This window comes from Lagenorhynchus albirostris, chromosome 15, assembly GCF_949774975.1.
Source record: "Lagenorhynchus albirostris chromosome 15, mLagAlb1.1, whole genome shotgun sequence".
Classification (NCBI taxonomy): domain Eukaryota; kingdom Metazoa; phylum Chordata; class Mammalia; order Artiodactyla; family Delphinidae; genus Lagenorhynchus; species Lagenorhynchus albirostris.
The window spans coordinates 45727659-46016016 of record NC_083109.1 but is presented as its reverse complement, the minus strand read 5'-3'; the positions used below and the strand labels follow the sequence as shown (position 1 = coordinate 46016016).

Genomic DNA, 288358 nt, shown 5'->3' with positions numbered 1-288358 from the left:
CCAACCCTAGTCAGTGCCACGCGGACCAGCCTCACCTGTGTCCAGTGGAAGCATCTAATATTAGACTTCACTGCCCTGGCCGATGGAATTACACTGGGAGCCCCCCAAAACAGACCCTGAGACAAGAATCTGGGGACAAGTATGTTATGTGGGAGGTGATTCCAGGAAGGATGGTGGGGGGGGATGGGGAAGTGAGAGAGGGAAGCCAGTCTGAGGTGAGTGTGTCACCGCAGTGGGCAGCTGGGACCCAATCCCACTGGGGACATCTGGGTGACTATATGGAACTTCCCCAGAGTTGTCCCACACAGGGGCCAAGGAGGCTGGGCTCTGTGTCCACCAACTCCTAACTGACATTGGTTGAGGGCTCCTCCCGAAGCATCCATTTCTGGCACTTTGGCCTGTTCTTCGTCTGAGCTGGGCAGGTTCCAGGACTGACCCAGGCATTGGCATGGACGGAGTGGTGAGGGCCAGGGGACAGGGATGTGGGTGGGCACCGACAGTGTTGACCTCATGTATGTTTCTCCAGCCAAGGATATTCTTGGCTGAAACTTACAATCACTTCTTCTCACAGGGGCATGATTCTAAGAAAACTGTTCTGGCCCAGGGCTTAGAATTATGACGGCTGAGGATAGAATATTCTTTTCCTAGACCCTTCCAGGTTTTCACTGTGAGAGAGGGAGGATATTAGACACCACCCCCCCATGAGACATTATTTGGCACCAAAGAATACGCTGGAGAATTTCCAAAGCACTGACTTCTGCCTGCTTCTCCCATCCGTGGTCTGAACGTTCCGAGGGGCTGGGGCTTTGAGTAGAACAAACCAGGGAAACTGTTAAACACCCAAATGCCTTTTGCCTAAGGGAGAATGGATTTTAAAATTGGTAGTGAATGAGTAAAAGTGATAAACAGTATAGGCAAGGACAGTTAAGCCTTGGAAATCAGATGTGAGACACGGTGAATATTTTTGCTACATTGATTTGGTCCACTTTCAAGCATCTACAAGGAAAAGATGACTGACCTTGCTAATGTACCATATTGTACCTGACCATGTGTGTGAAGGGGGGTGTGCCTGTATGGTGTGTATTATCTGGAAAGATTCGAGAGTTTACAAGGAACAAAAGGACAGGCTTGAAATATGTCACAGACAGATTGAAAGCATGATATTACCAAACATATTGAAAGCCAAATTTATATTGGAGCCAAGCCTGAGTTCTGCTTTTGTCCTTTTTAACTGAAATTAAAACTTTTCAACAAGGAAAGCTTTGATGGAATTTCCATAGAAAGAACGTATATGGAACCATATATAATTTGGGGTTTTCTTTTAAAATCTAAATTGGGCACTATATTGCAAAGATGTGTTCTACAAAATAGTATTTGAATGCCAAGTCGCCCAAGAATATGGGAGAAAGATGATCTTCTAAAGGTTTGGGTTTTGGGGGGGTTTTAAGTATTTTTTAAGTATTTTAAAAATTTATTTCTTTTACTTATTTTCTTTTTGGCTGTGTTGTGTCTTCGTTGCTGCACGCAGGCTTTCTCTAGTTGCAGCGAGCAGGGGCTTCTCTTGTTGCGGAGCACAGGCTCTAGGTGCGCGAGCTTCAGTGGGCTCAGTAGCTGTGGCTCGCCGGCTCAGTAGTTGTGGTTCGCGGGCTCTAGAGTGCAGGCTCAGTAGTTGTGGCACACGGGCTTAGCTGCTCTGCGGCATATGGGATCTTCCCAGACCAGGGCTCAAACCCATGTCCCCCGCATTGGCAGGCGGATTCTTAACCACTGCGCCACCAGGGAAGCCCAGGTTTGGGTTTTTTATTTCCTCCTGGAGCACTTCTTCTAGACAAGGTTGATTTCTGCTTTCGATGACTATAATTTAAAATACGCCTTTTCTGAACTTTGTAACCTTATTTTAAAGGAAAGCATTTTAAGAGCAAGGGATAAAATTCAATTTACTGAGATGACAGAAAATAATCTACTAAGTGAATATATCAGGCAATTGGAAGCTTTCATACCTTTCAAAAAGGAAATAACCTATTTCTTGCCTTGTTATCTAATGACACAGGAGTTTACTTCTCTTGAAGCTGTTACAAATCTACCTAATGAGGCCTAAAAACTGTTGCCAAGCAATTAGAGTTTTTATTGTGTCACTGGTTTCCTTCATTTCTGCAGTTGCTGATAATCATTAGCCAATACCGCCTCATCTAAGAATGCACATGCATGTACACAAACACACACACACACTCCAGCTGGCTGAGAAGCATAACAGCTCCACTGACAGCTCGGGGCAGTGGCTTCACGTGGGCAGCCTCGGACATGCACCAAACTTGGACAGTTCTGCATAGCTCATTAGTCAAGGCATTTGTGCTGCTGACCCAGGCTCAAAACAAAATCTATTCTGTTGTTTTGGGATGGAATGTCCTATATCAGTTAAGTCCATCTTGTTTAATGTGTCATTTAAAACTTATGTTTCCTTATTTATTTTCATTTTGGATGATCTGTCCATTGGTGAAAGTGGGGTGTTAAAGTCCCCTACTATGATTGTGTTACTGTTGATTTCCCCTTTTATGGCTGTTAGCATTTGCCTTAAGTATTGAGGTGCTCCTATGCTGGGTGCATAAATATTTACAACTGTTATATCTTCTTCTTAGAAAGACCCCTTGATCATTATGTAGTGTCCTTCTTTGTCTCTTGTAATAGTCTTTATTTTATTTTAATAAAGTCTATTTTGTCTGATATGAGAATTGCTCTTCCAGCTTTCTTTTGATTTCCATTTGCATGGACTATCTTTTTCCATCCCCTCACTTTCAGTCTGTATGTGTCCCTAGGTCTGAACTGGGTCTCTTGTAGACAGCATATATATGGGTCTCGTTTTTGTATCCATTCAGCTAGTCTATGTCTTTGGCTGGAGCATTTAATCCATTTACATTTAAGGTAATTATCGATATGTATGTTCCTATTACCATTTTCTTAATTGTTTTTCGTTTGTTATTGTAGGTCTTTTCCTTCTCTTGAGTTTCCTGCCTAGAGAAGTTCCTTTAGCATTTGTTGTAAAACTGGTTTGATGGTGCTGAATTCTCTTTGCTTTTGCTTGTCGGTAAAGTTTTTAATTTCTCCATCGAATCTGAATGAGATCCTTGCTGGGTAGAGTAATCTTGGTTGTAGGTTTTTCCCTTTCCTCACTTTAAATATGTCCTGCCACTCCATTCTGGCTTGCAGAGTTTCTGCTGATAGATCAGCTGTTAACCTTATGGGGATTCCCTTGTATGTTATTTGTTGCTTTTCTCTTGATGCTTTTAATATTTTTTCTTGGTATTTAATTTTTGATAGTTTCATTAATACGTGTCTTGGTGTGTTTCTCTTTGAGTTTATCCTGTATGGTACTCTCTGTGCTTCCTGGACTTGATTGACTATTTCCTTTCCTATGTTAGGGAAGTTTTCAACTATAATCTTCTCAAATATTTTCTCAGCCCCTTTTTCTTTTCTTCTTCTGGGACCCCTATAATTTGAATGTTGGTGCATTTATGTTGTCCCAGAGGTCTCTGAGACAGTCCTCAATTCTTTTCTTTCTTTTTTCCTTATTCTGCTCCCTGGCAGTTATTTCCACCATTATATCTTCCAGGTCACTTATCCGTTCTTCTTCCTCAGTTATTCTGCTATTGATTCCTTCTAGAGTATTTTTAATTTCAGTAATTGTGTCGTTCATCACTGTTTGTTTGCTCTTTAGTTCTTCTAGATCCTTGTTAAATGTTTCTTGTATTTTCTCCATTCTGTTTCTGAGATTTTGGATCATCTTTGCTATCATTACTCTGAATTCTTCTTCAGGTAGGTTGCCTATTTCGTCCTCATTTATTTGGTCTTGTAGGTTTTTACCTTGCTCCTTCGTCTGTAACATATTTTTTTGTCGTTTCTTTTTTTTTTTTTTTTTTAATGGGTGCTGCTGTATTCCTGTCTTACTGGTTGCTTGGCCCGAGACGTCCAGCACTGGAGTTTGCACGCAGTTGGATAGAGCCGGGTCTTGGTGCTGAGATGAGGACCTCCAGGAGGCCTCACTCCAATTGATATTCCCTTGGGGGTCTGAGGTTCTCTGTTAGTCCTGCAGTTTGGACTCCTGGCTCCCACCACAGGAGCTCAGGCCTGACCTCTGGGCTGGGAACCAAGATCCTGCAAACTTCATGGCAAAGTTAAAAAAAAAAAAAAAGGAAGAAAGAAAGAAAAAAAGGAGCAGTACAATATCAAAGAATAAAAAACAAAATAAAATTAGAAAGACAAAAAATATATTAGGAATAATAAAACTATACTTGAAACAATTGCAGCAAGGTAAAATAAAACCACAACAGAAAAAAGAAAAAAAAATGGGTCGAGGTAACAAACCAAAAGGAGAGAACAATAACAAAGTACAAAGAATAAAATAAAATTAGAAAAATAAAAGATTTATTAGGAAAAATAAAAATATAAAAGAATCAACAGCAATGAATCAACAAGGTAAAACAGAACCCCAATCTAAAAGAGGAAAAAGAAAAAGCCTTGGCTCTGGGGGCGGAGTTTAGGCAGGTGTGGAACTTAGACGGGGGCAGGGTTTCGGGTGGGGTGGGACCTAGGCGGGTGTGGGGTTGCGTTTGAGCGTGGGGCGGGGCCTAGGCGGGACTTCCTTCAAGCGTGGGGCAGGGCCTCTAGTTAGGACCTGCGTGGAAGGGGAGAGGCCAAAAGGCAGGCCTCTGAAGTGTGGAGTTCCAGAGTTTAGCTGTAGGGCTCTGAGTGAGGGTATGTGGGTGGGGTTTAGGCCCAGTGCAGTTGGAGGGGGTCTCAGAGGGGCTCTCCGAGTGTAGAGGTGGGGCCCTGGGTCGGGATGTAGGGACAGGGCTTGGGTTCAGAGTGGCAGGAGGGAGGCTCCAAGGGCAGAAGATTAGGCCCGGGAGCCCAGCAGGCTCCCCGATGCCTACGTGGACAGGGAAGGAGGCACTGGCCACGTTCCCTTCCGCTCCTTAGTGCCTCTCCCCCACCATCTCCCCCAGGGTCTCCCCCAGGGTCTCCCCAGTTGCCGCTGGACCCCTAACCGTGGGTGGGTCCCTCTGGGTGTAGGAACTCCTCCCCTCCCCCAGCCACCCCTCAGGGGTCCCCTCCCGGAGGTCTGGCCTTTACTTTTGCTCCCCCTTCCCTCCCTCCCACTCCCTTAGGACCCGCGTGGCTGGAGGGGGCCTCGGTGGGCAGAGGATAAGGCCCGGGATCTCAGCAGGTTCCTGGGGGTCCAAGTGGGCAGGAGAAACCTGGCCACGCTCCCTTTTGATCCTCTGCGCTCCCAGTGGCTCCCCAATTTTCCCCATTTGGGCGTGGGATCCCTTCCCCTCCCCTAGCTGCCCCTCAGGGGCACCAGTCCCGTCCCGCCTCCACTTCTCCTCCCCCTTCACTCTCCCCCCACACCCCACATCCTACCTGGTCGCTGGGGGTTCCTCCTGTCCCCTTAGGTGTCTGTAACCCCCCACCGGTGCCTGGTAGGGGCCCTAGTTGTGAGGAGATGGGAATTCTGCGTCCTCCTCGTTCGCCATCTTGACTCTGCCAGGAAGGGATATTTCTGATTGAGAGAATGTTTCTTGAGTGCTGAGACACTCTCAGCCAGGAGGTCTGCACACAGCAGTTCTCACTGGGTACATCTTTCACACCATCTTTCTGTACGGCCATCCTCAGGATATTGGTTCCCAGGCCTTAGCGTTCCAGGTCTTGGGATGGCTGCCACAGTTCCTGGCATTTCTTCCTTTCACAGCTATATCTTTTCTCTTGAAGTCTGAGACAGCTGAATGTTCTTTGTTGACACGAAGCAAACAGACTGTCAGATATTTCTCCAGGAAAGATAGGTTTATTGAGGATCAGAAGAGAATTGCAATGCAGGGTCTGCAACCATGGCGAGCCACGCGCAAGTCCCTGGAGGGCACGAGAAGGAAAAGGAAAACGTTTCTGTTTTGCATATACATTCATGTACGTTATTTTTTAGATTCCACATATAAGTGATATCGTACAGTATATCCTTCTCTGTCTGATGTTTCACTAAGCATGATATTCTCTAGGTCCATCTGCATTGCTGCAAATGGCAGTATTTGATTCTTTTTATGGCTGAGTCATATTCCATTGTATAAAACTTCCTGAGTTAGTGTCAAGCAGTCAAGCCAACTCAATTTAGCAGAAAGTCATGAGACTGAGATCAACAGTGTCTCATCTGACAGGTAGAAAAACTCTAGGAATGAGCCAATGACACCAGGTATTCATGTAAGGAAAGGAAAGTGAGCTGAGCCAGTGTAGAAAATGGTGAGGATATTTTTGCAGATCCTTTCAGAAACACAGTTGAAAGTCCATTTAAAATCCTAAATAAATACCCTTAGAAAAATACTCAGATTTCTCAATAGTTAACCTTTTGTTCATCTCTGTGCATTGAATACATATCCTAAGGCTGAGATTTGATTTATCCAAGATGCACAGTTGGTGCTTCAGCTGGTGTAGTGATCACCTATTTGGAAACTGCTAAGTCATGAGGGGAAGACTTCCTCACGACAACATTAGTTAAATTAACCAAATATAAAGAAAGATACTGGCATTTTCAACATTATATAGAGTTTTTTGTAACTGAGAAAAAGTTTTTAAAATGCTTATAGGGCTTCCCTGGTGGCGCAGTGGTTGAGAGTCCGCCTGACGATGCAGGGGACGCGGGTCCGTGCCCCGGTCCGGGAGGATCCCACATGCCGCGGAGTGGCTGGGCCCGTGAGCCATGGCCGCTGAGCCTGCGCATCCGGAGCCCGTGCTCCGCAACGGGAGAGGCCACAACAGTGAGAGGCCCGCATACCGCAAAAAAGAAAAAGTACTGGACATGAGGATATACAATCATTATGGATGACAATGAACCTGACCCTATGTTTATGTTGTGGTTTGAAAACAGCAGCAGATGGTAGCAGGAAGCCCCGGTGATAACCAGGATGTGGATACAGCCAGCATCCAGGGTGTAAAAGCAAAGCGTCTACAGTTTTTTTCAGTAGTGTTTGAAGTTTTAAAATACTCAACCCGGTAAATTATCAAAGTTTCACTCAGCTTAAGAAAAATATTGAAGTTTCTCAATAAAGAAAAACCAAAAGCTACCAACAGTTGTTGGGCAAGCCCTTTTCTTTACGCCAAGTAGAGGTGGCTACAGTAACATGAAGAGAACTTGAAGGTGAAACGCCTCCCTTTATGAGCGACACGACTGCAAATGCATAGCCAGCAATGCCGAAGATTTAAAGATATATGCATTAGAACAAATTATGCTTTACAGAGCTTTGGCGTTGAGCTGAATGAACGTACGGATATTTCCTACTTGTCTCACTCTGTTGTTCGCTAGATTCAATTTGAATAACAAAATACACCAAGGGCCATTTTTTATGAGCCACTAAACCATTATATTCCTAATAATGACTAACAAAAATTGATTCTGAAATTCATATGGAAATGAAAAGGGCCAAGAATAGCCAAGGCAATATTGAAGAAGAAAAAAGTTTTTGGATTTTTCCTTTGGGGATGTTCAGATTTCCAGGAATGGAGTCTTCCGGTCTTGTATCTGGATGGAAGAGAATTCTAGCTTTCTGGGAATCTCCAAAAAAGGAATGAGAATTTCAGCAGTAGCGTTCATCTAGGCATTTGGTCAGTTAGTCCCTCTGCTTTCATTATTGTGTTATTGTATTAATTCTACCTGGTGTCCTCCAGCCAATGACCCCATTATACACTTTCAAACAATGTCTTTATATTAAAAGGAATGAATTTTCGATTAAGTATAATTATTTCTGCAACTTTTGGTATAAAACTTTTATCAACTAAAAGAAGTTCCCTTCTGTTCTTGATTTGCTAAATTGGTCATGAATAGGTATTGAACCATATCAAATACTTTTTCTGTGTTAATTAAGAAAATCCCATGACTTTCTCCTTCAGTTAGTTATTATGGAGAATGTACCATCCTTACTTTCCTGGGATAAATCCTACTTGAACCTGAAATATTTCTATATGCTGTTGGGTTCAGTTAACTGATATTTTATATAGGGTTTCTGTATTTATGTTCATTAATGAAATGGACCTAAGATCTTCTGTCTTTGTATTGTTCTCATCAAGTCTTAGACCCAAGATGATGCCATAAAAGCGTTCAAGCAGACATTTTTTCCACTATCTTCTGGAACACCTTATTTAAGACAAGAATTAGCTGCTCCTTCAAAACCTTTTTAAGAATTTATCTTAACCATCTAGGCATGTGAGGTTTGGAGAAAAATAGGTCTTTGACCGTAATTTCAACTTATTTAATAGTTATTCAAGTTATCTATTATTTGTATACAAATTTGGGGATTTTATATCATTATCTAGGAATTTAACCATTTCATGTAGGATTTTTAATCACTTGCATACATATATAATAATATTATTTTCCTTTAAGTTTCTGGTGTGTCTGTAGTTGTTTACTCTTTGTCATTATTTGCAGAGGTCAAAAGTCAGACTATCTTTTCCGTCTTTTCAAAGAATGCATTTTTGGTTTCAGAACTCATTTATTTTTTCTCTCTTTCATGAATGTCTGCTCTTTATTCCTTTCTTCTTTTGTACTTACCTTGTTATGCTTTTTCCAGATTTTTTTTGTTGAATATTTATTATTAATATTTCTGGTTTCCTAAATAATATTTCAAGGTGAAAAACATTCCTTGTAAGTGCTATATTTAGCTATGAACCATAAATTTTGAAAAGGAGGGCTTAATTATCATTCAGTTCTAAATATTCCTTTGTTCCTTATTTATTTCATTTTTAGCTCAGGGGTTAATTAGTAATATATATTTTAATTTATAAATATATCAGGTTTTTAGCTATAATTTCTAAAAATGGTATTCATTTCTAATTGATCCCATTATGTCAGAGAAAATAGCCAAATAGAGAAAATATAATATTTGGTTATTTGGAATGTACTGAGGTTTACTTTTTGGCCTAGTACAACATTTTTTTTCAACACTGTTCCTTGGTGGGGACTTCCCTGGTGGTGCAGTGGTTAAGAATCCGCCTGCCAATGCAGGGGACATGGGTTTGATCCCTGGTCCAGGAAGATCCCACATGCCGTGGAGCAACTAAGCCTGTGCACCACAACTACTGAGCCTGCACTCTAGAGCCTGCGAGCCACAGCTACTGAGCCCGTGTACCACAACTACTGAAGCCCACGTACCTAGAGGCCATGGTCCACAACAAGAGAAGCTACCGCAATGAGAAGCCCATGCACCGCAACAAAGAGTAGCCCCTGCTCACCGCAACTAGAGAAAGCCTTTGCGCGGCAAGGAAGACCCAACGCAGCCATAAATAAATAAATAAATTTAAATTAAAAAGTTCCTTGGTGATCAAGAAAAATCAATCTCTCTGTTTCTCAATATAGAGCTCTATATATGTCTGAGCTCAAGCTATACTGTACTATTCTGGTTTTTATATCTTATTTTTAATCTACTTGGTCTAATAGTCTCTGAAAGGGCTATATTAAAGCCTCAAAAACAACTAATGCTTTATCCAATTCTCCCTGCTGTTCTATCAGCTGTTGCTTGGTATAGAAGGGCTATATGTAGTTAGGACAGATATATATTTTTTGTCTTACTTTTCCTCTGCAGTTAAATAACATTTCGTTATTAACGATATTTTGCCTTGAATTTTATTTTGTTGAATGTTAAGTTTGCTACACCAGCTTTACTTTGATTTGTATTTTCCTGGTATAGCATTTTCATCCCATTAGTTTCAAATTTTCTTTACCTTTCCACTTTAAGAGTGTCTCGTGCATATATCATTGGATTTTAAAATTCAGTCTGGGGACTTTCCTGGTGGCGCAGTGGTTAAGACTCCGCGCTCCCAGTGCAGGGGACCTGTGTTTGATCCCTGGTCAGGGAACTATATCCCACATGCCTGCCACAACTAAGAGCTCACATGCCACAATAAAGGAGCCTGCCAACCACAACTAAGGAGCCCACCGGCCACAACTAAGGAGCCTGCCTGATGCAACTAAGACCCAGCACAACCAAATAAATAAAATAAATAAAAAATAAATATAAAATAAATAAAATAAAATACAGTCCAAGAGTCTGTTTTTAAGCCACATATATTTATTACAATTAGTAATATACTAGATGTTACTCTACCTTCTTATTTTACATTTTCTCTTCAGTGCATTTTTTTTTTTTTTTTTTTTTTTTGTGGTACGCGGGCCTCTCACTGCTGTGGCCTCTCCCGTTGTGGAGCACAGGCTCCGGACGCGCAGGCTCAGCGGCCGTGGCTCACGGGCCCAGCCGCTCCACGGCATGTGGGATCTTCCTGGACCGGGGCACGAACCCATGTCCCCTGCATCGGCAGGCAGACTCGCAACCACTGCGCCACCAGGGAAGCCCCTTCAGTGCATTTTTTTTCTTTTTTTTTTTTCCTCCTATTCAGTAGATTGAATTTACTTCTACTAATTTAAAATGAAGTCTCTTCATTCTTTTTTATGGTTGCATATTATTCCATTGTATGAATGTGCTGTAATTTATTCAAATCTTTTCCAACTGTATTTCAATCATATTTTATTTCAAATAATGAAAAACCTTGTTCATGCTTCCCAATTCAAGTTGGTCTTGCAGGTTTACCTTCCTGGGTGATGTTGGCTCCTAGAACTGATAGACTCTTTCTTAAGTTCTGTCTTAGACTGGGTTCTCCAGAAATGGTCCCTGAGATAAGCATTCCTGTGAAATGGCTTACTGAGTCCTCAGCCCAGGAAAAACCCGTGGGAGAGTGGGGAAGAAGGACAGGAAAGGAGGCCAGGCCAGGTGCAGTATCTAACAAATCAGCTGGGAAATGACTTTGGTTTGATCTAACAGGGAAGTTATGGGGACAGTACAGGTCCCTCCTGTGCATGTCCTGACCAGGGCAAGATGCTGCTCCCATCTAACATTGTGTGGGCCATTCAAAGAGACATAAATCCATAAAGTCTCTTCCCAAGGAGCCATAAATCCCAGCACCCTTGCTGCCCCTCAGAGTAGAAGAGCCCTAAGGGCAGTTTTCTAATCTCAAAATTAATGACGGCCTTTAAGGTAAGGAGTGCCTAGGCTGACTCTTGCCTGCTCCGCTTAGAGGTCATGTGGCCTTAGGCAAGACATCACAACCTTTTTAAGCCACGTTTTCCTCACCTGTAAGTGGGGATGATAATAGCTCTTATAGCAGAAAGCTTAGCACAGTGCCTGGCACAGAGTAAGTGGTGATCTAAGTTCGTGTCAATTATGATTACTCAGCAGAACTTTTCTAAAACAATATCTGAAAGGCTGAGCTGTTTAAACAACCACCAGAAAGCACCTTACAAAGTAAAGATGCCAGTATATTTATTATTTATATAAAATATGTAAACAGGAGAAAATCCCATAAATCATGAGTTGCTGTTTTCCTTGGATCTTCAATACTCGTATTATTTTATGAAAAACTGGACCATATTAAGTTGCTCGGACCTTTGAAATTTGTAAACCTGTGTAAATTTCACATTGGAAGCAACCATTTATGTGTACTGTCACTTAAAGCACAAATTATGGTTGGTATAAAAGGTTTTAATTCACATAAATTCCGTGGTAAAATCTTCATACCAAGAGGGCTTGCCACACCTACAGTGAGGCTACTGGAAGTTATCACAGTTGGTTACATTCTCTTAGGGTGATGACGTATTGGGATTGGGAGGAGGGTAAGAAGGGAAGGATTTTTTAGTTGGGTTTCTTCAAAAGCAGACCCTGCGCAAGGGCTTGAGTGCATGTAGTTTATTTGCGAGGTGATTAGTCAAGGTTCTCCAGAGGAACAGATGCAATAGGAGATTATACATAATGAGGAATTGGCTCCCACAATTATGGAGACTGAAAATTCCCATGATCTGCTGTCTCCTTCCTGGAGCCTTAGGAAGGCTCCCAGCACAACAGTGAGGCAGGAAAAAAAGGGGGCAAATTTCTTTTTCTGCATTTTGTTCTCTTCAGGCCCTCTCTGGATTGGATGATGCCTACCCACACTGGGAAAGGCAATCTACTTTACTGAGTCTACAAGTTCAAATGCTAATCTCTGGAAACACCCTCACAGATCACACAGAAGTAATGTTTAATCTGGGCACCGCACGGCCAGCCCAGTTGACACATAAAATTAACCATCACGGGAGGTGACCCCAGGAAACACAGGGAGGGAGTCAGGAAGTGAGGCAGGGGAGGGAGAACAGTACTTACAAGCAGGTTATCACTATAGACTCCATGGTGCTGGAAACCCTCTGAGAAACCCTGTGGAACACATCCTCAGAGTGGGGAGCTGGGGTATTGATCCACCAACTCCCAGCCCCCTTTTGTTGAGACTTACCCCAGAGTTGTTGAATCCTTGACACTTATAGGTTGTCCAACAAGTGGGTTGACCAATTTCACGGGGTGCTGAAGAAAGCCTTTGAGAAGAAAAACAAGGTGATAAAGATGCTTGGGGTAGAACGTTTACAGTATACGTGAGAGCTGTCCAATGCAGCTGCAGGTGAACTCATTGACTGAGGAACACGAGGTCGGGCACCAAGAGCTCCTGCTACAAATGCCTTGAAAATCCATCTTGACTTCAGGACACAGCGAAATGTAATATCTCATGAACCCAACTTTTCCTTATTACAGGAAGCAAAATATCACTCTAATGTTATTGCTTCTAAAGTTTTGTTCCATAAAACGAACTTTCAAAAGTGTGCTCTGAGAGGGCCATTATAAATAGTCATCTTTCCTCTTATAAAGAACTATTTCTTAATCCTGTTCTCCTAGCCACATTACAAAAACTACTATAACTTCAGCAGATAATACACCCTGAGTCAATATCAGATGTGTCATAAATTAATGCCAACACCAGTACGTTTTGGTCACCATATCTGTTACAGAAAAATCTAAATGTGTTAATATCATCCAATAACTCTGCCCTCAAGTTTTCCAGGCCATTTAATTATTAAATTTCTCTTTGGAAAGGGATCCCTATCGCAAGCAGTCCAGACCTTGGTGGATGGCAGGGTTTTCTCCGAGGTCACCAGGGCTTTTAACTGCTGCCTAAAGTGCATCCTGTGTTGATTAAGATACCCCAGATTAACTAGATTTAGCCGCGGCAATCACACTCCATTCAGGAGGGCTCATCTCTGGTGAATCGTGGACATTAATGACAGTTGCAAGAGCTCAAATATTATGTAATCACTAATTACATTCTGCTCAATTAGTGGAGGCTCATCAGTGTGAATCACTAATGGCTGAGCACCCTGTTCTCTCCGGGAAGGAAGAGATGGGTTGCCTCGTTTCCTGATTGTATTAGCATAGACACAGACGCTGTTAACGAACGTGGGTGATGATGAAGAGGCTCCACGTCTGTGATGGACACAGGCAAGAGGATGGCCACCAACACTTCATTTTGAACCTCAGAGCCGCGTGTCTGTGGTTTGTCAGTGTGACTCATTCACTTCCCACCTTCCAAATGGAAAACACACGCAACATCCTGGCCAAACAGCCACTAAAAACCTTGTGCACAAAGCCAGCTAAAGACACACACACACACACAAACACACACACACACACACCCTTGGACGTGTGTGTTTCTTAAATTGATTTTCAGAGATCCAAGCTCTAAGGATTTGTGGGACATTCAAGTATGAAGCCTGTGACAAAATGGGAAGAGCACATCTGAAATGGTGAAGACCTTACCAGATTTTTCTTAACCCTCTCTGTGTTGGGCCTTATTAGCTGCTTGGGCTCCCGTAACAAAATACCACAGACTGGGCAGCTTCAGAATCTCCTACCATGAGTGGATTTATTATTTAAATCTAGTGGGAAAAAGTTGTACTTCCTGGGGGGATTAGTAGATGTGAAGAATAGGCATTCTTTTTTTTTTTTTTTTCTTTGCGTTACGCGGGCCTCTCACTGTTGTGGCCTCTCGCGTTGCGAAGCACAGGCTCCAGACGTGCAGGCTCAGCGGCCATGGCTCATGGGCCCAGCCGCTCCACGGCATGTGGGATCCTCCCGGACCAGGGCACGAACCCGTGTCCCCTGCATTGGCAGGCGGACTCTCAACCACTGCACCACCAGGGAAGCCCTAGGCATTCATTTTTAAGTTATTGAAAATATGTGCAATGTTCTAGATAATAGCAAATATTAGTGGAGGTAAGTTATTTTCTCACTTCTGGAGGCTGGAAGTCCAAGATCGAGGTGTTGGTAGGGTTGGTTTTTCTGAAGCCCATCTCCCTCGTTTGCAGATGGCCACCTTCTCGCTGTGTCCTCGCGTGGCCTTTCCTCTGTGTGCATGCTGGTATCATGTCTCTCCTTGTGCCCAAATTCCCTCCCCTCCCCTTATGAGGACACCAGTCATATTGGATTAGGGCCCACCTTAGTGACCTCATTGTAACGTGACTACCTCAGAGTTAGGGCTTCAACGCATGAATTTGGAGGCACACAATTCAGCCCATAAAGCCAGGATGTGCACAAACTATGTCTATTCTAACCCAATAAGTTCTTGCTGGAAGATTGGCAGCAGACTTGGACTGCATGAACATCCCAGGGGCCCCCTTGGGTGAGAGCTGTCCAGTCCATAACAGCAGGCCACGGCCACGTGTGATTGCTGAGCGCTTGAAATAGGGCTACTGCCACTCAGGACGTGAATCCTTAATTTTATTTCATTTTAATTAATTTAAGTCTTCAAACTAAAGGAGAGTAAATATGTTTTCCTGTGAAACACAACTTTATTGTTTGAGTAGAGATACCTTTCACTTGAACTATTTTTTTTTTTTTGGGACAGGAAAGTAGAATTTATTGGTGGGTGTGTGTATAGAAGGGACAGCACCAAGGCTCTCATGAGTGCAGGGAATTGCACTGTCCACCATCTGTCCAAGGAACACGATTAGGGATGTATCTGACTCCAGAGCTATCAAGGATGATGCTTTTCTGCCACCATGTCTTCAAATTCATCTGCATTAAGCTTAGTAAATCCCCACTTCTTGGAGATGTGGATCTTCTGGCTGCCAGGGAACTTGATCTTGGCCCTGTGGAGGGCCTCGATCACATGCTCCTTGTTCTGCAGCCTGCTGCGGATGGACATTATGACTTGGCCAATGTGGACCCTGGCCACTGTGCCCTGGGGCTTTCCAAAGGCGCCATGCATACATGTCTCGAGCCTAGATTGGGGACAGCATGCCAGTCACGATGTCCACGGGCAAGGGCTGTCTCCAAGGCCCCTTAGGGCAACCCACACAGGCAACAGGCTGCATACACTACCGACGAGGCTACTGTTTGCAGCCATTGCACATCAGGCCCCCATGGGGAAAAGAGCATGGTCAGCTTAATTGTCTGCAAATCACTTGAACTATGAAAAATGTTGTGTCTCAAATGTGATGGCTGATCAGTGTGAAAAATACACTGACATTCAAAACTTAGAATGAAAAATATGTACACTATCTCTTTAATAATTTTTATGTTGATAATCAACAAAACATATGTTGATTATGTTTGAAATGAGGCCATTTAAAATACATTAGGTTAAATGAAATACATTATTAAAATTAAGTTACCTGTTTCAGAAACAGAGTTATAGATACAGAGAAGGGGGGAGGACTCGGGGGGAGGAAAGAAATGGGTGAGGGAGATTAAGAGGTACGAACTTGCAGTTGCAAAGTAAATGTCACCGGTATGACGTGTACAGTGTGACGAATACAGTCAATAACTATGTAATGTCTTTACACTGACGTATTGTGGCTAGATTTATCCTGGTGATCCTTTTGAAATGTATAGAAATATCAAATCACTGTCTTGTGTAATAGGGACTAACAGTGTTGTAGGTCAATTATACTTCAAAAACAAACAAACAGAATAAGAGATCGAATTTGTGGTTAGTGAAGGTGGGTGTGGGTATGGGGAATCAGAAGAAAGTGATCAAAAGTACAAATTTTCAGTTATAAGATAAATAAGTACTAGAGATGTGATGTACAACATGACACATATAGTTAACACTGCTGTATGTTATATATGAAAGTTGTTAAGAGAATAAGTCCTGAGAGTTCTCATCACAAGGAAAAGTATTTTTTTCTATTCTTTAATTTTGTATGTATATGAGACGATGCATGTTTACTAAACTCACTGTGATAATTTCATGATGTATGTAAGTCTAATCATTATGCTGTACACCTTAAACTATACAGCACTGTATATATATTAAGGTATACATCAATTATACCTCAATAAAGCTGGAAGAAAAAAATTAAAAAAATTAATTTCACCTGTTTCTTTCTACTTTTTATAATGTGGGTACAAGAAAATTTTAAATTATGTGTCTGGTTGGCACCATATTTCTATCAGACAGCATCAGGTTAAAATTTTCATCCTCCAGTATCCCATTGCTCACCAAAGTCAAGTCCCTGGGTAAACAAAAAGATTAATTCTTTTTGCCAAAATGATTAAAGTTCCAGGTCCTTTGTGTCTTCTTTTACTAAGATTAAGATAAGCAAAATCAACCATTTCTTCTTGGATAATATATTATTAAATCTCCCATTACTAGCCATATTTGTAAGTTTTTTCAATAATATTTTCAACATTAAAATCTTGTTAACACATAGCTACCTACATTTAGGAGTCAGGAGTAATTCTCTTCATAATGAAAAGGTGCTTCCTTATGAGTTCATCCTGGTCTCCTTGTGCCTCTGGCTTTTTCTCAGGACACCCTGACTGCATTCATCCCCCAATTCTTCTCACCCTTTTTTTCTGTCCTCCTCCCTCAGTCACCAGGAAATTCTTAGATAAGGCATTCTTTCCTTATTTCTATTTAACACACGCTGAAAACCCACTCTTATTTCTTCATCTGAAATACGGAAGAGACATACTGCATTTCACAGCATGAAAAGTGGAAGAATTACAAGTTAAAAATTCAAACAAAATAAATGTTTGATACTATGTCAACGTAAGTGGGTTGGTTGTCTCTAACCCATTTTAAGCAGCTTAATCCCCAAATGTCGTAAAGAACAACTAACAGGCAGCAGACGGAACTTCTGGAGGCCTGACTCCATGGCTCAGTTTGGTCTTACCCAGCCACCAGCATGTCTCACCTCCAAGAAAGACCGTCTACAATTCCCCAAATGATCACAGAATTCATCCAATATCACATTCTCATCCTGAAATACAGGACAGGGGGCAGTAGAAGAGATGGGTTTTGCCTTATTCTTTTGCTCTCTCTGGCTCAGTCAGCCTTTAGAAATAACGAAATCAATGCAAACATTTGTTGGAAGGATGCCCACTTTGAGGATCATTTGCTACCTAACTGCCTTGGTAGTTTACATGGATCCCAGGGAGGATTTCAGAGTCTCTCACCCTTGTTGCTCAGATAAAAGGAAGAGTCAGGTGTTGAGTTTGGTTGTGTGTGTGTTTGTGTGTGTGTGTGTGTGTGTGTGGTTTAATATTTGATGAAGCTTCCATTTCACATACACAAGGATTCCCATGTGAGTTTTATTTTCCTGTCCTTTAATTGAAGTGATGCAGATTGAATCAAAGACAAAAATGCATTCCGATCCAAAAGGGAGAAAATATTTACAGCCAGAAAAGTGACATAAAAGTGTCTGGCCTCATATACATTAAGAACATTTTTTCGTGTACGTAGTAGCAGCAATACACGGTAGAGTGGCTTAAATTAGAAAATACAAGGCAAAGAAAGGTTGGTAAAGACAATCAGCAGACGAGTACAAAAGATCTACCTACCAACACTAAGGAGGGCAAGATAGAAAAGGATAGACATCAGTCAGATCCTCATGTGATGTGATAGAAGTTCAGCAGAAAATATGGGAAGATAAAAAATCAAGGACAGGGCTTCCCTGGTGGCGCAGTGGTTGAGCGTCCGCCTGCCGATGCAGGCGACACGGGTTCGTGCCCCAGTCCGGGAAGATCCCACATGCCGCGGAGCGGCTGGGCCCGTGAGCCATGGCCACTGGACCTGCGCGTCCGGAGCCTGTTGTTCCGCAACGGGAGAAGCCACAGCAGTGAGAAGCCCGCGTACCGCAAAAATAAATAAATAAATAAATAAAAATCAAGAACATTGGGAGGCCATGTTAATTAGAGTTATAGAGGCAATTACTGGAAGACAGAAAATTGTTTTAAAATTCTTTGACCCATTGGTTATTCAGGAGTATGTTGTTTAGTACCCCCATGTTTGAGAATTTTACAGTTTTCCTCCTGTTATTGATTTCTAGGTTCATACCATTGTGATCAGAAAAGATACTTGGTATAATTTTAATCTTTTTAAATTGGCTGAAACTTCTTTTGTGACCTAACATACAATCTATCCTGGAGAATGTTCCATGTGCACATAAAAAGAATATGTAGTCTACTGTTGGTGGATGGAATGTTCTATATATGTCTGTTAGATTCTTTTGGTCTAAGGTATCATTTAAGTTCAATGTTTCCTTATTGATTTTCTATCTGGATGATCTATTCATTGTTGAAAGCGCAGCACTGAAGTTCCCTACTATTATTTTATTGTCTATTTCTCCCTTCAGATCCATTAGTATTTGCTTAACATATTTAGGTGCTCCAATGTTGGGTGCGTATATATTTACAATTATATATCCTCTCAATGAATTGACTCCTTTATCGTTATATAATGTCCTTCTTTGTCTCTTTTTTACTTAAAGTCTATTTTGCTGATATAAATATAGCTACCTCTGCTCTCTTTTGGTTTCCATTTGCTTGGAATATCTTTTTCCATCCCTACACTTTGAAGGTATATGTGTCCTTCAAACTGAAGTGAGTCTCTTGTAGGCAGCATATAGTTGGGTCTTGTTTGTTTGTTATTCATTCAGCCACTCATATGTCTTTTGTTTGGAGCATTTAATCCATTCACACTTAAAGCAATTATTGATAGGTAAGGACTTACTATTGTCATCCCATTCATTCTTTTCTGGTTGTTTTGTTGTTGTTTTCCTTTCTTCCTCTCTTACTGTCTTCCTTTGTGAACTGGTGATTTTTCATAGTGGTATACTTTTATTCCTTTTCTTAATCTTGTGCATATCTATTATAGGTTTTGATTTTGTAGTTGTCCTGAGGCTTATTTGAAACATCTTATAGATATACCAGTCTATTTTAAGCTCATAACATCTTAAGTTTGATCACACAAAAAAATCTAACCTTTTATTCCCCCCGCAACATACACATTTTATGCTCTGATGTCACACTTTACATCTTTTTATGTTGTGTATTTATTAACAAATTATTATAGTGATAGCTATTTTTAATTATTTTGTCTCTCAACTTTTATACTAAAGTTAAATGGTCAACACTTCACTGTATTGCAGTATTCTGAATCTGACTGCACACTTGCCTTTACCAGTGTGTTGTTTATTTTTATATGTTTTTTTGTTACTGGTTAGGATCCTTTCATTTTCAACTTGAAAAACTTCTTTCAGCGTTTCTTATAAAGCAAGTCTAGCAGTGATGAGCTCCCTCAGCTTTTGTTTGTCTGGGAAAATCTTTATCTCCTTAATTTTTGAAGTACACATTTGCTGGGTAAATTGTTCTTGGTTAGCAGTTTCTTTCTCGCAGAATTTTGAATATATCACCCCAAGAAATCTATTTTTAAAAATGAACTTTGACCCCTACCTCATACCATTCACAAAATGGTCATGTAAAATAATGGTAATAGTAAATTTCCAAGTTGGAAATCAATCTGGCAATTTCTGGAAAAGTTAACATAGAATGACTATATGACCATCAATTCTACTCCTAGGTATATATCCAAGAGAAATGAAAATATATGTCCATGCAAAATATCTGCACACAAATGTCCGTAGCAGCATTATTCATAATTCAAAAAGTGAAAATAACCCAAATGTCTACCAACTGGTGAATGGCTAAACAAAATGTGATATATCCATACACTAAAATAATATCTGGCCATAAAAAGGCTGTAACATGATGAACCTTGAAAACATTATGGTAAGTGAAAAAAGTCAGACCCAGAAGGCCACATATTGTATTCCATTTCCAGAAAAGGCAAATCCACAGAGACAGAAAGTAGATTAGTTGTCACCAGAGACTGGGGAAGGGAAGAATGGAGAGTGACTGCTAATGGTGGAGGGTTTCTTTTTGGGGTGATGAAAATGTTCTGGAATTAAATAGCACTAATGGTTGCACAACTCTGAATATACATGATGACTGTAGTTAACCCTGCTCTATGATATGTAGAAAAGTTAAGAGAGAAGATCCTAAGAGTTCTCATCACAAGAAAAATCTTTTTCTTTTTCTTTTTATTGTATCTATATAAGATGATGGATGCTAACTAAATTTATTGCAGTAATCATTTCACAATATATGTAAGTCAAACCATTATGCTGTACACCTTAAAGTTATACAGGATATATGTCAATTATACCTCAATAAAAATGAAAAAAGAAATAATTACATAGAAAACAATCTAGAAATAATGCAAATGTCCATAACCAATAGAACAGATCTATAAATTATGGTTTATTGATACCACAACTATTATGATGAACTACAAATACCTGTAATAATATGGATGAATCTTATAAACATAATGTTGCAAGAAAGAATCTAGACACAAAAAAGTACATACATATCATATGTTTCAATTTATGTAAAGTTCAAAAACAGGCAAAACTAATCTGTGTTGTTAGATAGACGGGCGTTACCTTTGGGAGGGTATTGGCTGACGGGGCATGAAGGAGATTCTGTGATGCTGGTAACGTTCTTTTTCCAGAGCTGGTGTCAGTTACACATGTGAATCTATTTTGTGAAAATTTATCAAACTGTGCACTTATGATATGCGTGCTTTTCGATACTTACATTTATGAGAACTGTGAAGGGGCTGAGATTTTAGCCTGCCTTGATCTCATGGATGCCAGCAGAAGATATGAGACTCCAGGGTCAGAGACAAAGGACTTTATTATTCACAGGAACCATGAGGTTCATGTTTACATCAGCTCCCTTTGACCCCCAAGTATCATGGGGTGACATGGAGGGGGGCCCAGGTGGGTGCTGTACACACACTGGGTTGGCATCAGACCCAAGGAACACCGAGCTTAGGAAATCTCAGTCTTTGAAAGGAGCCGCAAGCAAACACTGCTCAACTTTGGTCCCAGAGGCAACCATCATCTTTATTATACTGGGCAGCAAACAAACCTGCCCTGGCCTCAGAGGAAAACCCTCTCTCTGTCTTCCAAGGCTATTTGCTGTACAAACATCCTTGAACAGATAGTCTGGAACAAAAGACGTCAGTGCCTCTCCTCATAAGACATGCAGTATCAATATGAGGTACCCACAGAGAATTGCCTCCTCACAATATGGCAATAAAGATGTACATTTATAAAATCATTAAATAAATCATTACAGAGGTCAAAGATAAAGTTCCTTTGACAGTTCTTCTGCTCTGAGCGATCATTATTTGTTGGGTGCATTCCTTTCCAGACCATCAGCTGTACAATTACAAATATATATACAGAGAGAGAGAGACAGAGAGACAGAGAGAAACAGAGAGAGAGACAGAGACACAGAGGACAGAAACAGAGAGAGTCAGAGAGAGAGAGACAGAGAAAGTGATCTGGAGTACAGTATACAGCAACATACCCTAGCGAAGAGGTACAAACACAAGGTAGAGCCGCCTCCTGCAAAGCTCCTTGGAAGGACCTACTAATAGGGCCCTTTGCCTTGCCCTCCTTCAGATGAGATGGCTGTAGCTGTGCAGGCAGCTGTGCGGTATGAGCATGAGGCATCCTTGAGATGGAAACAATGTTCTAAAAAAGGTGGAGTAGAAAGACAAAAGGAACCTGGGACATTGATAGCATCATGGGGCCCATTCACTTCCTCCCTAGACTACCTACTTCTGCAATGCCCGTTACACGATCGAAAAACAACCCACTCTGCTTTTCTGTGACTACTGAGACCGTGATGGAGCCAGGATTTGAACCAAAGCCAAACCCATGTAGTTGACCCTCAGACAATGCTGAATCACACAAAAGGGATGCTATTACTATAGTAGTCACCAACAGTGGCCAGGAGAGCCTGGAAAAATCCTGCTTTTGCTATTCTCCCTCAGAGCAGTTGGAGTTGCCCATCCCCCTTCCAAGTCACAACAATTTCAACTTCATAACATCAACCGAAGACATGGTGCTTGTGAAAGATAAAAGTAGAAATAGCCTAATACTGCATAACTTTCTTTATTGAGAATACCTACACAGGAGAGCGCAGATTTATAGACAAGAACAAAGCAAATGTTTAAAACAGAAAGCTCCGAATCTAGCTTCACCACTGGATTTGCTGTGTGACCTTAGAAAATCACATCATTTCTCTCACTTCCCTTTTCTTACATGTTAATAAAATGGACTTTAGTGCCATAGGCTTGCAATGAGATTCCAGTGAGGAAATACACGTAAAAGCTTTTCAAAAAACCAACACTGCTCTGGACACAGAGGAATCACCGTATAAATATTGAATTCCCAGCGTACATGTACACTGAGCACAGAGAGCTTTGTAGTTATCATCATTGCATTGCAGTGACCCCAATTTTCTCCCTGTCTTTTAGCCATTATGTCGTGGGAGACCCCACGAGGCACAGAAATAACGACAGAATGGGGTGACATTGTCACAGTGAGGGGTGTGTGTGCCTGCGTGTGTGTGCGCGTGCGTGTGTGTGTTAAAGATTTATCCCTTTTCTCTTTCATACATTTCGTGCAAAGGATTGCTGAATATTCATTGATCTATCCAGGATCCACAAGTATGCTATTAGAAATGCATTGCTTATCTATATTTTTGAAATGTTGAAGTAATTCATTGTTGATCCTTTGCAAGATAGGTTTGCTACCTTTAAACTGAAGTGACAATAACACCCCAGCTGTCTTCGGTTTCTCTCGAGTTGTGCTGATATCCTTGATGTCGCTAACAAACCAGAGACTGCCTGTGAGAATCCTGCATGTCACCATTAAATTGAAAAAGGCCCGAAATAGCGAACTCTCACTTCTGGTAGGAAAGAGAAACGAGAAAAGGGCAAAGTGATGGTTATTCATGAATCACTCGGGCCTGCCATGATAAATACCACTCGCCTTGTTCTCTTCTTCTCCAGGCTCGTAATTCTCTCCCTGAAGGTGTTCCACCTGCCCAGGAAGAACTGGGCTGGGGGAGATGTCTAGTAAACCTGATTTTTAAAGCCTCTTAAACCGCAGAAGTCTGTGTATGGGCTACAAGCCCTTCTTTTTGCGTACATCAACACGGGGTCCAAATCATCTCAGCAGATTGAGGAGAGGACACCAACACAGTATGTCATGTTTGGTCCCAGGTTCCGTGACAACCTAGTAATGTAAAAGAAGGTGAAATAAACATGCAATGACTGAGCTTCTTTTAAAAGACTAAAAGCGAATGCGTCCAGATTTGACCTTGTGTTGCAACATTAAATATACAGATCATTCTCCAAGCAGAGATCCTGCATATAAGGGAGGGAACGTTCGTGCCATTTCTGCATAAAAGGCTAGCGTGGTATATTATCTGGTATATTTCTGCTGCAAAGAAATACAGCAGTGCAAAAATAAACATGAAAATTGTGGCTTCCGGGTGTTTTATTGCAGACTTCTGAATGTCCTTTCATTGTCTGAACAGGGAGTTGCCATTTTTGCTGGCGCTGATAGGCAATGCTATGTGACAGGTTGGCAAACAATTTGACTGTTTTCCTCTCTCTCCTTATGAATGATATTTATAGACTAAGAATCGCAGTTGGTTCCGCTTTCCGACACAGTTATCTTCTTGGGCGTGGATTAAATGTAGATCTGGGTGTTGAAAGACATTTACAAAAGTGCTGTTTGTGAACCAGGAGGCCAGTTCTATTATCGCCAGAACATTTAAATCTTAATGACTGGCATTGTTGTCTAAAAGACGATGTTTTTCCTGCTGAGAAACTGCATTAGATTCAAGAAACGGAGCTCATTTCCATTCTCTCAGCAGTCTCTCTAGAAATGACATGCAGTGCTTGAAACTGTTTATTTCCAAATTCCGGCTTCCCTCGCATCACTCATCAGCTTCAATTACCAGTTTTCCGGAGCCGAGCCATCAGGCAGTCTGACACCGGGGTCCGGCCTAATTCCCACCTTCTCCAGAGTCAAGAGCATAATGTGCGGATGAAAAGGTGCAAAATAGCCTGGACTTCATTAGCATGCAGGGCCCGGCTGTTCATTTGCTGGCTGCGAATGGAAGTTCTGACACTCGGAGCCGGCTGCAAAATGAGAAAAGTCCTCTTCAGGGGAGCTGGGGTCCTCGGTGGTGAGGAAAGGTCATCAAAAAGACAGCCACTGCCCTTGCTCCCTGCTCTCCAGGACTGCTTACTGATTCCAGGGACACCTCATTACACGCCGGATCAACATATTATTGCCATGTTCTGCGACTGAATTGTTTACAAGTGTCTTTATCACCGGCAAAGGCCGCCCGGTGATGCGTGACTGCACTCATTTGGCTGTGACCCGCCAATTATGTGTTATCCGATACGTTGCAGGGTATCTTGATCTTTGCCCGGGTCTTCTCCCAGCATCAACACAGTCCCATTTACTACTTCTTTCTAACCACTCTTTGGGAAAGTAGCCATTAGCCTGTCAGTGTATAAGAGTGTGTGTGTGTGTGTGTGTGTGTGTGTGTGTGTGTGTGTGTGTGTGTGCGCGCGCGCCCGCACACTCTGCTGTAGGAAATCTGAGTGTCGTTTCTCCGATGCTTGCTATGCACGAGGTTCATAATCAGTTGGGAGAAAGAAATTCTCTCTCTCTCTCTAACGCACACACACACCTTTTTCTTATGGCATCGAGGATAACCCACACAATTTGCAATCAGCATGCACGACAGAGAGCATAATGCGGCTTGTTAGGGAGCTCCCTCTGCTTGTACATACAGGCCCTACGAGAGACCTGTCATATTTTATTTGGGCATAGCCACTGCAAACCACCATTGTTATCTTTCATTACAGACACTTCTATGGCTCCATAAAAGAAAGAGTGGAACAGCAACTCGATTAAAAACTCCATAAGAAGATTGTGCAACCTCCCTCCGCCCCAAAAAGTGGAGACGAAGCCCTAGTTTGGAATGGAGTGTATTCCACCATGCAAACTTGATTTCCTCCCCCCCCCCCCGATGGTGACTACTGTCTTCCCTTTAATGATGTCGTGTATTGACAACTTTGGTTTATCGCTATGCATATTGCTTGGGAAAGTTTTAATGAATGCCAAACATTTGGGCTGTCTCAACCAAATACTAAAGTGAGAAGGGAGGGCATTTCATTTACATCTCCAGTTGCCATCAGGAATGGCTACTTAATGAGTTTTCTAGTCCGGGGAATATAGCGAAACAAATGCCAAGAAATTTGCCTTCACATTTCCTGGAAGAATAAATCCTTGGCAATGGGCACAGACTACAATGAGTGAAATGAAACTCAAGGATCCAACTGCCTTCAGAAAGGTGACATCTGTAAATCCGTTCATTTCCAGCAGTTTCCCAGATTTGTCTGGTGTTTGTCTTTAAATATATTTCCTACATTTTTTCCCTCTTTCAAATCTGTGGAAAGGATTTTGGGAAAGTTATCAAGTTCTTTGTTTTCCTTCTGAAACCTCTGGGTCCTGGCTTCCTGACAAAGAGTAACTGAAAAGGCTGAGCAAAGGCCCCTGGTCAGGGTGCTTTAGCTCAAAGAGTCAATGGAGAGATGTTTGTTCCACCAAGTGTTTAAGGACACTGCAAATTCTGTAGTCATCAACCAACAAATAGCCTTTGGAAGAGAAGAAGATGATGGGAAGGATTTCTCTGGATTTATTTTTGGAGACATGATTGCGTGTGGAGGAGTTTGGTGAAGGGATAAAGGTAGAACAAGCAGGGCTGTTTACCAAGGTTCCCATCTGAAGAGCAAACCTCAGTGTGGTTGGGATTCAGAGAATGCCAGAAAGGATGGCTCTCAATAACCAGGGGTTATCCACAAGGAAAGGGTTTCTTTGCTCACTTAGATGAGGTTGTAACAATGAAGCAGTGTGAGTGCCCAGTCAATGGGCAATTGGGGGTTGAATGTTCTTAGACAGATGGAACAGTTCCATCCAGGGACTTCTGCCAGTTTTTATAATCAGTTCATTTCTTATTTCCACCATAAAAAAGAATTCCTTCCTGTTACGGTTTTAACCCCTCATCATCTTTATGAATCCCTCAAATGGGCATCAAAAGATTCTCTTCAGTTAACAGAATGGCCAGTAATCCTAGATCCTCTGAATATTTCCCCCATCTTTAGGAATCACACATGCCTACATATATTTTCTGATGGTTAATAGAAAATGCAGACACAGGCTGCAAGCCCAGTGGCGTGGCGAAATGATCAGATGGTAAGTGACAAAAAAGAACCTTGTTTTAAAAGTCATTTATTAAATATAACTTTGTGGCAGGGAAAGTTCTAGAAACTTAGCGTACATTTACTTATTTCTCGCAACAATCCCGTGACCTGGGTATTGCTATTCCCACTTTCCAGATGAGGAACCCTTTTCCCACATCAGAGTTTTCAAATGTCCCAAGGTCACCAGGCTAGTGACAGAGGCAGAATTGAAACTCAGGTGTAACCTGAGTCCATGCTGTATTCTGCCTCTCCCAGAGCCGGCATCCATCACAAAGTCCCCAGGCCCAGGAAAGTACATTTTCTTCATGCCAGACAACATTAACACACAAAATGTTGCCAGTCATGATAATGTGCAGAAACCATCACCTCTTACACATCTGATATCCTTAGCCATGAGGTGGGCCGCAAGCCTTCTTTAATTGACAGAACAAAGAAAGTTTTGATCCACAAAGGCAATTCAGGGTGTTTAATTAAAGAGCGGGGTGGGGCTTGCATATTCAGGGAGCTCTAGAAGTGCTCCCACCAGTTACTAGGAGCAACCGTGGAAGTCTCGTCAATTTTTAGTACTGATGCTCATCCCAGTGGTCTACCGATCTTCCCTTAGTGGTTCTACTAAAGGTCCAACTATAAAACAACAACAATATTTATTCCACTCCCGGCAGACACCATGGGTCAGTTTTCCCACAGGCTTCCTCTGCCTTTGGAAACCTAGTGACTAAGTGTCCAGTCACAACATAGAAGATTGGATCCCAGAGACTGGAGGGATGTTCATCCACTGGCTGCAACCCACACAAACACGCTCATAAGTTCTGGAATCTTCCTTTCACTCATGTTCCCATTTTTCTCTGTTGTGCGTGAGAACGCTGGCCACTTTCGAATGCCCAGGAAGATGCACTATTCAGAATGTCTCCGGGACACCTGGCCTGGCTGACATGAGGGAGGCCACTTGTCCGTGGGGGCCGTCCTTCCTCAGTTCTCCTTCCTTCAGTATCAGTGACCTCCAATCTTCCAGCACATTCATGCTGACCCAGCTTCTTCTGTGAGAGAAAAAGAAACACTCTTCTTATCAAGTAATTTACACTAAGACATCAGAGATTCAAACTTCCACCCCTCTCCCCACCACTTCCCATCCATCTCCAACGGGTTGGGTCGTACTTGTATTTTAAAAGAGGGCAACGCTGGACACAGGAAATAGTGCATCGCAGAAGAGGGGAAGCCTTCCAGGCACTTTCCACGTGATCCAGCTCAGTTACACCTGGCCATTCCTGCCTGTAGGTGTGTGTGTGTCATCAAAGTCTCACGTAGGCTGGGAGGAATACAGAATTATTTGGTTTTCAGAATAAGCAGCTGACGACTCTACAGAAATCGACTAGAAATGAGCTCTACTGATCCAGATCTTAGCCCAAGGGCATATGTCACTGCCTCCACCCAGCCCTTACTTCTTTGTCCTCCCTTTGTCTTTGTACAGATGCACATTGAGAGCCCATTGTGTGTTCCAAACTCTACAAAGTGTTCTCGGAGCTCTAACCTGCATTCTCTGTCCTCAGAGAGCCAACAGTAAACAGCAACAAAAAGACCCACAAGACAGTAAACAACTAAGGACAAAATAAGTGTCTAACAAAGGGTGCCCTAGTTATTCAGACGGGGCTAGAAGACGCAGGCAGACTAACGTGATGGGAAAGGATTCCTGAAGTCAGGAGTCTGATTTGGGGATCTGAATAAGTGGAAAGGGGTGAAGGGGCACGTTAGACAGTATCCAGATGCGGCCATATCAGCTCCTCCCATTCCCTTACACACATGCAGCTCCTCCCGCCAAGAGGAGGAGCCTATCTCCCACCTTCTTGAATCTGTGCAGACCATATGACCTGCTTTAACCAATAGAATGAGATGGGAGTGACATCCGGAGACTTGCAGTACACAGGTCTCACAAGGACTAGCAGCTTGCGCCTCCTCCCCTGGGAGCTCAGCCACCTGCCGTGCAGAAGTCCAGGCTGGGCTACTGAACGATTCCAGACCACGTGAAGAGAGTCCTGGAGGACGACAGGCTGCCTGGGTCATTCCACATGAATAAGCCCAGCTGACACTCCACGGAGAAGCGCCCAGCAGTCCTGCCTGAATTCCTGACACAGAGCTGTGGAAAAGAATAAATTGCTGTTGTGTTAAGCCACTAAGTTTGGGATGGTTTGTTAAGCAGCCATAAATAACGGATACAGTGGGGACAAAGAGGTGAGCTGCTTGCCACATAAGAGGACGGCACGAATAGAATGAGAATGAATGCACAGAGTATTTGGGGATGCCCTGAATTGAGTAAACCAATCTGGCTAGAGCAGCCATTTCAGGTTAGCAATCAGAAGAATGTAGATCGATAAACTGGGCCCAGGTAACTTTAACATGGGAGGGGGAACTTCAAGACTCTTCATCAGTGCCCTCTGTAGTGGATGCTATCAGTGCCCTGTCAGCAGACCCCGGCCCTTATTCTTCAGTGGGCACCAGCTCAACATCCAACCACCAGCACTGGCATTTCATTGCCTGAGTGCTTGTTTGTTGTTGTCTCGCCCACCTACCTAAGCAAACAGGACAGAAATGCTGGGGGAGATAATGCCTGTGAGACTAATGACTGATGGGAGTTGGTGTAGAAATATCCCAGCTCAGGTGGACTCACTCTAGGGCAGGTGTTCTACGCTGGGTCCCAGAGTTTCCTTGGTAGAATTAAATCCCAGTCGCCCACAATGGTAACTTGGTTCATAATGCACTTTAATGGCTGCGTTCCCTTCCCTGTTATTCAACCCTGATTCCTACTGGTATTTACTTCCTACTAGAGGTCCTGAGATCACCTCCCAATAAATTGCTTGCCTTTGGAGAAACCCAAATGAAGAGACTCTCATTTTAGAGTTAGGAAAAATAAAGCCAGGATGCAGATTCCATTGGGTGAGTGCTTTAACAAAGTGAACTAAAATATGCAGTTTTTCAAACCAAATGGAAATTTATTTCTCTCCAAGTAACAGTTCAGGGTGAGAGGGCTCACTCTGCTCCAGGAAGTCATCTTGCAAACCCAGGCCATTGGGAGAGCTTGGTCATCCTCAATATGTGTGTTCCATTCACATCGTTCCCAGCCAGCAGGAAGGAAGAGGAAGGTGCAAGTATGAGATGATGATTACGCCCATCACTTTCATTTGCCTTCCATTGGTGAGAACTTAGCCACATGGGCCAAATGCAGCTGCAAGGGAGGCTGGGAAATGTAGTCCAGATGGACAGCCATATGCCCAGCAAGAAGAGAATAAATTGGTGAGAAGTGGCAGACGGGAGTCTCTGACACAGGGAGATTGGGTGATTGACCAAGGGACTGCAGCTAGTTAGTGGACAACTAGAACTATAAGCCTTTTGCCCACCATTTTTTTCCTTCTGCCCCCAAACTGATTCCAGCCTGACTGTGGTCTCGAATGCTTAAGAATCTGACATTCTGCAGGGTCCACCTCCCCACATCACAGAGTCAGCAAAGCAAATAAGCCCTTGGAATCCCTCTCAATTTCAGTTCATACTAGGCGCTAGATTGGACTTTCTGGCCAAATCAAATGGCATAGCGGCCCATAGTCTCTACTGCCATGACCCTCCCTTTTAAGCAGAGGCAACTAGCATCACTGTTAGCCCATGTTGCCCCTTAATACAAATTTTTTTAATTAATTTTTATTGGAGTATAGTTGATTTACAATGTTGTGTTAGTTTTAGGTGTACCGCAAAGTGAATTAGTTATACATGTACATATATCCACTTTAGATGCTTTTCCCGTATAGGTTATTACAGAGTATTGAGTAGAGTTCCCTGTGCTATTCAGTAGGTCCTTGTTAGTTATCTATTTTATACATAGTAGTGTGTATAGGTCAATCCCAATCTCCCAATTTATCCTTCCCAAATTTTTAAGAAAAATAATAATGACCCTCCCTCTTCCTCAAGGAAATTTACTGCCATTCAGCACAACAGTGTCTTAAAAACCGTACAAGTCTACAATGGCAATGATGTGAAGGGCACCCCTGGAGTTAGGTGAGGTTTTCAACCTGTGAGTTGTAATCACGAGTCCTGGGCTGGGGAGGGAGAGGAAAGAACCATGGAGCTAGCTGACATCTGTGACGATCAGGGACATTTTACAGTCATCTCTGAAGAACTTGGACTTGTTCTTGGTTTGCAATAATCCACACACAGGCTAAGTGCTGAAGCTCTTTCCTTTTGAGCACAATATCAGGGATGGAGATGCACACCCAGCATGAGCACCCAGCACAGCTCATTAAAATATTAAAATAGAGGAAACTGAGAGTAGACAGGGCTGTCTAAGTGAATGCTGTTCACAACTTTTACATGCTAACTTGTATTTTTCAAATTTAGTGTTTGACTGGAATTGGGTCATATGTGTAAAAATTGTCTTTTTTTTTTTAAGGGCAATGGAAACAAATGACTTGAAAGAAATTGCCTAATGGCTCCACACCGTTCTTATCTCTCAGATTTAAAAAAACAATCCCTTTGTCCGTGATAGAGATAGCACTGAATTATTAAATCATTATCCTACTCCTTAGCCATTCTTTAATTTTTCCCAAGATAGAAGGTATATTTCTTTTACAGTTAGGTTGGAAATAACCAGGGTATGTGCTGTTTAAGTTATTGACCATCACTTGTTACTGTATGTGCAATATTTTAAGTGCAAGTGTATATGAGTGCAGTTACCTCTGAATTGAACTCTACAAAGTAAGGTGGCACTCTGGATTTTTTCCCCAACAATTTCCCATTATGCTCGACAAAACTCCAACCAAATGCAAACCTCAGTCTCATTTGTACTGAAAATATGTGTCTAATCACCAAGAAACCAAGCATTTATCAGGATAATCCTTCCAAAATCATCAACTTTAATGGTATCCAGACGGCTTTTCTGGAGAGGGCTCATTAGTTTAAAAAAACAAAATTCTCAAAATGTCAGTGTTCTGTGCCTTTACTTAGAGAGTTAAAAACATAATCAGAATTCCCTGCCTTCCTGTTTAATAGCCATTTTCTGCCTATATACTGCTTTGAAAAATAGTCAAGCAAATGTAAAGAAGATAAATACCAAGCATAAATGAAATACCACCAAAGGGGATAGGTTGTACGCATAAAAATGAGTAACTTCAGAGCTGCAGACTAAGAAACTGAATATCTTGGTGTTTAAAATTAGAATGGCTCCCCAAAGAATTGATAATGTCCCATTTAAGAAAAGAAATGTTTTCAAATCACTCTGCTGGCTAGAGAAGTCTGAATCAAAGTCAGAAATTAATAAAAAGATGCAGACAGAGACCCCCAGTCATAAATAACAGAGCCGATTTGTATGCTTATAAAAAGCCTGCAAGGCCTGGTGGTGTCTATAGTCCTAAGGGCAAAAAATTTAATAAGATGCAAGAAGAAAATAGAAAAAATAGAAATGAATGTACTTGGTGGAAACGCTATTGTATTCTTGTGACACAATGACTTGTTTTCTGGAAAAGTAATTCTTCCATTGAGCCCAGGCAGGCACTGTGTTCATTGTAAAGTTATATATTCAGACCTGTAGTCTGAAGGGTTTGCCTGTGTTTAAAGCTCAGTGCTACCCCAGGCTCATTAGAGTACAAGGACAAAGCTCTATCATATTACTGCTTCAACACCACTCAGAACTTTGGGGTAGTTTTCAGTGGCTTCAAGTACTTAGATTGTCAGCAGTGCAGGAAATAGAAAGTAGAATATTGAATGGGTGAGGTGTATACATCAAATGTGCAGGAATGTATAGATGGAGATAAGGATCCTAGTCGAACACCCTGTTACAGTGAAGTCGGCGCAGAACAGTTCCAGGGTAAAGACAGATGTGGGGTAAATTGAGCTGCAATCCACTGCTTGCAAAAATTAGAGCAGTCTGGGTCTCATTCAAGATCAAAGGGTTCCTTTCTAGACTCTATATCAGGAACAGGCCTCTGCCATGGGTGGCAGAATGATAAGGGAACGTAATCACAGCCATAAAATCTTTAGTGTAGAGACAGGGATAGCAGAGGAAAAGCATCAATTCAGGTCTGTTTCGACAACAAGATGGCATCATTCTACAAGTGGTTTTATTGTTGTTGTTTTGTTTTGTTTTTAAAATTCTGGGCCAACTCAATGTTTTGACTGACATGCTTGCTCTTTGTGGGAAGCTGCTTATCAGGATGGGGGCAGCGTTGGCTGGGGGTGAAGGTAGGAAGGAGAGAGTGTGGTCAGGAGGAGAAGTGGGAAGAAGTCGGGTAAGGACTATATCCAGTCAAAACAACTCACTCCTGCTGTGATAACTCAATTTGTTTCTTACGTATTTATTTTGGGAATAAATAATACCCATAGATAAGGAGAACATTGAAAGGTACAAGAAGCAGTATGGTGAAAACTCGGTCCCCCTCCAGCCCACCTACCCAGGCTCCTCTTCCAGTGGGAACCACCATGACTCTCCCTTGCCTTGCAGATATTTCAATGCACAAGTCCAAACTCTGTTTCGATATTAAATAAAAACAGGCCTCCACCCCCTCAGTCCCCCTCCCCAGGACGTCTATCTATCTCAGGGTCTTCAATAGATGAACTCCGGACACCAGGCGTTTTTTGTTTTGTTTTGTTTTGTTTTTTGTTTTAAGGGGCAGGATTATTACTTAATGATAATGACATATTTTACACATTGTCGTCTGCTGATGTTTAAAAGATAAGAAGAAATTTGTCTAGGCGGACGTCTGAGGCCCTCGGAGGACACCGGGAGACCCTGCCAAAACGCTTCCAAACTGAATAGTCGTTGGGCTGCCAGATAATTCAGAAACTATTTGTATGAGCTGTTTATCAAATTATTAACCGCACAGATGTTGTTTGGCTGAAGAGCAGCTGAATCCCCTTTCTGGCAGCCGCGGAGACAAAGGTCTCCAGGAATAATTGGAGATGTGCATGGAATATTAAATTAATTTACTGCTCTTAATTCTTATGCAAATTCTGACCTCCGATGGCGCCTATCAATTACCCCGCGCGCAGTGAAAGCTGAGGCGACAGTTTCTTTTCTTCTCTTTGCTTTTTTTTTTTTTTTAAGAACTCGAAAAAGGAAATATTTGCAATAAGCAGGCGGTAGGAGCACTGCGTAACTGGAATTATTTAATTGAATCTCCAAGTTTTCAGGGTTGTCGGTAGGGGATATAACCCCAGGACTCGGGGGAGAGGGCGGGAGGGGTGCGGAGGGCGCAGGAATTTGTGGGTTTGACTGCACACCTGTGGACCGCGGGAAATGCGGCAATGAGCAGAGACGAGTGTTGGAAAAGGAACCATCGGCCTGCAGGCGGACGCGGGCCTTCGCGGCTCTGGGAGTTCAGCATCAATGCGCGATTCCGTGTCAGCCCCGCGCGCTTCGCAAACCCGGGTCAGGCTTGGAAGCACCTTTGCGCCGCTCTCCTGGACCGCTGCCTGCAAGGTCTGCACCTGAGCTCTGGCTTCCTTTTACTTATCTTTAAAGGGTTTTAACCCGTCTCTAACCCCCAACCAAAAAAACCAAAACAAGCCAACCAACCAAAACAAACAAAACCAGATTTTATTCCTTGCTTGAAAAAACAAACCACCACGATGCGCGCGCACGTCCAGCTCCTGCTGAAATCCCGGGTGGGCCGAAATGCATTTAATTGTCTCCTGCGTGGCGAAGTGACACCTACTCTTCTCTCTGAATTGAGCAAACGCCCGGGCTTTGTCTGCGCTTGTGGCTTCGGCTCTGTGCGGCTTCTGCGCTTCGGTGGTGGGCTGTAAAATTGGGGTCTCTGAGTCTTTCATCATCTTTCTAATAAGGAAAACCAAATCGGGCGCATAATGTCTTCGGCCCCGGCTCGACCTCCCCAGGACCTCGGCAGCCCGACGATGTCGCCAGCGGCCCGCGGCGCAGTCACGACGCGACGCCTTTCAGCTCCTTGCGGCCCCCACAAAAGCCAGACAACAATATCAATTAATCATGCAGCCGGCAAACAAGGAGATTTATCCCGCGACAAACAGCCCCACCGAGAGCCGCTGAATGGGCGTGATTAGCATGTGAAAAGGCGAGCAAAACTCCGCGGTTCAACAGCTAAAGAGCAATTTGATGGGGCTGGGATGGGGAAATTACTTGATTAGCGTCCTTCGGAGGAGAGCACAGTTCCAGCCCCTCGGCCCGGAATCCGAAGGGAAACAAAACGCGCTGGTAAACGCGGCGACCTGGAGGGAGAGCGCGCGAGGGAGGGGAGCGCGGGGGCCGGCACTGCGGCTGTGAACCCGGGTGGGGCGGGAGGGGCGAGAAGATGATCTGCTGGCCACGGCCAACGCCCGAGGCCGGAGCCAACACGAGCCGCGACAACTGCTTCTCACTGCCCTCACCTTGGGCTCCCAGGCCGGGACAGGGCGGACTCAGACATTCCCCACCCGGGGCTGGAGCTCGACTTTTCCGCGCTGCCCCTGCTCGGGTCCGAAAGAGGTGCATGCGGAGGGAAAGGCCCACCCACGGCGTCCCACTAGCCCCCTGCGGGGGCCTCAGGGGCGCAGCCCGCCCGGCAGCAGCCTCCGCCAGCTCTAGGGCTCCGGACCCCGGGTCGGAGTCGCGAAGACTGCGATGCGGCCGTTCCACCCGCAGCTCTGCGGTTCCATTCCCGCGGGCAGAGAAGATTGGAGCCAGTCAAGACTGTTTTCCGGCTGCTTCGAGTTTAATCACCTTGTTGCTGCCTGCTCGAAAGGCTGTCGCGTTTGGGCGTGATTTCTGATGGGAAAAGCGTTCCTTGGCTGCATCCCCTCGGGGAGGAGGTGGGGAGCTGGGGCAGAGTGCCATGCGGAGTGAGGGCGCTAGGGCCTAGGTGGAGGGACCCGGATGGAGCAGGACCCGGGGCTCTCCCTGGGTTCGGGCGGGCAGCCCCGGGCCTGCCCCGGATCCGCACACGCAGCGCCAGAGCTGGCGGCTTGGGACGCTGCGCGTCGCGGCCTCCTCCCAGAGGAGGCACGGAGTTTGGCTCAGGTACACTCGGGCCTTTGGGGCGGCGCTTTTATTTTCTGGGGAGATGGGTGACTGGGTGAAACGCTAAAGAGCAAGGGCAGCTCAGGGTTCGCCGGACTCAGGCCCCCAGTACGCCGTCTAGGGTGGGCGCCCACGCTTACCCCTCAACCCCCGCTCGGCTCCGGAGCTAAAGTCTGTGCCAAGCCCAGCCTTGGGAACTTAGTTTCCGCTCTCTGGGCGCCCATAACGTTCCCTCTGGACGCATGCCCACAAGCCCCTGCTCCCTGGCTCCTCCCAGCGCCAGGGAAGGGAAAAGCCAACCCCCCCCCAACCCCGTCCCCAGTCCCCAAATACCCAGACTAACTCCCTCTCCGTCTCAGGACCTAAAAGGGTCCTTTCATCTCACGCCCCAGATCTGAGTATACAGGTGTTTTCGGGATGCGGCCTTCAATTTTCCTGGGGGCGGGAGAGTCTAATTCGGCCTTCGTGAAGTACACTAACACAAAGGTAATAAAGACTTCAACAGGCAGATTCGCCAAGGCCGCGGCCGTCTTAAATTCACCCTGCCCCTTGGCACAAATGAACCAAGCATCAAGGAGTCAAATCTTGTTTTATATAAAGGGGGGGCGGATCGCCCCCATCAAGCTGAACAACTGTCACCCAGTTGAACAGGGTGTCAAGCCGCAGTTCGTGGCCAACTTGAAAAAGCTCAATTCTTTCTGAAAAGTCTCCGGCGGTGGGCGTGCAGCGAACTGCAGCTCGCCCCCTCCTCCCTTTCTCCTTCGCCCTCTCCCTCTATCCCTTGACTCCGCGCTGAAGCTACAGTGAAGCCCCTTCCTCTTTCTGTCCCCAGTCGGACCCCGCGAGCCACGGCTTCTGGCTGAGGTCAGAGAGGGGCGCTGCGGCCCGCAGGCCTGAAGGGCGCAAGAGGGAGCAGGGCGCGGCGGCAGTGGCAGCTCCAGCGAGGAACCGAGGACCCGCGAAGCTGAGGGCTCACACCCGGACGCGGAGCCCCAGACGCCCGACGGTCTCCAAGCACGTCTGCCGGACAGGCAGCGCGGCGGGACACGCGGAAATCTGTGCCTTGCGCCCCCGCCCATCTTTTTCCGCCCGACTCTAACGCGCCGCGTGGCCCGAAGCGCTTTCTCTGGACGGCTAGGGCGGTGCATTTTAATTCCAAAGCCAAGAGGTTGAACCGTCTCTAAGTTGGCGGGCGGAGGGGGCGGTAGCCTGAAACTGCGTGGCTGAATGCCTTTGCCTGCGGGGTAGCAGAGCTGTTCCCACCAATAGCGACGGCTTCGGGCTGGCTTTGTAGTTATTTTTGCGTGTTCTGCCCGGTGCCCATCACATTGCCCTGAAAAGCAAAAGAGGCCGCTGCAATTTATTCCGATGGGCGTTTTTTAAGAAGCTGGCAATTTGAACCGGCTGGGTGTTATTTAGTGCAATATGAAATCAAATGATCCTATTTCTCAAATAACAGTGTCTGTGAGGAGAAGTGAATCCTCTGAAAGGGTAATTGTCTGCTGATAGTGTTTCCCATTACACCCGATCTTGGCCTAAATGGTGTTCGACAGCGGGGCTGAGAGCGAGGGGTGAAATGAACGCGCGAGCTCGCCCTCGGGAGGCAGCGAATCGGCCGCTCGGCTCGCGTCCTGGCACGTTGGGCCGGCAATGCCACCCGATGCGCCACCGACTTCAACGTCATTTTGCAGGTGGCCGACATCATTAGACACGAGTGATCTTGTGGATGAAAGAATAAAAGGAACTCTTCCTTCTCTCGCAACTTTGGGAGTCGTTAGAAATTGGAGACTGCACTCTTCACAGCGTCCTGGCATCGTTTAGTCAGACAACAGATTAATGATAATCTGTGAAATAAAACCTAGCTTAGCCCCCTTCATCCTCCCGTGTTAATATTGAGAACGCGGAGTCTTTCCTTCCAAGGACACATTTGTGCCTAGGATCTTCCCAGTCCTGTTTTCAGAACTCAAACTTAATTCCCAGGGAAAATACTGGGTCCAGGAGTTGCCTGTTATTCCCACGGCATGTGGCACATTTGGGAGGAAAAAGTTGGCCCCGAGCTTTTAAATTGTCCTCCGTAGGCCCAGCCGCTGTTTTTAGTGACAGCCAGATAGAGGGGTTCAGCTTATGTCTGAGAGAAGCACGGACGAGAAGCAAATTTAAGGAATGATTTTATGAACAGCGTAAAATCTTATGAAAGCGGCAGTCCGCAGCCTCCGCGTCTGGCCTCGGGGTGTGTGGGTGCCCGGGGTGGAGCGCCAGGGCGCAGACTGATGATACCTGGGGCCACCTCTCTGCGGAATCACTCCTGGTGGCAGAGGCGCGCAAGCAGCAGCCTTGCCCATAAATCCTTTTTACTTATTATGCAGGCCCCACGAGGGGAGCGGCCTCCTCTGTAGAGCCTGTGAGCCTGGACACAGAGGCTTCGTCCGGACCAATCTCACCCGGGAGAAAGGCAGCCCCAGAGCCAACTCGGGCCAAGGACGAGATAAGGCTTCTGGTCGATTCCTCCACACACACACCCCTTCAAATTTTTTTCTTACGCAGGATTTTTTGTGTTCCGAATATCCTGGAGTTGTAGGTACAGCATACACTGTACTAATTGAGGCATTTCAGGCTGAGCCTACTAGAACCAATTCGTGGCTTGTTTTTGCTCTAGCTAGGCAGTTTTATTTTAGTTTTTAATATTCTCTTGGTGTGTTTTGAGACAAAATATTTCTTTTCTTTTCTTCCCCATCCTATGACCTCTGTTTACAAGTCCATTTGGTCGTTCGTGATTTCCCCTCTTTCTTGGCGCTGCTTCCACGTAATCTAGAGAAGCCGAGGAAGGATGGTAATTCCCGCAAGTCGGAGGAACCACGCCGAGGACGCTTCTATCCCTTTCAGGGAGGCACGTTCTGCCACCGCACCTGGAGTCCAAGGCACAGGACACTAGGCGGCCGCTCCTGGAGCAATCTGGGGCCTCTCTGGCTGAAGGAAAGCGGGATAGCCTGGGTTCAGCCCGCGGCGTCCGCTCCAGGATTCGTCGCCTGCCTGAAAATCCAGCCGGCATCGGTCCTCTTGCCAGGCCCGGGGCACGGCCTGGACGCCCGGCCCTCCAGAGCCCGGTGGTGGTGCTTATTCCTCGCACGCTCCTGCTCGGCGTCCGTACCGCCCGGGATGCCGTTCCCGAGGGGCTTCTGGGAACATCACGCCTCTCGAGGCCCTCCTCCGGCTAAACTTTAAGCCCCGCGATGCAATCAGGAAGTGAGAGACCACGCTTCCTCTGCCCTCGAGTGGCCTCTCGGGGTCTCCGCGCAGCCCCGCCGCTCTGCCCTGCAGCACAAGCAGCCGCCGGACTGGCTCGGGGCAGCCGGGGCGGCGGCAACAACGCGAGGACAGCGGACCCCTTCCCCCCGCGCAGGCCAACGCGGGGCCATCGCCTCCAAACCTGCGCTCCCACTTCTCCCGGAGGAAGGGGGGCCACGTCCGAGCCTGTCCACGGGCTTTTAAGGAGAAGGAAGTGACAGTGAGGAGTCCTCCAGTAACCTCGAAAGGGCCTAGATCACATTCCCGCACCTCCTCCCCAGTAAATGAAGCTGGGAACCCCGGAGATGGGCCACGCGTTTTTGTCAACCTCGCTGCGCTCTCCCGGGGCTGCAGGCTCCTGCGCGGCTTGAGAGTCCCTCTCTCCTCCTGGACTTGCCTGGACCCAGGGGGCACGGACCCCACCCCACACGGGACGGGGCTGGGGGCCTCGGCTGGGGGAGAGAGGGGACTTGGATGGCTCAAACCTGCCGCCACCTCCCCGCCTTCAGGGAAACCCTCTCAAAGTCCCGGGGGAGGGGGCGGGAGGAAACCCCGCGGTGCCAGGCCTCACTCCCCTTTTTCCCAGGGGTCCCGGGGTCCCAGGGACTCCCTAGGGCCCTGTGGCCGAGAGGCGGGGAGTTAAGAAAGATAATATCCTCTTGCCGGGGACCATCTCCCGGCCCCTCCGCGCCTTTGCCGGGGAAGAGCCGGCCGCTTGCCCAGTTCTGCGGCTCAGACCCGAGCGGTCCGGAGCGCACACTCCCCTCCCCTCCGCGAGCGAGCCAACCTTCCCCCAACCCCGCCCCGCCCCGCCCCGCCCCGCCGCGCTCCGCTCCTAGACCCACTAACCTTGCGAAGGCGCGGAGCCGCTGCTCGCCCGACCTCGCTGGGCTCTGCGCGGAGGATGAGCGCGGCTTTGCGCGTGCTGGCTCCGCGGCGTAGGCCCATACTCCCCTCCCCCACGCCTTATAATTTAATCACACGCGATATTAAATTATCAAGCCGCTCATTAATCATCGTGCGAGTTACTGGGACTCAACACGCCTCCGCGAGTTTTGACATCCCAGACCAGTTCGCGGGGTCGGAGTGTGTCTGGGTTTGGGGGACGAGGGGGGGGTGTCGAACCACTCGAGAAATACTACGAGCCCCACGCGGGTTGTCGGGGCCTCTTGCCTGGAAAAAGGTTTGAAAAAGAGCGGGCTGGGCTTCTGAGTTTGGTCTAGGCTAGGGTTTGTTAAAAGCCCAGACGCATCCCTCCCGGGGCCCTTTCCCGAAGATCTGGATTTTGATCACGACGATTAAGACAGCCAGCGGCGTATCAATCAGCAGCATCTTAATTTGCAGTTTTTCCGGAGGGTGAATTTGACCTGAATTAGTGTATCTTCATTACCCACTTTGGACGGTATGAAATTAATGCGTTTGAAATACAGATGAAATCGTATCACTGAAGTCATTTCAAAGAACAACTTTTTCCCAACTCAAAGGGAGCTCTCTTGCCTTTTGCATACTACAGATGCGAAGACAGGAAAATAAAGGATTTTTTAAATTAAATCCTTAATGTGAGGTTTTCTTTTTAAAAATAATCCATGTTTTTCACTCTAAAGTTTTTACAAACTGGTTTTATTTTCTAGTTTTCCTCCCCTTTCCCTATTTCTAGTAGATGGATGTTTTAAAAGAATAAACCAATTAAATGAGAGTTCATATGATTTGATTCCATACAATGAAGAAAAAAAGTGCTCATTAAAAGTTGTCTCAGTGGGGCTTCCCTGGTGGTGCAGTGGTTGCGAGTCCGCCTGCCGATGCAGGGGACACGGGTTCGTGCCCCGGTCCGGGAAGATCCCACATGCCGCGGAGCGGCTGGGCCCGTGAGCCATGGCCGCTGAGCCTGCGCGTCCGGAGCCTGTGCTCCGCAACGGGAGAGGCCACAACAGTGAGAGGCCCGCGTAACGCCAAAAAAAAAAAAAAAAAAGTTGTCCTAGTGGCACAAAAGAGGGTAATTAGTTCTTAGCGTTCAGGACCTCACACATCAGGAGAACAATAACCAAAAGAGCAATAAAACAATAAGCAAAAAAATAAACACCCCCCTCTAGAGGGGGTGATGTAGGTAAGAATCTGTCAACCAACATTCTTTAAATATCCAGTTTGAAATTAGTCTTGAAAGAAATGTAATTCCCAAATGAAGTCCTTCCCCACGTTAGCATAAGCTAAGGCAAGTGTGTATCAAGAGAAGGCCAGCTCCTGTAGGAAATGGCTGTGAATTTAGATAAGTTGGCAAAGTTTTCTAAACAAATCTTAGAGAAATGAAATTACTTCCCTTTTAAAAATATAAAAACAAATGTCAAACCCAAAATCCTTAGCAGGTAAATTGCGTTTCACCTTTTCCACCAGAAAGTGTAATCAATTTAATAAGCAAATAAGTACATACATCTTGACCCTGTGGTCAAGATGCTTTACCACAGAATATTATCGATATTATTAAATGTGTCCAATACCTTTCTTGAGATATTTTCTCTCCTATTAATATGTTGTCTGCATTTTTCTACCCTACCAACACAAAGAGATAGGTATCAAAAACTCAACACACACAGACACACACACACACACACACACAGCTAGGTGCAATACATAAATCCTAAAGAAGCTAGAAAGGGGAAAAAATACCATAATATGGTGTGATTTCTTTAAAATAAACCAACAGAGGAAAAAACTGTCTTGACCATCTTTATCCAGGCAGTTCATGCCTACCTATGTTCTGCAATAATAGGGACAATTGTTGTACAGACTGAGACATGGCTTTCTGTCCCAGGTGCTCTGTCTAGTTAGAGTGGGCCATTGGCAACTGCCTGCTGAAAATCAAATCTGAAGATTTGATTTTAAAACTGGAGACTTCAGCATAACCTGAAATGATCCCAACAGCGTGGACTGGTGGACTAGCCAATTGACTGCTTCTGAAATGCAGAAGGAGGATCAAGAGTACGTGGGAGGGGCTTCCCTGGTGGCTTAGTGGTTGAGAGTCCGCTTGCCGATGCAGGGGACACGGATTCGTGCCCTGGTCCGGGAGGATCCCACATGCCGCGGAGCGGCTGGGCCCGTGAGCCATGGCCGCTGGGCCTGCGCGTCCGGAGCCTGTGCTCCGCGACGGGAGAGGCCGCGACAGTGAGAGGCCCGCGTACCGCAAAAAAAAAAAAAAAGAGTACGTGGGAGCTTGCAAAAAAAAAAAAAATTAAAACACGAACGTTTTCTTGAAGGGACCCACCAGAAATTAGAAAAATGAATTCCTTCCATTCATTTGACTATTTTTCTTCATGAAACTGCTTTTGCAGACATCATCCCATTTGACTCAGGAATGCTGGAGGTGTGATTGCCTGGATGAGACCGGTTCATGCCCAATCCCACCCATTGTCCAGCTTCTGTGCATCCCCCAATTTCTTCATTCCGAATCATGCAGGGCAGTTGAACAGTTTCCTGCTGAGCAGAGTAGTGGATTATTATAGCCTTGTAATAAGTCTTGAAATCAGACTTACTTCTCCAACTTTCTTTTTTAGAGTTATTTGGGCTATTCTAGGTCCTTTGCATTACCATATGAATTTTAGAATCAGCTTATCAATTTCTACAAAAAAAGCCTACTGGGATTGTGATTGAGATTCCACTGAATCTGTAGATCAATTTGGGGAAAATTGACATCTTAACAACGTTGAGCCTGCTGACCCATATTTCTCTTCATTAATTTAGATCTTCTTTAATGTCTCTCAGCAATATACACAGTCTTCAGTGCATAGAACTTTCACATCTTTTGTCAGATTTTCCCTAAGTATTTCATATTTTTATTATAAAAGGTTTTTTTTTAAATTTTGATTTCCTATTGTTTGTTGCTGGCATATAAAAATACAGTCATTTTTGTATATTGATCTTTTATCCTACAACCTTAATAAAGCTCACTTATTAGTTCTCCACAAGGCAGTAGAAACCAGAGGTCAGACACAGCTTTAGCCAGATGAGAGGACATTTGTCATGTAGATAACCATGGGTGGATCTCTATTTCTCTGTCGGCTGTAGGACCTTGAACAGGAGAATCAACCTCTCTGAGCCTCAGGATAATAATGCTTAACTTGCCACACTATCTTAAGATTGATGGTCTCATGTGTGTTAAAGGGCACACATTCAGTGCCTGCCTCATGTTCTAGGCTCTCTATGAAAACTTCTTTCATGCCCCCAAATGCTAAGCACCCTTTAGGCCCAGAGTAAGTGCTCGAAAAGTCCTTACTTATTCACCTATCAGGAAGTACTTTCCATTAAGGAGCCAAAGGCTAGGTTCTTAGCTAATGTATATACTGTTTCTAAACATAGCAGAGTCTGTCAGAGTCCATTTCCCCTTGATTCAGCCTGGATGATAACTTCATGGTTTCTCTCCAGCCAAAGACATCCTGCGTCTCTCTGCCTGAGGGTGTTCTCTGGTCCATGGAAGATTGGAAACACTAGGCAGCTAACATCCCAGGGGCAACTCTTCATCCCGCCATCAGGATGATTTCGTTCTATTCTATATAGTCCCTTACAGGCTCCGTTGAATTGAGCCACACTTGCCCACAGTGATAACATGCTGATTAAAGTACCTATATCTGCCTCCTTCCCTCCCCTGTGTCACATCCTCTCTTTCTCAACCACTTCCTGGGGTCACCTCCTAAATAAACTACTTGTGCCCCAAAACCTTGTCTTGAGATCTGCTTTTGGGAATGGAGCCAAGACAGGTCATTTGACAAATGATGAAGCTAACTAGAAGCAGAACTAGAGTTAGAACCCAGGTCTTCTGGCTCTAGAGTACATCCTCTAGTCCTACTGGATATGGAGTAATACATTTGAAACAATGATGACCCGATATCAAGCAGTGTATACCTGGACACCAACAAGGCGGCACTGACTCCGCCATGCCTGTCTCCTAAGGCTGGTATTACCAAGTATGGGTCTGATTGTATGTGGTTACAACAGCTAACGATTGAAGTAGGTGTTCAGGTCACGTCACTGAAGCCGAGGAGGGAAATTTTCTCTAAGATAATGGAATAGTAGTGGTATGGGGTGTTAAAAAATCTAATGAAAACTGGGCAGAGGGGGCTTAAAGAGGGGAGCACATCTGGACGTATGACTTAATGATAGAAGTTTTTAAAAGCGCAGAGGTAGGTGTCAGCAGCCTCTCCTGAAGCATGTGTTTCCATATGCATGGCACACGCATGCATTTTGACCCATTAGCAGTTCTATAGTGGGGTGGCGCTCTGTTGTACCAGAAAGATGCCTATCCCAATGACATTATTAAGTCAATTTTTAGAAAGTAAATAGAAGTTACTGCATTAAATGACACCACTGTCAATATCATAGTGTACAAAATAAAAACAAGTCCATCAAGAGAGGACTGATTAAACTGCTTCATGTGATATCCATAAAATGAAACACTATATTGCTGCATATAGAATGAGGCAGAGTTATAGTCCTACATATACTGATACAGAAAGATCTCTAAGATAGGTTAAGCATAACACAAGGTGTGGAAATGTGTAAAGAATATTACCATGTATATTTTAAGTGATACAATAGTTATAGATATAGAAATGTAGATGTAGAATAGTATGGAGTTTCCTTAAAAAGTAAAAGTAGAGCTACCATGACTTCCCTGGTGGCACAGTGGTTAAGAATCCACCTGCCAATGCAGGGGACACATGTTCGAGCCCTGGTCGAGGAAGATCCCACATGCCGTGGAGCAACTAAGCCCGTGTGCCACAACTACTGAGCCCACAAGCCACAACTACTGAAGCCCACGTGCCTAGAGCCTGTGCTCCACAACAAGAGAAGCCACTGCAATGAGAAGCCCGCGCACCACAACAAAGAGTAGCCAGCCCCCGCATGCCACAACTAGAGAAAGCCTGCATGCAGCAACGAAGACCCAATGCAGCCAAAAATTAATTAATTAATTGTAAAAAATTAAAAAAAAAAAAGAGCTACCATATGATCCAGCAATCCCACTCCTGGGCATATATCTGAAAAAGACAAAAACTCTAATTCAAAAAGATACATGCATTCCAGTGTTCATTGAAGCACTATTTACAGTAGCCAAGACATGGAAGCACCCTAAATGTCCATCGACATGAATGCATAAAGAAGATGTGATACATATACAAAATGGAATATTACTTAGCCATAAAAAAGAATGAAAGAATGCCATTTACAGCAGCATGGATGGACCTAGAGATTATCATACTAAGTGAAGTAAGTCTGACAGAGAAAGACAAATGTCATATGATATCACTTATATGTGGAATATAAAAAAATGATACAGATGAGTTTATTTACAAAGCAAAATAGACTCACAGACACAGAAAACACTCTTATGGTTATCAAAGGGTAATGGGAAGGGGAAGGGAGGGATCAATTAGGAGTTTGGGATCAACAGATACACACTAATATATATAAAATAGATAAACAACAAGGACCTACTGTATAGCACAAGGAACTATATTCAATATCTTGCAATAACCTATAATAGAAAAGAATCTGATAAAGAATAGATATACATTTATATGTATAACTGAATCACTTTGCTGTACACTTGAAACTGATACAGTATTATAAATCAACTATACTTCAATAAAAAAGAAATGTAGAGATATTCATATACATATGGACATAGACTTATATATGTGCTCAGAATCACTCAGAAAAGTTACATAAGAAAATGGTAACTGGTTGCACACCAGAAAAAGAAGCTGGAAGCTGGTGGCAGTGATTAGAGGGATATTTTTACTGTATATCTTTTCCACAGAATTTTGCATGATGTATTGCTTTATAAGTAAATAATGAAATATATGAGAGCTTTCTCAGCAGCCAGCTACTGTAGAAAGAAGCCAGACCATTGAATGATGCAGGACCATGTGGACAGAGGTCCAGCCAATTGCTTTACCAAGGCCCAGATATAAGGGTGAAGCCCCCATGGACATTTTTCCAGCCTCAGCTGAGCTCCTGGTTGAGTGCAGGCTAATATGTAATCCAGGGCACCTGGCTGAGCCCATCCAGCCCATAGGTTCATGAGAAACAGTAAATCATTTTTGTTTGAAGACACTGAAATACAAGCACAGGCACACATAGATACACACACACAGGAAAATAGAAAGGAAAGAAATATATGAGGGAAAAAAAGAGAAAGAAATATTAAATGCAGAAGGATGATTTTTCCCAAGTAGAGTCCCAAGGTAAGTAGGAGACACATTTTGGGTCACTCCTGTTGCTGCTAACTGCTAGCAAGTAGTTCACTGTGGACCCAATCCAGTCCCGGGTGAGGCTATCCTACAGTAGGGATCCAGGGATGTAGTAGAAAGCACATAGATTTAAATCCTCAGTGAGTTCCTTAACCACAAGCCTCAATGAAACTGTGATAATAATATACATTTTACAGAGCTCTTGTGAGGCTTGAAGATGACTCCCACAAATGATCCTATGGCTGAAAGACAGTGGGTATATAATAATCACTGACTTCTTTAACAAGTACCATTCTGCCTCAGCTGTATCAGTTATCTAATGCTGCATAACAAATCAGCCCAAAACTTAGTGACTTAAAATTAAAAGGACCATTTATTATCTCATGGTTCTGTGGGTCAGAATTCAAGAGCAGCTTGGCCGGCCCATTCTCTCTGGAGGTCTCTCACGAGGTTGCAGTCAGATGTTGGCTAGAGCTGCAGTCATCAGGAGTGCGGACAGGGCTGGAGGACCCATTTCCACTCCCTCACATGGTGGTTAGGTGACACTGGCAGTTCGAGGGGGGCCCCAGTTACCCTCCAGTGGCCCTTCTTCAGGACAGCTTGGGCTTCCTCACAATATAGTGGCTGGTTTACTTCACAGTGAGCCATCTTTGGATGTCACACACCATCACACACGTTAGCCCTGATTCAATGGGAAGGGACCGCACATGAGCATGAATTCCTGATGGAAAGGAACACGGGGGGGCTGTCATGGGCTGAGTTGTGTCCCCCAAAACTCATATGTTGAAGCCTTAATCCCCGGTACCTCAGAATGTGACTGTATTTGGAGACAGGCCCTTTAAAGAGGTGACTGAGGTAAAATGAGGTCACTAGGACAGGTGGGGCTAATCCAAAATGATGGGTGTCCTTATAAAAAGGGAGATTGGAACACAGACGTGCACAGAGGGGAAACCATGCAAAGACACAGGGAGACCATGGCGTCTCTGCAAGCCAAGGAGACAGGTTTCAGAAGAAACCAGCCCTGCCTAAACTTTGATCTCTTCTAGGCTCCAGAACTGTGAGAAAAGAAATTTCTATTCTTTAAGCCACCGAGTCTGTGGAACTTTGTTATGAGAGCTGGAGCAGCTAATACAGGGGCCACCGTAGAAGTCAGCTTCCACACTGACCATCCTAACATACGGAGAAAATAATGTCTTCTTCAGACACAATGCTACATATCGTGTTTTTGAATTGTATTCAAATTCAATGAATTGTATTCATATAAGATTTGAATTCAATTGTATTCAAATTCAATGAATTGTATTCATATAAGATTTCCACAGGCAAATCCACAGAGACAGAAAGTAGATTGGTGGTAGCCAGGGACCAGGGGTGCCCATAGGAAGGGAGAGTGACTGCTAACGGGTAGAGAGTTTCTTTGGAGGGTGATAAAATGTTCTAGAATTAGATAGTTGTGATGGTTGCACAACTTTGTGGATATACTAAAAACCACCGAACTGTACCATTTAAAAGGGTGAATTTTATGAACTGTGAACTATACCTCAAGTTTTTTGGTTGCTTTGGGTTTCTTTTTCTTTTTCTTTTTTATTACTATTTTTTTATTGAAGTAGAGTTGATTTACAATGTGCCAGTCTCTGTTGTACAGCAAAGTGACTCAGTTATACACCTACATACATTCTTTTCTTATATTCTTTTTCATTATGGTTTATCACAGGATATTGAATATAGTTCCTTGTGCTAATATACCTTAATTTTTTTTAATGGCTACATTGTCCTATCAGCCAGTGTCTTGGAGTGGTCCTCTGGGCTGGGTTCTAGTCCCAGAGCTGAGCTGAAGAACGCCAAAGGAATAGATGCGTCTTTCTCTCTGTGGAAGACTTACAGTTGAGTTGTGGTAACGAACCATGGCTTTAAAATACTCACGGTGCATTATTTAAAGAGCTGAAAAGATTCCAATTGAGTCCAACCCAAAAAAGTCCACCCTGGGGAGAAGTGGTGTCTGTCAGACCTCCACAGACCCATTCCAGCTTCTGCTCCAGCTGCAGTGGCCCACCCTGGACAGGACATGGCCTCTCGTCCCTAAGTTTCCCTGCGCCAACAAACACTTGTCATAGTGAGAAGCTGGAGAAGATGGAGGGTTTGGGCTCTGTGTTGTCTGGTGGGGGTTATAATACCATGCCCGCTCTTGTGAGCTGTGTGGTCTTGGCTGGATTGTTTAACCTTGATGTGCCCCAAACTCCTCATCTGGAAAATGGGGATAGTACATGTAAAGAGCTAGGAAGAGCCTCCATTAATATGAACTATTTGATGCTCTTTATTGATGCATGTGCACACGCACACCCCCAATAACAAAATGAACTTGTTGCCATTCCCCTTTGGTTACATTGAAAAGTCCTAGGAAATTAGGAGCGTTCCTTGTCCTCAGGGAAGTGTGGGAACCACTTGCTCAATGAATGTTTTCTACAGCCAGGCTTGTGCTAAGAGCTTCTCAAATGTTACCTGCTTCATACCTCACAATAACTCCATAAATAAAAATTTGTTACTCTGAGTTTAGAAATGAGAAAAATGAAGCATTTAAGATGTTAAGAAATGTGCTCAGAGCCACACAGCTGGTATAAGGCAGAGTTGGGATTTGAATTCAGGTCTTCTGATTCCCAAGCATGTGGTCTTTGGACAACGTGGTGCTGGGCACTCACTTCCGTGGCCTGGATTTCTACTCCTGAGGGGTGATGGGCTGGGATCCCTCCTACATCCAGGTTAGACACAAAAGAATGAAACTGAATCTCGGGTTGAGGTTCCCAGCTGAATGTCACCTGCTGTGTCATCAGCCATGAGTTCAGGTGACTGGACCCCTCTGAGTTGGCGTGTGAGTGCAGAGCCAGCAGGGTTGATAAAGATGGAGAGGAAGCTTGGGAAATGGATTTAAGAGCTAGAGAGATAGAGACAAATAGTCCGAAGCAGAACGTGGGCCTTTACCTCTGATGACTCTCTCCATCTCCCAAAGGGATATTGTTCTTGCCTTCTAAGAAGTGACACCAGCTTATACTTATTGAGGGCTAACTCTACCAGACATGATTCTACGTGCATCACACAGACTACCACATTTAATCCTCTCAACAAGCCTAAGAGGAAGGTACTATTACCATCACCATTTTGCAGATGAGGCATTTGAGGCACAGCAAGGTTAAGTAATCTGCCCAAGGTCACACAGCTTGCAAGAGGAAGTGGTAGTATACCACACAGAGGAGGACCCGAGCCTGAATCCTCAGCCTCTGTATTCTACCTCTTCTCTAGGACACATGGCAAGTGGTTATTGACTCCGGGAGCGTGTTCTGTGTGGCAGTCACCATCCAGGTACCCCAGGGATGACTGAAGCCAACATTTCTACAAAGACACATGCCGTGGATAATTGTAGACGATGTGAAAAGTAGAAGTTCTACATCCGGTGCCCTGTCACCTGGTAAACACAAACACACAGCCATCAAATTCAATGGTATTTATTACGCAAAACCCTTTGGTTTCAACCTGCCTGCGAGTTTTAAGAGCAGGTCTAGAGCATCCCTTTGTTTCCAATCCTTGTAGTTAGGAGTACTCGTTGAACCCTGATGAGAAGTGCATGCAAGTGGCAAACAATTATGAAATCCACCAAATGATTTTTGAGGAGAATCTCAGCATTCAGATTGTTCACATGTGACGTCAACACCTACAAGGATGCAGGGCTGCTGCTCCTGCACCCAGGGATCTGGGACATACCTGGCCAGGTGGAACCAAGCCACCACCCAGTCCTGCAGGGAGAAGAGTGTAGGATTTGGTGCTCTTAAGTCTAATGCCTCTGAGGATTCCATTCAATAATGGGAGAATCCTGGAGACCTCACAGAAGCACAAATTCAAGGGCTTCAGGGAAATCATGGGCACATGGAAGCTGTGGGGCAGAGCGAGTCCATCTCCTTTAAGAACCGAATCTCTAGCAGAGCCATTCAATGACTCTGTTATTCTATTTTTCAGCTGTTATTTAGCTTTCATATATCTCGCATATTTTAGAGATCCACACGTTAATTGTTGGTTTACATGATATGAAGTCATATGAGGAAATCTATGTTTTCACTTTATTTATTGGAATTTGCATCCTATTCTTATTGTTTTAAATTAGCTATTACAAATGCCTTAGAGCAAAATGCTCTTAGTAACCTCTTGCCTTCCTGTATTAGTCAGGCTTCTCCAGAGAAACAGAAACAGTATGATAGATAGATAGATAGATAGATAGATAGATAGATATACAGACATACCTCATTGTTCTGTGCTTCATTTTATTGCACTTCACAGATACTGAGTTCTTTGCAAATTGAAGGTTTGTGGCAACCCTGCCCCGAGCAAGTCCATCGGTGCCATTTTCCCATGAGTACTTGCTCACTTCATGTCTCTGTGTCACATTTTGGTAATTCTCTCAATATTTCAAACTTTTAAATTATTATATTTGTTATGGTGATCTGTGATCAGTGTTCTTTCATGTTGCTATTTCAAAAAATTATGACTCACTGAAGGCTCAGATGAGGGTTAGCACTCTTTTTGGCAATAAGATATTTTTAATTAAGGTATGTACTTTTTTTAGACATAAGGCTATTGCACACTTAATAGACTGCAGTACAGTGTAAACATAACTTTTATATTCACTGGGAAACCAGAAAATTTGTGACTCGCCTTACTGCAATATTTGTTTTATTGAGGTTGTCTGAACGGAACCCGTAATATATCTCCAAGGTACACCTAAATCTATATCTGGACAGAGAGAGAGAGAGATTGATTTATTATAAGGAATTGGCCTATGCAGTTGTGGGGACCAGCAAGAGTCAAGTCCATTGGGCAGGTCTGCAGGCTGGACATTTCAGTGAGAGATGCTGCTGCTGTCTGGAGTCTGAACACCGGCAGTTTGGAGGCAGAATTCCTTTTTCTTCTGGGGACTTCAGTCTTTTCTCTGAAGGCCTTCAACTGATTTGATGAGGCCCACCCACATTATGCAGAGCAATCTGCTTTACTCAAACTCTAGTGATTGAAATCTAAAAAATACCTTCACAGCAACTTCTAGACTGGTATGTGACCAAACAACTGGGCACCATGGCCTAAGCAAGTTGACACACAAAATTAACAATCACACCTCTCCTCCTGATCACTATAACCTCCCACCAATGATGGTATCTCACCTTCTAGTTCCTGCTTTCCACTTCCTGGTGACTCATGACCTCCTCCTCTCCCCCACCATGCTTAACCATCTTTCTACTTTATCTCTAGAGCTTCACTGTTCAACACAGGAGTCAGTAGATACATGTCCTCTACAATTGTAATTTTAACAAGTTAAAATAAAATGAAATTTAAAATTCAATTCCAGGGTTGTGGTAGCTACATTAAAGTGCTCAACAGTCACATGTGGCTTGTGGCTACCACACTGGACAGCACAGAGTAGAACATTTCCATCATTGCTGAAGGTTCCAGTGGACAGAGGTGCTCTAGACGTTTCTTCACTATAGCTTTGCCTTTGCTATCTAGGCCTCTCTCCTCAGACCTTGACTCTGGATCTCAGAGCTCCAGGTTTGCAGTCTCCTTGACCATCTGGATAGTCATATACATCCTCATTGAGAATGTTGCAAAAAGATAGTTTGATGCATTTGTGTAATTCTTGCATGGAATGCTTGTGTATTGCTCAGGATAAGTAATGTTAGCTGCTGAAACAAACAACTCCAAAAGATCAGTGACTCAACACAATAAAGGTTTATTTCTTGCCCAAGTTACAGTCCTGTACTCTTTACAGCCATTCGCTCTTCTTCCAGGGCCTCAGAGTTCTCCACTGGGTCCTCTGCATCCAGCTGGTCACCTAATGAAAAGTGGGGAAGACAGTACAGGATGTTCAGGGGCCAGGTCTGGAAGTGGCTGCATCACTTCTGCTCACATTTCATTGCCCAGCCTGGGTCAAACAGACCCATCTCACTGCTAAAAATGTAGTCTTTCCAAGGGCCAAGGAGGAAAATTAACAGAATGGTGAACACAAAATGTTGTATCACAGCATGTAGAAAAAAAGCATTCCTAGGTCAAGGGATACTATTTCCCCCAACAATGAACTATGTATATGTAAAAACCCTTCTGGGTCACACAGTATATATGTTTACACATCTCATACAAGGAAAATAAAAAATATCAGTAACTATCAAATGATGAGTTTCAAGGCCATATAGAATGGAGGCTAAGAAAGGATGGACTTGGGAATTGGAAAAAGTCTGTTTGAATTCCAACACCACCACTAACTGGCCAAGAACACACTGGCAGTGTGATCTTAGGCCAGTTGCTTAAACTTGCAGGGCCCTCAGAGGACTCATGGGGTTTAAATGCGGCAGTAAATGCTTACCTTGGTGTAGACGCTCAGTGGCAGGTGGGGCTACATACACACATACATGTGATGTCACGGCCTTTCCCCCACCTTCTCCTTTTGAGTCAGATCTACCTACAAACTGTGTAGTAATTGCAAAATGAAATACTTTCCCGTGTTCATGTCTGTTATAGGTTGAATTGTGTAGCCCCCACAAACTCCCCCAATTCATATGTTGAAGTCCTAACTCCCAGTACCTCAGAATGTGACCTTCGTTGGAAGCAGGGTCATTGCAGATCTAATTAGTTAAGATGAGGTCATACTGGAGCAAGGTGGACCCCTAATCCAATATGACTGGTATCCTTATAAAAGGGGAAATCTGGAGACATACATGCACACAGGAGGAATGCCATGTGAAGATAAAGGCTGGGATTGAGTGAGGCATCTACTAAGTCAAGGAATGCAAAAGATGGCCAGCAAGCCACCAGAAGCTAGAGCAGAGGCATGCAATAGAGTCTCCCTCACTGCTCTCAGAAGGAACCAATCCTGCCAACACATTGATCTCAGACTTTTGACCTCCAGAGCTATGAGACAATAAATTTCTGTTGTTTAAGCCACCTGGTTTGTGGTACTCTATCATGGCAGCCCTAGGAAACTAATATAATATCCAAGCAGTTATTGACTCATATACACAGAATTTAATCTTTAAATTGCAGGTGTTCACATTTTTGTAAAATGCTAATTTCAACATATTTCCAAAATCAATTTTCCATCCATTAATTCAACTGTTTTAGAGCTACAAAACAGCAACTTCATAGGGGTCACCCTAAGATCCATATGAGTACCGAGATGAAACATTGGCTTTTCTTGCTGTTTGCTTAATGGGGCTGTTAGGGACCTATCTTTGGAACTAGGCTCATTAATATTACACAAATGATCGGTTGTATGACCTTAGCCAAGTCCCTTGTCTGCCCTGAACTCTTTTCCTCCTCTAAAAAATACGAGAGTGAGGCTACATTCCTTAACTAACTTCCAGCTAAGACATTCTTTGGCTTAAAAGAAACCTGGCCCATCTAGGAAGACTTGATGGCCTGTGGTCCAGGTGAGCTGAAAGCAGAACTGCTTACAGAAATCAGCTCTGCTAATATAAGGGGATTTAAGAACAATGTTAAAGGAGAGTGCACCAGCAAATTAAATATTCAAAGTGAAGAACTCTGAATTTATTAAAAGTCTGTCACCATTGAGAACGCATAATTTTAGCATAAATACTCTAGAAATATTCATTTAATTTGCTAGGTGTTACTGTTAATAAATGGATCCTGCATCTAGATTGTCATATGTCATTAATAAATCAACCAAAGAATGCAAATTATAATTATTTTGAATTATCTATTTACTGCTTAATTATATTTAATTTTAGACTCTTCTAAAATGGCCGAATAAAAATTTTGGATGCTAAATGACTGTCTTATCTGCTTACTCTGTGTATTTGCTGAAAATAATTAGTTATATTAATTGGAGATTTTTTTCCTTAAAAAACTAATATGGGTAGGGATGGTCCTAAATAAAGTATCACCATACATGCATTTTTTTGGCCAGGGTTGTAGTAAAATATTGTTTGCACTAAGATCAGTAAGCAAACCTTTGCTCACTACCATGGGATCAACTTGGTAAAATGTGACATAACAACTAAATAAAAGTAACATCAGTACTACCCTTAGATTCAGGCAAGAGGCCCTACCTGGGCTTCTATACATTACAGAGCCTGTTCTGGACTTTGTCTGGCCATGCCACTCCATACAAGGCGAGGAGGCCCCAGGGCCAGGGGACATGCCTACCTGGAGGTCTCATACACACACATACACACACACACACACACACACACACACACACACACACACACACGTCCTTCTAGGACACACTCCAGGTGTCCATCACCCGGACATCCCCTGGTCAAAGGGGCCTAAGCTCCTTTCCAAGGCCTTTAAAGACCTCTTTCCTGGGTCCTTCTTGCTAGGATGACCGTCACTGGTGTGCTTACCCTTCAGCCTGAGAAGTGGCCAAGAGGAGGCTGAGGTGGGGATGAGGACAGAGCTAGGACTTGTGGACTGGTATGGGGAGGGGGATACTGGGGTGGGGGCCGGTAAGGCTGGGTAAGGAGTCAGAAAACTAAATTCCCCTGTATGAATTCTCCCCTTTTATGAAGGCACATTGGTCAAGGTAGGAGGGACCATATTTTATCTACAATTTGTCACCTTGATTTTTAATTGTTTAATATTTTGACAGATGGCATGAGGGTCTCCATTCATCCTCTTGCCCTGGACTTAGCAAATGTGAAAAGAAGGCTGAGTAACATCATCATTTTACACTGCAGACCTTTGAATGGCCCATCTCTCTTGCTGATGATCTATTTCCTAGTTTGTCACACCTAGCACACAAGTAAGTGAAATTAATGACAAAGAAAAAACAAAAGAAGTGAAGAATAAGAGACTAAAGAAATTCTATAGTTTCTTTTTTCCTGCCCTGTGGGTTTCAGAATACAGTTATGGTTCTTCAGAAAGCTTTTCCCCCAAGTTGGTGATGATGATGATGATAAAAACTGATGCTTCTTCCTATGTGCTGGGACCCCTTCTAAACACTTACACACATTAATGAATCTCATCATTATAGAAACGACATAGGTGGGTCCTGTAGTAACAGCCTCCCAGTTTTACATACGAGGAACCCTGGGGGTAAAGAGGGTGATTTGTACGTGGTCACACAGCTGGGCAGTGGAAGAAGGGATTGGAGCTCAGGCAGCGGGCTCCAGAGTCCCTGATGAAGTATTGTACAGGGCGTTTGTCCACTGAGCTCTGTCTGCACAAATGTCAGCTTTGCAAGCAACTTGCTGGCAACTTCCCCCTCTTCACCAGCCAGCAATGTGATCTGCAGCCTTAGCCACAGCCTCAGGGTCAGCACGGGCTTTCAGCTAACGGGGTCTACTGTCAGGGTTGAGCATAGCTGCTTAGGACTGAGGATTTTGTCTTTTTCGTGTTTTGTTTTGCTTTTAAGCGCTGGTAGGAAAACAAACAGCACTGTGCCCAGCACTCAGCAAATACTGGTAAGAAGGGAAGGAAGGAGAGAATGCACCTGGTAAAGTTAAAGCAGTTTGATGCCAAAGACAAAAATGATCAGGTGATTACTCCCGCCCAGCCTCCATCCTCTACCTAGGGGGCGGGGATCACGGGGTCGGCTTCAGACCTGGCCTTTAGAGAAGGGACCCGCCCGAAGGAGGGCCAGGGTCTCTCCCACGAGAACTCCGAAAGGTTGGGGTAGAAGAAGACACCAGCCTCGAAGCAAAGAGGCCTGGGCACTGAGTCGCAACGCCTCCTCTTCTTCGCCGGCGGGCACCCCGCCCGCTCCCACGGCGCCCCGCCCCTCCTAGCCGTCTGCCCCGCCTCCTCCCCGCCCCTCCATGGCGCCACGACCCCAGGAAGTTGCCCCACCCCTCACGGCGCCGTGCCCCCGCCCCTCCACGGCGCCCCGCCCCACCCCGTGCGGCGTCCGGGCGCAGCGTCTACCCGCGGTGCATGGTGGGGCCGTTGCTTCGGACAACGCGGGCCTCGGCCGGCTGGAGGCTGTGAGGAGTGGTTGCGGCGGCGGAATGCACCGGGCCTCCGCGCCGTCCGCGCCCCTGGCGAGCCCCGACTACTACGAAAGGCTGGGCCGCCTCCAGCACGGGCTGCGGGACAGGTACGGCCTACCCGGGGCGGGGGCGGGGAGTCGGCCGGCCCGAGGTTCCGCCGGAGCCCTGCCCCCTGTTCCTTTTTGCTGCCCCCGCCCGCGGTTCCCCTGGGCCCGGGTCCAGTCCTGCGACGCCCCCCGCCCCCCCCGCCTCGAGCTCCCGGAGGGGCCTGGAGAACGGAGTTTACCAGAGACACCTCCTTATGGGCAATATCCCGCGGGAGCGTGCGGCCGTGTCACTGAATGTGTCCAGAAGTGAGAGCGGGCGTCTCCTGCCTGTCGCTCTCAATCCAGCCCGTGAATTTCTCTGGTCCCCTTCCACACGCCCCCTCCCCGGCTCTTCACATTCTCATCCCACCCTGACAGCTGCGCTGCATCAGTGATGACAGGTCCAGGAACGCAGGCGGGAGAGTGTGTGTGTTTGTCAAACATGTGCCCTGTTTAAATGAAGGAGGCTTTTTTGTGGGGCCAGATCTCCAGCGAGGGGATGACATTTCCAGCGGGAGAAGCCCAGCTTTCAGAGGGTTCATGATACCTTGATTAAGACGTGAAAGATGAGAACCACTGAAGAACAGCTTGATCACATAAAGAGAGAAAATTATAAAGCAATTTACTATAAATAACTACATAAAAGATAGGCTGTTGAAATTATTATTCAGTTGCTAAATTAATTGGAGTTGGAAATCTCATTAGTTGACAAGAAAGGAAATAGATTTTTGGATCTCTTGATAAACAAAACGTTTAATGAGTGTTAAAAGTTAGAAAATCATTTTAGTGAAGAGAGCTGTGTGTGTGATGATTCTAAAATGACAATAATTACATGGAAGGTAAAGGCAGAAGTTACTGGTTTTGAAAAGGAATTATATTCAACCTATGCTAGAGTTAATTCTTGTTTAATATTTATAGAGCATGTACAAGAGGCCTCCTTAATCATTCTCACTGTATTTACCCCTGAACCCTTTTCTACATCCTGTTTTCTTTCTGACATACCACTACTCACCCACCCACTCACCTCACCTCCAACTTAAAAAAAAAATCACTTCCTGCAGTGCCTTCATTAAGAGACAAAATAGTGCTCTGTGCTTTGGTACACTTACAGTGCTCTGTGTTCTGTTAAAAGAGTGGCTTAGTTACCCCAGGCCTTTAGTTATTTGTATTTCTTAACCCAAGTTCTAATTTTAAAATGTTACTGGTTCAAGTGGCATTTTTTAAAAAAAAACTAATTGTGAGTTATCATTTTTGCTTCCTGTGCTAGGAACACCTGGCTGTTTATAGTCCTTATGGTATAATTTCTGTGTAATGATTATTACTCACTTTATGTCTAACACATAATGCTTTCACTGTTAAGCAAGGTGAGGCTGTTGAAATTATATGAGGAATTTGAGTCAAATTTTACAGCCTCTTCATGGTTCTGCCTTTGGAGGTTTGTTTCATTTTTAAGTCAGTACAAATTTGTTACGGTGTGTATTCATTTTTCATTTTAAAAGTCCATAACTAGTGCTTCCCTGGTGACGCAGTGGTTGAGAGTCCACCTGCCGATGCAGGGGACTAGGGTTCGTGCCGTGGTCTGGGAAGATCCCACATGCCGCGGAGCAGCTGGGCCCGCGAGCCATGGCCGCTGAGCCTGCGTGTCTGGAGCCTGTGCTCCGCGACGGGAGAGGCCACAACAGTGAGAGGCCCGCGTACCGCAAAAAAAAAAAATGTCCATAACTAACTCGAATGCATAGTTAATAAGTACAGAGGCAAATCACTTCGGATACAAAGAAAACTGCAGGACAGCTGTGGAAACCTAGGTTCTAGTCCACCAACAGTTGTGTGACCTTGAGCTGGTCATTCAGCTCCCCTGACCTGCCTTCGTCACCAGAAATGAGGGGCCTTGAATACTATGTAAAGTAAGGCCACAGATTTTTTTTCTCTAGTAGAGCAATGAGCCTTAAAGTAAAAAAAAGTCTAAAGCTGTTAGTTTTGCAAAGCAGCGAGCAATGAATATTATCGTCTGTATCCCATCTGAGTATTTGTATGTACCTGTTTGTTTGTTTGACCAATCCCCGTGACCATAAGGACCTTTATCTCCTTAAAACTCTAGAGTCATTTTAAAGGCTGCAACCCCGGGTAGTCACAGCTGATTTGTCAGTCTGAAAATGTCCTGGGAATGGTAGAGAAAAACAACTTGCCCTTTCTCAGTCCTCTTAGAGGTGGGTTATTGCAGTGTTAGCTGGTCTAAGAACTGGGCCCTCCCCTTGTAAGTGGTGTATTTCTAACCCAAATTGTCTTAGCCGTACTCACACATAGATGTAATTTTATATTCTGAATTTTTTCCTTTTTGTATACAGTGTTTTCTCTGCATCATGGCAAAAGCCAGTCACTGAATCTAAAACAGCCTGATGGAGTGACTTGTTACAGTATGTTCAGTGCCACAAGCATGGTAGCAACAGGAAAGTGGAATCGACTCTTACAATTATATAAAAACATCCCTTGAAAAGGCCCATTAACCAGCCCCAGTTTTTTCAATGCCAATATTGATTCAGAGTGAGATATCATAATAGTCCAGAAATTGATGCTGAGATATTAGTTGAGTAAAGCTGAAGATGGTATTGAGACAAAAATAGAATAACAAGCAGCTTACAAGGAGAAAACTAAACCCCGTGGCTATACTTTAAGGAGCACCCAGCTGTGTAAAACTTTGAAAGGTCCAGGTCAGAGGTGCAGGTGATTGAAACCGGGGCCTATGGATACACATCTCAGGGCTGGGTGTTTAAAGATTCTGAAATAGAGATTTAAGATGCAGCAGTTCGGGCTTCCCTGGTGGCGCAGTGGTTGAGAGTCCACCTGCCGATGCAGGGGACATGGGTTTGTGCCCCGGTCCGGGAAGATCCCACATGCCGCGGAGTGGCTGGGCCCGTGAGCCATGGCCGCTGAGCCTGCACGTCCGGAACCTGTGCGGAGAGGCCACAACAGTGAGAGGGCCGCGTACCAAAAAAAAAAAAAAAGATGCAGCAGTTCTAAGATGATCTTCCCAATAAGCCTTTCTCTGGCTTTTTATTGGGGTAAATATCTTATTTTAAGTCTTGAATTTAAAATAGATATGAAAGTCAGTGTCGGGGGCACTGCAGCTTGGATGTGTTTAGAAAATGGGCCTGTGAAGAAGAGTTAATGAGATCAGCATCATTTTGCCTGGAATTAGAGGGCCAAGAGGTGTTTGTGATTTTTCAGTGTTTGAAGGGTCGCAGTAGAGAAGTAAGACCAGTGGATGTCTGTATGTACTGAAGACAGAGCAGGAACATGGAAGTTTTACATTCATTATTGAAAAGAACTTTCTGCTTGGGAGGTGATGGATTCCCATAAAGCTGGTGGTCCTTTTTCGTTCGAGGTCACGGGCAAATTTTTTAAATTATTTTGAAAAAAGTTCAAGCTTACAGAAAAGTTGCAAGAATAGGACAAAGACCTCTAATATTCCCCTCACCCAGATTCCTCAACTCCTTAACATTTTATTTCTTTTTCCCTTTCTGTTTGTCTCTCTGCCTGTCTATGTGAAAGCATGAGACTTCTTTGAACCATTTGAGAATTGCAGATATGATGTCCCTTACATGATCACTGTATAACCCTTCTAATCAGGAAACTAACATTGATATACCAATCCACAGGCCCCAGTCACAGTTCACCAACTGTCCTAACACTTTTTTCTTTTCTGGTCCAGGACCCACCTGTGAACCAGTGTTGCCATGTCTCTCGATTCTATCCCAGTTTGGAACCATTCTTCCATCCTACCCTGTCTTTCGTGTTCCTGACAGTTTCATAGAATAAAGCTCTCATCCCAGAGGGTGATCCTCAAGCTGGGTCCGTCTGATGGTTCCTCATGACCAGACGGTGATCATGTTTTCTTGGCAGGAATACCACAGAAGTGAATCATGACATCAGGGGCAAGGTCACAACTGCATTTAAGGGTCTTTCTGTCCCCATAATTTAATGGCAAATTGCCTACACTGTCCAGTCAATCATTCTTCATTATCATATTGATCATGAAACCTTAGAAGGGGAATAAATATTTCTAACAGGGAAGCAGTTATACCACGTTTCCTTCACTTCTCTTCCAAGTCCAGTCTTCTTAATGAGAAAGTAAAGATCTGTGTGAAGCTACTAATTTAAAAATTTGTGATTCTGTAATCTTTTTCTTGTTTAAACATAGGCACACCCCAACCAAGGAATGGATTGTGTTCCCCAAGCAAAGACTAGGTGTTTGGATTTTGGACACCATTGTCCCTTTAAAAGAATTTTGGTTAAATAGTGGTTTCCATTCTAGATTACAATAAGCAGAAAAATTTACTAAACCTATAATATAGCTAACAGTGTAACTTCGGGGTTTTTTTAATAGGAGAAAATCGACTGAAGGAAAACAGAAGCTAATAATTAAGGGCTCCCAAGTGGACGTGGCCTCAGCCCTTTCCCTCAGGAGGCCAGCCTGAGCGCCCATCCTCCTCTGGACTCCTTTGATTCACAGTCTTGTTTTGTTTTGTTTTGTTTTTTAGCATTTTTCTCTTAGACATTATGTGATTTCTCATTCAGCCTTGGTTAATTAATGTCAACTTAGATTACCAGTTTGGCTTCAGTTGAAGCTTGTACTTTGGTGGTCTTTGAGCAGAGCCATCTGTGGTTAAACCTCCAAGGGCTCTTTTTGAGACTGGGATGGCTTGCTGTTCAGCAGTTTTACCCTCTAGCCCCTTGGTTTTGGCTGCTGCCACCTTTTCTGCTGTCCAGTTTCACCTGCTTCTTGCCCAGGCTGGGTGTGCAGGTGGGCATGTCAGCTCTGTCCTCTAGCTTCCTGCCAGCACTTACCTGAACATCACAAGCTGTCTCTACTGGCGGTACCTCCGGGGACTAGCAGTCAGTGACGAATCATGGCGATGTTATCAAGTTATAAAAGGAAATGCCTTCAGTTCCAAGTAGTGGTGTCAGGGGACCTGGTCTCCCGCAAATGTGAGTAAGGCCAAGTCTGCTTCTCAGAGATCTCTTCCTAACTCAGCCACGTGGCCCTGCCCAGGCCTGTCTGGTTGAGAGCAGAGCGAGCCCTCAGCCTTCAGTCCAGGATGGATTTATGGAAGCCTTGTGTGTGGAACCCCCACTGTTCTCAGAGATGCTGGCCATGTTGTATTTTGCATATTTATCTTGTTTATTGTCTGCCCGTCCCCCTTGAATGTCACTGCCTGAGGGCAGGGACCTTGGTTGGCTCATTTACCAGGTCAGTCTTCACCTAGGGCAGAGCCTGGCTCACCACTGCACTCAATAAATAACTCTTGCTGAATGAATGAACCTGCTTCCCAGCCTTTTCTCACTACGTTTCCCCATTTACTTTGAGAATCTTGTTCTTTTTGCTTCATATTGGTGTCCTTTTTGCCTTCCCTAGTGACTGCTAAGTACTTTTGTGTCTTGAGTTTCAAATGCAGCTGGCGTTTTCTGCTTCTTAGAGAGACCAGAGAAGCATTCTCACAAAGGAGATCGTGTTCTAAATCTGCCTGCCTGTTACCGATCAGTGTAATTTATTCATAAAATACATTCTTTTTGTATTATAGTGAAAAGAAGAGATTGGACCTGGAAGGGAAACTCTATGAATATAATCAATCTGATACATGCAGGTAAGATATGACAAAGTTTTAAAACCAATTTGCCTAAATTAATCAAAATTTAACCCTAATATCAATATATGTTACAAATACCATAGTTGTAGTCCTGTTGCCGTTCCTTATTTCTAACGTGTAATCGTTTCAAGTAAACACTGCAATTTAATACAATCACTATTAAGTGTAAGAATAAATTTGATGGAAGTATAAGATAAAAATTATTGTATTTTCATTATTTGATATTGGTGTTATTTCAGGAATCTTTTGCTTAAAAAGCTTAAGAATAAGATACATTATAGTCTTACTTATCTTTTTGGTCACAATTTAAACACATTGAATCTGTGAATGATTGAGTCATAATTATTACAGCTGACCTTTCAACAAACTGTTGTAGGCAGGGTTACATGGTGTCTCATTTGTTCATGGGTGTATGACAATGACTGTTAAAATTATTCTGAGCAGTGGATAATATACATATTATCCTTTTTAGGTTACTTACTCTAACATTAAGAGCAAACTCTTAATATTTTAATTATATTTTAAGGAAACTGAACTTTATCCTTAAGCCAAATATATGGTGTAACCTCCAATATTATTCATAGGAAAGTTCTCTGGCTGTGATAGAGTTAAGTTTGTGACATATCCACTTCACAGTACGAGTGAGAAATGAAGACATCTCATCCAGAAGAGAGAGAAACCAAGAATACTTTAAAACCAAAGCACCCATCAGGTCCATTTTTCCTCATCTCCAAAATTATTCTTGCGCTTTGTTTAGTGTCCATACTTCCAAAGCTACCAGAGTAGACAGCCATGTGTTTCTAGCGGCTCCAAAAGAGACAGGGAGAGTCAGCAAGACAGTGGAAGAAATAGCAGTGATGTGGGTGCTGTGGCCTCAGAAGTAGGCCCTAAGTCTGAGAGGATCGTGGCAGTTGCCATTTTTCTAGCCCCTGACTACAGGGACAGAAGACAGGGCATAGACTCTTCCTACAGCCTGTTCCCAGGTGGCTTCCCGGCATAATGGTGGTAGGCCGGGTGAGATGAGAGACCAGTGGGAATCTTCACCAAGCTTCGGCTGGCTGAATTTGTTCCCCTCTCTCAGCCTCTTGTTTCCTGGAAGACAGAGGGTATGGTTTGCTAAAAATATGCTTTCTTTGCCCATAGGATAAAATCCAAACCATCTAACATGGCTGCCTCAACCTGATTCCCCCAGAAGGCAGAGTCTGAGACAAGGGTTAGTGTGTAGGTGGTCGTTTATTTTAGGAAGTGGTCACATAAAGGGCTGGGAAGAATGGAGTAGGAGCTGGTAACTGCTGTGGGCACCTGCAGCTCCATCTCTCTGCTCCTCCCAAGTGTCCATTCAAGGGAAGGAAGAGGGGGGCTCTTTACCTTTCGGTTCCTGACCCCCGTTGGTCAGGGCCATCTCAGGAGGTGTTAACTCCTCCGCACCTCCAGGCTTTCCCTGCTGCAAATTCAGAAAAGCAGCCCCGGGAAAGCAAGATACCATGGGCGGCGGATGCAGGTGCTGCCAGGTTGCTGCAGCCGTGGCTGCAGGAAGAAAAGCTAGGCCAGGAGGAGGTGAGGTGGTGCGGTGGTATACCAGAGCTTCTATTGTCTGCCCCTGTTTAGTTTTCATCATTACTATCTCTTGCCAGCCTCTCCCTAAAATTCTTCATGGACTGAATCCTCGGTTTCTGGAACGTGACAAGGTCTTGTATAGTGAAGCAGGTAGACTTTCTTGCCAGGTGCCTCTGTTTAGTCTCAGCCTTGCCAGCACTTAGCCAGGCAACCATGGGACAGTAACTTCAGTATTCTGTGCCTCTGTTTCTTCATCTGTCAAATGGGGATGGAGATAGTTATGAGAACTTAATAGAGCCTTAAAGCAGGGTCTGACCCAGAGTAAGAGTCAATAATTTATCGTTTATGACCATTTTTTGTCAGTTTCACTGTTACTCTTATTTATTGCCTCTGAGCTTTCCAACATGCTGTTTCCTCTGCCGGAATGTTTTCCCCTCATCTCACTCTTGCTTTCCCCAGTTTTGGGTTAACTGTTAATTCATCCTTCATGTCTCAGCTGAAAATTAATTTCCACTGGGAAGGCCTCCTGGGCCCCTTTAGCTAGGTCACATTGCCCAGTCTTTAAGAGTCCCTTGCAGTTGTGCTCATAGCAGCCATCACACTATATTGTGTGTATCTAAGTTTTGTTTCCCTGTTGTCCCAAGCTGCATGGCTTTTGTATGCAGAGTGCTGACTGTATGAATGACTGCATGGAGGGCTGGATGACTTGATGTGGTCAGCTTCGAGGGTTAACGTGAGGGCGGGAGTGAAGCTAGACGTTGGGTGGAGAAGGCGTGGTTCCTATTGAACATACTCCAGGTGGACTCTGGTCGCAGCCAGCAGCCTCCCCAAGTGCCTATGTGGGAAATTATGTCGGGTTCCACCTCTGTTACCGTTACTTGTGTTAAAAACGGCAGGCATGGACAGCAGTACACCCAGTCCTGAGTTTTTTGTTCGGAAGGAAAAATGGGGACAGCCAACCAAGATCAAAGCACAGAATTATTAGCACGATAAAGAGTTTCTTGAAAATTATTGGCTTAGAGGTGGGAGTTTAAGGTCTGTTGTTGTTTAATTTTTAACATCTCCAGCATCTCTGCAAATCTGTTTTTGAGGGTGAACATTTTTATAGTTTGCAACTTATTTTCGCTTGATGAGAGAATGTTGAATAAGTAATTGAGCCAGCAGTGGAAAGGCTACATACCAGGTGCTCTTATGACTTAAATACTTGTGAAGAAGAAAGAGCTGAGAGGAGCAGTGTTGGTAATGAGGGGAGAGGGGCTGCACAGTTCTAGCCGCCCGCTGTGTCTTTTGATACTGCATTTTGGATGAGAGTCTCCAAAGGTTTCTTCACAATTTGAGTAGAGTGACAATCTATATATTGTTATAAAATATTTTCATAATACAGTATGTTATTGCAGTTTCTAAAAAAATTTTTAAGTACCTAAATGAGAACTTTTGGGGCATTTTAAATTTCAAAATTTCTTAATGTTTGTGGATTGTGGTGCATAGTTTGATTCTATTTCTGTATGAGCAGGTAGTTTTGAAATTGTCACATAAAAGAATGCCATTGGGCTGTTCATCTGAAAAGGGCCACCTAGGCACGGCTCTTGACACCACACTTAATTTTGAGAAAGAAATCCATATAAATCTGTATGTGTGAGTGGTGTAATGTGGTCTGGTATCCATTTCTCAGGAGAGTTATGCCTAGAGGTGATACCTCAGTGATGCTGCATTAATTTCCTCTCTAAAAATGCACATGCATCCTATCCTTTAGGCTGCAGCGTTTGGGTAAAATACCTTAGAATACATTGTCTCATTAACAATTTTGTTAAATTCTCCTCCTTAGAGTTGTTCAAGTCTAACTCCATCGTTTAAAAATCTGCTTTTATTCTTCTAGAGTTAAGCTGAAGTATTTAAAACTAAAGAAATACCTGAAGGAAATATGTGAATCAGAAAAGAAGGCTCGTACTCGAAACCAAGAATATTTAAAGCGGTTTGAGCAGGTCCAGGCTCACGTTGGACACTTTACCACAAATTCAGAGAAACTGCAAGAACTGAAGGTGACATCTCATTTTGTACTGTTTTCTTTTGTCCTTTTTAGCTAAGATTGGGACTAGTGAGTAGTAAGTTTCTAGTCCGTGGCAGTCACTGATGTTCAGTTGTTCACCCGTAGGTTAACTGTCAGTTTTCTCTGGGAATTAATTACCATGTGACCAGATTTTGATCAGAGTACTGGAGATTGCATTTTCTCAGATTTCTGCTTTAGTTGAGGAATTACTGGAACATCTATACTTTGTTACTCTACACAGGTAGTTAAACGGGCACGGCCTCTGGCCACACCTGACCTGGCGCCTGGCACATGGGATCTCTTGGCCTCAGGACTGAATTTGAGCAACATCAGGTTCCCTGTGGAGCCTGCTTCCTTCTTCAGAGGTTCTTTTTCTGTGGCCTGAGCCCCACTGTTCTGGGCAGGCCGGGTGTCAGGGGGAGACTGGGGGGAAGAACTGGCCCAAGGACTTCACCCTCACGCCCATCGACTCTGCGAGCCAGAACAGCCACGCCTTCCCTGCCCTCTCCGACCCTGGCCCCCACTCCCTTAGGCTGCCTGGCAACCTTCTGCTTTACAAACTGTGTCAAGCATGGAGGGCTAGGCCTTATTTCTCACCATTTGTGCTGCTCAGGGCTTTGCCCAACTTAACCCACCTGCGTACTGGTTACCAGAGAAGTTGGCTTCAGCACTTCCCTTTCTTTTTTTTCCTCTCACAGTTTTCCCCTAGTACACAGGAAAAGAATTATTTAAGTACACAGGAAAAGAATTATTATAATGAACATTCATGCTGTGGTCTGAATGTTTGTGTCTCCCTGCCCAAATTCATATGTTGAAATCCTAACCTCCAAAAGTGATGTTATTAGTGGATGGGGCCTTTGAGAGGTGCTTAAATCACGAGGGTGGGGCTCTCATGAGCAGGATTAGTGCCTTGTAACAGAGGCTCCAGGGCACTCCTGGCCCCTTCCACCAGGTGAGGACACAGTGAGAAGGTGGTAGCTCTGAACCAGGAGGGGTCTGTCACCAGAAGGCAGCCGTGCTGACATCTTGTGGAGGACTTCCAGCCTCCACAACTGTGAGCAATACATATCAGTTGTTTATAAGGCACCCAGCCAGTGCAGTTTTATTACAGCAGCCTAAATGGACTAAGACAGCTCATGATCTAACCAGATGCAACAGTTGTAAATATTTTGCTGTATTTGCTTTGCCTGTGTCTGTGTATGTATGTTTTTTCCTGAGCCATTGAAAGTATGCAGCAGAACCCATGACATTTCTCCCCTAAATACTTGAGTGTGGATCCCTTAAGAACAAGAACAGTCTCCTCCATAATCATACCATTATCACACCTAAGAAAATTACTAATGATTCCATAATATTATTTAATATTCAGCCAGTTTCCACAGTTCCCTTCAAAAGTCTGTTTTTCCAGACCAGGAGCCAACTAGGGTACACATTACATTTGTTATTGTGTCTTTTTTAGTCTCTTAATCTAATTTGGTTTCCTACCAGTCTTCTTTGTTTTGTTTTTTTTTTTAAATGATACTGGCTTTTTGAAGAAGTCAGGCCAGTTGCTTGTAGAATGACTTACATTCTGAATTTGACTGGTTATTTTAACTTGTGTATCATCCCCTGTGTTTCCTGTAAACTGGAAATTTGGTCTAGACTAGCACTGCCCAGTAGAACTTTGTGGTGATGGGAACCTTCTGTCTCGGTACTGGTGCTGTCTAATACAGTAGCCACTAGCTGTACATGGCTACTGAGCACTTAACATGTAGCTTGTGACACTGAGGACTGAGTTTTTGTGTTAAATTTAGTTAATTAAATTTAAATAGTCACAGCTGAGGTTATACATTCTACTGCATCCCGTCAGGAGGCTCATGAGCCATGATGTCAGGTGGTCTTGTTTGAGCCAGGCTGAGTTTGATGGCTTTGTTAACATGGTGACCTCTAGGTCTCTCTATTGTAAGGTACCTTTTTTCCCTTTGTAAATTAGTAAATAATCTGTGGAGTGGTGGCTTGACATCTTGGGAATACCTTGTTCCTCAACAGCCTTTTGCCTAGCGGTTTTAGAATCCATTAATGATGCCTGAATCAGTTATAGTGGAGGTTGTGAAATGGTGATTTTCTAATTTGATCTCATCTTTTACATTTGTTAGCTGGCATTCTTCTATGAAGAAGAGCTTTCTTTCCTTCTTTTTCTCCCTCTCTCTGTCTAAATGTCACTCTGGGCTTGTGAATCTTTATTTAGTCATTATATTATCAATTACTGTAATTATTCTTTTGTTGCTTACATTCTCCCAAATTTTGCCAGTGAGAGTCTCTTCGAGTTGGCTCCTGTGTCCTTTTGACAAGATGTTCCAGGTTTACCTTATACTTCCCTGCCTCAGACTTGGAATTAGCCTCTTATCTGAGGAGCTGTGGTTCCTTTGGGTGGGTAGGGGTATTTAGAAACCAAGATCTGGAGGCTAGATGTGCTCAAGCAATAGTGAGTCTTAGCTACAGCACTCCAGGTTTTTCCTCCTAGTGTTCAAGTAGAATGCTTAAGGCTCAAAAAGCAATTGTTATCAACATTGTAAACCTCTTTTCTTTTCAGAGAGTTCAAAGAGAAAATAAAAGTGGTGGACAAAGCAGGGAATTTCTTCTTCCCAGTGGAATAAAGGAAGTAATAGAAGTTTTCCTCTTATTTTCATATTGATGCTTTACTTAATTATTGATTTCTTATTATAACCAAATGTGAGAGGGAGGAATTTGAAAGGAAGTATCATCCTTTGTAAATATTTTAATATTGAGAGCGTTTGTTGTGTATAGTATGATGTGTTAAAAAAAAAAAACTTGTCTCACGAGCTACTAAAGAATATGAGCATAGGGGACCATTTTCAAGAAAAGAATGATAAACTGTATTTCTAGGACTATGTAAAGCTTTACTCATAAATATCATTTAAAAATGACACAGATATTCCTTTTTGAATTTTGGAGAAGGAATGCCTTTTTAAAAATCTGCTGATGGCATAAAAGGGCAGGTCATGTAGCTGCAGTTGGGAAACATACGTGTTCTGTGGAAAACTGTACATTGGCTGTGAACCAGCCAGTGATGCCCGTGACACCACCAGCTCAGCAAGCTGTGCAGTGAGTGGAGTGTCCAAGCAGTGGGGGTCGTCGTGTTTCTTCCTGCCTCTTCCTTTGTGCCACGGCCAGTTGTGGCCTTAGGAATACCAGAGCCACTTGTCTCCCTTAATCCCACCCCACTCCCGTGTCACCTCACGGAAGTCTTAGGAGAGAGGTATTCTGGTCAGCACCTACGTGGTGTATTTGCCACATACCCCAGAATGCCCGGGGCGTTTTCCCTTGACTAGAGTATAGTTAGTGCGAATGAACTTCTAACTGGTGGAAGTCCAGAAAGTGAAACAAGGTGAAGCATTGTGAGAGAAGTGGGGATTTTGCCCAAATTATATTAAGTGAATTTCTCCCTCTTTGTAAGACAAGGCCCACTTAATTGTAGAATGTTAAAATCTTTTAAAATGGGCTGAAAAACTTTTTGAAAAGCCATTTCAACTGATTTTATGAATTATACTACTTTATTTGGGGTCCTATAATAATTTTCAGGGCTTTATAAGGATAGTGATGTATCATGTAGTTTTGTAAATACAGTTTTGTGGCCATATTGCTACTTGTCAGATGGATAAAGAGGGTGAATAAATTCAGTTCACAAATATAAATAGGAGAATCACCGGTGCTGTGAAGAGGGTGCCCCTCTCTCCCTCTTCTTGCCCCCTCCCCGCCTCTCCCCACCCCGCCCACTTCACCTCTGTTTTCCCTCCCTCCTCGCACTCCCCACCTTGGCAGCTTTAGTGGAAGGGCCCAGCTGGTCCTTAGAGCAGTTTTCCTCAGGTGCCCTTTGCTCTTGTCTCAGGTTGGCTTTTCTCTGAAGCTGACCCTGAGACAAGGGTTCGGATGTAAGTGGCTTATTTGGGAAGTGCAAGGATGCCGGGAGGCAAGTGGGGAGCTGAGACAGGGAAGGACAAGTGGCCGGAATGGGGGTATTAAGTCAACTACCACAGTCGGCACCTGGAGCTTAATTCCGCAGGGGAACTCCACCAAATGGTTCAGAGCATTTGGGAGATGCATAGCCGGGCTCCTGAGCATCCCTGATTGAGGACTGCTGGGGGAAGGGCACAGGTGTGGGGAGCTCATTAACCGTGTGCTCCTGTAGGCAGAGCAGCCTCCCCAGGCTCTGAGGGGCCTTAAGCACAGAGACAGGGGTACTGGAACTTAGGAGCACTGAGAAAGATCCCATGGCCACGTGTGGAGCACTGCCAGCATCTGCTTTGGCCTCCTGCATTCAAGTGCTGGGCTTGGGGCTGGCATGTCAGGGCTCAGGGAGGGTCCCTGGCCAGGAGCGGGTCATCATCTGGTCATGTCTCCCCTCTGCCTGAAATCCTTGAGTGCGCAGCCTTCTCGGGACAAAGCCCAGGCGCTGATCTCTGCCTGCCAACTACCCACAGCTTCAGCCTTCTGACCACACACAAGTTCTGTTCTCTCTGTCCCTCTCACACAGCTATACGGATGTGCACATTTTCTCTCCCCACCCTGTCCCCTTCCACCCTCTCCCTCCATCCCCAACCCTCGCTCCTGTCTCCCCTGCTCCCCATCCCAGTCTTCCTCCTGCCATCTCCCCTCCCCTCCTCCACACCTCCATCTCTTCCCCTCTCTCTCCCACTGCATGTCTTCGCACCATGCCTCCACATCTTTATCTCCCACACATGCGCGTCTGCACTCTCTGCTACACACGTGCTGAATGGTTTGTAATTCCTTGAATGCGCCACATTCTGTCCTATGTCCTTCGACTTGGAGGACATAGAGGAGACCTCGCTCCCTCTATGCTGCTGTAGGTCTATGTCATATGATCTACATAAGCACCTCCTTCACGGTACTGTCATTGTTGCGTGTCTGTTTCCCCACCTCACCGTGAGCTCCTTTTCTTACTGTTTCCGTGCTCTCAGTGGCACATAGTAAGTGCTCAGTAAGCACTGACTGAAAAGTAATTCTTTCATATTCTTGTTTTCTCTTATGGACCGTAAACAACTATGTGAGGATGAACGTGTGTGATTGGACCCATGGCAAACCACCCAGGAGCATTTGTGTTTGATAGCAGAGGCATTTTGAAGACATAATGTCATTATTTAAAGAAGTGATCTTGTTGAAAATTCAGTCATCAGGTTACATGTGCCGATAGAGCATAAAATTTGAAGAGAACAAATCTTTTGAGCTCTCATACAATTCCTGCTAAGCACTGTGACAGCCACTGTGGGCAGAGCATGACCTTCTGGCTCCTGAAGACAAAGTCTGTAGCAAACCCCATTTTTTTGCCTGTTAATATGTCCTAGTTGAATAAATAAATATTCCTCCATATCTTTTGGTAAAAGTTCCACATTTAAGAGGAAGCCCATATACTGGAAAAAAAATCGGAGAGGGAAAAACAAAAAGACTATGAATCTCTCATATTCATCTGAGAGTCACATTAGTTTATTTAACTCTCTGTAGCCATCCTTCAACTGTAATGTGCAGAGGCCAGGCCAGCTGATCTTCAGTGTCAATTCAGCTCTGTAACAGAATTACTGTACAATTTCAAAGACCAGTGAAAAAAGGAAGCTTATGAAAAAGGTAATAGTGGCACTTTCAGGCAAGTGGTGATGTGACGAGGGAAAACTGAAGGAATGTAAGTGAGAATACAGGAGAAAAGAAGGAAACAATGAAAACTGGGGCACATTGTGAGTATGGAGAGATCCAAGACATGCCAGGACCTCCAACTCCTCTTCCCACGACCCCAGATTACCGTCAGCAGATTTCATTAGTTGAGCTGAAATGAATCACCTGTGCAGAGTAAGGAAGTGAGTAGGAAAGGCCTCCTAAATTTAGGTGGGCAGCAGCAAATCCAGTGCTGTGAAGCAGTACAGGACAGAGCAAGTTCCTGATTGGGAGATGAGAGGATTGTCCTTAGAGAGGCTCTAGGCCAGCAGGTGCTACTGAGGCGTGAGTCGTTTGGCCTTTGAAGCAGCAGCTCTGACTGTGAGGAATCTAGGCCATGTGGGAAGAAGGGAACAGGGACCTGAGTCTGCACCCAAGAGAAAGGATGCAGTGCAAGCCCTCCTGTATTGTGGAGATAGAAGAGGCCCATGGGACCTGATTCAGAGAAGAAATAGGGAATAAGACGTGAAAGACTGATGGTCAGAGAAATAGATGTACATGAGGACACATGTTCTACTGCTTCATCAGGCATTTTTAGCTGGAAAGTCTTGGAGAGATTCATCTGTGCAATGTTTCCCAAACTTTAAAAAAAAAAACCTTTTAAACATAGTATAACCCTTTGTTTAAATGCAGATAAAGGAGGAAGTAGAACTGGGGAGCCCTGTGGGTTGAGAGTCCCTGCTCTCCAGTGTTCAGGAGGTGGATTGGATATATAATAACCGAGTACTGTATATATAAATAAAAGGCAAAGAAGGAGCGCAAAGACAGTTGTAGGTGCAAACCCACGGTCCTAGGTCATGCAGAGTTACAGTTTGTGTCGATTATCAATTTATCATAGTAACTTGTAAAATTTCAAATACATTGTATAGTGTTTATTTGCATCATTAATTTGGAAGAGTAACTACAGTTCAGTTGTTTCGTATGCATTGAGAACAATCTGCATTGGACTTTTAAATTTTTTTTTTTGCAGCACATGGCTCTTCATTGCGGTGAGTGGGCTTCCCTCTAGCTGTGGCATGCGGGCTTCAGAGTGCGAGGGCTCAGTAGTTGTGGTGCTCAGGCTTAGTTGCCCCGCGGCATATGGGATCTTAGTAGCCCACCAGGGATCAAACCAGCGTCCCCTGTATTGCAAGACAGATTCTCAACCACTGGATCACCAGGGAGGTCACCCTGCATTGGACTCTTGAAGATACTTTTCCTGCTGTTCTTTATGAAGTCCTGAAGCAGTTAGCACTTTTTTGCTTCAGTAAAATGAATTGAATAATACTCTTATATTTCCTTGAGAAAGTGCTCTTTTGGAGTTGTGGCTCTGAAATGATTCCATAGTGAGGAAATCAGGTACAATGCCTGTTGCATGTTTATAACTGATCTCAAAGAGCATAAGAAAACATTTGTAGCCACAGGAACAAAGAATTTTTGCTTAAGGTTTATTATTTAATAAATCTCTGTTTACTTTGTCTATTTTGTAAATCACCCCTCATCTCTTTCTAAAGGTATTTTCTCTTGGAATTTGTAGAGTGTGCCTGTTTAAATCTCTTGGGGTTAAAAATTAAATATCTGTTAAGTTCAAAGGAGTAGATATAGAACAGAGAGATGTAAATTGTATTTTCTTAATTGCCTTCTTTATCTTTTCTTGGCTTGTTTTGTCATTTTTACTGGCCTTATGAAACTTTGATTTAATTAGGTCTCTATTTATATCATTACTGCCAATCTACTGTGTTAATAGCATTCTGATAGAGAAAAAAGAAATCCCTGCTTAACATATTAAAAATGGGGCAGCATATAATACCTTTTAAGATAGTTTGAGGGAGACAAGTCAATTTTGGTTATTATTGTCTGTTCACTTTTTGTGTGTCAAAACAAAAGTTCGGGCCTATTTTATCTTCAGACTGAGAACTAAGAAAACAGTTTTCTAATTTGGTTATCTTATAGGTGTGTTTCCAATTGCAGTACATCACTGCCTCATTTAGAAAATGTTCTGATACTTATCTGTGATGGACCACAAGCAGAGACTTTTTAAGGCTTTACTTACTAACATATGAATCAAAGTGCTTTTTATGTGTTGCTTTTAAGAAAAAGTCATTTTATGATGGAATCACTTTCATCAATTATAGTGTGGTAATGACACAGACATCTTTATGAGTTATTAGCATGAGAGCAAACTTGATGCCTGTGGTGCTGATCATTGACATCTACAGTGTATTTGTATCCGTAAAAAATGGAGTTTGCAGGGGACACGGGTTCGTGCCCTGGTCTGGGAAGATCCCACATGCCGCAGAGCAGCTAGCTCCGTGAGCCATGGCTGCTGAGCCTGCGCGTCCGGAGCCTGAGCTCTACAACGGGAGAGGCCACAACACTGAGAGGCCCGCGTACTGGGGGAAAAAAAAAAAATTGGAGTTTGTTTCCAGTTGATGATCTAGCAAGTAGTATACTCAGTTGCTATGACAAGTAGGACCATGATATTGTGTGGATACCATACAGATAAGAAATCAGTAGGATTGCTTTCTCTTCCTTTTTTTAGGGCAGAACTTTTCAGAAGAAGCACCGTCAAATGTGTAACTTTCATGATAAAGTAACTGGATTTTTCATGATAGCTTAATATATCAAGGTTTTATTTCCTAGATTGATGAAGGACTAAGTGAAAATCCATCAAATGTTATTTTATTTAAAACATGTAACATTTTATAGAATTCAGCTTTTGATGTGTTATTTGTGAAATTGTTTTCTAAGATAAATTGAATTTCTCAGCAGTATCAGTTTTTACTTTCTCTTTACTGTTCCTTTTATGCTGTAAAGTCTGAAACATATAAATAGGTGCTAGTTGTAATAATATCCTCCACAAAATCAAACTTTGTTTATATTTAGATTGAATATGAGACTCAAATTAAGAAGATGCAGCTACTCTCAAAAGATAGCCTGGGAAAAAAAGGTGAACTGAAAGATGAAGACAGAGGAAAGGTAATAAATTAAAATGATAAACTTTCTGTTAACGGAGGGTTTTTGGCGTGTTCATCTTTTAGGATACTGTTGTAAATAAAATCGTCTTATTACAAAGATCTTTTTGATTAAACTTTAAGTGATTATTTAAAGACATTTGCTTATAGAGTATTGCTTTAATGTATAATTCAATTAAATTTGCTGAAAGGCAGTCACTGTGGCTGTAAGAGATAGATTCCAAAGAAAACCTCAGTGTTGTTAGTAGGTGAAATTTTGTTTTTCTAAATAATGCTTTGTAGCTGCCTTTTTCTTAGTTCCAGAAATGTTTTAAATGAAAAGTAAATGAAATGTGGCATTTTGCTTCTTTTCTTTGTATACGTAATTTTGTACATTTTAACCTTTTCATAGATAAAGTGGAAAGAAAGGATTGCATATCTCAGCAACAGACAAAATGAATGGCAAGGAATACTTAAATAAATTCTGCTATGTATCTGCCGTAATGCAGGCTTCTAATCCTCCCGCCTATCTCCATATAAATGATTCTGCTCAAGACCATAGATGTTTTCTTCACTAAAAGCAGTAAAGCTCTTTTAGATGAAATGTCTAAAAACATCTTGTAATAACTTGGAGCATGCTGGCAAGAGTAGTCACTTGTGACTATGTGTGAAACCCCCTCAGCCAGTCGATATTGTAATAAGCAAAAATGGGAGCATCACTCCATTATTCAGAGAAGCCAACAGCGTGCTTCCTCCTTAGGCTGCAGCATTCATTAAGAAAAGCTTACTGGGCTGAAAGCTGGAAACAGATGATAACGGGATATGATTTTCATATTTAATGCTTCCCTTGGAAGAGTATGTGTGCTACAGATTGATAGAAGAATCAACTGCTACTTTACTAAAAGACTTTCAGGTTTGCCCTATAGCTACCGATGGAATCATTCAGCCAAGAAATTAACTTTTTCTCCTTTTACCTGTTTTATATATCTGCTAAGCAGGCTGCCGGGCTGCCAGTAAATGTTATTATGCAGTTAACTGTTTGGTATTTAAGACTCTTATCAGAAAAGAAACAGAGGCCACACTATTTTGTTTTTATAGTAGGAGCAAGGTTTTAGTTTTTCTTTTTTCCGTGCATTAACAGGCATTAATCTGAGTTTATAGGAAGTTTTAGTTTTCCTTCCCAGAGATTAAAAAGTTAAAAAACCTAGAACTTTAGAGCATTCTTTAAACTGTAAGATACAAAACACCAAGCTCCAGCAACCCTGACCTATATAAAAAGGCCTTTAATGATAAATGATTTCTCTGCCATTAGATGTATACCAAATGTGGTATGATGTGATAGACTTCTGAGACATTCAGACAGTTTTTCTGTTTGACATTTGGTCTTGAAATAATTGATGTGTTTTTTAATCTATAATCTAGTTTGTTCTTTCTGTGCTGTTCCTGATAGACACCTTGTTAGTATGACAGTGTCAATGGTACTTAAATAAAATGGGAGACTTTTTTTTATATTTGCACTACTGATTCCTTACCTTACATATAGTTATATAGTTTCCTTTTAAGTCATATTTAAAATTAGGGCAAGAGACATATAGCTGACAACTCCTTAAAATGTTACATAGAATAATTAGAAGTGTTTCCTTTTTACTGGAATGTGTCATCTCCTTAAAAACTTTGATTTTTGACTGTATGTAAGACTCAATTAGGTAAAATTTTGAGACGTAGCTTGCCTTTTTCAATTTCCCATTGATGTTCTATCAATTAAAAGGTAAAAATATTTCAGCAGAACCCTGAATTAGTTAACACTTACTATACAGTAAACCAGAACAATTCCTTACCGTATGGGGTATGTGTTATCTTTCAGCAGTCACATGAGCTAGTCTCTGTGCCCAGAGCGCTGGTCTCCAGGGACTGGCCTGAGCACGGTGGTTGAATTCAGTAGATCATGGCTGAGTGCGTGCTCTGTTTGAGAAGCTGCAGCAGGTCCCTCTAGGAATGCCACGATGCTTGCCCTTGAGGCGCTTCCCACAAAGCGATGTTCTTTCTGAGGCCTAGGATAGTGTGTGCTGAGTCCCAGCTACATGGAGAAAGAAAGTTTGCTTCCTCTGCAACGAGTCCTCCATGGCCTAGGGGAGAAGGTGGTGTGTGAGCTGGCGTGAAGGGTGGGGAGGGTGCCAGTCACTGGGTATTTGATAGACATTCTTGGGTCTGAAGATGTTGTGAGTGAAGGAGTGGAAGCCGGAAGCCCGGCGAGAAGCCATCAGTCTGGCTAAAGGCGAACATTCTTGCAGGGAAGTGGGAGAAAATGAGCTTGGAAAGGGGCATCGTGGAACTCAGTCCAAGGCTCGAGGATTGAAAATTTCCCCCTGGAATCAGTGTGTGTGCACGTGCATGATGGGGCAGGTGAAGCAAGGACTGGGGCTCAGAGCAGTTACATCACAGGCGCAGGAAGGCAGGGCTGGCAGTGCTGAGCAGGATGCCCTGGAGGAAGGAGCTCATGGGGCGAGAAAACCAGGGTTCATTCAGACGCAAGGAACGAACCGAGGGCCTGAGTTGGGGTGGCCATTGAGATGGAGAATGCCAATGAACGGGAGAGGAGCTGTCAAATTAATGATAATTCTGAGTTATGAAAAGATAGCTTTAAGAAGTGGTTGTGCAACTTTCAACCAGAAGCAGCAGCTTGAATGCGCCACTAAGAAGAATGATCAGGCAGTAGTTGTCTATTTTTTCAATGTAGAACTTTAGCTCGGTTTTATAATAGGAGTCCAGTGTTTTCATGCATCCAGTTGCTGCTCTTCAGTCATGTGTTCTCTGAAGAGAAGTAATCATTGATCTGTTCATCCCCCAAGATTGTTTCTAATATTAGTCTACTTAGTAAACTCTTATGTTGTTGTTGTTAATAGACAGAAAAGACAAAGTTCCGGTCCCCATTTGACTCCTCACAAATTTTACTATAATATAGTAATCCTTCTCTATTACACATTGCCATTTTTTATTTTGGGGTGAACCCTCGTTCCATTGGTCTCTAGGCATGTTCCTCTTGTTGCCCAGCTTTTTTGTATCAGCAGTGACTAGAGCATACACATAAAGACACATCAAAACATATACACCCAGGAGAGGTGGATATGGCATTAGTGAATGAGAGCATGAACCTTGAGGTGGGATTTGTGAAGTTTCTTTGAACTGTTACACTGTGAAATATGTTCTACTAAAAGCAGAAGTGAGCTGGATACTTCACAGAAAGATTATACTCTGCCAGGGCTGGAGAATGTGGAGGACCAGAGAATTCCATCACAGGGCTAAAGGCTGGTTGGGGAGTTCCACTTCCTCTGTTGTAAACCTCCCTGCAAGGGTCACGTGGAGAATGACTCCACGTGCAGCTTGTTACTTCCCCTTCTAATCCTAATATTAACAATGGGGAACAGTGACTGCACACGTATTTTGTCAGGGGCAGCATTAAGCACTTCATATTCATCAACTCATTTAATCCTGTCAGCAATCCTGGAAGTAGATACTATCGTATCCTCATTTTAGAGGAAGTCTCAAAGAAGTTGGTTAACTTGCCCAAGACTACACTGCTAGGCAGATCCCAAACTCAAACCCAGACCATGTGGCTTTAGCATCCATGTTATTAGCCATGTTGCTACACTGCCTTCCAAGGTAGTATGGGTGAAATGCTCCTCGAAAGTCAGGAGAAATTCCTGGTCAAATAAAAACAGCCTAGCCATATCATGTGAAGTATTTCAGTTATTCATTTAGATGCTGCATTTTCACCTAACCTTGGGAGAGAGTGAAATGGTCTCCCTTGGTGGTATAATAGTCCAGCTGAATCAAGTGAGATCTGATTTTGCACTGGTTGAATTGAGCAAGAAATTAGGCATACACTTCAGATTCATTATTGGGGATTTTTTTTTTTCAAAAAAAGCTGTGGTTTAGTAACACAATTTGAGTTTAACTCATTCAGTTTTGAGTATTGTGGCATAAGAGATGGGCACTGGAATCCGCGTATTTGGGTTTGGATCCTGTGACCGAGAGCAAATTGTCCGACCTTGTAAGTCTTGCTGGAGTGAGTATAATAACAGTGGTTGATTTGAGGGTTTAAAAAGGTAATGAATAGAAGTCTGCTTGACACCTGGTAAGTGCTTGGCACGTGTTCAGTGATCCTCTTGCCCCTGTCCCCACTGTCACTGTCGTCAGCCATCTTCCTTCTCCACTGGGGTGGCCGTATGAGGGTGTCCCTGGCTTTCTACCACTTACCTATGGGAGTGGGGACAGAGAGGCTACCTACCAATTAGGAAACGAGAAGTAAAGCCCTTGGTGGTAGCAACTCATAATAGATGATTTTAGCATGATTACAATACAGAATAACTTACAGGACATACCTTTGAAGCCTGAATTTAATGAACCCATTTAAAAATTTAGGTAGTTCTAACCTCTATTGGATTTAGTGGCCAGTAACATCCCCTCTTGGCCTCAGTTGTGAAAATTTGGTTGAGTCTCGAATCTACCCCATTGGCAAAATGAAGAGTTAAAAATCACATTGTCATGGTGTCTTAGTCGGCCTGGGCTGCCATAACAAAATAGCACATTCTGGGTAGCTTAAACAACAAATTTATCTTCTCACGCTTCGGGGGGCTGGATGTCTTAAGATCTAGGTGCCAGCTGGGGTGGTTTCTGGTGAGAGCTCTCTTTGGTTTGCAGACGACTGTCCTCTCTCTGGGTCCTCGTATGTCCTTTTCTCTGTGCACGTGTGTGGAGAGAGGCAGATCTCGGGTCTTTTCCTCTTCTAAGAACATCAGTCTGTTGGATTAATAGACCTCACTGAACCTTAGTTACCTCCTTCCAAGCCCCATTTCCAAATATAGTCACGTTGGGGGAGGGCTTCAACATAAGAATTTGGGGGGGCACAATTCAGTTTATAACACGCAATAAAGTAAAATAATTCCTTCAGGATTGTTATATGTAAATTTTTATTAAGGGATTTTTGGAAATCTTCTCAATGTGACTTAAGGGCTTGTAGAAACTAAGAGCAGTAATTGTACTGTGTGAAAAGCTGGAAATTGGGTTTGACAGCTCCATTTTAACATTCTGCATTTATCTTGTTACTTACCAATTCCCTCGTCTGTGGGGGAAAAATAATAAGAAAAGATAAAATTACTGCAGTATTCTGCAAAACATGGAGTATAACATAAATATATTTTTCAAAGTACAATAATATTCAAGATCTACCTGCTTTGAAAACTGTAAGCAGTTATTATTAACTGAGACACCATTACAGTAGTTCTTAACTTGCTGCTGGATCCATCAGCATGTCCTCTCCCCTTTCTGCCAGTAAAGATGAACTCCTGATTTTAAAAATATTTTCAACTGTATTCATTTGCTTTGCTGTCACTTTCCCCAGCTCCCAATATGTTTTCAATTTATTTAAACTAAAAAAAGTTTTACCCATTTCTTTCATCTCCCACCCCCAGCCTCTGGCAATCATCAGTCTGTTCTCTGTATCTATGAACCTGGTTTGTGTTTGTTTGTTTTAGATTCCAAATGTAAGAGAGATCATATGGTATTTGTGTGACTTATTTCACTTAGCATAATGTCTCAAAGTCCATCCATGGTGTTGCAGATGGCAGGATTTTCTTTTTCATAGCTGAATAATACGCCATTGTATATTTTTACAACTTCTTTATCCATTCAGCCATCATTGGACACTTAGTTTGCTTCCATATCTTGGCTGTTGTAAATAGTGCTGTAGTGTACATCGGGGTGCAGATATCTTTTCAAGATAGTGTTTTCATTTTATTCAGTTAAATACCCAGAAGTGGAATTGCTGGCTCATATGGTAGTTCTATTTTTAATTTTTTGAGGAGTCTCTATACTGTTTTCATAGTGGTTTCACCTGTTTACATTCCCACCAACAGTGCACACGGGTTCCCTTTTCTCCACCTCCTCCTCAACACTTGTTATTTCTTGTTTTTTGATAATAGTCATTCTAACGTGTGAGGTGATATCTAATTGTGGTTTTGAGTTACATTTCCTTGATGATTAGTGAAGTTGAGCATGTTTTCATGTACTTTTTGGCCATCTCTGTCTTCTTTGGAAAAATGTCTATTCAGATTTTTCTGCCCATTTTGTAATCAGATAATTTTTTGCTCTTGAGTTGTATGAGTTCTTTATATATTTTGGATATTGGCCCCTTATCAGATATATCATTTGCAAATCTTTCCTGCCATTCAGTAGGTTACATTTTTGTTGATGGTTTCCTTTTCTGTGCAGAAGCTTTTTAGTTTGATCTGGTCTCACTTGTTTATTTTTGCTTTAGTTGCTTTTGCTTCTGGTATCAGATTCAAAAATCATAGCCAAGGACTTATGTCAAGGAGTTTACCACCTATGTTTTCTTCTAGGAGTTTTATGATTTTGTAAAACATTCAAGTCTTTAATTCATTTTGAGTTAATTTTTGTATATGGTGTTAGATGATGATCTAGTTTCATTCTTTTGCATGTGGCTGTCTAGTTTTCCCAGCACCATTTATTGAAGAGGCTTTTTTTTCTACTGTATATTCTTGGCTCCTTTATTGTAAATTAATTGACCATATGTGTGGGTTTATTTCTGTGGTCTCTATTCTGTTCCACTGATCTATGTGTTTGTTTTTATGCCAATACCATACTGTTGTAATTACTGTAGCTTTGTAATATATTTCAAAATAAAAGAGCATGATGCCTGCAGCTTTGCTCTTCTTTCTCAAGATTGCTTTGGTTATTTGGGCCTTTTGCATTTCCATACAAATTTTAAGATTGTTTTGTTTCTGTGAAAAATTTCATTTGAATTTTAATAGGGATTACATTGAATCTTTAGATTGCTTTGAGTAGTATGGACATTTTAACAATATTAATTCTTCTAATCCATGAGCACAGAATATCTTTCCATTTATTTGTATCTTCTTCAGTTTTTTTCATTAATGTCTTATAGTTTTTAGTATATAGTCTTTCACTTCCTTGGTTATATTTATTCGTAGGTATTTCTTATGCAGTTATGAATGGGATTGTTAATTTCCCTTTCTGATATTTCATTATTCATGTATAGAAACTCAACATTTTTGCATATTGATTTTGTTTTCTGTAACTTTACTGAATTGGTTTATTAGTTCTAACAGTTTTTTGATTGAGTCTTGAAGGGTTTTCTATATATAATACATATCATATGCAAATAGTGACAATTTTACTTGTTCCTTTCCAGTGTGGATGCCTTTTATTCCTTTTTCTTGCCTAATTGCACTGGCTAAGACTTCCAATACTATATTGAATAAAAATGGAAAGAGTGGGAATCCTTGTCTTGTTCCTATCTTAGAGGAAACGCTTTCATTTTCACTGTTGAGTATGATGTTAGCTATGGGCTTGCCCTATATGGCTTTTATTATGTCGAGGTGTGTTCTCTCTATACCTGCTTTATTGATACTTTTATCACGAATGGATGTTGAATTTTGTCAAATATTTTTCTACATCTATTGAGATGATCATATATTTATCCTTCATTTTCTTAATGTGGTATATCACATTTACAGATTTGCAGATATTGAACCATCCTGTACCCCTGGAATAAATTCTACTTGATTGTGGTATATGATCCTTTTAATATATTGTCAGAAATTCCCTGTCCAGTGGTTAGGACTTGGTGCTTTCACTGCTGTGGCCTGGGTTTAAGCCCTAGGCAGGGAGCTAAGATTCCACAAGCCGTGTGGCACAGCCAAAAAAAAAAAAAATATTGTTGAATTCAGTTTGCTAATATTTTTTAGGAGTTTTGCATCTATGTTGATCAAGAATATTGACCTGTAATTTTCTTTTCTTGTGGCATCTTTGTCTGGTTTTAGCATCAGGGTAATACTGGCCTCATAAAATGAGTTTGGAAGAGTTACCTCCTTTTCCGTTTTTTTGGAAAAGTTTGAGAAGGATTGCTTCTTTGAATGTTTGGTAGAATTCACTAATGAAGCCTTCGGGTCCTGGACTTTTGTTTATTGAGAAGTTTTTGATTACTGATTCTACCTCATTACTAGTAACTTATCTGTTCAGATTTTTTTGAATTTATCCACTTCTTGTTGGTTGTCCAGTTTGTTGGCATATAGTTGTTTATGGTAGTCTTATGATCCTTTATATTTCTGTGGTATCAGTGGTAACATCTCCTCCCCAATATTTTTTAAGAGGTACAGATGGATAACTGTGACAGGAAAAGGAAGGAATGAACTAAAACCTTGGATTACAGATTTACCTCAAACACTTAACTACAAAAAGTAATAGGAAGGTATAGAAAAGTTGATCATTATGTCAGATCCTTAAACACTGACACATACTCCTTCCTTTGGCTATAACAGCTGTCTCTCAAAAACTTTTCAATTCCTAATATTATACCACTGTCAATAATAATGTGAAACACAGCATTTTTCTCTTCAGCTTCCCTGGCTCAGAAGCTGCTTTGAGAAGACATATAATAATATTCAGAATTTTAAGGTTAAAGACCACCCTATTTTCTGTTGCTAAGCAAACAAAATGACAGACTATTTTTTAAAAAAAGAGACAGCTGTCTGAGCCATTTCAGACATAGCATTGCCTTATAGCGAGCAGCAATTAGTTTTTGCAGGTTTCTTGTAGTTTTGCAGGTTTCTTTTTTGTTATGCAAGTTTAAATAATTGCTGGTGGGAATGTAAAATGGTGTAGCCACTTTGGAAAACAGTTCACAGTTCCTCACAATGTTACCATTGTGTACCAGTGTACTCACAACATAGTTACCATATGACCCAAAAACTCCACACTCAAGAGAGGTGAAGACATATGCCCACACAAAATCTTGTACACAGATGTTCATGGCAGCAGTGTTCTTAACAGCTGAAAAGTGGAAACATCTCAAATGTCCATCATCTGACAAATGGATAAACAAAATATGGTATATCCATGCAATGGAATATTATTCAGCCATTAAAGAGAATGAAATACTTATATTTGATACAACATGGAGACACCCTGAAAATGTTATGCCAAGTAAAAGAAGCCACAAAAAATACTGGAAAACAAACTAATGGTTATCAGTGGGGAGAGGGAAGGGGGAGGGGCAGTATGCATTACTGTGCCAATTAAATGTGGACTGTGGAATGGAAAATACATCAATGTTAAATTTCCTGATTTTGGTCATTGAACTCTGCTCGTGAAAGAGAATGTCCCTGTGCTTAGGAAGTACACACTGAAGTGTTCAGGGGGAGGGGGCAGGGTGTCTCCAAGTTAGCCTCAGATGGTTCAGGAGAAAATGGTGTGTATGTATATACACATACACATATGCATGTGTGTAGGTGGGGGAGAATGATAAAACAAATCAGGCAAACCATAAACAATTTACTTATTGGTTTATTATAGACACTAATATGTAATGTTCTCATTAATTAGTGTATTACTAGAGCTTGTTGAGGACCAGAGTTCCGTATTCTAAAAAGTCTGGCAAAATTGGCATTTAACTATTTCCTGTCACAGAGAGCTGTAGCTTCTGTTTTCAGGAAGTACTCTTTGTTAACAGTGCCATCTTGAAGTGGTCACTGTTTTTGCTTTCTGCAGTTCTGTAAGCATTTAAATCGTGGGTACATGCTATTTTTGTTGATTGTGCAGGTTACCATTTAGATTTTGTTGTTTCTCTCCAGTTCTTGGCCCTGGGAATGGGCCTGGAGTCTTTTGCTTCTCTTAGTGGGTCAGAGGAGTTAGAGAGGAACTGATTGAAAGGAATAACTCAGGGGCACTTCCTTTGTCCTTCCCCAGGGGGCTTTCTCATCTCTAAGGCCTGCCTACCCTTTGACTTCATATCTTGGCCTTAAGCAGACCAACAAAGAGACAGGTACTTAGGGCTGCGGTGTACTCCCTGTTCTGAGTTAGTTCATTAATACTCCCTAAATCAGTCTTGAAAGTGAAAAATCAAAGGCCTCAAACTCCTAAGTCTGATCACTGATTGGCCTCAAGTCTTCACTAAATGACCACTATTGTGTATATACTCTGAGTCCCCTTCAGCATATGGCCAGCTGAAGCTCTCCACTGTAACCCATCACTTGGCTCCATCTATTTAAATAACTTTTTGTTTGAGTACAGGAAAAATGAAAGTAGTTGTTAGATTAGGGTAGTGGTAATTGGTGATTTTTGCCTGTTTTAAGACTTCTTTGTTACTGATAATAGGTCACATATTATGTCACAAATACTGTTTATACTGATGAATCAGAATGTTGATTAATATAATTTTGCTGTTTAAACCATGTGGTATAATGAAAAATTCTTAATAATGACATAATGGCCTCTTTGGACAGTAGTATCCTATAAGGCAGTCTTGACGGAGCAACTTCTGTTCTAGGAGGCTGTCCTACTCACATGTGTGCAGAGAGTCGTACACTCAGGGATAATTATTGCACATGGTTTGGAAGGGTAGGTGGTGGGAAGCAAACCAAGGTCCATGAAAATAAGACTCGTTAAATAATTTATGGAACATCTATAGGAAAGATTAATACACAGCTCTTAAAATTACAATGTAGTCAGTTTCCAGTCCAACAGGTAAGAAACTTGGAAGTCACCACTCCATCCTAACAAGTAAAAAGCTGAACAAGCCGAAAATCAACATCTCTTCTTAGATCTGACAGAGAAGTGAGATCACAGGGCAATATGCTGTCCCTGAGGTCCCAGGGCAATATGCTGTCTCTCTCTGGAGAGACCAAGAGATGACTAGAGAGAGCGACAGCTTCCCAGAGCAGAGCTGACGGCTCTGCAGGACTCAGTGCCAGACAGAGAAACAGGAACTGTGACTGACAAGGCTCAGTGTGGGCAGATCCACGAGAGAAACTCTGGGGGACCCAGCCACAGGGGCCCCCCACACTTTTGTGAGTTTTACCCCTAGTTCTACCAGGTCCTCACAGTGACTGTCAGGGAGGGGAAGGGGGAGAGGAGCCAGAACGCTCTGTTATTAACAAGGTCTGCCCTCAGGAGAAGCTGTTTAGCCAGAGCTTGACTGACCTGAGGGAAGGAAAAACCCAGCTCCAGAAGGTGCTAGCCTCCTGCGTGGAGGAACGGAAATAACAATTCCAGCCCCTTCTAGCCTTGAACCTAAAACTGCTCTAAAAATAATGTCTTTTAAAAAGTCCATTGAGTGTAGATATATGGATTTATTTCTGGACTCTCAGTTCTGTTCCATTGATCTGTATGTCTATTTTTATGCAAGTGCAGTCTAAATTACCCCTGGTTTTGTAGTAAGTTTTGAAATTGGGCAGTGTGCATCTTCCAGCTTTCCTCTTCTTTAGAAAATTGTTCTGGCTATTCTGGGTTCCTTTATTTCCATATAAATTTTAGTATTAGCTTGCCAATTTCTGCAAAAAAGCCTGCTGGGATTTTGCTGGAGTTTGTATTAACTGTGTAAATCAATTTGGGAGTATTGCCATCTCAACAATTTTAAGTCTCATGTTGCTTGAACACAGAATGCTGATCTTGTTTGCCTTTCATTTCTTTTTCTTACCTTACTGCCCTGGCTAGAATCTGTAGTATGGCGTTAAATAGAAGTGTTAAGAGCAGACATTCTTGTGTTAACTCTGATCTGAGGGAAGGAAAGCTTCCAGTCTTTTACCATTGACTGTGATGTTAGCTATGGGTTTTTCATAGATGCACTTTATCAGGTTAGGGAGTTCCTTTCTAGTCCTAGTTTGCTGAGTTTTTAAAAATCATAAACACATGTTGTATTTTGTCTAATGCTTTTTCTGTGTTTGTGGAGATAATAATTTGGGTTTTTTATTTGTTCTTTATTCTACTAATATGATGTATTATATCACTTAACTTTCATATGTTAAACTAACTTTGCATTCCTGGGAAAAATCCTACTTGGTCATGGGATATAATCCCTTGTATATTATGCTGAATTTGGTTTGCTAACATTTTGTTGAGAATTTTTACAACTATATTCTTAAGAAGTGTTGGTCTATAGTTTTCTTTCTTGTGATGTCTTTGTCTGGTTTTGGTATTATGGCTGGCCTCATAGAATAAGTTGTGAAATGGTTTTTCCTCGCCTGTTTTTGGAAGAGTTTCTAAAGGATTGGTATTAATTGTGAAGGATTGGTATTAATTGTGAAGGATTGGTATTAATCCTTCTTTAAATGTCTGGTAGAGTTCACCAGTAAAGCCTTCTAGTCCTGGGCTTTTCTTTGTGGGAAATTTTTTGATAACTAATTCAATTGCTTAACTTGTTTTAGGCCTATTCAGATTTTCTGTTTCTTCTTGGGTGAGTTTTGGTAGTTGTGTCTTTCTAAGAATTTGTCCAATTTATCTAGGTTGTCTAATTTGTTGGCAAACAATTATTCATAATATTCCCTTAGTTTTTTATATCTGTAAGGTTGGTAACAAAGTACCAATTTCATTTCTGATTTTAGTAATTTGTCTTGTTTTTTCCTTGGTCAGTCTAGCTAAAGGTATGTCAATCTGTGAATCTTTTCAATGAATCAGCATTTGGTTTTGTCGATTGTCTCCAGCTTTTCTATTTTCTAATTCATTTATTTCTGCTCTAATCTTATTATTACCTTCCTTTTGCTTGCTTTGGATTTAATTTGCTCTTCTTTTTCTACTTTCTTAGCATGGAAGTTTAGGTTATTGATTTGAGTTCTTTCTTCTTTCTAATAAGCTTTTCCAGCTCTGAATTTCCTTCTAAATATTTCTTCCCATAGGCTTTAGGATCTTGTGTTTTCCTTTTCATTTATCTCAAACTGTTTTCTAATTTCCCTGGTCATTTTTTCTTTGATCCATTAATTATTTAGGAGTTTCTTATTTAATTTCTACATATTTGTGAATTTGCCAAATTTCATTCCTTTATTGATTTCTAATTTCATTCCATTGTCATCAGAGAACTTTATTTTAATCCATTTAAATTTATTGAGACTTGATTTATTGCCTAACATATGGGTCTATCTTGTAGAATGTTCCATGTACATTTAAGAAGAATATATATTCTGTGTATTCTACTGTTGGTAGGTGGAGTCTTCTTTATATGTCTGTTAGGTCTAGTTGGTTTATAGTTGGTTCAAGTCCTCTGTTTCCTTATTGATTTTCTATTTAGTTATTTTAACCATTATTGAATGTAGAGTATTTAAGTCTCCATTATTGTTGGGTTTTGCTTCAGATAAGACTTTGTTGTTAGATATACTTACATGTTTCTAATTGTTATATCTTTTTCACAGATTGACCCTTTTATCATTGTAAAATGTCCTGTGTCTAGTTACAGTTTTGAGTCTTAAAATCTATTGTGTCTGATTAACATAGCCACTTCGGCTTTCTTTCGGTACTGTTTGCATAGTATATTTTTTTCCATGAGGCTCTCTTGATATATCTTTTCCCTTCCTTATGCTTTCAGCCTGTTTGTGTCTTTGAATCTAAAATGAGTCTCATTAGACAGCATATAGTTGGATCATATTTTAAATCCATTCTGCCAGTCTCTGGCTTTAATTATAGTATTTAATCCATTTAAAATTAATGTAATTACTAAAAAGGTAGAATTTGCGTCTGCCATTTTGCTCTTTGTTTTCTATATACTGTAAGTTCCATACATACAAACCTTCAAGTTTTGAACGTTCGAAGATGCAAACGTGTGTTCCATCAGCGTCAGGCATGAGTGAAATTGCAGCTTGCCCTCCGTCTCCTATTGCTGGCGATCCTTCAGCTCTACTATCTCCCACCTCCTCTCCTTCTTCCAGTCAGTAACTCTTCTTGCCTGTTCACTCGATGCCAGCCCCTGTATGCCAGCTGTTGTACTGTACTACTGTACTTTTCAAGGTACTGCGCTGTAAGATTAAAAATGCCCCCTGCAGTGGAAGTGCAGAGTCTTAACCACTGGACCACCAGGGGAGTTCCACTCGTTCGTTTTTGAAATAACATTTTGGTGGCTATAGAGTTCTTGACTGATAGTCTTTTTCTTTCAGTGCTTTGACTGTGTTATCTTACTGCCTACTGGCCTCCACAGTTTCTGATGATAAGTCACCTGTTACTCTTATTGAGGATCCTTTTTATGTAAGGAGTAACTTCCCTGTTTTTGCTTTCAAGATTCTCTCTTTTTGGCTTTCAGTAGTTTGATTATGATACGTCTAGGTGAGGATCTCTTTGAATTTATTACACTTGGACTTCGTTGAGCGTCTTGGATGTGTAAATGTTTTTCATTATATTTGGGGAGATTTCACTATTATTTCTTCAAAATTATAGTGTCTTTCTTTTTCTTCTCCTTCTGAGACTTTCATTATGCATATGTTGGTATGCTTAGTGGTATCCCACAGGTCTCTGAGGTTCTGTTCATTGCTCATTATTTTTTCTTTCTTTTCCTCAATCTAGATAATCATAATTGATCTGTATTTAAGTATGTTGATTCCTTCTTCTACCTGTTCATATCTGCTGCTGAGCCCCTCTAGTGAATTTTTCATTCTGGTGACTGTACTTTTCAACTGCAGAATTTCTGTTTGGTTCTGTCTTTTAAATAATTTCTATCTCTTTATTAATCATCTCTGTTTGGACATTTTTCCCATACTTTCCCTTAGTTCTTTTAGACATGATTTCCTTTAGTTCTTTGAACATGTTTAAAATAGCTAATTTAAAGCCTTTGTATAGTAAGTCCAACATTTGGGCTTCCTCAGGGATAATTTCTTTAATTTTTATTTTTAAAAATTTTTTTAGAATTGAAGTATAGTTGATTTACAATATTGTGTTGATTTCTGCTGTACGGCAAATTGATTCAGTTATACATATATACATTCTTTTTTATATTCTTTTCCATTATGGTTTATTACAGGATATTGAATATAGTTCCCTGTGCTATAAGTAGGTCCTTGTTGTTTATCCATTCTATATATTACTAGTTTGCATCTACTAATCCCAAACTCCCACTCCATCCCTCCCCCACCTTCCCTCCGCCTTTGCAACCACAAGTCTATTCTCTATATCTGTGAGTGTGTTCCTGTTTCATTTGTGTCATATTTTAGATTTCACATGTAAGTGAGACTATGTGATATTTGTCTTTGTCTGATTTACTTCACTTAGTATGATAATTTCTAAGTTCATCCATGTTGCTGCAAATGGCATTATTTTGTTGTTTTTTATGGCTGAGTAGTATTCCACTGTATATATGTACCACATATTCTTTACCCATTCATCTGTCAGTGGACATTTAGATGGTTTCCATGTCTTGGCTATTGTGAACAGTGCTGCTATGAACACAGGGGTGCATGTGTCATTTTGAATTATAGTTTTATCTAGATATATGCCCAGGAGTGGGATTGCTGGGTCATATGGTAATTCTGTTTTTAATTTTCTGAGGAACCTCCATACTGTTTTCCATAGTGGCTACACCAACTTACCTTCCCACCAACAGTGTAGGAGGGTTCCCTTTTCTCCACACCCTCTGCAGCATTTGTTATTTGTAGACTTTTTAATGATGGCCATTCTGACTGGTGTGAGGTGGTACCTCATTGTAGTTTTGATTTGCATTTCTCTAATAATTAGCGATATTGAGCATCTTTTCATATGCCTATTGGCCATCGGTATTTCTTCTTTGGAAAAAAGTCTATTTAGGTCATCTGCCCATTTTTGGATTGGGTTGTTTGGTTTTTTTGTTGAGTTGTATGAGCTGTTTGTATATTTTGGAAATTAAGTCCTTGTCAGTCTCATCATTTGCAAATATTTTCTCCCATTCCATAGGTTGTCTTTTCATTTTGTTTATGGTTTCCTTATGGCTGTGCAAAAGCTTGTTAGTTTGATTAGGTCCCATTTGTTTATTTTTGTTTTTATTTCTATTGCCTGGGGAGAGTGACCTAAGAAAACATTGGTAGGATTTATGTCAGAGAATGTTTTGCCTATGTTCTCTTCTAGGAGTTTTATGGTGTCATGTCGTAATGTTTAAGTCTTTAAGCCGTTTTGAGTTTATTTTTGTGTATGGTGTGAGAGTGTGTTCTAACTTCATTGATTTACATGCGGCTGTCCAACTTTTCCAACACCACTTGCTTTTTCCCATTGTATATTCTTGTTTTTTGTTTTTTGTTTTTTTTGCGGTATTCGGGCCTCTCACTGCTGTGGCCTCTCCCGCCGCGGAGCACAGGCTCCGGACGCACAGGCTCAGCGGCCATGGCTCACAGGCCCAGCTGCTCCGCGGCATATGGGATCCTCCCAGACCGGGGCACGAACCCGCGTCCCCTGCATCGGCAGGCAGACTCTCAACCACTGCGCCACCAGGGAAGCCCCCATTGTATATTCTTGTCTCCTATGTTGAAGATTAATTGACTAGGTGTGTGGGTTTATTTCTAGGCTCTGTATTCTGTTAGATTGATCCATGTGTCTGTTTTTGTGCCAATACCAGGCCATTTTGATTACCGTAGCTTTGTAGCATTGTCTGAAGCCTGGGAGGGTTATGTCTCCTGCTTTGTTCTTTTTTCCTCAGGATTTCAGGGATAGTTTCTATTGACTGCTTTTTTTCCTCCTGTGTATGGATCATACCTTCTTGTTTCTTTTAACATCTCATATGTTTTTGTTAACTTTTGGACATTTTAAATAATAAAATGAATGTCAGATTTACCCCTTCCTAGAGTTTATTGTTTTGTTTGCTTGCTTAGTGATTTTCTGAATTGTGTAAAGTCTGTATTCTTCGTCATGTGTGGTCACTGAAGTTTCTGTTCAGTTAGCTTAGTAACCAGCTAATGGTTAGACAGAGCTTTCTTCAAATGCCTGAAACCTGTAATTCTCACAGTCTTTACCAAGGGGCTTTGGCACTCATCCAGGCAGTTTCCAGCTCCACCTTAGCCTTCATGTCAGTGCTTGCCCAGAGCTTACCTTGAAAGGTAAGCCTGAGGTGACAGCTTAGGCCCTTCTCAGGACTTTTCTTTTTTTGTTTTTTAACATCTTTATTAGAGTATAATTGCTTTACAATGTTGTGTTAGTTTCTGCTGTATAACAAAGCGAAACAGCTATACGTACACATATATCCCATCCCTCTTGTGTCTCCCTCCCAACCTCCCTATCCCACCCCTCTAGGTGGTCACAGGGCACTGAGCTTATCTTCCTGTGCTATGCAGCTGCTTCCCACTAGCTATCTATTTTACATTTGGTAGTGTATATATGTCCATGCCACTCTCTCACTTCGTCCCACCTTACCCTTCCCCCTACCCGTGTCCTCAAGTCCATTCTCTACATCTGCGTCTTTATTCCTCTCCTGCCCCTAGGTTCATGAGAACCTTTTTTTTTTTTTTTTTTTAGATTCCATATATATGTGTTAGCATATGGTATTTGTTTTTCTCTTTCTGACTTACTTCATTCTGTATGATAGTCTCTAGGTCCATCCACCTCACTACAAATAACTCAATTTTGTTTCTTTTTATGGCTGAGTAATGTTCCTTTGTATATATGTGCCACATCTTCTTTATCCATTCATCTGTCGATGGACATTTAGGTTGCTTCCATGTCCTGGCTATTGTAAATAGTGCTGCAGTGAACATTGTGGTACATGACTCTTTTTGAATTATGGTTTTCTCAGGGTATATGCCCAGTAGTGGGATTGCTAGGTCATATGGTAGTTCTATTTTTAGTTTCTTAAGGAACCTCCATATTGTTCTCCATAGTGGCTGCATCAATTTACGTTCCCACCAACACTGCAAGAGGGTTCCCTTTTCTCCACACCCTCTCCAACATTTATTGTTTGTTTTTGATGATGGCCATTCTGACCAGTGTGAGGTGATACCTCAGTGTAGTTTTGATTTGCATTTCTCTAATGATTAGTGATGTTGAGCATCCTTTCATGTGTTGGTCGGCAATCTGTATATCTTCTTTGGAGAAAGGTCTATTTAGGTCTTTGGCCCATTTTTGGATTGGGTTGTTTGTTTTTTTGATATTGAGCTGCATGAACTCTTTATATAATTTGGAGATTAATCCTTTGTACGTTGATTTGTTTGCAAATATTTTCTCCCATTCTGAGGGTTGGCTTTTCGTCTTGTTTAGGGTTTCCTTTGCTGTGCAAAAGCTTTTAGTTTCATTAGGTCCCATTTGTTTATTTTTGTTTTTATTTCCATTTCTCTAGGAGGTGGGTCAGAAAGGATCTTGCTGTGATTTATGTCATGGAGTGTTCTGCCTATGTTTTCCTCTAAGAGTTTTATAGTGTCTGGCCTTGCATTTAGGGCTTTAATCCATTTTGAGTTTATTTTTGTGTATGGTATTACAGGGTGTTGTAATTTCATTCTTCTACATGTAGCTGTCCAGTTTTCCCAGCACCACTTACTGAAGAGGCTGTCTTTTCTCCACTGTATATTCTTGCATTCTTTATCAAAGATAAGGTGACCATATGTGCGTGCGTGTATCTCTGGGCTTTCTATCCTGTTCCATTGATCTGTATTTCTGTTTTTGTGCCAGTACCATACTGTCTTGATTACTGTAGCTTTGTAGTATAGTCTGAAGTCAGAGAACCTGAGTGCTCCAGCTCCGTTTTTCTTCCTCAGGATCGCTTTGGCTATTTGTGGTCTTTTGTGTTTCCATACAAATTGTGAAATTTTTTGTTCTACTTCTGTGAAAAATGGTAGTTTGATAGGGATTGCCTTGAATCTGTAGATTGCTTTGTGTAATATAGTCATTTTCACAATGTTGATTCTTCCAATCCAAGAACATAGTATATCTCTCTGTTTGTATCATCTTTAATTTCTTTCATCACTGTCTTATAGTTTTGTGCATACCGGTCTTTTGCCTCCTTAGGTAGGTTTATTCCTAGGTATTTATTCTTTTTGTTGCAGTGGTAAATGGGAGTATTTCCTTAATTTCTCTTTCAGATATTTCAGATATCATTCCTTTCAGATATCATTAGTGTATAGGAATGCAAGAGATTTCTGTGCATTAATTTTGTATCCTGCTACTTTACCAAATTCATTGATTAGCTCTAGTAGTTTTCTGGTAGCATCTTAGCATCTTTAGGATTCTCTATGTATAGTATCATGTCATCTGCAAACAGTGACAGTTTTACTTTTTCTTTTCCAATTTGGATTCCTTTTATTTCTTTTTCTTCTCTGATTGCTGTGGCTAAAACTTCCAAAATTATGTTGAATAATAGTGGTGAATGTGGGCAACCTTGTCTTGTTTCTGATCTTAGTGAAAATGGTTTCAGTTTTTCACCATTGAGAACGATATTGGCTGTGGGTTTGTCATATATGGCCTTTATTATATTGAGGTATGTTCCCTCTATGCCTACTTTCTCAAGAGCTTTTATCATAAATGGGTGTTGAATTTTGTTGAAAGCTTTTTGTGCATCTATTGAGATTATCATACAGTTTTTATCCTTCAATTTGTTAATATGGTGTATATACATTGATTGATTTGCATATATTGAAGAATCCTTGCATTCCTGGGATAAACCCCACTTGATCATGGTGTATGATCCTTTTAATGTGCTGTTAGATTCTGTTTGCTAGTGTTTTGTTGAGGATTTTTGCATCTATGTTCATCAGTGATATTGGCCTGTAGTTTTCCTCTTTTGTGACATATTCGTCTGGTTTTGGTATCAGGGAGATGGTGGCCTCATAGAATGAGTTTGGGAGTGTTCCTACCTCTTCTATATTTTGGAAGAGTTTGAGAAGGATAGGTGTTAGCTCTTCTCTAAATGTTTGAGAGAATTTGCCTGTGAAGCCATCTGGTCCTGGGGTTCTGTTTGTTGGAAGATTTTTAATCACAGTTTAAATTTCAGTGCTTGTGATTGGTCTGTTTATATTTTCTATTTCTTCCTGGTTCAGTCTCGGAAGGTTGTGCTTTTCTAAGAGTTTGTTCATTTCTTCCAGGTTGTCCATTTTATTGGCATATAGTTGCTTATAGTAATCTCCAATGATCTTTTGTATTTCTGCAGTGTCAGTTGTTACTTCTCCTTTTTCATTTCTAACTGTTGATTTGAGTCTTCTCTCTTTTTTTCTTGATGAGTCTGGCTAATGGTTTATCAATTTTGTTTATCTTCTCAGAGAACCAGCTTTTAGCTTTGTTGATCCTTGCTCTTGTTTCCTTCATTTCCTTTTATTTCTGATCTGATCTTTATGATTTCTTTCCTTCTGCTAACTTTGGGGTGTTTTTTGCTCTTCTCTCTCTAACTGCTTTAGGTGTAAGTTTAGGTTGTTTATTTGAGATGTTTCTTGTTTCTTGAGGTAGGATTGTATTGCTATAAACTTCCCTCTTAGAACTGCTCTTGCTGCATCCCATAGGTTTTGGGTCATCATGTTTTCATTGTCATTTGTTTCTAGGTATTTTTTGATTTCCTATTTGATTTCTTCAGTGATCTCTTTGTTATTTAGTAGTGTATTGTTTAGCCTCCATGTGTTTACTTTTTTTTCACAGTTTTTTTCCTGTAATTGATATCTAGTCATAGCATTGTGGTCGGAAAAGATACTTGATACAATTTCTATTTTCTTAAATTTACCAAGGCTTGATTTGTGACCCAAGATATAATGTATCCTGGAGAATGTTCCATGAGCACTTCAAAGCAAAGTCTATTCTGTTGTTTTGGGATGGAATGTCCTATATCAGTTAAGTCCGTCTTGTTTAATGTGTCATTTAAAACTTATGTTTCCTTATTTATTTTCATTTTGGATGATCTGTCCATTGGTGAAGGTGGGGTGTTAAAGTCCCCTACTATTATTGCGTTACTGTCGATTTCCCCTTTTATGGCTGTTAGCATTTACCTTATGTATTGAGGTGCTCCTGTGTTGGGTGCATAAATATTTACAATTGTTATATCTTCTTCTTGGATGGATCCCTTAATCATTATGTACTGTCCTTCTTTGTCTCTTGTAATAGTCTTTGTTTTAAAGTCTATTTTGTCTGATATGAGAATTGCTACTGCAGCGTTCTTTTGATTTCTATTTGCATGGAATATCTTTTTCCATCCCCTCACTTTCAGTCTGTATGTGCCCTAGGTCTGAAGTGGGTCTCTTGCAGACGGCATATATATATGGGTCTTGTTTCTGTATCCATTCAGCCAGTCTGTGTCTTTTGGTTGAAGCATTTAATCCATTTACATTTAAGGTAACTATCGATATGTATGTTCCTATTACCATTTTCTTAATTGTTTTGGGTTTGTTATTGTAGGTCTTTTCCTTCTCTTGTGTTTCCTGCCTAGAGAAGTTCCTTTAGCATTTGTTGTAAAGCTGGTTTGGCGGTGCTGAATTCTCAACATTTACTTGTCTGTACAGCTTTTAATTTCTCCATCGAATCTGTATGAGATCCTTGCTGTGTAGAGTAATCTTGGTTGTAGGTTTTTTTCTTTCATCACTTTAAATGTGTCCTGCCAGTCCCTTCTGGTTTGCAGAGTTTCTGCTAAAAGATCAGCTGTTAACTTTATGGGGATTCCCTTATATGTTATTTGTTGCTTTTCCCTTGCTGCTTTTAATATTTTTTCTTTGTATTTAATTTTTGATTGTTTGATTAATCTGTGGCTTGGCATGTTTCTCCTTGGATTTATCCTGTATGGGACTCTCTGTGCTTCCTGTACTTGATTGACTATTTCCTTTCCCATATTAGGGAAGTTTTCAACCATAATCTCTTCAAATGTTTTCTCATTCCCTTTCTTTTTCTCTTCTTCTTCTGGGACCCCTATAAGTTGAATGTTGGTGCATGTAATGTTGTCCCAGAGGTCTCTGAGACTGTCCTCAATTCTTTTCATTCTTTTTTCTTTATTCTGCTCTGTGGTAGTTATTTCCACTATTTTATCTTCCAGATCACTTATCCGTTCTTCTGCCTCAGTTATTCTGTTGTTGATTCCTTATAGAGAATTTTTAGTTTCATTTATTGTGTTGTTCATCATTGTTTGCTCTTTCGTTCTTCTGTGTCCTTGTTAAACGTTTCTTGTATTTTCTCCATTGTATTTCCAAGAGTTTGGATCATCTTTACTATCTTTACTCTGAATCGTTTTTCAGGTAGACTGCCTGTTTCCTCTTCATTTGTTTGGTCTGGTGGGGTTTTTACCTTGCTCCTTCATCTGCTGTCTACTTCTCTGTCTTCTTATTTTGCTTAACTTACTGTGTTTGGGGTCTCCTTTTCTCAGGCTGCGGGTTCATAGTTCCTGTTGTGTTTGGTGTCTGCCCCCAGTGGCTAAGGTTGGTTCAGTAGGTTGTGTAGGCTTCCTGGTGGAGGAGACTTGTGCCTGTGTTCTGGTGGATGAGGCTGATTCTTATCTTTCTGGTGGGCAGGACCGCATCCGGTGGTGTGTTTTGGAGGATCTGTGAACTTATTATGATTTTAGGCGGCCTCTCTGCTAATGGGTGGGGTCATGTTCCTGTCTTGCTAGTTATTTGGCATGGGGTGTCTAGCACTGGAGCTTGCAGGCCGTTGGGCAGAGCTGGGTCTTAGCGTTGAGATGGAGATCTCTGGGAGAGCTCTCACCGATTGATATTACGTGGGGCTGGGAGGTCTCTGGTGGTCCAGTGTCCTAAACTTGGCTCTCCCACCTCAGAGGCTCAGGCCTGACACCCAGCCTGAGCACTGAGACCCTGTCAGCCACATGGATGCTGTTCATTAAAAGTTCATTAAGTAAGTCAGACAAAGACAGATATCATATGATGTCACTTATATGTGGAAGGAATCTCAATGACCTGGATGCCGGAGGCCCATGGTTCTGGAGTCGTCCTCAGGAGTCTCGCACACGCCACGTATCAAGCAAACCTCAGTCCTCTTTTACACCTGACCCCCACAAAACTCCGAGTGACAGTGAGGTGGGGCGTCTCCCAGTAGCATGGTCAGGTGGCGGGAAACTGGGTCCGGCACCGAAGTCGTGCTGGTGTGGAACCGCCACGGCCGGAGCCGGACAGCCTGGGCAGCAAACTGCACTGCGCATGCACAGGCCGCAAATCTCTCTCCTTCCAGAACCAGCGCCCCCTCAGGACTTTTAGTGAGCATGCCCACAGTCTAGGTTTCCAGGAATATGCTGGAGCTTTTCAGAGCCCCCTGTGGACAGCTCATTCACCAACTTTCCCTTTTAAGTTATTTTAGTTAGCCTATTGTTTGCCCAACTGTTATCCACTGCCTTAGGCAGCCTTGATGTTAAACATTTGCCTCTGCTTATTTTTGACAAATAACCCCCAGGGAAAGGCTGTTCACGCTGTGTCAGCTCCAAGTCAGGCCAAATAAAGACAGTCTTGTGAGGGTGGTCTTCCAGGGAGCTACTAGACAGGTCAAATAATGTCAGTTCTCTGGGAATGGGGCTTTGAAAGAGTTCCAGTCCTTTTCTACTCCTTTCAGTTTCTATAAGGGTGCTGGTTTACAGGCTGTGATTACAGGCTGCTGATTTTCAAGGTTACCGCAGACTGGAGGAGGGGGAAATGCGAATAGAGCAAGTTAAAACACCGTGAAGTACTGCTGTTCCTACCAAGATTCAGTTACTTTTCTTGAATAAATGTTCCTCAGATTGCTGCAAGCCTTTGGTTAATTTCCAGAGTTCTGAAAAGTTATTCTGAAGATGTTTTCCACTGTTATTGTTTCTTTTACAGAGCAGAGAATTTTGAGAGGTCCTTATTCCGCCATTTCTCTGACATCCCTTTTCATTTGTTTTTGCTTCAAAGTTGTTTGTTTTATCTTTAGAAATAGAAGAGACAGTATGTTTGAAGGGAAGTAAGACCTAGATTCTGTTTCAGCTATGTGAATGACATTTTCTCTGAAAATTTTGGCCTCAGTTTTTCCATCTGCAGAGGAGGGGTGCAGATGCATCTCCCCATCAACCTGTAGTGCTCTGTGGACTAAATGCTATTATGTATGTGGAGGTGCTTTGGTCCCTTTGGAAGAAAAACACTTAACTTCTTCAAGGCTTTATGATTGCTACTTCCAGTTCTGCTTCCCATTGTGTGTCCTTGATCAAGCCGCTGAACCAGTTGCTTCTGTTTCTCTTTACCATCCCACCCTCGTCTCCTCCTCTCTCTCTTTTTAAAGAAGAGACAGTGCTCATTCTCCCCATAGACATGCCAGTGAATTTAAATTGCTTTAAATGTCTTTAAAGTTACTTGAAGTTGTTCAGAAAAAAACTGCTGTTATTTTCAGTTTGACAGGAAATTAGATTATTTTGCACATATGCATTATATTTTAATGCAGTCTTGAATATGTGATTATTGGAAGTTTTTTAATATTACCCACACTCCTAGAAATAGAGTTTTGAAACACCCAATAGTCCTTTATATGCCCCCGGTTTTTTTGTTCAAGTACCTCTCTAGCTTCATCAAATCCACTTCTCTGTGGAAAGTGGTTAGAACTCAAAGTTTATTTTTTTAATTGTGGTGAAATATACGTAACAGAAAATTTACCATTTTAACCATGTTTGAGTGTACAGTTCAGTGGCATTAAATACATTCACATAGCTGTACAATGCAATGTATGTATCTCTTTTTGAAAACTATAGATTCCATAGTTCCCTGACCGTATTTGCTTTGTGAACCAATATTGTTATTACAATTAAATAGTGTGGACTGTACTGTTTTTTGGTCATTCATTTTGTAGGAAGCCATGAGTTTTATAGAACATGGTAGGTGTTGCTTTCATTGGTCCTGCTTCCTGACCTAATTTCATTTCTGAAAACAACCTACATAACCTCATTGTTCATACACAACCTGTTTAACTTTCATGTCTTTTGGTGGTGCAGGTTGTAATGCCGGCAGAAATTAACTCAGGGACCGCCGCGTCAAGAGGATTGTATCAACCAGCAACAATCTTTATGGGCCACCAAGTGTCAGCCGTCTTAGGCGTTGGAGATTTCAGTACAGAGCAGAAATCTCCCCAACCCACAAAGAACTTTTCAATTCCTGACCCACATTCACACCAACAGACAGCCCGGAGCAGTAATGTGACAGACAGCTATGTAGTACAAATTCATAGTGACACACAGTGCTTAAATAAGTCTGACAGAATAGATGGAAAGACATCTCTTCAGATGGGTGAGAAAACGCCAGTCACAGCCAGCGCGTTGTCTGAGGAGGAACAAACTCATTGCTTGGAGATAGGAAGCAACGCACGTCAGGGCAAGAGTAATTTATCTGAAGGCAGAAAGTCTGCCGAACTCCATTCCCCATTACAGGAGAGATTAAGTCCAGAGAACAGAACCACTGATTTAAAGTGTGACAGTTCCAGCAGATCAGAGGGATCAGAGGGAGAAATACTGACACGGGAGCATATTGAAGTCGAGGAAGAAAGAGCCAGACCGCCAGTCTCTCTGCCGTCAGGCTCAGAATACAGTGCATCTGAAATCGAGTGTTCTCAAGAGAAGCATCCTGCCTGGGAAGCTTCCTCAGGTGGGGTGAGAGGCTGAAATGGTTTGCTGATTTTTGTTGGTATTTAGTTTTTTGGGTGGTGATGGTCTTATGTAAGAATACAAAATACTGTCTAATTGTATCTGTCAAAAAACAAAGTAGTGACTTTGCTAACAAATTCCATTCTAATGAGTTAACTATGTACATGGAAATATTTTTGCGAGCAAATTCTCTGATTTTTAAACCCACTGTGATATTTTAAAAATATTTTTCATGGGTCTTAAAATACTGTAGTTCGCTGTGGATTGTTTATACACGTCTCTAACAGATGAACAGCTTTGCTGTGGGAGGTAGGACGTCTCACCCCTGCTGCCGCCTGAAGTCAGTGATCAGTAATCTGTTCATGTCCCCGTTACAGATCATCCTCCTCGCCGGGACCCAGAGGCACAGGAGCCCTTCAGAAAAATGTGGGAAGAGCAGGAGGAGGAGAGTGAGAGCAGCAGCAGTGACCTCACAGTTTCTGTAAGTGAAGAGGATCTGATTTTAAGGAGTCCAGAACCACAGCCAAATCCAGGTGACACGGTGGAGGAAGAAGATGGAATAGAGGCCTTAAATTTAATTCACTCCAAGCAAGAAGGAGATGCCCCATCCACTGAAAAACATAATTGTATTTTGCAAACCCTAAGCTCTCCAGATTCAAAAAAGGAATCCTCCACTAACTCGCCAACAAGAGAGTAAGCCATTCAATTTTTTTCATTGTTCTGTTTTTAGTTATAGACATTTTTAGAGACCATTCCACTGGGAGTATATTATTGAACACTCAGCCATGAATGTATAAGTTCCTTAAGTCTCATAAATAGTCTTTTAGATAAGGACTAATTTCTTTTCTTCTTTTCTTTTTTTTTTATGAAATAGCTTTAAAAGCCTGAATATCATTGAAATCATGGTGATTGGCAGTTTATAATTATATCTAAAGAATCCCTGGTTAATTCATAAGTCATTCCCCCCACCCCCTACCCACCATCCTTTTGGAAAATCAGTCATTTTGGAGTTGTAATAACACAGGTGACAAACACTTAAACTTCCTAGGAATTCAGCTTTTGAGACTAAGAACTTTGTATCTAATTAATTTGCTTAATCCTTCTATCCCTTGCCAGAGTGTCATTTTCGTCATACAATTAAATATGCATTAATAAGTTTTTGTAATTATATATCTAAGGCAGCTTTCATTTTCTGAATGTAAAAATGAGGACATTGGAGTCTCTAAGGGTAAATAGGAACATCGGTGTTATATATTTTGAACACTTATAATATCCAAGTCATAAAAGCTCATATATGATTTTTTAACTGTTGATCGGAGATAGTGGAATTGTAGAAAACATGCAAACCGTTGAGAACCAATTCTGCAATAAAAGTAGCACAAATAGCAGCAAATCTCTTAGGGATACAAGGAACTTAAGTACACAATCCGAGGTAGAGCTCGCTGTTTAAAATGAGGATACCAAGGCCAGGGGTATAGGAGTGGCACATAGGCCATGGGGGCAGACCCTCCACACAGCCTCGCCGACCCCACCCCACCCCCAGAATGTTGTTACACTATGATACCATCTGTCTCTCTCTTTCCAACAGTCCCAGCAACAGTGAAAAGCCAGGCGGGTGTTCTTGTATGCATAGGTTCATGTTCTCTTTAAAGCACCATTGAACCTTTTAATATATTGCCTCTTACCACTCATTACCTACTTACGGTGAAAAGTTTAATTTATAGTCTGATTGCCTCCAAACTGATGTTCAAGACATACTTATTAAGAGCATCCAAGTACAAAGTATTTGCGCTGTGGATGGAAGAACCAACATGGTTCTTGTCCTTGGGAGACTGGCTTTATTGCAGAGGCAAGCCAGATGGGTTTTTCTAGTAATAATACTTCTCTCTCATCGAGGAAATACGGGTATTACATACTATTAATACATCATTAGAAACTTTATTACTAAAAAGAGAATGTTTCTATTTTAGGTTTCTATTTGCAGGCTTCTTTTTATAGTTCATTGGACAAGTTCATTGGACAAGTTAGTATTTTGGTAGGCTAACTGGAGGACTAGTGTACTTACCCAAGACTCAGTCCTTTTCTGAGATGAAAAAAGTTGAGTGTGTATAGAATTAAGGACCTTCTATCTCCTATTCTCCTATGTGAATGACTGTTTCCTGTGACCCTAAAACCAAGCTCCTTGAAATGTTGGGATATAGTTTTCCAAAAGTTGTTGGAAAATAGGGGCATTTGGGGAATTTTTGAAAGTTTGTTTTAATAGAATGCCCCCAGAATGAAAGGTCAGTCAGCAGTGGTGGTTTTCTGTGTCCGTGTTACCAAATTTGAGTCTGTTGACTTTCTGTGGTGAAAGTCCTCCCCAGGCCATAGATCGATGCTGGTTTTAAATGGTGCTGGCTAGCTTGCCGACTCCCCACTGCTCTTGAGGGGCCTGCATTCTCTTCTTTCCTCTCTAGCATTTGCTCTTCTTCTTTGCTCAGAGGGTTGATTATTAACCTGAGCCTGTGACTTCATACTTACAGAGTACTGCTCTGACCTCAGAGGTTCTCAGTTTACTTTAGGATCTGTTGAGGGCCTGGAGAGAAATTACTAGAAGGGATTTTAGTTAACAGAGGTGAAGAGGTGGGACAAAGGAAGACACACAGAAGGATTTGAACAGGAAACTGGAACCTCTGATTTGATGAGAGTGATGATGATGACTTCAGACACACCTGGGAGATACTGCAGTCTGGTTCCAGGACACAATAAAACGAGTCTCATGAGAAGGCAAGTCACACGAATATTTTGGTTCCCCAGTGCGTCCATGTTGTGGCATGTTTCAGAACTTCATTTATTTTTATGGCTGAATCATAGTCCAATGTATGGATAAACCACATTTTATTTATCCACGCATCTGTTGATGGACACTGCGGTTGCTTCCACCTTTAAAAGCCAAGTGACTTTGAGAAGCTTCATGGCCTGCTCCCATGGCCACCTCCAGATGTTGAGCATGTGATTCATGTATGTGAGCTGACCCTCCATTGCAAGCTGCAATTAACTCTTCTCAGAAGAACACTTACTACAATGAAGCTGCCCAAAAGAAATGTTGAGAAGGAGGCCCTTGAATCTTTTATTTTCTTAAGGAGTGAGTAGTTTGCTACAAATGTCGGTACAAAGCCCCATGACTTAAAACACCAGACATTTATCATTTGTCATGTGACAGGTGGTTGGCCCAGTGTCAGTTGGGGCCACAGGGATAACTTGGCCACTTGTCCCTCATCTGGGAGATTAGTCCAGCCTCAGTCACCTGGTAGAGGTAGCAGAGTTCCCAAGACAGCAAGAGGGCAAGGCCAGTGCACAGATGCTTCTTAAGTGTCTGCTTGCATCATGTTTGCTAATGTCCCATTGGCTAAAAACATTCACAGGGCCCAGCACAGTGTCAGAAGGTAGATAAAGACAGCCCATCTCTTGATGAGGAGTGGCAGAGTTGCATTGCAAAGGATGTGTATCCAGGGATGAGAAGTTTATCGTCATTTTTTGTAACCCACCACTGTACTTCAGGACAAATTCAAATAAAGATAAGCTTGATGTGAGTCCAAAGGGTCAGGAAAGGTTTTATACAGGTGTTGATGCAGCATCTTAAAGGATGTACAGGTTTGAATAAGGAGGAGGAGGGAAAGGGGTGGATTAGGTCTGAAGGAAGAGTGCAACTAGGAACGCAGGTACAGAGAACACAAGGGGGAAGGGGGCAGGCAGAGGGTGTGGCTGAAGGCTTATCCATGAGGGGTTGTCAGAGTGGAGGTTTGAAATGTCTCCTGGGACATGGTTGAGAAAGGCCTTGAGTATCCAGTTAACGTATTTAGAGTTATCTCTATGTTTTGCAGAATTGTTGAAGGCTATTTTGAGAGAAGGGGGTAGTATGGTGAATCACTTGATTTAGGAGAATTAATCTGATGTTAGTTTCATCAGGATGACTTACCCATGAGATAGCCAGAATTCTGAGATGGCCCCCGAAATTCCTGCCCCTGGTGTACACCTGTATGATCCCCTCGCCTTGAGTGTGGGCAGGACAGTGAGGGTGGTGGAGCTGCCTGCCGTGATTAGGATGTCATATGACAGAGATGAAGAATTTTGCAGATAATCAAAAGGACTTATCCAGATTGGACCTGATGTAAGTGGATCAGGCTTTAAAAAGAACGGGCTCAGAGATTCAAAGCAGCTGAGATATTCTCCTGTTTACCTGCCATTTTGTGGAGGCCACGTGGCAAGAAGTGGTGTGCAGCATCTGGGAGCTGAGGACCTCAGTCCTTCCGTCATAAGGAACTGAACTCTGCCAGATACCAGTGAACCCGGAAGAGGACCCTGAGTCTTAGATGAGATTGCATCCCAGCCGACACCTTGATTTCAGCCTCGTGACACTGAGTGGAGACCCCACTAACCCATACCCAGACCCCAGACCCCTGGGAACTGTGAGATAAATTTGTGTTACATGCTAAATTTGTGGTAATTTGTTATGTAGCAATAGGAAATTAATACAGTTGAACTGGAATCAAGGATTATAACTTTGCAGGGATTGTATGGGTAGAAGTCGCTACACATAACAGGCTGAATCAGATGTGTTCAGGGTCCAGTGTGGGAGCACATGATGACAGGGGGTCGGAGTGAGCAGCCCAGCAGCCAGAATAACCTGTGCTTTCCCTTCCCTGTACCGTCACCATCTGAGCAGGTGCCTTTTCACACAGGGCCCCATGCAGGTGAGCAGGGATGGAAGGGGGTAGACAGGTAGGGACCTAGAAAAGTGGGTGTGCACATCTGTATTAACCAACAAGCTGTTTCTCACGCAAACATTATTTCTCTGGTTCTTTCTCTAGTGAATGAAGCAATGTATTGAGAGTTTTTTGTTTTGCTCTGTTTGTTTACAAATGTGTAATGTCATAGATCCACCTTTGCAATGTCATCCAAAGTAGTTTTACTGTCTAAAAATTCCCTTTGCTCCATCTACTCATCTCTCTTTCCTCCCATCACCCAAACCTCTGGTAACCACTGATTTTTTTATTGTCTCTGTAGTTTACCTTTTCCAAATGTCATGTACTTGGAGTTAGACAGCATGTGGCCTTTTCAGATCGACTTCTTTCACTAAGCAGTATGCATTTTAGATTCCGTCCTGTCTTTTCATGGCCTGATAGCTCATTTCTTTTCAGTGCTGAATAATATTCCATTATCTGGATATACCACAGTTTATCCATTCACCTACTGAAGAACATCTCTGTGGCTGCCACGTTTGGGCAATTATGAATAAAGCTGCTGTGGACATCCATGTGGAGGTTTTTGTGTAGACATAGGGTTTCAACTCATTTGGGTAAATATACCGAGGAGCGTAATTGCTGGAGTGTATGGTAGACTATGTTTAGCTTTGTAAGAAACCCCCAAATTGTCTTCCACAGAGGCTGTACCATTTTTATTCTCACGAACAATGAAAGAGAGTTCTTGTTGCCGTACATCCTTGTCAGCATTTGGTGTTGTCGGTTTTCTCGATTTTAGCCATCCTAATAGGTATGTGATGATATCTCGTTGTTTTCATTTGCAATTCCCTGATGACATATGATGTTGAGCATCTTTTCATGTACTTATTTACCATTCATATATCTTCTTTGGTGAGATGTCTGTTCACATCTTTTGTCTATTTTTTAATTGGATTCTTATTTTTATTATTGAGGGTTTTTTTTAAAATAAATTTATTTTTATTTTTGGCTGCATTGGGTCTTTGTTGCTGCACACGGGCTTTTCTCTAGTTGCAGTGAGCAGGGGCTACTCTTTGTTGCGGTGCATGGACTTCTCACTGGGTGGCTTCCCTTGTTGCAGAGCACAGGCTCCAGGCACATGGGCTTCAGTAGTTGTGGCACTCGGGCTCAGTAGTTGTGGCTCACGGGCTCTAGAGTGCAGGCTCAGTAGTTGTGGTACACGGGCTTAGTTGCTCCGTGGCATGTGGGATCTTCCCAGACCAAGACTCGAACCCGTGTCCCCTGCATTGGCAGGTGGATTCTTAACCCCTGCGCCACCAGGGAAGTCCTTATTGTTGAGTTTTAAGAGCTCTTTGTATATTTCAGATACAGGTCCTTTATCAGAGAGATAATGTGATTTTCAAATATTTTCTCCCAGTCTGCAGCTTGTCTTTCCATTTTCTTGACAGTGTCTTTTTCAGAACAGAAGATTTTGTTTTTGTTTTATTTCTTTTTTTAAGCCACTCTAGGGGTGGCCGGCACCAGCAGCAAGTTCCACCACTGCTGCTGGTATGAGCTACTCAAGGCACCAACCAGCCATCTTGAGAGCCCCAGAAGTTTTCATTTTAATAAAGTCCAGTTTATCAATTTTGTCCTTGTATTGTGTATTTGGTATTGTATCTAAAAATCATCACCAAATCCAAGGTCACCTAGATTTCCTCTTATGTTATCTTCTAGAAATATTATAGTTTGGCATTTTACATTTAGATCTGTGATCATTTTGGTTAATTTTTGTGAAAGATATAAGGTCAGTGTCTAGATTTATTTTTTTTCATGTGGATATGTGGATATCTTTTTGTTCCAGTACCATCTGTTGAAAAGACTGTCCTTTCTCCATTGAATTGTCTTTGCTCCTTCATAAAAGAACAGTTGACTATATTTGTGTGCGTCTATTTCTGGGCTCTGTATTCTGTTCCATTATCTATTTGTCTGTTTCTTCACCAATACCATACTGTCTTGATTATGGCTGCTTTATAGTAAATCTTGAAGTTGTGAAATGTCAGGTCTCTGACTTCATTTTTCTTCAGTGCTGCATTGGCTGCTCTGAGTCTTTTGACCTTCCCTATAAATTTTAGAATCTATTTGTCACTGTCACACCAAAAAAAATAACTTGCTGGAATTTTGACTGAAGTTGTATTGAATCCATAGATCAAGTTGGGAAGCGCTGACGTCTTAACAGTGTTGAGTATTCCTGTGCATGAAATTGGAATATCTCTCCATTTATTTAGATGTTGATTTCTTTCATCAGTTTTGCAGTTTTCTTCTTGCAGTTCTTGTACATATATTGTTAGACTTATTCTTCAGTACTTCTGTTTTTGGTGCTAATGTAAATGGTATTTTGTTTTTAATTTTAAATCCCAATTATTCATTGCTGCTGTATAGGAAAGGAATTGACTTCTGTATATTAACCTTATATCCTGCAACATTGCTATAATCATTGATTAGTTCCAGGGTTTTGGAGTTTTTTGGTTGATTCTTTGGCATTTTCCACATAGACAAGCATGTCATCTTTGATTAAAGACAGTTTTATTTCTCTTTTAATCAATGTCTTGTATTTCCTTTTTCTGTCTTATTGTATTAGTTAGGACTTCTAGTACAGTGTTGAGTAATAGTGGTGAGAAGGGACATTCTTGCCTTGTTCTTGATGTTATAGGGAAGGAATCTTGTTCTTCCCCATTAAGCATAATGTTAGCTGTAGGTTTTTTGTAGATGTTCTTTATCAAGTTGAGGAAGTTCCCCTCTGTTCCAGGTCTGAGAGTTTTTTATCATGAATGAATGTTGAGTTTTTCTTATGCTTTTTCTATACCTAATGATAATGATCATCTGATTTTTCTTCTTTAGCCTGTTGTGATGGATTTCATTCATTAATTTTCAAATGTTGAATCAGCCTTCCATGCCTGGGATAAAATTCATTTGGTCATGGTGTATAATTTTTTTATACATTGATGGAGTCAGCTTGCAAATATTTTGTTAAGGATTTTTGCATCTACGTTCATGAGAGATACTGATCTGTAGTTTTCCTTTCTTCTGATGTCTTTGTTTTGGGTATAAAGGTAATGGTAGCTTTATAAAATGAGTTAGGAAGTATTCCCTCCGCTTCTGTCCTCTGAAAGAGATCGTAGAGAATTGGCAGTATAATTTCTTCTTGAAATATTCAGTAGAATTCACCAGTGAACCCAGCTGGACCTGGTGCTTTGTTTTGGAAGATTATTATTGATTCAGTTTCCTTAACATACATGGTTCTACTCATATTACCTACATCTGTTTGTGTGAGATTTGGTAGATTGTATCCTTCAAGAAATTGGTCCATTTCATCTAAGTTAAGAAATTTGTGAACATAGAGTTCTTATTACTCCTTTATTATCTTTTTAATGTCCATGGGATCAATAATGATAGTCTCTTATTTCTAATATCTGTGTCTTCTCTCTTTTTTTCTTGGTTAGCCTGGTGTTATAGACTGAATTTGTTTGTGTCCCCAAAATTTATATGTTGAAGCCCCAGTTCCCAAGTGACTATATTTATAGATAAGATCTGTGAAGAGGCAATAAAAAGTTAAATGAAGTCATAAGGGTGAGGCCCTAATCCTGTAGAGGTGGTGCCCTTGTAAGAAGAGGAAGAGACACCCAGAGCTCTTCCTTCTGTGCTATGTGAGGACACAGAAGGGGGCCAATCTGCAAGTCTCACCAGGGACCAAATCAGTCAGCACCTTGACCTTGGACTTCCCTGCCTCCAGAATTATGAAAAATAAATTCCTGTTGTTTAACACAGTTTGTGGTATTTTGTTATGGCAGCCTGAGCAGACAAATACACCTGACTAGAGGTTTATCCATTTTGGTTTGTTGTTTTGTTTCTTTTTTAAATAACCAGCTTTTTGCTTTGTTGATTTTCTTTTTTGTTCTCTTGTTTTCAATTTCATTGGTTTCTGCTCTAAATTTTATTATTTCTCCTGCTTGCTTTGGATTTAACTTGCTCTTTTTTCTCGTTTCCTAGGGTAGAGGCTTTGATTATTTATTTTAGATCTTCTAAAACATACATTTAATGTTATAAATTTCCCTGTAAGCACTGTTTTCACTGCATCTCATAAATTTTGATAAATTGTATTTTCATTTTCATTCAATTCAAAATATTTTAAAATTTCTCTTAAGACTTCTTCTTGACCAGTGTATTATCTAGAAGTGTGTTGTTTAATCTCCAAATATTTTTAGATTTCCTGTTATCTTTCTGTTATTGATCTTATTGTGATCTGAGAGGATACTCTCTATGACTTTTGTTCTTTTAACTTTGTTGAGGTGTATTTTATGGCCCAGAATGTGGTTTATCTTGGCAAATGTTCCATGTGAGCTTGAGAATAATGTGTATTTTGCTGTTGTTGGATGAAGTGTCCTATATATGTCAGTTAGATCAAGTTGATTAATGGTGCTCTCCAGTTCAGCTGTATCCTTGCTGACTGTTTACCTGCTAGATACATCAGTTACTGGTATAGGTGAGTTGAAGTATTCAGTTGTAAGAGTGGATTTATCTTTTTCTTCTTGCAGTTCTCCCAGTTTTTGCTTATGTATTTTGATGCTCTGTTGTTGCATACATACACATTAAGGATTTCTATGATATTCCTAGGTGTGCTGTTTTGGGTGTTTATCCTGCTTGGTGTTCTCTGAACTTCCCGGATCTGTGGTTTGGAAAATTCTCAGCCATTATTTCTTCAGATATTCCTTCTGCTCCTTTCTCTCTTTTTTCTTCTAGTATTCCCATTACTTTTGTAAGTTTTGTTAAGAGATTTCCAAACTGTCTACCAAAGTGGCTGTAGCATTTTGCATTCTTACCAGCAATGAATGGGAGTTCTTGTCACTCCACATCCTCACCACCATTTGGTGTTATCAGTGTTCTGGATTGGGGCCATTCTTAGCGTTGTGCAGTGGTATTTCATTGTTTTATGTATGTATGTATGTATGTCTGGCTGTGCTATGTGGCTTGTGGGATCTTAGTTCCCCGACCAGGAATCGAACCCATGCCTCCTGCAGTGGAAGCATGGAGTCTTAACCACCAGACCGCCAGGGATTTCCCCTCATTGTTGTTTTAATTTGCATTTCCCTGATGACATAGGATGTGGAACATCGTTACATATGCTTATTTACTGTACGTACATCTTTGGTGAGATCTCTCTTAAGTCTTTGGCCCAGTTTTAGTTGAGCTGTTATTTTTCTTATTGTTGAATTTTAAGAGTTCTTTATATATTTTGGATAACAGTCCTTTATCAAACGTGTCTTTTGCAAATATTTTCTCCCAGTATGTGGGTTGTCTTCTCATTCTCTTGGCGTTATCTTTTGTAGAGTATGAGTTTTTCCTTTTAATCAAGTCCAGCTTATCAATTAATTCTTTCACGGATCCATGCCTTTCGTGTTGTATCTAAAAAGTCATCGCCATATCCAAAGTCATTTAGGTTTTCTCTTATGTTATCTTTTAGGAGTTTCATAGTTTTGTGTTTTACGTTTAGAACTGTGAACCGTTTTGAGTAAATTTTTGTGAAGGGTATAATGTCTGTGTTTGGATTCTTTTTTTTTTTTGCATGTGGATGTCCACTTGTTACAGCATGTTGATGAAAAGTTAACTTTTGTGGGGGTGGTTATCTTTCATTTGAAGATATTTTTTTAATTGAGATATAATTGACATATAACTTTATATTAGTCTCAGGTGTACAACATAATGATTTGATATTGGTATACATTGCAAAATGATCATCACAGTAAGGCTAGTAACATCCAACACCACACAGTTAAAATTTTTTTTATTGTGAAAATTTTAAGGATTTACTCTCTTAACAGCCTTCAAATATATACTACAATATTATTAACTATAGTCACCATGCTCTATGTTACATCCCCAGAACTTACTTTATAACTGGAAGTTTGTACACTGTACTGCCTTCACCCATTTGGCCTCCTCCCACCCTTTGCCCACCTCTGGCAACCACCAAACCACCAATCTGTTTTCTGTATCTATTAATTGAGGTTTTTTTTAGATTCTACATATAAGTGAGATCATACAGCATTTGTCTTTCCCTGACTGATTTATTTCACTTAGCATAATGCCCTCAAAGTCCATCCATGTTGTCACAAATTGCAGGATTTCCTTCTTTGTTATGGCTGAATAATATTCCATTGTAAATATATAGCACAATTTCTTTATCCACTCATCCATCACTGGACACTTAGGTTGCTTCCATATCTTGACTATTGCAAATGATGCTTCAGTGAACCTGGGGGTGTGTATATCTCTTCAAGTTAGTGTTTTCATTTCCTTCAGATAAATACCGAGAACTGGAATTGCTGGCTCATATGGTAGTTCTATTTTTAATTTTTTGAGGAACCTCCATACTGTTTTCCATAGTGGCTGCACCAATTTACATTCCCACCAACAGTGCACAAGCGTTCCCTTTTCTCTCCCTTTTCTCCTTGCCAACACTTGTTATTTCTTTTCTTTTTTTTTTTTTTGTGGTATGCGGGCCTCTCACTGTTGTGGCCTCTCCCATTGCAGAGCACAGGCTCCAGACGTGCAGGCTCAGTGGCCATGGCTCACGGGCCCAGCCACTCCACGGCATGTGGAATCTTCCCAGACCGGGGCACGAACCCGTGTCCCCTGCATCAGCAGGTGGACTCTCAACCACTGCGCCACCAGGGAAGCCCTTCTTTTCTTTTTGATGGTAGCAGTTTTAACGTGTAAGATGATATCTCATTGTGGTTTTTATTGCATTTCCCTGATGATCAGTGATGTTGAGAACTTTTTCATGTACTTGTTGGCTGTCTGTATATCTTCTTTGGAAGGATGTCTGTTCAGATCCTCTGCCCATTTTTAATCAGATTGTTTGGGTTTTTTGCTGTTAAGTTGTATGAGTTCTTTATATATTTTGGATATTGACCCCTTATCAGACAAATGATATGCACATATTTTCTCCCATTCAGTAGGTTGCCTTTGTATTTTGTTGCTGGCTTCCTTTGCTGTGTAGGATTTTTTTAGTTTGATATCGTCCCACTTGTCTATTTTTGCTTTTGTTGCCTGTGCTTTTGGTGTCATATCCAAGATATCTTTGCTAAGACCAGTATCAGGTAGCTTTTCTCCTGTGTTTTCTTCTAGGAGTTCTGTAGCTTCAGGTCTTACATTTAAGTCTTTAATCCATTTTGAGTTGATTTTTGTATGGTGTAATATAAGGGTCCAACTTTGTTCTTTTGCATGTAGCTATCCAGTTTTCCACCACCATTTGTGGAAGAGGTTGTCTTTTCCCCACAGTGTATTTTCTCCATCGTGACACTCTTGTCAAAGATCATTTGGCTGTATGTGCATGGCTTTATTCTGTTCCATTTGTCTATGTCTGTATTTATGCCAGTACCATGCTGTTTTGATTACTGTAGCTTTGTAATATGTTATAAAACAAGAAAGTGAGTCCTCCTGCTTTGTTCTTTTTTCTCAATATTATTTTGGCTATTCAGAGTCCTTTGTGATTCCAAATGAATTTTAGGATTGTTTGCTATTTTTCTGTAAAAAATGCCACTGGGAGGTTGAGGGATTGCATTGAATCTGTAGATCATGTTGGGTAGTATATACATTTGAACAGCATTAAGTCTTCAAACCCATGAACACAAGTTGTCTTTCCATTTATTTGTGTTTAATTTCTTTCAACAGTGTTTTGTAGTTTTCAATGTGCAACTTGCCTCCTTGGTTAAGTTTATTTTTAAGTATTTTGTTCTTGTTTTTTTTTTTTAACAACGTAACAGGAGTAACAGTTTTTTTAAAAATATTTATTTATTTATTTGGCTGCGTTGGGTCTTGGTTGTGACATGCGGGATCTTTAGTTGCGACATGCAGGATCTAGTTCTCTGACCAGGGATCGAACCCGGGGCCCCCTGCATTGGGAGCACGGAGTCTTAACTACTGGACCACAAGGGAAGTCCCTATTTTGTTCTTTTATGCTATTATATATGGGATTATTTTCTTAATTTCCCCTTTAGATTGTTCATTGTATAGAAATGCAACTGATTTTTTGTGTGTTGACTTTGTACCCTGCAACTCTGCTGAATCATCATAGTATAAATGTGTTTTAAAGCCATGGGCCCTGAGAGGACGGTTAGGAAGTAAGCATACATAGGAAAGCAGCCCAAGGCCTGACTCCACAGTCAAGGTCAGGAAGATCAGAAGGAACCAGAAAAGGAGTCTGGGAGGAGTCTGTGGTGAAGAGTGAGGAGAACTGAGGGCCAGGCTTGTGCTATAGATGCCAAGTAGAGTGTTTTAAGTGGGGTTTAGAGAGATTAAATAACCTTCCTAGGGCACACAGCTGGCTGGAGGTGCAGGTGACGTCCAGCCTGGAGGGCACATGCCAGAATTCATGCTCCTAATTTCTGCGCTCTGCCATGCAAATCACAACCATGACGGCGGTGGTGTTCCCTTCAGTAGCACCAGCTCTGTGCCAGATACTGTTGTGAGAGCTTTATTTATAATAACCCATTTATTCCTATCACCATCGTCATCTTATAGAGGCGGAAACTGAGAAACAGAGAGGTTGTTGAGAGTCACAAAGTGGCTCAGTGTGCTTTGAACTCAGCCGTCTGGGTCCAGAGTCTGCATTCTTAACTGTCTGCCAGTTATTCTCTCCACTGCCTACGTAACTGGAGTGTCATCAAGGGTAATATTTCATAAGGTTGAATAAGGAAGCTCAAGAAACAAATAGATTCTTTAATTAGAAAAAGAAAAGAAAACCAAGCAGCGGCAGTTTGACCTTTGGCTCTGTGCATATTGATTTTTGTGCCTTCCAGCCTCAAATAAGCTGATGAAGTGCTATGTACCTTTCTTCCAGCTTGAACAAAGTACTTGCCGAGTTGCTTTGTTCTTTCTCCCCCTGGAGCATGCCTGAAAGCTAAATGTAATACTGCCTTTTAAGTTAAGTCAAATGAAAGCCTTGGTTTCTCAAGGTCCTAAAAATGCGATCACATAGATTGAATCTCATCCAGTGATTTTAATTTAGCCCCTCTCAGAAGTTAAATATAGGAAGGAAATTCTTGCATCTGAGAAAGACTTGCTGGTGGAAATCATGTTGCCTGGAGTAATAGGTTACAACCAAATTCTTTGGAATTTACCCAGCGTTCACTTTTAGAGGAGCTGGAAGCACACTGATAAATGCAGTGTTCCTTCTGATGTGATGGCACCTTCAGATAGCTGTTCTCAGTTGTTTTTTTCTTCACTGTCGCTTGTTTTTCCTGGACATGACCTCTGCCCCTCAGTACAGGTGCTCCCCTGAGCTTTTTCTTGCCACTCCACATATTCTGGCTTTTGTTCTCAAAGTAAGGCTGTGCAATACACTTCTGGAAAAAATAACCCCGTGCCGGGGTGGGGGTGGGGTGCACAGTGCATCCCCTTCACGTTCAACCTGGCACTTCATTCTCCAGTCTTGCCTGTGCCTCTCCTGTTAGCTCATCTGTTTTGATCTGAAAAATCTGAGACTTTTCTTATGTTTGTTTTGGTTTAAATTTTTAAAGTCCATAACCAGGTTTTCAAGAGGGCAGTAATCCTGAGACGTGATTGTCAGCAGAGTAGGCAGTAATTACAGCCATTATCACCTGGTGTGTATACAGATGTTAAAAGAACTCTCCATTGGCCAGCCTCAGCCTGGTGTCCCACCTTTGCCAGCCATCTCATCACAGGCTGCTGGCCTCAGTCAGAAGAGGTGACCTGGAGCGAAGGCAGTGTGGGGAATGCTGAGAAGCACTTGCAAAGGTTACAAAAGAGCTGCTTTCACCAGCAAGACAGATCTGCTGATGAAAATTTCCTCCATTTTTGTTTGATTACTTATTCCAGTTCTTAAATGCTTATATGTATATTCAGGTTTTCATGTATTTTGAGTCAGTTTTGAAAATCTATAGTGTACTAGAAAGAGATCCATTTTCTAAGTTTTCAAATTTGTGGGCATATTTTATATTTTAGAATTTCTACTGTGTCAATAATTATGTCCCCTTTTTTCTTTGCTCTTTTTTGGAATGACTTATATATATATAAAATATGTGAGTTTCAGGAAGAAACCTAAAGAGGATTTACATTTGCTCCCGGCAGCGTCTCGGGCAGAAGCAGTCCTGGGTTACTTTCATCCAGGTCTGAGGATTGAGATGGGTTGAAGCCAGGCTTTGGTCCCTCTGAGGGCCAGACTGTATCTGTTTCACCCTTATCTGTAGGAAGTAGCCCTATGAGTTTCCAGTTCCAAGTGTGGATGATTTATTAGGGCTCCCCTTCCTTGGTGGACCTGGACTTGAGTTTTTATTCTCTTGCTCTCTGAGGTCATCCAAAGCTCCACTCAGCTTCTCACACTTATTAGCTACCTTTTCAGAAATTGGCACATGCCCTTCAAAGAAAAGGTGCCCCCAAATGTTAGGCTCATCTCTCTGAATTTCCTTTTTCTCTAGATTTTGATCCTGTAGTTCTTTCCTACTTTATCTCTCTAATGTTATCAAAGACATATTTATATATATATATATTTGGTCTTAATGCAAAGATTAGCTTGCATTACCAACAAGAAGCTGAACTCCTTATCTTAGGTACTTTTTAAGATAAGTGTTATTACTGAAGGATAGCATGCATGCAGAAAAGTGAACAAATCTTGAATATGCTGCTCGACTAATTATGACAGGTGAATACGTGGTCACCCCGCCCAGGCGAGAAACAGCATGAGCACCCAAGCCTCCCCCTCCCTTCCCCACCATGTCCCCTGCTCCCGTCTCCCTCACAGTTACTTCTTCTTGGCCGCTGCTTCCTTTCTGAAGACCTAGGAAACCAGATCTCATTTGGCCACTTTCACTTTTAATTATGAAACGCATAGTTTTGGCCGCGTCATTTCTAATTTGGTTTGCCCTTTACCTTTTAAATCTGTTCCTGGAACGGCTTTCTCCCCTTGCATGTCATCTTTCTTCCCTTGTGACGAGCCCTCTCGAGTCTGTTAACAATTTGTCCCTTCAGATTGTACACAATACTTTCTTGTTTTCCTGTGTGTGATTTCTAGAAAGCCTTCCAAACTGATGACCATGTGCTGACACGTAGAATATGCTATTTCAGGATGTGGTTGTGTTTTATACACATTTATGAACAATTATCCAGAATATGAACCTGTTGCCTTATTTTATTTCTCGTATCAGGCTAGCCCTGCCCCTGATTTCCTTTCTTGAACTAGAAACGATCACAAGAAACAAATCAGGAATTGTTTGGTTTGGAATGTTCTCTTGATCTCTCTTTGCTCTAGACATATTGTGAAATTGCAGGAACAATGGCAGAGCCGTGACCTGTTGTGACTGATCTTGGATCTCCTTTTGGCCGGTATCACCATTGACTAATCGAACTTGACTTCTCAGTTCTCATTTATCACCTTCATCAGATTCACTTTTTCGGCACAAACACCGGGTACAGTGGCTGGCATATGTTGGCATCTGATAATTAATTAGTTCATGGTGATCTGATGTGATGGTTCCGGAAGTCAGGATTCAGGGATGTCCATGAGGTGAGACAGGAATGGCCAACCTTTTTTTTAAGTTAGAAATGAACTTGGCTTCTGTCTCTCCCACTTCTGACTCTTTTGGCACTTTGGTAGATTTAATTTCTAGCATCGGAGAATCAGAATCCTGACAAAATGGGTGTTTTATTTTAGTTGGTCCTTTTCATTGAGAAATGGTGGGTATCGTGCCGTGTAAGCATAGCTTGTGCTTCACATCAGCATGTGAGGTCCCCAGTGAGGCCCCAGAACTCAGAGTTCACCCAGGAAATAATCATCCAAATGGGTGTGATAAGTTTTCCTTAAAAATGGGATACCTCCCAGAAACAAGGTAATCAGAGCTGAAAATGTATCATAAAGGAAAACCCTAGTCTGAGCAGCTGTGGGGGACTCTCTGAAGCCAGGATGTGTGAGCAGCGGGAACGAGGTCTGCCTGCAGCAGGAAGGGAATGCCAGAGGCGGAACTGGGTAGTTGTGTGTTCATCGCCGCTCTGGGGAGAGAAGCGCTGAGTCCAGGGCTGGACAGCTCTGAAGATGTCTGGGGTGGGACAGTGGTGTTTTCCACACTCCACCTTGACCTACCTGAAATCTTTAATATCTCTTTAGGGATAGGCTTGGGTTGTTCTATAAACTTAATATGGTAATATTTGTAACAGTGCTAAGAACCTCTGTCATCTTTGAGTGGGGAGGGGGGCAGCTGCCTGTTTCATGGCCCCAGAGCTCCCTCTCCTGTTGCTCTCCCAGCATGTCGACAAGGTGGCCTCTTACACCCCTGCTCACTCCAAGTGGAAAGATGCTTTTTGCTGCCCTGATAGTCCCCATTCAGCTCCATTCAGAGGTCACTTCCAGAGTTTGTCCTCAGGGCAGACAGGTCCGCACCCACTGCAGTCCCCTCTGCTCACCCTGAAGTGGACCTGGGGACCCCCTTCCAGGTGGGCTGCCCAACTTGGAGGTTCGTGTGCTTGGGCCCAGCAGTGGGGCCTCTACCTCCACGGCTCTGACCGCACCATGTGGCCATGCCCTGCACAGTCCCTGGGGCCAGGGCAGCACCCACTGGCTCTACCCAGGCCCACACTTCACTGTGAGCCCTGTCCAAGTTGGGTGGATGACGATGGGGAGGGGTCCTCAGAGCAAAACTGGGATCTGTTTCCGGTCATCGGGTGGCAAACATCAACACTTCCCTCCTCTCTGTTTTGTTGCCGTTTTATTCCTCCTCTTTGGTTCCTCATGGCTCAGCTTCCCTGTTCGTAATCACCTTAACTGATATTTCCCACCTTTGAAGAACAGTCTTTGAGCCATTGATGATAGGCTTCTGGAAAAACCAAATTCATTTTAAGGTGGGATTAGAGAAGGCACATTGGAGCTTGAGACCTGAGTGGGAGGCTTCCCTTCAGGGGAGCTTTGCGGGGAGGGGGTGCAGGTAGGCCAAGCAGATAAGACAACCTAAAACCCAAAGGGAAGCAAAAAGTGAGCCCTTGATATGTTTTCTTGTACTTTTACTGTTGATCTCACCATTTTCAGTCCCTGCTGGGCCACTTACCTTAACCTCCAGGAGAGCCGTGAGGAGGAGTCCTGAACCCCCATCTTCTACGGCTTCCAACTAATTCTAATTTTTTTCTCACTGCTCTCCCTCGTCAGGGTAATTTGTTTTAATTTGCTTGTCATTTTGATGGACTGAATGTGTGTCTAAATCTGCTGCTTAAAGCAATGCTAGACTAGTTTTCTCCACGGCAGTGATGCTCAGACATATTCCACTGGCATTACCCTGCAGTGAGTAAAATGGTCTTTTCCAAGTTTGTAGAAAATGAATCTTTGTAATTTTGAGAACTTTCTCAAAATCATTTCCCTAAAACTTTGGTACCTGCTATAGCTTGCCTACTGGGAGATAACAAAATGAGTGAGAGTGCCAAATGAATAAGGACGAAAAATATGGAAGCAGCTGATTTTGTTAGCTTTGACAGATTGGCTTTTTATCATGGATATATGTTTGATTTTTATATTGTATATATATATTCATCGTCCGCTTGTAAAAGTTTTTCAGATTTGTGTGATGAAACGAAGTACATTAGTATACTCTGGTGTTTTGCAGAAAGTTCTGTGAACTCCAGGTGTTCTGCCACCTTAAACACTGAAAAGCACTACTTTCCAGCACCATCGAATCCCTAAACGAATTTTTTATGGTATTGAATCATGGCACTGATGGTCCTTACTGATCAGCTGGAATACAGATTACAAGGACATATGCTGTCCATGGTTGTTCGGAGCATTATTACATCTGTAATCACGAGCACACTTGGAATTGCTTTCCACTGTTTTGAAAAGTGCACTTACCTGGAATTAGGGATGTGCTTGTCTGACATCCCCTGAACCCCGACACTGACTAGAGAAGCCTTTTCACCTGGTTCCCAGCGTCTACCCAGGAGGGCCAGTTAACTTGGATTGTTTCCCTGCTTGCATCCTGCCTGCCTCTCCTCCACAGTTAATCCATTTGTTCATTCACAATGATGATTTGGTATTGTCCACTTTCTTGTTTCTTCTTTTTGTCTTTGGCATCGCTTAAGCAGCTTCTTGGGTGAGTGAGCATTGAATAATAAAGTGATTCAGCTTCTTCATGGTAATACAGTATTGCCTCTCTGAAGGGCCCGGCAGCAAGTGGGCACAGTCTTTTCCTGTAGTCCTGTGTTTGATTCCTACTGACTCCTACAGCAGAGGGCAAGCATTAATAGCCAAGTGTTCAGTCTCTTTCCTGCAGGTCCCTCCCTGGGTGCTGCTGCTGCCATTTCAGTGGCATCATTGAAGTGGACCCAGAACACTGAGTCAGTGACTGCCCTGGACCCCACTCCCATTCATCAGACTTAATTGGCCTTGAAGGAGTCTCATATGTCCCTTCTAGGTGAGAAGCGACGTAAACACTAACTTATTTCAGGGTCTGAATGGTGCCTGAGCCTCAGCGACCCATCCACCACCCATCATGCCTTCTGGTCTCCCTCCAGCAGTGAAACCACGCTGGCCCAGCCTGAGCCTCCTGGTCTCTTCTCCTACAGATGCACCCCTGCGCGCGCGCGGGCGCGCGCACACACACACGCACGCACGCACGCACGCACGTGTGCGCGTGCGTGCGCGCACGTACACATTTGGAGACAGACATGTACCGGCACAGCGAAAGTCTGATGTTTGGTTTTAGGGTCCTCCATCAGTCATTAAGCCCCAGCAAAGATGGTTCTACCCTGACGGTAAAAGATACCCCTTTACCAAAAGCACCTTCTCGCGTTTAATTATAGAACCAATGATGACGTCTAATAAAAAAAATTTTTTTTACTATGTTCATAGTATTTTTTAAACTTTTCCAAAATACACGGCCTGATTGTATTAAATTTTTGAAAGGCATCAGGTTGTCTGATAATGAGTCATTTACCCTGCATGTTCATTTTGGCAGCAGAGATTTAAAGCCTGGTCACTTTAGGTAACTGGCTCCATAAATCTGTTGTATGCACCTCAGATTGGAGAGCGCAGCCAGCACCCTAATGATGACACCCCTCTGGTGACATGTCAGGGACTTAACAGAAACCCAAGGAGCAAATGTTTCCAGCCTTCATCCTCCCAGCAGGGTGGATTTTTATCAACCTGGATGTTACGTTTGGGGCACACAGAGATTCTTGGCTACTAAGAACTCGTTCTGGGTTCAGGCGGGTTCTTTCTTTTGAAGGCTGGAGGGGAGCACCAGTCAGAAAGGGGGCCTTCCAGCGCCGCATTAAGGAACTTAAAATCAGGTGGTCAGGGAGAGGGAGTAGTTCTGAGAATTGAAGTGGGGCAGAATAAGGAGATCTATTTGGAGGCCAGCGAGGGGGAAAAGGCAGGGGTTTTGCTTGTGCAGCCTCTGCTGCTTTAAATAAAGAGCATGCTCGCAGGCCCGGGTGCCCCCGCACGGCAAGCCCTCGATCCCAGCTGTCATCGCCCTCACACGGCCTCCAGGTGAAGAGAAGGAGCCCTTGTTTCCCGGGTGAAGAGAGGAGTCTTGTTCGTGACCCCTGGCCCGCGGCCGCCGCAGACCCCCGCCCCCGCCGCTGGCCTTTGTGCTGCCGCCCCCTCCTCCCCTCCCTCCGGCTTTGTGCTCCCTTCGAGTGCCCCCCCCCGGAAGGGACCACCCAGGGGGTTGCACAATGGGGGCCGAGGTAGCCACCAAAACATAGGTTTCCTAAGACAGCCCATGAAAAGAAAAATACTGTTTAACTATGTACATGTTTGTCCTTTCTACAACCGTTTTGTGTGGCCAACAAAACCCCACGTCCAGACCCTGCCTCGGCCGCACCTACAGCTGTTCTGGCCACCGGGCGTCAGGCTTGGGATCCTTGCTCCCAGTTCCTGTTCCCAGGGTGCTAATTCTTCATGCCGGTTACGTTGACGCGTTTGGATTGATGGTCAGGAAGTTTGATAGCACAGCAAACAAATTACGCTGGCCTGATGAAACTGTTTATCAGTCGTCCTCAGAGTTGGTGGCTTGGCGTGGCTCCTGGGTGAAATGTGTCTGTAAGACTACCCAACAAGAGCTGGCAGCCCAGAATTCAGTTCTCAATAGCCATTTACACCTCGGTAAAAGGATTAGCGCTGGCCGATTGCTACCCTGTTTAAATCTTAATTTGCATCTTTATGGAGGTAGGGCTTTCTTCGGGCCTCTCTGCTTCTGGGTTGTGTTTGTGTACCTGTGGGTGGGGTGTCACTAGGGGTTTTCTCTTATTGGCAAAGGTGCTAAATTGCTTCAGGAGGACCAGTAAGCTACACAAATTGAATTAGCGGCTCGGGTTTTGACTGACAACAGTCAGCTTTGGTTCATTAGTTATATTTTGCAGCAGTTGTGGGCTTTGAGCATTAGGTACGTGAATGCATTCTGTTACTTCTGTTTAAGAACCTCATGGATCTTAGGAGAATTTTTAAATGTTCATTGTAATCAACAAATTTCCGTGGGAATTAAATGCAGAAAACAAGGCCTGGGATCTGATAAAATGATAGTTTTTAAATCATCTTTTCTATCCAGACCATGTGTTCTTAGTGAAAAGATCAAAGCCACTTATGTTTCAAAAGGAAGGTAGGACTGAAGCCGTGAGTTTCCAGGCGGGGTTTCTGCGACCTCCAGAATCGGGTGCAGACAGTCCATCTGGGTTGTCCCCTTCCCACCCTCACGTGTGGATTATTCCTCAGTGACAGGCTCACCATCCACAGCCACCTCTGGGAGTGATGCCTGTTTGTTGTTGCTTGTTCTGAAATACAGTTTCCTCCCTAAAACTTTGTTCTGGATGTAACCAACTCCTTTCTGATTCTTCAGTTTCATTAAAAAGACAGTAAACGTAATTCATAAAACTTTTAACAAGTAACACTATAATATGTAAATTAGGTAAGCAAACTTGTCACTACCTGGAGTCGGGGACCACACCATGCTGACTGCTGTCTCCTGGAGAAAAGGAAGCCCAAAAGTCAAGCTCGCATCACTGCAGCTGAAGCGCATCTGTGCTGAGTCCCCCAAAAACAACACCCACGGGCATGTGTGAAAGTCATATGCTACAGTTAAGGAAAGGTTTATTTTCTGTTTGCTAAGAAGTCATTCTCAGCTTGTGATACTGAAAGAAAAAGCATAACACCTTTTCTCCCTTACTTTAAACAAAAAATTCTACCTTAATTTGAGTGCTCACATTAGCCTGACATGGAATTGCTTTCTTGTAAATTATGTCCTAAATTCTGTGTGACTGAAAAATGAAGCTTTCTTAGAAAGTAATTACTTTAAATTTAGCCAAAACCTTAGAAAGTAATTACTTTATGGACTTCCCTGGTGGCGCAGTGGTTAAGAATCCACCTGCCAATGCGGGGAACACGGGTTCGAGCCCTGGTCCAGGAAGATCCCACATACCGCGGAGCAACTAAGCCCGTGTGCCACAACTACTGAGCCTGCGCTCTAGAGCCCGCGAGCCACAACTACTGAGCCTGTGTGCCACAACTACTGAAGCCTGTGCACCCTAGAGCCTATGCTCCACAACAAGAGAAGCCACCGCAGTGAGAAACCCACGCACCACAACAAAGAGTAGCCCCCACTCCCCGCAACTAGAGAAAGCCTGCGTGCAGCAATGAAGACCCAACGCAGCCAAAAATATATAAATAAATAAATATTTTTTAAAAAAAGTAATTACTTTAAATTTAGCCAAAAACTAATTTTATTTATTGTATACTTAACTATTATTGGATAAAATAAAATATTTTAAAGTGCCGTTTGTGTTTCTAGCAATTGCTTGTCATCCAGCAGGTTTGTCCACTTGCCGGACTTCACAGAAAATGACCGGATGGTAGGGCCCAGTGCCTTGGTGCCAGGCCACATATTCCCCCGGGGAGACTGGACATGGGCTGTCAGGCCATTGCCCTCCCAGCTGAAGTATTTTTGTAGGAATGCAAATAGAAGACATGAAACAAATTGGGGTCTTGAATTCTGAAATAGTATTTTCATAACACATAGTCTTTAATCTTTAGCTCAGTACACTGTGTGAATTATTTAAGAGTTATTTTCAGCAAAGGATTGATGGATATTTTGCAAACTAAAGTCTATCCCATGGGGAGATAACTGCTAGAAATCTCAACATAGACCAACTCATCAAGGTTCGGAGTTAATCTGGCATCGGCCGTAGCTCCATGGGGACAGTGCTTGCGGCCGTCTAATTGATCACTGTCTTGTTGATCACTCCTTGCGGAGCCTTGGAAGCCCCAGACTGGTGTGACACCAACATGTAAAAACAGGCTGTGACAACAGGCGTGTCATGAATTCCCTAATCTGTTTTTAAATCTTGGCCTGTCATTCAACACACAGTGTCTTTAAGTGTGTCTTCAGCATCCTGTGAAATCACAAGTCCAGTTGCTGTTCTCAACAGGCTTCTGGTCATGTTGAGAAGACTTGGCAGACAGGGCATAACTGGAGAGCAGTACAGAGTAGGATGCTGTCTGTGTTGTGCTAGAGGAATTCAGGGATGAGAAAGATCCCTGCGAAGAAGGCAGTCGGAGAAGCTCCCAGACAGATGTGGGGAGAGCTGGTCTAAGCAGACCTGATGTTTGGACCAATCAGACTAGGAAAGAACGAAGGCGTTTGGCGTGTGATGGAGCACTGGCCCCACCGTGGTGGTATCGGGTTGCGGGGGTGGGCGCGGATGCTGGCATCAGGGAGCATTGTCTGTAGGGGGTTTATAACAATAATCAAACCGCTGATCAGCTTTCTCTTCTCATCTTTCCTGAGAATGGCAGAGATAAAATGCTCATCCCTGGAGGGAGGCTGCCCCCACCCCTCCTTAGCACAGCAGCATTACCCAGTGTCTGCCGAGTTCCCTGCTGTACTTGGGTTTGGGAGGAGGTGCGGAAGCCACAGCCCTTGCTAGGGGTTTACCACCTGGTCGAGAAGTGTGTCTAGAAGCATCGTAAGCTGGAGACCCCAAGCCTGCAGAGGGCCCCTGTTTGTCAAGCACAGTATTTAACTTTCTTTTGAATAGTTGCCCCATTTTAAAATTTGGGAGATGGCATATAAAAATAAAACGAGTAATTGTGAATTTCCAGCTTCTCGAAAACTGGAAAGATGGAGCCTCACTGAGACACACATTCCTCAGTGGAAGCCTAGGGTGACTGGCCGTTTGAGGTTGGCATGTGCCCCAGCTTTTAGCATCCTCAGCCCACCAGCCATGGGTGCTTGGGTCCTCCCGCACTGCGCTCACACCTGCGCGCTCCTCCCCGGCCACCCAGAGCACAGGGTCAGTCCCCTGGCCAGTCTGTCCCTCACCAACCCCATCGAGGCACAGCTGCCAGGAAACCAGCCATGGCTCCAGAATCCACAAGGTTTATCTCTGTTGCCTCACCAGAGTTTTATACCGAATTTTATTTCCCTTTACTATCCGTCACCACCAACTGCAGCCACCACCTGGCCAGACTCATCTCCTCGCTGGTCCCCACACCTCTCTCATCCTGGCATTTCCCGTCGCCTTTGCCTTGTGGCTCCTTGGCTTCAGCTGTCATCTCTCCTCCATCTGCATCCTGCCTAGCAGAAGGTCCTCCTCCCACTTCCTGATTGTCTTCCCCTTGTGCGCTCCTTTACTGCTCTGAAATTGGCTTATCTTCCTCTTCTTAAGGGCAGGTCTTGATCTCCGGTGGCCTCAGCCTGCAGCGGCTTGAACAGGGTTTTGGTTCCCAGCCAGAGATTGAGGTCGGGTCACAGCAGTGAGAGTGCTGAATCCTAGCCACTAGACCAGTGGTCAGTGACAAGGCCCTGGCCCTTCAGCTTTGCAGAAAAGAATTCCCACAAAGACAGAAGGTAGTGAAACAAGTAAAGTGTTTATTAGGAGGAAAAAGGGTACAGTACGTGTGGACTTGCAGAGAGAGAGTCGTGCCCTTGTGGTAGTTTGAATCACTTATATGGGGCATTTCTTCCGGGTTTCTTTCGGCCAGTCATTTTGATTTGCCTGATTCTGAGTCCATATTTGGTATATCTCAGGGTCCCGCCATGTGCATGCACATCTCTCAGCCAAGATGGATGCCAGCGAAGAGACCTATGGGTAGGTTGGCATCACTCCCCTTTTGACCTCCAGGGAGCTTTCTAGTTGGGCAGATCTCTTTGACTTCGAGAATGAGAAGTATGTGGTCTTCTATCTGGGCAGGGCCCAGCCTCTTCTCTTGATTGTCCTGCTATTTTCATCTTGGAGTATCATCCACAGGGAACAAACTCCAGCTGTTTACCCTGTGGGGGGGCCCATCTATCTCCTGCCTCAGTCTCATTCTGTGAATTGGTTGGCGACAAGATAAAGCCTTCCAGGGAGAATCAGGACCCAGATTTTGCCTTAGGAAAAGCAGGTATCCATAGGTGCTGTAAGTCCCACTGGCCAGGAGTCCAGGAGGTGTGGGGCAGCAGAGCTCAGGATTGAAGGACCCAACAGGGTCTGGCCCATAGGGATGAAGACTCCAGGCTTAGCGTTTAGACAGGAGCTCGGGACTTGGCAAGGAGCTGGAGTGCCAACAGGGTGGTCCGGAGTCGAGAACAGGGCTTGAATTTGGGGGCCCATTTCTATTTCCTGCCCAGGGTGGAAACCTGCTCCAGAGTGGGGGTGGGCCCGTACCTCCAGTGTACAGGAGGAGCGGGTCTTTTTCATCCTTGCATCATCGGGTGCATGGCCATTGCATAGATCTAGTAACTTAACCAACCTTTGCACTAATTACAAATTAGTAGTACTTTGCTAATGAACATTGGTTTATAAGTTGCTTCATTTTCCTTTTGGGGTATGTATTGAATCTTCCCAACTACACATGTGATCAGTTCCTTTAAAGGAGAAATACTGTTTTGTCTTTGATATCTTCTCCCATAGCTTTTTAGAATCATGCAAACAGACATTTTTTTTAAAGGAAGTTACTACCCAATCTCCTTGGAGGCTGTTGTGGCCCTATGACAGACCTAACCTAAAACAGTGGCCAAATTGTTAACACTCCACCAGTCCCCCCGTGGACTGCAAATAGATGATGAGGGCTAAATCCCTCTTTCCACTCCTTCCTGTTCTTACTAAGAATAAAGAAAATGTTGCAGTGGGGTCTGAATGGAGAAATAATAGTCATTTTTCTACATTCAGAAATAGAGGATGTAACCTGTACTTCAGCCAGCAGTTTTCAATTTCTTAGCAGTGACAATTTAAGTAAATTTCATGTGAGTTGAGGAGCTCTAACTTTGTTATGATTGACAATGTAAAATTAGCCTTTTCTGCTGTTAAGATTATCTGGCATTCCTATCAGTCAGGTGGCATGTGGAATGAGATTGCACAGCTGTGGATTTGAACATCATTAAAGTCTTCAAAGGGTTAAAAGCTACTTCCTCTGATGGATTTAAAACTGCCACATACACACAAACAAGTTTTTCAAACCACCCCATTTTACATCTTTGTCGAGAGACAGTCTGGTTGCTGCGTTTTTATGTCTAGATTGTATTACAGATATATTTCAATAAACCATGAGGACCCACCATAGATTCTAGAAGCTGGCCGTCTGTGCTTAAATAAACATCTCCTGCAGTACCTGTTTTATTTTATAGGCTGTGTAATCGCAGTGACATTCTGAGAAAAGACCTTGATGCCTGTGAAGCAGCTGTCCTTCACCAGATCCCCAGACTCTCCCCTGGGGGTGGCAGCAACGAAAAGCAAGTCAGGTATGACTGTCGTCAAGTTGCTGCTGTGGTGGGTCGGCCTTTGTTCCCAGATAAGGGTCTCGAAACGCTGGTCCACATGATCAGCACTGTGCTGGGCACTTGCAGCATCAATTTAACTGTGGCTTCACCATCTCCTTCTTTGTGAATGTATCTGTTTTTCATTGTTAATTGGATATATCTACTCAACCCCTGCCCATAGCAACATTTTTAGGCTTACTTGGGGGGAGGGAAGATGGGTAGGCTTTGTCTGACATGTTAGCGTACCTTGGTGAACGCCCAGGTTATCCAGCAAAACCACCATCTAGAGGGATGTCCTTAGCAGGTCCAAACCCCAGATAGGTTCCTAAATTTCCAAGGTCATGCTAGTGATACAGATCCCTAAGTACGTTCCTGCGCCAACAGCATCGACAAGCCCTGGGAGCTTGTTAGAAATGCACGTTCTCGGGTCCCACCCCAGATCCACTGAATCAGGAGTCTGGAGGTGGGGCCCAGCCATGCAGGGTTTGAATGAGTGTTAAACTCTGCTTCCTCAAGTTCGAGAGCAGCGCTCGGAGGATGTGCCTTAAATGGCTAGAAAGCTGGGGTGAGAGAGTGGGGGTTAATCATTTGCAGGGTGGTTGGTGCATACGAACCATGATTCTTGTACGTCCTTCCTAAATCAGATAGAAATCGATCCTTCCACCCACCTTCTCGGCACTCTAGGTGTCTTCTCATGCATGGCCTCAGAAGCTTCGTGGCATCTGGGCTTCTTAATTGAATTCGCAAAATTACAGTTGTGTAGTATGTGTAATAGTTTGTCCAGCGCTGGCCCCTGGTAGGTGCTTGATTCATGGTACGTGAATGTTACCAGTGTCCTAACCCCGATTTTTATTCGGGGGACTGACTACGTTTCCTCTTTATGAAGTAGGTCCCCACCATTTTGCAGCAGAGAACAAATGACAGCTCAGGTGTGGTCAGCCATCTGAAAGGGCCTTGACTGGCCAGGAGAGCCAGAGGGGCTTCGGGTCTGGTTGTCTAACATCCGGCCTTGTCTTCTCTCCCTTCCACATGCCACACAGGCACTTTTATGTAATGATATAAACAGGAAGGATAACATGATTTTCAGAGTAGAATTCAGCATAAATCCAGTGTGTATTGGGTCCCATCAGGGCATGAGGAGAAGTCAGGGTAATGGCCTCTAAAAGGACCTTGTTACAAGAAAACTTGGCTAATCTCAGGGCTCCATTTCCACAGACCACAAGGTGAGGTTCACAAGTCCTGAATGTGTTTACATTCCCTTCTGCATCATGCTGTGATCTCCAGACTACAGAGAATGCTAGACATGACCTTCCTGGATCAGTAGCTTTTCAACTTAACAGCAGTAAAGGGCAGTGCACGAAAATCCTCTTCCATGTTTTTTATCATGTGAAGTGACAAAAGGCAGTCTTTAAAATACCCTTTACAGGGGTGTGGAAGAAGCTGGCTGGGGAGGAGTCTGTGGTCATTTGGTGATTGTGTACTGTAAGGCTCTTCAGCTGGACCCCGGCTTCTTTCTCACTGCCTTGTGTGTCTGTTGATATACTATTTGGCATAAACCACAGTTGTGGTATGTCGCATAAAAAGCATATTATGCATTTATAATTCTCTTTGCAAACTGAGTTGTTAGACTAAATGATTCATCGTGTGACTCTCTTAACCTGGGCTGCCAAACTGTGACTGTAGGTGATAAGATATGATATCTCCATCAACTACACCAATGTTTGTTTTAGTTTCTCAACATGCATAAATAGAGCATTGGTTTCCATTATGAGAAGTTGCATTTTTACATGACTGTTGATCTACAGTTATGTATAAATCAGCCTTCCAGAAGAAATGATCCTTCTTTATGACCAACACAAATTTTAAAATTAATATCTGGAGCCTTCGGAACTGTTTCTTTGCCACAATCATTTTTTAAAGCCAGATAAAGAAGTCAGGAATGGTTCCATTATAATGTCACTGTTGTGTTCTGTTACAATTAGAATTACCCCGTGTCGTGACTGAGGATGCTGTTCACAGTGCACACTGATTGTCACTGGTTCCCTCTCTAGCCTCGGAAAAAGGCCCAGGTGTCTACGTGACCTTTGAGAGACAAGCAGTCAGGTCTTAGCTGCCAGTCCTTTCTCACAGGCTTTATTTCTTTATTTTTTTAATGCTCCTTATATTTTATTTTATTATTTTTAATCGGGGTATAGTTGTTTTACAATGTTGTATTAGTTTCTACTGCACAGCAAAGTGAAGTAACATTCCCTGTGCCATACAGCAGGCCCTCATTAGCTATCCATTCCTTACACATTAGTGTATATATGTTAATCCCAACCTCCCAGTTCATCCCACCTCCCCTTCCCCCCTTGGTGTCCATACGTTTGTTCCCTACATCTCTTTCTGTTTCTGCCTTGCATACTGGTTCATCTGTACCATTTTTCTAGATTCCACATATATGCGTTAATATGCGATATTTGTTTTTCTCCTTCTGACTTACTGTACTCTGTATGACAGTCTCTAGGTCCATCCACATCTCTACAAATGACCCCATTTCATTCCTTTTTATGGCTGAGTAATATTCCATTGTATATATGTACCATATCTTCTTTATCCATCAAAATGGATTAAATGTAAGATGGGGCACTGTAAAATTCTTAGAGGAAAACATAGGGAGAACACTCTTTGACATAAATCACAGCAAGATCTTTTTTGACCCACCTTCTAGACTAATGGAAATAAAAACAAAAATAAACAAATGGGACCTAATGAAACTTCAAACCTTTTGCACAGCAAAGGAAACCATAAACAAGACGAAAGACAACCCTCAGAATGGTGGGAGGAGATATTTGCAAATGAATCAACAGACAAAGGATTAATCTCCAAAATATACAAACAGCTCATGCAGCTCAATATTAAGAAAGCAAACAACGCAGTCAGAAAATGGGCAGAAGACTTAAACAGACGTTTCTCCAAAGAAGACATACAGATGGCCAAGAGGCATATGAAAAGATGCTCAACATCTTTATTAATTATTAGAGAAATGCAAATCAAAACTACAATGAGGTATCACCTCACACTGGTCAGAATAACCATCATCAAAAAATCTACAAATAATAAATGCTGGAGAGGGTGTGGAGAAAAGGGAACCCTCTTGTACTGTTGGTGGGAATGTAAATTGATACAGCCACTATGGAGAACAGTATGGAGGTTCCTTAAAAAACTAAAAATAAAAGTACCGTATGACCCAGCAATCCCACTCCTGGGCATATACCCAGGGAAAACCATAATTCAAAAAGACACATGCACCCCAGTGTTCATTGCGGCACTATTTACAATAGTCTCACAGACTTTAATCCCGGCGTCACGCTCCCCCTGCCCTCTGTGTGCTCCCACCTCCTGTGCCCCTTAGCACCCAGGAGCTGTTGCTAGGTATTCCCCAAAGTGAAGTATTCCCTTCTGCCTTGTGATATCCCTTGGACTGAAACAGTCAGCTTGGTCATTCCAGAAACACAGACTTGGAGAGAATGCTACTTTTGTTCCTTAATTGTTAATGACATTGATGTCACAGAATTCTAAGCCAGGCAGAATGGGAAGGCTCTGACAGCTTATGGACTCCTGCAGGCCTGTGAATAGAGCCATGTTTGGTGTGGTCGTGGCCCTGCTTGAGCCCCTGACCAAACCTCGGCAGATGACGTCTGTCTCTTTGCTTTAATCCCATCTGGAAAATGGGACACCTGCCCCATAGCATACTCTGAAAGATAGTGTGAAGATTTCTGAATTCTCTATCACAAGATGAAGCATCTTAAAAAAGAACAAAACCATTCCTATCATCATTATTATTAATTTTTGTTATATCAAGGATTAAATGTTGAAAGTCCTTCATACGAAAGGTTTACTATTATTAGGTGGAGGACCAAGTCATTATTTTAGACAATTATGAGTTTTTAAAATATGATTCATGTCACTTGGGGCAGTTGATTTTAAAACTTTGTTCATATTGCCTCCTGGAAAATACATTTTAACACAAAAGTGATTACTTAATCATTTTATCTTATATGAAAACCATAATGAGACCACCCATGAGTTGATGTTTGTCCAGGTGCAATTAATTGTCTCTGTCAGTGGCTACTTTCAGATGGGGTCACCCAATTGTACTCTCAAGCTAATGCTGAACAATTGAGTCAGCTTTATAGTGTTTGGAGTATAGTATGTAGAAATCTCTTTATTTTATTCTGCTTCTGCTCAGAATAAAATTCAAGGTACTTATTACTTTGTCTGCATTTAAAACTTTTGTCAAATTACCAATCTGTTGTAAATCATTTGTAGTTAGGAAATGCTGGTACATTTGCTTAAATTGCAGTTTTCTCATTGGAAACCATTCCAAGTATATGAAATTAATTATAGACTATTTAGAGTCTATTGCTTTACTTATTTTTAATTAGAGGAGTATATAATTTAGCTGACATCACACTTTTTTTTTTCCGTGTGACATTGATACTGTAAAGTTTCTGAAGTGAAGTGGACAAAAGAGGAAAAAACTTCTTTAAGTCCTTTGTACCACTATGTAGATGTTCTGATTCTGTATGTTTGTGTAGAACCAGGGACGGGACTCCACACAAGGCCAGCCATGGCCCAAGCCCTCCTTGTTGCCAGGTGTTGGTTTAGCTGTTCAGAAGTCACAGGTTCTAGTGCTCGACCTCCTCCAGAAGCTTATTTGCTTTTTGACCCCATAGGTTTGACCCCAAAGGTTTCATCCTTTTGTGAAGCAGGTATAATAATTATAGGAAACCGTAGCTACTTCTTTCACTCCAGGACCCAAAGGATGGTTACAGTTGGCAGAGGTGTTAGTAACCCAAGTCTTGCCTTGGCGTTGCTTCTGCAGAAATCATGTGTATCAGTCACCAGAGAGACTGGTCTCTGATAATTCATTCCATCCCAACTAACTTAACTAGTTTAACTCATCCTCATTAAACTTGTTTTCAAATTTAATTCATCCTAACTAAACACTCTTTCAGGCTAAAAACACAATTGATTTACTCATTATGAGAAATATACCTGCTGACTGGACTAGGGTTTGCTGATGGCCTGTGAGTGCATTTTCCTAGGAGGGAAATAAATCTATTGCAAACCCAAGTACAGATTCAAAGGTTGCTTCATTCACATAGAACAGAACAGAAAAGAGGAACTGGGGGCTTTATGACGTCACTGGGATCTAGACATCACCAGGAGAGGCAAGTTGCTGAAGGGGCTTTCTACCAAACCAGCCTGGAACCTTGGAATCATTTGGGGAAGTGTTTAAATAAGTTCCAGGATTCCAATGATGCATCATCCCACTTTATTCAAGTCTTGGGAAAAACTAGGGTTAGGTCAGGCAAAGGTTATAACAATTAAGATTTATTTTAAAAGGTTCTGGATTGTACCTAGACTAACTTTTTTCACATTTTATTATGAAAATTTCCAAACATACAGAAAAGTAAAAAGAACTGTACACCCACATACCCACCACCCAGATTCTACCATTGACATTTTATTACACTCCCAAATCTGTCTCTCTCCATTTCCCATCCATCCATCCATCCATCCATCCATCAGTTCCAATCTGTTATTTGTCTGCATTTCCAAGTAAGTTGCAGATATTAGTACACTGTTTTTTAGCTTATATGTTGAAATTTTTAAACATCCACAAAAGCAGATATGAGTATAATGAAATCCCATGTACCCTCACCCAGATCCACAGTTGTCAAGATTTTGTCAGTCTTATTTTATCTCCTTCCCTCACCCACACTTTTTTCTTGAGTAGTTTAAAACAGACAGCATTTTTCTCTCACAAATACTTATATCTCTAACGTACAAGGATTAAATACATTACCATTTAAGAAGATTCTTTATTACCTAGTCCTTGTCAGTTTGCTTTGGCTTTCTCTAAAAAAGTCTGTCTGTATTTGCTGTGTTTGAATCAGGATCCGAATGATTTCCCTGTAAACTGGTGGTTGGACCCGAGTCCAGGATTACATTCCAGGCGGGTTACTCTGGCAGAATGACATCCAAGGCAGTGTTGGTCCTTCTTACTCCACCTCCTAAGGCAGCAGGTGTCTACTTGTCCCACCGTTTGTGCTGCCGAGGCTGGGCCGTGGGCTCGAGCGTTGGCAGACGGATGCCTCTGATATAAAGCTTCCACTACGCAATTTTCTCAAAGTTAGGATCCTTTCATAGGCGCATTTCATTCACTTGGACTTAGAAAATGGCGACTTTTCTAACTCAGTTCTTTCTTCTGCATTTATTAGTTGGAAAAACTTTTCCCATCAACTACTTGGTAACTCTGAAATTTTTTTTTCAACCACAGAGGCAGGGTAAATGCTTGATTCTATCCCTTTACTTAACCAGTTTCCAGAATAATGAGTTGTTGCCCTAGCAGCATCCAAAGATCGGTTTGTTTATATTTTTGTGGTAAAAACACACATAAACATAAAGTTTACCATCTTAACCATTTTAAGTGTACAGTTCAGTAGTGTTAAGTACATTCACATTGGTGTGCAGCAGATCTCTAGAACTTCGTCATCTCACAAAACTGGAGCTCTGTGCCTGCTAAACTAGCCCCTATTCCTCCCTCCCCCAGCCCTTGGCAGTCACCACACTACTCTCTGTCTCTGTGAATTTGACTACCCTCAGCATCTTATGTAAGTGGGATCGTACTGTATCTGCCTTTCTGTGACTGGCTTATATCATTTAGCAGAATGTCTGTAGATTCATCTGTGTTGTGGCCTGTGAATCCAAAGGTTTTTATTATTTTTAAAATTTTATTTATTTATTTTTCAAACGAACTCATGTATTTTTATATATTTGCTGTGTATCAGTCTGCGGTAGTCATTATCCTTTTGGTTCTCAAACTGTCCTGTCCTTGGCCAGTGGAAGCCCCTTCAAGAGAACCCTCAAGGCCTTTGCACACAGCTCAGAAGTCTGAGAACTTCCTTACTTCCTGGAACGACAAGGTGCTCCGGGCTCATCTGGTGCATTTCCTGCCCCAGACCTGGAATATAACGCATTTTTCTAAGTGGGCCTGGTTCCTTTTAGTACTGCATCTAAGTACTGGACTCTGGAAATTCCCTTAGCCCAGAATATATTAGGTTCCAGACTTTTCTGGATAAACTGTCTAATATTAGCTTGATTATGGGGGCCTTTAACAATGTGGGAGGTTCATAAGTCACCCAGCGCGGCGCACGTCTAATGGGTCTCCTGTTTCTGTTTCATAGGTTTGAACAAGCACCAGCCTCAGGTTTGTGGAGGACACCATCGGGTCAGTGTGTTACCACCTTGAAAAGACATGATAATTCTGTCCAAGAAGAGGTGGTCGCGAAGCTGTCTGAAGTTTTCCCAGTCAAAAATGTGGACCAGAGGACAAGGGTTAGTAATTTTTATTTTTTTAAATAAGTTTCAACATGTACAAGTTAGTCATTTGAGGAAATAGTTACGTTCTTAACAATGATTAACATATTTGAAAAAAATGATAAGTTGTAAGTGAGGTTTTGTGGTTGGTTGGTTGGTTGGTTGGTTGGTTGGTTGGTTGGTTGAACTGTCTGATCTCAGGCCTTTTGCATAGTGTTATATGTAGGCATCTCAAGTCCTTACATAAAGTTAACCCAGGTCCTGGAGGTAACCTAGTTAAACATAGCTACCACAACATTTGCCCAGGAAATTTAGCAGCATCTTGTAGAATTCTGGTTTTCTTTCTCCACTCCATCCTTTAAAAATACTGTATGGTCATTTATGTCAACTCCGCAAAGGTGTATTAATCCACTTCTGTGGATTAGGCAGCAGCCCAGATCCACTGGAGGGAAAGAGAGAAATCCCACGTGGTCCCTCCTTCAGGGGAATGGCATAATGGGATGCCTGCAGTAAGAACACGGCAGAGGGTATGGACCCTCAGGAAAGGGAGCCAGGCCATCTGGAGAAACAAGGAGGGAGCTGAGGGGTGTGCAAGGTGACCCTTAAAAGACAGGCAGGATTTTGACAGGCTCAGAGGGCGGGGCGATGGGCAAGGGCTGTTAGGAGCCCAAGAACAGACCAAGAAAGCCCACACTTTTCCAGGAAACGGAGCTGTTCTCTGTGGCTGGGGAGTGGACTGCATCTGGGGACGGGGATGAGAAGCTCTAGGGATCACCACCCACCGTGCAGGGTCTGGCCCAGCTCGGGAGCCAGTGTTCACGGGTTCAGCAGAGTTTGGAAAGCCGCGGAGCCCCTTGAGCCAGGCTGCAGGAGGGTCTGCAGGGCCTCAGGGAATTTAGCCTGCATGGATGGGAGGGGGACGGCCAAGGACGAACCCTGCTGTGGCTCAGCCAGGACAGTTGGGGGCTGACTGATGACCTGTCACTAGGGAGAGCATGAAATGCTGGACACGAGCTGATGGAGCCCTTTCCTGGGGAAACACGGGGAGTGCGGGGTGGGGGGTGGAAGACCAGGTCCAGAGCGGCCGCCCCATACACATGGCCTTTCTTCTCCTGAGCTTAATGTCTTGTTTGTCTTGTTTCCAAGTATGTTTTTTCTTTCTTTTTTTTTTTTTCTTGGCCGTGCTGCGTGGCTTGTGGGATTTTAGTTCCCCAACCAGGGATTGTACCCAGGCCCTCGGCAGTGAGAGTGCAGAGTCCCAACCACTGGACTGCCAGGGAATTCCCTCCAAGTATGTTTTTTTATCCTTATACATAATGTAGTCTTCTCAGGCTTTTTGATCATTTTACAGTTTTTATTTTTATTATGCACAATGTTCAGGATTCCTCATGTGCCCCCTCTGGAGGCAAACCTTTCCCCTCTGTCCCAAAGCCACAGCCTGTGCTGCCATGCAGTCCAGAGCCTCTGCATCACCCTCCAGCCTTCCCAAACCCCCCTTTCCTGCCCCCTTAATTAAAAGAGAGTAAAAGGACTTTTTTTTTAAGCATTTCAAACATACGTAAATGGAGTGATACAGTGACGCCATTGACCCACACTTGCACATGTGTTACCCCTGCACCATGTTGTTTTGGACTCCCTCGCCCTCCTCTTCCTTCCCTCCCCCTGCCCTTTCTCTGCTCTCCCTCCTCACCTCCTTCCTCCCCACTTCCCTCCTGGAGTAAATTATTGCAGGTATAGATACAGCCCCTGGGCACCCCTCACAGTTCCTGCCCTTTTCAAAGGTAACCTTGTGTGCATCCTTCCTGCACACATTTTCATTTTACTGTGTTGCGTGTGACTCAGTAAGTAACCCTTAGTTTTGTTTTGTTTTGTTTGAGGTATGGTACCATTTGTGTGAATGTTCTTAAAGAAAGAACAGTATTCTTTAGGGGGAACAGAACCTGTGCTTTTTAGATCCGTTCCATACCTATTGATAAATGTAGATCCTAAAAAGGATTTTGTTTTCAGGTTTTATTATCCATCGTATTTAGTACTGTTTTGTAACGACACCGTTTTCCATTCTTGTTCACTGCAGCTACCCCAAATCTCAGCCATGTCAAGGGTGAAATAAGTATTGGCCTCCTGCCATTTGCCATCTCATCATCTTTTTTATTTTTCTAAAGGTGTTGTTTATATCAGGAAAACATATTCCAAGTTCCAGACGACCAGTTCACTCATAATTTTTCAAATAATAGCTCCATCATTAATGGGAAAGGGGCTTCCCAACTAACAGTTTATGAGTCAAATGATATTCTTCCTCCCCTAGTAGGTTTCTTGTTCCTTTTTAAATCATCTTAGTGACAGCCATAAAAATCACTAATAAATGAATGACAAAATCCATCCTTAAGGGACTTCCCTGGCAGTCCAGTGGTTAAGACTCTATGCTTCCAACTGCAGGGGGCACGGGTTCAATCCCTGGTTGGGGAACTAAGATCCCACATGCTGTGGCACAGCCAAAAAAAAAAAATCCTTCCTTAACAATAGAAGCAAGCAGTCAGTTTCTCAAATAGGTTGCAACTGAAAAAATGCGCGGCCCTAAAGACTAACGTTCCCAGGATGATGTGGGCAGGGGCAAGCCTTACAGACGTGAGAACAAAATGCTTTTCTGGGCTCTAGGACTGTTAGACTCACAAACCATTTTATGATTAGCATAGTCAAGTGTCTTTGAGTTGTTTTCCTGTATTCGAACAATATATACATTTAGTAAATAGTATGGGTTCAGTGTTTCTCTGTAGATAAAATCTTAAAAGTAGGAGATTTTCAAAATTTAAGGAAGCACTACTAGAAATCACTTGGTTAAGAGTCTAATGAAGCTCAGAAATACTTACTTTGATCTCTTGGGTAAATGGCTAATTAAGCAGCCACATGTAAATGATGTTTACCTGTGGGTCCCTTGCTGTCAGCTGGAGTCAACCCGTCTCCTGAGTAAATACATCATTAAAGCTGCTGAAATTTGGATTATGTCCCCCTGAGACCAGATAAGATCCACAGCACCCGCATAACCTATTAGGCAATTACATAATTGAGCTGCATGCTTTTAAATCAGGAAAATTTGTAATTATGTGAAAAAAAAATGAGTTGGGTGCTTCATTAAAATACAAAGTACCTTAATACTGCTTTTCTCCCAAGTGAAGCCTGCTTCCATCCAGGGGGACCTCTGCAGGCAAAGCAGCCCAGCCTGCCGGAGTCACTTGCAGAGCAGGTGGGAACGGCCACAGAAACCCCTGCCCCTCTCCTGAAATGAGGGACTGGTGTTCTGTTCTTCTCTCTTGAATACTCGTTCACTGGCTCATATGAATACTTCCCCTTTTTTTTCAGTGCTACATCGATGAAATCCCCTTCCTCTCCTATAACTCAGATAAAACTTAAGTAATGATACTCGCGTTTCTCTTTAAACACTGAAAAATTACTTCCGGTGTGCAGGAGGAAGGTTCTTGAGGAAGGGTCAGTTAATCTGTGTATGAGGGGAAACATCCATGCTGTCAACATCTGTGGTGTTTCATTCTCTTGTTCTGTGTCTGCATTAACAGCACTGGTTTACATATGGAAGGTAATTTTATTTTATTAAGTGCTTTCACGTTCATTTTCTCTTTGTAGCACCCGTTGCAGAAACCGTATTCTTCTAGAGCTAGCATATGTTTTCTTTAAAAAAGTAACAGGGAAAAAAACAAACTTGGAATATTAAGGTAAACAAAAAGAAGAAAATTGCCTGTTATCCAGCTGTCCACATAGAACCCTGTTGACACTGCAATGTATGGTCTTTAATATTTAACATATTGACAAACGTGGCTTATACTGTTTGTGTGCACGGGCTCCATGTTCCCCACTTGTCACAGGTGAACTTCCTTTCATGCCGTCACGTGTTCTACATCCTTTCTAACGGCTGCACAGAGACCCCTGTGTGGCTCTTCCACTGTCTCTTTAACCAGGCTCCTGGTGTTAAACATTTTAAGTTGTTTTTAATTTTTCCTCTAGTAAAAAGGTTTCAAAGAATATCTGAGCAGTTCAGTTTTTACAGATTCCCATGCGGTTTCCTGAGAATGATTTCCTAAATGTAGATCTGTTAGGTCAAAGGGTATGTGCGTCTCTCAGGCTTCTGCTCTGCACTGTCAGATCTCACCCTGGAAGGGTCATCACTTACCAGGAATGGATGAAAATATCATTTCTCTGAGCTCTTTATGAAACTGGATACTATCAATTTTTTTTTTTTGAGCACCAAATTGAGAAGTGCCAAGGAGGTCAAATTGCGGTCACACTTTTCTCCCACCTATTTGTTAGCCATCTGTATTTCTTCTTTTATATTGGTAATTTGCCAGTTCACGTTCTTTGCTCATCTTTCTATTAGGTTAGTAATATTTTTCCTTACTGACTTTTAAGAACTCATATATGAATTTGTATTATTTGCTACAATATTTTGAGCAGTTTGATTTTCACCTTTCATTTTTCTTAATGGTGTTTGGATACAAAGCCTTTTCCATTAATATCTTCATTTATCTATTTATGCATGTGAATTTCACAATTGATAAGTTTCTAGATGTAAATTGAGTCAACCTAGATGACTCTTAGGGTTCTAGGCCTAGCAAGATCCATATTTAGACAGAACTTTGAGAAAATGAGCCAATTAATCCTGGGTGTCCTGCTGAGCGTAACTCATAGGACAGTTTTTCTTTCATAAGATCTGAAATATGGAGGTGTCACTCTCAGTCATCCTGTAAGTAGTGTGTGCTTGGCGCTGAATTTCTAAGCGCTTTCTCCTGGCTCCTGGGAAGGTTAGAAAAGTGAGGGACTAGTTCGTTGGTGTCGACTTAGGCTGCAGACTGCTGAGAACGATGAGGCAGTCTCCAGCACCACCACCGGGCTTCAAATGTATGAGATGAGAGCGAGCCTTTACTACCTAACAAATAAGTTGGAACCCAAGCACGGGCCATTCATAAGCACCATCAGAAGGTCCATCTTTGGTGGCATTTTTCAGATAGAGAGCCCTACTTTGCAGAGCCCTTCAGTCACAGGTGGGACGTGCAGGGCAGCTTGCTCACTCTTTGCGCTTTAGTTCTTTCGCGGGTCACACTGCAAACTCCTTCCGTTTGGGGCCTTCCTTAGAAATGCGCCTTTTCAAAGATCTGCAAACAGTACATCTTGAGAATGTATCACAGATGTTTTTCCTGACTCTGCATAAGTTGTTTTTGGTGGGTCCTTTGAATGGACCTTCCTACCGTTCCTTGTCTCAGACTGACTTTTGTTTCTGTCCCATTTTGTCATTATTTCCTGCTTGTTAGGGACTTAACTTGTGAATTCCTCTGCGGATGACCCGCTGGGCAGATCTACCGCCATCTCTGTTGGCTTCATGGTCCAGCAGAGTCAAACCAACCATTCTCATGCTGTAATTTGACCATCCATCAAAAACCCTTATAGATATAAAGTACTCGTCTCTGAGAAGTTATCTGTAGAATTAGTAAGAGAAATCCTAGAGATATGAGTATTAAGTAGTGAAGATAAATGGGATAAAATATGCGAAATAAATGAAAACCTGCAGTGTGCCCCGCACTTACTCAGCATGGTGAAAAAAGAGGGCTCAGTATAGAGCTGGTGACACTGGTGTGGTATTCTTAGCAAGCTTACAAGGGCTCGTTAGAAGGATGTTTGCAGTATCATTATAGCACTTTAGTCTGTGTTCTTTTGAAGCCCAGGTGGAACCCAGCTAAAGCAAAAGAAGTTCTTACATGAAAGGGACGTGCAAAACAGTGATGTTGATTGTGTGTCATCATGGAGGGACTAGTGAGAAGTAATCCGAGTTATTGAAAATCTAGGACAATTTCCATGGTCTGCAAATTCTACAGTATAAAGTGTAGAAAGCCTCAACAGTCCTTTAACAACTTTATTCTTAAACTGTGGGTTAAGACAGTGGCTATTGTGAAGTCATGCCAAGAAATTATTAGTTACAGCTATTGCATAAGATAATATGAGGAAGAAATACATACTTGAGGCACTCTCAGAAAGTTTGGATTATTTTAAATATCAGAAAAAGAAAATTATAGTTTTAACTACAGAGATTAAGCCAGTTCTTTTTGTTCATCATCTAAAATGCTTTCCATATATCCAGAATTATTGGGTGCACAGAATAGGAGCTTACTCTCTGTGGGAACAGACAGACTAGATCAGGATGGGCAGAGATCTTGAAATGAGACATGCTAGGATGGTCCAGAGAGCATCCTGATGGTTGCGAGATGGCAGCTCCTGTCCTTCTGGACAGATTCTAGAAGCAAGTGCAGTGCCATGGTTTACATGGGCAGCTGGGACTGGGCACTATGGCAGCCAGTGATGGGAACCAGCCCTGGCCCGAGCTTCAAGGGAGGATGGTACACCTGAATGCCAGTCGGCAGAAACAGGGATCCTGTTCAGTTCATGCCAGAGTTATCCCAGTTGGAGTAAAATCCAAGGCCCACTTTATACAAATGTAGGAAAAGCTCCTAGTTACAAGAACTGGACAGACAGGTCTCGGCTGCAAGGCTAACTTGACACCAGATCTTTTGGCCAAGGAGACTAGAACTCCTTAAGTCCCCTTCAGTCCACCTCTGGCCCCTAGGATGAGCCATGGGTCCTGGAGGCCAGCTGGTCCTAAGGCGGGCCGAAGGCAAGAGCCTTGCAGGGATGTCAAGGCTGATGACAGTGGCCTCGGCCAAACTCATAAGGCTCAGTCTTCAAGGTTTGGCCTCGGCGATTCTTCACATCCTTTCATGTTGATGTCAAGGAAAGAGTATGATATTCCCCTTTGTTCACTAGATGTTTGCATTGTTACCGTTTCACTCTTGCACAGAAGATGACCCGGGAGCCTCTGCCCAGCTCCCCCTTCCCTTTCACTTGAGGGTCTCAGGTCCATTCCCCACACAGTGGGTCGGACCCTGCCCCGTGTTTACTACTGTCATCAGGTACCAGGGAGAGGTCGGTGCCACCACCTAGTGTTCCTCTCCCACCGCCGGGGCAGGCTTCCACTTCCGAGTAGGGGGAGAGAGAGGCTTGTGCTCTGGCAGCGGGACAGCGGCACCAATGGTTGTTCAGCTCTGGTCACCAGTATATTTTTATTTCTTGGGGGAGGAGTGCTGACCTGGAAATGCACTGGCACGAGTATTAACCTATCCTATTAAGTGCCACTTTTTCTCTGCCTCTCACGTTGGCTGTGGTAAAATCCCTGCCCACCTCCCTGCCCAGGACACTTCTGGCAATGTCGACAGTTCAGTGCCCTGTGAAAGCAGATAGGCCGTGTGGCAGCTGAGTTTCCCCAAGCTCCCCGGCAGGCTTAGTGGCAAAGTACAGAGTGTCTTTATCCTTCATTGAAGGTTATGATTTCCAATAAGGTCGGCTCTCTTTTTGCTTTAGTGTATCCTCCTCCGCCCCCAAGTTTTTCCACAATCTTCCCATTGAGGGGAAGTTCAGGGGTCATTTCTTGAAGAATGGGGATACCATAAGGTCACATTTTTCCAGATCTCCTTCTCAGTCCAAACCAACTCTGTCCTCACGTGCCTGAAAAACAGGATTCGTGCAGTGAAAGAGTAGATCTTGGGTAAACCACCCAGGTTAACAGAGGTGGTCACGTCTCATATACATACTTCCCAAGTAGAAAAACATTGCATTACATAAGATTCAGTCCTCAAAAAATGTCTTCTTGTGAGTGTAAGTTGTTGTAAGGAATTAAATTACGCTGGAAAATAATCAGGTGTTATTTTATCTTGAAGACATTTTAATTTCAGTTAAATGTCAGGAGACAAATTAAATCCTAAGTAAAGCTTAACCTAAAATAACATTTGAAGGCTGGGTCTTTGAGACCAAGGGGAATGTGACTCACCACGGCTTGTTTTCGTTTCTTTGTGCTTTCTTTTATGCACCGTAGGCAACAGCGTTATTGAAAAAAGACCTCACAGGAGAGCATAAGGATAGGTCGGCTGTTCACAGCAGTGAATCATCTTGCAGCTTGCCATCCACTCTGAATGACAACAGTGGAATGAAGAACGGAAAGCCTGCTCTGTGGCTCAGCAGTGTTCCTACAAGGGAACGAGGTAGCTATTGTTAAGGGTCTGTCCACAGCAAAACTGCGTTCAGAATCAATGTGACACCCTCTTTCTCAAGGTGTGCCCATAAAATAAAGCTTCTAAGGAATACCTGTGATTCAATATACATGACATGTTACTTGTTTTATACCACCTTCCAGAAATAGGTGTTTCAAGACTGGGAAACCTAATCGTAGGTCTGCAGTTCTGCCGAATTTCCAATAAAATATGTTTTTGTAAGTTATGAAATCTTAACAAAATTAACAATTGACAATATATACTTTTTGATCATCCCACAAAGATGAAGATGATTCCATTAAAATGATACCGTAAAGAACTGAAGTTTTTGATATCACCTAATAGAATTTACTCAAAATTATTAAACATTCTTTTTAATTATAATAGAACCTTATAAAAGTCTAAACAGATGATTAAGAATCAATGAATTTATGACCCCAAAATTTAATAAGGAATTTTTAGTGTCTAGAAATTGTGATTATTTTAGTGTTACTGTTAAGATGTGCCAGTAAATCGCTATAATGGCATTTCCAAGACAGCTGTGAGTTGCTCAGGATATTGTCAGAAGTTGACAATGTGCACAGGACCTGAGGCCCACTTATGTTAAGCCCCACACAAGTCTGATAGATGTGAGGTTAAATTATTTTGCATGAAAGCAGCATAGAGATACCTTAGCTTTCGAATAGATTTTCTTTTAGTAACAGTGTATTTCAGATGAGATAAACTAACCAAGAAAAGAAGATGGGGAGGCAATGCAAATAAAAGGAATGGCAGTTAAAAAACCAAACAGACAAAGGCCTATTCCATCCATATAACCTTGAAATACATTTTTATTATCATATGTTTGATTTTTAGAAGTTTCCAGTGGCTGCGGAGACGAGAGCGCAGAAGAAAGCGTGGCAGCGAGGATGCCAGTCACAGGTAAGGTTGTGGCTGCCTGAGGGCCTCAGATTCAACTTCCTTATGTAACCAGAACATTTCAGGTTGGTGGTTGTGGACTCTGTGAAGAGCAAGTGCATTCCACTACCACGTGCTGTAGCAAGGGATCAATCCTGAGAGCATGAGGTGTGAGCTTAGGTTAACATAAAGGAAGGTAGAAAATAACCCTGTCTGCTGAGTCCTTCAAAATTGTTACATGTTTACACGTGTGAGTGTCCCACCCCCCCATGAGCCTTTCAGCACCTGCGTCTGTGTGAAAAGGTCAGCCCCCATGGGGAACACCAGTCATTATATGGCCAACTACAGATGTTTCTGATTTCCCTCTTTTCTTTCCTGTAATAATTGAATGTATCATTATACTGTAATAAGAGCAGGAAAAAACAGTGCTGGACAAGAAGCTTGCTTGTGCCTCAGTTACAAAGCCCATCTGATCATTTAAAAATTTTAGCAGTAAAGTTTCATTAAGATCTGTTAAGATTTCTGCACATATGTTAGGTTTGTTTAGGTGAAATCTAAATGTCATTACTTATTTTAGTTTTAGAATATCAATAGCAGCAATTAGTATTCTGAACAGAGTTCTTATTTGTCATACATCTAAATTTACTAGTACCTTATTTTGTAAAGTGGTGTGCTACTTCATTATAAATTCAAAGGTCTGACTTTAAATATTTATGCAAGTAAATACACCATTGCACGGAGGTACTGAGGCATGCATCTGCATATGTGTTAGTTTTGTTGTTTATAAGCAGGAGAGAATGGTTTCCTTTATGGCAATATGATTCATGGCCTGATGATTAATTTTAAACCCATGTATCTAGAATGAACTCTGATTTTGAAAAAGGAGTTTATAGTAGAGCAATTACTGTATATATTCTGCATCAGATAATATTTCACTCCAAAATACAGAGGTTTTCTTTTCTTTTAAACATTTTCCCTGGTGATATGTTTATTGCATTTTTATTCTTCGTTTTGAGAAAACTCTGATAGAATTCCCTGTTTATTTTTTTATTAGCAGAGTTAATAGAAGTGTAGATTATCCCAAACTGCAGATATCCAAGAAGTCATTTGAATGCTTTCCTTTTGCATCTACCTTTGAGTGCAGGATCTCTAATGACCTCTGAATTTGTTTCAGTTAGAATCCTAAGGGCTTGTTGGGGAGGAACCAGGAAGTGACCTCATTGCCTATTCTTCCTCATCTGTTCAGTATCAGTCAGTGACTGTCCCCAAATTAATACAGATGTAGTCTTCCCATGGGACTTTTTAACTGAGGTACTGTTGACATGTAACGTTATATCCGTGTCAGGTGCATGAGGTAATGGTTCACGGTTTGTAGACGTTACAAGATGATCAGCGCAGTCAGCCTCGTTAATCTCCGTCACCACATGTAATTACAATTGTTTTTCTTGTAATGAGAACTTTTAAGGTTTACGCTCTCAGCAACATTCAGATATGTGGTAACACAGTGTTAACTGTAGTCACAGTGCTGTACATTCCATCCCCAGGACTTACTGATTTTATAACCGGAAGTTTGTACCCTTTGACCCCCGTCACCTGTATCACTCACCCCTTACCCCCCCACCAGTAATCTCCAGTCTGTTCTCAGTATATCTCAGAATTTCTTCTTAAGAGAGGGGATAGTCAAGTACCAGGGTTTCAAGTCTTTCTTCTCTTCACGTGGGAAGAGGTGTGATGTACCTAGAAGTAGTACGGACTATTTGCCATGAAGGTTTTTTTTAAAGAAATTGTCATTGATCCATCAGTAGTTCGCAGTTTAAAAAATGCTTTGTGCCTGTTATAGGCCAAAGCAGTAGGCATATAAAATAACCTGGGGGATATGAAAAAAGCTTTCCGAAGCGTTTTCTTAGTGGGAGCCTTGCTGTTCTGCGCCCTGCCACCGCACCCCTTCTCTTCGGCACGTCCCGCCAAGTTCCTGCCGGATGCCTTGTGCACCTCTGCTTTGCGTATTCCATGGTCTCTGCATATTCCTTGGTTGCGTCTGTCGTTGCAGCTCCTTTGATCTCCAGGTTCTTGACCTAAATCTCTTTACTAAATGTTTGTGTCTTTTGCCATGATTATTTGGAGATTTGGCCTTTGGTGAAGTAAGGCAGGTGTATCGTTTGATTTAAGATAATGGAGGCCACCTCCTCCTTTCTAATAGTTCTGTTGAGGCTCTCCTGTCTATGTGGGCCACAGTCCTTCTGGAATATTCCAAAGAGAAGGAACATCTGCGAGGCTGCCCACTGGGAGTTGAGGAGATGTGGTGGTGGATCCTGGGCTTTGGCATCAACCGTTGTTGTCACCTCTTTACTTCCTGCTCTGTTTTTTCACCCATCTGAGCCCCTGACCTGGGCTACTTTAGTGTAACTAAACCCAGGTGATGTCAGGATTGAAAGTGACTTGTTAAAGCTGCTTCCTGCATCAACAACCAGCAGGTTACAGTAGTAACTTTGGACAGTTCGGAAGTGCTCATCCTCAGGGTGGGTGCTTCTGTGTGATTCTGCCTTATAGCCATCTCCCAAGGGATATGGTAGAGCGAGGTCACGGGGAAATCAGGGTCCGGCACAGGAAATTGGCAGAAGTTCTGAAGTTACACCGTTTTCAGAATGATGAGGGTCCTGGGAAAGTTTAACCTGAGAAGGGCACAAAGCTATTCTTAAATATTTGCGGGGCTGCCAGATTTACCGAATATAGTCATAGAGTGTAGCTCGGGGGCCCTGTTAGTGAGTGTTGCAGCGAAGGAATCCACACCCAGTAATGGCAGAACTCTCTAGCCTTTTTAGTCGGGTGTCTTCCAGGCATGAGGTTCTGTGCCAGGGCTTCAACCGTGGCAGGAACCTGCTCTCTAGAGGGGCTCCGTGGAAGGGTTCTTGCTTCTGGGAGCAATGACATTGCTTCTAATGCTAAGCCTGTGATTCTCATTCCGTAGTGAAGGGATCAAATGAGCCGACGTTCTCATTCATTTCCCTTCTTATTGCGTATCCCCACCACTTAAAGAGTTTGCTGTCGCTCTGAAGGCATCGGCCTTGTTAGTCACTGTCATGGGGAATATGAGTTTCACACTACATCCTATCATCTGTGCGGAGACTTACATACACACCCTCCTGCACACACACCCATGCACACAACCACAGCCTGTGATCTGCTTGTTGACACAGGCTACCCCTTCCTTTAGTCTGGTTGTTCACACTAAAGAATCCAGGTCAAAATCACAGATTAGTGTGATTATCTATGAGTGTGTGGTTTTCTTTAAGAATAATATATAATTTGCATATATGTTACACCTTTACTTGGGCTGAATCCAGGGAATACCAGGGACAGCCAAAGACCAGGTCCCTGCCCTCCTAAGCCTCCATCGTCTCTAACCTTCACAGGAGCCCTGCAGGTAAGCAAATCGTTCTACAGATGGTCCGGCATACTTGGAAAGATTGAGAGCCCTGTTCAGGGCCATATAGCCAATGTGTCAGATCTTTAATCACACTCAAATTTCAGGAATTAAGCCCTGAAGTCCTTCCATCCCACCACGCAGCCTCTTTTGCTTTATGAGAGGCGCCTGCATCATGGCGTCTGGACCAGTTAAACATCGGTTTGTATCTTAACAAAAGATGAGCCCTGCAAGGACAATTTTGAGAGTGATGATGAGCAAAGCCTGGAGAGGTGGGCAGCTCTTGAGGATTTCTGAGTGTGGACTGTCCTGGGGTGGCCCTTGTAAAGCGGAGTGAGTCTGTACCCCTAGGCGAGCCTGAGACCACGAAGCGGGTACAGGACGGTCAGGTCAGTGTTTCCCTGGAGCACTTAGGCCAGAATTGAAGCCATGCTTGTCTAGATTATGAGAGAAAGTCTCCCTCTGAACTACTCATACCCCCAAAGTAAAATTTCCCACATTGGTAATTTTATTGGTATTTATACTAAATTTACCTTTGAGGAGGATTTGGTGAGTTTTAATTTTAGTAAATGATGCAGCTTATGCTAAATGTCGTAAAAACCCAGCCCCGACACAGTATCTGGCACACAATGGGCACTCATTTCATCAAACGAATGAATAAAAATGAAAGAACTAAGGAGTTTCCTTAAGCGCTTGTTGATTTAGGCCAGAAGACCGTCTCTTTCCATCAGTCACTCCACCGGTACTTTCCCACCCACGTGCCCATCCTGGCAAAACTCATCTCCTTAAGCTCCATGTGAAAAGGGCTCTCAGCTTTTATCTCAAGAGGATTAAGCCTCTAAGAATGTCCATTCAGCCTCTCATTCTTTTGACACCAATTCTCTTGGTCAAGCTGTGTTGAAAGTGGTTTCCTGACTATGCCATTTCTCACTGATATTCTTTGGCAAGCTGAAATATTCCAGGTCAGACTGAGGTACGTCCATTTAGAAGCTCTGTGGGAGGTCAGCCTAGATTTGCAGGGTGCTCCTGGGGCTGTGGGCAGGGTTTCCCCAAACTTCATGGCTTGAGTTTTGCATCAGATTGGGAAAAGGCTGGAAATACACGATGGCCGCATTGTCACCAGTGGCTAGATTTATCCTGGGAGAGAAAAGTGCAGTGACAACTGAGGACTGCGGAGTCCAGTGGCAAAGCACTTCTACTCCTCAGGCTTTCCTGAGACTGCGCCTCACCATTTCTGTCCCAGAAATGCACAGTCAGGTCAGGTTGCCTTACCTGCTGTGCCTGGGAAGGGAGCCCAGGGAAGCACTGTGTGGCAGGGGTCCAGCTGCTCATGACAGCAGACAACTCCTCACTCAGGACGTTGCACACTGGTGGGGCCTGTTTAACGTGGTCATAGAAGAATGGAAGGCGCCTTTCTGAAGAGCTCTTGATTGGGTGCTTTCAAGGAAATGAACTCAGAAGTGCCTGAGAAATTCTCTTCAGTGGTTACACAGCAGAATCCCGTGTGGAGCTTTAAAACAGACCCACACCCCAGCCACACCCTGGACCAGGTGCCCCAGAACCTCCAGGCCCGAGCCCCAGGCATCAGTCTTGTGTAACACACCAGGTGACTCCCCGGGTTTGAGAACCATGGAGCAGGGGATCTCAAAGCCGAAAGAGCCCTTGTAGGTCATAGTGTGAAACACCCTTATTTTATGCAAGAGACTTGAGTGGAGAGAGGGGAGAAGTTGGGCTTTAGATATTTCAGTACAATCAGGGGTCAGGGAGGGTATGATTTCCCTAGGGCTGCTGTGGCAAAGTGCCACGAGCTTAGAACCACAGAAATGTTTTCTCTCACAGTTGTGGGTGCTAGAAGTCCAAAATCAAAGTGGCAGCAGGGCCCTCTTAAGGCTCCCAGGAGCATCCTTCCTGGCCTGTGGCAGCCTCTGGTGGCTCCTGGTTTGTGGCAGCATGACTCCAGTCTCTGCCTTCGTCCTCACATCGCCGCCGCCTGTGTCTCTGTGTCCTCTTCCCAGCAGGACAGCAGTCATTGGATTTAGAGCCCAGTGTAAATCCAGGATGAGTTCATCTTGAGATCCTTAGCTAATTACATCTGCAAAGATCCTGTTTACAGATAAGGTCACATGCTGAGGTTCTGGATGGTCGTGAATTTGGGGGAAACACTAGTCAACCCGGTACAGGGGGTGGGGAGGGATTTCTTCATATTTCACACTGCCGGCTTCTGGTTCATCATGTACAGTGATTGTTCCTGGCCCTACTATAAATGATGATGATGATGATGAGAATATTACTGTCTTTATTTCCGAATCTTCTCATTTTATAAATCATTGAGTACAAATTGCTAGAAAGTTGCTTTTAAAGACTATTTAATTATGCCATTAAGATACAGCTTCCTGATCAAAATTACTCAAAAGTTAAAGATTCCATGACCTTGAGAGTTGAAATTTCACCTCCCATGGCTGAGCAGTGTTACATGGTTATGAATTTTCGTGTGAAGTAGTATCAGCAAAACTGTTTCAGTTCAGTTTTTGAACGTTCATTAAAGGTCAGTTACAAGCCTGGCACTTACTTTCAGGTGTAATTGTTGAATCGCCACATAGAAATTCAGAATGTGATGGAAACATCTATTTCCTGAAGCATCTCCAGGCAGCTCATCTGAACGGGGAGCGTTTCCCTTCTCCGTGCATCTGCCCTCCCTGTGTGAGGACGGAGGAAACCTGGACAAGAGGCTCCCAGGCCCAGGATTGCTGGTAGAGTCGTGGTTACCGCGAAAAGTCTAGATATGAAAAGTAATTCCGGTTATAGAGCCAGCCTGTGTGCCTCTCACGTTCACCTAGACGTGTGGCTCTTTTTTTTTAAAATTTATTTATTTTGGGCTGCGTTGGGTCTTCGTTGCTGCGCGCAGGCTTTCTCTAGTTGCGGTGCGCAGGCTTCTCATTGCGGTGGCTTCTCGTGTTGTGGAGCACGGGCTCTAGGCACGTGGGCTTCAGTAGTTGTGGCACACAGGCTCAGTAGTTGTGGCTCACGGGCTCAGTAGCTGTGGCGCACGGGCTTAGTTGCTCTGCAGCGTGTAGGATCTTCCCAGACCAGGGATCGAACCCGTGTCCCTATATTGGCAGGTGGATTCTTAACCACTGTGCCACCAGGGAAGTCCCGTGTGGCATTTTTTTTTTTTTAATTCCTAAACATAGATGAGTTTTCTGTATTTTCAGAATTGTGAAAGCACCCTTAGCCTAATAGTTTCTTGTTTTAATTTGAGTAGATTGCTAGACAGGTGATTTCTGGGTTTTAAGTAATAGTATTTACCTTTAGAATTAATTTTAGAGTTACATCCCACAATTTTTGTTTTATTTTGCAAAGACAACTGGGTTTGCTCCATCAGCAACACATCTAGTGCAGTGTGAATGAAAAATTGGCATGGGTGCAGAAATACATGAAAAGCGTTAGCCCTGGGAAACTCGTGGGCAGAAATTATTTTTCGAATTTAAGTTTAGAATTTCTGCATGCTTCCTACAGGAATCAGTTATCCTTCCTGACTCAGGGATGCCCAGTTCTTTGTCGGTTCAGGGTTGCTTTTCTAGCTGTAGTATGGCATTGTTTGCATCTCCTTTTGTTATTCCCTCTCTTCTTTTCTTCACCAGGGATTTCTGCGAAAGCCAGGCCAGCCAGGCCGAGCCTCTGCCTTGGAGACGGAGACACCCCTCAGAGGCTGGGGAAACACGTGTTTATCTGGCTCTTGTAATGGGTTGTTAAAAGCACTTGTTCGCCAGATATTTTCTTTTTCTTTTTATTTGGTAGATTTAGAAGTATTTTAGCAGGTGTACATTTGCATATAAAAGAGAATGAAAGATAAGAAGTTGAGGCTTTTTCTTTCTCTCCTCAGCATCATCGCTCTCCTGCCTCCCTTTATTCAGCACATTTTCATTTTCTTTCTCTGTTCCTATTTTCTAGACAAAATGCGTATCAAAAAGAAAAAAAAATCTCGGTGATCCATCACCACTTGGCAGGAAGATAGGTGATGGGGTTCAGCCAGCTTGTGTAACAGAGTAAGGAAAAATATATTTCTCTTGTTGTGTCGTCAGTCTGGAATTGATAGCTAAGGGTAGATTTTCACCCCTGGACCCCTTGCCTTATTTTGTATTTTCAGCCGCAGTAGTTTCTACTTTTGAAACTCAGTCTTGACACAGCTTTGAATGTGTAATGGTAGCCTGACTGAGCAGCCCAGAGCTGGAAACTTGCGCCTGCGTGTACACTACTTCTGTGTGCTCCAGAGCATCTAGTTGAAAATCATTGTATTCTTAGAAATGCTTGTTTTATCTAATTGTTTGCACTACTCAGTTTTTTTCTGAGGGTTTGACATTACTAACGGGAGGAAGTATTCCTCTGGAGTTCTGAGTCACAGGCTACAAAGTGAAGCCTTAAGGGGCCACCCAGTCCTCAAATTTGCAGACTTACGGTGTCCCTGCAGTTAAGACTCAGGTCTTTTCACCTTGGAAATATTGAGATATTACCCTCGTCCCGACCTTGTTTACAGCAGGCCAACTGGAACCTCCAGCTTTGTTCCTTTCGCTCCCCTGTCTGTTCACTCATTCATTTAACAACTGAATTTGCAGGGCTACGCCATGCGGCTTTCAGCCACTTGATTCCTCACTGCCCTTCTTCCTTCCAGAAAAGCCTGGGCCTGAAGTGCCACAGACTTCAACTCTGTGGCTTTGCGTTATGCCGTTGGTGTCCTGGCCAAGTCTTCTAGGCTGTTCCAGGAGAATGTCTGAATTGTTTGAGCAAAAAGTATACTCTTGCTTCCAAAAATTCTGGAATCTGGTCCGTTTGATACAGACAGCGCCCTAGCAATCTCCAGACAGCTGTTGCAGCCTCCTTGATCATGTGTCCTGGGCTATGTCAGCTCTTTTAGCGGAGAAAGCAATCCTTAACGTCTAGCTTGTATCCCTTGGCTGAAGTTTTTCTCTTGAGTGTTCTTGTGCCACATTCAGTGAACACAGAAAAAATTGCTCACCGCTCTCTAGTTTCAAGGTTGCAAGTATGTTCTGTGTGGCCTGTGCAGTGTTTTAATTTTTTTTTAAGCCAGAAATCTGGCAAAACGAGGCCCGCTTTCCCGGCTGGCAGCAGTCAGTCGTGGCCGCAGAACAGCTGTCCCCTCCGGACAGGGCATGAGCTCTCCCGCCCCTCCTACCGCTCCCATCTGGCCAGAGTCACGTGTGTGGTCCTGTCGGGCCCCAGAGAGTGTCTGCACTGACAGTCCTGCCCTGTCCTCTCTGCTGCAGAACCTGTGTACTTGAACCCCTCTTCCCTTGTTTCTACACACGCTGTGTAGCCTGTAACCTCTCCTGATCATTTTTTTAACCAAACCTTGATTTTGTTTTTCCTTTCTGGGTCATCTCTCGGTTCTTCGTCTGCTGTTTTGTGCAGCTCTTCTGACTAAAGTAACAGTGAATAAGGGTATCCGGTGCCGTGGGAGAACGACTCCAGTCCTGAGCGTCTGCTCCAACCCCTCCGGCTGCTTTGGGGTCGCTGGTCCTGCCTCAGTTAGTGTTTGTTCCTCCAAGGGAGTGCACGTAATCCTTTCACCTTTTAAACCTCACTCTGCGCTGAAGCCATTAGAGGAAGCATGCATTGGAGGTGGGGGAAGGCGATGTGCCCGGCGGTCCTCAGCTGGATCGTGCCAACCCTTGATTACTCGGGTCAGGGCCGCCACATCCCACATAAAAACTGTCCGGACGGCCACCAGTGACTCTGCTTGGAGAAGGACCACAGGAGGTTTAAGGATCAAGTGCCAGTGAGGAGCCGGGCGTGGGAAGTGGGTGGGCTCTGGCTGCATGGGCGGGAGACATAAGCTTTCTCCCTCCAAACTGTTGTACCGTTGAAAGCAGACTGAGGCAGCCTGGATGGGCAGCCCAGTGAGAGAGTCCGAGTCCTTCGAGAAGGACAGGCAGGCCCCAGTGTGGGACACATGTGGAGCTGATTTCCGAGCGCTAGGATGGCCCCTGGGCTGGGGTGACTCGCTGCCCGGTCCTCCCTTCCAGGCTCACACCAGAGATGAGATACATTCCGTCTTGTATTTGGACAGAATACTTAATCCCCCACCCCCAATCTGAAATCACCTCACAGCTACTAACCTGATATTTTGCACAAAAATCCTCTCCTGAAAATAAATAGCACATGTTTTCTTGGTTTCTGAGAAGCCTGAGAGCTGGCTTACTGGAGTCAAATGATTTCCCTTCAGATGGTAGACAGCAGAGCCCAGCTCCAGCTTCCAGCCACCAGGAGCCTTTGTTCATCAAGAAGCAGCTCTCCTTTCTCTCTTTCTCTCCCCTCTTTCCCCGCTTCCTTCCTTCATTTCTCTTTCAAAAAATTTCTTTCTATCTTTTGCTATCTTTTCCTTGACCAAATAAGTTTCACTGAATGCAGAAATAGCACATGGTCATTAAAATCTGGACTTGTATCCTAAAAGCTGAAAGTCTTTTTGGCTGATCTTTCTAAAATAAAAACAAAACAGCATTTTCATCTGTTTTACAGTGATTCTTTACCTTTTTAGAATTCAGACACTCCACCTTTGATTTTATTAATACCTTACCCCCTCAACAGATTACCTGACAATGAATCTGAGGCGATAAGGTTGTTAGGATTAATCGGAGAGTGTTATGATGCACTCCTATCGAGCCACCCTGGGACACTGGGATTAACCTACAGCAAGAAACACTTTCTATCCCAGGCCACTTCCCCACACACACACAGATGTTACACAAAACAATACTTTCCCCTTGTGCGTGTACTGCATCTGGTGTTTTCTTTATTAAAGTTTTCAAACTATCAATGCTAGTTCCAGTGGACACTGATTTCACAATCCAGCAATGTTAAAAAATGTTGCTTTAGGATTTATTATTTTCAGAGTTAAGAGTCCCTGATCTGTGCATATTTTAATTACATAGCATTTACTACTCAAAAATATGATGCTCATTTTAAATACTTATTTTTTATCTTGACTGATTCTCAGTAGGGCAAGGTAAGTTATATTTTTCTCCTTCAGCATGATGGTAGTTTTAACCAGTAATAACGGGCCTTGTAGTTCAGTTCTTAAACTGAACCAGCAAGCACAGGAATGCAGCCGATGGCCAGCCCCTGGAGCTGACAGGGGAATCCTTTAGTTAGTGGCCATGTTGAGAGTGTGGCCATGGATGCAGTTTTGCTGTGTCTGTGCTAAAACTCTAATTCTGCATCCTCCGCTTCACCCAGGAGTCCTTGAGACCTGAGGCAATGGGGAAGCTTGTGTCACTCAGGTCCTTCACGGGACCCTTATTTAGTATTCTTCCCAACAGTCGTCCCCACTTTAACTTAGAGCAGGGCTAAGTGCTCTGTCGATTGTTTCCTTTGACACATAAAAGTTTTTAAGTTTGCTGTAGTCCTGTTTGTCTTTATTTTGTTAAGTGTGCTTTTGGTGTTGTATCCAAGAAATCACTGCCAAACCTGATATCCTAAAGCTTTTCTCCTGTGTTTTCTGCTAGGAACTTAATAGTTTTAGGTCTTATATTTAAGTCTTTAATCCTTTCTGAGTTGATTTTTGTGTATGATGTAAGGTAAGGGCCCAACTTCATTCTTTTGCCTGTGGGTATCTTGTTACCTGGGACTTTTTCTCGTATATAGAAACGAAAGCCTACCAGATGCTGAAACAGTCTACCCTTCAGGACAGTGCACACCAAGCTAAAGATGGATTCCAGAAGGCCGAGGCGTCTGCATCACTGTCAGGTAAGCAGGGCAGATAAGCCAGCATCTGGGAGACCCAGGGCTACGGCCAGGGCTGTGTACAGGGAAGTGTTATGATGCGCTCCTGTCGGAGGTTTCTGGAGTTTGCTTTGTAACAAGTTGTCACCATCTCAGAATGAGCCAGTACTTTTCGAGTCCTTAATGAACAGGAGTTTGGAAGAAGCTTCCCTCCAGGGTGTGTGCTGGCGATGGCCTTACAGGCCCTTGGGTTCTGCCTGACGTGTCACAATGGTACCTTGTCGCTAAGCACCACAGACACCCCAAATTCTTTCCCTTCCCACCTTTTCCCAGTTTGTTAATCAGTAGTGGGGAGTGTCATCTGGGCTACCTCCCTTGCCTGAATGATGGGGGATTTGGGGTTCTTCAAGTGAAAAAACTGTAAATCCCAGTAAGAGCTCAATTTTAAGCTTAAATGTAGTTCCTTCAATTTAGGATTTTTGTTTCAATTGTAATCTTCTTAGTTTTCTTATACGTTATTATCGTATTTTTATTATTTTTCAGTTGTTTTTACTTTATCACACTTTTTTCCTTTTCTTTTTTTTGATGTAAGTCACCTCAACTCCCTTTGTGAAAGTAAACGGATTAATAACAGAAGGAAGTATACTTTAATGACTTGCTTTTTTTTTTCTTTTTTTGGGGGGCTGTCCTGCGTAGCTTGTGGGATCTTAGTTCCCCAAACAGGGATCAAACCCAGGCCAACAGCAGTGAAAGCACCGAGTCCTAACCACTGGACTGTCAGGGAAATCCCTCTAATTTTTTTTTCTAATTATTATTGATTAATTTATTTTTGGCTGTGTTGGGTCTTTGTTGCTGCACGCAGACTTTCTCTGGTTGCGGCGAGCAGGGGCTACTCTTCATTGCAGTGTGCGGGCTTCTCATCGCAGTGGCTTCTCTTTGTTGTGGAGCATGGTCTCTAGGAGCGTGGGCTTCAGTAGTTTTAGCTCGCAGGCTCAGTAGTTGTGGCGCACGTGCTTAGTTGCTCTGCGGCATGTAGGATCTTCCCGGACCAGGGCTCAAACCCATGTCCCCTGCGTTGGCAGGAGGATTCTTAACCACTGTGCCACCAGGGAAGTCCCCGCTCTAATTTTTATATAAACCACCACGCTGGGATTTTACCTATCAGAATGAATTTCTCCTATTAGAATGAATTTCACCTATCAGAATGATTTCACCTATCAGAATGATTTCTTAATATCACATAATTCCCAGTCCGTATTCAGATTTCTCAATTGTCTCAAAGATGTCTTCATCAGAGAGACATTTTTTTGAGGGAGATATTTATGGTACATCAGACTTAGCTGTCTGTCTTTGGAAAGCTATTTCCTAGATAATATTAGTGTTAGAATTAGTTACTGCAAAATTCAGTTATTTGGGTTGTTGTGAGGATTCAGTGAGCCAGTGCAGGTTAAATGCCCAACACAGTGCCTGGTAGAGAAAAGCCCCCGGGGAGGGCTGGCCATGTTGTTGGTGGTGGTGATTTGAACTCCACAAACATGAGACATTGTAGTTTGTTGAGATATAAACAGGCTTCTGCCCCGATGGAGGTCTGCATCACTGTAGAAAGATACAGCCCTATTCACTGTTTGCTTTTCATCACTTTCTTCACATTTGAATCACAGAACCAGAATCCAGAGGGATCTCAGAAAGTATTTATCCAACCCCCTCATTTTACAAATTACCCAAGAGAGTAATGCCTCTTTTGGAGCATTACAACCCATTAGCAAGCATACATGGTTTGGAAGGTGACTCTACAGATGTGATTTTGGTAAGTATATTTTGAATGGCTAATAGGACAGGCTCAAACAATGAATAAATTTGACATAAGTTGTAGTCCCTTGGATGTGCATCAAAAATTATAGTACTATTAATATGCTAATGATTGGGCTTCCCTGGTGGCGCAGTGGTTGAGAGTCCACCTGCTGATGCAGGGGACACGGGTTCGTGCCCCAGTCTGGGAAGATCCCACATGCCGCGGAGCGGCTGGGCCCGTGAGCCATGGCCGCTGAGCCTGCGCGTCTGGAGCCTGTGCTCCGCAACAGGAGAGGCCACAACAGTGAGAGGCCCACGTACCACAAAAAGTAAAAAAATATGCTAATGATTAACATACGAGTTTGTTCATATGACGTGATCCACACAACACGGGTTGTACAGCCAAGCACCCCTCGATTTGGTTCCCATCGTCCACACTCAAAATCATACCGTGTGCTTTGTAAGACATTGGGATCCCTGAAGTGCTCCTGGTAGTGTTGGCTGGCATTGGAGTTAGATGCTGGCTCTGGAGTTTATTGTGCATTCAGTCACGCATCACGTTTCCATTCTCGCCCTCACCCTGACCCTAGGGACTTCTCTGAGCTCCCAAGAGAAGCAGGCGGTGGGTGGGAGGGCCACATGCCCGGTGTGGAACGTCACACGCTGTCACACACTGAACGCAGAGCCACCCCAGATACAACCATGGATGAGGAGGCACGTGGCTCATCTCCTGTGTCAGGTGCCAGATCTCTTGTCTCCACACCTGTCTCTAAGGAAGCCACTTTGTTTTCATGTCTGAAAAGACCTGGTCCCCTTAAGCGGGTGCAGACCCTCTAGGGGCCGAACATGGACACATTGTTAAGAGAACCACTTTGCTTCAGAGGTTATGAGCAGGCACGCAGGTTACAGGTTAGGAATGCAGTAGGTGCCTTTCGAGGCGATGCTTATGCACCCTCTATCCGCGATCTAGTTTGACTGCCAGTTACGAATCAGACTTGTAGCAGAAACGTCCAAGGTGAGGACGCCCAGGAGGCAGAGGTCAGGGATCGCCCTGCAAGCTGGGAGCACTGTGGGGTGGTCTGGTTCCCCAGGCTCCAGGGAAAGGGGTGGACTGTGCATCTTCCCCATCAGCCCTTTCAGGCTGGTTAAGGAGTAGCCTCGATGGTTTTCAGTGGACGTTCATTCTTCTCCGTGAGAGGGAAAAAGAGAGGATTTGGCAGAGGGGCTTAAAGGCGGGTGGGCGGTAATGTCATCCAGAGGTGTCAGTTGCTTCTGAGACTGGTTCTCAGTTCCTGTTAGCTCGGTGAGCCAGCGCTGCCCCCGTGTTACAATAACTCGAATTATCCAGAGCTTAGTGCCACGGTGGAGACCCATGTGCTCACACACACATCATGGCCATTTAAAATGGTGCTCTTTGAATGATTTTACTTTTTACGTACTCTGTGTAACTATCACGGGAAGCCGCCCCCTTCCTTTCTGTGTCATTCCCTGCCTCAGAAGCCCCTCGCTTTCTGTGAACAGCTCTTCCTCTGTTGATGTTTGTTTTACAAGTTATCGTGAGGCCGCTTCTGCATTCACTGCGATGGCCACGCTCACTCTCCACGCTTGTGCTTGTCACAGGTTTGAATATTGGCAGCGGTACATTCAAGACAAAGACAACTCACAAGATCTCTTCAGAAGCGAGTTTTTCGTCTAGCGAAGGCAGTCCTTTGTCAAGGTAAAGTCGTGCAAGCCTTTCTGAATAGCGGCAGCAAGACGGGAAATGTCACTCCTCAGGGAATTAAACGCTGGCTGCAGATGATTTTGCCCTGTGACTCGATGGAAGGTTATGGTTTAGGTTTTTGTTTATCTGAAATGACAGTGGAAACTTTAGTCTACCTTTGAAAATATTTGCACCAGAGCCAAGTATTGTTTTGCAGCTGTTGTTTCCTTGGTTTAAGACTCAATTGACACCTCAGTGAACCACAAATTAGCGTCTACAGCTGCTCGCAGTAGGGCTGCTTAGAAACCACACAATGGAGGGTGTCGGAGAGGGCAGAGAGAAAGAGCCAGGCCTTAAAAGAAATAAAGTGGCCTGTTTCTTCTTTCTGAGACCACAGAGATATATACAAGCAATTGCTGGATATTTGTTTTTGTATTCCTCTTTTTTACCAAGTATTTGGGCTGGACTATTCTTTCCCTTTCTGATACCTTCTTGCTTATTTTCAAATGTGAAAATTTATCTTTTCATATTTGTTAAACTGTAGCACTCCTTGTAAGTTTTTGGAGCAGTGATAAGTGAGTCGTGTGCTAGATTTGTCATCAACATAAAATACTAATCGTGCAATGGCACTGAGTCACTTAGGAAGAATTTGTGGATGGGAGTAGAAGCAATTGTCTGATACATACCTACCTTTCCGCTTTGGGCTAAATAGCATTTAAAACAACACAAGTTTGCCTTTTGTAATAACATTTCCCCTCAAAAGATGTCCTGTAGATGATTGTGTTACATTCGAATTAACTGCTCGCCCTGATGAAATTTTAAAACAGGAACTTTACGTTTGTAATGTCCTGTAAGATAAAATTATTTGTTCAGAAATGTGGTATTTTTACAGTGAAAAAAAATCTCATTTTCATTTCTATTTTGAAAAACACTACAGTATTTTTAGGACCTGGATATATTTAAATGAGATTGGTTTTCTGATATTAAGTTCTTTTAGAAACCTGGTGTGTTCAATTTTAGGGAATCCACTCATTTAATTTTTAGAAATTATTATCTTTAATATCTTTCATCTCTGTTTTTGAAGGAAGTGAGAGATAATGAATTATGGGACAGGAAGAATATTAAAGTATTATATTTTTATGATTATATTATAAATTCAAGTTCTAGGTCTCCTGAAAGAAATTTTAAAAGATAATAAATTCTACAGGTAGTTTTTAGGGTTTAATGTCACCATTTGGCTTAATAATACATCCCTTTAGGTTTTCAAGATTGTTAGAAGTGTTTATTTTCTTTATATTTTAGAGGCACTAAAAAAGCCAATTCTTCTTAAACTTTTATATATATATATATATATATATGTGTGTGTGTGTGTGTATATAGATTCTTGGAGTAATGTTTAAACACATTTAGAAAGCAGTTGGATTCTGTAGCACATTTTCTCAGTCTGATCATTTGACGTTTCACATCTTGCATCTATATTTCATTATAAAATCAAACTCCTTTCCCTTTCAGTTTTAGGCAGGAGCCTTTTGTTATTACTGTTGTTTCTGCATGAAATTAATTTCCTAAATTATAAGTAATCACATCATCCCCTTTCCGGAAAAAAAAAAAAGAGGCCTTCAGGGGACCCTTGGGTTCTTGACAGTTGATAATAATCCAGAGATGAAAGTTCTGGGCATGGAGTGTGTGGGTTTGGCGCGCTGTTTGCCACGGTTGGTTCTTGTGCTGGGTTTGGTGTTCATACGCCGCCTTAGGCTTTTGAGAGCCCCGGGCTCGCTGTTTGTGCCTGGATTCACTGAAATTTCTTAGAGGCTTACATTTAAGGATCCCACTTACTGCAGTCACTCCTCGTGCTTTATTGCTTTTACAAGTGGTCTCGAAACCCAGTACTTGAGAATAAACGTAATAGTGCAGTGCTGCTGTAGCACTTCTAAAAATTCTTCTTTGCTCTATTTTGTCAGTGAGCTGATGAGCAACCTCAAAAAAAAAAAAAAAAAAGACCCTGCTGGACCTTAAAAAAAAAAAAATGGCTTCCTCTGATGTCCTAGAGACAATAATTATGATGTGCTAGTTAAGCCCAAACTACAGCTGAGGGATTTTACTTTAAAGCAGCGGCTTGGGCGCAAAAATGCATTTATAGCTCTTTGTCTGCACCTCATTATGTGTGGGCCTGATTCATTAAGTAATTGGTTTGCAGTTGTTTACATGAGTATTAAGGCCTTCCTTTCAGCCGCCTTTGAGAGATACATTGTGCAAATGTTGCCTGTGATGAATGCAGAATGAGGACCAGAGGGTCCGTCCTATTGGCTAAACAGTGCACTCTGTTGAAAAGCCAGAGAAAGGGATTGGGTGCTGCTTTGCATAGCAATGACTTTCTTAATAAGCGTTACAGATTAATACACACAAGCTATAAAAGATGCAAAGAGATACTCTTAGCACATTTATCCATGCTCATTTCATTGTGATGGTGGTGGGGTCCCCGTGCTTTCATATTCCGTTTTCCAGAGCAGCGGCTTCAGTGCATGAGCCGTAATAGAATCCGATGTTTATTGTATTATAAACCACGGGCAAGTAGGCAGATCGGCAACAGTTTATTATTAAAGATTCTTTCAGTGTAAATCTTTTTCTACCATTGTATTTGCCTCAGCAAAATCATTTTGTGGTTGAGTGGGGATGAAAGGCATAATGTACGAAGGAGTGAGTCCTAATAGGAAGCTGTTCTCTGAGTAAAGACCACTTGTTCCCTTTTGTTGAGAGGTGCATGCCAGAGCTTCCTCTCCTCCGCAAACACTGTATCGCCCCACCTTCCCCAGGAAGCTGTTTTCACTCTCCCGGATCCATTTAGTCAACAGAGAGCGTGTTTTAACCGCCTGCCATGTAACTGCGGTTTACTGCTTGGATTGAGATAACGTTTTACCGAAAGAAAAATATGTGTGCTTGCAACATAATGGCCTGGGGAAAAGGTAGCAGAAGTCACCCAGCTACCGCACCCTGGCAGGGCCGCTGGTGGCATTTGGTGCCAGCCCTGCAGCCATGGAAGTGGCCAGCGGAGGGCACCAGGCGGCAGCTGCTGCTCTGGTGCGGCCGTCCTGTCTCTTCTTGCCGGATCCTGTGCCGCTTCCCCTGGGATGATAAGGTGATCACAAGGAACGAGTAGTCCAGAGAAATAAAAGTGAGGTTTTTCTGGAAGTCCTTTATGTTCTGGTATAAAAGCCCCGGTCTCTGTCTCTGGTTTAGCAAAGCTACATTCTCCATAAATTCTACCAAAGTAGCAGCTTCCTAAACATTCCACGTTTCTTGTCATAAGCCCGCCTACTTTATTTTTTTCGACACAGCACGAAAGAACAGTCTTTGATTGGCTGAAGGGAAGGAGTAAAGAAGTTGACCCCTAAAAAATGGTATCTGCTGCAGGGCCCCTGGTTGACCATCAGAGGGCACTCACACTTTGTCAAATTAAAGCTGTCTCAGGCCGGTCTGCCTCTTAACACTTAAAATTGAAGATTTACAGGGATTTGTTGGCACACTGATGGGGATTTTTTATTTTCTTTCCGAAGTTTTTTTTTTTTTTGCCTTGTGCTTTTCAGAAACATCTTTTTTGAGGAAAATTCTAGCTGAAGATGCTGTGTGAGACATTTTAATACTGATTTTAGCTTAGTCAAAATCATTAAACTTACAGAATTCAGAGTGTAGAGACCACATCTTCTCATAAGTTAGTTATTCTTTTCAGGCTTATGATAAGACTCTAGAACTGCAAGGGCTCTTCCCTCTGGGGCCCTTCCTCATTGCCCCCGACACCATAGGCCATGTTCTTGGTAGGACCCTCAAAAGCTCATTGCCAAACTTGATGGACGTGGCCTCAAAGCCACAAAAAGTTGGGTATGTTTGTTAATGGGCTGTAGATATTTTTTTCTTTCAAAAATATGTTACTGACCATGAGGTTGAGAGTCTGTGTTACTAACCTTAGAACATCCCGTGGCTCTGAGGAGCTCCTGTGGCCCACCTCCCTGGGTCCCTGTGCTCACCCGACAGCCTCCATCACCCCTCACAGAGCGCGCTGCCTCCTGAGCCCTGGTGTGACTTAATGATGAGTCTCCTAGGAACCATAGGTTTTCCATGCCTCACTTTTGTCTCTACTTGCTGGCCCCACAAAGCAAACCTGAATCCTGGCAGACATCCTTGCCACCTAATTTTGTACTTATGTTGACTGTGTAGCCTATTTCTAGCGATATTATTAGCCTTTTGTTCATATAAAATGAATAGTTGAGGGACTTCCCTGGTGGTCCAGTGGTAAAGAATCTGCCTTCCAATGCGGGGGACGCGGGTTCGATCCCTGGTTGGGGAACGAAGATCCCACATGCCGCAGGGCAGCTAAGCCCACATGCCACGACTACTGAGCTCGCACACTGCAACGGAAAATCCCGCATGTTGCAACTAAGACCTGACACAGCCAAAACTAAAAACAAAATAAAAATTAAAAATTTTTAAAAATTTAATGAATAGTCGACACTTAATTTTGACTCTTTCTCTAGTACCCATGTCAGCAGGATCACATCCTAGGTGTTCACTAGGTGCTGTGCTTAGAATAAAACCTGCTGTTAAGACCCCAGCTGACCATAACTTCTTATGTGTAACAAGGATGAGAGCAAAAGTGATTTTGATGAGAGTTGCCCTTACCTGTCTGTCCTAATCCCTTATCAATAGCAAGGGAATTTATAAACAGCATCGAAAACTGAGATGGTTTGATGGACAGACAGAGAAGACATGTGACGGAGCCAGTGTGGCAAAATGTTGACAGGGGGCATCTCACTGGTGGGCACATGGTGGTCACTGTGCAGAGGGGGAGGTGCCACCCCTCCCAGGACACTGCGCAGAGACGGTGCCCCGTGAATGAGACCAGCAGAGCATGTGGTGTCTCAGTTATCTGTGGTGTCTTACCTGAAAGTGGTTTGTTTGGAAATAGGACCTCCAGACTAATTGTAAAGTTCTAGGGAAAAAACTAAAACTCTGCTCTCTTGGATTCCAGGAGTCTCCCACGAGCAGGCCGGGGAGGGTGGACTCCCTGGCTTGCTGCCGGGCTTCAGGTGGTGGCAGCGCTTCATGAAGGCCTCGGCAGCCCTGGCCCTGGGCCTCTTCCTGGTTCTGTAAAGCCTGCAGGCTGAGAGAGGTTTTATGTTTTTTAATGGTTGGGAAAATCTAAAGAAGAATAATGCTGCACGATACCTGAAAGTTATATGAAATTCAAGTTGCAGTGTCTCTGAGTGACGTTTGCTTGTAACAAAGCCACATCCGCTAGTTCACATATTGTCTGTGGCTGTTTTCGTGCAGCAGAGTAGAGTAGTTATGACAGAGACCACAACACCTGAACCACTTACTCACTGGCTCTCTACAGCTCACCTTCGCTGCCTCTGCCTTACACAATGGAGGTGTGACGTCCACGCTATCAGGGAAGGTCAGGCAGTCGGAGTCCAAGCACATCTAATAGAGCACAGGGACCATGCCCCGTGGCTTATAACCGTTACTCTCGCATCCTTATGCTTTCAGAAGTGCGTTTGGTTTGGGTTCTCTCTCATTTATGATAATAGCTAAACAAGTTGGCTCTGTCTACTCCGAGATCGCACACCATCCCCTTTGGCCTTGACTTAGCTTCAGATGTTAGGTGTGACCTGGAGAAAGAAATATTGACCCTACAAGTCATGTGTAATAAAAATCAGCCTCGCACTGCAGTGTCACATCGACTAGCAGAGATGATTTCCCAAAGGGAAAAATACTTCCCCTAAGGGGTGAGGATGGCATCGGAAACACCTGGAAGCATTTTCCACCTTCCTCAGGGTTGAACACATGCGTTTAGTTCTGAAACATGTTTCTGGGAAGACACTTGAACAACCTGATCTGAACTCAGATAGAAGTAAAAACATGCAAATTAAATAATCTAACATCAAATGTTGATCACGTGCCTTTAGGCAAGGTCCTATGCTTAGTGAGGCTCATCTATTCCTTCTACACATATCACTGAGCACCTACTAAGTGCAGAGCACCAGGTACCCCGGGAACTGAAACTCGTACAGTGGCAGCTCTTGTAGAGCTGACAGCCTAAGGGCAGTCACATGTCAGTTAGTGACAGAAATGGCTGTGAAGTAGCAAATTCAGTGAGGACTCGGGGGTTGAGGGTGGGGTGTGGGGGAGGCTACAGCAGGAGGCCCAACGAAGTCTGGGCATCAACCTTGGAGGCGCTGTTCAGGGTTTAGTTCTTTTGCCAAAAGCAATAGGAAGGCACTGAAGAGTTTTCAGCAAGGAGGCAGAGGGATCAGATTTGTGTTTCGAAAGCTCACCCTTGCTGCCGAGTGGAGGGGACAAGGTGGATGTGGTGTCACCAGTTAGGAGGCTGTTAGAAGGTCCAGGCAAGAGATGCTGGTTTGGTCAACCAGGCGGTGGCAGTGCATAGGGGACGGGTGAGGACACTTGGAAGTGCTGGGAGGTAAACTTGGCAGGACCTAGGGGCTGATTGGGTATGGGAGGGCAGAGGAATGGTGAGGGGTTGGGAGGGACTCGAGGCTTGGGGTGCTGTTAGCTGAGACAGGAGAAGGGCCCAGGTTTGGTGGAGGAGCTTGAGTTTGGCTGTGGATGGATGTGTTGGCCGTGAGACTCTTTGGAGGCAGCCAAGTTGGAGCCAGCAGGTGAGCCTGGGACATGCATATGGAGCTCAGAGCAGGGTCCAGGCTGTAAGGACCTGGCATGTGCTCGCCTGCCTCTGTGCTCTTGCCTTGGGCCTGGCCTGGAAATCCTTTCCAGCTCTCACAGTAGAGTCCAGGGAGTGCATTGCTTCCTCTGGGATCCTGCAGCCACACCACCACCCGCCCCATCATCCACCTGTTGTCTCAGTCCTCCTGCCTGCCTTCTGCTTGCGGTGCTCCTGCCGTCTCCCCACAACCCCACGTGGCTCTTACTGTTTGAACGTCAGCTGGCAAACTAGTCTCTCTGCATCTTTACAGCATTGTTATGTCTGCCTACCCACCCTGCACTGAGCCTGGTGACCTCATGAAGTGGGAGCTGGATAGAGAGTAGACACAACCCACAATTGTGTTTTGTGTGTGTGTGTGTGGGTGTGCATGCACTCTTACAGAAGGTGGACTCAGGTTTATACTGTCAGCAGCCACCTGACTGGCGGCCTCCATGACAGTCAGCACTGGCTGTGGGGCTGTCCACTCTTCATGGAGAAATGGCATAGGCCACTAGTTGGTCACATCAGATAAACAGGCACTCACCAAGGAAAGCTGAAAGCGTTTCCTCTAAGATCAGGAACAAGACAAGGATGCCCACTCTTGCCACTTTTTTTCAACATAGTATTGGAAATCCCAGCCACAGCAATCAGACAAGAAAAAGAAATAAAAGGAATCCAAATTGGAAAGGAAGAAGTAAAACTGTCACTCTTTGCAGATGACATAGTACTATACATAGAAAACCCTAAAGATGCCACCAGAAAACTACTAGAACGCATCAATGAATTCAGTAAAGTTGAAGGATACAAAATTAATATACTGAAATGTGTTGCATTTCTATACAATAACAATGAACTATCAGAAAGAAATTAAGAAAACAATCCCATTTACCATTACATCAAAAATTATAAAATGCCTAGGAATAAACCTACCTAAGGAGATAAAAGACCTGTACTCGGAAAACTGTAAGATACTGATGAAAGAAATTGAAGACAGTACAAGCATATGGAAAGTTATACTGTGTTCATGAATTGGAAGAATTAATATCGTTAAAATGACCATAGTACCCAAGGCAATCTACAGGTTCAGTGCAATCCCTATCAAAATACCAAGGGCATTTTTCACAGAAATAGAACAAATAATTTTGAAATTCATATGGGAACACAGAAGACCCCGAATAACCAAAACAATCTTGAGAAAGAAGAACAGAGCTGGAGGAATCACACTCCCTAACTACAAAGCTACAGTCATCAAAACAGTACATTACTGGCATAAAAACAGACACATAGATCAATGGAACCGAATAGAGAGCCCAGAAATAAACCCACACATTTATGGTCAGTTAATCTATAGCAAAGGAGGCAAGAATATACAATGGAGAAAAGACCAGTCTTTTCAACAAGTGGTGCTGGAAAAGCTGGACAACCACATGTAAAACAATGAAATTAGAACATTCTCTAACATATACAAAAATAAACTCAAAATGGATTAAAGACCTCAATGTTAAGACCGGATACTATAAAACTGCAGCGGAAAACAGGCAGAACACACTTTGACATAAATCGTAGCAATATTTTTTTGGATCTGTCTCCTAAAGCAAAGGAAATAAAAGCAAAAATAAACAAATGGAACCTAATTAAACTTAAAGCTTTTGTACAGCAAAGGAAACCATTGACAACATGAAAAGACAGCCTACAGACTGGGAGAAAATATTTGCTAATGATATGACTGATAAGCAGTTAACATCCAAAATATATAAACAGCTCATACAACTCAGTATCAATAAAACAACCTGATTAAAAAATGGGCAGAAGACCTGAATAGACATTTTTCAAATTTATTGAAGAAGACATAGAGATGGCCAACAAGCTCATGGAAAGATGCTCCACATTGCTAATTATTAGAGAAATGCAAATCAAAACCACAATGAGGTATCACCTCACACCGGTTAGAATGGCCATCATTAAAAAGACCATGAATAACAAGTATTGGCGAGGAGAAAAGGGAACCCTCCGTACACAGTTGGTGGGAATGTAAATTGGTGCAGCCACTGTAGAAAACAGTATGGAGGTCTCTCAAAAAACTAAAAATAGAATTACCATATGACCCAGCAGTTCCACTTCTGGGGTATGTATCTGAAAGAAATGAAAACACTATTTGAAAAGACACATGCACCCCAGTGTTCATAGCAGCACTGTTTTACAACAGCTAAGGTATGGGAGCAACCTAAGTGCCCATTAACAGATGAATGGTTAAAGAAGATGTGGTACATATATACACAATAGAATACTCCTCAGCCATAAAAAGGAATGAAATTTTGTCATTTGCAACAACATGGGTGGGCTTAGAGGGTATTACACTAAGTGAAATAAGTCGGAGAAAGACAAATGCTGTATGATATCACTTATATGTGGAACCTAAAAAATACAACAAACTAGTGAGTGTAATAGAAAAAGAAACAGACTCACAGATACAGAGAACACTAATAAGGACCTACTGTATAGCACAGGGAACCCTACTCAATACTCTGTAATGTAATGACTATATGGGAAAAGAATCTAAAAAAGAATGGGTATATGTGTATGTATAAGTGATTCACCTTGCTGTACAGCAGAAACTAACACAACGTTATAAATCAACTATACTCCAATAAAAATTTAAAAAAAAAAACAAAAACAGAACAAACTAGTGGTTACCAGTGCAGGGGGCTGGGGGGTAGGCGAGACAGGGGGAAGGGATTAAGAGGTACGGATACATTGTTCAACACAGGGAGTACAGCCAGTATTTTACAGTAACTGTAAACGGAGTATAGCCTTTGAAAATTGTGAATCATCATGTTGTATACCTGTAACTTATATAATATTGTACATCAACTATATTTCAATCAAAACAAAGAAACAGCCACCAAGTTTAAAGGGAGCACTGACAGAGCACAGACTGCCTAGAAAATTATGCCTTCATGGAGCTTGTTTTACTGAAAAAAAAATGTAAATTATGGCAGCTATGGCAAAAGGCAGATTTTCAAACCATAGGTTAGCCAGACTTGAGCCAAAGTGACAGAGATGTGTTCCCAGGGTTTCTTGCATCAGGAGGGCCAGGGTCCTGCCGAGAGAGCAGCAGTGCTTCTGCACGATGTGTCCTCGTCTTTTCTCAGCGCTCTTCCCACCTAAAGGCTGGAATCTGCCTTCACGGAGTAATCTGCAAATGTAAATGGAAGGGAAAACTTCAACGGGAGTATGAGAAAAACATCAAAATGTCAAGCCATACACAAGTGACTGTTTCTTTTTTAACATCTCATTGACCATTTAGGATGAACTTTAAAGAATTTAAGTGTAATAAGAAACTGGAATGGTGCTCCGAGAGGGGACTTCCATGCGCATGACAATTGCGAAAGCTCTGGAGAAGGTGACGCAGATGGACACAGTCTCCTGCAGAGCCAGTTTCTCGGTCCAGTGGGTTTAGTAAGCGAGTCACCCGCTGTTAGATGCATCCCTGGACACTTGCACTTTCGTGTGTGTGACACACAGAAACCTAAACACAGGTGACAGGATTCTTGCGTTTTTCTCTACCACGAGTTAATACCCTTAATTAAGCAAACAGTTATTTTGAACTCCTTGTTAAGCAGTTGAGAATCGTATCACTGGCTTGACAGAGGTAAGTGTTGTAACCTCCTGGCCGACTTCTCCCTGTTCCTCAGACCCTCTGCTTTCAGCTTAGCTGGCAGTGCTGCGCTTTGCCTGCTCGGTGCCTGCCAGGGCCTGCCTCCTGCCCTGGCGGCCTCCCCAGTGAGCGCCCAGCGTGCAGCCCAATGCGCCCGGGACCCTCCCACCAGAGCATCCGCAGGGCTTTTTGCTTTTAAAACTGCATGGCACAGGGAGATCAGCTCCGTGCTTTGTGACCACCTAGAGGGGTGGGATAGGGAGGGTGGGAGGGAGGGAGATGCAAGAGGGAAGAGATATGGGAACATATGTATATGTATAACTGATTCACTTTGTTATAAAGCAGAAACTAACACACCGTTGTAAAGCAATTATACTCCAATAAAGATGTTAAAAAAAAAATCTTGGGGAGTAAATGTAAACCTTCTGGCCTCCCAGTGAGTAATGTGTGCTTCTTCCCTAATGCGCTCCTTGTAAAACTATTAGTCTGATTGTCTTTATTTTTTCAGGACTTAGGTTCTTTCTTTATTTTCCAGGCATGAAAACAAAAAGAAACTAGCTACCAATTTAAAGTCTAAAGGTAAGAGAAATAACCAGAGACCAGACTCTCATTTTGTGTTTTAGCTAAAAGGGTGGTTTGTGACGTGTGGTGTCAGGCACGCTTGGGGGCGGGCGGAGGCGCCTGCCTGTGCCCACGGGCCCTGCAGCTCTCCTGGGGGAGGACTGGGGGCTTCTGAAAACACGGGTGCCAGGGTCCGTGGTGCCCAGCGCTTTAATCTGCAGGTATGACTTTGCAGAGGATCCTGGCCTCCCCCCCCGCGCCCCCCCACTGCCATGTCTTCCACATGAAACGTCCTCACCTCTGTCTCCGTCCTCACTGCCACTGCCCGCAGGTACCTGCTGCTCTGACCTGAGGGCTCCTGCGGTAGCCCTCCCCCGCCCCTCCCCCAGCCCTGGCTTCTGAATCCTCATCCAGACGTCTGCCTGCTGGGGAAGCAGGGCCAGCACCCCCGCCACCTGCAGGGTAGAGTCTGGAACGTCCCCTTGTGGTCTGGCCCGGCCCCTGCTCCCAGCCCTGTTCCTCCGAGGTCGGAGGTCGCGTCCTCTCCTCGGTGGATCCAGCCGCAGCCAGCCTTCCCTGTGCTCCGCCCTCGTACCTCTGTGCCTTCGCTCACACCCTTCCTTCTCTGTGACATTCCTGTCCCTTTTCCTCTGCCTAGGGAGCTCCTATGTATCCCTCAACACCCTCCTTCCACACTGGCAGTGGCGTATCCCCTGCCGAGCTTGGGCCGCCCCTACTCCTGCCTCTGAAACCCTGTTCCCAGCCGGTCCGGTGGGACTTGGGGCTTGAGCACCCTCTGCCGCCGTGATCGGGCCATGTACTTACCCTCTCAGCCTTGGTAAAACAGAAGTGTTTGTACTCACCTCGCCAGGTTGGTGCGAGGATTAGATGGGGTCACATCTCAGGAGTCATCGCGGCGGTGGCAGGCTGTGCCTTGTAGATACGGGGGTCGCAGGGGTGGTCAGTGTCACAGGCGGTGGGCCCACCACACCCTGGCACTCCAGGCCGAGCCTGCAGCCTCCCTGTCGGGCAGCTTGTGGCTCCACCCAGGGGATTTTCTCTGGCCACAGGAGCCAGGAGCTCCAGGGAGTCGACGCCTGGTTGAGAACAACCCCCAGCCACTGAAGGGTGGGAGTTGGTGGATAAATAACCCCACTTCCTTGCTGGCTTTGGGGCCATCTGAGGAGCGTTCTGCGGTCTCTCTGAGGCCCCGGCAGGACTGACCCCAGCTGTCCACTGCCAGCCCTGCTCCTGGTTAACACCCTCTCCGCCCCCCATCCTGCCCAGGGTCACCTCCCAAATGAACTGCGTGTACCCACGCCCTCGTCTCAGCGCAGACCTCACTGCTCTTCCTCCACCGTGTCCCTGTGCTGAGGAACAGAGGGAGCTCACGGCGAGGAGCAGTCAGGCAAGCTGTTAGCGGGCCTGGTAGAGCACCCAGCCGCCCTGCCCCCACGTTCACCCCGGTTACGGATTCCCATCCTACAGTGGAGAGTTGGGCAGAAGGGAGGAGCAAGTGTTCTGCCATGAGTTCCCATCGCAGCACGTGGAGCTCGCAGAAGCGAGTCGTTGCTGCAACACTGGCCTGCGCCCCAGGCCTGTCCGCTCAGGTGCACCACGCAGGGCCCCCAGGAGGCTCTTTGCAGGCCACGGCTGATTAAGCCGAGCTAATCAGACTGCAGAGATGCTGAGCGGCTGTCTGGTTTTCTCTTCCAGCCTTCTGGGGCGAGTCTGACGACAGTAACTCAGAGATCGAAGCTGCCTTACGTCCTAGAAACCATGACACGTCCACCGATGATTTTGATGATTTTTATGACTCATAAGCTGTAACATCTGTTAGAAATAAAGTCTTTAAACAAACTAAACCCGTGTTCAGATGTGATGTTCAAAATAAACGTGTCCCTTTAAGTTTTCTAATTGTTTAATATGACAAGTTGGGACCATATTGTTACTCCAGTGACATTTCATGACCTAACTATGAACTGGCATATTTGCTTTTACGTGTTATCAAAAAGCACAGTGATGAATACAATGCCCATCAAAATCCAGGTGGTTTCTTTGTAGAAATTGGCAAGCTAATTCTAAAATTCATATGGAAATTCAGGGGACCCAGAATAGCCAAAACAGTCTTGGAAAAAGTTGGAGGACTCGCACTTCGCAGTTTTGCAACTTACTAAAATGCTGCAGTAATTAAGACGGTGTGGTACTGCATGAAATATTGATTTATATGTAATCTAGAATTGATGATCCAGAAATAAACTCTCACATTCATGGTCAGTTAATTTTCAGTAATGGTGCCAAGACCATTCAGTGGGGAAAGAATGGTATTTTCAACAGATGATGCTGGGATGACTGGACAGCCTCATGCAAAAGAATGCAGTTGGATCCCTACCTCACACTGTGTACAAACAGTAACCCAAAATGGGTCAAGGACCTCAGTGTAAGAGCTGAACAATCAAACTCTGAGAAGGAAACACGGGTAAAAACCCTTGTGACCTCGAATTAGGCAGTGGTTTCTTAGATAAGACACCCAAAGCACTAACAACAGAGAAAAACACTTGTCAAGGTCATAAAAATACAGAACAGTCACAGATCAGAGGAGACAAAGGGGATGTGACAACTCAGTGAAATGGTGGGACCCTGGGTTGGATCCTTGAACCAGAAAAAAGGACATTAATGGAAAATTTGGTGAAATCCAAATAAAGTCTAGAGTTTAGTTGATAGTAATGTCCAGTGTTGGTTTCTAAGTTCTGACAAATGCACCACAGAAATGTGAGATAAGAGGAATGTACCATTAGGGGAAACAAACTGGGTGAAAGGTACATAAGAACTCTCTGCATTATCTTTGCAGGTTCTCTGTAAATCTAAAATTATTCCACACACACACACACACACACAAGTCCAGCAGTCAACATTAGTGACATTGGGCGATACTCTTCCAAGCTTTTTCTGTGTATATAAACCTTGTAAAAATTCTTGTAAACATTTCTAATTTTAATTCTAAATCTTACCAGGTTTAAATGATTTATACCCACTAAAAAAACAAAAGAAGCGCTTCAGTCAGGACGCTCACTAGATATTGCCGGTGATGCTGATGGAGTATACAGAGTCCTGCCTCTGATCAGCTTCTCCTGGAGACCACATGCTGTGACCACTGACGGTGGTCAGAAGGAAGCCTGGTGCTGGCCTTCAGCACTAACGTGTCTTACACTGAATCGTGGTAGGTAGGGCAGGCCTGGGCCCCAGCGCTGTTAGCAGGCAGAACTTTCCAGCTAAACTTTAATGCATTTTTTTTCTTTTCAGTTACTTTCTGTTTATCTCCGGTGACCCTGGTTTAAAATGTAAAGAAGTGATATAAATTTTCCTTTTCAAATACATTTTAGGGGAAAGGAGATAATTGACTTTTAAAAAATACACAAAGAGGGGATTTCCTGGTGGCGCAGTGGTTAAGAATCCGCCTGCCAAGGCAGGAGACATGGGTTCGAGCCCTGGTCCTGGAAGATCCCACGTGCCGTAGAGCAAATAAGCCAGTGCGCTACCACTACTGAGCCCATGCTCTAGAGCCCGCGAGCCATAACTACTGCACCCTGTGCGCCTAGAGCCTGTGCTCTGCAACAAGAGAAGCCACCGCAATGAGAAGCCCGTGCACCACACTAGAGAAAGCCCACATGCAGCAACGAAGACCCAACACAGCCAAAAATAAATAAAATTTACATTAAAAAAATAAGTATATACAAAGAAAATGATAGTACAAGTGATAGGAGGGCAAGGCTGGCCGGCTGGAGCTAGGAGCTCTGCTCTGCTCACCTATGACTCCCTCATCTATTTTGGGGTCTCTGGTGGGGTTGAGCTCTTGGGGAGGCTGTGCGCTGGGCCCATGGCTTGTCTTGTTTCCCAGGTAAGAGCAAAGTCACAGCCTAAGTTGATAAACTGTGTTTTCCTTTACTCTCAGACAACTACCATGCTCACAAGACCTCTGACACCGGATGTGGGGTTTTTTCCCCATCTCAACCCATGCTCTGACACCAGCTGCTTGTCTTGTGATTCAGTTCTGTTTGGACAGTAACTGGAGTTAGTGCGGTCCCCCAGGTTCACAGCTCAGTCCCATAAGGCTAACTCCCACTTCAGACGCCAATCACAGGTCCCAGATTCCCTAAACCTTCGTCTGACTGGTCTGTAAGGTGGGGTCCTCACAGCCCCTCCTTGGGTTTGATAATTTGCTAGAATGGCTCATAGGACCTCCTGAAACCCTTCCTTACATTTACCGGTTTATGATGAAAGAATATGATGAAGGCTAGGGCACATCCAGATGGAAAGATGCATAGAGTGCGGTCTGGGGAAAGGGCACGGAGCTCCCTTGTCCCCGCCGGTGCACCCCCCTCCTGGCACCGCCATGTGTTTGTTGAGCAACCCGGAAGCTCTGCGAATCCCTGGTGCTTTTATGGTGGCTTCATCAGGTAGGCATGATGAGGTGGGATTTTTTTTTTTTTTTTTTTTTTTTTTTTTTTTTTTTTTTGCGGTACGCGGGCCTCTCACTGCTGTGGCCTCTCCCGTTGCGGAGCACAGGCTCCGGACGCGCAGGCTCAGCGGCCATGGCTCACGGGCCCAGCCGCTCCGCGGCATGTGGGATCCTCCCGGACCGGGGCACGAACCCGCGTCCCCTGCATCGGCAGGCGGACTCTCAACCACTGCGCCACCAGGGAAGCCCGAGGTGGGATTATTAACTCCACCTCCAGCCCCTCTCTGCTCTCCACACAAGGGGAGCAGGGGGCTGAAAGTCCCAAGCTTCTAATCATGGCTTGGTTTTTCGAGTGACCAGTCCCACTCCTGAAGCTCTTCAGGACTACCCCCTCCCCACCCGCCACCCGAGTCATCTCATTAAAAAAAAAAAAAGATTCATTTACCCATGAAATTCCAAGGGTTTTAGGAGCTCTATGTCAGGAACCGGGGGCAGAGATCAATATATATTTCACAATCCATTTTTCTAACACTAGTCTTCCAACTTATAAATCAAACTGTGAGGTTGGTTAATGTGATGAAATCAATCCCTGGAACCCACAGTGTTAAGGATACAACTCTAGATCTGGGGTAACCACCATCCCAGCTCTACCAACTGAAGTTCAGATACAGCTTGATCAAGCCTTTCCTGACGCTTCCTGTGTGCCAGGCTCTAGGGGGCCAGTCATTGGGAGTACAGAGCTGGATCTGACATAGTCACCGAACTCGGGCGCCCTCACTCCAACAAGGGTGACAAAGCCTGAAGCACAGCACGTCGTGCATGGTCCCTAACGGGAGATGCCTTTGTCCCCGAAGTTCTGAGGAATGAAGAAACCATTCCTCCTGCGGCTGAGTTAGGGACCTTTCACGTGGGAGGTGACATTTGCACGAAACCTGGTGGAGCTAGGGGAACAAGGAGACTCCAGGGAGAGAAATGACCCCCACAAGGCCCAGAGACACAACAGAACTTGTGCAAATGAAACAGTCCTCATGGGAGGCTAATGCAAGACACACGTGCAGCAAGGATGAGGGCTGGAGGGGCGCCCGAGAGAAAGTGGGGCTGCAGATTGGGAGTGAGGGGGAAGCTACAGGTGTGTGTGGTTGACGGGCTATACGGTTGTCCCCAAAGAAGATCCAGACGCTGGAGCAGAGCGTTCAAACCAGTGAGAGTTTTGACATAAGAGCAACTTATGAACAACTTCAAAAATCAGTAGTATGGTGACACACCAGGAAAGCCAGTTTGAAAACAAAAATTTTTTTTCTTGGCTATGTCACACGGCATGTGGGATCTTAGCTCCCCGACCAGGGATCGAATCCGCGCCCCCTGCAATGGAAGCGCGGAGTCCTAACTACTGAACCACCAAGGAAGTCCTGAAAATAAATTTTTTAAAGATGCCATTTACAGTAATAAAAATTACATGTCAAAAATCTTTTAAATTTTAAGAAATTAGTGAAGGACAAAATTTTAAACATCCATTGACAGCAGAGAACTACATGTTCATGGATGGGAAGATTCCATCTTAAAAGCACAAGTTCTGTCCAGATTTATCCAAAAAGTCAATGCTATTTCAATCAAAATCCCGACAGGTCATTTCCGGAAGTTGACCAGCTGCTCCTTAAACTCGGAAGGAATTTAAAGGTCCAAAATGGCCAAGACAGTTCTGAAGGATAAAGAAGAGAAGGTCTTCCCATAGCAAATGTCAAGATTTATTATAAAAATCGTACTTAGGCCTGTGGTCCCGGATCAAAGCTAGAAACTTGGAGCAGAATAGATAGAGGCCGCAAAAAAATCCCAGGCGTGAGAGCTGGGTACAGACAGATGTTTGAGAAATCAGTGAGGCGATAACAGACTTTTCAGTGCGTGATGCTGGACCAGTTGGCAATCCACATGGCAAAACACAAAATTAAATGTGTGATATGGCAATCATAAAGTATTTATTTTGCTTCGATTTGCCTCTCAGTGGATAGGGGCATCTGTAGTGGCTCTTTGTCAGTTCCCGAGGGGAGCACGCCCCACACCCGCACCTCGAGCCTCGCCCTCCCCTGGTCGGGAGACGGCCTCGCCCCTGCTGAGACTGAGGTCGAAGCTCCCAGTCCTCCTTCCATTGTCATCTCTTAATATCTGGCACCTTCTCTCTAGATTAAAGTCCCTTCTCCTTCCCTCGCTGCCTTATTCTCCCACCATTCATTCATTCATTCATTAATGGTACGTTTGAAGCCCTCCCACTTTCCCCAGTACATTTTTCTTTTCCTTTCTTTTATCTGGCCACAGTGTGCGCTTGTGGGATTTTTAGTGCCCCAACCAGGGATCGAACCCGGGCCCTCGGCAGTGAGAGCACAGAGTCCTAACCACTGGACCACCAGGGAATTCCCCTTTCTATTTTTTTATTGTGGTGAAATACACATAAGATTTACCATCTTAACCTTTTTTTTTTTTTTTTTTTTTTTTAGGTACGCGGGCCTCTCACTGCTGTGGCCTCTCCCGTTGCGGAGCAGAGGCTCCGGACGCGCAGGCTCAGCGGCCATGGCTCACGGGCCCAGCCGCTCCGCGGCACGTGGGATCCTCCCGGACTGGGGCACGAACCCGCGTCCCCTGCATCGGCAGGCAGACTCTCAACCACTGCGCCACCAGGGAAGCCCCATCTTAACCATTTTTTAAACGTACAGTTCATTGGCATTTAATACATTCATAATGGTGTGCAACTGTCACCACCATTTATCTCCATAACTCATTTCATCTTGTAAAACTGAAACTCCGTTCCCATGACACAATAACCCCCTATCCTCCCCTCTCCCCAGCCCTGGCACCCACCGTTCTACTTTCTGTCTCTGTGATTTTGACTAGTCTAAGTACCTCATATAAGTGGCATCATGCAGTGTGCCTTTTTGTGACTGGCTTAGTTCATTCAGTATAATGTCCTTGGGGTTCATTCACGCTGTAGCGTGTGCCAGAACTCCCTCTTTTTAAGGCTGAATAATATTCCATTGTGCGTATGTGCCATACTTGGTGAATAAGGCTGCTGTGAACATGAGCATAAAAAATATCTCTTGGAGGGCTTCCCTGGTGGCGCAGTGGTTGAGAGTCCGCCTGCCGATGCAGGGGACGCGGGTTCGTGCCCCGGTCCGGGAGGATCCCACATGCCGCGGAGCGGCTGGGCCCGTGAGCCATGGCCGCTGAGCCTGCGCGTCCGGAGCCTGTGCTCCGCGACGGGAGAGGCCACAGCAGTGAGAGGCCCGCGTACCGCAAAAAAAAAAAAAAAAAAAAAAAAAATCTCTTGGAGACCCTGCTTTCCATTCTTTTGGGTATGTACCCAGAAGTGGAATTGCTAGATCATACGGTAATTCTCTTTAAAAATTTTTGAGGAACTGCCATACTGTTTTCCGCAGTGGCTGCACCATTTTACACTCCCACCAACTGTGCACAAGTGTTCGAATTTCTCCACATCCTCATCAACACTTGTTATTTTCTGGTGTTTTTTGATAGCAGCCATCCTACTGGGTGTGAGGTGGTAAATCTTCTACATCAAGCTTAACACAAAGAAAATTCCAGCTAGAATAAAGAACTAAATGTGAAAAGGAAAACTTTAAAACTCTTAAAGAAAAAAATAATAGGCAAGTGTATTTATGACTTCCAAGCAAGGAAGAATTGCTTAACCGACACGGAAAATGCACAAACCCATAAAGGAAAATATTGATAAATATTACATTGAAATTAAAATTTTCTGTATGACAAAATGCAAAGACAAATCATGGGCTAGAAAGTGACGTTTGTAAGATACATGTCCATCAAAGCTCTGTAGCTAGAATATATAAAGAACCACGTATCAACAAGAAAAATGTAACTCAGAAAAATGAACAAAGGATCAGAATGAGAAATTCATAGAAGAAGTAACCCAAGTGATCAGTAAACATGAAAAAGTACTCAAACTTACCAGGAAAGCAAACAAAGAAAAGTACAATTAGGTGCCTTTTCATACCCAGCAGACGAGCCAAGATTGGCAGGCAGATCACTCTTGAGTGTCGGGAAGGACACCAGGGAAGGGTGACTTTTGCACACTTTGAAGAGCACGTTAATAATATCAAGCAAGGTTGCAGATGGCGTGTCATATCCTGTGACCCTATGTTTCCATCTCTAAATACATACTTCACAGTCACGCTGTCCTATACAGTAATCACCAGCATCGTGTGACTCTTGAAATGTGGCTCATCCAAACTGAGAAATTTGTTTCGGATTTGAAGACTTTATGAAAGAAATACTGGACTTCCCTGGTGGCACAGTGGTTAAGAATCCGCCTGCCAATGCAGGGTACACGGATTCGATCCCTGATCCGGGAAGATCCCACATGCCGCGGAGCAACTAAGCCTGTGCACCACAACTACTGAGCCTGCGCTCTACAGCCCACGAGCTACAACTACTGAGCCCGCGTGCTGCAACTACTGAGGCCAGCGCGCCCAGAGCCTGTGCTCCGCAACAGGAGAAGCCACCACAATAAGCCCGTGCACTGCAACGAATAGCCCCCGCTCGCCGCAACTAGAAAAAGCCCGCGCACAGCAACGAAGACCCAAGGCAGCCAAAAATAAATAAATAATTTTTTTTTTTAAAGAAATACTGTAAGGTGTTTCATTAATGTATTGGATATATGTTGAGATGGATATATTGGCTATGTTGGGTTAAAATATGTTATTAAAATTAATTTCATCAGTTTCTTTTTATATTTTTTAATGTGGCTACTAGAACATTTTATGTTACATATATAACTCTCATTTGGGGCTTTATGATATTTCTACTAACAACGCTGCTGTGGAGAAACTCTCACTATCATACAAAAGAGACGTGCTCAAAATGTTAACTGCCCTATTGTTAGAAATGGTAAAAATGGGGAAACATTAGTGCCCACCAACAGGAAAACGATGAGAAACACACATTGCTGGAGGATTTAGACAGTTAATAAAATATACGTAAAAGTGAAAAACACAAAACAATCCAGTGTGTTATTACAGGGAGGGAGGAAAGGGTTCAGCTAAAGTGAAAGTGTAAAACATGGATGGAAGGGATGTGTCACATCTTCCAGAGAGCGATTGGCCCTGGGAAGAAGAGGACAATATGACGAGCAGTGCACACAGAGAACATCAATGCACCGGGAACAGCTTATTCCTTTAGATTAAAAACCAAATATTCTAGGCAAACATGGCAAAGTGCAAACATTTGTCATATTTTCCAATCTGGTTGCTTGCACCACATTATTTATGTTATGTTGTTCTCTACATGTTTGTGTGCTTAAAATAATTAATAATTTTTAAAAATTAATTAATTAATTAATTTATGGCTGTGTTGGGTCTTCGTTTCTGTGCAAGGGCTTTCTCTAGTTGTGGCAAGCGGGGGCCACTCTTCTTTGCACGCACAGGCTCAGTAATTGTGGCTCACGGGCCCAGTTGCTCCGCGGCATGTGGGATCTTCCCAGACCAGGGCTCGAACCTGTGTCCCCTGCATTGGCAGGCAGGTTCTCAACCACTGCGCCACCAGGGAAGCCCTAATTAATAATTTTTTAAAGAAACAGGTCGTGAAGAGTTTTGTATCCCATGCAGAGGGGTTTGGACTTCGTTCTTTTGGTCAATGTTCAAAGCCATTGAAGGGTTTTAAACAGGGGACGAGATTTCCATTTAGAGGGAGCGTTTTGGTAGCCTCGTTTTAGGCTCATCCAGGCCAGCTAATAAAAGTGAAGAAGAGTATTTCATTGCTTCTGGCACACACTGTTTCCCCATTTTTTTTTTTTTTTATAAATTTATTTATTTATTTTTGGCTGCGTTGAGTCTTCGTTGCTGCACGCCGGCTTTCTGTAGTTGCGGTGAGCGGGGGCTCCTCTTCGTTGTGGCTCGTGGGCTTCTCATTGCAGTGGCTTCTCTTGTTGCGGAGCACGGGCTCTAGACTCATGGGCTTTGGTAGTTGCAGCACGTGGGCTCAGAGCGCAGGCTCAGTAGTTGTGGCTCACGGGCTTAGTTGCTCCGCGGCATGTGGGATCTTCCCCGGCCAGGGCTCGAACCCGTGTCCCCTGCATTGGCAGGCGGACTCCCAACCACTGCACCACCAGGGAAGCCCTCCCCATGTTTTAACAGCTCTGAGATTGGGCTATGCCATGTTGGCCAGTCAGCAGTCAGGGCGTGGGTGTTGCTGATGCATCAGGACTTGCAGAATGGGCGTCAGGAACCTGGATGAACATCCTGGATACGGTGGAGCGGCCTTAAATGCTGCCTCACCCTCACCACGCTGCTCGTGGTACTGAGACCGGTGATGCTGGTAAACCTGGGCATCAGTGACTCTGAATCAAAAAGTGATTTAGAAGGAGTAAGTTCTACACATGCGTGAGTTTTAGAAAAGCATTAACTTATTGATTCGGCCTATATTTTCCTTTTTATATATGCACAAGAGTGGAATGATTTTTCTTTTTATTAAAAAAACAATTTTTTTTAAGTTCCCTGGTGGTCCAGTTGTTGGGACTCCACGCTTTCACTGCCGGGGGCCCAGGTTCAATCTCTGGTCAGGGAACTAAGATCCCACAAGCCTCAAGGCCCAAAAAATTTTTTTTAAAAAACAACTTTTAATCGTGGTAAAATACACATAACATGACATTTACCACCTTACCCATTTTTAAGTGTACAGTTCAGTGGCATTAAGGACATTCACCTTGCTGTGCAGCCGTCATCACCGTCCGTCTCCGGAACTCTTTTTGTCTTGTACAGCTGGGACTCTGTCCCCATTATGCAATAACTCCCGTTCCTGGCCACCAGAACGAAACCAGTCTCCGAGTCTCACACAGGTCCGTCCGATTGGTAGGACCTCCCTAAATCACAGCCGAACTCCAGTCGAGGCTGGAGGGTACCGTTTTCAGCTCTGCAGGCTCTGCTACACAGTGAGGCGCCCTGAAGGGGGCAGATGGAGGTGGGGACCACCCTGCCATCCGTGCTGTAAATGTCCACTGGTCCTGGTCCAGAGATACACTGGGGAAGGATTGTTCCAAACAGGGAAACCCGATCAGAGGCGAATTCTGTGAGTTTGAACCACCAAAGTCGGCCTCACTGAACTCTGACCCTAGGGACCCAACCTTGTAATTCCCAAGGGCAGCCACTGCAGGGTCTCCCATCACAGTGGAACCTCGCACATCCTCCAGGACTAAACCTTACCAGGGCCAGTCCAGGCTGAAGACCTTATGCAGATAAGGCCCATCAAATCTCCCACATTCGCTGCCCCTGGGACTTGGCTAGCCTTGAACTTTTCATCTCAATGAATTGCTCTTCTAATGCATTTCCTTTTCCAATGGCCAGAGCGCCTCTCTGCCCTCCCAGACGTTCCCGTCAACACTTGGTCTGCGGCACTCAGCTGGTGGTTGTGCTATTGACCCATGAGGTGTTGTTTACGCCCAATTCTCTATCGTGTCAGCTTGTGAGTTCCCTCCTCCTTTTCCTCAACAAAAAAACGAGGAAACCAAACAACCACAAATCCCTACAGCTTTTCTCCGATTCTCAAGATTTCATCCACTTTCAGTGTTCCTGTCACCAGCGGTTGTGTCATCAGCAGAGTGCTTCGGGGACGATCGGATTTTGATATATCAAACTGGCAAAAACACATTAAAGGAGATCACAGTAATCCCAGGCCCAAATCCAAGCAGATAAGGATTATATTACTCAAGAACGTACCCCGAGTGACAGAAACTGAACTTATCCAGTGGGAAGACTCATTAGCATTCAGCAGCCAGGATTTCAAGTCTCACCGCTTTGGGTAGTGGTTTTATATATTTATTTCAAAATCGTCTGGAAATCTCCGGCTCCTGGAGGTGGCTCCCTGTAAATCTTTTGGAAAAGACACAGTGTTGTCATTTGCTCTCCTCTGCTGATGTTTCCATTTCCTCAGGCCAGTCCAGCCTTTGACACAAAGACTATTTGACGACAGATGGCTCTGTGAGCTCCTGGTGAGGCCATATCTCACTTTTGGAATGCAAGTGATAACCGGGTTCCTCTAGAGCCTTATTTATTATACTGTTATTCCACACAAACTCATTCGATGTAAAACGTTCTGCCCGTCAACTTGAACCCGCTCTTCCCCAGCTGTCGTGCTGGCAGCTCAAAGATGGTGACAGATGACGCTGATGGACAGGACGCCTGCCATCTCCTGCTTTCCCAAATTAAAAGCCGGATGCTTCCCAGCTGAGGGGACGTGCTAGAGAAAAGAGCTAAGAAGGCACTCTGCAGCATCCTGCAGTTTAATCACCGTAGTAGCTTACTAAGTGGCGTTCGCAGGGTCCCGTTGCCAGGCCTTCCTAGCACTTGTGAGTGTACTTAGGCTAACGGTATGAAATCAACCGAAAGCAGACCACATCACTCCCTCCAGAGCCACGGGAATGCTGTCAGTCTTGCATCCTTGTCCCAATGTTTGCCAAGGACTAGTTCTTTCTCCCTTTTCAGAGGTGCCTGCATCCGGTCTCCAGCTCAAACATTTCTCATAGATGTTTTGGCAATAATATACGAAGTAACGATTTATTCAATCACTCACTTAACAAAGGCACGCAGAAAATATCTAATGGTATTATTTGCTGTTCTGTGGAAACACACCTAAAGGATTGGATAGACTGTCTGTGCATGGATTCAATCAGGACATTACCTTTGGGGTGAGTCTCAGAGACCCAATAGGAGTTTGGCAAGCGGACGCTGGGAGCTCAGTAGTTCCAGGCATGCGTGTGCCAAGGGAGGTTCATGACCAGGTGATCATTTTTACCTGTGAGAAATTAGAATGTTCTTATAACAAGAGAGCTCATGTTAGGCTCTCATGTCTCACATTCTGAGCCAAGGTGACCTTGAACCTCAGCAAATCCCCTTGGGAGGATGTGGGAGAAGGAAGGCTATTAATGTACATCATAAGAATCAGGGGACAGGTGCCATGTTGGCACTGAGGACAGGCAGCAGAAAAGCCAAGAGTATGATCCAATGAGAAACTCATCCTCCACGCCTGGAGGACAAGAGTCCAAACAGGAGGAGAGAGGTTGCTGGGAAGGTGGTGGGGTAGGAAGCCCCAGGACTCTGTCTCCTCACCCAGATTACAACTGCACTGGCAGGATGTGGCTGTTGTAACTGCCTTTGAATTCTGGAGCCTATCCAAAGGCTTGCAGCTTCCAGGGGAGGGTTTGGATGGTAAACTGCAGTTAATTCCAGCCAATTTCAGCTCCCAGCATAGTGGCTGATACCCACCCCCGACCCTTAGCCACATGGCAGGCAGCTGTGCAAGTGCTCCTGGAGCAGCTTATGGGCAGCTTTGGGGAGCCAGCGTGGGCAATAGGGACCTTGACCTCCAAAAACTGGGGCTCTGTGTTCTGATTGCTGCTTCTGATCTTGGAGGTGCAGAAACATAGGTAGGTGGCCCATGTGGAACCCCTCCTCGGTGTTGCAAGCCCCTCCCCCTCCAGCTGAAGCAACGTCCAAGGGAATTAAAGGGCCAGCACCCCTTTTTTCCACTTCCATTCATTTTTCTGCTTTTCCCTTTTGGGAGCCAGACATTTAAAGTCTAGGATTTTGAAAAGAAACCACAAATACAGGGGAATTTATAAAGTCAACACATAAGACCAGAGAAAGGTACATGCCCAAGGAAATATGCAGGTTTAAAAAAAGACCTGAGAAGATCGATGTTTATACCTCAGGCTTATCCCCACCAGAGACACAGCTTACAACAAGCAACAAAACAAAACCAAAATGCAGCAAATCCTGAGGAAGGGGGAGAATCTGATTTCCAGAGTTACTACATTACTAGATTCAAATGTCCAGTTTTCAACAAAAATTCACAAGGTGTACAGGAAAGAACAGCCTGTTCAAAGGAAGAAAGAACCTGACGGAAACCATCACTGAGAAAGACCAGATGGCAGAATTGCTAGATGACAAAGACAACTGTCTTAAAGATGCTCAAAGAACTAATGGAAGACATGGAGAAAGTCAAGAAAACAATGTATGAGCAAAATGGAAATATCAAAAAAGAAACTAAAAAGAAATTCTGGGGCTTCCCTGGTGGCGCAGTGGTTGAGAGTCCGCCTGCCGATGCAGGGGACACGGGTTCGTGCCCCGGTCCGGGAAGATCCCACATGCCGCAGAGAGGTTGGGCCCATGAGCCATGGCCGCTGAGCCTGCGCATCTGGAGCCTGTGCTCCGCAACGGGAGAGGCCACAGCAGTGAGAGCCCCGTGTACCGCAAAAAAAAAAAAAAAGAAAGAAAAAGAAATTCTGGAGCTGAAAAGTGCAATAACTGAAATTAAAAATTCACTAGAGGGATTCAAAGGCATATTTGAGCAGCCAGAAGAAAAAAAAATCAGTGAACTCAAAAATAGGACAATTTGAAATTATTGAGACTGAAGAACAGAAAAAAAAATTGAAGAAAAGTGAACAGAGCCTAAGGGACCTGTGGGACACCATAAACTGGACCAACATTGTGGGCATCCCAGAAAGAGGAGAGAGAGAGAGAGAGAGAAAGGAACAGAGAGATTATTTGAAGAAATAGTGGCCGAAATTTTCCCAAATTTGATGAATGACATGATTATAAACATTTAAGAAGCTCAGCAAACTCCAACAGGATGAACTCAAAGAGACCCACACCAAGACCCATTATAATCAAGCTATAGAACAGCCAAGACAAAAGGAGAATCTTAAAAGCAGCAAGAGAAGAGTAATGCATCACATACAAGGGATCCTCAGTAAGATTATCAGCAGATTTCTCACCAGAAACTTTTGCCCAGAAGGCAGTGGGGCTGTTATATTCAAAGTACTGAAAGAAAAACTGTCAACCGAGGATCTTATACCCAGCAAAACTGTCCCTCAAAAGTGATGGAGAAATGAAGACATTCCCAGGTAAACAAAAGCTGAGAAAGTTGGTTGCCGCTAGACCTTTCCTGCAAGGAATGCTAAAATGAATCCTGCAGATTGAAATGAAAGGACATTAGACAGTAACTTGAAGCCATATGAAGAAATCAAGATCTCAGTAAAGATAAAGATGTGGGCAATTGGAAACACTAGTATTATTTTAACCTTGGTTTATAACTCAATTTTTTATATTCTACTTGATTGAAGAGACTAATACATTTTTTAAAATATTAGCTTAAAAGCTATTATTATAACTTTTGTTTGTAATTTTGTCTTATATACAATGTAAGAAATTAATGCATAAAAAATTATTACTAGTTTATGTTTTGGACACACAACGTGTAAAGACATTTTTGTAACATCAATAACTGAACGGGGTAGGGACAGAATTGTTTAGGAGCAGAGTTTTTTTTTTTTTTATGTTATTGAAGTTAAGTTGGCATAAATTCCAACTGGTGCTATAATGTTAGGATGTTAAATGTAATCCCTGTGGTAACCACAAAGAAAATAGCTACAGAATATACACAAAAGGAAATGAGAAGGGAATTAAAACATTTCACTGCAAAAAATCAACTCAACACAAAAGAAACCAGTCATGCAAGAAATGAGGCACCAAAAAAGCTATAAGGCATCTAGAAAAAAAAAGCTAAAATGATACAAGTAAGTCTCTCCTTATCAGTAATTATTTTAAATGTAAACAAATTTAACTCTACAATCAAAAGACAGAGATCAGCAGGATGGATTTTAAGAAACATGATCCGACTATATGCTGTGTACAAGAGACTCGGTTTAGATTTAAAGACACAAACGGGTTGAAAGTGATAGGATGGAAAAAGGTACTCCACGCAGAGAGCAATCAAAAGAGAGCAGGGGCAGCTATACATAAGCTGGTCACAAAAAGACAGATGCTGTATGATTTCACTCATATGAGTTCCCTAGAGTAGTCAAATTCATAGAGATGGAAAGTAGAATGGTGGCTCCCGGGAGGTTGGGAGGAGAGGGAAAAGGGAAGTTAGTGTTTAATGTTTTAGATTTGCAAGATGAAGAGTTCTGGAGATGGGACAGTGGTGATGGTTACACTGCAATATGAATGTACTTAACACCCCTAAAAATGGTGAAGATGGTACATTTTCTGTTATGTGTATTTTACCACAATTTTTTAAAGTGTTATTAAATTAAAAGAAAAAAACAACTAAATTGGAGTCATTACAGTCCTAATGTACCAAATGATAGTCTTTTTTTTTTTTAAGTGTGCACCATGGTCAGATAGGTTCAGGGAACACTTTATGTTAAGCCTCCCACGCATATGAGCTTCTGAAATTCTTGGGGAGGTGCTGCACGAGGAAACCCTTGTTTACCCTTTTTTTCATGGAGCAGTTTGATCTCTGCGCGTCAACAGCCCTGGTGTAATCAAGGAGCCGAAGGTGTTTGAAACACAGCCATCTCTCACGTGCCCTGTTCCTGTGGTTGCTGGCTGGCCTGTAGGAAATTGCCGCTGGCCACAGGCCCACATCCCTGTGTGTGGTGAACTGTCCATCTAGTGGCCCCCAGTGACCCTCTCCCCCTGGTAGTTAAGTCTTTTGAATCTGGCCTGGCCCTGTGACCTGAGGCGGAATCCACACGGTGCCAGTTCCAGGCCTCAAGCCTAGGAAGGTCTGGCAGCTTCCGCTTTGGCACTTTGAGGGAAGCCAGGGCCCGTGTCAGAAGTCTGGCTGCTCTGAGCCCACACTGAGCTGTGAGGGAGCCCACGCTGGCCTTGTGGGCAGGACACGTGGACGAGAACTGAGGAACCCAGCCAACAGCAAGTTGTTCTGTTCAGCCTCCAGCCTTGTGAGCACCAGAGCTGGTGAGTCTGCATGAAACCAAGATGAGCTGCCTGCCCAAAGTCCACGTTGGGAGCAAATAAGCAATTGTTTTAAGCCTCTGTGTTTGGGGCTGGTGGATTTGTGCAGCGATAGATACTCCAAACCGCATGTTACCTGTCTGGCTGAGTGAGGTCGTGAGCAGCCCAGTTGGGGCTTCTCATTACCTTCATTCTCCCTTCCCCTGTGGTCCCCTCTTCTTCCCTGATGATCTAATCCTCCAGCCTGCATCTCTGAACAATAAGGCCATATCCTACCTAATCACAGTACTATTATCATAGTTAAGACAACTAGCATTAATTCTGTAATGCCCTCCAATATATAGTCCCTATTCTAATTTCACCATTTGTGCTCCCAAAATTTCTCTTATAATGTTTTTTTTAACTCCAGGAGCCACCAAGGCTCCTGGTTTTCATTTCATGAAGAATTCTCGAAAGGCATTTCACTGGAGAAGAAGATGGTGACTAGAAGTCCTGCTGTGGTTATTACCTGGGCCACTCTTTGCTCCTCTCCTGGTCCACCTCCTTCACAGGTTGTAGGTTTCAATGAGAGCCATTGCTAATTTGTGGTGACCACTATTCTAAACTAGTCCAGGTGAGTAAGAGCTTCCACATATAACATTTTCATTTCTGCTCGCCCATAAACACCCAGCGTGCTCACTACTTGGTATATTGGCTTCTTCGTGGGTCTCCTCTCAGCTCTTATTTTATTTCTTGGTGGCTCATTGACTTCTCTGGATAGTAATTCCAAGCTGTGCATTTCCCTTGTGGGAACCTCTGGCTCCATCATGCTGTCTTCACTGCATCTTTTTTGGGTAGAGATGAATCATTCTGGAGGGGGTGCTTAGAAAGAGTGAGACCTGGGCATGGGAAGAGAGAGGAAGATAACATTTTTTTGCAGCAATGGTGTTAAGAGGGTGAAAGTAAGCAAACCCAGGGCTTTCCTGCCTCTGTTGGTGGACAAGGCAGTAGGACATCTCCAGAGACAGAGGGGAGTCCAGGATATAGGGGAGCTACCAACCCTAGTCCTGGCATTAAGCAAGATTTTTTGTGTGAAGAAACAGGTATATCCATAGTGATAATTCTCGGTTTGCACATTATCTTGCCGAAAGCCAAATAAATTCACAAGTTTCTTCTTGATATTGTGAGGAAGGATTCTGAAGTTTCCTGGGGCACTTACACTGCCCTCACACCACGTGGGGGAGTCAATATTTTATTCTAATAAATGTTTAAACATTTAAAAAATGTTTTACAAGGACTTTCAAAGGTTTATTGTGATCTCAGTCCTTTAAGGTGGAGTCCCTTCCTGCCCAGAGGGAAAGGGACCATGACCCTGTTTTAGCCAGTTCCTGCCTGCGACCCTCTTTGCCCAGGAAACCTCCAGAAAAAAGAATGCTGCAGGACCCCCACAGGCTATACCAGGACCTGGGAAGTCAGATGTCTTCCTGTTTCTTCCTACGGAAGCAGCTCTGCAAGAACTGGGAAAGGACAGATTGCTTCCCATCTTCTGCATGGCCTCAGGGGAAGAACAACTGATCAAAAACGGAAGGTCAGGGCTTCCCTGGTGGCGCAGTGGTTGAGAGTCCGCCTGCCGATGCAGGGGACGCGGGTTCATGCCCCGGTCCGGGAGGATCCCGCAGGCCGCGGAGCGGCTGGGCCCGTAAGCCATGGCCGCTGAGCCTGCGCGTCTGGAGCCTGTGCTCCGCAACGGGAGAGGCCACAACAGTGAGAGGCCCGCGTACCGCAAAAAAAAAAAAACAAACAAAAAAAAACAAACCGGAAGGTCAATATCACCCCTACTGGGCAAACTTGAGATCTTTGAAGAGCCTCTCAGCCCAGCGGACACTCGAGCCCTGCTCAGAGTGAGCAGAAAGAGGCTCAGCTTTCCCCTTGGAGGCCCATCCTGGCCCGAGCTCATCATCAAATGCGGAGCGTTTTTTTTTTTGTTTTTTTTTTTTTTAGATTTATTTATTATTTTTGGCTGCGTTGGGTCTTCGTTGCTGCACGCGGGCGGCATGTGGGATCTTCCCGGACCAGGACTCGAACACGTGTCCCCTGCAGTGGCAGGCAGATTCTTAACCACTGCACCACCAGGGAAGCCTGCGGAGCGTTTTAATCTTTATGCTGCCCCTGCTGCCCTGGCCAGAAAAGCATTCATCACAGCGCCTTGCTCTATCATTTCCTTCAGAAGCCTAAAGTTCATGTCACTCCAAGCCTCTCTTGTCGGAAAGCGGGAGATGACGACATGACGTTGGCCCCCCGTGAGTACAGAATAGCACACTGGGTCCCCATTCGCATGGCTTAGTTGCAAAGCTGGTCCGTGACCTTTCCTGACCCCTCCATCCTAACTCTGCATCCATTTGCCGAATACAACCGGCTCCTTTTTTAGGGCAGCAGACAGCTTTATTCTGAGATTTTTAATAATGTCAAGTATTATAATAGCTGCAGTTTGGGGTCATGGCCATCTTTCCCCACCCTGGTAGTTACAGACAGGGGCTCTGGGGTGGTCACATTCCCATCATGGGGGTGGGGGGAGGGGAGGCTCCCTGGCCCGAGAGAGGCAGACCACAGGTCGGGGAGAAGCCCCCGTACCTTTGTCCCCAGCCACCAGCTCTCTGCCCCTGGCCTCTGCCGACCCTTCCCTCAGGAGGCCGTCTGCCTGGGGTTCCCTGAGCTCTGTGCTCAGATTCCCCACCTCCTCACCCGTCAGGTGTGATAAGAAGAAAACCAATATCCCCTGGCGGGGACCTCAGCTGGGGCCGTCGGCCAGAACGGCTACGCCTGGCCTGTCCATGTGGCTGCCTGGCTTCCTCACAGCCTGGTGGATGGGTTGAGAGAGAGACAGAGGGGGGAGACAGGGCTCCAGGTTGAAGCTGTATTGCCTCAGAAGTCACATCCTGTCCCTTCTGCCACATTCTGTGCCTTGGAATCAAGTCACTAAGGCCAGTCCAAATTCAAAGGAAGGAAGTGATGAGAAGAGTGCTCTGGAATGTTCAGACACATTTTAACTTTACCACACATCTGCACAGTTGCCGAAACTCACGGGCTGAACATTTGAGAACCGTTCATCTTATGGTAGGTTGTGGTATTATGACTTACTATAAGAAACATATATTTGGTCTTCATCCCAGTTCCTGGCACAGAGCTCCTGAAACCCCGGGGATTTCCCAGAGCCGATAGAGGTGTCTTTTGTGATGTTAATGAGGATGGAGAACCAACCTTGATTAGAGGATTGGAACTTTCAGTCCCACCCTCTGATTTCAGGGGAGGAGATAAGGTCTGGAAATGCAGTCAGTGATCCGTCATGCCCGCTAGATGAAGCCTGCAGAAGACCCAAAAGTACAAGTTCAGAGAACATCCGAGTTGATGAATATGTTGAAATCGGGGAGGGTGGTAGCACCCAGAGCTCCACGCCCTTTCCCCACCTGTGCATCTCTTCCATCTGGCCGTTTCCTGAGTTGTGTTCTTTTACGACAAACCAGCAAGCTAGCAAGTAAAATGCTTCTCTGTGTTCTATGAGCCACCCTAGCAAATTAGTCTAACCTGAGGAGGTCATGGGAACCCCTGACCTCCAGCCAGGGGGTCAGAAGCACAGGTGACGATCAGACTTGCGAGGGGCATCTGAAGTGGGGGGAGGGGCAGTCTTGGGGGACCGAGCCCTCAGCCTGTGGGATCTGACACCATCTCCAGGTAGACAGTGTCAGAACTGAGTTGAATTGTGGGACACCCAGCTGGTGTCAGAGCATTGCTTGATGGAGAACTGCAATTACACTTTGAAATTGGTGTCAGAAGCGTATATGTCAATTATACTCCAATTTAAAAAATGGAAATTTGGCTTTCCTTGACCCTAAAATAGAGGCCCCACCCCACTGTCACTCCCCACCCCTGCGCCCTGTTGTATTTTACTCCAGAGCACTTATCACAACCCAACACAGTATTATACGTTGTTTCTTCACTATTTGCCGTCTCCCTCCCACCCCACTCCCCATGCTAAGCAAGACGGTAGAATCTAGGACAGGCCATTTTCGATGAACACCTCGCACCTGCAGCAGAGGCTGGCACACAGGTGCACAGTCAAGATTTGTCAACTTCACTGAAAGCATTCAAATGACTCCAGGGAGGGAAGCCCCACACAGCTGAAAACAAGGGGCAACAAGCTGTGTATGTCAACGTATTAAATACTGACCACAGATGACACAGGCATTCAGACAAGGAAAGGGGCGTCTAATGCTGACGGATAGAGCCAGAAGAATCCTCAGAGGTGACTGGTTTAGCAACTCGCTTTACAGCTGAGGGCAGTGCGGTCCCAAGAAGGCCAGAGGATCGTTCAAGGCCACATAACAGTAGGTCTAGAGCCAGGTCTGTGGCTTGGGTCACTAGGTAAAGTTAAAGCTCCAGGTGTCTATCCCTCTCTCCAATGCAGCATCTTTTAGGATCGTAGCATCCCTAGCCTGACAGTGCTGGCTGGCTGGGCAAAAATGAATGAGATTTTAGAAAGAGATTATGAATTGGACAGTAAAAGTCAGGCTCACATGCTGCGGGATCTCTGGGTACTAGACCGAGGGAAATGCATTCTTTGGAGTTTTATTTCATTCACCTTGGGTCATGGGATCAGCTGCATGAAAAATACTACTGGTCTTTCGTATCACAAAAGCCTCTGTTTTTCCCGGCCATTGGCTAAAGTGCTCTCTGTAAAAGATAGAAGTTTCTAAGCCAGTTCTCCTTAAGCAAGTGATCCCATGATAGAAAGATAGAAACACGTGACTGCCATTCACGCACAGAAAAGCTTTTGGATTCTTACCTCTGTTATCTTTCTGAGAGCACTAATTTAAGGCGCTCTCCCATGGCGCTGGACTAACTCCCACATCGTGCAGCCAGAAGTCAAATCACGCCTCATCTCTGCACCACACAGCACCCAATTCTATGTCTTAGTTCTTATTCAAGTTTCTTGAGTGACTCTATTTGAGTAACGTGTTAGGACAAAGAAACGCACTAGTCCAGGTGGAAGATTCATTTCAGAAAAGAACATGAGGATTTGCAGAACAGTGGGAATCAGGTTTAAAAAAACAGAAGAAAAAATGGCACGTGCACACTTGCTATACCAATGTATTTTCTCCTTCAAATTGACATTGTCTTAACAAGCACAACGGGCCACTGGAGATTTTGTAAATGCACGATTCTTCTCCCCTCCATCCCGTTTACCTGGCTTTACCTGGAAGAGACTGCATCTGAGCCCAGAAGACATTACAAATCCTTTTCGTGATGATGCTTCTTTTTTAAAATAATTAATTAATTAATTAATTAATTTTTGGCTGTGTTGGGTCTTTGTTGCTGCACGCAGGCTTTCTCTAGTTGCAGCGAGTGGGGGCTACTCTTCGTTGTGGTGCGTGGGCTGCTCATTGTGGTGGCTTCTCTTGTTGTGGAGCATGGGCTCTAGGTGCGTGGGCTTCAGCAGTTGTGGATGCAGGCTCTAGAGCACAGGCTCAGCAGTTGTGGCGCCTGGGCTTAGTTGCTCCGCGGCATGTGGGATCTTCCCAGACCAGGGATCGAACCTATGTCTGCTGCATTGGCAGGCGGATTCTTAACCACTGCGCCACCAGGGAAGTCCCCATGAGGATGTTTCTAAGAGCGACAGACATCATTGCAATTCAGCAGCACCAAATGGACACCTGAGGTTTATTTGCTTAAACAATGAATGAATAATGAGACAGGGTGAGCTGCTCGTTTTTTCTTCCTCTTCGTAATTGTCATGAACTGTACATTCCAGTTTTCCCATTTGTGCTTCAGGTAAAATTGCATCAGCCCATGTGGTTACTTCAGGCTCCCTTAGAGCCGTCTGCTACTTCCCCCTTTTAGACTGCTGCAGTGACTCACATCCATCCTATAGAGACTCTACAAATGGTAGCTCCCACTATGCTTTGCTCCTAGTAGATGCTCACTAAATGTTTGCAGACTGAATCTGTCAAGAGAATGCTCTCTGTACTCCCTTCCCTTCAAAAAGAGGATTTCTGAAATCCTAGAAACATGTTCGGAATGTTTAGAGACAGGCAAAATTTCGAGATTAATGATGTCTGTGAAATTTGCCTTAAGAATGTGATGTCACACATATAAGTTGGTGCCTTACCCTGACCATTTGGCTGGTAGGTATGTGGGTCACATAGACAACGAGGCAAAAAGGGGAGCTGGACTAGTGCAAATCCATGTGCTGGAAGTACTGTCACTTACGTTTTGCTCAGTTGTGGATGAGCAAGTAGTTCAATGGTGTGTGAGTGAGTGAAGTAAGCATACACTAGGGTGGTGGAGAAGCAAAATAAGGGCAGATGGCAGAGGGCCAAAGATGCTAGTCTAAGGAGTATCAATTCCCTTCTATAGCAATCAGAGATCCTCCCAAGGTTTTTGACAATGACAAGAATGCTCATGGAGGCCATTCTTATAATCATCAAATGTATGTTTAGGTAAGATGGTACAACTATTTGTAAAACAGTTCGGCAGTGTCTTACAACATTAAACATATACCTACCAGCAGCCCTTATTCCCAGTATTTGCTTGCTCCAAAGAAATGAAAGTGTATTTGCAAACACACAAAAAAACTTGTACATGGATGTTCACAGAAGCTTTATCCCAAAACACTGGAGACAACCCAAATACCCATCAACAGGGGAATGGACCAACAAATTGTGGTACATCTACATAGTGATAAACAAAGGACTGATTCACACAACATGGATGAATTTCAAAAACATTATACTGAGGAAAAGAAGTCAGACAAAAGACTATAAACAGTAGATTTCATTTATAGGAAACTCTCGAAAAAACTAATCTAATCTGTAGGGGCAAAGTGCAGATTAAGAGTTGCCTGAGGCCAGGGGTGAGGAGGGAGTTGCCACCGCACGCACAGGAGCATGGGGAACTTTTGGGGGTGATGGAATTGTTCTATATCCTTGTTGTAGTGTTGGTTTCCCAAGTACGTCCATTTGTCAAAATTCATTGAACTTAAATGGAAGTATTTTAATGTATGTAAATTATATCTACACGAAGCTGGTTTAAAAAAAAAGAACTGTATTTGGGCAAAATGCCATACAAGGCAGAGGAAACAAGACAGACCTTCCTAAGGTGCTTGTCCTCTTGACTGAAGGTGAGTTGCAGCCTGTGACATAGAGGCCCCGCACTGCAGCACCATGGACAGCAGCGTGGGTGCCATGGCCCGGGAAGCATGTGGACAGAACGGAGAGGAGAGTGCGTGTGTGCGTGTGTGTGCGTTCGTGTGTGCGTGCGGGGGGGATGGGATCCCTGTGGCCTGGAGTTAATTAATGCACGTCATTCTAGTGAAAATCTTACCTATCTGGCTCTTCCTTCAAGACTTGTTCCCAGTTCCACTTTCTCCATGAAGTCTTGCTTGACTCCCTGCCCATAACAGCCTTTTCTTCTTTCTCTCCTCTGAACTCTTAGAGTAAGTTCTGTTTAACTTGTTTGGAAGTAACCATGGCCTTTTTTTTTTCTTTTCTTGTACTGCTATTGAAATTGCTTATTGCTACTTAATTTTAAATGTGATTACACCTTATATCGTCTGCTACTGCGAGTCCCTGAAGAGAGAACCACAGCCTGGATCCCCCTGAGTTCCTACAGAGAAGTCGGGCAGTTTCTGTGGATGTTCTTGATTCATGTTGATTTTCAGTTCCTAAAACTGGACTCTGTTAACAATTTGGCATAAGGAAGAGACAGCTACAACTCTATCATAACTGAACTTAAGGACTATGTAGGGAGATAATGAGGTTTGTGAACCCCCCAGTAAGTCATCTCCATTTCTACTTTATTAATTTATTTTTATTAATTTTTATTGGAGTATGGTTGCTTTACAATGTTGTGTTAGCCTCCACTGCACAACAAAATGAATCAGCCATGCACATACAGATATCCCCTCCCTTTTGGACCCATTTCTACTTTAACTGACAGACCATAATTTCTACCACAAAGCCAATACCCTCTTCAGGTGATGTCCTCTCTGTGGCAAACTGAAATCTAGTTGATATATTTCCCCGATGATTTCATATCTCCATGATTTTTTTTCAGTCATGAATTTCAGCCAGGGCAGTCACATTTGTATTCGAAGCCTGCCAACTCTGACCAGAAATCAGATGTCCGCTTAAGACACACCTTGACAAGCGGATTAGATGTTCTAGTGAAAGGCAGATAAATGTCACTCATGTCACTATAAATAAAAGTCTGGGCCTGCTTATCAGCTTGTAGGGTTGAGGTCATACCTTCTACACTTCTTAGTGCTTCACACTTTATTATCCTTTAAAGGACGCCTTTTCCATCCAGTTTCTCCATTTATACCCCCAAAGGGAATTATGACTGTTCAACTCCTTGAAACATATGCCTTCTGTCAACGTCCTGTCTTTTGCTTTAGGAGACAATACAACCTGTGGCCTTAAACAGAAATCTGCCAGAATCTTCTCAAATGTCATGTTATGGAATGAAATGGAGCAGGACCCTTTCATAGTGCTGACCTAGGACGTCTTATACCTGCTTTACAAGCGAATCACATTCTGGTGGGCTTTGACTGTTCGGGGTTACATTTCAGAGCATGGGATTTGTCATTGAAATCCATGTAATAACAAGTATGGATTTGGACTTGTGGCTTTGGTCAAATCCTGTTCTTTGAAACCGAACTACATACAGCCAAAGTTTGCAGAAACATCAGTCGCAGTCTGTATACACTGTATACACTCCAAAAGTAGCTGAGGGCTACAAGGCCTTGCAAAAAAAAAAAAAAAGGATTTTTGTGGTTAGAGAAATTGCGAGATGGGGCATGCCAAAAGGCTCTAACGTGGCCACAGGAATGTAGTCTGCTTAACTCAGTTCAACCCAGAGCCCCTAAAGTCACGTGACTACAGATCCCCTTTCTCACATGCTTTGGGGGTACGATGCTCATTGTTTTATGTCTTTGGTCAACTTAAGGTGTGAGGACAGACTGAGAAAGTTTACAGGGAAATAAGCTTTCTGAATACATTTAGCAGTGTGTACAGACCGAGGCCTTAACAAATGCATCTTTCAGTTATTTCCATTTCTGCATTACCTTTCTGTACCTATTTTTTTTTTTTTTTTTTTTTTCTGAGCTGCATTCTTAAGTTCAGTGAGGACAGGACTGCACAGGAACAAACATGTTTTCACCAATGTCATGTTCATTTGTACCTGTGAATTACACCTGGTGATAATGATTGCACATTGTTTTGTGCAGCAAAGAGCATTTAAGACAAGATCTGAATATATCAAAATCCTAGAAATTTGAAAAAGTAGCTTTGGATGGGTTCTAAGAGCAGAAACTTGTCGATTCCATTTCTGTTTCTGTGTCCTAAGACAGAGGTTCTCAAAGTTTCTGGCCTTGGGACTCCTTTATACTCTTCAAACTTATTGAGCACCCCAAAGAGCTTTTGTTCAGGTAATAATATCTGTCAATATTTACCATGTTAGAAATCAAACCTGAGAAAATTTAAAAATGCTTAGAATACTGAAATAAATAATTATTAATTGGGACTTCCCTGGTGGTCAGTGGTAGAGTCCGCCTTCCAACGCAGAGGACGCTGGTTCGATCCCTGGTCAGGGAACTAAGATCCCATATGCTGCGGGGCAACTAAGCCCAGGTGCCGCAGCTACTGAGCTTGCAGCCTCAAGGAGAGAGCCCACGTGCCACAAACTACAGAGTCCACGTGCCACAACTAGAGAGAGAAAACCCACATGCCACAACTAGAAAGAAGCCTGTGCGCTGCAACGAAAGATCCCATATGCCGCAACTAAGACCTGACGCAGCCAAAAAAGAAAGAAAATTATTAATTCACTTTAACAAAAAACCCATAACATGCTAACATAAGTAACATATTTTAATAAAACAACTATTTTTCCCAAAATTAGTGAGAAGATTGGCATTGTTTTATATTTTTTGAAATTCTTCAGTGTCTGGCTTAATAGAAGACAACTGGGTTGCCACAGCTGCTTCTGATATTCAATCTGTTGAGCTATCACATCACATAGCCTCTGAACAATACACTCAGAGAATGAGAGTGAAGAGGGAAAATCACATGTTTTTTTGGCCTTGCTGCTCGGCATGCAGGATCTTAGTTCCCGGACCAGGGATCGAACCCATGGCCCCTGCAGTGGAAGCACGGAGTCCTAACCACTGGACCACCAGGGAAGTCCCCCAAATCACATCTTAATATTACTATGAAAATGGTTTTAACCTCATGGACCCCCTGAACAGGTCTCTGGGATCTTAGGGGTCCCTGGATCACATTTTGAGAACTACTGCTCTAAGAATTCAATTCAATAAAAATATTGACAATCTACTGGATGCCCACAACAAGATTAATAAAGACATGTCCCTGCTTCCAGGGAACTCACAGTGTCTCCTTCCACACACACCTCCTTTTTTTCCTATTCAATCTCACTGAGATTTCAAGACTCATTGTCATTCAACTTCCTACTTATCATCTCTGATTTCCCCATTAGATGACTAGATCTCTATCTTTTTAAAATGTCTGTAGCAGTTATTGTCTGTGCAATTCATGTGGGATTTTTAATCATACACTGTGGTATGAGACTTGTTTACCGTAGGTCAAAATGCGACTTTATTATGCTGTGGTTGTATCTTGTCCTTGCTACTGATGGTAGGCTCTTTGAAAGCAATGATTTATTTTGTTAATCGTGCCCAACACAGGCAGGCAGCAGGGACTGTGGACCTTAAATACATATTTAATAATTTGATTTGCAGCTTAATTAAAAAGTGTGGCAGAGATAAGGCGTGTTCACCAATCCTGTTTCCTGTTCCTATTCTTGAGCACTCCAAAAGACTGTATTTCCCAATCTTGTCTTCAGTTGGGTTGGGACCATGTGACTGGGATTTGGTCAAACGGATGCAAGTAGAAATTATGTAAGCCCCCATCAAGCCTGGCCCTTCAGAACATCCAGGGCAGCCCTCCTGCCCTGTCTTCCTTTGGTAGTGGCTGTGGTGGTCATGTGTTGAGCTGGCAGAACCACAGGATGAAAGCAGCTGGATCCCTGAGTCACCCCGTGGAGGACAGCCCTGTAGGGTAGCTCAACGGCACATATGGTCAGCTGATGAGATTTCAGGCATTACTTATTACCACAGCAAAGCCTAGCTTATCCTGATATGTTAGAGGAAAGAGGATGTTCACAGATGAGATAGGAAACAATGTAAGACACAACACCATGTGTTATAAGTCAAGGAGTGCTATGGAAGGTGAGGGCAGGCAGGAGCCAGTCTGGGCTCATGTGCTGGGAGAGATTTCTGGAGAAGAGGGGGAAGAGGGAATACATAGAATATGAATTGGCAGAAGACTCTTTCCTTTGCGAAGGATAGGAACTTAGCCCAACACATCTTAGGGCAAAAGGATCATTTGTTGGTTCATGGAATTAAAGGACAGGTTTACCAACCAAACTGTAGGAAGAGGGATTTAGCTGTACTCAAAACCCACTGAAACCAGGGACTAAATCTGCTCCTCTCATTGCAGACTGGCAGTAAGTCCCATTCTTATCTTTTGGCTTTCAACCATCTGGGAGGGATTGCCTCACCATCCTTATGGCTTGAAGTTCAAAAATGCTGGGCAAGGGCTCTCAATGGCCAAGCTTGCCCAGCTACCCATCCCCGTACCAAAATGCTTGCGGCGTGTGTTCCTATAAGATACTTCTGCAGGGAAGCCAGGTATTGAGGAGGGGCTGTTTCTAGGAGAAATGAAGGACTTCACCACAGATAGAATTCCCGGTAATAGTTTTGGCTGTCCTTAGGTAAAATATGGGTTCATCATTTCTCTAATTTCCACACCAGCAGTTTAAACAAAGACCACAGAGGAGGGGGCATGGATACTGCATGCCAGGTCGTAGGGGGAAATGCTTTCACAGAGGCCTCCTGAGGTGAGCCTTTAGGATTGAGTGTGATTTATCAAGCCAAGAGGGGATTCCAGGGAGACAGACTTCCAGGCTTGAGCAAACGGACATAAATAACTCCCCTTCCACACCTTCCTTTTTATATGTTGAAAAAAAATGTATTTGAATCCATCAGAAAACAAAGGACAAAAGTATTCTGTTAGTGCAAGGACAGAGGATTAAATGATCTTTACCTGGACTGAAACACAAGCTGTGTGAATAAGCAAATGACTTAACCCCTCTACAACCTGGCCTTCTCATCTGTTACGTGAAGATGATAAAAGCACCCTCAGAACGCCCAAGTGACGATCAAATTTGAGAATCCCTTAGCCAATGCTTTAGCACATTGTAAACGCTCAATTAAATGCTGGAGAGTGATACCAGTAATTATTTTATACGCATAAATGTAGCTGGATGCTTGAATTAGATGCTGAACGGTACATTCCATTTTACAACTATTTAAAGTGAGTTACTTATGCAAACCAGCCATCATTAGTGCAAAATACTTTTTAAAAATACGGTTGCTAGTCCAGATACGTACTGTGGCATAAAACCGGGAGAAAGCAGGAAGCAGAAATAACGAGTGCGTGTAGATGCTTAGATTCTACGTGAATCAAGATAGGTGGGAAAAAGGAGGAGACCAGACCGGCCAAGGCTCCCTGGCGGCCTGCGAGGCGCAGGGATCCCGTCCGAGGGGCGCCCGCCGCAGAAGAGGCTCCGGGACACGTACCGCCGAGAACGCGCGCCGAGCCGCGCCGGCTGCTGCCCTCGCCACCCGCTCCACTGGCCGGCCCCGCCCCCGACCAGGCCCGCTCCGCCCAGCCGGGCCGGAGCTTCCTTCCCGGCTTCCCAGGCGGCAGCGCCATCACCTCACTTCCTGTCGCCGGGTGCACGTGGGAGGAAGTGCCAGTGCCTGTGGCCCGCTGCTGCCTGTCTCTCTGGTTACGTCCGTCCGCGGGCCGGGCAGCCGCCTACAGCTGCGCCGCCGCTATGGGAGTCCCGGCTTTCTTTCGCTGGCTCAGCCGCAAGTACCCGTCCATCATTGTCAACTGCGTGGAAGAGAAGGTGAGGAGGCGCCCGGAGGCCGCCACGCCAGCGCCAGGAGCCCCGGCGCGTCCAGGCCGCGGTCCTTGGGGCCCGCCGCTCGCCCGGGGGGCGTCGTGCGGGGGCCCGCGCTGCGTTCGCCCCCGGCAGCCGCGGCCCGCCGGGCGCCGGGCGCGGGCGCTCGGACTCGGGCTCCGGCGGTGGCATGGGCGGGGCGAGGGTCGAGCGGCGGAGCTCGCGGAGGGATGCTCCTCCCCGGTCCGCAGATTCCCCGGCGGAAGGCCCCGCCCACGGCTTTGTTTCTTCCCTGCTCGCCCGGTTTGGGTTTCGAAAGCGGCTCCCCGGCCGTCGGGCAGCGCGCGGCTGGTCAGCTGAGTTAGCTGGTTAGGGATGCGCGGGTGCTCCTGCCAGCCTCTAACCACTTTGTGAAGTAATGCTGGGGGGGGGGAGGGGAGGCAGCTTCTTGTCGTTTCCTGTCCTAGCCTGAAAGGTTTTCTGCTAGGGGAGAGGCCATTTGTTGCTGTTGTCAGGTCCTACGGAGAGAGCAGCACCTCGGAAATGTCTAGGATAGGACAGAAGTCCCTTAAGTGCCCCCTTGTCTAGGTGCCCGACTGCTGGGCATGCCTTTGACATTTTCAGAATTCCTGGATGCACTTGGACAATACACTTTTTGCTGTTGGTTTGTTAGTGTTACGTAGACTGTTGGCCGTTCTTGAGTTTTGTATTTGTCGTTTCCTTGTTTCCGTCCCAGTTCGATTTTGTACTCTTAATGAGAATTTCCGGATTGGGACGTTCAGGGGCACATTATGCTCCCCACCCCTTCGTTTTTGAAGGAAGTGCCCAGTCGACACTGGGAACTTTTTGCTTAGGCTAGTGAGATTTGTTTGTTCGTTTGTTTGTTTTTTGGACAGGTAGATGGATCTCCAGGGTTCATTCAATGTGAGATCTTGATTTTGCTTAGTTTCTATCCTAGGAGGAACCGAAACTCTTGTTCTGATGAATTTCCAGTACTCTGTGTGCTTTTCTCAAAGAGAAACTGTTAAACTGAATGCTCATGTCCTTTGCTTTTAAAACTTTTATCAAACTTTATTTAAAGTTTACTTACATCTTATCCCATTTCTACTCTCCAGTGATAACTGCTTTAAACTATGTTTGGTTCTATCTCTAAATGTCTTGCTGACATCTGATTTATTGATTTTGAGTGTATCTGTTGAATTCTAGCTATGATAGAAGAGGATGTAGTCACTTATACAGTGCCCTTCCCCACATGCCCCCCCCATCCTCCTAATCATTATTTTTATTTCTTCTGTTGGTAAACTTGATAAATTTAAGTAATATTCCTTTATTGTTTTATTCCATCTCCTTTACAAAGTATCCCGTGATTCTTCACATTCTGAGGTTAGGTATTAGCTTTTCTACTGCTGTTTCCTTACTCTTCATCCCAAGCTTCTCAGCTGTGCTCTTGCTTCGTTGGCATCCAGAATTAAATTGTCAGGGCTTTGGCTATACAGGTTTGTTTCAAAACATGAAAAATCAAATAGTATTGGTGATGATTGCCACTGTGTAGATTCAGATTATGTACTGTGACTGTTTCTTCTCTTGTGCTACTTTTGTCTTTTTCTGTGTGTTGCCTGTTTTCCATTATACATCGTTCCCCATCTAGACTCTCCTTCATCAGTTATTCTGTCGAGTCCTCTTTCTAGTTGGAGACTGCTTGAAGTCTTTATTTCTGTTGCTGTCACACCTGGTTATTTAGACTTGCTAGAAAGCCGCTTCCTGAGATTTTTAAACATTTCTTCAGTTGGAGGTACTGTTTTTTAACCATTATCTCTCTTGGCTTAAACCCTTCCTTGGTTTTTGTTCTTACTTGAGTTCTTAAGAAGTGGTGTGTGGTATGTGAGTTTTCTAAGTCCATTCTACCCTTGTATACGTGAATAATCATTAGCTAAGCAGAGTTTGAAAATTACTTTCCCTCAAAACTTTGAAGGCATTGTTCTTTTGACTTCTGTCATCCAGAATTGTTGATGAGAAGTTGAATGTTAATGTGATTTATTTATTTAGCTAACACTTATTTAGTGTTTAACATGTACTAGGCACTTCACAGATGAATTTATTAAATCCTCATAACAGCTACATAACTATTTCTCCTTCTCCTCCCCCCCCCTTCTCCTTCTTATTACAGATGAGAAAATGAAGCACACAGGGGTTAAGTAAGGTACTCAAGGTCTTGTGGCTAATAACATGTCAGAGCCAGTGTCAAAACCAGGAAGCCCATGCTCTTGGTTTCTGTGTTCTTTTGCTTTCATTCTTTTGTAGTTGATCCGTTTTTCTTTCTGAATTTTTAAAAGATCTTTATCCTTGGTGGTATAAGCTTTTGTAATTATGTACTTAGGTACAGATTTTTTTTAAAATTTCAATTCATTTTGATCAGTGCTTGGCTGACTCTGAGTCTGGAGGCTTGTGTTCTTTAGTTCTAGGGAATGCTCTTTGATTTTTTTCTTGTTTTCCTTTTACTCTGCCTTCTCTGAGCTCTGAATACTGGTCCTCCTAGATTGATTTATTTTTCTTTTCTCTGTTCTCTCCTCGCTCCTCCAATGAGGTATAATTGACCTAGAACAAACTGCATGCATTTAAAGTGTACAATTTAATACATTTTGACATATGTGTATGTTCATGAACCCATCACCACAATCAAGATAATGAACATCATCTCTGAAACATTCCTTCTGCCCCTTTGTTGTTCCTCCCCATAACCCCTCCCCACTGCCCATCTTTAGTCAACCACTGATTTATTTCTGACTCTATAGATAAGTTTTCATATCCTACAATTTTATATAAATAGAATTATACAATATGTACTCTTTTTTTTTTTAACCTGACTTGGTTACTTTCATTCAGAACAATTATTTTGAACGTCATCCATGTTGGTACTTACATCAGTAGTTTATTTCTTATTATTTTTGAATAGTATTCAGTGTTGTGCATATATCACGTTTATTCATTCACCTGATTGGTGAACGTTTGGATTGTTTCCAGTATTCGACTATTAAAAAAAGTCTATGAATATTGGTATACAAATCTTTGTGTGAATGTATGCTTTCATTTCTTTAGAGAAAATACCTAGGAGTGAATTGGTTGCATTGTATGGTAGGTGTTTGATTATTTAAAAAGAAAAACTTGCCAGACTGTTTTCCAAAGAGGTTGTACCATTTCATTGCCACCAGCGGTGTATGAGAGGTCTGGTTGTTTTGCTTCCTTGTCAACACTTAGTATGGTTAGTTTTCCTAGTTTTAGCCATTCTAGTGTAGTGTTATCTCAGTGTGGTTTTAATTTGCATTTCCCTGATGAGAAATGATGTTGAGCATCTTTGGGTGCTTATTTGCTTTCCATATGTCTTCTTGAGTGAGATGTCTATTCATATCTTTTGCCCATTTTTAAGTTAAGTTGTTTGTCTTACTGAATTGTAGAGTTTCTTACATATTGATTTTTTTTTTGCAAATATTTTCCCTTAATCTGTGGCTTGTCTTCTTACTTAGTGCAAAGAAGAGCAAAAGTTTTTAATTTTAGTAGTCTGCTTTCTTTCTTTTTCCTCAGTATTCCTGCTTTTTGTGTTATATTTAAGAAACCTTTGCCAAGGTCACCAAGATTTTTTCTTGTGTTTTCTTAGAGATGTCTTATTATGCTTTTAGTTCATACTATGCTTTCTGTTTTTTAGGGTTTTTTTCATGGTGAATTACATTGATTTTTAAATGTTAAACACACCTTGCATTTCAGGTGGATAAATCCCACCTGGTCATGGTGTATTATTTTTATATACTGTTGGAGTCAGTCTGCTAACATTTTCTTGAGAATTTTTACATTTATGTTCAAAAACGATGTTTGTCTATAGTGTTTTTATAATTTTTTTTTTTTTTTTGCATTACGCAGGCCTCTCACTGTTGTGGCCTCTCCCGTTGCGGAGCACAGGCTCCGGACGCGCAGGCTTAGCGGCCATGGCTCACGGGCCCAGCCGCTCCGCGGAATGTGGGATCTTCCCGGACCGAGGCACGAACCCGTGTCCCCTGCATCGGCAGGCGGACTCTCAACCACTGCACCACCAGGGAAGCCCCTATAATGTTTTTGTCCAGTTTTGGTATCAGAGTAATCTTGGCCTCATATTGAGTTGCGAGGTACATACCCTCTTTAGTTTTGTGGAAGCGTCTGTGTAGAATTGGTATTATTTCTTCCTTCAGTATTTGGTAGAATTCATCATTGAAGCCATCCGGACCTGAAGTTTTTTGGGAAGGTTTAAGCTAAAAATATAATTTTTTTAGTAGACATAGGGGTATTCAGATTATCTTTTTTTTTTTTTTTTTTTTTGCGGTTCACAGGCCTCTCACTGTTGTGGCCTCTCCTGTTGCGGAGCACAGGCTCCGGACACGCAGGCTCAGCGGCCATGGCTCACGGGCCCAGCTGCTCCACGGCATGTGGGATCTTCCCGGACCGCGGCACGAACCCGTGTCCCCTGCATCAGCAGGCGGATTCTCAACCACTGCGCCACCAGGGAAGCCCTATCTGTTTTTTTAATGAGCTTTTGTAGTTTGTATCTTACACAGATTTTGTTCGTCTAAGTTGTCCAATTTGTTGCTATAAGGTTGTTCATAGGATTGCTTATTATCTTTTTAATATCAATAGAAAATGTAGTGATGTCACTTCTCTCATTCCTGCTACTAATTTTGTCCTTTCTCTTTTATTCCATTATCAGTCTGGCTAGACTGATCTCAGAGAACTAGCTTTTGGTTTCATTGATTTTTCTATATTATTTTTTCTCTTTTCTACTTCATCGACTTCTGTTGTTTTTTATTATTTCTTATGCTCATTTTGAGTTTAGCTTGTGTTTCTTGTCCTCTTAAGGTAGAAGCTGAGGTCATTGTATTGATGCTGCTTCTTTGAGTTGCTTCTGCTGAGTGCCATAAGCTGCCTGCTAGGTGCTGTTCCAGTGGCACATCACAAACATTGACATGTTGTCTTTTCATTTTCATTCAGTAAAAAATACTTTCTCATATCCCCTTGACTTCTATGGCCCATTGGTTATTCAGAAGAGTGTTCCTTAATTTTCAGATATTTGGGGGATTTTCCAGGCATTCTTTTTCTGTTATTGACTTCTAATTTAGTTCCCTTGTCAGAGAACATAACTTTCCATAATTTGAATTACGTATTTTAAAGCTTAACTGATTTGTTTTATGACCCAGAATATGGTCTTGGTAAATGTTTCATTTTGACTTGACAAACACACAAGTTCTGCTGTTGTTGGGTAGAGTGTTCTGTAAATATTATAATGCTGGTTGATAGGATATGGAAGACTTGAACAGCACATTGATTTTCTGTCTCCTGTTCTATCAATATATATGGAAATCTTCTATAATTTTTTTGGATTTGTCTGTTTCTTCTTTCAGCTTTGTTGGTTTTTGCTCCTTGCATTTTAAAACTCTTTTATTAGTGCATAAATGCTTAAGATTGTTAGGTCGTCTTGATGAATGTGTTTCTTATTTTTTGAAGATTTGATACTTTTCTTTTTTAAAAAATTTATTTATTTTTGGCTGCATTGGGTCTTCGTTGCTGTGCGCGGGCTTTCTTCAGTTGCGGCGAGCGGGGGCTACTCTTCATTGCAGTGTGCAGGCTTCTCATCGTGGTGGCTTCTCGTTGTGGAGCACGTGCTCTAGGCGCCTGGGCTTCAGTAGTTGTGACATGCGGGCTGAACAGCTGTGGCATGCAGGCTCAGTAGTTGTGGCTCGTGGGCTTAGTTGCTCTGCAGCATGTGGGATCCTCCCAGACGAGTGGTCGAACCCGTGTCCCCTGCATTGGCAGGCGGATTCCTAACCATTGCGCCACCAGGGAAATACCTGAATGTGCTCCTTTATCATTATAAAATGACCTTTATCCTTGGTTATATTCTTTGCTCTGAAATCTGTTTTGTCCAGTATTAATATAACCAGATCTTTTGACTAGTGTTAACATGGTCTATTCCCCTACTTTCTATCTTATGAATTTGTCTATTCTAGGAGCTAATATAAGTGGAATTATATAATATTTGTCATTTTTTGTCTGGTTTATTTCACTTTTTCATTTCGCATAGTGTTTTCAAGATTCATCCATGTTTAGCATGTATCAATTTCTTTCTTTCTCTTTTTTTTCGGATTTTGGAAACCTTTTAATTGAAGTATATATACACAAATACATATATGCATGTATAGTCACTTAAATGTTTAAACTCTTCATATATTGAAGTTCTATAACTGTGTATAGCTTGTTAATTTTCACAAAATAAAAATGTATGACTTGCATCCAGATTATGAAACAGAATATTATCATAGTATTCATACCCCAGAAGTTCCCCTTGGCTCCCTTCTAGACAGTGGCCACCCCACAATCCTGTCTTCTGATAGCGAAGAGTAGTTTTGGTAATGCTTATCTTGTTAAAAATGGTACCGTAACCTCTACTTTCTCTTGTATCTGTGTTTATGAGATTTCATGTTTCTTTGATTTATCTAAGTTTGTTTCGTTACTATGTAGTATTTCACTGTGGAGCCCATTGTATGAAAATGCAATTAATTTTATTGGAAAACAGTTTGGGAGCATCTGTAAAACCTGAAGATACATATATTCTATAACTGTTAATTTTTAAGTCTGTATAATGATATCCCGACACGAGTTATTTTTACCTTTTGACTATTGTGAATAATGCTGCTGTGAACATTGGTGCACAGGTATTTGTACAATAGATCAATACTTTGGGTATATACCTATGAGTGGTCCCTGCTTTTGATTCTTTTGGGTATATATACTTATGAGTGCAATTGCTGGGTCTTATGGTAATTCCATGTTTACCTTTTTGAGGAATTGCCAAACTGTTTTCCCAATCTCTGCCTTGTAAATCGGGCATTTAGAACACTTACATTTAATATGATTATTGATATGGTTAGATTTAAATTTGTAATCTTACTATCTGTTTGCTGTCTGTCTCATCTGTGCTTTGTTTCCATTTTACAATTGTTCTCCTTCTTTTTTATGATTCCATTTTATTTCTTCTTTTTTAACTACTTTTTAACTACTCTTAATTCATTCAACCATCAGTTTCTTTACCTTGTGTTCTTGGCTTATACAGTCCTCCACTCATTAGCTTTCTGGTCTTGGGAAAATGACTTAAACTCTCCTAAACGATGAAGAACTGGAGTTTCTTGCATTTCACCACCCTGTTCCTACAGTCTCTATGCTCTGGTCATCTCTGTATGAGAGCTGAAATAGGGCAGAATGTTGCCTTGTTTAACGTCAGTTGGGAATGTGTGTGTCAGTGGACTCAAATTTTTCACACTTCTTGTGTCTCTGAATGACCTTGAGAGTGCAAAAATTGATTTGGGGGGTTACAAAAAATTTTAGTGAGCGGGTGAATTAGCAAATATGGAATTTGTGAATAAAGAAGATCAGCTGTATATGTGCCACATAAGGTGGTTGTGTGGATTAAGTCGGTTAATCCAAGTTAAGTGCATGAAACAGTGCCTTGCACTGATATTTCAGAATTTTATTTGGTAAGTTAATTTTTGGTAGTTTATATGTCCAAGTAAAAGTGGGGATATTTTCATGTCTAATTCTTGGTAACGTTGCGTAATACAGAATTGTGCTGTTTGCATGTAGTGAAATCTAGGTTTCCCACCTTGCTTTTTTTCTTTCTTGGTCAGACTTGCCAGAGGTTTGTCAATTTTGTTGATCTTCTTTGGTTTCATGGATTTAAAAAAATGGTTCTTTTTATTCTCTGTCATTAAATTTTTCTCTAATACTTGTTGTTTTCTTCTTTCTGCTTGCTTTGGGTTTAGTTTGCTCTTCTAGTGTCTTAAAGTGGAAGGTTAGGTTTTTTTTTCTTTTTTTTAAAAATCTTAAACGATATGTGAAAAGATTTACGGGTATATAGGGCTCTTAATTTCATAAAATAATAATTCAAGTCATATCAATACATGTTAAAAAGAAGCTTCTAATTTTCCAAATATTTTGATACAAAAAAATTTTAAACAAATATTTTATAGACCTTTTGTGAGAAGAATATAAGGATAGTTACAAGAAACATGCTGTTCAAGTGATCTTATTCAGTTCACTTGGCCTTCTTCAAATCAGTTATAATTAACATGATTCCAGTGAAGGTTAGGTTGTTGATTTGAGATCTTTCTTATTATAGACACTTACAGCTATAAATTTCCCTCTGAACACTGCTTTTGGGTTCTACACTGTAAGTTTTCATATGTTGTGTCTTCATTTTTATTCCACTCAAATTATTTTCTGATTCGCTTTTGATATCTTCTTCAATTTATTGGTTATTCATTAGTGTGTTGTTAAATTTCCACATGTTTATGAATTTGCCAACTTTTCTCCCATTATTGAGTTCATTACTTTGTTGTGGTTGAAGAACATACTTGGCATCACTTTTATGCTTTTATTGAGGTTTGTTTTATGGCCCAGCGATTGGTCTTTCCCAGAGAATGTTCCATATGCAGTTGAGAATGTATATTCTGTTGAGTGGAGTGTTCTGTAAAAGTCTGTTAGGTCTGGTTGGTTTATAGTGTTGTTGCAGTTATCTGTTTCCTTGTTGATCTTCTGTTCAATTCTGTCCATTTTTGAAAGTGGAGTATTGAAGTCTCCCAACTATTATTGTTCAATTGTCTGTTTCTTTCATTTTTGTCATTTATTAAAAGTTGCATGTATTTTGATGCTGTTACTAAGTGCATGTGTTTCTAGTTGTTATGTCTTCTTGATGGATTGACCTTTTTTATCATTATCAAATGTCATTATTTCCAGTAAGTCTTTTTTAAAGTCTAGGTATTTTGTCTGATACTAGTACAGCCACTCCAGTTTTCTTGTGGTTGTTGTTTGAGTCTCTTTCCCCATCCATTTACTTTCACTCTGTATCTTTGAATCTCAAGTGTGTCTCCTGTAGACAGCGTATAATTGGATATTTTTTTAAATCCAGTCTGACAACTTTTGTCTTTTGATTGGATTGTTTAATCCATTCACATTTAATGTTATTGATATCACTGAATTTACATTTGCCCTTCTACTTTCTGTTTTCTATATGTATTTTTAATGTAGCGTTTAGATTTCATTAGTGATCTTTTTAAAAAATATATCTTAAGGGCTTACTATACACATCTTAATCAGCTTTAGATTTTTTTTTTTTTTGTCTTTTGGCTGCACCACGCTTACAGATCTTAGTTCCCTGACCAGGGATTGAACCCAGGCCCCTGGCAGAGAAAGCCCAGAGTTAGCTTTAGATTTATACTAGCTGAATTCCAGTAATATATAGAACCTTTACTGCTGTATGGCTTGATTACCATTTTCCTTTTGTTTTTAATTTTATTTTTGGCTGCGTTGGGTCTTTAGTTACAGCATGCAGGATCTTTTGTTGCGGCGTGCGGGCTTCTCTCTAGTTGTGGCACATGGGCTCTGTAGTTTGTGGCACACGGGGCTCTCTAGTTGAAGCACGAGGGCTCAGTAGTCGTGGCATGCGGTCTTAGTTGCCCCGCAGCATGTGGGATCTTAGGTCTCCAACCAGGGTTTTGAACCCACGTCCCCTGCATTGCAGGATGGATTCTTTACCACTGGACCACCAGGGAAGTCCCCCCATTTTCCTTTTTTTACATGGTATTGTCATTATATGTATTATATCTGTTAATGTTACAAACCCTACAGTGCATTGCTATAATTATTACTTTACCATCTGTGGTTACTTCCATAGCATATTGCTATTTTGCTTCTACCCACCTCTTTTTGGGCTGTTACTAGGAAATATATTACATTTATATTAAAGTGTGTGTTGTAAGCCATAGTATTTTACAAAATATCATTTCATCCAACTGTTATTTTGCAATAGCAGTTAAGAAAAGAAAGGATTAAAAAAATGTATTATATTATCTTTAGTGGGGTCACTTAACTTTCAGCCTGAAGAACTTCCTTTAGTATTTCTTGTAAGTCCAGTCAGCTAGCAACAAATGCAATTTTTGTTTATCTGGCAAAGTCTTTATTTCACCTTCTTTTTATTTTTTTGCGGTACGTGGGCCTCTCACTGTTGTGGCCTCTCCCATTGCGGAGCACAGGCTCCAGACGCGCAGGCTCAGCGGCCATGGCTCATGGGCCCAGCCGCTCTGCGGCATGTGGGATCTTCCCAGACCGGGGCACGAACCTGTGTCCCCTGCATCGGCAGGCGGACTCTCAACCACTGCACCGCCAGGGAAGCCATCACCTTCATTTTTGAACAGTGGCCTTCCCGGATATATGATTCTTGGTTAACATTTTTTTTTTTTTCTGTTTCGGCCCTTTATATATGTAATCCCACTGCTTTCTGGCCTCCATTATTTCTTCTTCTTTTTTTTTAATTTCCTGTGGAGATTTTATTGAAATCATATCAAATTTATAGATTACTTGAGGGAAGGCTGACAATTTTGCAATACAGTTTAAGGGGCTACTCTTTGTTGTGGTGCACGGGCTTCTTATTGTGGTGGCTTCTCTTGTTGCAGAGCATGGGCTCTAGGTGCGTGGGCTTCAGTAGTTGCAGTGCGTGGGCTCAGTAGTTGTGCACAGGCTCTAGAGCGCAGACTCAGCAGATGTGGCACACGGGCTTAGTTGCTCCGTAGCATGTGGGAATCTTCCCGGACCAAGGCTTGAACACGTGTCCCCTGCGTTGGAAGGCGGATTTTTTTTTTTTTTTGTGGTACACGGGCCCCTCTCACTGCTCCCTGGTGGTCTCTCCTGTTGCAGAGCACACGCTCCGTTCACGCAGGCTCAGTGGCCATGGCTCACAGGCCCAGCCGTTCCGCGGCATGTGGGATCCTCCCCGACTGGGGCACGAACCCACGTCCCCTGCATCGGCAGGCGGACTCTCAACCACTGTGCCACCAGGGAAGCCCTGGCAGGCGGATTCTTAACTGCTGCACCACCAGGGAAGTCCCTGGCCTCCATTATTTCTGCTAGAAGCCAGCTGTTAAATTTATTGGGGTTCCCTTGTAAGTGACTCGTCATTTTTCCTATTGGTTCTTTGAAGGTTTTCTCCTTGTCTTATACCTTCATCATTTTAACTCTGATGTATCTGTCTGTGGGTCTCATTGTGCTTATCTTACTTGGAGTTGTTAGAGCTGCCTGCAAGTGTAGGTTATTGTTTTTCAATACATTTGGGAACTTTTTTGTTATTATTTCCTTGAATATTTTTTCTGCTCCTTGCTCCCCTTTCCTTCCAGTACTCCAGTTGTATGTTCATGTATTTATTTCTGTCTCATATTTCTCTCAGGCTCTGTTCGTTTTTCTTCATCCTTTTTTCTCTCTACTCCTCAGCTTGCATAATCTCTATTAATCTAAGTTTAAGAATTCTTTTTTTTTTTTTTTTTTTTTTTTTTTGCTGCACGCAGGCTTTCTCTAGTTGTGGTGAGTGGGGGCTACTCTTCGTTCCGCTGCACAGGCTTTTCATTGTGGTGGCTTCTCTTGCTGCGGAGCACAGGCTCTAGGCGCAAGGGCTTCAGTAGTTGCAGCACACAGGCTCAGTGGTTGTGGCACGTGGGCTTAGTTGCTCCACAGCATGTGGAATCTTCCCAGACCAGGGATCAAACCCATGTCCCCTGCATTGGCAGGCGGATTCTTAACCATTCAGCCATCAGGGAAGTTCCAAGGATTCTTTTTTTATTTTTTGGTGTTTTTTTTTTTGGCTGTGTTGAGTCTTTGTTGCTGCACGCGGGCTTTATCTAGTTGTGGCGAGCGGGGGCTACTCTTCTCTGCTGTGTGCAGGCTTCTCACTGAGGTGGCTTCTCATGTTGTGGAGCACGGGCTCTAGGTGCGTGGGCTTCAGTAGTTGTGGCACACGGGCTCCGTAGTTGTGGCGAGCGGGCTTTAGAGTGTAGGCTTCAGTAGTTGTGGTGCACGGGCTTAGTTGCTCCACAGCATGTGGGATCTTCTGGGACCAGGGCTCGAACCCGTGTCTCCTGCATTGGCAGGCAGATCTTAAGCACTGCGCCACCTGGGAAGTCCCAAGACTTCTTTCTTTTGCCAGTTCAAATCTGTTGTTGAGCTCCTGTAGTGCATTTTTGATCTCAGTTATTGTATTTTTCAACTCCAGAGTATCCATTTGTTTGTTTTTTATAATTCTTGTTTTTGTTACTATCTCTATTTGATAAAAGTTGTCATCGTACCTTTCTTTAATTCTTTAACCATATGTCTCTTGAATTCTATGAACATATTTATAATAGCTGCTTTAAACTCTATTCTGTTAAATCTGACATCTGGACACTATCACAGGTAGTTTCTTTTGCCTGACTTTTTTCCAGCATGTGGGTCATACTTCTCTGTTTTTCTGCATGCCTGGAATTTTTTTTTTTTTCCTGTGCACAGGATATTTTAGGTGCTGGTCCCCCCAAGCCCTTCCCAGATGTGTTATTGTTATTTATGTTGCTACTGGCTGGATTATTTTAAGGAGGTGAGTTTCTTTCTCAATGTGTTGTTATGCCTCTAATACTGATCCTCAGGGAGGTGCAGTTTTGATGTGCCCACAGTCACCCTGCGATGACAGTGGCACACATAGGGCTGTCTCCTACTCTCACCCACTTAACTGCTGCGTGTGATCACCCAGCAGTTAAATTCCATGGATTTTTGTCCATTACGCCATTGTTTTCAACAGCGCTCAGGGAATAAATTCCTCTACAGACTAATGCAGTGAAATTGTGGCACCTTCCAAGGATTAGCTTCTGAGATTAATGTTTGGTATCTGTTCTAACCCCAGGAGGGTTCCTCCCAGCTGTCTTATTCCCCAGTTCTCTCCTGCAGACCAGCTGGTCTGTGGTCTAGGCTGTATCTTCATTAGATCCCTGATTCTCTACTCAGTTCTTTTCACCACACCTTATGCCGTTCTTGAGAATGAATGCCCTTGGGTGTAAACTTCTCCATGCTCTGTTGCAAATGAAGTCATTTCTGAATTTTCAAAGCTTTTCTTGACTAGATTGCTGTTTGCTCCTTGGACTGTTTCCAAAGGCTTTAAATGTTTTGGTTTTTTAAAAGGTTTTCTCTAGTTCAGCTGGGGAGCAGGTAGGCAGAAGTCCTCATGCAGTCATGCTGGTAGCCGAGCTCTCCAATATGATCTCTGTCTTGGAGAGTGAAGATCAGATTCACACATCTTGCATATTATGTGTCCCCCATAGTTCTGGCTGTAGTCCTTGACACACATTATAGGTATTCAATAAGTTTATGCTGAATCTAGTGAAATTGCAATTAATCAGTCTGACATACCGCTTAAGATACCAGCTCTGAATTCAGATGACTGGGTTCAATCCTGGTCTCTGAACTTGGCAGAAGTGTGACTTTGGAAAGCCACTTACCCCCTCTAAGCATTTGTGTTCTCATCTGTAAGTGGGATACTCTGTACCTCACAGGGTTGTTGTGAGGAGAGAGGGAAATAATCCATGAGTAAAAGCGCTTAGAACAGTATCTGTCCCATTTTAAGTGTTCTGTAAACGTTAGTGATCATTAGTAGTCCTTGTTGACTAACACTGCATAAAAATGGAGAGCTGATATACATGCAACTTGAAAAAACACTAATCACTAAAAATACTAAGTTTTTTTTGTTTGACAGCTACATCAAAATTTATGGCCCGAATTTTTAATGCAAATACTGTAATCTAAATTTTTCAGTAGCCTTTTGACCCTTTCTCCCCAAAATGTCACCTGTGTTTTGCAGTTCATTTTTGGAGTTCTGAGCTGCTTTAAGGGAAGTCGAAAACCAAGTTCTACAGTATGTTATCTAGTGTCCAACAGTGGGAGCTCTCGTTACAGTGGAACCTCAGGCATGAGTCCTGATATTCCTAGTGCTGCTGTTAAATATTGTGCAGACTTACACAGAAATGCATTTAGTTAGGTATTACTGATAGTAGTGGTTTCCGCCTTACATTTGAAGAGCCAGAAAGCCGTATAAGGTTGACTGGAACAGTAGGTTGATGTGAAGCTCATTCTGGGGGTTTACTTCAAAACCTGTGGAGTGTATTTTTATACAGATTCACTGTTTGTGTATGTGTACCATCTTTACTTCTTCAAATACCTTCTTTATTTTGATTCCTTGGCATATTTGTGCACAACCAGGGTAATTTCTCAACTGCTTGTTTGGGATACATATATCCCTTCCTCTTTCCATGCAGTGGGCTTCCTGCAGGGCAGAACTGCCTTGACGGCCAGCCTTTGGGTGGGTGTGCTCCCTGCCCCTGCGGGGAACTGCTGCTCAGCCAGGGTACTGACTGCCCTTCCTTCGCAAGCACTCGTGTTTTATGGGAATAACTGTCTCAAGTTGACTGGTCCACATGGGGCCTGAGAGGGCCAGGGGAGAGGAGAGTGCAGGGCTTGACCCACTGGGCTGTTCCTGCTGCTGCTGCGGGATCATCCAGATGCTGTCCTGTGAGCCCCCTCTGGGTCCAGAGCCCTCTTGTGTTCTCCCACTTCTGCATGTTTGAGGCTGTGTGTTCCATCTGATCAGATCTACTAGTTTTCCACATTTTGGGCATCCCCTGTGATTTATCAGTCACAGACGGATCTCCTTTTGGTTTTTCAGCACAGTTATGCAATTGTGGTTATTTGTTTGTTTTTAGTCTTTTTTTTAAAAAAATTATTTATTTATTTGGTTGTGCTGGGTCTCATTTGCAGCACGTGGGGTCTTTGTTGCCGCGTGCGGGATCTTTAGTTGCGGCAAACGGGCTCTTAGTTGCAGGATGCAGTTAGTTCCCTGACCAGGGATCGAACCCAGGCCCCCTGCATTGGGAGCGTGGAGTCTTAATCACTGGACCACCAGGGAAGTCCCTGTTTTTAGTCTTTTATGTGGTCTGGGGATAGAAAGGGAAGGCTGCAATGTGTGCTCAGTTTATCATCTGGAAAACCCGAAAGATAATGAAAAGCTATTTGAAATGAATTGGTTTTAGGGTTCAGAGTAGCTCTCCTTTTAGCTACTCTTTGATTGATTCAGAATCTCTCTTGAACCTAGCAGGAGATAACTGGCATTGTATTTAATGGCAAGGCTCTTGAAGAGTGAATACCTTTGTTGAGTATCAGAATCTTCCCTTGAAGAAAGAAACTCTAAATTTATATAATTAATGTGTTGAAGATATCCTCAGAACTCTGGAGAGAAAAATATGTTCCATTTTCTTATTGGGAATGCTTGTAGCTCTTTTCTCAAAATTAGGACCCACCTATACCTCCTTCCCCAGGCTATACTTTCTAGGTAGTGGAAGTGGAAATTCTCATGCAGCTGCATTCAGCATTCATTGAAGAGCTGCTATATAGCAAACCAGTGGTTTCCTGTTTTTGTAAAGTTTTATTGGAATGCAACCATACTCATTCATGTCCATCTTGTTTAGGGCTGCTTTTACTTTATAAAGGCAGATATGAGTCATTGCAACTGAGATCATTCAGTCAACAAGTCTAAAATACTTACCGTCTGGCTTCTTGGAGAGCATAAAGAAAGTGGGTTTGGATTCTCCTGAGTGTGGTGTCTGCTTGGCTCAGGAGAAAGGAAAATGTGGACTTTGAATGTAGAGGTGAGGTGGAGAGGCACAGAGCCTCCTGCCTTCATTGAGCTTGTTTTTGTTTTGGACTCATCAGATTATCTTGTTTGATAGACCTCCTAAATTGACCTCCTGCTTTCCTCCCCACTTATCCCATTCACTGCTTCTGATCAAGCCCCTCTTTCCTGATTTACAGGGTGTCTGCACAGATCACTGATAGCTTCTTCCCTGTTTTGATATCCGTTTCTCCCCATTATACATACAAACTGAAGCCCAGTCTCATTCCTTCCCTCTCTCGAAGATCACCACTTGTCCTGAAATTGGTGTTCATCATTCCCCTGCTCTTTCCTGTGCTTTCATTGCATCCGTATTCATCCCTGAACAATGCCTAATACTGTTTTGTGTATTTTATAACTTCCTGTAAGTGGTATACTGTGTTTTTTCTTCTTCACCTTGCTTTTTTGACTTAAGATATTTATGACCTTCCAGCCCTATTTCTTTGAATCTTACTTTTGTCTGGCGTTCCGGTGTATGGATGTACTACAGTTCATCAGTCCTTTCTACAGGCTCTTTTTTTTCCTAGTTAAGTTGACCTTTTGTTTTTATTTCTTTTTTAAATAGCTTTATTGAGATATACCATAAAAATCACCTGTTAAAACTATACAGTTCAGTGGTTTTTAGTATATATGCAGTGGTACAGCAATCACTGTTATCTAATTTAGAACATTTTCGTCATTCCCCAAAGAAATGTTGTAACCATTTTTAGTCACTTCCTATTTCCCTCACCCTTTCCCCAACCGCAGATTGAAGGTAGTCTCTTTCTGTCTAAAGATTTGTCTGCTCTGGATCTTGTAAATGGGATCTTTTGTAACTGGCTTTTACTTAGCAGAATGTTTCTTTTTTTTTTTTTTTTTGCGGTACGCGGGCCTCTCCCGTTGTGGAGCACAGGCTCCGGACGCGCAGGCCCAGCGGCCATGGCTCACGGGCCCAGCCGCTCCGTGGCATGTGGGATCCTCCCGGACCGGGGCACAAACCTGTGTCCCCTGCATTGGCAGGCGGACTCTCAACCACTGCCCCACCAGGGAAGCCCTAGCAGAATGTTTTTGAGGTTCATCCATGACGTAGCATGTGCCTGATGGGCTTTTAAGTTGTTCACAATTTTTTATTATTACAAATGATACTTTTTATGTTATTTTTTAAGTGACTTTGCTATTAGTAAGAGTAAAGACCAGACTTATTGTTATCATTTGCTGAAGCTCTGGTAGAAAAAGAGAAAGATAATGCTTACCACAGAAACACAACTGAGTGCCTCCAGGAGTGAGTATGGCGTGGTCCTTGCCTTTGGAAGAACTCACAGTGTAGCTGGGGGTTAGAATGACCATAAAAGTGCTACAAGTGAATAAGCAGAATTGGGAGGAAATGCAAGCGCAGCAGTTAATTTTTTGAGGGATGTGTACAACGTGTTATAAAGTGAATGGCATTTGATGTGAGTCTAGACCTTGAAAAATTAATAAGGTTTCCGGAAGTGGGTGTTGGTTGGGCGGAAGAAGGAGGAGCAGAGGTGTTGAGAGATGGAAGGGCGTCTTCCAGGAACTGGGGAGATCTGGCGGCCTGAGCAGTGTTTGGCAGGACAGGGTGGGTAAGGGCTGGACTCATTGGTTTGCACCTGCTGTGGTATCATTGGAAAAATTAGGGAAGATGAAGACACAGCCACATTTGTATTTAAGAAAGAAAACTGACAGCATAGAGTGTGGGCTGGAGACAGTAGAGTCTGGAGGTGCGGCAGCCCATATGAAGCCTATTCCAATCTCTTGGTGAGAGGTGATGCCTGATGTTGGTAGTGGGAATGAGAGGAGATGGTGTGGAGAGGCGTTTTTCAGGTTAAATTGACAGGACTTACTGGTAACGGGCGATAAGGGAGAGAATTCTAAGATGACTCCCATGGTCTCTGTCTTGGACAGCTGAGTGATTTGGGAATTTGGTAACTATCCCCCACGTAGTCAAGAGTAACTTGTTGCTATGGAATCTTTAAGGACTAAAATAGCCTATCTTATAATTTAAAGATTACTAAAAGTATTTTATTTCCCATTCAGAAATGAAGCAGGTTCATACTGAGCCTATGATGTGTCAGTTTCAGACTTGAAAGTTCAAACTACTATTAATTATCACTTCCTTATAGCCAAAAGAATGCAGTGGTGTAAAGATCCCTGTGGATGCCAGTAAACCTAATCCAAATGATGTGGAGTTTGATAATCTGTATTTGGATATGAATGGAATCATCCATCCCTGTACTCATCCTGAAGACAAGTACGTAACCCATTTTTGTTACTGATGTCACAAATTACAGAGGAGTACTATTTGATATTACATCGTTTGCGTGTCATTGTAGACCAGCACCGAAAAACGAGGATGAAATGATGGTTGCAATCTTTGAGTACATTGACAGGCTTTTCAATATTGTAAGACCAAGACGGCTTCTGTACATGGCAATAGACGGAGTGGTAAGTGCTAAATCCCCCATTTTTGTTTTTGCTGTGTTCCCAGTGTCTAGAATGAAAGTAAGCTAAATCGTGAAAAATGTTGACTATAGTGAATTTGAGAAAGAAAGCCTCATCTTTCAGTTATTCATTCAAATGTATTTTGTGTATGTGCCTGTTTTGTGCTGCATCCCGTGAGGGGCTGGGGATGTCAGTGACTGCCCTTGCTTTGAAGGGCTCGCCACTTAAGGGACAGAGGCAGAGGTAGACGTGCAAGGTTAGTTACCCAGGGCCTTCCTCGGGCCTTAGACGGCACTTGCGGGGGCCTTGAAGGAGGGGGAGTCAGTGCTACAAGGGAGTGAGGAAATAGAGAGGAGGGGGCGTTTGTCCCATTTTTTGAAGAGTTAAGAATAATTGGAGATTGGGAGGGCAGGGGCAGAGGAGGGAGGTGGACGTGACAGATGTGGGGAAGGAGGACCTTCCAGATGTCTCAAATGTGCCAGGTCACACACTTTCTGTGTCTCTGGCCACACTGACATGCTGGGGCAACTGCAGGTGTTTAGATTGGAAAGAGGAGTAGAGAGAGGGGCTTAAGAAGGTATTTCTTGTCACACTCAGTTTGGCTTTTACCCTATAGGCAGTGAGTAGTCATCACAATAACTTCGGAAGGGACTAGCTTATAATAATACCAAGTGGTTTCAGTTATAAATGACCAGCAAACTGTATATCAGGGTTCAAGGAAAATTAGGGTGAATCATAACCATAAATTTATTTCGCCATATGCACATCGATTCCCTTTCTTTTAGATTTAATAATTTTGGTGGCTAATGAAATAATTTTGAAAATCTGGAAAACTTGGGTCCAAGAAGCTTAACTTTTCTGTGAGATACTATTTACTCAAAGAAAAATCTTAGCTACCTGAAAACTTAGGTTGCAGTTAAAGTGTAGTGAGGAATAAAGGGAACAGGAATATGTCCTATTTGGAGCAGATTGCAGTTCACATTAGCTAAGTTTCTTGAAGAAGCTCTTTCACTGTACTCCGTTGTGCGCTTCTGCTGAATCAGGTCTAAGTTATATGCACATTCGTATGTGTATGTACACGCTCTTGTCTATAACTCATGTTTTGTTAAAATATAAATGTAGATCATAAAACCTAAAAGAGTTAGATTAGGTGGTCTCATTTTACAGGAAAGGGAACTGTTTAAAGAGGATATGAAATAACTTATTTCATGTAGGCAGGATACTTGAGAGTCCCTTCCAGCCCCAAACCCAGTTCAGTAACTGCAAAACCTTGCAGTTCACTTCACTTCATTCAGGCTTACCCAGTGATTGTAAGTTACATTTGGTTCGAGTGATTTAAGAGTACTTTTGATTAAAACCTTGCTCCTTTTCTACCTGCTGTGCCTTATTATAGACACAGAGTGATAATTATGAACCTTATTGTGGGAAATACAAAAAGGCTTTTAAGGTCTTGTGAATCCCATTTGGAGACCATCCTTCCTTTTAGTCGTGGACTAAAGTCGGGAAGGTCTTCCTGATCCTGGTTCTGTAGAAACCACTCACTTGCTGTGTGCTGAGTCTTTTGAGTAAAGTGAGTTTTCCGTCTGGGGTGCCTGAAAGCGTCGTAACCCAGTGGAACTGGCCTTGGGGCATGGACCCTGCAGTATTAAGTGCTGTGGCCTCATAGGATGTTTGTCTTTTTGACATGTCCCTCACTCACCTAAGTTCAGCGTTCAAGGTTCTTGGTCCAAATATAAGCTCCCAGGATCTACTGTCTGTCATGAAAGGATTGTTTGGACATATTGCTTAACTTTTCCATTTTAGCATACTATTTTTGTAAGACTAACTGATTCAAAATAATGTACAGATTTCCTTACGAATGTTTGGAACAGTATTATGTCACTATGAAATACCTGTTTTCAGGCGCCACGCGCTAAAATGAACCAGCAGCGTTCAAGGAGGTTCCGAGCATCCAAAGAAGGAATGGAAGCAGCAGTAGAGAAGCAGCGAGTCAAGGAAGAAATACTGGCAAAAGGTAAAGAACATGCACCTTGAGGTTGGACTTATCAGATGTATGCAGACAGGGGTGTAGGGGTGGAGACTTCTCCTTACAAATAGGTACGGTTTTAATTTAATCAGGACCCCAGGATAGCCAAGGGAAATTGACGTTCACTGTTGAGGAAAAGTAGTTAATAGAATCATTTATTCCATTAATAAGCTTGTTCATTTCCAAACTCTATAGTAAACGGGAAACTTGGGAATAAAAGGAGGGAATTTTGGTAGGGAGAGCAAATTGTCCACTTCTGTCAGGGCGAGTGCAGCCCTTCAGCTCACTTTATAGATCTGTAAACTAGAAACACATGAAGAGTGCTTCTTCCTTCCTTTTTCTCTGGGGGCTGTTAGGAAGCTACAGTTGTGTAAGCATTTTCCTCAAGTCAGTCTTGGTGGCATGCTTGCTGCTTCTCCCTAGAACTCAGGTCTGGATGAGGAGGCCTGGGATGATGGGACCATACACACTCTCACTTTGGGTTGAGGCAGCAGGCACCGAGGTAGTGAGGTGCCCAGGCCTCCCTCAGTTCAGGGAGGGGGTTGTGGGGTGGAATGTGGTCATCTTGGCAGTTCCTCAAAGCCCTGATGGGTCCAGAGGTGGGAGTTGGCTGAGTGTCATAGAGGAGGACGACCAGGGCCCTGACGCCCCGGGACCGCTTCTTCCAAGATGCCTGTGGGTGTGGTGCAGTGCAGGGCGGTGCTGGCAGGGTGGCTTGTTTGGTGTTTTGTTCCATGAGGCAAAATGATAGACCAGGAAAGCCACGATTATTGGTTCAGGATGTTGCATTTGGCAAGTGGAAAAAGAGACATAGTGTAGTTGGCTGAGGCTTATAATTATACTGCCTTTAATGTTATTTTAATTTGCTGGAAGTGTGCAAGTATGTGAGTGTTTTAGCTGCAGCTTGTAATTAATACTCTAAAACCTGTTTATATTTATAACAGGCTGTCTTTGCTTTTAGAGATGTCTTCTTTCTTGAAGATGTTATAAAATATATTTGTGTCTTGAGAAAAAGCTAATCAGTGATATAGAGGAAAAAATAGGATTTCTAAATCCCTCTAGGTGATATAAAGCTGTGATAAATTCAGTATTTTAACTTTGTTTTTCTAAGGCCCCTTCATCTTAAGAACTGTTAGTAGGATCAGAGCCCCTAACCTCTGTGTGTGTGTGTGTGTGTGTGTGTGTGTGTGTGTTCTGCCAGGGGCATTAGGAAGAATGTCATAATTTTTGTATTTTTATGTAATAATATAGTGTCTTTTGTGTACCATGTATTGTTTGACAGTCATGTTAAAGCTTACTTTAAATTTGAGGGGAGGAATCTTATTTTCTTCGGAAAGGGGGATCATTGCTCCTCAGGTGACAATACTTCTCCTTCTTTTGTATTTCAACTTATTGTTTTTGTTGTTCTGGCCTAATATCGAATAGTTACCTCACTGTTTATGGGGAGAACAAAGCATTGCCCCTTTTTCTCTAGGTGGCTTTCTTCCTCCAGAAGAAATAAAGGAAAGATTTGACAGCAACTGCATTACACCAGTAAGTAGTCTCATACTTTGCTAGTTATTGCTAACTCTTAAATGATAGGTTAATTTATTTCCTTCTATCATTTTAGGGAACTGAGTTCATGGACAATCTTGCTAAATGCCTTCGCTATTACATAGCTGATCGTTTAAATAATGACCCAGGGTGGAAAAATTTGACAGTAAGTTTCATATTTTCGTACTTCAAAAAGATTAGGGTGGGGCTTCCCTGGTGGCGCAGTGGTTGAGAGTCCGCCTGCCGATGCAGGGGACACGGGTTCGTGCCCTGGTCTGGGAAGATCCCACATGCCGCGGAGCGGCTGGGCCCGTGAGCCATGACCGCTGAGCCTGCGGCGTACGGAGCCTGTGCTCCGCAACGGGAGAGGCCACAACAGTGAGAGGCCCGTGTACTGCAAAAAAAAAAAATAAAGATTAGGGTGACGATTTGAGGCTGTCCTTTGATACGACTGATATTATTTGTCCTTTTCCCCCCATAAAATACTGGTTGGCTGTTAGAGGAAGGAGAAGCTTCCAGGGTTATTAGAAATGGGGTGCCTTGTATGGTCCAGTTAGAGACAGCTGATTTTCTCTTAGTGCCAATTTTGTACTCTTAACCATCACTGCGAAGCCATAAGGTGGGACTCATGATTTAAAATACATATATATGAAAGTCATTTCTGTTATTAGAAATCAAAATACAGCAAGATTAAAGTCATGGGACTGCCTCTAAAGAAAATTCTCCTGAGAATTTAAGCAAAACTTTTATATAATAGAAATTATAATAAGCTTGTTTCCCTATTAATTAGATATGGTACATTATATTTAATGGATATCTCTTACTGATTACTCTCAGGGCTTATATCGTTCGATGCTGTATACTTGAGTAGCAGTGAGAAGAGTAGAAACTTGTGAACTGAATCTGTTTTTCTAATGGCTAAGTTTGACACAAACATTTCATTTTTTTCTATTCCAAGTAGTAAGTTAACCAATGAAGTAATTTTGATGTTTAACACATGCACACCTAATTAAGAAAAATTTCTAATTAATAACACTGTCTTAATAGAATTATCCCAGTTTATTTTAAGACATTCAGTTCTGTTGATTTTTGTGCTAGAAAACTGGGGGTGAGCTACAAATGTTAAAAACTGTTTTTTATAGGTTATTTTATCTGATGCTAGTGCTCCTGGTGAAGGGGAACATAAAATCATGGATTACATTAGAAGACAAAGAGGTAAAATTCACCTATAAATATTTGATTATATGTTCCATTTTAAAAAAGACAAGCCATTGTATAGAAAATATTTGGCAAAATGTGATATTCCTATAGTATAAAATATATTTACTTTAATATATATTTCCCTTCTCTCTAGCCCAGCCTAACCACGACCCAAACACTCATCATTGCTTATGTGGAGCAGATGGTAAGTTTCTTCTTTGGGATCTGAGTCTCTTGGATTAAACCATAGCAAGTCGATGGGTTGGTGTGTAGTAATGGATTATTTGTGGTTGCCTGGAAATTCTAAAATGCCTTGCTTATTTTATGTGTGAGGGGGAACTAGTATAGAGTTGTTGTTCAATCTGTGATTAACATTCACCTATCTAGAATTTTTTTTGTTGTTGTTACATTTTTTCAACTTTTTAATATGGCCGCACATATCTTTAAAATGGAATGTTTCCAAGTGTTGACTCCTGAGTGGTAGTTAGATTCTAGGCCCACATTTCTGTAGGAGATCTTGTTGGCCTCTAGGAAGTTTTAGGCTTTTTGGCTTTGCTGCCTCTGTGTGCTCATTTGGGCTTTTCTTTGCGTTGGTGTCTTGTGTCATGATAATGTCTTGCCTTTGGTTACGGGGTAAGGGTCTTCTAGGGTGCTCACTGTTTGCTGTTTCGTTGTTGTTGATTGATAGCTGATCTCATTATGCTCGGCCTTGCTACACATGAGCCCAACTTTACCATTATCAGAGAAGAATTCAAACCAAACAAACCCAAACCCTGTGGTCTTTGTAATCAGTTCGGACATGAGGTCAAAGACTGTGAAGGTTTGCCGAGAGAAAAGAAGGGAAAGGTAAGAACTTCGAGGTGGTAGTAGCCTCATTTAAAATTTCTTAATTTTATTTTTTATTGTGATAAAATATTGATATATATCAATACAACAGAGAATACACCTTTTTAACCACGTTTAAATGTACAGTGCGATGGCATTAAGTATATTTAGGTTGCCTCATTTTAAAAATGGATAAAGAGAAGACAGTGGTTGATTAGATTTTTACCTACTTGCTCCGTTACCCCTCATAGAGATGTATCTTCCAAAGCTCTTTAAAGTAAACACAAATTAACAACCACGCATGAACTCATCCTTTCTACTCCCCACTTTCCTAACACAGCTTATAATCTACATGAGGCTGAGGTCATATAGGTAATAATGCCCATTGCACTTGATTTGTTTGTAGAAGTTATTTGTCTCAAATGGTTATTCTTCTTAAAAGGAACTATAAATCAGGTATGTTAAACTTCTTGGTATTTTTTAACGGCATATGTATTTTATTTTATTTATTTAATTAAAAAAATTATTTTATTTATTTATTTTTTGGCTGTGTCGGGTCTTAGTTGCGGCACACGGGATTTTTCTGTTGCGGCGCGGGCTCTTCGTTGCAGCACTTGGGCTTCTCTGTAGTTGTGGCATGTGGGCTCTGTGGTTTGCAGCATGCAGGCTCTCTAGTTGAGGCGCGCAGGCTCAGTTTCTCTGCGGCATGTGGGATCTTAGTTTCCCGCCCAGGGATTGAACCCGCGTCCCCCGCATTGGGAGGCAGATTCTTTACCACTGGACCACCAGGGAAGTCCCCTTGGTACTTTTAAGTTACTCCTAGTTTCTACATATTCTGCATTCCCTTGATTATATCCATTCTCCTTTAAAGGGGTTTCTGTTTTAAGAATATGGTACCTCTTTAAAAGACATGTTGAGTGAAAAAAGCAGGTAAGAAGTATACGTATTCACAGAGAAGGATGAGGCATATACATTAAAATGTTAATATTGGTTGGGTGAAGGTCAGGGTTTGGCAAACTGCAGCTCTCCAGATTTGGCGTGTGAACTAAGAGGGTTTTTTTTCGTTTTTTCAAGACTTGTAAAAACAAAACAAAACAAAACATGAAAGAATATGCAGCAGAGACCATATACGTCCCGCTCCCCAGGCTAAAATATTTAGTGTCTGGCCCTTCACAAAAAACGTTGGCCAATCCCTGGTCTAGGTCTGATTGAGGTTATGGGTAATTTTTATTTTTAAAATGGTTTGGTGAGTTCTTTTTTATTTAATACTTGTAATATTAAAGTGAGTCTTGCTTTAGAAAAAGCCATAATGTTTGTGTGGGTGGAGAAAATTCCAGGGTTCAGAGTAGATGTGTTGAGTCTTCATCCCCTTTCTTGCAGCACGATGAACTGGCAGACAGTCTTCCTTGTGCAGAAGGAGAGTTTATCTTCCTTCGTCTCAGTGTTCTTCGTGAGGTATGTAGCAGTGACTCTTGGCATCGGGCCACTAAACGAGGGTGCCTTTTCATGGCTTTAATGGCAACGTTCCTTCTTGGTTGCAGTATTTGGAAAGAGAGCTCACCATGGCCAGCCTGCCATTCACATTTGATGTTGAGAGGAGCATTGATGACTGGGTCTTCATGTGCTTCTTTGTGGGAAATGACTTCCTTCCTCACCTGCCGTCCTTAGAGATTAGGTATGTATGTTTGTGTCGGTCTTCAAACTGTTGTTTTAGCCTTCTTGCCTTTACAGTGCACGCTGGTCCTAATACATAATGTTTGTTTCCTGGTGGCAGGGAAGGTGCAATTGACCGTTTGGTTAACATATACAAAAATGTGGTACACAAAACTGGGGTAAGTTCACTCTTGAATAATTTCAAAACAGAAGTATTTGCTTTTATAAGAAGATCATTTTACATGTATTTTATCACTTACAGGGTTACCTTACAGAAAGTGGTTATGTCAATCTGCAGAGAGTACAGATGATCATGTTAGCAGTTGGTGAAGTTGAGGATAGCATTTTTAAAAAGAGAAAGGATGATGAGGTAAAGTGTTTCTATTGCAGTAGCTAAATTGCTCCTGTCTCTAATAGGCTGTGATGATCCTGTGATTGTCCTTTTAACCTCTTTGAGTGCGCTGTTAAATCACTGTAGTGTATCAAACACCAATGTAATCACGAGTGGTCAGTGCTTTGATGATTTTATAAAGGCTGTGATGCTTGCTGTGTGGAACTATGTACTGCACCCTGTGTGAGTTGCATTGTAATTTCTTCTCTCAATCTTAATTAAGGTATAAATCCAAACACCTGTCTAATCAATAGGACATGAAATGAGGGTTCCAAAGCTAGAAGAATGCTGGAATTGAACTAGTGTGTTTTATAGGCACTGTTTATGCTCTGAACCTAGGAACTCTGTACTCTGGTGGCAGAGTATAGGGGGTCTGGGTGGGATTACATCAGTCAAGGCAGGTGGTTTCAGCTCTGTGTAAGAAATGTAGACATAAAAAAAGGAAATAAAGTCACAAAGCACCTGGGAATTAGTTACCTGTGATAGGGTGAGTGCTTAGGTGAGAAGTCCAGGTTTCTGGCTGGGGTAGTTGGGAGTTTGCTGGTGCCATTCACCAAGGTAGCAAGCCCCAGGGGTAGAGCAGGATGGGGTGGGGATAAGGTAGAAGTGAGTTTCGTTTTGGAGGTACTGAGTTTGAGGGGCCACAGGACACCTGAGAGGAGAAAAGTCCATGAACCAATTAGATGGATATATGTAGAGCGCAGGTCATAAGTCTTTTGAAAGATTTGAGAACCATTGGCATGTGGGAGATGCCTCCCGTCATGAGTGTGAACTTGATGTCCCTGGAAGCTCACACAGCGTGAAAGTGCCTCTGTGAGGAGCCTTGAGGAGTGTGGACGTTTAAGGAGAAGGCGGAGCCGGGGGAGGACGTCCCTAGAGAGAGGAGAAGCCTTCCGTGCTGCCTGAGGTGTCAGAGCGGGACGGACAGGCCCCTAGTCTTCAGCCAGGGCTCGAGATGCCCTCGGGAGCTGAGGGCTGGAGGGGCAGCAGCCTGGAGGCAGAGTGGGCTGGAGGATGACCGTGGGGAGTCGCCAGGGAGACCAGCAGTGGGTAAAATGAGCAGAGAGCAAGTGGAGGAGAGCGCTTAGAAACTGATTTTCTACAAGTCACATGGCTCTTGTGAGCAAATAGCAACATAATATCACTACCTTGCGTCACGATTTCCTAACAGATTAAAACATGTCATTGTCTCTGACAAGATTTTATGTTCTCTTCAGTTTTGTGTACTGTAGTTAGGGGCCTCTTCTTGAGAACTTTGGGTACCATTTTGTGTAACAGTGAGTGGACTGTAGGCATTCTTTCAAAGCCTTTGGTATTTGATAATCTTCACATGTAAAATTCAAATAACTAACTTTGGGATATCAAATGTCTACCAGAACAGCCGCTTTTAACTAAGTCTTCAACAATTACAGTGGCTCCACTCGAACTGCTGCCATTTTGCTTAAGGAATAAACTATATATACTGTGTACTACTTGGTGTAAAAATCTCATGTTAGACAAGTCCTTTGAGGTGGCTTTAGCAGATTCTGTACTATTAAATATTGATGGTATTTGGCATTAGAATTGGATGTATAGGATTTGATAGACTCCAAAGTGCTTCAGATTTAAGTATGTCATGTGGTTTCCAGCTGGCCTGGCAGAGAGGGCGTTTTACAGCTTTGGATCTTTTTTGGTGTCCTTGACATCATATGATGTCTGTTAGCATGGTTGGGCATTGGGGAAATTAATGAACCCTCAGAAATTCAATATAAAAGTATCTGGCTCACTTGGTGGGGAAGTGTCTGGGGAATTCAATATAAAAGTATCTAGGGAAGTGTGTCCACGGCTTTTGACAGATTTCGAGAGGAATTCATAGCACACAAAAAGATTAAAGATCAGTAAGGTCCGTCCAGGTGGACTTGTTCTGCTTACGCAGCCACCTCCCTTAAAAATAGCAAAGTAGATAGTAGAATAGGAATACATCAATATTTGTTATTAAAATTGAACAGTTAGGTCAGAAATGTATTTTATTAGTTTTTATTTAATGAGTTTTGATGTTTGCCTTTCATCTTGCAAATGTTCATTTACTCAGCAAATATTTCTTGTTTACCGTGTGTCAGGTAGTATTCTGAGCGTTACTGATACAACAAAAAATGAAGCAAAAAAGCAGACGAAATTTCTGACCTCATGGAGCTAACATTCTTCCGGGGGAAATGGACAATCAACACAAAAACGAAGTGTAGTGTGCAGGGTGTTAGAGAGTGCTGAGTGCCATGAAGGAAACTAAAGCAGGGCAGGAAGTGTCTGGGGAGGTTGCAACCCTAGAAAAGGTGGCTGGAGAAGGCCTCACTGATGGATGGCTTTGAGGAAAGACCTGAAGGATGTGAGGGAGTGAGCCAGGCAGATGTGTGCGGAAAGAGCATTTCAGACAGGAAACAGTCCGTGCAAAGGCTCTAGGGCAGGAGCATACGCAGGATGTTTAGAACAGCGAGGAGCCGGGAGCCACTGTGGTGGGAGCAGAGGAGGCAAAGGGAAGCGAGTAGGAGAAGAGGTCAGAAAGACGATGGATCTGGTAGAGCCCTCTAGGTCACTGACAGGACTTCAGCTTTCAGTCTGCATCATTGAAGCATAAAAGTGACAGATCTGACACGCACTGTAAAGCCATCACTGTGGCTGCTGTATGGAGGTAAAGGCAGAGGCAGTGAGCCCAGTTAAGAGGCTCCTTTGCAATAATCCAGGGGAGCCAGCACGGTGGCAGTGAAGGTGAGAATAGGTGGCTGGATTCTGAACGTATGTTGAAGCAGGAACCAATGGGGGATGAAATCCTAGGTGTGAGAGAAGGAAAGGTGTCAAGAATGACTCTAAGGCATTTTTTCTGAGCAGATGAAAGACGATCTGGTCTGAGCAGCTGTGATGAGAAGACTGGGAGGTGCAGGGCTGGGGGTGGGGTTCTGTTTTGGACACGTCAAGCTTGAGACGTGAGGGTGGGGGTGTTGAGTTGGGAGAGGCTCTGGCTGGAGAGTCATGAGACGGAGAGGATTCCTTCTGTGAGCGCAGGGAAGTGGGGAGGTCCAAGTATCGGGCCCGGAGGGGCGCCAGCGTTAAAGGGACAGCATGGGGGCTGGGAGGCTGTTGAGTGAAGGCAGCAGCAGGAGTGAAAGAACCAGGTGAGTGTGGTGTCCTGGCAGCCCAGTGCAGAGGGCACCATTCCAGAAGGAGTCGTCGTGGTCAGATAAGAGACGTTTCCTTAACAACAGGGGCAAAGCTTCATCAGAGAAGTGGGTGGTGTTCACGTCTTAGGAGGTTTTCAGGAGTAGGTCCCCATGTATCCAGCATTCAGCCCCTCCTGCAGAAAGCACAAAGCTCACATCTCGTTAGGTGTCCTGTTGTGGGTGGAAGTGCTGCGAGTAGGGTGACAGTCAGTATAGTACCTGCCGTGGTCACCTTAGCTGTCGTTTCAGTGTCTGGACACTCAGCAGAAATGCAGGCGTGGGAGGAGTGCTTTCTGGGGAAAGGGGGCCTTTGAGTGGCTCACCTGGGGGAGAGCAAGGTCAACCCTAAATCCTGTCTAGTTGAAACTATGGCTACATTTTGAAAATGAGTGGAGGGAAGAATCAAGGCAGACTGGACGCTTTCCTGTGAATTTAACTGGCCCAGAATAAACAGTATAGACCTCTGAATTTTCTTCCTTCTTTCATTAGGTTGACTTGTTGCAATCTTGGTGGGTAGTGTTTGCATAGAGCCCCACTGCTCTCTTTACCCACTTGTGCCACACATGTGACAGCGCTAGAAACTGTCCAGCCCTTTTTAGGTAATAGAGGCCCATTATTAAATTGTCGTGTTGATTTTTAAAAATTGTCATCTTCATTATTAACTATCTTCAGCTACAACTTAAAGAATTGTTTTCTTACTTATGTGTATCTTCTCCATTATTGGCAGCCTGTTCACTCCAGGGAAAAACCAAGGGTCCTTGTCATGACTCTTGCATTCTTTCCTGAAATGATGTTAAAAACTACCTGAAAAAAAATTTGAGGAACATTTTAAATTGTATCTAAACTCAATTTAGAATGCTCTCTATCCATCTGCAGTTCTGATAAGCAGCACTTTGAACATACAGTCCATTGCCTGGTTTAATTATGTACCTAGGTTTCTGGGGTCTTCCTTTAAAACTTTAATTGTCTCCCGAATCATTCCTGGTAATGTTTAACTCTTACATTTTTGTGTAATTATTTGACAGAATATGTGGATTTTATACTTTTAGGACAGTTTTAGAAGACGACAGAAAGAAAAAAGAAAGAGAATGAAGGTGAGTTTTAGCTAATATCATAAGACTGGCAGTGGTATCAGTTTACGATTTGGGAGGAAGATGTTCATTACAATAGCTCTTTATTCCTTACGGGCTGGGAGTTGGTTAGGAACGTGGCGCCCACCCAGCTGCCTTCCTGCCTGGTATTGATTTTAAAGAAGTCCTTTCTAAGCTCTCTGGAGTCTGAAGGGAAACACTTGATGGGCAGAAGGGGGCAGGTTGCATTTAGCTGTTGAAGAGGTTTTTTTTACAATAATCAGATACTATTTTTGTAATAAAAGCAGTCAACCCTTTGTTTCCCCTTACAAGTCACTATACTCTGTCTATATCTTTGTCAGGTTAATCTTCCTAGAACAAGATACCCATAGCTTTGTTGTTTCTCTGCTCGGAAATCAACAGTGACTCCTTAGTCCCCTCAGAATCCAGTTCTCTCTCAGTCTGCCTTGCAGAGTGCACCGTGGCCTGGTTGAATTCTGGCCTCCAGCCCTTCCCCTGCTGTCCTCTAAATACACCATGTTGCTCCTGACCTAGAGCCTTGCCCCCCTTTGGCTGCTCCAGAAGATTCCTACTCCAAGCCCCGCACACTTTGTCTTCTCCACGGCCTCCCTTGCTGCCTCTGCTTGTGGTCCAGGTTGAGCAGTCCTTTCCTTTATCTCTGGTGAATGTTGTCTTCCTTCCTGGATTTTAAATTCATGGAGTTGAGGGACTGCCTCTTATTATCATATTTTATTGGATTTGAGCAATTTCAGGAACCTAGAAGGGAGAAGAGTAATTTATTGTTGCAGGTAGTTGCAAACCACTTAGATTGGGAGGAGCATATTTGGTTTCTACTTTATTTTTTTTCCTTTTTTTAATTAATTTTAAAAAATTGAGGTATATTTGATGTATAATATTATATAATCAGGTGCTTAGAGTATATTATGTACAGTATAGTATATATAATAGTGATTCACACTTTTTAAAGGTTATATTCTATTTACAGTTATTATAAAATATTGGCCATATTCCCTGTGTTGTACATTATATCCTTGTAGCTTATTTATTTTATATATAATAGTTTGTACCATATATTATTATTTCCTTTCAGTCAATGTCTGTTTTTAAAACATCTGTTTATCAGTCAGCCACAACCGTCACCTAGTATAGCTATAGCTATAGTATAGCTGTAATTAATTGGCAATAAAGAGTTAAATTCTAGCAAGGTGAAGGGTAAATAAAAGCTGTATTTCCTGAGTAGAAGTTAAACTCTTGACTTATTTTTTTTTTACCATTAAGGTAAATGTTATAGTTATTTATTATTTGTTATTTTTATTTGCCTAAAATTATGTCTTGAATGTGTTCAGAAATTGTAAGTAAATGTAGTAGAACAGCCTAATGAGACTTGAACAGTTCCACAGGGTGGAACTGCAAGTGACGGGCATTCTCAAACTCCACGTGTATATACCAGAACAGTGAATTATATGTACTTTTAGAGCAGAGTTACTATTACAAACGGTTGTTTACAGGGTAAGTTACCATTATATCAAAGTGTAGACAACCCTGTCATGTTAACAGAAATCCATTTCGTCTTTTAAGTGCTTACAGTGGGGACTCTTTCTATTGCCCTCTTTTCTTCCTGTCATCTAACTGTGTTGTGATTTAATTTTAATTTCTACATTCATTTATTTCCATGTATGTTAGAGAGATCAACCATCTTTCTCTCCTGGTGGAATATTAACCCCTCATGCCCTTGGTTCAAGAAACTCACCAGGATCTCAAGTAGCCCATAATCCGAGACAAGCAGCCTATGAAATGAGGATGCAGAATAACTCTGTAAGTGACTCACTTTTATGTAGCTTTGAAGGGTGGTGACTTATCAGATGCCCCTGTAGTTGTGTGTGAATTTGATCATTTAGCCTGGGGTTGTTTTGTTTTATAGTTTTTCTCAATTTCTTTTGCCTTGAGAGATATTTTTAATTCTATTAAATTCTTTATCAATATGAAAATATCTAAATGATGTGAAAAGAAAGAAAATGCATGTAAATACAGTTGGCTAAGTGGCTGCAGTGTCTCTGTAATGCACATGGGCCACAGTGCTTCCCTCTTCCCCCAAAGGTATAGTGGTGATGGTGCTAGAAGCATGAGGGGACATCCAAATGTCTCACGTCTCTGGCGTGAGAGACAAGGGAGGGTTTTGCTGCCTAATTTCCCCTTTCCTTCCAGGGATCAGTAATGGGCATTTTGCAGAATGGTATTCCTCAGTCTGTTAAATACAGGTACTCCTTACTGCCTAAGCTTCCCTCTCCAACTCAGTCATAGAATAGATCCGAGCATGTGTTTTAAGGTAGTTCTCAATACCGAACTTAGAATGGATTTGCCTCATGGTATCCCTCCTTATTTGAACTTTGTAATCCAAGCTGCGTGAGCAGATCATTTCAGCCAGCAAGGCTTTACTCTGTCCATTAGCTTCCTGTTGTATTGACAGAAGACCAAGAGCTCAGAGCACATGGCAAGACAGCAAGCAGGGGTGAGGGAATAGACCATGAACTAACACACACATACAGCAGATAAAGCTATTGCTTATTTCAGGCTAGTAGGCATGAGAGAGAGAGAGTTTTGTAAAGGGAGAAAAGATACTATGTAAACTTTTACTATGATAGATGCAAGGAAATTGCATAAGTTTGGATATTTAAGTTTTATTTTTCTATTAGTTATCCTATTGATGATAAAATCCCTTTTTATAGGGCAATCCTGTATGTGGAATTTTTGCCATATCAAGAGACTGATTGAATTTATATTCCTATAAATTCACAATTAGAAGTTTTAGGACCTTAGATTTGGAATTTGAGAAATGAGGTTTTGCATCTCCCAAGAGAAGAAGCCTGCCTTTTTGTTGTGTTTTTTTGGTTCTGTTTGAGTTTTGTTTTCTTTTTTTAATTTTTATTTTATACTGGAGTATAGTTGATTAACAGTGTTCTGGGACTTCCCTGGTGGCGCAGTGGTTAAGAATCCACCTACCAATGCAGGGGACACGGGTTCGAGCCCTGGTCCGGGAAGATCCCATATGCCGCGGAGCAACTAAGCCAGTGCGCCACAATGGCTGAGCCTGTGCTCTAGAGCCCCTGAGCCACAACTATGGAGCCCATGTGCTGCAACTACTGAAGCCCATGTACCTAGAGCCCGTGCTCCACAACAAGAGAAGCCACCGCAATGAGAAGCCCGCTCACTGCAACAAAGAGTGGCCCCTGCTCGACGCAACCAGAGAAAACCCGCATGCAGCAATGAATACCCAATGCAGCCAAAATAAATTAGTTAAAAAACAAAACAAAACAAAAAAAACAATGTTCTGTTAGTTTCAGGTGTACAGCAAAATGATTCACTTATATATAGTTGGCCAAAAAGTTCCTTTGGTTTTTAAGTAAAAATAAAAGCACATTTTTAATTTCCACCAAGAACTTTATTGAGCAATGTATTCACCGTTTTGTTCCACTACCTTCTGCCATTTTTCAGGCAACTTTATAATTCCATCTTCCCAAAACTTTTTATCTTTTTGAGCAAAGAACTGTTCCAGGTGCCTTTTACAGCCTTCCAGGGAATTGAAATTTTTTCCATTAAGAGAATTTTGTAAAGACCAAAATAAATGGAAATCCACAGGTGCAATGTCTGAAGAGAGCAGATGACTCAGAACTTCCCAGCCAAGTTGTAATAGTTTTTGCCTGGTCATCAAAGAAACATGCGGTCTTGCGTTATCCTGATGGAAGATTATGCGTTTTCTGTCTTTTCCGGATGCTTTTCGTCGAGTGCTGCTTTCATTTGATCTAATTGGGAGCAGTATATGTTGGAATTAATCGTTTGATTTTCCGGAAGGAGCTCATAATAGAGGACTCCCTTCCAATCCCACCACATACACAACATCACCTTCTTTGGAGGAAGACTGGCCTTTGGTGTGGTTGGTGGTGGTTCATTTCACTCGCGCCACAATCTCTTCCGTTCCACATTATTGTACAGTGTCCACTTTTCATCACCCATCACGATTTGTTTTAAAAACGGAACGTTTTCCTCACGTTTCAGTAGAGAATCACATGTGGAAATACAGTCAAGAAGGTTTTTTTCACTTAATTTATGTGGAACCCAAACATCAAAGCGATTCACATAACCAAGCTGGTGCAAATGATTTTCAACACTTGATTTGGATATTTTGAGTATGTCAGCTATCTCCCGTGTGGTATAACATTGACTGTTCTCAGTTAATGTCTCGATTTGATCTCTGTCAACTTCAACTGGTCTACCCGACTGTGGAGCATCGTCCAGCGAGAAATCTCCAGCATGAAACTTCGCAAACCACTTTTGACACATTCGATCAGTCACGGCACGGTGCACAAATCTTTTTTTGCGTTTCAGTTGTGTTTTTACCTTTCTTGAAATAATAAAGCATAATATGCCAAAAATGTTGCTTTTTTCTTCCATCTTCAATATTAAAATGGCTACACAAAAATTCACCAATCTTGATGTTTTTTTTAAAATGCACACTGATGTGACAGCTGTCACAATACAATCTAAGAAAATTGTTTCGGACTTCCCTGGTGGTCCAGTGGTTAAGAATCTGCTTGCCAGTGCAGGGGACACGGGTTCGATCCCTGGTCCAGGAAGATCCCACATGCTGCGGGGCAGCTAAGCCTGTGCGCCACAACTACTGATCCCATGCTCTAGAGCCCACAAGGTGCAACTACTGAGCTCATGTGCCACAACCGTTGAAGACCACACGCTCTGGGGCCCGCGTGCTGCAACTACTGAAGCCCGCGCGCCTGGAGCCTGTGCTCCGCAACAAGAGAAGCCACTGCAATGAGAAGCCCACGCACCGCAAAGAAGAGTAGCCCACCCCCCCACCCCCCCCACCCCCCGCTCACCTCAACTAGAGAAAGCTGCGTGCAGCAACAAAGACCCAACGTAGCCATAAAAAAGAAAAGAAAATTGTTTCAAATGAAGTTAAAGACAACTGAGCGCTACTAGAGCCATCTTAATGGAAAAAGACTAACAAACGTTTTGGCCAGACGTATACATGTACATGTATCTATTTTTGATTTTTTTTTCTTATACAGAGTGAGATGTGGAAGGTCAGTGAAAGGGATTGCAGTGAGACACTTGAGTAGAACAGAAAAAGCTGATGTCCATCATTTAAGATCATAGTGACTACAGTCCCCACAGAGTGGAACTGAAAGTGACTGGCATTCTCAAACACCATATTGATGATATGATAGAATGCTTTTTTCTTAATGTCAGGGAGGCAGTAGGTTTAAACTTTGTCTCCTGTGATTGCCCTGAGAAGGATTGCAGTATTACAGTCCGGCTCCACAGAACCAGATCCACTGTTGATTAGTAACGTCTCCCAGGGGAGTGAGAGTGGGGAGGTTGGTGTTTACCTTGCTTATTTGATCCTGTATTAATTCCTCTTGACAGTGTATTTCTTTTGGAGTCTTTGCAAAGAGGGATTTTCATCTAGAATGTTCTGAATTTAAAGTAATCATGAAGGCATATTACCAGTTCAGTTAAAGAGGGCCTTTAAAGTTATGGAGTTTTGCTCTTTTGGTGTGTTTTTGTTTATTGATTTTTTTGAGCTGTTTGGTCGTGTTAGTCTGCAGTACTTGACCAATGTCTGCTGACGGTGAACATTGACAGTGTTTTATCAGATGGCTTCTGTTTCTTCATAAATATGTGTTTTTAATTTTTGCATTCTGAAGTATGGTTTCATTATATCTGCAGCCATTCTCAATTAACAGAATATGATTACAAAACAGCATTTTAAAAAAATTTTTATGACTTGTTATGAATCTGGTATGTTTAGGAAGGAATCCTTTTGTTGGTAGAGGGAGAGGAGAAAAGAGCAGTGGGGGGGGTTAGCATTAAAGAACAGACACCCGCCTTTCGTGTTTTCCTTGAAGGTATATTATTTTTGTTATCTAAAGATGGAATTTATATTTTGTCAATTTGGGAAAGTTTGCTTTTTACCCAACTTCCCTTCATAATTTAATCCAAATGGATCAGTGTGGGGTTTAAAAATAAAAGTGATGACTTAGTGAGTCAGGTGTGCTATTGATCTTCCACATGTGGTGTTTCGTTTAATCCCTGCAGTAATCTGTGAAGATAGAGAACAGTAGCATCTCCATTTCAAGTTGAGGCTGACAGGTTAAATAAATTGCCCAAGGCCATACACGGAGAAAGGCTGGTTTGGTATTTCAAACCCAGGTCTGTCTGACTGAAAATACCCATCTCATTTTCCCAGTGCAACAGTGCCTTCCTGGATTTATTTTTTTACTGGGTTTTGTGAGGGGTTTTGGACAGTATTGGCCATACGATATCATGAGTAAAATTGATACTATACGTTTTTAAAAGGAAAGTGTTATAAGCTCTATGTGAAATATAATTTTGCTTTGTTGTAACAAACTTTCTTAGCCTGTGGTATGAACTGCCTTTATGCTAATTATAGTATCAACAAAATAGCCTCCTGAGCTCTCAATTTAAAAAAATTCAATTTACTCAAAATATCTAATATATTGTGAATAATAGAACAAAACCTTTACTATGAAAACCTTTTTTGCCACTTGTGTTTTTGGTCATTTAACATAAAACTAAAGTTGCAGAAGACTTTAATTTTTTAGTTAAAATTAAAATACTGTAGGGTGTGCCTATCTTTGTTAAGTACAAAGGGAAGAGATAATACTGAATTTAAAGTGGTATCCAAGTCTTTGAAATACTAATAAGATGTGCATTTTTCTAAGATGACCAATAGATTTTTATTTGTACATTGAATTTTAAAATAGTGTATGTAAAATAATTTAACAGTTATCTGGCAGAGCCTTATTACTAAACTGTTGCTTTCCAGAGTGGTTATACTAGGTTGAACACATACCATTTAACTTTATTTTCACCCGCTTGACTATTTTATGTATTACTAATTTATTTATTTATCTTTTTCCCCCTTTACCGTTTTGCTGTTTCATTGGTGGAAAGTGATCGTGAATTCATAAGATCAGCAAATCACCAAAGAAAATAAATATTTAAGTATTAATTTTCTAAATTTATAAAATTAAATTTTTCTTTTTTCTTCTGAAGCAGTTTTTACCCTAAGAATGTTCAGATTCTTTTGAATTTAAGCATAGGAAGCTTGGTACCATATTACTCTTTTTTGGGGAAGTGCAATAGGCCAAGATCAGTCTTTGTGCTTTCTAAATACGTTTACTAATATCTATTTAACAGCCTTAAAAAATGTATTACCGTGAAGCATGGTGGTAGTAGCAGTTGGATGTAACTTCTTATGTGAAATGAATAATTAAGTCCTTCCTCTCTAATGTCATAATTGCCTGCAGAGTCCTTCAGTGTCTCCTAATGCGAGTTTCACTTCTGATGGCTCCCCATCTCCGAGAGGAGGAATTAAGCGAAAAGTGGAAGACAGTGACAGTGAACCTGAGCCAGAGGATAACGTCAGGTGAAGCCATTTTTTGGTAGCACTTTGTTAGCAAATTGCTGAAATAGAGGCGGTCTAATTAATGCTATTAGCTCAGAGCAGCAGTGCCTTCGGATGCTTGCCTGTGATCTTTTTATCCACAAGTAATTAATGTGGAGGGTTAGAATAGTCAGTAAATTCCAGTGAGATGTGTAAGCTATAGCTGTTAAACCTAAGTATCTAGATTAGTATGCAGGTTTTCGTCCTCCAAGCCACTTTTCCCTCTGAGAGCGGGCGCTAGATGGGCTGGGCATGAGGTGTTTAGCTCTGACTGTGTGATCTGAAGGTCACTGCGTGGAGATTACATTTTCAAGCTGCTTAACCCAGAAAGTTCAGTTACACTTGGATACTTGATATGGTTTGCTTTAATCTTCTTAGTTGAAAAGTTTCTTCCTCAAGATGAAATATGTAGAACTTATTTGGTTAAGAAATAAATATGTATATTTTTTAAAAAACACAGACTTGTATATGCATAGTTATATTTCATGACAGAGAAGCTTCCCTGTAGCTGTATACTTAACATTTATTTTATTTTTAAAAAAATTTATTTATTTATTTATTTTTGGCTGCGTTGGGTCTTCGTTGCTGCACGTGGGCTTTCTCTAGTTGTGGTGAGTGGGGGCTACTCTTCGTTGCGGTGTGCAGGCTTCTCACTGAGGTGGCTTCTCTTTGTTGCAGAGCACGGGCTCTAGGCCCACGGGCTTCAGTAGTTGTGGCACACAGGCTTCAGTAGTTGTGGCTCGTGGGCTCTAGAGCTCAGGCTCAGCAGTTGGGGCACATGGGCTTAGTTGCTCCATGGCATGTGGGATCTTCCCGGACCAGGGCTCGAACCCGAGTCCCCTGCATTGGCAGGCGGATTCTTAACCACTGTGCCACCAGGGAAGTCCCATACTTAACATTTATAATGGGAAACTTTGATTCTTTAATTTGTCCAGAAGTTGGAGATCATCATATAATAAGATTAACAGCCTCTCCTGTAATTAAATCTAGGTTTGAATCCTGGGCTCCAAGTGCAAAGGCCAACAGTCTTAATAAATGTAACTCATTAAGAATTTAGCAAAAATGATATAGTTCAGAGTTAAGCAAACAATGGTGGTCCATATCTCGTGCTTCTTATATAGGATGTGGGTGGTGTGTTTATAATTAGAAATGTTCTTTGATGTTAGATTCTAATATCTGTGATGACTGGTCATCGAACATTTACCTGACCTGAGTTTTTATCCTCTGCTTCTATAACAGTGGATTTCCTCTTAGAGTATCTTTTGTTTTACTCTGAGGTCATCATGATCAATACTAGCTTAATAGTAAACTTGATTTATTTAGTACTTTATTATTTAATTCAGGTGCTGGGGATAATCAAGGTAGAAATGCTTCTCAAGAAATGCTTGGGATTCTTAGCATTTATTTTGTTCATATTTTCTGTAAAATGGTGATAATCCACATCATGGATAGAGGATAGTTCTCCTGATTGATGTTCTGTGAATCCTTTGTGTATGCGGGAAATTAAAATTGGTAATATGTGCGGGTTTACCCCAGTATCCGAAAGTGGATGGGGCCTATGAAATCTTTCAGAGCCGAAATGGCGTAAAGAAGGAGTTACCTTAGGTCACGTCTTGCTGCACAAAATAAATGGAGATAAAGCCCAGATGCTCACAGACACAGCTCACAGCTCTGGCGGCAGATGCTAAGACGCTGAGTGTGATTCCTGGGGAAGGGGCTGGCGGGGCCACTCCTTCTGGGGTGCACGCTGAAAACAAACGTGCTAAACGAGATTCCCATTTTCTGCCTTTTTTTTTTTTAAGCGAAATCTCTGCATTTCTTTCTATTAGAGAAAACAGGTATTAATGAGAGTCTTTTGTAAAAGCAAAGTGGTGTAAAGTGAACTTTTGAAAAGCAGGGCATACCTGTATTCTGAAACATGACTGCAGTTAATTTGTAGGCTCTGGCACATGGTAGAAAATGGCCTTACTGTAGAATCAGCTTGGTGTTCTTGATCTGTGCTAATTAAAAAAATTTTTTTTGGCTTCTTTCTGTTCCTTTAAGAAGATGTTTTCATCTCTTGGAGAATGAGAAATGAGTACTTTGTGGTTCTTCACATTGTATTTTCCAGTGATTAATGATAAATTAGTGAATTAATTGACCTGCTTCTAAGTTTTACCAGAATATACATACATACATACATACGTGCGTACATGTGCATGCGTGTCCTTCCCTTCAACTCTTAGCTCAGAGGCCCAAGTATAGGGAGAGTAGGTTAGTTATACATATAATTTCTGCCTGGTTTCTAGATTATTCTTTTATAAATCACTTTTTACCTTTAAAAGAATTACCCATGCAAGTCTTTTTTTTTTTGAGTAATTTAATTGACTTTCTCTGTATAGTTTAAATATATTTTAACAAACTGAGGAACTTGAACTATATAAAAATATCTTCAAATTTTAAAGTGTAGCTTTAGGGACTTCCCTGGTGGCGCAGTGGTTAAGAATCCGCCTGCCAGTGCAGGGGACATGGGTTCGATCCCTGGCTTGGGAAGATCCCATATGCCGCGGAGCAGCTAAGTCTGTGCACAACTACTGAGCCTGCGCTCTAGAGCCCAAGAGCCACAACAACTGAGCCCACATGCCGCAACTACTGAAGCCTGCGAGCTCTAGAGCCTGTGCTCCGCAACAAGAGAAGCCACCGCAATGAGAAGCTCACGCGTCGCAACTAGAGAAAGTTCGCGCGCAGCACCGAAGACCCAATGCAGCCAAAAAGTTAATTTAAAAAAAAAAAATGTAGTTTTAGAATTATTCCGCAATCAAAAAGCATGTGAAACAGTATGAAAATTCGGGCAAACAAGTGTTCTGTATCTACTTTAGCATAAGTGATTATTCTTTTTTTAAATGTACTTTTATAATGCTCTTACTGGAATCAGTGTTTGAGTTTTTGATGTTTAACTCTCTTTAAGTTGGTAATAAATCCTGTGAAAGCGGACTTTTTAGAAATAGTTAAATGAAACCGTGTTTGTTAGCATTACTGTTTAACTCATTTACATTTCACCTGGACATTAAATATAAATTGATTTGGTGATAAACAGGTAGACAGTTACCATATTAATTCAGCATACACTGGCTTTGCCTGGTTTGTAGGTTATGGGAAGCTGGTTGGAAACAGCGGTACTACAAAAACAAATTTGATGTTGATGCAGCTGATGAGAAATTCCGACGTAAAGTTGTGCAGTCCTACGTTGAAGGACTCTGCTGGGTTCTTCGATATTATTACCAGGTACAAAGAGAATATTTTCCTCTAAACCTCTAGTTAGTCATTTTAGGAACATAATTTCTATAATAATGTGTATTATTGAGCTGTATTCTGAGATTAAACCTAGACTTCTTTTTAAGCTTCCTATTTAGAAATTCATTACTTTGAATAATATTTGTTTCTAAAGCTCCTTAGGTGTTAATATATAAACAAAGCTATTTTTTTGCTGTGTCAAAAGATTTCAACACCAGGGAGTATGGTTGAGTATACTTTGTCTTTCAAATGACTAAAGTATAGTGTTTTTTTAATTGGAATAAAAAAATAAGTGAGGAGCTAATAGATAGTCACTAAATGACTGAACAAAGGACAAAGCCTGGAAAATACTATTAAGAATTAGAAAGGAATTTGAACGATACCATTTCCTCCGTATAAGGTAGTGATGTTACTTGAAGTGCTTTCTAATTGGAGTCATCTGTATCTGACTTAAAGCCTTTGATAATTGGGATGTCAGATTGATGAGAGGTTAGGTAGACATGGGGATTGTAACACAGATAGTTAATATCTGGTTTTGTGCTCGGAGGTGAAGCAAGTTCAGTTTGGTGTGATCTGAAATTAGTAAGTAGAAAGTAATTTAATGTGCTGAGTATCAACTATAAAATATTTTAATTTCATGTTTTACTCCTACCAGGATTTTAATTCACCAGGCACAGAGTGAAAACATATATCAGGGAGACTTCTTTTTTCTATGAGTATAACTTGTTTCCGTTTTGATGGGCTTACTCAAATATTTTTATAATGAAGATAAAGTTTTCCCTGAAAATATAGGGAATAGTAAGATGAAGCTTTTGCCTGTTTTACTCTCAATCACAGTGATGTCCCTTCCTCACCTGTAGGCTCAGTAAGTGTCAGCTGCAGCTGCTCTTCATTTTATTTGATGATGGCAGCTCTAGAGTTGAAAGAAATGCCACCAAACACATTATAAGGATAAAAATCTTCACCAAATTGTGTTTGTGAATATAAAGTTTGGTATTAACTACTGATTATTAAAGGTGTTTTGCAGTATTTTTTAAATCAAGGGACCATTGATACGAAGTAAAAAGTTCAGATTTAATCAAAATAACTTAGGACTCATGGAAAAACTTAATGCATGGAATATATACTAGAAGTCGTGCTTTATAAATAGAATATATAGGTTAACAGTCTAATTTTTATTTGTTTTTTTCTGTGTATATCATTAACATAGATTTTTGGGTTTGCTGTTTTTAATGATTGCAGGGTTGTGCGTCCTGGAAGTGGTATTATCCATTCCATTATGCACCATTCGCTTCAGACTTTGAAGGTATTGCAGATATGGCTTCTGATTTTGAGAAGGGTACCAAACCGGTAAGCTTAACTATTTAGAGCCATAAAATTTATAGAATTTTGGCTTAGATAAAAATTGTGTGTTGTATGCTAAAGTTTTTTTTTTTTCTTTTTTACAGTTTAAACCACTGGAACAACTTATGGGGGTTTTTCCAGCTGCAAGTGGTAACTTTCTACCTCCATCATGGCGGAAGCTCATGAGTGATCCCGTGAGTCTTTTAGTATTTTGAGTGTGTTGGTAACTGGATTTTTGTCGTACATTTTACCAACATTAGCCACAATTCGTCTTGCATCTCATAGTTAAGAGAGCGAAGTGCAGGAAAAAAAGTAATAGTATTTGAGTTCCGTATATTTTTCACCCCTTTATTCTTTTTCTGCTTTCCTTGGCCATCAGGACCCAACTTAGTAAAAAAAAAAATCATTCGTGTTTGGGAGAAATTCTTAGAACAGTTTTTTTATTCTCAGCCTACCTGTAAGCTATTATTTTTGGTTGTTCCAGCCTGTGTGGTGGCTGCTAGAGCTAAGGCTGGCCCGCTTGAAATCCCCTCCCAGCTGGTTTTGTGGGCGAGTAGTGAGACCCAGCTGGGAGGTGGGGTAAGTAAGCTCTTCACTCTACACTGGGTCCACAGCTGTCTGCTTTAAAATTCCTCTATAATTATGCCGTTTTTCCCCTCTTTTAAAATATAATTGTTGGGGCTTCCCTGCTGGCGCAGTGGTTAAGAATCTGCCTGCCAATGCAGGGTACATGGGTTCAAGCCCTGGTCCAGGAAGATCCCACATGCCATGGAGCAACAAAGCCCGTGTGCCACAACTACCGAGCCTGTGCTCTAGAGCCCGTGCTCCGCAACAAGAGGAGCCACCGCAGTGAGAAGCCCGTACACTGCAAAGAAGAGGAGCCTCTGCTCGCCGCAACTAGAGAAAGCCCGTGTGCAGCAACGAAGACCCAACACAGCCAAAAATAAATTTATTAGTTAATTCTGTTTCACTAGACCTGCAATTTAAAGAATACTTTTTTTTTTTTTTTTTTGTGGTACGCGGGCCTCTCACTGTTGTGGCCTCTCCCGTTGCGGAGCACAGGCTCCGGACGCGCAGGCTCAGCAGCCATGGCTCACGGGCCCAGCCGCTCCGCAGCATGTGGGATCTTCCCGGACCAGGGCACGAACCCGTGTCCCCTGCATCGGCAGGCGGACTCTCAACCACTGCGCCACCAGGAAAGCCCAAGGAATACCATTTTTAAAAGGAAAGGATGCTCATTTTCTTATCAGGCATGATAACGTGATCAAATGTTATGTCCAATTCTTTGTAACAGAAATATGTGACTTCACTTTTTGAATCTTTACTTGTCTTCCTGGTATAGGATTCTAGTATAATTGACTTCTACCCAGAAGATTTTGCTGTTGATTTGAATGGGAAGAAGTATGCATGGCAAGGTAAAATTTAGACATTATTCCTTTTCGTTAAAATAATTTTCTCTTGGTAAAGCTGTGCACAAACGTGATTTATGGGATGAAAGAATTTCTATATTTTGCCATCCAAACTGGGATTAGCAATGATTGATATTTTAATAGTCACACTGTGGTAAACAATAAATGGGTTGAAATACATTAATCATATTTTTTATCTCCTTTGTGATAAATTAACGGGACTTGGGACTTGCTCCTTTCAGTCACTGACGCCTTGTGAGATTGCTGAGCAATGTAGAAACATGAGAGTGTCCATGTGGAGATTTACTTACACTCTGTGGAAACTTTTGAAAAATGTATTAGAAATTTAGTTTACATACTTAACATTAATTATACTTAGTTTATTTCTTATTTATGTGTATATTATTTTCTCATTCCATTCTTTTCACAGACTTTGTAGAAAGAATGGCAGTAAAAATTAGTACTAAATGTAAGGTGATATTTCCCACTCAAAAAATGTGTGATGACAGTAAAACACAAGAATGCCTCTCACACAGTAAGCCAATTGTTGTTTCACACCAAAGTCCCTTTCAGCAAATCATTTTAACCTCTTCTTCCACCATATATTTTTCTAGAATGATAAGCATGTTTGGTAATACCATGCTTTCATTCTTTTTCCCTGATTATTCTCTGGGGTACAGAGACCAGTAAAATAACTCAAAGAGAACTGTGGAGGAAAAGGGGAATAAATAATAATTTACCAATTGAAATAATTATGAGATTTTAGGGTTGACTTTTGATTTATGTAGTAACAGGAATTTCATATTACTTTAACAGAATGATAGTGGGAAATGCAACCCGTTGATTGGGACTGTGCAAGTGTTGTACACTGTGGGCATATTGTGTTATAGGTAAAAAGATTGGGGACTTAGGTTGTTTTTGAAGATGCTTTGTAGAGGAGTCACATAGAGGGAGAGGAGGCATAGGAGAACAGGAAGTAGTAAAGTAAAAATAAGTAAAGTTATTTATGTAAGTGTTCGTTAAATGAATAAGTAAGTATATAAACATGCAGATGACTTGCTGACTATCACTGTAGTATAAATTGTCTAGAGGAAAAGTAAGGCAGTGCACATCAGTTAGTTTCTCCACACCCTTGCCAATATTTATTTGGTTTTTTGATAGCAGCCATCTGGATGGGTGTGAAGTGGTATCTCACTGTGGTTTTGATTTTTCATTTCCCTAATGATTAATTATGTTGATCATTTCTTTTTGCATGTGCTTATTAGCTATTTATGTATCTTGTTTTGGAAAATTGTCTTTTCAGGTCCTTTGCCCGTTTTTGAATTGGGTTTTCGTTGTTTTATTATAGGTGTACTTTATATATTACTGATTTTGATGAAGTCCAATTTTTGTTGGACTATTTTGTTGTTGTTGCCTTTGCTTTTGGTGTCTAAGAAATCACTGCCAAATCCAGTGTCACTAAGCTTGCTCCCTACATTTTCTTCTAAGAGTTTTATAGTTCTGGCTCTTACATTTAGGACATTCAGCCATTTTGAGTTAATTTTTGTATGTGGTGTAATGTAAGGGTCCAACTTCATTGTTTTGCATGTGGATATCCATTTTCCCACCACCGGTTGTTGGAGAGACTGCCCTTTCCCCTCTGAGTGGTCTTGGCACCCTTGTTGAAAATCATTTGAGTGCATATGATGGTTTATTTCTGGGCTGTTTATTCCATTGGTCAGAATGTCTGTCTTATGCCAGCACCATACTGTTTTAATTACTGTAGCTTTGTAGTCAGTTTTGAAATCAGGAGATGTGAGTCCTCCAACTTTGTTTTTCTTTTTAAAGATTCTTTTGGCTGTCTGGGGTCCCTTAAGATTCCAGATGAATTTTAGCATGGGTTTAAACTCAGACCTTTAATATTTTTATATTTTATATAAATATTTTCATTTATTAGACTCTGTAGCAAGAACATACCTTTCTTGAGGTAAAATTTACTACTGTTAGGAGATGTAGTTTTTTCTCCATACATATCTTTAAATCGTATGGAAAGTAATGATAATACTTAGTTAAGTTCTTGCCTAAGTTGAGTACATCTTAAAGTGATAGATGATAAAATGTATCTGGGTATTTTTCCAACATTTATTGACCATGTGTACTTACAATTATTATATATAATAATATAGCGTAGGGCTTCCCTGATTCCGCAGCGGTTGAGAATCTGCCTGCTAATGCAGGGGACATGGGTTTGAGCCCTGGTCTGGGAGGATCCCACATGCTGTGGAGCAACTAGGCCCATGAGCCACAACTACTGAGCCTGCGCGTCTGGAGCCTGTGCTCCGCAGCAAGAGAGGCCGCGATAGTGAGAGGCCCACGCACCGCGATGAAGAGTGGCCCCTGCTTGCCACAACTAGAGAAAGCCCTTGCACAGAAACGAAGACCCAACACAGCAAAAATAAATTAATTAATTAATAAACTCCTACCCCCAACATCTTCTTTAAAAAAAATAATAATATAGCATAGATATTTCAAATGCTGTGTATTTTATATATGAACAGAGAATTTAAGTAATTTGATCAGAGTCACACAGTGTCAGAACTAAAATCTGAACCCAGAGAGTCTGACCCCTGTGTTTAACTAAATATTACCACTATTTGGGCTGCCTCTGGGCTGTTGAGAGGTTTAAATGAACCAAAGCATGTAACATAGGAAATAGGTGCTCAGAAAAAAGTAGCTGCTGCTGCTGTCATTTTTACTATCAACTCATTCTCAAGCACTGCCACTGTCACACCTGGGTGTAAGGCGTTCCTTCCTCCCTTGGCCAGTAGGGCTCGTTTGTTACTTGTTAACCATATGGCTGTCATTAGCACTGCAAGTTGCTTACTGTTTGGAATTAGCTTCTGGAGTTGATATTGTAGGAAAGTCTTTCTGATAATTTGTTTAGATCCTAAATCTAGTAGGTAGAAAATGAAAGCTAGATAATGTTGTAGTTTTTCATGTTATAACTTTTGTTAAGTGAATGACTAATTACCACTTGAACAACTTTCTAGGTTTTTTCCATCTAAGTGTTTACCAGTTTTTTAGGCCCCATAAAATTCACACTAGAAGTTAGTATTCTCCTTAACTAGGTATTCTTCTTACTTGTAGTACAATTGAAGACGTTTCCTAACTTTGAAAATATGGTAGCTAAATAATTAATGACAACTTTGGAAACCTTTCATTTCTCATCATTTTAAAGGGAAAATATCACAAATACAGCAGTTTTGAGTGGGAGTAGTTTCAAAATTATTTAGCTTTATTTAACATTTCTCTTTGCTATTTATCTTAAAATTTTTATTTGGCCAAAATACTATTTTTACTGTATACAGCAGCACTTATTATGCTTCAATAACTTCGTATATTTTTCTAGTAATAGATATCGTATTACTGGTGTGCTTCTTTGAAGATTATGCACATGGGTCCAGATAAAGCAATGATTTCAATTCTAGCACACTCCAGGGGACAATTTTCAACCTGAAAATAATCATCTGTTCTACCCGCCCCTAAAATTTAAGCAAACAAGTGTCTAAAATTTTTGTGTGTGTAAGTTAATTATTAGGTCTTAAAATATAACAGAATATTATGCAATTTTAGAGCTGCAGGAGTCATTTCAAGTATTCTAGTTAAACAGAACTTCTGAGTATTTTTGTTGCATGATCTCTGTACAAAAGAAGAAACCAAGGTCCTAAAAAGATGAAAGGATGAACCCAAGCCTTTGGGAGATTGACTGGTTTGCCCGAGGGCATCTAGTAAGGAGGGCGAGAACAGAGAGAGGCTGGTGTCTAGGTGGCCACTTGTTCATTTAATTTAAAAATTTTATTATCACAGAGTTAAGATCAAACATGGTTTTCCATATGAGCCATTTTAAGGGTGGGGAATTTGGAATTTTTTCTTCTACATTTGAATTTTGGCTAAAGATTAGAGTTCAGTTCCCAAATGTTTTTATATTGGCAGGGATATTCTACTAGAAATGTTCATTTGGACCAGTTGGAATTTAGGTGACCCTAATAGCTGGGCGGTTGGTGTGCGTTTATGTCCCCAGGTGTGGCTCTGTTGCCGTTCGTGGATGAGCGAAGACTGCGAGCTGCCCTGGAAGAGGTGTACCCGGACCTCACCCCTGAAGAGAGTAAGGCCGACGCCCCACTCAGTCAGCAGTGAGTCTGTGGGACACAGACTTCACGTTTCCTTATAAAATTAGACCTTTTGGGCTTCCCTGGTGGCGCAGTTGTTGAGAGTCCGCCTGCCGATGCAGGGGACACGGGTTCGTGCCCAGTCTGGGAAGATCCCACATGCAGCGGAGCGGCTGGGCCGGTGAGCCATGGCTGCTGAGCCTGCGCGTCCGGAGCCTGTGCTCCGCAGCAGGAGAGGCCACGGCAGTGAGAGGCCCGTGTACCGCAAAAAAAAAAGAAAAAATTAGACCTTTTTTTTTCATTTGTGAATTTTTCACAAAGGGGGCAAAATCACTGATTTTACTTCTTTGTAACAAAAGTTAAATTTGTTTCTTAAAATTTATTACCTGTAAATTGAATAGTAATTAAATGAAACTTTTAAGTTATAAGTATTAGATTTCCTCCATCTCCCTTCTTCCCTTCCTCCTCCCCTACCCCCCAAATAACAATAACTTTGCTTGAAGGTTAAGTTGAGTCAAAAGCATTTGCTCTCAGAGTGTTAACTTGAAATGTTATTTTTCACAAAAAGTAGGATTTTGTCATTAATACTGACAGTTAAAATATTGGGAAATTGCAAGGCTGGGCTCAATTGGAAAATTTATTTAATACCAGTGTAACAAACCTATAGAAATAATATCTCCATTAACCATCCTTAGGATAATTTTTGTTCTCAGATGATAAAATTAGTGTTTTCTCAGGGAATGTTTGTTTCTTATAATAAGAAATTGAGTTCTGTATAAATAAGAAAACTTGGACCCTTATCTTGCAATCCCATAATAATTCAGGTATATTTTAGTAATTTTTTTGATAGTCATTGATTTTTGAAACCTTATCATCAAAGTTTTTTTTTTCTTCTGCAGAGACATATCACCTATTTAGACCTATTGTTAAATTATTTTTCACAGACTTTAAGTTTTTAAAATTTAGATGCATCTTTTAATTTTGTTGTCATAAAAATTGCTCTTGCAGATACAATGGTTTGATCTTTATTCTTTTCCTACTTTCCCCCCAGCTAGAAGAAACAGTCTTGGAGGTGATGTCTTATTTGTGGGGAAACATCACCCACTGCACGACTTCCTTTTAGAGCTGTACAAGACAGGTTCCACAGAGGTACGGTCTCCCTTCCAACATGAAGTGTTTTTAAACAGTATATTTATTTGGTTAATTAATCAGGAATACCTAGTTAATTAATCAGGAATACCCTTTTTAAATTTGGTAAAATATAAACATGATTTACCATTTCAAGCATTTTTAAGTGTATAATTCTGTGGCATTAAGACCATGTACAAAGTTGTGCAACTACCACCAACTGTCCGTTTCCAGAACTTCATCTTCCCCATCAGAAGCTCTGTAGCCATTAAACAACATTAAACACTGCCTCTCCATCCTCCCCTCCTCCCAGCCTCTGGTAACCTCTCTTCTTCTTTCTGACTCTATGAATTTGTCTAATCTTGATACCTCACGTAAGTCGCGCATCATACAGTAGTATTTGTCCTCTTGTGTCTAGCTCACTTGGCTTAGCATAATTTTTCAAGGTTCAGCCATCTTGTGTTAGAATTTCCTTCCTTTTATGGTTGAATAATATTCCATTGTGTGTATACGCTACATTTTGTTTATCCACTCATCTGTTGATGGGAACTTCAGTGGTTTCCACCTTTTAGCTGTTAGGAATGTTACTCCTGTTGTGAACGTTGACGAACAAGCATATGTTTTAGTCCCTGCTTTCCAGTCTTTCGGGTGTATAATCAGGGCTGTGTTTTTCCACAGTCAGTGGATGTACCACCTGAACTATGCCATGGGATTCAAGGAAAGTTTTCTTTGGATGAAGAAGCCATTCTTCCAGATCAGTAAGTATTCATTGTATATAATTGAAGCGATTGGGAGGATGTATAGTTAGCATTTTTACTTTGTTGCCTAAATGTTTCATTTTCTAGTAATAATGAGAAAGTAGTGAGAAAACAAAACAACAACAGAATACCCCTGGACTAAAAAAACACTTGGGGTCAAAGCCCAGCTCTTGGGGCAATCCGCAAGGTCAAAACTATTTTCATAATAATACTAAGGTGTTATGATGCTGTTTGCCTTTCTCTTTTCCTGCCTTGAGTGTATGGTGGAGTTTTCCAGAGGCTAAATGTAGTGTGATACCTCAAGAGATTGAATCAGAAGTGGATAACAGAATCCAGCTATTAAGATAGATACTAAGCCATGTATTAAAGAAAGTTAAAACAGTAACATTCTTCTCATTTGTTTTTGTTTTGCTTTGTAAAATATGGTGTTTTTTTCATAAAAATGTTATATAAATTAATGGTAGGTTTATTACTAAATTGTCTTATTAGGTTTTCAATAGTAGGTTTATTAGTATTATCTTTAAATTAGTGTTTAAAAAATTTCTTAGTTTTAATTTTTAATAGGTAAATATTGACAGATATAACCAACATGAACAGAAGTTCTTTGGGGTCCTCAATTGATAAGAGTGTAAAGGGGCTCTGAGATCAGAGTTTGAGAACTGCTGCTCAAGGGTATATAGATCCAGGAATAGAATTGCGGGTCATAAAATATGTGTATCTTCATCTTTTCTAGATAATATCGGGGGGGTTTCCAAAGTGATTACACTGTTTTATAATCTGTGTCAGTTTGTGAGAGATCCTGTTGCTCTGTTCTCGTAAACTCTTGGGATTGTCACGACCTTACGTTTTGTCAATTTGGTGGATGCTTGTTGGGATCTTGGGGTTGACAGTTGTTATTTCTCTGATGACTAATGAAATTGAATGCCGTATGGTATATCTCTTAACTATTTGGTTTTCCTCATTTATGAAATACCTGTTCTGTTTTCCTGTTAAGTTATCTGTCCCCCCAACTCCCCCTTTTTGGTTTGTAGGTATTCTTTACAAATTCTGATAAAAGCCCTTTGCCCATAATTGTTTTCTGTTAGTGAGATTACAAGCAAGGAAGACAAGGCCCTTTTTTAAAGATATATACGATTATATTGTTTTGCTGGTGCATTTTAATGATTCCTCAGAAACATAGCAACATCTTGCTTCCACTTATCCAAAAGGTTACGATTCACAAATAGATGGTTCTTCTCTTGTTTCTTTTTAGAATAGTATGTTCTCCTGTTCCCATGTTAAGGGATCTGACACAGAACGCTGCGATCAGGTAAGTTTCCCCAAACTGCTGACATTTGCCCAGAATGCAGCTCTGAACTTGCAGATAAGTTTAAGAAGACTGGTTCACCGGGAAATGGTAGCTGTTATTCCAGCAGTGCTTTGAGATTGGAGAGTCCCTGTGTTGCAGACCTCCTAGTAGAGCCTCTTGACTTTAAATTATGTATATTGTTAAGGTTACTGATTTAACAAGCTTGCTTCTCTGCTTTCTGGTTTCCCCTAACAACCTCTGATTCTTCCTGGATTAGAAAAGTGGGAGGTAGAAAGTAGGAGTTTCCAGGAGTAGTTTGCTGTGTATGTGCAAACAGACCTCTTCACCCCAGAGGCCCACACAGCTTCACCGTATTGTAAGGCTATTTATTACATTTATGGTCGTGGCCCTGCTGAGTTTAAAAACAAAACTGTTAATATACTTTATTTTGGTTAAGATGAGATAGACGAATTTGTGGAATTTTTTTATCAACAATTTTAAACTTAAGGGGCTAATTTCTGCTATCTGGAAAACTTATACTTCATTTCTTCAATGGTGAAAGCATTTTCTACTGAGTATGTAAAATATAATATAGCTATTTAGATAAAAATCAGACTTACTACTCATTTATGTAACTGTTGTATGCAATTACTAATCTTGATGGCAGGGTTTATGTTTTTGTGTTCTTCAGTCTTTAGATGAGAGTAGGGCAAATATTCTAGTAATTCAAGGATTTTGTAAAAGCTGTTCCTGAATACTCCTTTATTTCTCTCATTCTCAGGGAATATTTTGGATTTTACTTAGATTTCTCATTGTGACGTATAAGCATGTTTATTTTCCTGTCTTTCATGGCTTTAGAGAGCAACTGCCATTCTAGAAAGGCTTTTACGTAAAGAAAACCATTGTGAATTTGGAAAATCTTCCTAAACTAGTTGCCTTCATTTATTTCTACCCACAATTTTAGTTTATCTTTGCACATAATTCGTCCTGGCTCTTTGTCTGTGGGCTCTTTTGTTAAGGGTGGGATTCAGAACCGTAAGCCAAGCTGCTGTGCCCACCACAAACAGTCTGGCTGCGGCAGAGCCAGTGTGGACTCTGTGTATTAACCCCTGGGGTCTTTGGCTCCCAGCCGAGCTTCAGGCCAGTTAACTCCCACCTGTCCTCTCTGTTTGCTGTGCTCCTCAATTTCTCAGCATGTTCTCAAGGGTCTTCCTTCACAGCCCTCTAGAAATAGTTAATTCATCTTAACTATCTAATTAGGATAGAGACTTGCGCAAGGGAAGAGTTACAAACTTGACAGATCCTGGAGTTTGTGTTTGTATGATGATATGGTGGTGGTGATTTCTGAGCCTGAAATGGCCTTTGGTGTTGTTTGGTATCCACTGTTTTTACAAGATTTATTAATTTATAAAAGAAATCTGAGATTCAGCTGTATATTCAAGTATATATTGAATATAACTTCATAATAAAATTGACTTAATTGAGTTGATTTCCTAGAGATTTCGTGAAAGACCAAAGTGTTAACTCTTACCGTATGAGGTGATTTTCAGTGTTTTCTCTGAGGGGTCATGTTGAGGCTGAGATGCAGTTTACTGTAGTTTTGCGTGTGTTTGTTTCAGGGTTTCTTGTGTAGCCCAGTGTTTTTTTTTTTTGCTTTATAAACAAAAAATCTGAAAAGGTAGCTTCCATAGTCAGCTGCCAGTTCTGTTTTGACTCTTGATATTTTCCCCCTTCTCTGTTTGCATGCATCTGGTATTGCATTCCATGTTTGAGAAGTTGTTTCCTCACATTGACTTTAGGTAGATTCTTCCCATCGTGTTAGGTCTTATCTATAGTATTGAGAAAGTATATTTTAGAAGTTATTGAAGTGTCTTAAATTCATAGAAGGATTCTTAAAGAATACAATCAGCAGTTACCTAGGATTTTTTTTTCCAATTCTGATTCCGTAAGTCGTTCAACATAGTAGTAGTTTAACTTTGAACAGAGCTGAGCTATCTCCCTGAATTTTCCTCAGTCTGCTCTTCCTCCACCATTGTAATTTGCTTAGCATAGTATTTTAGAATAATTCTTTGTCAAATTTAAACATATAAAACCTGTATATGATTTTTAAATTACAAAAAAGTTATCTTCCTGGTGTAGCAGCACAATTTTCTATCCATCTGGGGGAGTAGGTGCACGCACACCCCCTTGGTCTCACCTCGGACTCTGTGTCCACACTGGCTGCTTTGTTCTGCGCCCCTCACACGCCTCCTTGCCCATCTCTCAGTTCTGTCCCTCGCTTAGGAGCTTTGGCTTCTCACTTTACAGGACTCCATGTACCTACACCACTGCTCTGGAATATTTTTTTCTTCCCAATTATTTTTCATATCTGGCTTTTCCCAGTGAGCCTGTTCTGTACTCGCTCCTCCTGGATTACCGTAGTGCTCTCCCAGCTGATTTTTTTTTTTTAATGCCACCTTCCTTCCCACTGAATCTGTTGTCTCATCTTTCTTAAACACTGCCACCCCTCGGCGATCTTTGGTTCCTGCCCTAATTTGGTGGAGCCGTGCTCTGTGCCTGAGTGCCCACAGCTCCTCAGGGACACCTCCTCCTTGCTCTCTAGGCTGGTCCCTTCCGTGTCCCACTCATCTCTGTGCCTTCCTCCCAGTGCTTGGAATGCTCTTCCCTTTGCCTACCCTTCATTGCTTTTCTTCTCTTCTCAAAGGTAATCTGGGTTTATGTAATCTTTAGAGATGTTTTCATTAGTAGCATTGTCAGATTTCTCTTTTTCTCTCATGGCACCTGGCATCCTTCTAAACCCATGTAAAAGCTTGGCTTTCATAGTGTTGGAACCTGTGTTTGCCAGATTCTTCTAAGAGCCCAGACTTACTTCTTCAGAGGACTGCTTCTCAAACGTTCTGTGTTCACTTTTGGATGGATCAGGCAAGGGATAGAATGTTTTCTGTCTTCAAGGAGATGTTTTTAAAATGTGGATGTACGTGAAGATAGATTTTTAATGTAATGACCATTACTGCCATGTTTGTAAGACTCATGGTTGGCAAGCAGGTAACTTGAGATCCAAAACCTGAAGAAGTGGAGGACACACGGAATCAGTAACAGAGTTGATGGTTGGGAACACTTGGGAGGGTTTAACTTTCACTGCCTGTAATACTTCATAGGACACAGCTGGTTAACCTCCTCTGCTAGGATGTCAGAAAAGACATTGTTAAGTCCTATAAACTCTTTAAGTGCTTTAAAATGTCAAGTATATGAATCGTGAACAGTTTGCAGTGGTTTGCTGATTGAGCATTAATTATGGAATGTATCAGGGAAAGGTAAAAATGAAAAGATTTCTGGAGTTTTCTGCTTTCTTTGTGATGTGTCCTAGCACTCAAACAATAGTAGTACTTAAATAGCGTTTATAAGGATAATTCTTAAAGTGAATGGAATTGGAAAAGGTGTTGTGCATTCTGGTTTTTTTCTATTGAGACTTTGCTGCAAAGTGTCTAAAGTGCTACTTGTGATAAAAATAAAAGCACTGTTCAGTTTCCTTACTTTACCACTATGCTTACGTTTAAAATTTTTAATTTATATTGTCCTTAGTGTGTTTATGAAGACAATTAAGTGATTAAAATAATAGGGAGGTTACCTAACCAAGGAGGGGATCTACTGTACAAGCCCTCGTCGGAGCTGGTCTGGAGGGTAGAAGCTTATGCTGCCTGACTCGGCGCTGTTCCACCTCGAGGGAGTGGTTAAACCCCCTCCGCTTTTCACCAGTTAGATGAAACAATATGAATCTACGCACCGTTCTCTGACCTTAGCCGGGCAGCCTGTTGGGTCCAGAGGTTCTTCTGTTAACTCGTCTCCTCCCTGAGGGTGCTTCTGACTTTATCTCCATATTACTGCTTTCCCTCCCCAGTAAACTCTCCACAATTAATGCCTCTTGTTTCTAATGGTGGGAATTTCTCAGAGTAATCTATATTTTTTCCCCGTTATTTTTATTTATATATTTTAGTATAATGGAATTATTTCCATTATTTTTAATGCTCTACCTATAAAAATTTGAATTACGTTAACCTGAAAAAAACCAAAAGCACTTTGAAAGTTTGGATCCAAATAAAAAGTTACCCTTTGGACCTTTGCCTAATGGGTTCCTGCCTAAGTCTGTTTTACTTTTAGGAAGTTTAAGTTGTGGCTGATGTTATCACATTGGAAAAAAGTACAGTAGAGTTGTGCTTTACCTTCTGTTGTTACTTTAGTTTCTAGAAACATAATAGTTCTTAGTATATATTTTAGGGAACAAATTAAAATACAAAAAATATCACAACCAGTCAAAGCTTAACTCTTTCTAGGAGAGAATAAGTCTTCAAATTGTTCTCAAAGATCCAAGGGGAATGAATGCTTTAATCTTTCAGATCATAAGTTGTGTCCCTTGTCCCTTCAGTGGGGGACCTCCAAACTTATTTTTAAATACTCCTTTTCTGTCTCCCAATGGCTTGAACCATATTAAGTATAAGATCACACTGTTGAGTGTAGTTCTGAGGGGAAGTGGGAGAGATATTGGAGATTGTTTTCTTATTAGCTTGGAAATGTTTTCCCTTTCAGAGCATGAACATGAATAGTGGAATTTTAAAAACAGTTTTATTGAGGAATAATTGACATATAATAAACTGCACATATTTGATGAATAAATGGATTTGTTTTCTCAAACATTACCTTCAGCTCTCTTATTAAACCTCTTGTAACCGTTGTCTTTCGAGAGAGATTATCCCTATGACCTGGGATTCTCTCTTCTCCCTGGGAGCTTGTTACTTGGCTGTTTCTTTCACTTCTTAGTTTCAGCTCTTTCTATGCGCGCCTTGCAGGTGTTCCCCTAGAGCCCTCACCTAAGCATGATCTTCCTTCCAGCTCCAGCCCTGCCATTTCTTTAGCTCGCCCAGCATTCCCTAGGCTAGGACTGTGACCTCCTTTTGGTTCTCGCCCCATCTTTCTAATGCAGTGTGGCCGGGTGGTTCTTTCTGAATTGCATCTTGGATTGCTTTTACTCTCTGACAACTTGAAGTGGCCTTACGTTGTGGTCAGAACAAGCCCTTCATGACAACATTCCAGTTCAACCAGGCCGTCTTACTGCCCACTTCTGTTCACATACTTTTTCATTCCAGTTCAGCCCTTCTCAACCGGGGTCCCACCTGAGAATTAAGTCTTGAGAACTTAAAGCATCTACTGCATGTAATGAACCAGTTTGTATCCTGTGCCTTTAGAATGGCACTGGTTATGTATCTTCCTTGGGAGAACTGAGAATGTATGTAGTCACTCAAATCATTTTTTGTAGGGCTTGTTACTTCTCTCCCAGATCCCCATTGAGAAGGCTGCTCCAATTAAACGGAGCTACCCCTTTCCATGTCTGTTCCATCCTGCAGCCAGTCCTGTCCCACCTTCAACCATAGCCTGTTAGGTGCTGTCTTCCTTGGTCCCAGGTGAAAGGCCCCCCTCCCCCATACATACATGCATTTAGCCCACACTCACAAGGGCGTGTGTGTGGAAGGCATGTGCACTCACATGCTTTGATTCAGCATCTTTCCTGTGCCTGTTGTTGCCTTTTCCACTTTCTTCCTTATTAAACTGTTATTAAACCTTTTCTGTCTATTTCCCCTATTAGAAGGGAAGGCAGGCTCCGTGCTTGGTCAGCGTTTGTGCCCCTGATCCCACCGTGAGACCGTGTATGCAGTGGGCACTCTGAAAATTTGTTTGGTAAACTGCCGAAAAGGCCTGCTGACACTAAGAGAAGTATTTTGAGATACTTTAGTTGCAAGTCTTGCTTTATCACCAGATTTCTCTCTCTCTCTCTCTCTCTCTCTCTCTTTTTTTGGCCACTCCACGTGGCTTGTGAGATCTTAGTTCCCCGACCAGGGATCGAACCTGTGTCCCCTGCAGTAGAAGCTCGGAGTCCTAACCACTGGACTGCCAGTGAAGTCCCCAGTTTTCTCTCTTTACTATGTATCTGCAAAGCCCTAACAGACCCAGATACCTATCTCTTTCACCCTCTTAAACCTTTCATACTGCCTGTCGTGCCTGGCCCTGCCCTAAGCCATCTGGAATAGAGAACATCTGAGATAAAGACAGTTGCGGTGAAGAGTGAGTTTGTAAGAGGAACAGATTGAATAAATGAAGTGTTGTTCAGCTGTTCTTGAGCTTATAGCATCTTTATTATAAATGAAACTATTTTTGTGTACTTAAAATATACAGTTAAATCCTACTGCAACGAAAATTTCTCTATAGCAGATGGGCCCTAATTATTTTAAGTGGCAGTATTTGAAGAGGAAAAAAAAGTTAGCTATCTAAAATGTCAACCAGTTCAATAAAACCTTTTTTCACTGATTGCAACTGTAATCTGTAATCTTTGGAGGATCTTTGGAGAATATAAAAAAGCAAAAAGAAGGAAAGGAAATGGTTGAATGTGCAAGTAACCTTTTGGTGAATGTGTGTCTAGTCTGTTGCATGTGTACTTTTCCCACGTCATTAAGTATTTTGTTACATTTTAAAAAATATCAGTTGAGCATACCGTTTTTAGAAAGAACCATAGTTTCTTTAACCAGTCCACTATTGTCCATACACTTAGGTTTTACAGTTTTTCAACATTATGAATACTGATGTTATGAGCATCCTTAAGTATAAACCAGGCGCGTATCCAGAGTCCTAGAAGAGACGTTGCTGTGTCAGAAGGAAGACTTGTGTGCTTTGGGAGGCGCCTGCACACACACACACACCCCCCACCAGAAAGGAGTTTGGCCCAGCTTGTTAGTCTGAATGTACAGCCTTTGTGTAGTGTTCAAATGGTGACTGTTACATTATCACAGAAACACACATTAGTAGAGCAGGATACAGGCTTCCAACTGGGATGTTTTGTGTTTTTTCCCCTGTGGATTATTTGTGTTCTTTTTTGATTTTGCAAATGTTTCTGTTGTTGTTTGCATCTTTCTTGTAACAAGAGCTGATCTTCTCTAAGATGCCAGAGGGAGGGTCTTTGCCATGGCCTGAACAAAATGAAAGGTGTTTTTTATTTTTTGTTGTTGGAAACCTCTTGGACCTGTCTCTGATATTATACTGGAATTTCTCAAGAGTTGGGCAGGCAGTGTCTGTTATTTCTCTGTGATCACTCACAATTAGCTTGAACATGACTGTTGCACAGAAAGTTACACGAGGGCCATCCTGGAAATTAGTGGCGGTTTGGTGAGGAAGATGTTTAGCCATTTGGCAATTTGGCAAAATCCAGTGACTAAGATCATTTTTTTTTCTTTTCTTTTCTTTTTTTTTTTTTAATGAAAGCTTATTTATTTATTTATTTATTTATGTTTGCTGTGTTGGGTCTTCGTTTCTGTGCGTGGCTTTCTCTAGTTGCAGCGAGCGGGGTCCGCTCTTCATTACGGTGCGCGGGCCTCACTATCGCGGCCTCTCTTGTTGCAGAGCACAAGCTCCAGATGCGCAGGCTCAGTAATTGTGGCTCACGAGCCTAGTTGCTCCTCGGCATGTGGGATTTTCCCAGACCAGGGCTCGAACCCATGTCCCCTGCATTGGCAGGCGGATTCTCAACCACTGCGCCACCAGGGAAGCCCCTAAGATCATTTTTGGAGAACATTTGAATTTTAGTTATTCTGTGTAAAGGTCAAAAGTGCCTAGTTCCTTGGTGGCCTAGTGGTTATGATTCCAGGCTTCCACTGCCGGGGCCCAGAGTCAGTCCCTGGTGGGGGAACTGAGATCCTGCAAGCCACGCAGTGAGGCCAAAAAAAAAAACTTAAATAAATAAAATAACGGTGAAAAGTACCTGAGTTTACATGATAGTTAAGTGAGGCTAATCCAGTGTAATCACTAAATTGTGTATTGTTCTCTTCTAGTATTAATTTTAAAGACCCACAGTTTGCTGAAGATTACGTTTTTAAAGCCATAATGCTTCCGGGAGCAAGGTAAACAACAGTGCATTTATAAAACTCTCCAGGTTTATTTTGTGTAAACGAAGTTCATCCCTATAACTAAATTTTGTATTTTCAAATGGTTAGAAAACCTGCACCGGTACTGAAACCTGGCGACTGGGAGAAGTCCAGCAATGGGCGGCAGTGGAAGCCCCAGCTCGGCTTTAACCGGGACCGGCGGCCCGTCCACCTGGATCCAGCGGCCTTTAGGGCTTTGGGGTGAGTGGTAGGTTTCTCTGTGTGTGTATTTTGCTTTTTCTGGGTCTTCCACAAAGCATTAAGTCAGCATTTATGCCACAAATATTTAATATTTAATTAAATACAACTATTTTGCAGATATTTTAATGACTTTGATACTTTTCTGCTTTTCTTCATTTTTTAAAATTCACTTCTGTTTCTTTGGTCTGTATATTGCTTTATGTGTTGCTTGAGAATTCCGTTATTTTCTCTTAAGAGATTTTGCTGTCTAGAAGACTGTTATTTCAAAAGAATAAAACATGCTCTTTACCCTCAAGAAAGTTCTGGCCGAGTTCATGTCCGGGTGTCCCCAGTACCTCTGAGCAGAGCCATCACCTCCGGGGCTTGTACCCAAGCACTGATGTCTCCGTGCTGCCTTAATGTGTTTTCTGGCCTGTTAGTCAGGTTGAGTCTCTTTTAAGATGTCTGCTGGCCATTTGTATCTCCTCTGCTGTGAATTTCTGATTTTTAGCCTTTGCCCTTATTAGCTATCAAATTGTCTTTTTCCTAGTTATGGAGACAACCGTATATAAAAGAGGGAGCTTTGAAACGGTAACACATAAAGCTGGGATAAAAAGAGCAATGTGCTGGGGTAAATATTAATGAGTTATCATCTATGAATTAATGATGATAACTCAAAAATAGATATTTCCAATTCATAGGAAAACCTTAAGATTCAAAATGGGATTTAGGTAGTAGGTTACCATCAGCAGCGTGTACTTTATACAGTGGCTAGTAAGGGACAGTGGGGTCATGGGCTTTGGATCCTAAACGTCTGGATCAGATGCCTTGTCTACCACTTGATATGTTTGTTCACGTTACTGAACCGCCCTGTGCCTCCATTTCCTGTGTGTAAAATGGGAATCATAATCACGCCTACTTAACTCATGAAGTTGTTGTGGGGATTAACTGCTTAGGATAGTTTCTATTGTGGTTTGTTGGTCGTCTTCATTCTTAATAGTAAAAGAAATGCAAATCTAAAATATTCTTAAAAGATTTCTTTTTTGCATTATTTCAGCCATTTTGGAAAGCAACATAGAAATACCTCTAAATAGAGTTTTAAGTTCTGAAGGTACTCTGAACTTTTGATCCAGATTCCTGCTTATTGGAATTTATCCTGAGAAGATATTTTAGAGGAGCCTGGTTATATGCCCAGATCTCTCTAGGCATTGTTGTCTATACTACTGGTACTAAATGGTGGACTAGTTTAGTAAAATATGAGATATCAACATGTAAATATTCTATAGGTATAGATGTTAACACCTAGGAAGACTATGAAAGATATAGGGAAATGTTTGATATATCAGTAGTAAACTGAAAATAGTAAGATATAGAGTAGTAGTATATACAGTTGACCCTTGAACATCTCTGGGGTTAGGGGCACTGACCCTCTGAGCAGTCGAAAATCCTCAACCGTGGATTGTATAGGACTCTAGTATTTACTATTGAAAACAATCCACCTATAAGTCGACCTGCGCAGTTCAAACGCACGTTGTTCAAGGGTCAGCTGCGTAGCGATAGCAACAGCATGGGTCTTTGAGGACAAAACAAAATATAATGCAAAAAAAGAGAAATGGACTCAGATTATTTTTTGCATAAAGTAATTAATATTTACATGATTATTAAAAATCTTTGGCGTGATAAGTGAATATTTGCTGTCACCATTATCGGGTACTGTTTTGAACTTTGTCCATTATAAATCTTTTAAATTTGCATTGTCTTAATCAGATCTAATAGTACAAAGACGGCTGCCAACATTTATTTATTACGTGTTGGATATATGTCTATATAATTGTTTTGCTGGCTGGGGGGTCCTTTTATAGCCATGTTATGCCCAGAGGCTCTGGAACTGGAGTTTACAGCAATGCTGCACCACCACCTGCGACTTACCAGGGAAACTTGTACCGGCCACTGTTGAGAGGACAAGCCCAGATTCCAAAGCTTATGTCAAGTAAGTTTTCAGTAATGGATTATTTTACCTGCTAAATTAAGTACTGCAACAAAGGGTGGCTTCTGATCTTCATTGCTAAAAAGATTTATTATGTCAGTGCAGACATAGTGGACTTAAAAACGTAATGTTTAGAAGAATTATAAGAGAATACTTCATACAGACTTTCAGATATTTTTATCTTATCTGTATATAGTTAATTGAATAATATGAATTGGATTTCTTATTTTCATTTCTAAATCTGCTTCTGGGTGAACATATGCAGAAAAAGGTATGCCAAACAAGCTCCTGTTTATCCATTAATACAGGTAATGGGGCAATTAAATCAGGTGCAGTAGACATGGAATTGGAATTACTTGAAAGACAACAGTATCTGTTTCTTAATTCAAATCGTATCTTAGTAACTGCCTAACATAAAGACAGGCGTTGCCTTAGGTAGAAATATGCCTTTAACCTTGTGGTTCTGTGAAGACTGTGGCCTTTCCTTGACCCCTTATAACTTGTTTTGTGGGCAGAAGTGAATCAGAAATGTTAACTGTGAAAGTGATTATATGGCATTTGGATTGCAGTGGAAATGGGAGAAAATAGTTGAGTGTTGGGCTTCGGACTTTGTATTAATTTTAAACTGTATCCCCATTAACTGTTGTGTCTGAGCTCTGTGGCCGGGCTCATTTTCAGGGAAGTGTAGGTCACGTGCCAAGTTCTCAGAGCCCTTCCTTTGTGAAGCCTATGCTTCTGCGTTCCGGGTTGTCTGGTTGCTGCCCCACCAGTCAGCCCCTGCGTGGGGAGGAGGGAGACAATGCGGCAAGATGCTAACATTTGTTAAATCCAATTGTTGTAGCATTTAAGTTTTTTTCTGAATGTTTCAAATAGTTGATAAAAATTAAATTTAGAAAAAACAGGAAGGGCTACTCTATTGCAGAGAACCCTTAGAACTCCTTTTAAACCAGTTACACCTGTCAAAGAAAGAACCAGATTAAAGTGAGGATTGTTGGGAAATACTTATGCTTTGTACTTAGTATTGTTTGCATGCTGATTTAGTTACAGAACCATTTTTAACCTGAAGCCCTGTAAGAAAGGAGTTCTGATGGTCTCCTTCTCTCAGGGTCCTGTTTTCACCGTGTTCTGTCTGTCTGTCTGTCTGTGTGTCTCTCTGTGTGGCTTAATGACACTGAATGGCGCATTGTTAGACTCCACCATGAAATCTGTGGACTTCAGCGGTTTTATTCTATTTAGTGAAGGAAGCACAGAAGGGGCACAGGGTTTAATGGGCTTCTTGGAGATCTGCTTGGTTACAGTAGTTCCCTCAGCTGCTTTCCCCCGAAAATTTAGCAAATAGCATTTCTGAGTATTTCCATTTGTAATGCATGCGGAATATGTATCAACATGTACCACATACAACAGAAAAGTCTAATCACTTTGTAGGAGTTATCTGTGCCCTGAGATCTCACCAGTGAGCGGTGAGAGCATCTCCAGCTAATTGTTAAAGCCAGCTGTTTACTCAGACGTTCTTTATCAGTTCCTTTTTCCTTGTGGCTCTTTGCCATTTACTTCTATCTCTACTGGTATCACAGCTTCCAAATACGGGGACAAAATGAGATGCAAGTGCTAGAACCAGGTATAATCTCTGTGGATTAGTTTAGCCAGTACTCCGCAAGACCATGGTTGTGGGGAATTTCTGAGGTTGTTGCATTGAGTAGACTTTCCGAGGTGTGGCAAGAGGTTTGAGTAGCAGAGGTGAAAGCACACGTGCTCTGTGTTAAGTGGCTTCCTTCCACCTCCTGTTTCCTAAGGCCCAGTTGCTGGCCTGCTGCCAGCAGGATAAACCATAGTTTATCCAGATGGCACCTGGACATCTTACTTAAAACTTTGAAGTCTTTTTTTCCCACTAACTTAAATTGACTTATTTTTAATTTGTAAAGTGTATCAATACATTATGGTTTTGATGTGCTTGCTGTATGTTTTCAAATATACATCAAAATGAATACAACCACGAAGAGAACAAGCTTGTTCATGGACCCCCAGAAAATCATCTTCTGTACCACCTGTGACATGTATCACACTTGGGGAAATATTGCCTAGATCAGTGGTGCTTAATCAGGGAATCATAGGCCATATGAGAATCTGTAAAAGTCATGGAGTTCCTTCCCAGAAAATCACTCAGTGTGGGATTCATATAAATCCAAGTACTGCATCCGAGGTCCCCTTCCACCCTGCAGGATCCTGTCCCAACAGTAAGAGAAAGAAGTCAGAAAGTTTTTTTATTTATCAAGGTCATACCAGAGGTAAAGAATTTCATACCTTTCAGGGCCTGCAATTCTAGAGTTCTTAGTTTGCCTTTTGTGGAAACAGACAACTCTTGTCAGCATCTGGGCATTTTATTTAAAATAGTGGGGTCCCCTCTTCCCTTTTATTACTTTGACTAACTCGTCATTTGCTGTTTTATAGCACTTAATTAGATAAAATTTGTTTATACTTACAAAGAAGCTTTGATTAGAAACTTTGATTAGAATCTGTTCCACTTAGAATCTCTTTAATTACATCATTAAAAAATAGGAAATATGCTTTGTGAAGTAGGGATTCACTTTGAGCAAGAAACAAGTGGCCCTCTCTGCCTGGTGACTTGTAAACATTGAGTCACCTGAGGATCAGTGCTGGGACTCTCATTGTATTTAACATATCTTTTCAAAGGGGGTGGGGATGGGAGGAGTGAAAAAGTTTATGGAAAAAAATCAGCCAGGATGCGATATTTAAATTGAGCCAACAAGGGGGAATTTGGAATACTCCAGGCTGAGAGAAAATAATGAGCTTGAAGTACACTGCAAGTAGTCAGATGGTATTAAGCTTAGAATATAAAATTAGTCACAGTATGCATTGGAACTGATTATGAAGGTAGGGAGGCTGATTTTTTTTTTTTAACTGATGTTTTAAATGTATGTTAACTGTAATACACATTAGTTAAATAAAATATGGTGTATAATAGTAAAACATTTTAAAAACCAATAAATCCATGATCGTGAAATAAGCAGTTTCTCTGTTAATTCTTCATATATGCAATTTTTGAAAATTAGGTTATTATACATGTTTTCACATATACTTTTTATTAAAATGTAACATACATAAAGTGCCAAATCATAAATGTACAGTTTAATTTTTTTTTTTTTTTTTTGCGGTACGCGGGCCTCTCACTGTTGTGGCCTCTCCCGTTGCGGAGCGCAGGCTCAGCAGCCATGGCTCATGGGCCCAGCCACTCCGCGGCATGTGGGATCTTCCCGGACCGGGGCACGAACCCGTGTCCCCCTCATCGGCAGGCGGACTCTCAACCACTGCGCCACCAGGGAAGCCCTACAGTTTAATTTTTATGAAATGATTACAGTCATGTAACCACCACTCAGATCAAGAAACAGAAAGTTGGGACTTCCCTAGTGGTGCAATGCTTAAGACTCCGTGCTCCCAATGCAGGGGGCCTGGGTTCGATCCGTGGTCCGGGAACTAGATCCCACATGCGTGCCTCAACTAAGAGTTTGCATGCCACAACCGGGGAGCGGGCGAGCCGCAACTAAGGAGCCCGCTTTGCCTCAACTAGGGAGCCTGCCTGCCGCAACTAAGACCCAACGCAACCAAATAAATTAATTAATTAAAAAGTTACTGGTGCCCAAGAAGCCCCCCATTGTGTCCTCCCCCAGCCACTGCCCCTGCCCATTAAAGGCAACCTGACTTCCATAGATTAGTTTTGTCTTTTTTTTTTTTAACGTAGTATCTAACAGTCTCTTAACACCGTTACCCTTTTTAAATTTGTCCTAAAAAGTTGTATGTTTTGCTTCTGAGATTTATCTGCCTGTCGCTGTAGCGCGAGTTCATTTGTTCTCATTGCTTCCTGTGTCCCATTATGTGACTGACCGTCATTTATCTGTCCAGTTGGGATAGTGTGGAGTTGGTCCCCAGCTTGGGGGTGCTTGGAATGGACCGCTGTGAAGCTCTCACATCCTGGTGCGTGTTGTAAACGCTTCTGGTCGGTCCGTTCCCAGAACTGCAGGGTCAGGGCTATGTGCATGGTCACCTTTCGTGAGAAGTGCCAGACACGGCCCGGTTTACATCCCCGCAGCAGTGGGGGGGAGGTCCAGCTGCTCCCTGCTCTAACCAGCCCCTGGTGTTGTCAGCCTGTTCGCTTTTAGCCACTCTGTTGGACGGGTAGTGGAAGCTCACTCACGTTGAATTAGCCTCTTCTTGGTGACTTGGAGCAATTTTTCATGTTTATTGACTGCTTGGATTATCTTTTTTGGTGATGTGCTTGTTTGGGTCTTTTGTCCATTTTTCTACAGGGTTGTCTACCTTTTTCTTTTTACTTTGTAGGAGTTCTTTTATAGTCTGGTTATGAGTTTGTGTGTGGGTTTTTTGTATTGGAAGTATCTTTTTCCACTTGAAAACTTGCCTTTTCCTTTTAGTGTCATCTGATGAGCCAGCATTTGGGGAAAGTGGGTGAGGCGTATGTGGGAACTCCTTGTGCCCTTGTAGCTTTTCTCTGGGTCTTGAATCATCACAATAAAAAACCGAGGACGAAAAAAATTAGTAGATATTTCATGTATTTTGATGTTTTTGTAAGTAATATCTTTTAAATGTCATTTTCCTGTTGCTTGTATATATAAAGAGTTGATTTTTAAATATTGACTTTATCCGACAACTTCACTAAAATTCGTGTATTCCAAAAGTTTGTGTGTTCTTTTGGATTTTTTCCCTACTCAGTCATGTCCTCTGTGAGTTGTGACAGTTCTGTATATTCATTTTCTAATCTCGATGTCTTTTGGTCTTTTTGTTTTATTGCACTGCCTGGGACCTCCAGTGTGAGTCAGTGTAAGTGGTGATGGTGGGCATCCTTGTTTCATTCCCAGTCTTAAGGGGAAAACTTGTAATATTTCACCATTAAATATGATATTTGCTATAGTTTTTTCATTTATAGAAGGAGTTTCCTTCTATTCCTTGTTTCTAGTGGGTATTGAATTTTATCAAATGCTTTTCCTCCATTTCTTGAGATGATAATGTTTGTTTGTTCTTTTCCTTCTGTTACATGGTGAATGTACACAGATTGATTTTTGACTGTTAAGCTAACCTGGCATTACTGGAATAAGCCTAATTGTTTGTGATATATCAATTTTGTGTGCGTGTGTCAGTATAGTGTGGGTTATTTTTTCATCTCTATGTTATGAAAGATTAGTTTATAGCTTTCTTCACATGTCTGGCCTCATAAAACAAGTTAGAAAGTGTTTCCTACATTTTTGTTCTCTAATAAGGGTTACTGTGAGCTTGTTGTCATGTCTTAATCCTTAGACTCACACAAACCACTGAATTCTTCTATCTCTTTTTTGGCAAGAGTTTTTAAAAACTTTTTAAAGCAAAAAAATGTGCAGTTACATCTCGTTTCTAGAACCACAACTTGCTTGTGGAAAGACTTGGTGGTGGTTCTGTTTAGGGAGAGATGGTGAAAGTCTGGACTGATCTGTGGCGAAGTGGATTCCAAGTGGAGAAGGTGGGAATGGAGGCACTAAAGGACTGCATAGTTGAACGTGCGAAGTGCAGGAGAGAGAAGATTCCAGATGAGGCTCCTTGTGCACTGAGGGCACCTGGGGGACTAGAGAGTTTGGAAGCACAGGAGGTTGGAGGAAGATGGAAGAACATGATAGTTCTGATTTGTATGGAAGTTGAAATGCCTGAAGACATTGATGCCATCTGCCTGGAGGTAGCGATAAGGATCTGATACCTGCTCAGGAGAGAGGAAATTGGGAATCATATCCGTATAAGCCAGAAGTGTAAAAGTTTAAGCAGGATTGCGATAGGTTAAAGATTTCTAATTGCCCTTGGTTATACGAGAAAGTAGAAAAGCCTGGGGTTGTGAGATTGGATTTCCTAGAAGGCAGCCATGTCATTTGACACAGTATTCCCTGATACCTTTGTAAGAGATGTGTTGGAGAAATAATCGGCCTAATCTAGAATAGTTGTTGCATGGTAGTAAACTGGTCACAGTTGTATGATAAGCACAGACAAATGCTGCCAACTGTCAAGAAAGGAAATTCCATGTTCTGGGATGTTTTCCCCAATACTCTTTACATGTGGCTCAACAGAAGATTTGGTTTTTCTTTTCTTTTCTTTCTTTCTTTTTTTTTTTTAAGTTTACTGTCATTAATATTTTTCTGGCATATTTATTTCATGGTCTCTTGTGACCTCTAGATTTCATATTTATGCAGACAGACCTAATCTTTACGTATATGCCAACCAGTCCATCCATCCATCCGTTGATCCATCTATCCATTCATCTCTCTCTGTGTATTTTCTCTTCTAATTTGTATCTGATCCCTTACGTTTACATTTATATTTACATATCTTTTTTGAATACAAAGTGTTTTAAGGTAGTATTACCCTTTTAAGAAGAGCAGTGATTCCGGGGCGGGGGGTTGTGGTGGGATGAATTGGGAGATTGGGATTGACATATATACACTAATATGTATAAAATAGATAACTAATAAGAACCTGTTGTATTAAAAAAAATAAAATGAAATTCAAAAAAATTAAAAAAATAAAAATGGATACAAATGAACTAACAAAACAAAAAAAGTAATTATGGATTTTCAAAAAAAAAATGTCAGATGTCAAAAAGGATTATTTTCTAATGTTTAACTGTTTCCACATTAAATTACTAATAAAGTGAATGTAAAAATTGTATTAAAAAAAAGCAGTGATTCCAGATGTTTTACCCAAGATCTTTTATTTTCTCCCCATGAATCTGTGTTTGTCAAGATGCTTACTCCTGAAGTGCATGTGTTAATAAAGTATGTTTATTTTTCCTTCCTGTCTTAATTGGGTGGGTGTAGTCATGTGAATTCTAAACTTTGGAAATATTGAAAGTAGTTTGCAGAGATACCCAGTCTTGCCTTCTTGAGACCCTGAGCTTCTGAGCCTCCTGGTTGAGGAGGCAGCTCTCCTGGTCCTTCTGACATAAAATAACATGAAGAGTCACCTCAGCTGACAGCACAAGTGCACGTGAACCATGGAGCAGCATAGTGTGTTGGGGGGGGTGGTCCTGGCTTTCCCTCCACCCTTATTAGCCTTGTGACCTCAGGCAGGCTTTTGTCAGTACTCCCTTTCCTCATGTCTAAAATGATACAGAGAACACCCATCTCACAAAATATTCACAGTAAGTGAGTTTAAGTTATTAAGTACTTGAAACAGTACCTGGCACATAGTAGATACTGTGAAAGTATTCAATGATAAAAGATCAGCATTCCTCTTTATAGAATTTTGAACTTCAAAATTTGTTTAGAGGGCTTCCCTAGTGGCGCAGTGGTTGGGAGTCCGCCTGCCGATGCAGGGGACACGGGTTCGTGCCCCGGTCCGGGAAGATCCCACATGCCGCGGAGCGGCTGGGCCCGTGAGCCATGGCCGCTGAGCTTGCGCGTCCGGAGCCTGTGCTCCGCAACGGGAGAGGCCCGCGTACCGCAAAAAAAAAAAAAAATTTGTTTGGAAATAGTTTTAGTAAAATTGAGATCTAAACTGTTTAGTCAGTCTTTTAAAATATTTGTAGTATCAATATCATAGCTGGTTTTTCATGTGGGGCAGAGTTAAATCAAGGAGAGCCATTGGTCATACTTCCAGCTCTGTTGAGTGTCTGCTGCAGGCATTTCTCACTGTCAGTCTTTGATGTGTCAGTTTTTGGCTGACGGGTGATTGTCCGGGTACTGGGAACTTGTCAGAGTCAAGTGCAGCCCCAAGTGCTCAGCATGAATAAAGCGTTCGCTTCTGCAACCTGGAGAACGTGACATGTCACTTCTCTTCATTTCAGTCGGTAAACTTGTCAATTAGCTGCATTTGAAAAGTGATTTTTGATTAGTGCAATCAGTAAACATGGAATCTTTTCCATGATTGCTACGCTGATTAGGTAAATTGTCACTTGAGGAGCTATTGGTGAAGCCTTGGTTTCTGTGGCTGTAGAGCTCTAGAAAAGGGATATGTTTTTAAAGACCACAGGAAAAAATTAGCTGTCATTTTTTTTCTCTCTCTCTTGCTTGTACCTTTGTGAAGTGCAATTCACTATCTCAGATTTTTTTCTTCTCCCTCTCAAATGGATCTTCTTTTAGAGCCATACAAATGAATGGTAATAAGTTTGTTTTACATTCTACTTCTCAGCCAGGAAATAATTTCTGCTTTATGAACACTTAAGGGCCATATATATTGCTCAGAGCCACATGAAGAGATTTGTTTAAAGGTAGCCTTGAAATTTGTCTTCAGTCCTTTTTATTTTTCTTCTTGGGTTGAAAGCAAGAGATATTTTAAAGTCTTAACACAATTTGTTTAGGTTTTTAACAAAAAACTATAGTTTTTGCATGTGCTGAGTTTGTTGTATGGGAAAAAAAAAGTTGTCCTGGAGGTGAGAAATAGTGAAAGCAAAACAGAGTGGGCAGCACCTGGCATACCAGAATTGGTGGGATAGGAGCTCTGGCTGTTTTTCTAGACATTTACAGGTATACAATTAGACTACTGAGAAGGGCTCCCCCTCTCCAAAAAAAGCATTTACACTTAGTGAACATTACATTCCAATTCTACTTAGAAATACTGGTGTGCTTAATCTAACACGCAGCGTATTTGGATCTAGTGAACATGTATTTCCTGATGGTGAGGACTTTCCCTCCACTTAATACTGTTCCTGGGAGGAAATATACCAGCTTTTTCCCTGACTTTATTTTTCATAAAACATTAGGATAAACATTTCTGAAGGCTTTTCTTAATGTAAATGTGTTTTTTTATTATCTTCATTCAATTTGATATTTATTAGGAATCCTGTGTGGAAGCTTTTATTAGTACCATGGAGAGTGTGTTCTGTGATGACATCATATATAAAGAGACACCATGCAACCAGAATCATGGAATTAAGTTTTTATGTTAAAAAGAGGCATGTTTCCAGGGTGACCACAGTGATTCTGGGACATGTGAAGTACAGAGCTAGACAGGCGTCCAAATGAAATTTACTGTATTTCTTTTGACCTTTGCTATATTAGCTAGTTTTTTATAATAAGACACTAAAATATAATACTTCTGGGAACATTTTAACCAATTTTCACTGACCTAAGTTTTGTGCAGTATCTGAATAGTTACGGACTACAAGTTTAACAAAGTAATCCTCAGGAAAAGTGGCCAAAATGTTGGTTTTACTTTCGGTAGATTGCTTTCTCATAACTCATTGAAAATCGTATAGTGTATTTTAAGTTTCTCTATAGAAGTAAACTGCACAGGGGGTTTGCTGTCTTGTAAGAATTTCTGGTTTTCCCTCCTCCGATTTAGATTTTCTGGTGGTGTACAGTCTGCATAGTGATTCAGAAGTTATTCTGCCCCCAGACTAGGGATCCTGGCCCTGTTTCCTGTGGATTGTGTGGCAATGAGCTTCCTGAGTTTCCATTCAGGTTCTGAATATCTAATGACCAACGGGAAACCTCCTCAGCATTATTCTCAGTTTGACCGCTACTAATTTGGTTTTTAAGAGATAAAAGGGGGACTTAATGCAGATTGACTAGGGATGCCACCTTTCTTTCAGTTCAGAATGGAATTCTGCTTGGAAGTGATGGTGGTGAAGGCCTCGCGCGTGCACTGATCGTTGGGCCAGGGGCTGGGGTGGCTCCCCTGGGGTGGGTTGTCCATCTAGGAGGCTTTCTTGGGGCCAGTACCTCGACTGTGTTGCTTCCAGAGCAGCAACAGCTGGGTGTTTCATGCTGGAACCTTTGTGAACAGCCAGGTGCTTTACTTGTTCCAGATTCTCCTTTGCAGGGGGTTTTAAAGCACAATTCTACTTTTCTTTCTTCTTTTCTCCGCCCCCCCCCCGCCCCCAAGTAAACCCAGATTGCATTTTTTTGGTTGGTAACCAGAGATAAGCTTTCATTTCTTCTTTCCTTTAAGAAAGTAATTTCGAAAAGCATGTTTCTAGTTTGTGTTTCCATTAAAATGTGAGCCTGAATACATTATGGTAAGCCTTGTTGTCCTTGGGCCTTGGGAGTCTGGAGGAGGTTACTGTCCTCATGTGGAGACCTCATTAGACAACTCCTGGAACAGCTGTTTTAATTAGGTCACACTCAGACCCTGCCGGAAGGTGGCTGAGATGACTGAGACTGGGGACTGGAATGGTGGTTGGTTGATACCAACCTGCCGACTGTGCTGGGGGTGCCCTTCATCCCATTTACACAGAGGACCAGCAGCCACTTAACTATTCCTTGTAATTCGTTCGATGTTCCCAGCTTAGCTTCTGTTAGGGGAAGAGGTTTGACTCTCAGAAAACAATAGGGAAGTGGGCAGTCCCTTTATGAACATGTCTTCTGACCTGTGTTCGAGAGATTGTGTACTGTCTGCTTCATGTTAGCACAGCTAGGTAAGTCAGCGTTCTTTCCAGTTTACACATTTCGGGGGCAAATTTTAGGATTTCTATTAAAGTTACTATTCGTTCAGTTTGTATTTACGGATGAAACCAAAATACCATCGTTTTGCACAGCGTTTAAAATAGAAATGTAAAACACATGTATAGCTTTATATACACAGATAGTGAGGGAGAGAGAAACGTGAGTTTAATGACCAAGGCTTCTAAAACTATGTTTTGTTATCAAAGGAGAACTAATTTAACAGATTTACTGACCCTGTTGGTTTCATATCTTTTTACATTTCCAGCGTGTGTAATTATGCTAGTTATTTAATTTATATTCAGTCTCAACTTTTTTCAAGAATTTTTAATTATAATATATGTGGGTAGCTGAATAGTGATTACTTTTCAAAAAATAAAAAATCTCCTGTTCAACCCTTTCCTGTTTATCTTCCAGATATGAGGCCCCAGGATTCCTGGCGAGGTCCTCCTCCCCTTTTCCAGCAGCAAAGATTTGACAGGTAATATTAAAGCAAATATGACTTTGCAGTAACTTTTCACGTCAGCATTTGAAGTTTGGGCTTTCTCTGGGGTATGAAATGTACTTTCTTCCCTCTAAATAGTTTCTCTTGTGCCCTTTCTTTAGGAAAATAGATGGTTAACATGTTGAAGTAAAAGATTCATGCCTGTATACTTTCCTGCTTTTCTTGGTTCTTGGCCTTTATTTTATTGATGCTTTTGAGGTGCCCTGAAAAATGCAACACAGAGAGCTTAAAGTTGTATTAGGTTTTGGTCAGGCTAAACAAATTTCTTTTTAGAAGTGTTGTGCAGCTTAATGAGGCATAACTAATGGAGTTCCACTTTTATCATTTCTGTGCCGGCAGTGCAGCATCAGTACAGACCAACCATTGATTCTTGCTGCAAACCTCTTGAAGTCCTAATCAGCTTCTTTGGTACAACTTTTTCAGGGCTGACAGGCCTATTGTAGTGCAGTGTCACTGTAGGTCAGTAGTTATTAGTTGCCACTGAAAACAGTTTCTTTAACTACTTAAGACTGAACTGAATTAAATGCAGAAGGGACTCAGAAGAGGATTATGGGATCTGCAGTCTAATAAGTACCACGGACGAGGAGGAATGTGACATGGTTTAATAACAAGGGATGTTTGACATGTGTTCTTTCATTGATAAGTTGTGCTCTCTGAAGTCAGGTGGTCTCTGCACGACAAGGCAGCCGGGCGTGTTATGAATAATTATATTAACATCTGAAGAATAATTTTTTAAGGGCAGCTTTAAAGTCTGTCGTCTCATGCTGGTCTTGCCAGCACCAGTAAATGCTAAGACGAGTTTAAGCCCCCACATAATATGGCTTCCTTCTTTGCCTTCCCAGTTCTGATCTGTTTTGTTTGCCTCTCTTCTGCCGTTTTAGCAGTCTGAGCTGTTCACATCTGAAATGAATGAAGTGTTGTTATTTGAACAGGGTTATAACCTCTACCCCCTTTAAGAAAGGTCTTTCTTTAGAGACTCCAAAACCTCATTTCATTATTTTCTTCGAGAAGATAAAAGAAATTATGTTATTCAATTGTTTATTAATAGTATCAGCTACTTAGTGCAAGCTGCATTTTAATTTAAAATAACTGCTACTGCCTGTGTTTATGTTTTGTTTTCAGTGTAAGTGCTCAAGGCACATGGTATGTACCACTTCAGCATCCTCAGAGTAGCACCATTGTCAAACAGATTAAATGAGTGAGGGGTAAATTTTTTCTAAATTACATATTACCACATTCACACCGATCTCATTTTAATAACTGTCTTTCTCCATTACGTTTGTCAAGTTTGATCCTAAGATTTGGTTTCTCCACTTTGTTGCTTGCCTTTTTCCCATATTATTAATAATCGCCAGTATTATCATGTGCTTGGGAGTGCCAGCACTGTGCTAACATGCTTTTAGAAACGCAAGTTCGCTTATTCCTCTTAGCGACCCTTTGAAGCGGATGTTATTTTTACAGATGAGGAAACTGAGGCACACAATTCAGTAGCTTATCTGAGGTCTCTCTTCCTCACCATCCTTTACTAAGAAACTTTTCACTCAAGCGAAACTCATCAGAAAACTGATTCTAAGCATCATATTCCATAATGCCACAGGGACTTCACAGAAGAAAAGGAGCCCCTTCCACTTTCAAGGCACCCTTTCTTCAGTCCTAAAGCTTTCCTTCCCTCTACACATTGTTTCCCTAAGATTATCACCTTGTGTCCTGACATCCATCGGTTTTTTTTGTTCTGCCCTAGCCAAGTTGGTATCTTCTGGACTGACTCTGTGAACCCAACAGATCTGGGACATATTTTGTGGATGTTTTTGGTTTAGTTTTAGTCAGAAACTAAAATCATGCTGTAGAGCAGAAGTTACGTGTGAGCGTAATATAATTCTTTCTTATGTCTTAAATCATGGTCATTTAAGACACACACCATTTATTCATAAAGAAAACAAAGTTTGAATTCAGCCTCCTAAACTTCACTATTAGCCAGCCTCTTAGCAAATACAGTACATCACTCGTTTCTATAGCACGTGTCAGTCTAACCTTTCTGACCTTATAAGACATAGAGGAGAAAATACAAACTCATAGTCACTTTGACTTTGCTGAGATGTCACAACTGGTAAGTAGAATTCTTCCTAGAACCAGGTTTTACTGATGATTAGTTTAGTACTTTTCCACTGCACAGTTTTGAGTGTTTGGTTGAAAACCCTATTAGAGAAGAAAATTTTGAGTGTACTTTTTTTTTTAATAAACTACACTGTTTCTTGAATTAATTCCTACTTTGAAATAGTATATATAATTCATATATTCATTTCACTTAAAAATACACTGGGCGCATCCCTGCCCCCACCTTCTTCTCCCCACACACAGACAACCTAGCGATCATTGTGTTGATGGTGAGTGAGGTCCAGCATGTGCCTCCTCCTCACCTGAGTTTCTGCCCTGTTGTCTGTGTCTTTGCCAGTGGAGCATTCTCTTTTCTGGCCGTATGCAAGGTTTTTTTATCCATTTAGTTTTTAACTTAAATGGGTGCTAAGCTCAAAGCTGATTTGCCACATACACACACACACACACACACAAACACACAGACACACACACACACAGACACACACACACACAGAGACACATACACATAAAGATACCCCAGTGGTAGTATGTAGTTATGTCACATTACCAGCTACTTTCCAGAGCAGTAATTTAGAAACTTAAGAATATTGTTGCTATTCATGATGCCAAATGCCTCAGTTAAGTTGCCTCAATCGATGGCTACTGATTTTAAAAAGTTAAAATGTGTCAGCCTCAGCGCTTCCATCCCAGATTTAAAATGTATTTTCCAGGGTAAATTTCAGTTTGTAAGTATTTGCAAACTAATATAATTAGTACAGTGTAGAAAAATGATAAACTTGTGTAAAATAAAGGCCTTTCTGCCACTAACAAGCAAAAGAGAGTAGTACATGTCCCTCTTACTTGCTCTTTCCATTTAATTTTAATTAAATTATTTTTATAAATATTTTTGTCAAAAACATTTCAAGTAATCATTTCAAACAAAAAGGAGAACTTTGTGCTTTTAAATTGTGGCTTTGTTCCTAACCTATTTTTAAATCATAAAATAATGTAAAATTGCATTTATAATGTATTTTATCCATACCAGCAGATTTTCCTGAAACTCAGTTGAGTGAGTTTTAGCATTATAAAACTGTAAAGAAAAAATGATCACAGTTAATACAATGTGTGAGTTGCACTTAATGCAAGTGGGTTTTGCATGCTCAGTTTTGATGAGCCTCCTTGGTCACAGCACAAACCTCAACCCCTCAGTCCTGCAGAGAGTGGAAGAGACCATATGTTCTCTACATATGGAGCTGTTCTTGCTAAATAGATGAGGCCTTCTCACTAAAATATAGTTGTATTAATGAATCCAAAAAATAATTAAAAGCCCTGAATATATGCATATTCTCTCTGAGGTACAGATTTTTCATTTTATTTTGACTCACAGAAAATTATATTATTAGAGTCCTGATTTCACCACGAACTGTGAAGAATAGCATTGGCCTTTCTAGAGTTCTTAAAAGAGCTGTTCTTAGAGCCATCACACAAAAATAATTATCTTTGGTGTTTGAAAAACAAAACAAAACAAAACAGGCAAGCTCCAAGTGAAGGGAGGAGAGTGGGGGGTAGAGAGGATGGATTCAAGCTTGAATAGCTGTGAGAAGAATGCATTACACAGTGAGCCCAGCTTTGGGCTTTTCCCCCTAAGACCTAGGAAGTGAAATTCATAAGCTGATCAGTTATAGCTAATACCAGCTAGTCAGTGCTTTAGCAAATTTAAAGTTTGCTTATAATTCCTCCCAACATCTGTAATGGCCCCAAAGCTTCTAATGCTAAAATATACTGGAGAATTTTGCTACTGTTTATTCTTTGTAGTGACTGTTCTATAAACTGGAAGTTGAGGAAAATGCCTCAAGAAAGTTATGTCATACATGGTGATTGCTTTTAGAGGGTAATCTTTGCTACATTGTTTATGTGACAGTTTTAAATTGTTATGATTTAATACATCATACCTGTTGCTTTGTATCTGCAAAGTTAAAATAGGCACTTGAAGACACATTAAAACATTTCTTTTGACCATAATCTGGGCCAGCAAACTGGGTTATAATAGCTGTTGAATCTGTGTTCCCATGTAAACTGTACACCAAATGCCAGTCAGCCCATGCCAATTAGTGCTCATGTTGCTAGGTCACCGTGGTCAATTGAAAGCTGCATCAATAGAACTTGAAAAGGTTTCCTCCTGATCAGACCTTCTGACATATTGAGCAGAATAATGGATGGGAAAAAACAGCCAAGTCCCCTACCCTAGATTCAAAATACTCAGCAGTAAGAATTCATTTGCAGTGTGCAATTAACTAGAAAGAATGGACTCCAAGAACCAGCCTGGACATTTTTTAAAATAAAGCCTCATTCTCCTGTCTTGTACATGTTTACTCTTTGGATAGCATCTTATTATTATTATTTTTCTTTTTTTTGCGGTACGCGGGCCTCTCACTGTTGTGGCCTCTCCCGTTGCGGAGCACAGGCTCCAGACGCGCAGGCTCAGCGGCCATGGCTCACGGGCCCAGTTGCTCCGCGGCATGTGGGATCTTCCCGGACCGGGGCATGAACCCGTGTCCCCTGCATTGGCAGGCGGACTCTCAACCACTGCGCCACCAGGGAAGCCCTGGATAGCATCTTAAAATGTAGCCAACTTGGTGATCTTGGGTCCAAAACTTTAAGTGACTAAAAAGAAAACTTGACAGTTGAAGGTGAACAAAATTTTTTTTAAGTCAGACCTTTCTGATTCAATTGAGTTTAAACATCCTTTTAAATAAATGCTGATACTTCCTGAAACATGTTAAACAACACTCACTGTGAGGGACATAAAGGCCACTCTGATACTACATATCCCTTACGACAAATCCAGGCAGATTGGATTGTCCTCAGATTTGGAGATGATGATACCTGCCAGATTTTAGGCTTCTGAGTTTTAATGCAAACATGATGCTTTTCCACAGAGGCGTTGGGGCCGAACCTCTGCTGCCATGGAACCGGATGCTCCAAACCCCAAACGCAGCCTTCCAGCCAAACCAGTACCAGATGCTCGCCGGGCCGGGCGGGTATGCACCCAGACGTGATGATCGCGGCGGGAGACAGGTGATGCAGCGGGGACTGTGGCATGGAAAGCTTACTGGTCACTTTGAATGGAACCGTGCCTCTTGGGACTCCATGGTTTGGTTTGGTTTTGGTTTTGGTTTTGGTTTCCTTAAACATCTGTGGATAAGTTACTGATAGAGTAGCTCAGTCGAACTTGGATCCCTCATTAAAAATGTATACGGGGTGAGTATCTGCCTCACTAAATAGGTTATCCTTTGATGATGCTGAAGAATTTTCAGACCAAAAGCCCCTTTAATCACAGCAATCTGATATTTAGCACAAATATGGTCTGTCACCAAAACATGTTTATCCTTAGGGTATTGCTTTTTAGTTCAATAGAAACTAGATCTCTCAAAATAAATGGTAATGTTCTAGAAGCTGAAAGTAATATTTCACCTTTTCAGCTGTTATCTTTATTCCTTTTGGGAGTTTTCGGTCTTGATTCATCTGTTCTCTATCTTCATGGAAAGAAATCTTTCCTATCTAATTTCCCACTTTTTTTTTTAAACTAAATTTAAACAGCTATACATTGAGTGAGTATAATAATTCCTAGACAAATTCAGTAAATGTAAGCTTTATTTCCTTCTCTTTATAGCATCTACTTTTAGCAGCATTTAAGCCTGAGGTCTGTTTGCCTCAGTCTGTTTGTCCCCCAGCCATTTGACACCCTGGCCAGTATTTACATGCTCTTTAATCAAACGCTTGCCAGAGAACAGGATCTGAATGCCGTGATTCAGAATGTGTGCTATTCCTGGAGTTGGCACCTGTGGTGATGTGAAGTGGTTTTTAAATTGCTTACCTGGTGTCGCCTACAGCCTTTTGCAGTGCTTCGAATATTAATTTTCTAACTCAGGTTCTTGCCATGTGTCCCTTTGTTCTGCCAGCTGAGAAAAATCTTCTGCCAGCTAAGAAAAATCTTTTTTTTCCACGCTTTTTGGGTGTATTCTTACAAGTCTCAGTTCACTTTACAAGAAAGTAATCATCTTGTCTTTTGAGAGAATTTTGTTACAGTTCTTTAGAATCAATTTGTAGAATATGACTTTGCATACTCTCAGCCCGAGATCTCTACAGATGCTATTGGTAGGTTCAGTAGATTGAGACTATTTATGCTGCTAGTGTGAAGGGGACACTGGGCCAACTAAATGATGAATATTTTTGAAAGGAAGGCACACTTGCAACTAGAAGAAGTTCTGGAGGAAGTTCAGTCCAGTCACCTCATTTTTCCAAGTCAGGAGTCGAAAGCTTAACCCTCCTGCCTCTGGGTTGGGCAGCAGAGCTGGGGACGCCTGTGACTTCGGACCCTAGTTCAGCGCCTCCCCTGCCTCCTTTAGGGGAGCACGTCCCTTTAAAGGAGCCTTCTGCTGTTACACGAGGTAAAATTCTTATTCACTTAGGAGATGCAAACTGGTTGTACATTATAATTCTTTTAGGACCTTTTGGAAATACATTTCTTTCTTAAGTCTTTTTTCTGTGGAGATTTTTTTTTTAATTCAGAATTTTGAAGCGCTGTTAAATTGTAGAAGTTTATTGTTAAAAGCAGTAAAATTATGACTTCATTATATATTTAGTGGAGTTTATATGACTAAACAAGTCCTTAGCCTACATTATGACCTTGAAGGACTACACATATTCATGTTATAATTTAAACTAGTGAAGCGCTCTGAGTGGCAACATGGGGAAGGGGGTCCATTTCAGAATCCTCCATAGAAAGGGAATTGTGATGGGAGACACATCACATTTACCTTCAGGTTGTACAGAAATGTTATTTGCAAGCATATTAGGAACTGTTATGAATATTGCCAGTAATTGATTATGTAATAACCTAATGTGGTACACTATTATTTATAGCTAAACAAACAAAAAACCCTAAAATTAATAGTTCATTAGGCCTCAACTGATGCAGCAAGCTCCTGCCTTTGTTAAGCAAAACGACTTTCCTGGTATGTAATATGTGTGTGTGAAGATGATGTGGGCACCTTACCACAGTGTGGCTTGAATTACTAGCTGGGGAGGGGGTGGTAGGGAGAATTGAGAATGACAAGTGTTTTACACAGGACACTTAACGATCCTTCATTTGTGTGCATTTTAAGGAATTTCTCAAGCGCTTGTTAAGGCTTGTTTGGTTAGTTATCAGTGATAGCATTTATGCTGATGTCCCACTTTGCATGCAGCTTTCTATGAAGCTGCAGACCAAAAGCACCCGTTCAAGGAGACCTTCCATGTGATATACCTGTGAGACATATTCACCTTCTTTATAGTGTGTTTTTCCACAGAGAAGTAAGATTAGTTTCTTTGCAGGAGTGTTAATCCAGAAGATAAACTCTCTCTTTTGCTCTTTTTTCAGGGATATCCCAGAGAAGGAAGGAAATACCCTTTGCCACCACCTTCAGGAAGATACAGTTGGAATTAGGCTTTTGTAAAGCTTTCCCAAATCCTTTCATCATTCTACAGTTTTATGCTATTTGTGGAAAGATTTCTTTCTCAAGTAGTAGTTTTTAATAAAACTACAGTACTTTGTGTATTTCTTTTAACTGTGTATATTTCTACTGATCCGATCTCACTGTTTTATGTTGCTTTCCAAAGATGTGTGTTGCATAATACAGTGGATCTGAATTTATTATTGCTTGTAAAACACATTTGATGGAACAGGAATACTGGTTTTTCATTATGTTCAAAAATCAAACCAGCTGTGGATTTCAAAACACAGTGGTATTCTAGATCATCTAAGATCCATGCTGATTTTTAATGCACAATTGGGTATGAACTATTGAGCTGGAACTCTCAGCTAACTGGAGTGTATATTGTTCAGTATTTCTTTGGGAACATTTCATTAATGTACTTGTCATATGGAAATTTCTGGACTTTAGTAAAAAAAAAACAAACTTAAAACCCTGGCCTCTTGTTTTTCTTTTACAGTATTTAAACTTTGAAAATCTTGGCCAAGCATGTGGGTTTTTTTTTTTTAATTTTTTATTTTTTTTTGCGGTACACGGGCCTCTCACTGTTGTGACCTCTCCCGTTGTGGAGCACAGGCTCTGGACGCGCAGGCTCAGCGGCCATGGCTCACGGGCCCAGTTGCTCCGCGGCATGTGGGATCTTCCTGGACCGGGGTACGAACCTTGCATCGGCAGGCGGACTCTCAACCACTGCGCCACCAGGGAAGCCCTTTTTGTTGTTTTTTAATCAGTATATCAGAAAACAATTTATTTCTACAATTAGATGTCAAAAGAAAATCAGTGAAGAAGTAGATTTTAAGAGGATATGGTCAGCAAGACAACCCAACCGACCCATGTATGTGTCTGCTACTGATTTGGCAAATTATAAAATCTTCATGAGAATAAATTATTTACATTTTACAAATTTCATTTAGATTTATACTGCAGTTTTAAGGACTGGTTTTAAATCTCTAAGAAAAGTTGAAAAATTCCGGGGAGTGGTTATGAGTGAAATAGGTGAGAGGGATTGAGGTACAAACTTCCAGTTACAAAATAAATGAGTCATGGGATGGAATGTACAACATGGGGAATATATTCAATAATATTATTTTTGTGTGGTGACAGATGGTAACAACTTATTGTGGTGATCATTTCGTAATGTATAGAAATATCGAATCATTATATGCACCTGGAAGTAACACAGTGGTGTAGGTCAGTTGTACTTAAGTTGAAAAAACACTACACAGAACCCAATGGGAGGGCAGAAAGAAAGAAAGAAGAAAGAAAACTTAAAAAGTTTAATTCCTAGCTAAATTGCCAATGTTCCTTGGCAGGTTTTTGCATTATTTCACAATAGATTCCAATTTGTACTTACCTTTTTCTTGCTACTAAGCACACTATAATTCCTTACATTTACGCTTGCAGTTCACGTGCAGCACTTCCATATGCATTTTCCTTGCCACAACCAACCCAGACACACGTATGAAGACTTGCTGCCTTGTTTCCACCTTTCCATTGTAGCCTCAGATTGTAAAGTAAGGTTTCTCTCTGACTTTCTGACCTCGGACATTTTTGCTTTAGTATTCTACAAAGGCACACTTGTTAATCTTAAATCTATTCAGAAAAAGTCCCACCTTAAACCTTGGATAGGAAGGTATTTTGAAGCTATTGAGTTCATTGCTGATGATGGGTGAATAGAGCAGGGTCCTTTATTGTTGAGGTAAAGAGTCTCTCTGCTGGGAATTAACACAACCATTATATATTACTTCACAATACATTAAAGTGGGAATAATACCTTCTGTTAGATTTCTCTATCTTCCAAATACTGAAAATGTATAGCGCCTAAATCAGTATTGCATACTCCAAAGGAGCCCACATACATGTCTTACTTAGTGTACAGAGCTTCCTAAGTACACCATACCCACACTTCTGCAGAACCTATATTTTCTCAGATCTTTAATTTTGGTCTAGTTTTTGTTTTAAGCTATCATGAGTGTGTCTAAAATAACTTTCTGATTTGGCTCTTTCACCATTACATGTAACGGATCAAAACAAGTTTGAAAATTAATGTTTAAAGTGTTCTGAAGACACCTAAGCAAAAAGCCTGATGGAAAAATTAAGCCGGCTAGAGTCCCACTAGCCGGTGGTGAGACCTCGCTTCCTTCCCTCTCCGTACTCTGCATCTCTTTCTAACTTGTCCCCACGTTTGAATCTCCCAGAAAAATGCCCTGTTATTTCAACAAGTACACGCTTTTTAGAACTTTAAATGGCATGTTTAAAGCTATAACTATCCCCTCCATGTTCGGGTGTAAAGTCAACGGGTCAATTTTATGTAATTAACTCCACTGTAGTATGTTTACGTAGGGCCAAGTTTTTTCAGGGTCTCATTAAAGATTTGTAAGAATCTTAGAACCTGGAAACAGCCCGACTTCATCGCGGCGCTAAGAGCCCATGGTGAGCAGCTGTCTTCCCCGTAGGGTCCAGTGAGGCAAAGCCTTAGAGCCCACGGCCATCCATCGGAAGCTCTGTCCGGTCGCCGTGCAGCGTCGGGGAGGCAGGCGGGGAGATGACCGGCAGGCAGAGCCCGAGCCAGGGCCGGGCGGGCGGGCTCGGGGGGCGCTCGGCGGGGGCGGGGACGCCCGCGGCCCCGAGGCTCGGGGAACCCGGCATCCTAGCCCGGATCCCCGGCCGGACCCCGCGCCGCAGCTTCTCCGCCAGGCCAGCGTCGTCTCAGCTCCGCACGCGTTCGAATACCGGGACCTGGACGGAAAGAGCGGAAAGGGTCCTCTCCCGAGGCTGCTGATTTAAGTTCCAAGCCTGAACGTAAGCGAATTTCGCTTTGCTTCGAAATTAGAATGTAGACATTCTCCGAAGTCACCTGGACGCCCGGTTCACAGGCGGCTTGCGGCCCCGGCTGCATCCCGCTCGTCGGCGCCGCTACCCGCCCCCAGGGCGGCCTGGAGCCGACCCACCGGACGCGTGCCCGCGAGCGACGGCTCTGCTACTTCTAACCGGGAAAAAAGTAAAACTAATGAAGTAGCAAACGCCCCACTCGGGGTGAAGTGAATGCCTGCGTTGCTTGTTGTCTGACACCGTATACATGCACGAGGGCCAAAGAGGAACATGCTTTAATTTGTGTGTGTGAAATGGGAATGGAGCTATTCACTACTCGAAAATAGCTTGCACAACTTAGACTTGGGCAAATTTGTGGTTAAACTTTTATTAGAAATCATTTAAGCAACTACTGAAATAAGAGGTTACATGGAATTTAGAAACTGAAATAAAAGGCATTTCATTCAACTGCAGGTACACATTCTAAAGCAAAGACAAATGAAACCAAAACACCTCTTTCAGAAGCTTCCATTTAAGCTTACCTCCAGGCTTAAAAATAATGACATAAAAGTGATCTTAAAATCACAAAGTTATCTTAATACTTACTGGAGAGAGCGAATTCCTGACTTCAAGTCTTCTTTGAATCTTGTCCAGATGCTCACCAATTCTCACTAGCAAAAGTCTATTTATTTAATTCAGTTTTAATAAAATGTATCCTACTGCCCTGTCTCATTGTATTTGGGCATGGCAAGTAGCAGTTATTTTAAAAAACTGGACTAGTAATTAATATACAGGGTTTTGTCCACACTAACGTGTTATATTAAACAGTTGGGCAGTATCATTCATGCTTTGAACTACATCTGAAATTTATACTGCCACTACACAGTGCACTATCTGATGCACAAATTCATAGCTAAAAATCCAATTAATGGGTCTTTATGTGACTATGGTTCACCAATTTATTCTAAAAGTTTATAAATCATCAGTATTCAATGCAGCTAACAAAGCAAGTCTTTGGAAGTTGCTTGCATTTAGTGAACAGGATTGAGTCTCTGATTTGCTTTAAATTGAAAGTAAACAGTCGATAGCAGAATGGAGTTTGAACACAACATCTGTGTTGATAAAAGTCTGATTGACTTACTTGTTCTGACCATTAGGTTTTAGTTCTAAGCAAAGCCTTAAATAGAAGACAACTGGGTTTCACACACCATCCCCCCTTCCATATACAAAACACCCTTCCTGTATCCTTCAACATTGCGCTCACACACACATACACACACACCCCCCGCTTTAATTTACATCCCAACACAGATTTCAGAAAAGTACCTGCAATCCCTGCCGTTCCTCTCTGCAACTTTGATTCTGGATCTTGGTTTCTGTGCCTCAATTGGAAAAAATACGTTAGAATGCTGTAAAACTCCAAAACATTTAGGAAAGTGTCACATCTGCAGTTAGCATTTCTGAAACCGCGTTTTACTGTGGCCTCTGCGAAACTTTGGAGGGGCTTTGTTCCACTTAGACCCTGCGCCAGCCCTCCCTCTTGGTCGTGAAGACACTTATCCTCCTCTTCAGTTAATGAGTTTCACCTAGTCTGGCCGTTTGTGTTTTTATAAAAGATCTGCAAAGCATTAATTGCAAAAGAAGAAAAAAGCTCTTGTTTTGCATTAATCAGAATGTGGAATTCTATAATAAAAACATTTTCTATTTTAATGTTTCAAAATCAAACCTTGTCCTAATTTCAGGATGTGCACACATAAACTCAGTAAGTTTCTGGGTATAGAATGTTAAGCCCTCTGCAGCAATTACTTCTGGCTTGGGTCCTTTACTATTTAAAGGAACATTGAAAGGAAAAAGATATGCCTGTACCAAATACACTTTCAGAAAATATTGTATAAAGAAGGCTGTTTCTTCTTAATGGTCTTTTTGATAGAGAGTTCCCTTAGTCTAAGGGATTTTTTGTTCCAGAAATTAGCAAGGAAAAAACTGTCCACGAAGATTTATTTTCTTTAAATATGTTACTTGGACCCCTTAGTCCCATAAGCTATTCTTGCTTTTGTTGAGTATTGGGCTGTAAAAAAAAAAAAAAAAAAAAAATCACAAACCATGTGAACTTTTAGAACATGTTTTCTAGAAGTAAAATTTCAGAATTTGAAGGAATCCGATCAATATAAACAAGCATTTTGAAATGTGGCACATCAGTAATAGTTATGCTAGCTTGGCTAATATTTTGAAAGTCAATTTTATTAGTATGCAAAAACCCAAACTGGGAAAATTTCCTTCAGGTGTATTGCACCATTGTCATACTATTTTTTCTGCTTATTTTTTTATGTAAAATGTTTTAAAAATCAGTTATCATTTTACAAAAATGCATTCACAGCCCCTTGATAAAGGCTGATCCACTTGCTTCTTTAGTGTTTCGGGTTTTTTTTTTCTTTTTGTGGAAGGAACTGGAGTTTTTAATTACTATTATTATTATTTACTATATAAAATACATTTAGAGAAAGTGCAACTTTTAAAACACCTTCTTAAAGAATGCACTTTGCACATTCAGAAAAATACCCAAACAGTGAAGTTAAATAAAATGTTTTGCTTCAAACTATAATTCTAAAACTTCAAATGTAGAAGAGCTTTAAGGTCTCTGGTAGATGTTTTGGTCATTTATAAATCACGTTTTATCCATGTTAACGTCTTTAATTTTTCTTCATTTCATAAGCTCACGTTCTTCAGCTTTTTAATATTTTTACTCCGCTACCAGTTCTTTAAATCATGAGTCAACTGAGCTGTGTTGTCACATCATGCCAAGTAGTGTTAAAAAAAAAAAAAAACCTATACAACTTAGTGTAAAATAAATGACCATTTGACTCTTACCAAAAAAAAAGTACTTAAGGTTCTTTTAAGTTATATTTAAATATCCTTTTGAAACACAGGAAATATAAATCATCATATTAAAGAGTAAATACATTATTTGTACAAGAAAACACCAACAAAATCGGTGTGTAACCCCTATTAAGTTCTAAATATGAAAAAATTATAAATATTTTAGTTACTTATTCTTTACATACTGATTACAATTCAGTAAATCACCTTATTCTCTTCTTGACATGCTTTCCAACAGGTTAATTAATTGATGTCTATCTTAGCAATTTTGCTTACTTGTTCTAGTGTTTTATCACGGTATTCAAATTAAGATAAGCAAATACCTTAGAAAGAGTAAATAACATGTCTACAGAAAGACAGGGTGTCATTTATTTTATCCATTCATTGGGGAGACCAGTTTCCATATAAAAAGTAGCTTACAACCCTTCTTTCTTTTGATGAACTGCATATTAGGGGGAAAATCCTCTTTTAGGGTAATATACAAACACTCATTGCCAAATAATGATCAAAACATTTAAAAAACAGCATTAAATTTAAAAAGCTATATCAATTCGTATAAGCGATATTTTGATTAAGTTTATTCCATTTCTGTAAATGGCAATAACTCCTCTGCAATAATGTTGCTATGTGCATGATCCACCTTGAGCTACAATTAAATTTACTTTCCATCAAACATTAATGAAATTGCACTTAAGGGGAGGGGGATTCGAAAATTAATCTCCCAAGGTAAGTTCCACTCCAAGAAGAATTCATTGCTAAAGCTGGGTTGGTTTTTAGAGCAACAAACACCAACGAAGTCTCCAACGTTTAAAACTCTGAGAGCTTTGGTTAGGAACGTGGTGGATCTGGATTCGGCCGGCTTTTCACATAATTTAGGAACCTCTGGAAAGAGGAAATAACCACCTCAACCACCTCAAAGCCCCCTGGCGCGATGCTCGTGATTCGATCCTGGGGCTGTCGCGTCCCCACACCCAATAGTAAGGTTCCGCGCCCGCCCGCCTCCACGACCCGTCCGTCCGTTTGCGAGCTCCGCGTCCGCCGTCGGTCCAAGCCGACCCTCAGGCGTCACGAGGGACCCCGCCCGGCCCGCGCCGTCACCACGTCCTGCCATAGAGCAGGTTGGCGCCCAGCGCGCCGCCGCCGTAGTCCCCAGCCGCCGCGTCCAGGGCCGCCAGGCCTCCCCCCGGGCCGTGCAGCGCGGGCGGGCTGGGCGACAGCTCCTCCAGCTCGGGCGCGGGCGTCGGCGCGGGCGGTTGCGGGCCGGCCTGGCCGGGCGTCGGCGTGGCCGCGCCGTTCTGGCAGGGCTTGCCGTCCTTGACCAGCACGGGCACGGCCACGCGGCGCGGGGACGGCGGCGGCGGGCCCAGGCCGACCTCCTGCTGCAGCTGCTGCGCCGCCTTGTCCTTGGCCTGCCGCTTCATCTTGTACCGGTGGTTCTGGAACCAGATCTTGACCTGCGTAGGCGTCAAGTGGATCATGCTGGCCAGGTGCTCGCGCTCGGGCGCCGATAAGTACTTCTGCTGCTTGAAGCGCCGCTCCAGCTCGTAGACCTGCGCCTGCGAGAACAGCACGCGGCGCTTCCTCCGCGGCGGCGCCGCCGCCGCCGTATGCAGGGGCGCCAGCGACTTGGCGGCGTCCGCGATGCCCGGTAGCGACCCCATGCCGGCCACGTTCACTCCCGCTGACGGCCCCATGAACCTGGAGACTGGGGAGGGGCCCAAAAGGAATGCCAGTCAGCCGCCACCCAGCTCGCTTCACACCGCTGCAGCCGCGACGCCGGCGTGGCCCCGGCGGGTCCCAGGACGCCCCGCGCGCCCAGGGGCCCAGCACCCCCCGCGCGCGCAGGGGCCCAGGACGCCCCGCGCGACCCCGGCCGGGTCCCAGCGCCCCCCGCGCGCTCAGGGTCCCAGGACACCCCGCGCGCTCCGAGCCCGGTCCCAGCGCCCCCCGCGCCTCGGACTGTGGCGGGAAAAGCCCGCGCGGTCCGCTGCCCTCCGTCCCGCGTTCCCGGCCCCGCTCACTTGACGAGAAGCGCGGGTCCGGGTTGGCGCCGTACCAGCCGGTGGCCGCGGCGGCCGCGCCGCTCCGCATGCCGTCCGTGTAGGCGGGCAGCTCGCCCATGTTGCCCAGGCCGCCGTTGCAGTAGCCACCCATGGCGCCGTGCGGGAACTGCGGGACGCCGGGCGGCATGTGGTAGGTGGCGGCCGCCGCCGCCGCCGCCGCCGCCGCTGCTGCCGCCGCCGCCGCGTTGTGGCCCGCCATGGCGTGCGGGGGCTGCATGCCCGCCACGGCCGCCGCTTGCGAGGAGGGCCCGGTCGGCGGCGCGCGGTAGGCGGCGGCCGCGACCCCCAGAGGCGCCCCCAGGCCGGGCGGTGCACCGTCCATGGCGCCGCCGAACTTCTTGTAGGTCTCCTCGATGGGGCTCAGGATGTCGGACACGGAGAAGGGCGTCGTGTGCTTGGGGCTCAACGACATGGCTCGGCGGACGGCCAGGTAGGGGGGGCCGGGGCGGGCGGGACGCGGCGGCCGTGGGTCGCCGCCACCTGGGCCGGGGCGGCAGCGCCTGTGACCAGGAGTCGGCGGCGCGGCGAGCCCCCGGAGCTGCGGGATCTGGGGTTTATTTTAGTCCCGCGCCAGGTTTACGACAGACTCGGGGGGCGGAGCAACATCGCACACGAGCAAACAATGGTCATTGACATCTTTTTCTCTCGGCCCCCCACCTCCCCATAGTGGAGACAAAAAAGGTAAAGGGGTAGTTGGGTGTTTCTTGAAAAGATCACTCCCCTTTGCTTTCTCCATGCTTCCCGCCTCCATCCCGGCCGTTATCCCAACCCTGGAGCACCAGAAATAGAAACTCCGAGGCCGGCGTCGAGGCTTGAAGTGAAGGATTCCGCGCCTCTGCCGATCCAGACCCCAGTTTTCCTAAAACTACTGACTTCGTAGCAAAGTCCAGTGTAATTGGGGAGGGGGTATGTGGTGTTAAGTTGAGGGGGGGATGGTGCAGGGCTCGCCTATTCGTCTCTAGCTACCAGCCTCTCACTCGCTCCATCATTTAAAGTGTAAAAAAAAAAAAAAAAAGGAAGAGAAAAGGAAAGGCTCTTGGGTCCCACCATAAGAGCGCATAAAGAGTGAGGTACAGTGACCGTTCTGTGCCTTTGTAGGGCTTCTAATTTATGCATCCTTAGATTCTCAAGCATCATTTTGTGGACAACCAAACGGGCACTTCCAAATTAGCTCAAAGTATCCAAATCCAAAGAAGAGAGAAAACACATAGAGATACAAATACACAGATGCTAACTTGTAAGTATTCTGTTTCTTCTCTGTGGGGATGGAGGTCGGGTAAGGGAAAGAGGGTACATTTTTATCTTTCGAATGTTTCCTGTTCAGCTTGCACCTGCAAAGTTCTTTACAGGTTTCTTCCCCCCCCCCACTTTTTTTCCCCCGCATCCGCCCGAGTACAAATATCCAACTTAGGGATTACTGGCCTATCACTACAATGATCAAAAAGAAGAGAAAGAAAACACCGCGAAAATCCAAATATTTCTAGCTATTCGAAATGGGTCTTTTTATTGTTTTATGAAAAATATAACCTGCTCAAGGATTATGAAATGGATGCACAGATCAGGTGAAAATGGTAGTTTCTCTTGAAAAATACTGTAGATAAACTGATTCTAAAAAAAACTTTGTCATCCTTTGATTTGCATATTTACCTGCATAGCAAAGAACTTAGACATTGTGAACTTTCCTCTGAATGCTGAACACCACAAAGAATAAGACAAAAGAAGTGTGAGAAGCATACTGACTAAATTTTTAAAACAGCCCTGCAGTTAAAAAAATGAAACAACCAGGGAAATGAAGATGCAGTTTTTAAGTTTTCCTGGAGACTGGGGCAGGAGAAAGAAAAACAAGGAGAGTGCTTTCTTAAGCAAGATTTTATTGTTTAGAAAAAGAAGAACAGGATGTATGAAAACAATTCCAGTTTAACCTGATAGAACATAAAACCTAATAGTACACAGTCTTGAAGGGAAGAACAGTTACCATTTCCTTGTTTGGTTTCAGTGCTTTGGTTGAAATGTCTTCCATGGTTTTGCTCTTATTATTTTAATCATTGTTTTGTTTATTTTAGTGAGTTTTGCAAAGAATCTGGGGGTGGGTGTTGGGGGGGAGGGACCAGTATTCACCTATGGGAAGAAAGTGTCAACCAGGCAAGTGTGTAGAGTATTAGTATTTTAAAATACTGAAAGATCCAAAAGACAAGGTATCATGATTGTTTCCAGATGTCAGTTGCTGACTTAGTAAGATTAGTATTGCTACAGTTTTTGCACCACACTACTTCTACAGGTCTTTCCTCAGCTTGAAACACTTGGGCTAGGTCTTCATCCTCACCTGCACTGGAATTGCCTACTTAATTTTTTTAAATTAGTGATTTACTACAATGAAGTATTCATGTATCGTATGTATTTAAGTAGTTGCTAGAATCTTAAAAACTGCAGTTTGGTTTTTAAGTTCTGGTTTCATTCAAATTGTATTGTTTACTTGATTCTCTTAAAAATAGTAAGAAGTCTTTCCTTTCAAACTTTCCTCAGAGACAAGAGAGTAAGTAAAAGTAGTTTTTATAACATCTATGGATATAAAAGTCATTTGTGAACCGTTATATTTTAGTTTTCACGTCGAAACATGTTTTAGAAGTGAAACCTATTATCACAGTCTTCATTTGTGTTGTTGAGTTACCCAAAGTGCAAAAGTGTTTACAATTATAGTTTTTTTTAGACAATTATTATTTATTCTGTTTTCAGGCTATACATTTCATCTTGTGTAATATTTTTATAGAACTTTAGGGTAGCAGTTCACATTGAGTGGTTAAACTACAATTTGTTGCTTATTTTGTTTTTCAGCTGTAGTGGGTCCTGCTACAAGTTCATTTACATCTGGAAAGTTCCCACCTTTAAATAAAAAAGCACTTTATCATATCTCGGGGCTCTCTGCAGATAGTCACTTTGTGGCTGCTTGGGAACTTGATACCCTAATTAGTTCTCCTTTACTGGAGGTGAACAGTTCTGGAAAAAAAATCCACAATCTTCAACATTTTTCCCTGTCATTTGTTTGTGTTTCATTCCAGAAATTACATAACTTCATGCTGGAAACACTGTTTGGATGTGTGCAGATGATTCTGGAAATAGGTGTAGTCTGGAGGATGTGTATCTACATTTATATACAGATACAAATTAGAATAATCCAATTGATGCTCCATTAAAGCTCTTTATCAAATTCATTTCATCATATTGTTGTCTGCCTAAATTATGTATGGAAATTTATACTCAGTAGATTCTTGAATACTATTGACTT

General features: G+C 42.5%; 3 protein-coding genes, 1 long non-coding RNA gene and 1 other non-coding gene across 12 annotated transcripts; 2 read left to right on the top strand and 3 right to left on the bottom strand.

The window, feature by feature from the left end:
• Window positions 1–15209: 15209 nt before the first annotated feature.
• LOC132506612 (small nucleolar RNA SNORA70) lies at window positions 15210–15344 on the bottom strand. The gene has a single exon (XR_009535924.1). It is a non-coding gene; the product is annotated as a small nucleolar RNA SNORA70 (small nucleolar RNA).
• A 40472-nt stretch (window positions 15345–55816) lies between these two features.
• On the top strand, window positions 55817–169486 carry KIZ (kizuna centrosomal protein). 6 transcript variants are annotated; one of them, XM_060123017.1, is made up of 14 exons: window positions 55825–55993; window positions 61552–61614; window positions 65051–65213; window positions 73811–73903; window positions 98531–99176; window positions 99553–99868; window positions 125535–125648; window positions 132902–133052; window positions 140959–141124; window positions 141989–142054; window positions 153114–153215; window positions 156603–156699; window positions 167596–167639; window positions 169338–169486. In XM_060123017.1, the coding sequence occupies exons 1-14, from the start codon at window positions 55905–55907 to the stop codon at window positions 169442–169444; spliced, it is 2217 nt and encodes a 738-aa protein (XP_059979000.1). In that variant the 5' UTR covers window positions 55825–55904; the 3' UTR covers window positions 169445–169486. The 6 variants fall into 6 exon arrangements, with proteins under 6 accessions (XP_059979001.1, XP_059979003.1, XP_059979004.1 ...); XM_060123021.1 differs by lacking the exon at window positions 156603–156699 and having other exon boundaries at window positions 55821–55993; XM_060123019.1 differs by lacking the exon at window positions 125535–125648.
• Window positions 169487–169583: 97 nt separating this feature from the next.
• LOC132506534 (uncharacterized) lies at window positions 169584–197968 on the bottom strand. Of its 2 annotated transcripts, XR_009535866.1 has the most exons (5): window positions 197678–197968; window positions 189670–189826; window positions 188088–188190; window positions 185359–185728; window positions 169584–170950 (listed from the first exon to the last, which is right to left on the bottom strand). It is a non-coding gene; the product is annotated as an uncharacterized LOC132506534 (long non-coding RNA). The 2 variants fall into 2 exon arrangements; XR_009535865.1 differs by lacking the exon at window positions 169584–170950 and having other exon boundaries at window positions 183694–185728.
• XRN2 (5'-3' exoribonuclease 2) lies at window positions 197688–277757 on the top strand. Of its 2 annotated transcripts, XM_060125273.1 has the most exons (30): window positions 197688–197873; window positions 215574–215701; window positions 215784–215895; window positions 217795–217906; window positions 219393–219451; window positions 219528–219617; window positions 220594–220666; window positions 220806–220856; window positions 221340–221497; window positions 222857–222931; window positions 223018–223151; window positions 223251–223308; window positions 223392–223499; window positions 227761–227805; window positions 229486–229617; window positions 235149–235267; window positions 238414–238549; window positions 239801–239908; window positions 240007–240096; window positions 241245–241317; window positions 245372–245455; window positions 246511–246608; window positions 247266–247345; window positions 248598–248654; window positions 256505–256573; window positions 256667–256798; window positions 258640–258767; window positions 269609–269672; window positions 274730–274868; window positions 277213–277757. In XM_060125273.1, the coding sequence occupies exons 1-30, from the start codon at window positions 197799–197801 to the stop codon at window positions 277276–277278; spliced, it is 2853 nt and encodes a 950-aa protein (XP_059981256.1). In that variant the 5' UTR covers window positions 197688–197798; the 3' UTR covers window positions 277279–277757. The 2 variants fall into 2 exon arrangements, with proteins under 2 accessions (XP_059981256.1, XP_059981257.1); XM_060125274.1 differs by lacking the exon at window positions 223392–223499.
• A 6349-nt stretch (window positions 277758–284106) lies between these two features.
• NKX2-4 (NK2 homeobox 4) lies at window positions 284107–285499 on the bottom strand. The gene is made up of 2 exons (XM_060124382.1): window positions 285034–285499; window positions 284107–284717 (listed from the first exon to the last, which is right to left on the bottom strand). Exons 1-2 carry the CDS (start codon window positions 285485–285487, stop codon window positions 284107–284109), a joined length of 1065 nt encoding a protein of 354 aa, XP_059980365.1. The 5' UTR covers window positions 285488–285499.
• Window positions 285500–288358: the final 2859 nt, after the last annotated feature.

Coding starts and splice junctions, on each gene's coding strand:
- XRN2 (XM_060125273.1), top strand. CDS start 197,799: ATGGGAGTCCCGGCTTTCTTTCGCTGGCTCAGCCGCAAGTACCCGTCC. Junction 258,768..269,608: donor GATTCCAAAGCTTATGTCAA/GTAAGTTTTCAG, acceptor TTTATCTTCCAG/ATATGAGGCCCCAGGATTCC. Junction 274,869..277,212: donor ATGATCGCGGCGGGAGACAG/GTGATGCAGCGG, acceptor CTCTTTTTTCAG/GGATATCCCAGAGAAGGAAG.
- NKX2-4 (XM_060124382.1), bottom strand. CDS start 285,487: ATGTCGTTGAGCCCCAAGCACACGACGCCCTTCTCCGTGTCCGACATC. Junction 284,718..285,033: donor GGACCCGCGCTTCTCGTCAA/GTGAGCGGGGCC, acceptor GCCCCTCCCCAG/TCTCCAGGTTCATGGGGCCG.
- KIZ (XM_060123017.1), top strand. CDS start 55,905: ATGCACCGGGCCTCCGCGCCGTCCGCGCCCCTGGCGAGCCCCGACTAC. Junction 55,994..61,551: donor CAGCACGGGCTGCGGGACAG/GTACGGCCTACC, acceptor TTTGTATTATAG/TGAAAAGAAGAGATTGGACC. Junction 99,869..125,534: donor ACTAACTCGCCAACAAGAGA/GTAAGCCATTCA, acceptor TTTATTTTATAG/GCTGTGTAATCGCAGTGACA.